General features: G+C 40.8%; 10 protein-coding genes, 1 long non-coding RNA gene and 1 pseudogene across 24 annotated transcripts; 7 read left to right on the forward strand and 5 right to left on the reverse strand.

Moving 5' to 3' along the window:
• Positions 1-22,876: 22,876 nt before the first annotated feature.
• LOC146367510 (neurocan core protein-like) lies at positions 22,877-73,617 on the forward strand. 3 transcript variants are annotated; one of them, XM_084911484.1, is made up of 20 exons: positions 22,878-23,332; positions 36,167-36,249; positions 41,282-41,485; positions 42,549-42,731; positions 43,374-43,548; positions 43,973-44,100; positions 45,520-45,804; positions 46,311-46,454; positions 46,588-46,677; positions 46,773-46,930; positions 47,007-47,169; positions 53,842-55,188; positions 58,791-58,907; positions 65,001-65,114; positions 67,683-67,734; positions 68,838-68,944; positions 69,319-69,401; positions 69,626-69,770; positions 70,748-70,930; positions 72,425-73,617. In XM_084911484.1, exons 2-20 carry the CDS (start codon positions 36,177-36,179, stop codon positions 72,541-72,543), a joined length of 3,870 nt encoding a protein of 1,289 aa, XP_084767610.1. In that variant the 5' UTR covers positions 22,878-23,332; positions 36,167-36,176; the 3' UTR covers positions 72,544-73,617. The 3 variants fall into 3 exon arrangements, with proteins under 3 accessions (XP_084767611.1, XP_084767610.1, XP_084767609.1); XM_084911483.1 differs by having other exon boundaries at positions 36,170-36,249; XM_084911485.1 differs by lacking the exon at positions 58,791-58,907 and having other exon boundaries at positions 22,877-23,332; positions 36,170-36,249.
• Positions 73,618-74,443: 826 nt separating this feature from the next.
• LOC146367511 (transmembrane 6 superfamily member 2-like) lies at positions 74,444-80,223 on the reverse strand. The gene is made up of 10 exons (XM_084911488.1): positions 79,372-80,223; positions 78,630-78,733; positions 78,436-78,533; positions 78,236-78,339; positions 78,080-78,162; positions 77,872-77,996; positions 76,810-76,911; positions 76,626-76,718; positions 76,415-76,534; positions 74,444-76,305 (listed from the first exon to the last, which is right to left on the reverse strand). Exons 1-10 carry the CDS (start codon positions 79,461-79,463, stop codon positions 76,096-76,098), a joined length of 1,131 nt encoding a protein of 376 aa, XP_084767614.1. The 5' UTR covers positions 79,464-80,223; the 3' UTR covers positions 74,444-76,095.
• Positions 80,224-84,470: 4,247 nt separating this feature from the next.
• LOC146367512 (uncharacterized) lies at positions 84,471-86,626 on the forward strand. Of its 2 annotated transcripts, none has more exons than XM_084911491.1 (3): positions 84,471-84,739; positions 84,859-85,110; positions 85,220-86,626. In XM_084911491.1, exons 2-3 carry the CDS (start codon positions 84,918-84,920, stop codon positions 85,453-85,455), a joined length of 429 nt encoding a protein of 142 aa, XP_084767617.1. In that variant the 5' UTR covers positions 84,471-84,739; positions 84,859-84,917; the 3' UTR covers positions 85,456-86,626. The 2 variants fall into 2 exon arrangements, with proteins under 2 accessions (XP_084767617.1, XP_084767618.1); XM_084911492.1 differs by having other exon boundaries at positions 84,872-85,110.
• A 1,303-nt stretch (positions 86,627-87,929) lies between these two features.
• Positions 87,930-141,825, forward strand: LOC146367513 (myomegalin). Of its 10 annotated transcripts, XM_084911480.1 has the most exons (49): positions 87,930-88,240; positions 89,510-89,550; positions 89,634-89,701; positions 99,107-99,217; positions 107,636-107,712; positions 111,016-111,139; positions 111,235-111,389; positions 111,471-111,627; positions 113,245-113,298; positions 119,979-120,116; positions 120,216-120,335; positions 120,418-120,510; positions 120,614-120,838; positions 120,915-121,073; positions 121,200-121,307; positions 121,717-121,854; positions 122,172-122,351; positions 122,506-122,700; positions 122,806-122,988; positions 123,078-123,194; positions 123,279-123,359; positions 123,469-123,572; positions 123,689-123,831; positions 126,104-126,219; positions 126,324-126,499; positions 126,597-126,927; positions 127,383-127,587; positions 127,708-127,824; positions 127,914-128,173; positions 128,277-128,491; positions 128,641-128,758; positions 128,884-129,001; positions 129,085-129,139; positions 130,837-131,084; positions 131,159-131,269; positions 131,368-131,529; positions 131,699-131,947; positions 132,078-132,209; positions 132,296-132,412; positions 132,488-132,695; positions 132,782-132,903; positions 134,811-135,047; positions 135,168-135,269; positions 135,471-135,691; positions 135,783-135,926; positions 136,038-136,176; positions 136,837-136,883; positions 137,100-137,154; positions 139,156-141,825. In XM_084911480.1, the coding sequence occupies exons 1-49, from the start codon at positions 88,191-88,193 to the stop codon at positions 139,287-139,289; spliced, it is 6,960 nt and encodes a 2,319-aa protein (XP_084767606.1). In that variant the 5' UTR covers positions 87,930-88,190; the 3' UTR covers positions 139,290-141,825. The 10 variants fall into 10 exon arrangements, with proteins under 10 accessions (XP_084767606.1, XP_084767607.1, XP_084767600.1 ...); XM_084911481.1 differs by lacking the exons at positions 87,930-88,240; positions 89,510-89,550; positions 89,634-89,701 and having other exon boundaries at positions 98,696-99,217; XM_084911474.1 differs by lacking the exons at positions 87,930-88,240; positions 89,510-89,550; positions 89,634-89,701; ... (4 more) ...; positions 111,471-111,627; positions 113,245-113,298 and adding an exon at positions 116,672-118,676 and having other exon boundaries at positions 126,336-126,499.
• A 601-nt stretch (positions 141,826-142,426) lies between these two features.
• On the reverse strand, positions 142,427-149,781 carry prkab2 (protein kinase, AMP-activated, beta 2 non-catalytic subunit). The gene is made up of 8 exons (XM_084911490.1): positions 148,511-149,781; positions 147,169-147,354; positions 146,896-147,053; positions 146,675-146,768; positions 146,231-146,345; positions 145,798-145,931; positions 145,599-145,667; positions 142,427-145,108 (listed from the first exon to the last, which is right to left on the reverse strand). The coding sequence occupies exons 2-8, from the start codon at positions 147,325-147,327 to the stop codon at positions 145,031-145,033; spliced, it is 807 nt and encodes a 268-aa protein (XP_084767616.1). The 5' UTR covers positions 147,328-147,354; positions 148,511-149,781; the 3' UTR covers positions 142,427-145,030.
• Positions 149,782-149,883: 102 nt separating this feature from the next.
• Positions 149,884-157,119, reverse strand: LOC146367515 (mitochondrial adenyl nucleotide antiporter SLC25A24-like). The gene is made up of 10 exons (XM_084911487.1): positions 156,694-157,119; positions 156,363-156,489; positions 156,153-156,240; positions 155,887-155,998; positions 154,027-154,185; positions 153,786-153,938; positions 153,571-153,678; positions 153,294-153,461; positions 152,958-153,108; positions 149,884-151,137 (listed from the first exon to the last, which is right to left on the reverse strand). The coding sequence occupies exons 1-10, from the start codon at positions 156,868-156,870 to the stop codon at positions 150,956-150,958; spliced, it is 1,425 nt and encodes a 474-aa protein (XP_084767613.1). The 5' UTR covers positions 156,871-157,119; the 3' UTR covers positions 149,884-150,955.
• Positions 157,120-158,502: 1,383 nt separating this feature from the next.
• Positions 158,503-167,230, forward strand: LOC146367516 (EEIG family member 2-like). The gene is made up of 11 exons (XM_084911489.1): positions 158,503-159,711; positions 161,285-161,405; positions 161,656-161,685; positions 162,125-162,241; positions 162,715-162,761; positions 164,093-164,196; positions 164,471-164,566; positions 164,662-164,869; positions 165,070-165,206; positions 165,706-165,769; positions 166,036-167,230. Exons 1-11 carry the CDS (start codon positions 159,566-159,568, stop codon positions 166,076-166,078), a joined length of 1,113 nt encoding a protein of 370 aa, XP_084767615.1. The 5' UTR covers positions 158,503-159,565; the 3' UTR covers positions 166,079-167,230.
• Positions 167,231-167,707: 477 nt separating this feature from the next.
• Positions 167,708-174,699, forward strand: prpf38b (pre-mRNA processing factor 38B). Its single transcript, XM_084912718.1, has 6 exons — positions 167,708-168,140; positions 168,602-168,670; positions 168,899-169,050; positions 170,363-170,423; positions 171,698-171,933; positions 173,358-174,699. The coding sequence occupies exons 1-6, from the start codon at positions 167,931-167,933 to the stop codon at positions 174,013-174,015; spliced, it is 1,386 nt and encodes a 461-aa protein (XP_084768844.1). The 5' UTR covers positions 167,708-167,930; the 3' UTR covers positions 174,016-174,699.
• Positions 174,700-174,766: 67 nt separating this feature from the next.
• Positions 174,767-199,449, reverse strand: LOC146367518 (uncharacterized). Its single transcript, XM_084912655.1, has 44 exons — positions 199,419-199,449; positions 198,886-199,113; positions 198,139-198,408; positions 197,523-197,783; positions 195,777-196,037; positions 195,352-195,612; positions 194,989-195,249; positions 194,423-194,683; positions 193,892-194,152; positions 193,522-193,782; positions 193,167-193,424; positions 192,388-192,654; positions 191,360-191,617; positions 191,004-191,264; positions 190,646-190,906; positions 190,310-190,567; positions 189,366-189,626; positions 189,016-189,276; positions 188,627-188,890; positions 188,290-188,547; positions 186,980-187,243; positions 186,622-186,882; positions 186,006-186,266; positions 185,671-185,925; positions 185,314-185,580; positions 184,411-184,671; positions 184,081-184,338; positions 183,732-183,992; positions 183,375-183,638; positions 183,023-183,286; positions 181,763-182,020; positions 181,407-181,667; positions 181,006-181,263; positions 180,658-180,918; positions 179,938-180,198; positions 179,552-179,812; positions 178,864-179,133; positions 178,509-178,778; positions 177,975-178,235; positions 177,607-177,867; positions 177,241-177,531; positions 175,717-175,953; positions 175,580-175,633; positions 174,767-175,429 (listed from the first exon to the last, which is right to left on the reverse strand). Exons 1-44 carry the CDS (start codon positions 199,447-199,449, stop codon positions 175,146-175,148), a joined length of 11,067 nt encoding a protein of 3,688 aa, XP_084768781.1. The 3' UTR covers positions 174,767-175,145.
• A 5,296-nt stretch (positions 199,450-204,745) lies between these two features.
• On the reverse strand, positions 204,746-213,215 carry fndc7a (fibronectin type III domain containing 7a). Its single transcript, XM_084913306.1, has 13 exons — positions 213,159-213,215; positions 212,668-212,686; positions 212,304-212,561; positions 210,725-210,985; positions 209,811-210,068; positions 209,458-209,709; positions 208,453-208,707; positions 207,766-208,023; positions 207,014-207,271; positions 206,444-206,698; positions 206,047-206,310; positions 205,919-205,948; positions 204,746-204,777 (listed from the first exon to the last, which is right to left on the reverse strand). The coding sequence occupies exons 1-13, from the start codon at positions 213,213-213,215 to the stop codon at positions 204,746-204,748; spliced, it is 2,457 nt and encodes an 818-aa protein (XP_084769432.1).
• Positions 213,216-219,874: 6,659 nt separating this feature from the next.
• Positions 219,875-249,611, forward strand: LOC146367520 (scavenger receptor cysteine-rich domain-containing protein DMBT1-like; annotated as a pseudogene). Its single transcript, XR_014797616.1, has 11 exons — positions 219,875-219,880; positions 221,780-222,100; positions 225,186-225,193; positions 240,414-240,699; positions 241,312-241,626; positions 243,022-243,345; positions 243,762-244,070; positions 244,178-244,465; positions 247,730-248,062; positions 248,782-248,864; positions 248,955-249,611. The product of XR_014797616.1 is annotated as a scavenger receptor cysteine-rich domain-containing protein DMBT1-like (transcript).
• On the forward strand, positions 237,077-238,089 carry LOC146367521 (uncharacterized). The gene is made up of 3 exons (XR_014797540.1): positions 237,077-237,176; positions 237,538-237,600; positions 237,984-238,089. It is a non-coding gene; the product is annotated as an uncharacterized LOC146367521 (long non-coding RNA).
• Positions 249,612-284,058: the final 34,447 nt, after the last annotated feature.

The raw sequence follows: 284,058 nt of genomic DNA on the forward strand, positions 1-284,058 counted from the left end.
ATCCCTCACTCATGATTTGGATTTTCCAGCTCTGTCTGCGATTGTAAAGTCGAGAGTTTGAAATGTCACAAAGTTCTTAACACCTTAGCATCTATTTCTATTTTCATATTCTTTCAAAATTCACTTCGTCTGACATGTCACTGTGACTGTCATCTATGTAAAGCTACAATTAATATTCATATCTGAAATTAAAGTCAGCAAATTATTGGCTTTTGCTAGCCTTTAGCTACCAACAAAACAAACAACACCAAAACATGGGTTTCACCCATCATGTAGCTCTGCTATTGTTTAGTATTTACAAGCCAGTATACCATTTCACTAGCCTCTTTTACACCGACCTCCTCAGCTGGAGTTTAAAAGCCCGACAACCTCATAAAGGCATTTTACATTCAACTCTCTGTGGTCCTGCTAACAGAAACAGATTGATCAGTGTGGAGGGAAATGTCTTATTATGTAATGACGACAGAGAGGGCTGGCCAGGTCAGATGTGAGATGAACCCCTGACCCCGGCTGAGCTGCGGAGTGTGCCGCTGACCACGGGGCTGTTGATGAAGTCGTGGACCTGTGGACAGTGCATTTGGTGACCTTTGGTGTCAGCTGCCGGGCAGCAGACGGATGTGTCTTTAACTTAATTAGCACTGATTAGTTGACCTGTGGAGGAGAAGCCAGCGAGTTACCTGAGCTTAGATCAAAGCTGGATTGGAAGTTTTTATTAGTTATTACTTATTTACAGCTTATTAATTTTATATTTTTTCTGTATTTTATAATTTAACAAAAATAATATATGATTACACACAGAAAATAGCTAGAAAAATAGCTAGTGTTACAGAGTTTTATGCGTCTGTTTGTAAATATGTTCAAAACTCCAGCAGACACCAGTTTTTCAAGAGAAAAATGAATCTTAACTTTTAAAGTTTGCCAAAGCTTTCATCCTCTTCCAGTGACCTTCGTAAACAGATGGGGTTTGTTTACTCTCTCTGAGGTTGACGAGATATAAATATAAATTAGTACAACATAAAAATACCAGCTTTAGACTGATGAAGGTATGTTATGTAGTCAGTCATTAATTATTAGTTTATTCAAAGTTATTTCAAAGAAAAAGGTGGCAAAATTTCATTGGACTTAAAAATAGCAATTTAAAGGTATCTAGCAGTGTATTGAAAACTAAATCAATAACCTTAACTTTTATGTGTTTTAACTTTCAGTGGTTTAAAGTCATTTTAATTGTCTCGCTTTCTGTATATTTACACAAAATTCCCTGGTCTCTTTTCTATCTATCTATCTATCTATCTATCTATCTATCTATCTATCTATCTATCTATCTATCTATCTATCTATCTATCTATCTATCTATCTATCTATCTATCTATCTATCTATCTATCTATCTATCTATCTATTTTAGAAAAGTGATTAATGCCCACAGGTTTGATGTACGTAAAATATTTTTTTCTTTTCTATTCTTCCTTGTCAACAGTTAAAAGAAATCCTTTTTGTTTTGTTTTTTAATTTTGCCAGTGCAATGATGGTCAGTCTGGTGGGCAATGATTTCATACCCCCAGCCCACCGCACACACTCACGCACACACATACACACCGCAGGGCAGTCATTTTTCAATCAGCCCTGTGGGCCTCTGACAGGTCTGGGAGAGGGTCTGCCTCCATGTAAGGCAGACTGGCAGGAGTGACACCTCCGTATAGCAACGTTAATTATGGGCATCTGTTCGGACGCCCCAGTCTGGGGGTCTTCTAGGGTCCTTGGCTGTTGCCATAGGGACGGTGGAGAACCGTTGGTGGTTTTGGGGGGCAGACAGAGACCCCCTTATTCTCTTGAGGGGTGGCCAGACATGACCCCCCACAACTCACCCCTTTTGATTTGGGTGGGAACAGGGAGCAGCCAGCCAGGAGAGAGAGAGAGATCTTTCCAGCTTCATTTTGGGGACCATGGGTGCACCTCCTGAGAGGAGCAGAAACACTTTTAGTTTCAGTGCAGGAATATTGTAGCAATGTATGAGAGTGTTGTCCCTGCTTTCCTAAATGATTTCCACATTAATACTGAGTGGTTAAACTGTAATATGGTAGTACAGATACAGAAAACATACGTGCAAACAAATTAGAAATACCCAACACTTACACTGCATTCTTCAGACTATCCTCCATGACACCGCACTGACTTACATTAATCTAAACCTAACCACAAATAGCTACAACTGGGGTTCAGTCTGAACCCCAACCTGAGCTTACATCAAACCAAAGTCGTCTCTTTATGCTTCGTGTTATGAAAACTTTCTTCTCATCCTCATAATGTGATTGCATAAAAAGATTTAAGTCCCCACTGTATGAGTGATACCTGGACACACACACACACACACACACACACACACACACACACACACACACACACACACACACACACACACACACACACACACACACACCCTCTACATGAACACCCTTTATTCCCACTTTGCATACATTAGCCAGTGTCTGTGTTCTGAATGCATTGTTGTGTTTTCCCACACCCCCCTATTTGATGTCTCTTTTGTCACTGTGAATAAAAGCAGACTGACGAATGGGAGGTGGGATGTAGCTCCATTTCAGGGGGAGAGACCCCCATTAATTGCCAGCTACAGAGGCTGTAGGTGACCCCTGCTGGACAAGATGTGAATATTCTGAGAAAACTCTGATCCTCATGACCTGAATGGAAATCTGAGTCTCACAGGAAGCTTAGAATAACTGATTTGCCTCCATGCTTGGTTGTGTAAAATAACAGCTGCATGCTGCACTATTTGTGAAATAAGTATACACAGTGGAGGAACAATTCTTCTGAATGTGATGACGAGATCCCAGCAGACTAAATGTGGAGCAAAGAGCATGTTTGTGTGGGATAATGCGGGATTAATGCTGAGAGGTAGTATAAAACTTTTATAACCTATATCTACCTTCAAACACAATGATCATGGGAGGTCAAATATAGCTGTTTTATATCTGAGGAAATTCAAACACTGCTGTATTTTCTTTTTTTCTGTCCCCATAACTGTTAAAAATGTTATAATTACACTCTTGCTTTTATTTAATTTGCTGTTCTGTCTCATCTCTGGTTTTAAGTAGATCTTAACACATACTTTTATGTGTTTTATGTGCTCACATATATTGCCTTTTGTAAATTAGAGCCATTAAAGATGTAGGGTAGGAGATAAAAACACTGTGCAGTCTGACATAAAGAAGGACACATAGTCATCCCAACTCCTGAAGTAAGAGGAGAAATGTTAGTTGCACATTATTGTCTATTAATATATCGTGTAAAAGCATTGTGTTGCTGATTTATTAGGTGTTGTTAACATTTTACACCCACATAGACTGTTTTATTAAGAAAACCCATCAAATCAAATGTAGTTCAATAAAAAGCTGTTCCTCAAATATTCCCTGATAATGAAAAACCAATAAGTGTGATTCAGTCTTCTTCTTTTTCTTCTTCTTTGTCCTTTTAGGATTTGCCACAGCAGATTACTGATACATCTATCTGTCCCTATTGTCCTCCTCTGCCACACCATCCCTCTGCATGTCCTCCTTCACTAAATCCATGAATCTTCTCTGTGGTCTTCCTCATTTTCCTCCCACCTGGCAGCTCCATATTCAGCATCTATTGTCCAGTATGTCCTCTATCCTTCCTCTGCACATGTCCAAACCGTCTCAGCCTTGCCTCTCTAACTTCTTCTATCTTCTCTTCTTCTACCTTCTCCTATCCTTCCTCATCACTGCCAGTGAAAATCTTACCATCTTTAACTCTACCACCTCCAGCTCGGCCGCCAGCCTTTTTGTCAGTACAATTGTTTCTCAATCATGCGTCACAGCAGGTCTCACTCACTTCCAGCTTACAAACCTGTAATTAAGAATAAACATACAAGTAAAATTAACACATTTTTCACATTGTGAACACAAAGTAAAAATGCAGAATCTTTGAGAAGCAGAATTTATGGCAGAGTTGTTGGGATTGCATAGGAAAGGTGTTCCTAATAAGGAGTCAAACAGGGGAACAGGGAGAATTTGAGTCATTTAACTACTGTAAGTGAAGGTATTAATGTCACACTCAATAATATTCCTGTGCAGTCCAGGCTTTATTTACAAAGTTCACATATATTAACAGTTTTCCCTCTGATGTATTGATTTCAACCTGACTTTATAACTTTGCTCTCTCCTTCCTGTAAAATGATGTGTGGCTTCTGCTTTCGCAAATGTTGGATTTCCAAGAAAGAAAAAAAAAAGTAGAAAAAAAATAGTCACCTGTCATGTGACACCAATTGTACCCACTAGATGGCCCTAAAACACCACAGTGAATGCTCCCCCTCAGTCACCTGGTGTCTTCTTGTTCCCTTTTGTGAATCCATAATGAATCTCATGTAAAGAATCCAATTTTGCTCAGTCAAGGTTTTCATCACAGAAACTTTTCACTCACTCGCTTCAGTCCCACTGGTGTTACTGAGAAGTCTTCCGTGACATTTGAAGCGTCCTTCAGCGGAGTCAATCTGAGTCTGACGTGTAATTTACCGGAGCACCGAGGACAGGCAGCAACATCTTGGTGTCCTTCAAGAAAGTTGCTCCAAGCGTTTATTAGCGCAGAAGTGGCAGCAGGGAGCGAGACAGTGAGCAGTGGGTGTGAGAAACAATGCTTGCTTTGCAGTGATGAGACCATTAGTGGTACTGTGCTGTGAAAGGGATGAGACAGAGGGCAAAAGGAGGTGACCTGCTATCAGGACTCTGTGAATGTCACAGTTCAGCTCTTCTGAGGCTGTCGAGGTTTCAATTAGTCTGCCCTTTCTACCCACGAGGTTAAAAACCAATCCTTGTGCAGTGATCAATGGGATTGTTAGCCTGCTGCTCAGGTATGTGTCGATGTGGTGTTTGGGTGTATACATGTTTATACACATACCTAAAATATAGTGTTAAAAATAAATGAATGTCCTGTGCTTTAAGACACAGTGTGCCAGTACTGCAGTGTGAAGCACAGACATTTCTGCTACTGAAGGATTTACAGGTCTGTCTGCATAATCCACTCACAACACCTCCCACCCCTCCTTTACCTAACCAGCCAGACAGCAACAAGAACTCAACAGGCACGGAGGAGAAAGATGTTCGGTGGACAAACGAAGGACGAACAGGTTGCTCAGAATCACAATGAGCTATGAAGGGCAGATTTCAGAGCTAATGGACATTTAGGCTTCACTTAAAATAATAGTTTGACATTTTGGGGAAAGACCCTTAATTTTGCTTTCTAAAGGAGACTTCCACAAGGAGACTGTGCTGTAATTATGAAGATGTAAATACAAGGAGGCAGCTAACCTGGCTCTGACCCAGCCTCAAAATCCAGCTCACAGCACTTCTATCAATCGCTAATTATTATAATTGATATGATGCAAAGTGCAAAGTCCTGACACCACATGCTGACCAGCATTTGTAGCTCGATGCAATCGTTCTTCCAGCATTTCTTTTACTCGTCTTTCTGAAAAATGAGAGCGTTTGCTTTCCAGAATCTCACACACATCATCACCCACAACAGTATTTGTAATTAGAAATGGAAATCTTTGAGATTCTTCCAAAAAAACAGTGAAAAAAAACACAGATCCTGTAAAATCACTGCAATTTGGTTTTATGCATTCCTATAGTGTCAGTCAATGTTTTCTAGTCTTCCCTGTCTTGCTGCTATGACAGGCACGCCTCAGCAAGCCAAAACCATCACTTGTGGCAGGTTTAATGATATTGATTATGCTTTCGTATCAAGATTACCAGGTGTTCGTATGAGACTGTAGGCAGGGGTAGAGATAATTAGCACGCCTATAACAGCCATGTATCTTTGAGATGCACAGTATCTCCAGTGGAGTTGTGTGCTTTAAAAAATATGTTGGATTCACGCTGTGTTAATGTTCTGACAAGCCAAATGTGTTGTAATTAGGAAAAACAAACAGATGGGCATTTTCATTAGAGGCGTTAAATGTGGGTGTGTGTGTGTGTGCGAGAGAGAAAGGAGAAGAAGAACGTGGGGGAACTCGAGTTTTCAGAATTGTAGGTTTGGTGAGAAAAAGTCTAATGAGCGTCACCAACAAAACCCCCGAAAGCTTCTCTGTTGAACATTTGAGTTATTTCACTGCATTTTATTCAAAAGGTTTCGTCACCAGTCTGTTGATTTGCCTTTTTTTTTTTTGCTTGCGTGCTAAAGCTAGAGAATAAATTAAATGCATTTATGTGCAAAGCATGCTTTGTTTGCAGTGATTGGAAATGGCTCCATGTTTTCCATTTCAATAGCACGCAGAAGAGAGGGGAGGGCTGCTAACAGACAGACATGACATTATGCAAAGCTCCACGAGGGGTGTTTACACTGCTATGAAAAAACAGCCCTTGAACATCGCTGGTCGGCGCAGAGAGACAAGAAAAGAATGAGGCTGGAAATAAAAAAAAGCCAGAAGACTTGGGTGATGAAACCAGGTTAAAACTGGAGTAAAGTGGGTTAAGGAGTCTGTAGATCTAGTAGATCATTTAGTCAGATTTGTCTCACAGTCGGGGAGGCCGTATGAGGCAATCTGAATGAAACACGCTCTATTATCGGGCCAACTAGGGCAAGACTCACCTGCAGCGATAAAGAAATAAAGACCTACTTGTTTCTTCTACTCATTACTGTGTAAAGTTGTGATAAAATAGGTATAAAATAGGTGAGTTACAGGACTGAGGGACACAGTAATGATGTGTAGAGGAGAGAAGGCTGAAGGCTGGGTACAGAGGAGCACAGTTACAGGGAAGTCTGAGGGTGTGCACTGGCAGAGTAGAATAAAGCAGAGCTAAAGGGGCTTTACACTTTTACACGTCAAATTAATTTACACATTATGCAGCCTGTGAAAACAGTGGTATGTTATCAAAGGCTGCAGGATTTTTAAGACTGATCCCGATAGTTAGTGATTTGAAAATCTGATATTCTGATACATCAGCTGATATTTTTCCTCTCAGACATTTAGTCCCTATTTTGATGGCATCAGTGAATTTAAACCAGTCCTCCAACTAGATACAGACATATTGATCATGTGACATAAGCATTCATTAAAGTTCATATACCAGTCTTTCTATAGTAAAAGAGTGAAAGATCAGTGATTGTTAAAATACACTCTTTCACACAGGTTTGAAAAACCTGTTGCCAGGGTACTGAGCTCTGTTCCAGCTAAAAGTGACGACACCTTTGCAAAGACTTCTTCACACTACTGCTTATTTGTAAAACTCCTTGCACAAATGCCCTGCAAGGTCATGTTCAGGGAAAAGACAGTCTCTTAATGCAACACGGGTGCATGGATCCATAACAATCAAAATTTAAATGTGGTACTCTGAAGACTGGATCAGCAGTATCTTGCTTTGGTTGCGCTTTTCAACCTCCCATGCTGAGGGACCAGAAGGATGAGGCTAACAGTCTGAGGCTCCTTAGTGTAGTGGTTTACATATTCAGTGCAAAAGACTCCTAGTTTGAGACCTGGAGGAGACAGAAAGCAAGACTTTTATGAACACTGACATCTCATGTGTTGTGGCATTGTTTGGTGGTAAATCTGTCTTTAGTGTAGAGCAATTAAGATAAAATAGAAAAAAAAAGATAAAAAATAATTTATTAGAAGGGTTCATATTTGAAGTATTGACCAACTTGAACATTTTGGGGCGCTACAGTGACATTTATAGTCAAATTGTAAAAACAAAACAACAAAGGACAAAAGTGTTACGTGGCTCTAAAGGCTTATTGGTGAGATGCGCAATCCAAAAAAGGAGTTTCTGAGGAACATTTTATTCCCGGAGAAGTTTAGTAGGTCACTGTGATCACTGTGTGTTGAGTCTTTATCAGGGTCTGTCAATTTGTCATATCATAGTGTTAGTTCCTTTGTTACTTCATTCTTAATTAAATAACTGATTAAAATATGGATCAAGATAAGGAGAGTAGAATTATTTAGCATTTTTTGTAGAAGCTATCCATTTATAAGCTCTCCATTATTTGTAAAATAAAATAATTGATGAATTAAACAATATTAAAGAGAAAATTACAGTTTATTACAACTCAGGTTTTGTTGTTGTATTCAGGAGGTCTTTGCACTATAACACCGTATCCAGTGCACTACTCAAAGAAACTGTTAACATGTGAAAAAGGTGCAACATTTCTAAAAATGCAAAAAAAAGGCACGCATTGTCAGGTCATCAGAAAGGTTTTAGATAGAACTATGTTTCCCCCCCCACATGAGATCTAACTTTAGACTTCAGTGAATAAAATAGTCAGTCTCCTACTTGTGATGGAAATTTACAATTTGGGTTTTTTAAAATAAAAAAGGGCGTGTTTTTTTTTTTTTTTTTTGTCCATTCACCTTTTTTCTCTTTCCTAAATATTTTTGACCCATACTCATGCCAACATGCTGGATCTATTTAAAGCAAAGATGCAGCATTTTCCCACTGGTAGAAAGAGGAGACCAGAGTTTAGAGCTGAGCAGCAGCAGAACATGGAGTAGTTACATGAAGCAGAGCACACGAGAGCAAAGTGATGAAGAAAACTAAAAGAAATAGCAGAATTTACTGTTGCCCCAGTACGAATGATCTTGTCTTCCTCTTCTATGACAGGATCTATTCAGGACCGTGCCTACAGTATGCACTTGTCCCTGTGTGTGTGTGTATTTCTCTCTTCATATACCGTATGTGTGTTAAGGAGGAGAGCTTTATGTTTTCAAATCGGTGTGCTATGAATACATCGGCTTCCACAGACACTGGATGAAAGCAGGAGGAGGAGAAGGACGAAGGCTGAGTGTGACACGGACCACAGATGCTGCACAGGAGAGCTCATTAGAGACATGTCTCACACACACACACACACACACACACACACACACACACACACACACACACACACACACACACACACACACACACACTTCGATCATACTTACACACCTGAATCACTGAGAATGTACACAGTTACACACAAAGACACGTGCGCAGCAGACACACACTGTCACGCACCCACAGCTGCTCTTTCACAAGTGACCTGAATTTTAACTGCCAAGGTAGATCAGTGCTTAATTGAGCATGTAAAAGGTTTTCTCTCTTTCTTCTGCTTTTCTTTTCTTTTTTCTTTTCTTTTGGAAAGTCTGAATGTTTATGTGTGTGTGTATATGTGTTGTTGGTGTTAAAGCTGTCATACAGTCAGCATTAAAAGCCCTCCCACATCAGCTAAACTGTAAGAAAAGAACAATTGCACACACAAACAAATCAGCCCTGAAACTGAACAATGCAGATAAAAGATTTTTTTTAAAAATCCAAAGGAAAGCATCACTAAATTTAGTTCCACTGTCTGAAAAGCACATAGCTCTCAAACATCACCGCTGAACTGCTTTTGATTTAGGAATGTGCGCCTCCTTCGTTCTCTCCTCCTCCAAAGTCTCTGTTCTCTCGTTTGATTATTGTCTCTCAGCTGCTGTTTAGCTTTTCATTACAGTTTCTCATCATTCTTCGACACTGACAGTTTCTGACAAACATTTTTCTTGTCAAACTTGAAATCGCGAATTAATGACAGACTCCAACCCATCTCAGCACCCTTCACACCAAAGGCAAGGTTAATTACTTTGCTTTTGCAGCAGGCCCCTGGTGTGAAGGCTGCCAATGGACTGGATTTTGTCCAGAAAAGAACAGGTAAATGATGAGATGGACGACAGGATGTTACAAAAAAGGAGCCCTTAAGTTTAGAAAACCAACCAACCAGTCACACACAGCTATGGCATGTGGGGCGAGCTAAGCTAGCTTCTCTGTCTTAATGTGTTAAGTTTCATAGCGCACAACAGACACCAATCCCAACAAGACAAACTACTGGCAAAGATTTACCGGTACTCGTTATTCCAATTATATGGACCACATGTACGACGTTATTACTTACAAGCAAGAAAGAGCAGACAGATAAATGAGATGGATGACAGGTACTGTGATTTCCTCTCTCGCTTCTGCCAAGTTTGACAAGCTGACTCGAAACCAAACCGTCTCACAAGGGAGGAGATGCTTCCCTGTGTAAACTACTGCACAGAATCAGAAAATTAAGGACCTTATTTAACAAAATGACACATTAAATACACACAGAGTATAAGAAATTAAATCATTAAGGCATGTCACACTGTGGTCTAAGCCCCTTACCTATTGTACTGTCATATCTCTATGTCCAGATACAGAGAAAGTAGGCTCACAGTTTTGAAGTTTTATGTAATAGGACATAAATGTATTCTCTTAACGTCTTGACACAGCATTTCAATGCGATTGAGGTTTGGACTTTGACTGGGCCAGTGCAACTTTGATTCTTTTTTTTCCTGCCATTGTGTTTAGCTTTTCTGCTGTGCTTGGGATCATTATCCTGTTACCTGATCGAGTTTGGTCGAAGCTTTATCTGTCCGAGGTAGCTGTAGAACAGGAGGTAGAGCTGGTCGTCTGCTAATCGGAAGGTTGTTGGCCAGTGCCAAATATCCCTGCACTCGCTGACTGGCTGCTCCAGTCTGCATGCCAAATACTTGGCACACATACATGTGTGCAAATGTTAGATAGAAAGCCCTTCTGTATAGAATTGGTGCTTGTGTGAATGGGTGAATGAGGTATGTTGTATAAAGCGCTTTGAGTGCTCTAGGAGAGTAGAAAAGAAATATATAAGAATCAGTCCATTTACCATATTCGAGAATACTTTGATACACGGAGGACTTGAAGGTGCTCGGGTCCTGTGGCTGCAAAACAATCTCAAATCATCATCCCACCACCGGCTTGACAGTCAGTATGAGGTGTTTAGTTTTCTCCAAATGTGCCGGTGTGCAGCTATGTCTCTGCTCCATGGCACTGTGTAAAAACAAACCTGGATGCTCAAGACCTTCAAACTGTCAGAACGTCTGCTGTTACAGAGGTGCTCACTTCCTGATGAGCAGTTAATTAAGTGCATTTCATTATCAACATCTGGCTGTTTTGTACCCTCTTAATTCCTGTGGAAGCAGAGAGGATTGCTTAACTTTTGTTGTGTAATAGAGTAATTTTTTTAAGTGCTATTGTGATTTTTCTCAGCTTGTATTTACCTAACTTTAAGACCAGTTAAGGAGCAGATGATTTTTTATTTTTTTAAATTGTGGCCTGAAACATAAAAGTGTAAAACTGAAAGAAGATTATTTTCTTTTTACATGAATGTAAAATGATTTTGGATATGTGTCATAAACTATTGGAGGAACTTGCTTTATGAATTGAGAAAATTGTTCTCTCTGTATATGAAAAATGAATGAGATCATAACTTGTGGTCATATTTGATTATAACCAGTTTTTAGTGAAGCATGGCATCTTGCACTGGATGTTTTGCCTAGCTCTTCACTACATTGTAAGCACAAGGAAAAGTGTCCTGGAGTGACTGGACTCCCATGTGTGATTTACAGTAATTTTATGGGATTACACAATCCCATCCCTGACACTGTCAGTGGTTGAAGTGTGAAGAATAAGGTTGTCCACATATTTGTGAGTATTGTTTAGAGACCAGATTTTGACCTTTCATTAAAAAAAAGCCTAAAAAACCCCCAAAAGTGACGTCTACATCCATCATTTCAGGAAACTGCCTCATGCAATAACACGGCGCACAGTGGTACTTTTGGTTTCTCACTTATGCTCAAGGGGTTGCCACAGTGGATGGATCTGCATGTTGGATTTGGCACAGATTCTCCACCAGATGCCCTTCCTGACAAAACCCTCCCATTTCTCCAGGCTTGGGACCAGCAGATGTACACGTGTGACCCCCTGAGGCTGAGAGTGTGTCTCCATCAGGTCTCTGCGCACAGTCTGACATCGATAAAGGAACTGAAAGCGCACACCTTTGGCACTTTAAGACATTGGAAACATTCATCCATCCATTTTCTTCTGCTTATCCTTATCAGGGTTACAGGGGACTGAAGCCTATCCCAGCTATCATAGGGCAAGGGAAATAGTTTCTTTGAATTTCAGAAGCCAGACACACCCCAAACACTCTCCTTCTGATTACATGTCTATAAATATCTACTTACCTGAACCACACACACATTTACTGTTGTTTCCATGCTGTCATTCACATTCACATGCTCTCCGTTTTAACCTTCAGAGTTGCTGTTGTCAGTCTGCAGAGAGAGAGGGGTGATTCTCAAAAAGTACAGCTAACCCTCTAGAAGTGATTTAGTCTCCCAAAGTTTACAAAACCAGGAAATTAAAACATTCTTCTTCTGTGGTGACATGTGATCTGGCCCACCTGCCCATTTATCAAAGCTCAGCTGTGAGCAGCAAAGAGTGTCCACTTTCCAGAAGTTCTGCTAAAGACGCATGCGGCACTGTGTTGCCCTTTAAGCACCATCCTTTCCCCACTTCCTCGGTTATTTACTGTATTATAGCACCAGAGGCTAATTTCCTTCATCTGTTAAGTAATGGCAATTACTTTAATTTCTGGCACCGGGATGCCAGTTTCAAAATTCTCTATCCTACTTTTTCAGCATACTTCAGCTTCCATTTCAGGCAGCAGGTTGCCAGATAATCTCTTCTCTATCCTACTTTTAAAGATTCTTCAGTTCCCATTTCTGGCTCTGAGTTACCAGAGATGTTTCTCTGCAACCTACTTTTTCAGCATACTTCAGTTCCCATTTCAGGCAGCAGATAGCCAGATTCACTTTCTCTATCCTACTTGTTATATTTGCTTGCTCCCACTCCGGGAATCGGTTGCCAAATATTTCTCCGGCCCCACAGGTGAGGGGCTGCATTTAGCCGGATAAAACATAGCAACCAGATTGTTGCTGCAGATTGGATTAAGGCCCATCATGGTGTGCACTGTCTTCTGATATGGCAAGTCACATTATTCCTGACTGGGGTACAGTTGTGACAGGAGCTGAGAATGTGGGTCTGCAGCAAATCTCTTCATTCAGTCTGGAAAATGCAGGAAATTGTTGCATATAAAAGTGCCCTAAAATGATCTTGGTTCATCTCTGGTTTAAAAAGACTTCTAGATTTCTACACCCAGTATTCAGCTTTTAGACTTATTTGTATTTATTTACTTGTATTTACAGGTTGCAACTTTCTCTTCCGTCTTTTGGTTGGAAAGCTAAATAAATTATAGAAGCTAAACCATCATAAATTTCAACAGGTTTCAACATTGCATTCTTAGATCTTAATGTGTGTTGTTTCATGCAACAACTTGAATGGTCAAACATGTTTGATCAGTGCTACTCTGACCACAAGTGGAAAGTAGAGGGGTTCTTCACACCAAGAGATCTTTCTCCTTTACTTCAGATTACACTTATTTAGATTCAGGAAATGTTATTCAAGCATTTCATCGTGCCATTCCAGACAGAAACCACAGAGAAATAGGATCTTAGCTGCAGATTCCTGGTCTTTAGCACTGGGATGCCACTCTTCTTTACCTCTATCCTCCTTTTTAGAAATCTTTGGCACTTCTCTCTGGCGCTCATTATTCAGTCTCATTATTTGGCTTTCACACATCAGCAACCCTCAGCTAGTGATGAGTTAACAGTTCAGTCTGCCTCAAGTTGCCAGATGCACATACTGCTTGTTTCATTTTTATCATCTGACTACATTGCAGGTCCTAGAATTGGTTGTGACATCCTTGAGGGTCAATTCACCTTTCTATCAGAGATCCCACCTTTTAATACAGCAGCCCCAAAACCTTCTGTAATCTATAAGCTCCCATATGGCTCTATAAGCTCTATATCTATGTTAACAAGTGTTTTATGGGGTCTTGACATCCTTTGACTTCTTCATAGCATTTGAACATCTGATTGTTGCCCACAGAGAAACTTGATGGCATCTTTCTCCTCACAAAACCTTGTCTTAACCTGTCCTGCACCAGTGTGCTTCCTCTTGTGGCACTTGACCTTGGCTGTGTCCATCATTTTTCTGAGATGTTAGTTCAGTGTTACGCCCTCTCGCTGCATCATCCTCACCATTGCTTATCAGCACAATTACCTTTAACAGCCTGCCTAAATCAAAATCCCACGAGCTGCTGCTGATCCTTGATGCGGCGTTCCCCAAACCACATCCTCTGGCACAGCTTGTTGCTTTATTATCAACAAATGTTTTCCATTCACATTTGTGGTTGGGGGTCCTTGCTACTAAAAAAACGTTTTCTCAGCCCATAGGCAAACACAGAAATGTCTATGTCACACATATCTGTGTGGAGAGGCACAGGTGAAGATGATCACTGGGTTGCATTGAGCAACTGATTTTGCTAAAACATAAGGTCAGAAGAGATGGAAGTGAGATCACATCCCTCTGAGAATAAAATAAAAACAGCTGGCAGAAGGGAACAGATTTTATATTTACACAGCAAACAGGATGAGTAGCATCAAGAGGTCTGACTTAGTTAGTTGAAAGGCCTGAAGTTACAAGGAATAAGATTATGTAGCCAGATTAACTGCTATGAGGTTGTACCATAGACAGTATAAGAGATGGATGCAGCAACACCCACTGATTCTGGGCTATTAATTTTGAAGCTTCAACATTATTTGAAGGCCATGTTGGTATTTTAGAGCCAGACATTACCATATTTGGATGAAAAGGTGGAGTGCTAAGTTGTCAGTTAATGGTAGCTCTCTTACACAGTGTGTTTTGTGTCCTGTCTCCCTCCCCTCACCCTCAACTGGTCGGTCACAGCAGATGGCTGTCTGCACGAGGTTTCTTCTTGTTAAAAGGGAGTTTTTCCTTCTCACTGTCGCCAGTTTTCTGTACTTTGTTGTAGAGTCTACAATCTAAAGCACTTTGTGGTGCCTGTTATCGTTAAATTGAACTGAATTGAACTAGGAATCTTAGCTAGCAAGCCTCATCCTTAAACTGTATGAGACATGGTATGGTATTTAGTAACAGACTAATAAAATACTAGAATATAAATCACTGAGACTGAATGGACTATACAAGGAAAGCAAGGAAACTATACAAGGAAAGACTTTACAAAGAAAGCCCTAATCTTAGGCATTAGATAACTTTTAAACAAGTAGGTCATTCAGTTAGGCATCGTTCTGGATGCAAGGAAAACCCATAAATAACTTCAGCTGACAAAACTTATGGAGCAAATTTATTTGGAGTAATGAGACAAAATAATGAGAAAAAAAAGTTTTTAGCCACAACCTTAAAAACTACGTTTGGAGAAGAGTCAACGTTTGGTGTGATGAAAAGCACACCATCCCTGCTATGAAACTTGAAGGTGGATCACTGACATTTTAGGGATTTGTTAGCTACACAGGGAACTTGGTTAAAACTGATGGCAAGCTAAATGGAGAGTGCGATCGTGGCTCAAGAGTTGGGAGTTCGCCTTGTAATCGGAAGGTTGCCGGTTCGAGACCGGGCTCGGACAGTCTTGGTCGCTGTGTCCTTGGACAAGACACTTCACCTACTGCCTGGTGTTGGCCAGAAGGGCCGATGGCGTGATATGGCAGCCTCGCTTCTGAACAGTCCCAGGGCAGCTGTGGCTACAACTGTAGCTTGCCTCCACCAGTGTGTGAATGGGTGGATGACTGGGTGTGTAAAGCGCTATACAAATACAGGCCATTTACCATTTATCCGAAAATACTGGAGGATAATTTACACTCATCAGCCTCATCAGCATAGGGCGTATTTGGGTGTTCCAACATGACAATGTTGGAACATTGTTTTTTCCCTGCCTGCGTTAATGTTTGTACTTTGGAGGTTTGTTACTTTGAGTTCAGCATTAAAGCTGTTTTTTGAGTTCACGTCTGTCTCCGGAGTCTGCACTTTGGGTCCTTTTCCTGCCTGCACACAGCCGTTTCATAACACAACACAACACAACCTTGGACAATGATCCAAAACAGAAGGCCAAGTCGACCTTTCATTGGCTACAGAAGAAAAAAGTTCTCGAGTGGCCATCTCAGTCTCCTGACCTCAATGTCATTGAGCCACTTTGAGTTAGGAACTGGAGGCATTTTGGCAAGACAAATGAGCAGCTTTACCATCTGAGAAGATAAAGTGCCTCATCCACAACTACCACAAAAGACTTCAAGCTGTCGTTGATCTTAAATGAGGTAATAATAAAATATTTGGGTAGTTTCTCATTATGATTTAAAGACACACAGCTGTTTGTTCTGGGGGAACCCGATATCATGGCAAAGCATGTGATAGACACGCCGGTCCACTGTGTCCATTTTACGCTTTGCCTCTCCAAAATGTGAAATGTACACGCATGCAGAAGTAATTTGCAGTAACAGTAGAGGGAGATATTTTATTTGAAGCACAAAATAATCTCAGGAAAGCCTTTAAACAGAAATTACTAACACATTTACATGTAAATACACATTAGCTGCTAGTAAAGCATCTTTTGCATGCATGTCCATCTCACGTTTTGGAGATGCAAAGTGTGAAATGGACACGGTGGACCGGCGTGTCTATTTTGCTGTTATATTGGGGACATTTTGTTTATGTCATATCTGCTCTCTTTCTACATTTTTCCCATAAAATGTTTCTTGTAAAAGAAAGACAAAAAAAAAAAGAGAAAAGAAACAAAACTCTTGTAAACCTTTCTCCCAGTGCTTCAAATTATAACCCAGTGCATGCATGTCTGCTTTTCTAGAAACTCAGCCTCAAGCCTTTAAAGGAAAAGTTCTTCAGTGAAGCCTCCGGAGAAAACATAAAATATGAACGAAGGGAAAATTAGGCCAAAGCAAACATAAACCAAGGGCCCTGTGGTTAGACAGTATGGGGGTATTACATGTGGTTAGCTCCGCTGCCAACCTCGTCTCCTCCACTTCCTCCATGACTGCCCTGCTGCCGCCCAGATGGGCCTGCTGGGCTCGGAAACATTTAAACTTAGCAGGGTGGCTAAATCAAGCCTGAACAACTGCCCCATCAGCACAGAGACTGGAGTTTGTAAGATCTAGCTCAGTTTATATTTCTCCTGACTGGGAGGTATCCTGTTTTCCATCTTTTTATGTGGTTTTCTTTGATCTCCTCTCATTATCAGCAAGGCCAGCAAATAATAGGCAAGCATGTGAGTCTCAACCAGCGTGGAGAAGCCATGATGCTACAGAAAGCTTCATTACGCAGGCTGCCTTCCTACTGAGGGCAGCCTGCGTTACTTGGAAGTGGCATTTTGCTCCAGTGAAGATGCTATAATAGCTTTCCAGAAGTCTTTTTTGTCTCAGCATCCTCATCCGACCTCCCTTGTGTGCTGTGTGTTCTCCACTGTGCGCGGATGGCTGCCCCCTTGCTGGAGAGTGATTGACATTGTTTGTCTGTTTGGTGAGGTGCCTGACATTTCTAAAAGTCACAGCTCACATTAAGGATGAGCCTTCTTCGGGCTTGCGTGTGCATGAATTGCCGCCTGTGTCCACCACCACAGCATATCTGTTCTCTATGACTGTAAACTTTAAGCAGAGCCAGACTCAGATGTCTAGTTTTGCTTCAGACTATGAATAAATATAATTTGATATATTTGGTCTTTATTGCATCTCCTCTCTTGCAGCAGAGTGGCTACGAACCAATCAAAAAACAGCACAGGGCAAACAGTTTAATTCTGCAATGTTAGTTCTGGTGGGCTGATCTTACACATGTTCAGAGCTCCCTGTAGCAGTTCCCAAAGGCATCTGCAGTAAAAACTCTCAGAGCGATGCTTCTGCGGCTCTCTGCTCCTCCTCCTGTCATGTTTTGAGGGAATCTGAGATGCACTGAGAGCTTGATGAATCCCCCACAGTTTAGCCCGTCTCTATTTTTCCATCAGTCTCAAAGCGCTGATGAGAACGTCGAGAGACTCGTCTATAAATGTGTCCGCTTGTAAAATAAACACACCAACTGGATCAGGAGTTTATTTTATTTTACTGGATCCATAAGTGTGTATGTGTGTAAGTGTGTTTGTGTATGCGTGTGAGTCTGACTGAAATTTCCATACACTTTCTCCTTCTGTCTCATAAATCTTTTACAAAACACAGCATTGTGTTTGAAAGCCACCATGAGTAAAGCAGGAACTAACACGAATGCAACCACGTGTACACTCTAAACCAGATTAAATATGACTGTAACACGGCTTTTTTGTGGAGATTTTGGATTTTTATTTTGTATTTTGTGCCCTCATCGTGAAGCAAACAAACAAAAACAAACACATAGACATCAAGAGAGCATGACGAGGTGTTCGAATGGCTGAATGAACTCACATTTGCAGGGCTTGTTGTCACGTGCAGCGCTTCTGCTGTAGAGTTTTGTGTTGACAACAAAAAGGAAAAGCTTTTGCATCAGTCCGGGAAGGAGATGCAGAAAGTGCCCCTGCGTTTTAAGACTACACTGTTTAACAAAAGCAATAATTTCATGTTATTTGGAGCTCCCTTGCCTCTGTGGTACAGCCGTACTGTGTAGATCTAAAGTCGGCTCCTGTTCCAGACGATCAACTTGGGGCTGACACACACCTCTCCTTGTACGCTCATACACCTTGTTTACAGCTCAGGCAGCTCTGAATTCCTCAGTGTTGGAAGTATAAGTGGAAACACACAGAGGCATAAACTGAAGAGTCATCTCTACGCAGGTGTGAAGTTCATTGCAAAAGCACCGCATTATATTTCAAATGACTCGTGTTTATGCATCACTACCTTACCATCTGATGTTAGGAAGCACCGCTTTCAACACATTTTATGGATGTTTAATCCCTTGACATCCAAATTTATCCCTAATTCCCTTTGAAGGTGCTCCAATTAAAATTTGATAGGAACAATAGATGAAAAGTCTTTGTGTACTTGAATCTGCAGTCCCCCCGAGCTCCGTGGAGTTTTTAGCATCTTTCAGCTCACTGTTTTGGTTTACTCTATCATTCCCAAACCTCTGATCAGTGTCATTTTCAGAAGCGGTGGTAGACGGCTGTTGTTTCTGTAAATGATAAAAATACGTAAAATGATTATTATTTTAAATGATAAAAATAAGTAAAATGATATAAATATGGCCCCCGAGGCGAAAGACACATAAAAGCCATCCGACCCATTCATCTAACCACCCCGCTAAGTGATTACTTAGTAACCGTGATTTGGCATTACTGTATATCGCCGCTTTCATTGCCAGCAGAGTGCTTCCACTCTAGATTTAGGGGCTTTCGCCCGCTCTTCTTCTCCATCTCTTCTGATGAGGTCGCAGGTAATGTGTCCTTCTGATGACTCCTCTGCGTGGGTTCTGTTTGTTTGGTACAGTGAGCTGCTTCTCCCGTCCCAGCCAAACGTTCATCTCCTTTGGAGGCATGCTTTGTTTTGTCTTCCTGCCCAGCATACATCCAGTTTTCTCTGAAAGTTTTCTCAGGCTTCCAGATCTCGTTTTGACTTCACAGTTCCCTTTAATCGACATTTCTTAGTGACATTTCAAATGACACTTTGATATCTTTTTATAGCGCGTCCCTTCTTTGTAGACATCAGTTAGATTCATTTTTAGATCCTCCGTCAGAGGAACCGGAGGATGTTGAGTGTTAAATAAGGTTAGAGGAGTTTATCTCAGAGTCTGAGACTGTAATCAGAGGACAGTTCGTAATGACAGGTACATTACACTCCAGTAGCTAATTCATTAAGGCATAACAAGCTCCTAAAGCCCAAACTTCACAGGCCACAGTCGTTGCTCAAGCCCACAGACTTAACATTAAAGATAGACGTCACTATGATGTCAACCATTAATGGAAAACAACTTTGAAACATTGGGCTTTGCATTTATGTGCGACAGTGAAAATGGGGCATTATCAGCTAAAGCTAGAGCTTCCATAATTCATTGTGTTATTAAACACAATGCTTTTTTTTGGCTTAAACCAAAGAAATTAAAAATGAAACAGGTGAGTCCTTCGAACTTCTTCTTCTAGTCCTCCTTCTTCTTCTGTGTGTGGGGGGGCAACCTCCAAGTGACTGATTTCACATTCGGTGACCGATTGTTCTTGCAGTGACCAACAACAACACAACTCTTTGGTGAACCCTTGCGATCCCAAGACGGCACAGGAGGAAGGCAACTTTGACTGCAACCACTCTGAAACAGACTGACAAACGGAACGGCGTTAATATATTTGGATCGCTTATCACAGCTCAGATTCTTTTATTTTATCTGTATAGTTTTCTTTTTTTAATCTTTTATATAACTGTTGTATTTCTCATACGCCCTTTTTATAATTGCTGTTTAAATTGTTTTTAATTATCATTCATTTTTCTATTTTATATGTGGATTGTTTTCTTTTTGGCATCTATTGTGGACAGCAAAGAAAATGTTTGACTGCACAGAGAAACACGATTAATTACTGCGCATATGACAATAAACTTTGAAACTTTGAAACTAAAAATACTTTGAGGTCTAATTTATAAACGCAGACAGATTTTCAGCAGGTTGCGATCAATCTGAATCAGATGAGCGCAACTCAGCTGTCATACGTCTCGTTGCAGGGGGCTCGACTCCACTGGTTGCCAACTGGTTTTATTCTGTTTATATTCTTATGAAAGTAAACCTGCTGAGCTTCTGTGGCATTTGTTAAATTTCTGCCCTGCAGCAACTACGTCACAATTTGCGGAGTTTCTGAATTTCTGCTTCACATCTATGAGGTTCTGGTTGGACTTTGAATGCAATCAGGTTTATGCCATTTGTGATTTTTACCAACTGATCACAATTAATCATCACAAGCAGATTGCATGTAATTGCCAACATGACCTCATTTGTCGCAGACCGATGGCAGACTGATTCTGTCTTATTTATCACTGTCTTGATGCACTAAAGTCACTTTGAAGATGGCGGCTGACTGTTAGTGGTTGCAGACTTGGTCTTCATCTGTGAAGCAACCATTCTAGAGGCAGCAAGATTTCAACAGTTTTGGTTATGCTATAGCCTCCAGTCACTGTTTTACCCAGTGTGAGTATAGCACACTGGGCACCTGTCACTCCTGCCAACCCCTTACTTATGCTTAACCTCGAGCCTTTTATTATTTCCCCCTTAATAATAAAAACCTTCATTTAGAAATGAAAAGCTGTTATCTTTGTCTAATATTTAAATCTGTGACAAGCATACAAAAAACAGGAAATCAGGAAGGGGCAAGCACATTTTAACACCACTGTATATAAATAACTCATTCCCCGTACAGTAGTCTTGAAATTTAAAAGACAGACCAAGTAAATAAAACTGCTACTTGGACAAGATTTTAAAAATGTCTATTTCTGCTGTGAAATCTGGCAGTTTTACACTGTGGGGTGAGGAACTGTGGGTTTGACTTAGTTTGGAGATGGGCCCAAGTGTAACTCTCATGAACTGCAGTTCTTGGGACTTGTTCTTTGAGTTGGCTTCATTTTTCTTTTTCTTCTTTTGTGATTTTCCCTTTTCTTTTCTTTTCTTTTCTTTTCTTTTCTTTTCTTTTCTTTTCTTTTCTTTTCTTTTCTTTTCTTTTCTTTTCTTAAAACTACCCCCAAACAAATAATGCAACATTTGAAAAAATGCTCATTTTCACATTTACTTGTGTTTGTTTGCTATCACATCAAACTTAGCCCAAGGCTAAAAACGGCTGTTGTTAAGTATTTATCAGCTACAGAGTCAGATATTTTCTTCAGGAACGGGTGGAGCCCAAATCACAAATATTAAACTTGCATTCATTATGTGGTTGCTGGACTCTACATGAATGCTGATGCTGCTCCATGTCTGCTGGCTTTGCATGTTTACTTATTATTGCAATGATCTAATATTAGAATACATTCATGGTGTGTTTACTGGCGTTTGCTATCCCCAAGATGCCAGAACAAAATTTGATTTACTTTAAGTAGTTTTAAGCAGGTAGCACAAACTCACAGGTGAAATATTTAAACTTAAAAATCAAAACAGTCGTTATTTCTGCACGGTCAAACTGAAACACGCTGTTTTACACAATCCCAAAAATGCATTGTGGTATCTCCACTTTAATATGAATTTGAACAGGTCTGAGCAAACTTCAACACTATCTAGTGGCCAACAGGTGAGCCAGCTTTATTATATGAAGGTAAAAATGAACTCATATTCTTTATTACTTGTTTAATGCTCTAATTTAAGGCCTCAATTCTACGCAGATAAATCTGAAATATGAAGTTTTTGTGCGCACGCCAGCTCCGCAAATCCCCTCAGTTCTCCAAATCTTATTATAAGAATAAATGAATGAAATCAAACAGAGTATATACAGAATTTTTTCGCAGTCATCGTGATTATCATGATTAGCGGCTCGATTAAGATTCGAAAACCAACTCCTGCCTGTATTACACAAGGGAAGATGCATAATTCAAAACCATCTTGAGCACGGAGCAACAGACTGCAGACCTACAGTATGATGAATAACAAAGAGGAGAGAACTGCTCTTCTCACTTGATCACTGACAGGAATCAGTGTAGGAGCTGGACCTGTGGTCAGACAGCCCCAATGGCCAAGAGCTGCCATCAGCAACAAACCGCCGACTGCTGCTGGGTTTGTGTTCACCCCGTTGCAGCAGTGAGATGTTGCCAGGTTGGGAGATGCGTCTGATGCAGCCGGTTAACAGTTAACATTGCTCAGCATTAAGGTCAAACCCTGCAAACGTTAATTAAACGGACAAGAGCCCCAGCTTGTCTGGCCTGGGGTTTATACGCGTAAGCACACAAGTTCTTCCATTAAATGTGTGGAAACACGAGGTGACACGAGGGTGTTGGGGTGGGTGGGGGTTAACTGATGGTCAGACTGTCACTGTGAGCTCACGGGTAAATTTAATTCGCAGACCCCGGATCAACCTCGGAGGTTTATATAGGAATCGGATTATGGTCAAATAAACTACATCCCTTCTCCTCTTTTCACCCCCCACTCTCTCCTCAATCCCTCCCACCCACCCACACCGCCACCCTATCCCCACTCTTTGAATGGGGGGCGCTGGAACCGTCTGCCCGTCACTGCTTGCCTCTTTGTTTAGACCGATTCCGCTTCTCTCCCTCGGCGTTGCTGCTGGCGAGGAGGGGGGACGGAGGGAGCACCTTGCTGTCTCTCTCTCGCTCTCTCTCTCGCTTTTTCTCTTTCTGTGTGAGTGCTCCTGCTTCGATCTGGCACAAATCGGCGTCTGACGGGATGACCGGCGCATAGGCTGCTGCTCAGTGAGGAGAGGATAATGTTGAAGGAGTGAAAAGTAAGATCCGGAGCGCTTGTGCAGACACTCGCCCTGGTCTCTGTTCTGCCTCTGCAAAGTGCTGTTTCACCCTTGTTCCGTCGTTCGCCGTCTCTGCACCCCTCGGGGAGCTTTGGAGAGCACCTGATCTGAGGCGCAAAGCTTTGCTTTCCCTAGGACTGCACCACTGAGGCGAACCTTGGTTCGGTAGACACGGTAAGAGGGAGAGAGAGAGAGAAAAGGCAAGAATACAATGTTTTTCGCTTGCATGCTTTATGAAATCAGTCATTTGGTCAGTGTGTCATGTCTCAAGTCTCCGGGTAGCCGGAGGCGGCTGAGACCGCTCTGCTGCTGGAAGATGCTTTGAAGTGTGCGTTTCTTGGCTTAAAAAACGCACTTTTAGAGCAGCTAGAAGAAAAAAAACGAAAAAAAAACATGGGTACATTTTTCTCACATTGCTCTAATTATATGCAAATAAAATACCAGAAAGTATTAAAGTATTTTTTTCTTGTGGACCAATCAATGCCTTCCTGTTCGATCACACCGCCAGCTTCTGAGAGGCGCGCAAATCGCACCCGTTTGGGATATCTTTAATTATTTACAGGTCAAAGCTTTTAATATTGGTCTATATTTACAACCCATGTATGTTCATGCATAAATCATCAACTCAGCGAGTAACCTCGTTAGCGTGCCCATTACATGGTTTCATCTCAGGAGAGCTTGTCTTCATATCACGAGAACTGGTTTACACGAGCGCAAAAAACCTTCTTAAATCTTAATCTACAGATGTCAGAAAGAAAGGAAACCAGAAGGTGAAGACGCCTTCTGCCGGTGATGCAATTGTGGAAGCGCATCCGAGCTCTTGAACAGGTGTTTGTGAAATCTATTATGTAAATCAGAGCAAACAACATGTGCTGAGTGACTGCCAAAATCAGATCTCGTGGTCCATCTCCAGAGCTGTCACCTGCGCCTGACATCAAAGATCCTCCGTGGAATCTGAGTTACTAATGATCACAGGGTCTGCTTGTCAGTATGTTATCTTTACACTGAAGTACCCCGTGCCAACTTTGCTTTGCTTTGCTGAAAATATGTGAGAAGAAAAATGAAGCAACAAAAAAAAAAAGTGTCTGTAAAAAGATGGATTGCCTGGTGCCAAGTAGGTGAACAGATCTTAGAGGGTTTTATATTGATGAGTGCCCACTCTGTAAACAAACACTGGCATGTACAAATCACAGTGAAGGAGGAGAACAGTTTAAGTCACCTTGACGAATGAGCTGTATTGTCTGAGAATATGAGAGCCCCTGCAGCCCAATAAAGCCCATTCTGTTTCCATTCACCACCTCAGCCTGGAGGAGTCCAAGTCTTTTCTTCTTTTGCCTTGTTAGTGCGCCCACCACCAGCTGTGTGTCAGTGCCATAAAGCAGGATGAGGTTAACTAGGCAACGACACGTTATAGAGGAGCTCAGGAAAATGTTTGCAAGAGGCTACAGAGAGGCAGAGAAGTGGTGCTTACAGGGCGAGAAGAGAAAAGTGAGGAATGAGGCAAAGAGGCTCAGCTGAAAGTTTACAGCATGCATTTTTCATCCTGTCCGGATCTGTGTGTGTGTGCTTGAGAGATGGTGTATGTGTGTGTGGGTCATCCATGAGCCCTGGCACGCATGCAGTAGTTGTGTGTATGTTTGCGTGTTGAAGTGTGTATGTAGATGAGTGCACTCATACGAGCAGAGGGATCAGAGAGCGGTGTTGTGAGGAAGAAAGGGGTCTGATTCTAAAATAGAGTACGAGCTCAGTTCAGCTGGCTCGCTGTCTATTTGCTGCACACTTTGCACTCATTCAGCCTCTGTATTGTTTATCGTGCATCTCTCTGTGAGCAGTCTGCAATTTAAGGAGCCACTTTGCATCAGTGGAAGATGGAAAAAAAGAGGCTCATATGCAATGCTTTTAGAGATGCTAGAGTGTGATTAATCATTGCATAAAACTAGTTCCAGCTGTATGTGAGCATTTTTCTGCTTTTTTTTGTCTTGTGTATGAACATGAGCTGAATTTCTGTAGTTTGGCTGGAGAAAATAAACAATCTGCAGAAGCATTTCAGTGTTTTTCTGCAGTTTCTGTGGAGACAAAAATTAATTATTGAAACAATCACTAAGTTATTTGTAGCTGAGTGACAAACGTCACTGTTTTTCCAGATGTTATAGAACTGCAGAGTCAATATCTTCAGGTTTCAGTGGGCAATCAATGAAACTGCTGTGTTTCTTTTTTTGTGTGTTATTTTCTGATGAAAATAATCATTAGTAAAAGCCATGCTGGTCTCAGCTCATTTGAATTTGTTTCAAGAGCCTTGCTGCTGGCATATTTGTCAGTGAAAGCCAAAGGTAATTCTCAGTTAAGGTTTGATTTTATTCTCTATGGTTAGAAAGTGCCAACTCTAATATGTCACTTAGGTGATTATGGGTTCTATTCCCCACTAATACAGTGTTAATAGCTAACAGAATGGGACTATATAAATGCAAATGAGCACCAGCTTTGCGCTTATAGCGGCTTAGGTATGATCAAAATAAGCTTAACTTGGAGAGAGCCACGGGCTTGTTGCTGTATGATTGTGCATCTATTAAAAGGTTCTGATTTTGTTTGGCTCAGAATGTGATGGGCAGTGTTTTAAACCTCTTTTTGATGTTTTTTAAACTGCAATTTATAAGCAACAGGCTCATCTGTGAACTAAGCTGTGAACCAAAATGGGAGCTTTAACGATCTCTTTGGGCTTTGTGGTCCGTGTGGAGCCAGGAGGGGAATAGGTTTGTGGGCTAACAATGACTTTACAGCGATTGTTGTAAAAACTGTCTGTGTTTTCAGCACTGGACAGCTCCCAAATCTCAGAGCTCGGGGACCTAACTGCAAACACTTGGGAAATAGTGCAAGAGAAATGAACACTCAGTGATATGAGGTCCTTGGATTGGGATATTGTCGAACTCCGTCACTCTGCGGAATATTGAAACCCTCTCGCAGCCTGTGCACCCAGCAGCCAAAACCCAAGGGGGATTGGGCAAGCCAATCCATCAATCAAATTCAGTCTATAGCCTGGGAGGGACTAAAGCAACCCATGAAACCAATCATTACAAGCCTAGATGGGACCACAGCTGAACAGCTCACCCACACAAAGAGAAGGGCCCTCTCTTTGTCTTTGGCCAGGGGCTCTCCTCGAAGGTCTGGTGGAAGACAAATGTTTGGTTTCACAGATGGATGAGGAGAAGGTCTTGAAGGCAGCACGGAAGTTTTAACAGCCCCGCAACACAGAGATTAGAATATTTTCCACACGTTCGCTGGTTAATGCAGTTATGTTGTGATGTGTAATGTCCCCCCTGTTTGAAATATGTCCATTCAGCAATTCTTTGCTGTTATTGTTAAGTGCTGATGTGAGAATAAGCTGATGGCTCCAGACTCTCCAGGCATTTGGCACTGGTGACAAACACTTGGAGGACAATACTCTTCCCTTCTTCTTTCCTCGCCTAGTTGATATTCCACAGACTCAGCACATCATTAAAGATGAGGAATCTTCTTGGATGATGTCCCACCAGCGTGTGGGTCTATTATTCCATTTCATTTCACAGCTACTCACTTTTCTGACCACCTCTGGCTGCAGAACTGAACTGTGGTCATAAATGGCGGTCTGTTTACGGTAGATCCGATGATGCAAGGCGTACACAGAGGGCGTGAATGTGTGGAGGTTCAATATACTACAGAAGGTAGCACCTGATCCTTTGTTAGCATTGTTACTCAGAGCCAACCTCAGAGGCTTCACCTTTGACCTGTGCTCTCCTTCAGACACAGCAGGCTTCAGCATGCTAACAGCCTTTTGATGCTTATATTTGACCTTTGACCTTTAAATCATTACACATTTGACTTACAAAACATTTGTGTAAAGGTGCTTCTTTCTTTATGATAAAACGGAATAAAGGACTGTAATGTGAAAGGTGCTGTTTGCAGCCTATTTTAGCTCATTGTTTTGGTTTTGTGTCTGTGTTTTTATTTTACTTTAATCTCAGCAACAAGCAGCAGAGAGATGGTGGTATTAATGGAGGATTAGCCTGATAATGGACAGAGATGGACAGAGACTGAATATCAGAAACATGAGGAAAAAGTAAAAAGTATCAAGTTAGCGCACTAGCAAATGTTACAAGTAGCAAAAAATTATAAGATTTCAAGCTGAAACTATGATTCAGTAAGTTTTATTTGGTACAGCAAGTATCTAATTAGTACCAAGTACAGCAAAATGTAATTATTTAAACTTACTTACTTAACTGTACAAAGCCTTGAACCACCCCTCATTTCCGTGCATTTTGCTTCCAAGCATTTAGACTTTCTCGTAGTTGTATAAAGTGCTCTTGAGCAATAGTTCTCCTGGCTTTCTGAAGGTCATTCATTCAGTTACTCCTTGGCTGCTTTTTCACTCCTTTTCAGTCTTTGTACGTGACCATTTTCAGAAGAGTCAAGCATAAAAAAGGCACCCGACTCAAGGGATGAATCACTGTTGCTCTTACACATAGATATAGACAGACAACTTAGCAACAAACCAATTTAAGATTGTATCTTTAGGGACTATTTTTACTAGAAGCCTGTCACCAAACATGTAATTTGTTAACGTTTCTTAAGTTGAATCTACAAAAGATAACACAGACATGACATGGTACTTTTTGGAACAACAAAGTGATTTCCAAAGAGTTATTAGCTGAAAACTTGGCACTGTGTGCAACGTGCCCTTAAAAAACTATGAAAACTCCGCCATAGCAGATGAAGAGTATTTCCAACAAAGACCCGACACAGAACCTGAGAGATGCATCTGGCTCTTCAGTTGATCCGTTTGCTGTTCACTGAAGCCTCATCAGCAATGGTCTCAATATAACATCCTTCAAGAATCCTGGAGAACTACTCCTGAAGACTACAGACAAATCTGTGTCGAAGAATAAAAGTGGTCAGACCAAGTATTTACTTCAGGCTTGTTACAATTATACAAACTCTGTTTTTGCCTTCTATGCTGTAGGTTTGCACGTTTTAATAAATCAGTACAAATATTCCCCCTTTTCTAACAAAACATAAAGAAATAAGAGGCGACTCCAGACTTTTGCACAGTACTGTAGCCAGTGAAAACTATGAAATATTTCACCTAGATAGTGAGATAGTGAGATTTGTACCTAAAAATCTTGAGTCTCTATCTCAAGATTTTTATTCATTTTTTCATCATTTGGCCTGAAGTTTTCTGGAATCTACAAGCAAATTCTTCTCCATTATTTACAGACTTTACAGTCACAATATTTATCCTCTGATGTTGATATATTTTGATGCATTTGCTTCAGAGCAGTGATTGACTCTACACAGAATCTGCTGTTTGCTGGTCTTTATTTTCCTCTGAAAGCTACCTTACAATGCTCCACTCTCACACACTTATAAATAATGCGTCTCCCTCGTATGTTAATCAAATGCATTTAAATGGACTTTTTTGTCCAACTCGCAGCTGGCTGACCAAATCTCTCTCTCTCTCTCTCACACACACACCAACACACATATGGCAGTGACAGAAAGAGGCTGAGAATGAAGAGGTGGAGAGAGAAAATGAGCATATCTGAGATCATCTGCTGCAGGTCTGTCGAGTGCAGCTCCACAGCAGCTTAATAACACTACAGGAAGGTAGGAAACAGATGGATGGTATAAGAGCTGTCAATCTCTCTCAGGTACCTACAAATCACTGGCGACACATACATTAAACATCACGACAGTAAATTTCCTCTTTGGTACCTGCTGCATGTTGTCTCACTGAATAATTCACACACACAGACACACACACACACACAGAAAGAGTAAAGTTGTTACAGCTTGTAACCTACTTACACTTGTGCAAAGCCGAGTCCTGACCTAAGTCATTACACTTCTCTGTGTCTATCTCACTGGACTTGTGCATCAAGGATCCTTCAGATTGATCTAAATTGCCTTTTCCCACTTTACTGGATACACATCTAGTCAAATTTTACCTCATCCTCTCCTGAGCGTGTTATCGAGCTGTTTTAAATAACCCCTGTCCCAGCACCCAGTGAGATCAATGGTGTCAGTGTGAGAGGATGGAGTGTGTAATCTTGAATCGGAGCGACCAGCAGCTTTCCAGTGTCCTCTCTGCAGCTGAAGCCCAGGCCAGAGCTGTGAGTCATTAGCTGCTCTGAGTATAATCAGTGACCACACAGGCACACTGAGTGTGAAGGCTTTTGAATACTTGATCCAGATTTTCTTTTTCTTCCTTGTTGTTGTTTTAAATTCTTGAGTAATTAATGTTCATGCTCTCTGGTTTTATTGCCTCTTTTATGGTCCGACATCAACAATGCAATTTGGATTTTTTACTCTTTTCTCTGCAGTTACTTAGGAAAAGTTGGATTCAAGTGTGCAGAGTCTCCAGGATAGACTGGCCTCAGTGTTTTTTTGTTGTTTTTTGCACAAACATTAAATGAAAAAGACTTACAGAGTTACTGAGGCAATTTTTAGACCTTCCACCGTGGCAGTGTGTTATTGTCATAATGCTGATAAAATGACCTTCCTCTTTCGTTCTTCTCTCCTTCGTCTTTTTCCTCTCACCACTTTGTCTGTCACTTATTCCGCTCCTCACTCGGCTGCTCTCTGGAGGTAATGGTTTTGTGAGATATGATTAAAGAAGAAGGGGAGAACAGGAATCACCTTTTGCTGTCGGTTCGCAGTAGGAGACACGCGGCAGACAGTTTGACTCGTTTCTGTAAAACTGCTTCAGTTTCTGTCCTCGGGCCAGTTCTTAAACTATGTTACGTTGCTAGACATTGATTGTGCTGCTTCCTCTTGTCATCTCAAGATTTTGCAGATTGCTGTAAAATAAGGAAATAATATTAACGCCTGGATTTTACATCACTCAGAAAGTGAAAGAAGAGCTCAAACCCTGAAGGTTCAGTCAAATGTTGAGCATGAAGTGATTTTTTTTTCTTTTACTGTGAAAACAAATATGAACTTCAAATTTTTCATAACACAAACACAGAAAACAGATTGCATTAAGTGGTTATACGGTATATTATTGACAAGCTGCATGCAGCTAGCTCCCACCCTGCTGCAGTGGAAGAACAATACTTCTGTTTTGTTCTGGAGTTAGTGAGACATGTTCATACTTCTCCAGTCTTAAACTTCTATCAACTCGGTCTCATCAATGTGAAGATAGATTATTAAAAATATACAAAGCTATGAAACTAATCTTTGCGTTACTATAATCAGAAATCAGTTATTTCATGGAACATGTTACATTTATTATTTGCTCGTGAAACAGAAGGTAGACTTTTTGTACGGTACCCATGTTTTCTCATCCTAAATGATGGCTATTATTATAGTAAAGTACATGATGTTGCCATCAGACATATTTTGGAGTTTTACAGTTTAAAAAAAGTCAGCTGGAAACATGAGAAAGTCTTCTTTAGACATAATTTCACCGAACTCAGTGTTCAGTGACTATAGTCCAACTATCTGTAACATCAGCTGATAAAATGACTTTGTTTTTCCATTCTCTGTCAAGATGATGTCTGGGCTCTGGGGAGGCTAATCCATGACTGATAGTTTTTCACTGTGTGTTTTTCTATCCAGCTCTGCTTTTCCTGCTTTGGCAGTGTGTTTGGGATCATTGTCAAGCTGACAAATTAAGATGTTGCCATTCAGGCACTTTGCAGATGGTACTGCACGGTGGATCAAAATCTGAACATACTTTTCTAATTCCATCAAGTTTGACAAGATTCCCAACAACTACTGGCTGAAATACAGCCCGAAACCAAGACAGAGCCTCCACCATGTGGTACAGATGGCTGTAGACACATACTGGTGGACCTCTGTCCTCTTCTCTCCTGCACATATTGACAAAAGATTATATCAAAACCTCCAGTTTTTAATTCTTCAGTCCTGTTGCCACTGATTTTCAGACCAGTTCATATGTAATTTGGCATACCTCAGCATTTTCTCCCTGTTTCCTTTCCTAATGAAGGAACCCATGATAGCCAATCCTCCACTGAGAGCATTTGTCATGAGGCTTCAGTGAAAGGTAGATCAACTGAAGGCCGAGATACTTCTGTCAGGTCCTGTTCAGGTCTTTGCTGGCTTTTGTCCTATTTTTTTAAAGTTATAACCCTTAGTTAAAAATTCCAGTTTTCTTTTGTCCCACAGTTGCCAAGTTTTTGATTAATGGCTCTTTGAGAATCACTCTTTTTATCAAACTGCGTCATCTTTTTTTTGCAGATTTAACTAAAAATTCCTTGAGATAGTATCTTCTTTATGCACAAATAAGTCAGTATTAAGTAGTTTAACAAAGAAAGAAAACAAACAAATAAATTCCTCTGAAAATGGTCGGGTACAAGGACTGGACTGAAAATGAGTGAAAGACCTTTTTAGAAAGCACGGAGAACTTTTGCTCAAATATGACAGACACTCTGGCTGCCTGGAATCATAATATAAAAAAATAAGGGCTTGCTCAAGACTTTTTTGCAAGGTACTGCACTTTGTGCAATTCGTGATGTGGCGCACATGTTCATGACAGTCACGCTGGTCCCAACCTGGCCTGATTAAGTAAACCTTTGGAGCATATGAAACATGTAGCATGACGGAGGTGCCTCAGGCGTAAAGTTGCCACGTTGCGCATGCAAACATTTATATGTAACTGCAGCAGGAGCTGATATTTTGCTGCTTTTTTAACAACCAAGTGTCCTACCAACTGAAAACCTGAAGGAGATTTGGGATGGGGGGAAGGGGCCCTTCCTGCCTGCATCATGATGATCATGAGTGCAGTCAGCAGACTCACATGATGTAGGTCTGCCAGGCTCGCCTGTTAGCTCCCTTTGCATCTCTGTCACTCCCCTCGCCGGCTCTTACAATGCTCTGAGAATGCATCCTATTCAGACAACATCGGGAAAATGTGTCAGCTGGACATCCACATTGAAATCCACTGAAGCATTTTAGAGTCTTCTGGCTCTTTTCTCCTCAAGACACAACTGTGCCTGTTAAAGAAAAAAGGGGCAATTTAGAGGGAGGCGCTCACAACATCTGATGTCTCATCCTTAACAAAAGGTGGTACTGGTTAGCATTCGCTGCTGTGATTGGATGACCGGTTCACTGTATGTTGTAAATCCCCTCTGGTAACACTTTGAATGGCTTCTGTCTATAGGCATACAGTGTTGTGTGTCATGTAGCACCCATACAGACTGAGCTCTGTATTCTGCTGGTGTGGGTAGTGACTGTTGGGCCCCTGCCAGTCCCAGGCCCTCAGATACAGCGCTCTCCAATGCTCTCCGTTTTCAAGTCTGGGCAATCTCCTCAGTGTCACGACCCTCTCCAAGCCTTTAGAAATCTCTTGTCACCCACCCAGCCAGCTCAACCAATGGTTCAGGCCTTAAACATGCAGAGAGCCCAACGGCTCGACCCCAATCTGTCACAGCCCGTCACGAGGGCCTAACCCACCTTTAGAGATGGGATGCCTCAAAGTGTGTGGCACTGCGGGGTCTGTGCTTCTTTTCAGTCGTCCAAAATGGAAATGGTTGCCCACTATTAAAAATTGCACACTCAATAGTTGTTTAATGACAGCTTAGTTTGGCAGGTGTCACTGAGTCCAAGAGGAAGGTTTTCTTTCCAAGACCTACACACTCCGGTTTTATACATTTGAAGGTTTCACTCAGCTTTTCTCATGGTCAGGACACAGCGCAACCATTATTCCTGTAATTTATTAAAGCCTGAACTGGTGTTACACAATCTTCTTTCTAAGCATGAGGGATGCTGTTGGCATGGGTTGCTGTTACCGTGGTAAATGCAAAAAAGGCCTTTTGATTTCTTGGATAAATAATTTACTTTAACTGAAATCAAGATGTGTTGGACAAATTTCTCAAAACAATTTCACTTTCTTCAAAGAGTCTGCTAGGAAACCTCAGTTAAAGGTGTTGGTGTAGTCAAGAATGCTTAAAGAGACAGCTTTGTCCACAAGTGAATTAATAATTTAGATTTACCCGTCTTAAAATATGTATATATTTTAAAAACATAGAGTAGTTGTGTTTTCTTCAAACTGCACGCACTTCTCTTCATCTCCATTTCATACCACATAGCTCCATCTCAGACATCTCACCATTGAGCTGAGAAGCCTCGGGCACCAAGCCAAATCCTCTGGCAAAGACAGCAGCTCTTTTCCGATGTGTGGTAGGATTTCCTGAATGTTGTGCAGTAGGACTGCACCACAATCGCCTTTTTACTGCAGTAGTAAATGTTCACCCAGTCTAACAGCAGCTTTTGGAGCGATGCCATTGGGTTGTCAGAGAATTCAGTCCAGTTTTCTACATTAGATTTCTGTCTTACTGCGTCTGGTACATCAAACCAGACTCACAATATTCAAAGCCTTAGCTGTTGCATCAAATCTGTTTGTATGAGTCAAACAGGAAGTTGAAGCTCAGGTGGAAGAGAAGCTCCTGGGCAAAAAATGTAAGTTGCTGTTGGCAAAAGCATTTAGTGAAGGTATCAAATAATGCATCCATTGTGCCTCCTACCATTTCTAGGAGAGGAAGGGTTCAAAGGTCTCCTTGTCTCATCGATTGAAAGCAGTTTACAGGCTCTCACACACAATAGCGTTTCTTAGGTCATTGTCTAGACAACACGTGGATGCAAGCTCTAGTGAAGTGTGTTTGTAATGCAGTATTACTTTTTTGTTATAAATAAAATCGATCACCTAAGGTTTCGTTTTCAGCGATTCAGTGTTCAAGGCTGTTTTGGGGGAAGTTGCCACTTGTAAGCTGGAAATGGAAAGGAGTGAATAAAGGATCAGAAATTTGTGCATTCAGAAACATTGTGAAGGTCAGCATTAGTTTTTCTGGCAGTACTATTTGATGCTGTTCCTTGTCGGGGCTCCACAGGTTTGGTTACCTTAACTTATGGATGTATGTACAATACTGTGCAAAAATCTTAAAGAAAAAACTGAAAATCTTTCTTTATATTTTGCTTCCAAAGAGTCAGACTTCTAGTTTTTTAACATGCTTTTGAGCAAAAGCACTCCAGGCATTCTGAAGGTCTAGAAAAATCTTTTTTGGACATTGCCTTTCTGACTTAGTCCGGTCCTTGTACGTGACCATTTCCAAAGGAATGGGGTTTTATTTGTTTGTTTTATGATCTTTCAAGCATATAAAAGCACCTAATTCATGATTTTTTCTCATTTATGTAGTCGAATCTATGAAAAATATCAAAGATAACATAGTTTGACAGACGTAAAAATATGTTCACGCCAACTAGGTGTTTTGAAGAAACGGGACAATGGGTGAACAATAGATGAAGTGAAATGCTTTAAAAAGCTATCTACAGCACATGAACATATCTGAAAGTCATGTCCTTACGGAATAGGGAAAAAAAATCCAGCAGGGACCTGACACAGGACCTGAGAGATGGATCTACTATTCACTGAAGCCTCATGAGAAATGGACTCAGTGGAATGTCCTTCAAGACGCCTGGAGAACTCTTCCTGAAGAAAACTTAGAGACATTAGAAGAAAGCTTGCCTGGAAGAGTTGAGCCTGTGTCGAAGAATAAAGGCAGTTGGACCAAATATTTAATAACAGCTTTTTACTCTGTTTTTGACGCATGTGTTTCTATTTCCACTGCACTCATTTCCTGTTTTCTAGCAAAATAAATGAGGGGTGACTCAAGACATTTGCACAGTACTGTACTTGTATTGGAGAGTGAATGAACAGGATGCTGCGAGTAATTTCCTTTTTGCTGTGTTGAAATGGCACAAAAGCTTTAGATTTTACATACTAGATATGCAGCCCTCTTTTGCCAAAGTTATTACTAATTTCACTTGGTCTGCTTAGATTTGAAGAAGGTTTTATAAACACCGTCACCTGGTTTTTATCAGGCACACAAAAGGAAACGCAAACCTTCACTTCCTCAAACAATGAAAATGACCAAAGTGTTTCACCTCATAAAAATCATATTCTAATATTTTAGGACTTTTATTCAAAGTGCTTTAAAATTTGCCTCATTTCCTGCTTCACACACTCACACTTACATGCTGGTAGCAGCGACCTGCCATACAAGGCATTACCACTCGGCACAATTTGTGGTTGAGTGCAGCTGTAAATTTGACCCCTTCAGGGCTGTTATTTTTCTACAGCCTGAAGGGGTTGAGAAATCAAATTTTAACCAGCTTACTTTTCTCTAGTATATAAATATTTTTCTTCATTCTATTGACCACAGGCTCTGAAAGCATTAGAGCTTTAGAGTTTCAAGACGATAGAGAGCTCTAATAAGATCTAATTCAGCACAATTTCAAGTATAAAAAAAGGTGGCACGTGAAAATTTCAATTGGTGGTTTTGATTAGAATTACATTTTAATGCCAGCAGTCTGGGAACCCACTGTTTATTGCTTGATGACTTTGTTTCTGGAGATGGGGGAATATTTCCTAGTGTATTTCTGGTGTTGTCAGAGGTGTTGCCTGAGGCTGAGACTTCCTCTTCTGTCCACTAATCATTGCTTATGTATGCAAATAGTTTTTTAAAAGCTAATGGGTTAATTTGGCAAATGCTTTCCCTCTTTAATGCGCTACTCAAATGGCTTACTAGCATGGTGTCAAAGTCTGCTCAGAGGTGATTGGTTAATAGCACTTAAACTACAAGTGGAATCCAAAAAGCTTCCAGTATCCATAATCCGGACATTCTGCAAACAAATATGTGTTTCTAGAAATTAAATGTCATGTACGGCATCAGGCAATTGTCTGACTCGACCAATTTTGTGTATGCACAAATCTGTCATTTTTTTTTAGATCAAAATCATATTAGAGTGAAATAATGAGGAGACTCTAATAGTTGTGTCAAAAATCTGAAGCTAAAGTGAAACGGAGCAACTAAAATACTTTTGCGCCAAGCATAAAACCTGAAGTTTAAGTTGTACAAACACACTAACTTTCAAAACATTTTTACCTCCGATTGAGAGTGATTTTCACTCCCATATCATCGCTCTCTCTCACTACTTTCCCTCCTCCCCCTCTCTCAGCAGGTCTAGGATGGGGCTCGCTCTGTGTGCAGCTGGGCGGCAGATCCTCTTTCCTCTGATGCTGCTGCTCTCTTTAAGCTTGGGTGAGTTCTCTGTCTCCTTCCTGCACATTCTGCTCTGCAGAAACGAATCACCACCACAACAACACAAATAATAATAACAATAACAACAGACAAAGTCGACATACAGTTGGGGATAGAGATACCAGAGATAACAGGAAAGAACAAAGGGAGGTGGAGAAATCGTAGCAGAATAGAAAAGAGCCAACAACACACACACACACACACACACACACACACACACACACACACACACACACACACACACACACACACACACACACATATGTATATAGACCTTGACCTAGACAGGTCTGTAATAATTTGACTGTTTTAAGTGAGACCTGACATGTTGGGGATGTTTGCAGACATGCTCAGAGGGACTGAGCTGGAACCGCTCCAAGCCCATTTATGCAAGTTTAGCCGACCATCTGTTTCATTACAACTATGCATAAAATTCACAATTACAGAACAAAAGAGAAATCATCCCCGAGCTGCAGCTCTCTATTGGATAGTATCACAGGTTTCAGGTCCCACACGCGGCCAGCTGACTGCCCGTACTGAAGATAAGTTTCTCTCTTTAATTACTTTCACTGCAATTGGCATGCACGGCAGTGGTCAGCCTGGATTTTCATTAAAACGAAAACCTGCATTGCACATTTCCAGAGTCAGAGCATTACTTTACTAGTCACTGCGCTCAGACAACATACAGTTTTATCTCGCCACAGTCAATAGTGTTTTGTCTGTTTTTGTTGCACAACGAAGAGTTAAAAATAAACCTGAAAGATATTCCAACTGTTAAAATGAAACAACAGGATTTGAGCCTGTGATTTTTTTCAGAATTGAAGGGAGCAGATAATATTTTATCATCTCTGAGTTCATCACCATAAAGTCATCCTTGTGCATGTAACAGAGTGTGGGCTAAACAAGATTTAAAACTGGGAAACAGAGAGAGCTATATTAAGGTTATATAAACTGTATAAACTGAAGAAAAATGGTAAACAGTGTACAGAGTTTATAGTAAAAACTTCACCTCAGTAGTAATGTTTTATTTCAGCAGATCTGCAACAGATACACATGGTCACATTATGAGTTGATGAAAATCACAAGCAAATGCCAAAAAACTACCTTTGGCTAGTGCAAAGTGCTTTGTTAAATACAGATCGCCTCAACGCACCTCTGCAAGGTTTAACTGCTTGCATAACACTGGAACAGCCTGGGATTATTATATACCAGCCTAATGATGGATTTCTCTATAAAGGAATAGTTGCACACTTTGGGAAAAGCATGTTGTTGGAGCATTAGATAACAGCGTGGTTTGGCTTAGTGTGAAGGCTGAAAACAAAGCACGCCAGGATGTAACTTTCCCTCAGCTGATGTTGAACACATTTTAGATTTTGTGTTGATACAGACAAAACTTTTTGTTTTGTTACACTTGGACTTAGCACAGCTTGCTGTTTCCTGCAGTTTCTTTGAAGTTACCCTGTAGCTTCACACTGTGCAGACATGTGAAAGATGATGGGGCTGGTGAAACTAAATTCAAGTACAATATGACAAACTTTTATGATATTTGGCAATTAAATACTCCAAGAAAAGTTCACATAATTTGTGAACAATATCAAGGCGCTAAACCCAGACATTTCCCAACTGACCTCAGCGTATTGGGCACATTAGGTTTAAATTTTGGCTCATGGCATTTCCATTTGAGCTATTCCAGTAAAACAGAGCGAGGAAAAAATACAATACAATACAGTGAGCATGCATTACTTTAATCTCTTTGATTCTGCTGTGATAGGCTCAGACTTTAACGGCTTAGGCTGTTGGCCAGATTGTGTTTTTGTACAACTGATTAGCATGAAATACAATCTTTCATTTGTAGCATGCAACATTTCAGGGGTGATTTTATGCTGTTTTATCTACATAATGAAGGGTTAGTTTGAAATTACTAAAAATTAAATCTTTGGTAGCTGAGCACTCATTTTTTAATTGATGAATTAGCAGTTACATTTCTGGGACTGCCCTCTTCAGATTTAAGTGTATTTGTGGGAGTTTTTTTAGAAAGCATCCCTGGTGCTGACAGATCAGCTCTGACCTGGTGGGAAATGTACATGGGACCTCTGGAGGGCTGTCAAGAGAGCTGACAGCACCCATGTTGATTCTCAAATGTTGGCAGCCGAACCTTTAGATCCTGCAGGTTACAGAGTGAGTCCAGTGGGGATTTTGCTCGACCTTGGACCTCGGGCTCTTCTCTGTGGTGTGGTGCGGCTCACTGGCCCACAGTAGAGGCTGCTGCCATTGGGGAGTGCCACTGACATGGAAGAATGAGCTTAACTAAAATAATGTGCCCGTCAAAGTAACATCCACATGGATGTCACGACCTAAGGCCTCTGGAGCATTGCAGCGTAACAAGATGAGGAGTTCAATTAACTCCTGTCTGTGGTTTTAATGCACAGATAGACGTACAGTACCTGGTGATCTGCTGCAGCTGGAATGTGCTCTGATTGGTATCCTACACTCATGTGACTCTTAAGTGGTAAATGACAGCAACATAAATATTTTTAAATTACACTTTACACTTAGAGCTTTAAAGTCCATAATAGTTGGAACAATATTGACCACGAAGAAAAATAAATTTGTGGAACTGCAGATGGGTCTGTTAATGACAGAGAGCATCCTTTCATGTCACTTCCAGCTCTTTGCCTGGGGTTTTCTTTTCTCCCCTCCCATCACCTCCAGGCTACGAGGTACACTTCCTCCATTCAGTTTGTTGGATTAACTATTTTCCTCCATCCCTCTCTCATTCCTGCTCTGCCTCTTGTTTGAGCTCTCATTCTTTTCCCTCGTATTTATGATTCTGTGATTACATCTGATTGTGGGGAAGGCAGCGGGGGCGTCCTCTGCGCGGAGTTTCTCTCAGGGGGTTCAGTCTGTGAAAGCCGGCCAATCTAAATGCAGATAGAAATATCTTTCTGGGATTCTGTTCCTCTGTGTGCACTATTCCAAATAAAGCAGCTTTTTTCTTTTTCATACATGTGCTCTTTTTATGCCCCTGATTATTTTCTATTGTACTTGACTAACTGTGAAAAATTTAATGGTGAGGGAACAGAAAAGGCTTATGAACAAACAATGAAATATAAATAGGTAAGCAGCAGTTTATTTTTTTTTAAACTATATTAAAATATACCAAAAATAAATAAATGAATGAACTGAGGGTCCTTCTGGAGACTTTAGATGTATCCTAAAATCTTCACTAGTAGTGGATGGACAATGCTCAGTCATCAAGGCAAGTGTTGGCTATCATTATAATTTATCTACATAGGTTCAACCCTCTATAAATATATAGATATAATCAAATAACAGAAGGCTGGGATGTTACAGTAAGGTGCATCGTGTGGCAAAAAATGTCAGAAGAATGTAGGAAATAGTCATATCTGTACAGGTGATGGTGTTGTCATGGTTACATTAAGCCTGTATGTCATGGCAACCAGACTGAGTTAGTTGCTGATATCAATCTGCAGAACTCAATATTTTGTGCACAGAAAGTGGCATTGCTTCTTCTCCAGAAATAATTTTTTGAATTCTGATTAAAGGAGTTTGAGTGAAGGATAGGCTCATAAAAATAATATTATTGTAATAACTAATACTTATTGATTTATCTTAATTCCATCCTGTAACTTCACTGGAACAATAAAACATGTGAGTGTGAAACAACTAATGACATATCGTGTTAGTCAGTTTGGTTAACACATTTCAATACAGCGTAAACTTCCTGTGTACGTGCAACTTTTTATGCGTATAATGACCAAAATCATCCAGAAGACATCATTCATGTATGTACAGTAGTGTGAAAAAGTCTTGAGCCAACCATCATCTCTTTATATTTTGCTGGGAACATGGGAAATAGATGGAGTGGTTTATTGAAACATGTGCAGACATACATGGAAATACAGTATATGAGGCAAAAACAGAGTTTCCGCAATTCTAATGAGCATCAAATAATTACAATAATTGGTAAGGATCCCTTTATTCTTCAGCACAGCCTGAACTCTCTTAGGCAGCTTTCTGTTAATTTCATTGTTGGCAAAGATTTATACCAAAATGTTCAAATTTGGATTCCCTCCACAAAACTTCTCTCCCAACTTCCTCTGTAGGTGACCAAAAATTCAAATCACTCCATAAGACCTGCTGACCTGTTGCTAATTTTTCAGAACATGGCACATGGCATTTGGCATTCGTCAGCCTTTTCTCTTTGTTTCCCTTAATTAAGAATGGCTTCTTGACAGCCAGCCTTCCACTGAGACCATTTCTGATGAGCCTTCAGTGAACAGTAGATGGATCAGATGCATTTCTCAGGTTCTGTGTCAGGTCTTTGCTGGACTTTTTCCTAGGACATGAGTTTGAGATGCTATTCATCTGCTTTAGATAGAGTTTTAGGTCTGTTACTTCTTTTGTCCTCCACTTGTTCATTTCCCCCCAATTTTTCGGACACAGTGTACAGAATGCTGAGATTTGCCACGTTTTAGCTAAACAGCTCTTTGTGAACCACTTTGTTGGTGTAAAAACTATTTTATGTCTGCCACGCTTTGTTATGGCTGACATTTTTCATAGATTCAGCTAAATAAATTTGAACAAATGATGTGTTTTCATGACAGGCTGCTAGTAACAAAACATCTTAAGATACAATTTAAAACAACAAGACTGTTTCCTCCCCTGAGTTAGGTTCCTTTTTATGCTTCAATGAGTCATAGGAAAGTGTTAAATGGCTTAATAAACATGGTCTTTGTACCTGTTCAGGTATACTGAACTGAAAATGAGTGAAAAAGCAGATAATGTTCAAATAAAAACTCAGAAAGACTATCTATCTATCTATCTATCTATCTATCTATCTATCTATCTATCTATCTATCTATCTATCTATCTATCTATCTAGATATATAGAGATATATAGAGATATATAGAGATATAGATATTCTTTCCATTGTTTTCATTTCTTCTAAGCTAAATTTCCTTGAACACATTGCATAATCATGTTTGTTCTCTTGTTCATCCTCTCCAGGTGCAACCTCCTCCATTGTGAACATGCGTAGGATCACTCATCCTACAGTGCAACAAATGTTGGCAGGCAAAGCCACTCTGCCTTGTGTCTTCACCCTCCAGACCAGCACCTTCACTGGGCCTCCTCACCTCCTGTGGACTCGTACTAGGCTAGCAGGGGGAGGACAAGGTGCTCCTTCGGAGCAGACTGTGCTTTCTGCTAAAGGTAAAACAACAACCTAATGTTCCTGTTTCACTGAGTCAGCAGTATTCTGACTTTATTCAGTCAGAATACCCAGTGAGACTTAAAGCTACACTAATCAATAGTTTTGTATCAACAACAGATCAAATGTGTTTGTGTGAGGTGTTGTTCACAGATATTAGCTGACTCAGCTGGCCAGGCTGCAGTATTTATAGAATTTATCTTAAGGCCACAAAAGAAAAGAGGGGAAAAGATCTTAACAAGCTGATGGTAACAGCTCCTGGAATAAAAGTGAAATAAACCTGCGCTTCTAAATGTCCAAATCTGCCTGAGCAGTGCTGATTAAATCCATCCACAGGGTACCATACAGCAGACAACTTAACATTTTATCGGTCACAGCTGCCAGCTGTTTTCAGTGAAAGAGCTCTTACAACGCACTGTAGAAAATTGCTAGCACATAGCATAAAGCATTCAGCAGCAAAACAAAGTCACATTTACCTCAGAAATGAGCAGAGATCAGGTGGAGAAAGAAATATAACACAAAATGAATGCTAATGTTGTTCTGTATGTGTTTGATATGCAAACTGTTTGCTAACATGTTGTGCAGTTTATAATTTGGAGACTCACGGGGTTAACTAAATGCTGCAACGCTCAACAAGAAGTACGCAAATACTAGGAGGGAGGCAAAGACTACATTTGCCCAGGGCAGAACAGGGGCACAGGTGCATACAGGCAGGAAATAAACAAAGGCAGGAAGTGGAGGACCTGAAATTAGAGACATAAATCCCAAACAGGAAGCAGAGAAATCAAGGACAAAACATACTTACTTTAAGATCGTGGATCTGTCTAAATGTCAGATCTCTGCAGCAAACAGTGACTTTCTCAAACAACTGGTGAGAAAAGACTAAAAACCAAAAACCATGTCAGGGGGGTAACTGTTCTAACTTTGTTGGACAGTTAAGTGTTAGTGGGTCACCCCATTGCTGGTAGCAAAGGCTTTTAAATCCATATACGCAAACATGTAGCAAAGTTTATTTTCTACCTCTAAAATCTCTTTAATGACGAAACCTCTCTTTCTGTGCCCAAGGCGATGTAATCAAGGTGAATAAGGCTTTCAGTGGTCGCATCATGCTGCCAGGATACGCTGCCAACCCTCTGAATGCTACCATGGAGATCTCCAGCCTCCGTACCAACGACTCAGGCACTTACCACTGTCAGGTTGTCATGGGCAACGACTATGAGAAGGACACTGTTCCCCTGGTGGTGTCCGGTAAGTGCAGCAGCCGCCGACGAGACATTTCTGTCTGAGGAAAGTTTAGGGCCCCAAAGGAAACATATAGGCTAAGCACAAGTGATGCACAGAGGGTGAAGCGCATTAACTCGAAGGGCTTTAAAATTCCTCTTCCAGCTTAATTGATTTTGGTGTTTTATTGTGGCCAAGCCTTGTTGTGCTAATGTAAAACAGATAATGGCGGCTTTTAAAACAGAAGCACCTCATCCCCCCAAACCACTTTTTTTTGCTTTTTTATTTAATTAAGCATTAATAACATTGATTCACTCTATCGATATTATAATGACTGCTTTAATTAATGTAGCGTCATGCTTTCTGTGCTTGTTTTGTTTTTGTTATCTGGTTTTCCGCTTGAATAATTGTGTTATTCATTTAATTAAAGTGTTTGCACTGAATACCAATACCGGTTTCTCTCGCTCTCTCTTTTTTTCTTTTTCTGTGTGCTCATGTGTGAAATTTCAGCCGAAACTAGAGTATCTTTGCTTGATCTGTTTGTGGCCCCTAATAACATGTTCGCTGATTACATTCCCCTGATGTATTGATTCTGACTGTGTTGGTATATCTGTCAAATTAAAAGGAATTAAAACAGTTTGCCACCTGTCTCTGGGTCTGTCTGTGTAGGTGTGGTGTTTCACTACCGGTCTCCCAACGCTCGTTACGCCCTCTCGTTTAGTGACGCCCAGCGAGCCTGTCAGGAAAACTCTGCTCAGATCGCCACTCCGGCCCAGCTGTGGGCAGCGTACCATGACAACTTCACCAGCTGTTCTGCTGGCTGGTTGGATGATCAGACTGTTCGGTGAGGAGACGATCAATAAGTTCTCTTCTCTTGCTCGCTGCTTGCACTTTCTGCAACACTGTGGCGCTTTGAAGGACTGAAACTAATGACTATCCTGTTTGCTTCCTCTCTTCTTGGATCATCTGCTTTCTCTATTAATATTCCTCAGTTCTTTTTGCCGCTTCATCTACTTTAAGATCGTGTTCTTTTCTGTGTTGCTGTTTCTTTGCAATTAATTTGATTCTAATTTATTCTAATCCCTTACCCTTTAAAAGAGAATGCAAATAGGAATTTATTCTTTACTGATATTTAAAGTCTTAATGAAAAGAAACACTTTGATATGTGATCTAACACATTTGTCACGCAGTAAAATGTCCAAGTTATTATTATTTTGAAACAAAAGCAAAAAGTTACTTACATCACTCCCAAATGGTTGTCTCCACAGATATGCTGTCCAGGTTCCAGAGCTTGGCTGCTACGGACATAAGGAGTACTCTGCTGGAGTGAGGAATTATGGGAAGAGGGACCCAAAAGAGCTGTTTGATGTGTACTGCTTTGCAAAAGAATTGGATGGTACACAAACACACACTCACATTCATGCACACACAAACACAAACACACACACAAGAGAAGATATAAAACAGCATCAAGAGCTCTCACAGCTTTTGGCTGGTTTGCATCATATTCTGCTACAACATTAAAGGGATAAGTCAGGACTTTTTTTTAAGTGTTCTTATTGTTCTCACCAAATCAAGTGAAAAGACACAGACCAAACAGACATGTACACATGTGAAAGAAAGTCAGCAATCCAAAATAACAATAAAAAAAACACTATTAAAGTTCATGCGCTACAAAATCATGGCTCCCTATTTTTTATTATTTGCATTTTTATATGAAAATATTCACATTTCCAATACTTTCAGTAGAAATTTTGGCCTTTAAGCCACACGTGCTGCAGAAACTAAAAAAAAAAAAAAAAAACGTAAAAAGATTTTACAGGTCTACAAAGAGTCCTGTGAAAAACTAAATACTGCCCTCAAAGGACTAAAAAAAAAAAAAAATTAAACAAAAAAAACACACACACACATATATATATATTTTACTGTGCGTGTGCCAGTCTTCCTTATCCACTTTCTTCTCCTCCACCTCCTCTGTAAGATATATACAGCCTTGTGAAAAACTAAGCACACCTTACTGTTTTCATGGGAATTAAAATGGTGGAGTGAAGGTCCCCGCAAATTCAGCCCAAGGTCAGACCGTGCAACACTCGGAGAAACTGCAAAAACCCAAGACTCATGTCTCAGAATCTGCAAGCCTCAGTTAGCATGTTAAATGTTTGCGATAGTACAATTAGAAAAAAGACTGAGCAACTTGTTTGTGAACAAACCACGTGACTTCTTGAACAATGTCTGTTGTACAGACGAGACCAAAGTGGAGATGTTTGACCACAATGCACAAAATTCAAACGCAGCTTATTAGCTCAAACATCTCAAAAACAGGACCTGAAGTTGAACATGAACTCATCTTTATACCAAAATACTTTAGACTATAGAGTCAACTGAATTTGTCTGTCCAATAGCTAAAGTTGGGTCATGTGACAGTACAATGAGAAATTAAGAAAACAATCAAAGGTCACAGTTCAGACCTCAACTTCATTGAAATGCTCTGGTGGGACATCAAGAGAGCTGTGCATGAATGAATGCCTGCAAACCTCCATGAAACGAAGCAACATTTTATGGATGAGTGGGCTGAAATTCCTCCATAATAATGTTAGAGACTGAAAAAGTCGTACAGATAATGTTATTGAGTTATTGCTGCTAACGGTGGTTCTACAAACTGTTAAATCATAGGGTGCACTTTACTTTAGAATACCACCAGCCTCATTATTTTACCTCGAGCACTATTATATAACATTATGTGGCATTTCAGTTATTTAACCTATTAGAAATTTGACAGGCACCATCTGCTGTCTCTTTTGTTTCCCTGCTCCAGGCGAGGTGTTTCACTCCTCGGTCCCAGGCAGACTGTCACTTTCTTCTGCCTCCGACCGCTGTGTGTCCCTTGGGGGCCAGCTGGCCACAGTGGGGCAGCTGTACTTGGCCTGGAGGGCCGGCCTGGACAGCTGTGCCCCAGGCTGGTTGTCTGATGGCAGCGTCCGCTACCCAGTGACCTGGCCTCGTGCTGACTGTGGAGGGACAGAGCCAGGAGTCCGCACGGTCACGCCCAATGACACCGCTGACAACACTACAGCACTATATGATGCCTACTGCTACAGAGGTATGGTGGCCTACGGGTCAAATGATGTTTGTTAATTAAGTATTAACACAGCAGAAAACATCAATACAGTGAATTTATAGTATGATAAGGTTATGTAACATAGAATATTGTTTTATTTCCCATACAGGAATTAATAATGACTACAGGCATGATTACATACACAGATGTGACTAACATATCACTCCCAAACAAAGCCTTGAGTGTTATTAATGCAGGAACAATGACAATAAATGTCACTGCCAATGTTGTAGCTATGGCAACACTTGTTTCTGATTCATATCTGAGAAACTGTTGGATTGACAGAAGCTGTGGGAGAGAAAGAGAAAGAGAGAGAGAGAGAGGGAAAAGACGGGGTATGCTTAAGTTTAATATCTGGATGCTCAACTGTCAGTTCAGGCTTTTGTGCTGACTAATATCGTCAAAATTAAAACTCGGTAAAGCTTTTAGAGGCAAAAACCTTCAGTGAATGTCATACAAACAGCAAATCTCTTTGCCCTGTTTCCTAGGTAAAGTGAAGAACACAGGCTCCATCTCTCAGATCTACACCTCCCTGTGGAAGCCCTGGAGCTACCTCGCAGGCTCGAGCGATGCTGACTCTACAGGGACAGCGAGTCCCGACGTGACTTCACAACAAACCACCACGATCAGAGGTGTTGCATTTATCTGCAGTAGGCACATGAACCAGTGACGCCAACCAGAAAATTTGCTCATCCAATCAGTCGATGTAGACAGTGAGAATTAATGTAACATAGAAGAATTAAAAGTGTATTTTTCTTTGCACAGAGTCACCAGATGACAGCGAGCTTTCACCTTCCAACTGGACGGGATTGGTTGACCTAGAGGAGGAGGACTCCTTTCACAGCGCTGATGCCTGTAAGTACAAATGCTAATATTGACTCCCGTAAGAAAGAAAACTGGGTTTGATGGGCAAAGACAGCACAAATGAACATTCACATCATTGTCTCAAGCCTCAGACTCCTGGTCCTCAGAGTCCTCGACAACATATGTAACCCTCCAGTTAATCCCGGGACAGAACTCCTTTGACTGGGGAGAGTCACTGGAGCCTGGACCCGACTCTGAGGAGTTTCTCCTGCCCCCAGTCCATCCAACTCCTCCTGAGAAGAAGGTTGGTTTTAAGATTCTGTTGGGACACTTTAAACACTGAAACAGGGACTTTGTATTGAAATCAACTTTAATTTTAGGTTATTTCCAAAATCGTCAAGTCCATTTGGAAACCTTGGAACTATCTGGTGGGGACTGAAGATGAGGAGGGAACCCAATCACTGAGTGGAGAGTCAGAGGAAGAGAAGACTGTGACGAAAAAGGTCGACGAGGGTTCACAGGAATCCAGTACAGCACCATCAGGTGAATGGATGTGTCCTGTTTAAAACCAGTGAATTAAGATTAGCCAGTGAAGTGGGATTTACTACATTAAAATGCTTTTATTACTGAATGAACTCAAAATGTGTAAACAGACCTTGATGTATGTCTTACTTGGAGATTTCTATTATTCTGTATAGTTTAAGAATAACAGGACAAAGGGGACATGCTATAGCTCTACAGGCTCTATATGGCATAAGTCTATTGCACAGGGTTGGGTTTCTTCTCCCTGCACTCTCTCACAGCTTATTTGTCTACCCTCAATTGTCCTCCTATCATAATAAAAACTAAAATGCCCCCAAATACTTCAAAAAAACATAACAAGAGAAGAAAGAAAGGACACAAATACTCAAATTATAGACCTGAATGCACACATGGTCATTGAGTCTGTTGAGAAGACTAATTTGCGATCAGGTTTTCTATTGAATTTTACCATTACATTAAAAGTATATATATTTTTTTAGACAAATAAAGATCAAAACTGTGAGAAATTGAGTATTTCAGATTCTAAATTGGGATCTAGCTGAGACAGGAGGAAGGCCATTTCTTAGGAGACACATTTTAGAACTGTGAGAAAATTGTCAAAATCTGATCAAAAGATGTTAAATCGAGCTCAGGTCTGTGTGGGAGAAATGGGAAGAGGAATAGGATGAAATAGGCCATAAGGAGACGTCTTATTTAGATTTTTCCTTTTTTCTTCAGAACCGCAGCATCTGTGTTATGAAACACTGACAGGGCTTAATGCCAGTGTATATTTATGAGCATGTATTTGGAGCATATTTGTTCAGTAACTCGCACAGTGTGTGATGTTAGGGATGAGCAACTCAACAAGATGATGCATTAAGCTCCTGGAACAAGGTTTATTAAGAAACAGTGACATTGGGGGGAAGCAGACGCCTTTACTGAGGAGAGCAGAACTCCTGAAAGAAAAGCAAACTCTGAAGTCTGGAGAGAAATTAAAGTCACACTGACATACAGTAGCTCAGCTGCCACTCCCGCAGGACTGCTTTCAAGCTGTGATTGATACAAAGTGTGACAGCTGACGAGTTCTAGCTTTAAGCGGCGGCTTTCTTCACGCTGGGATACAGTCTGTAGCAAACTTTCGGCGGTCAGTAGGGTCACTGAATTGTTTCTTATTTTTGTCACTGAGTTTTTCCTTTGGAAAAAAATGGCAATCATAAGTGATATAGCTTATGCTGGCCACCATTTTCACTCTAAGTAACTGTAAACTGGGCTCCATGACACTTAGACTGCCACTGAAACTAGTTTCAACTTCAACTTGTAAAGCGATGCAGTGTCTCCCAGTGACATCAGGTATTCTATTGGGCAACATGTCATCATAACAATGAATCAACATTGCTACTGATTAATAATGCCATCTGAGCACTCAGGTATCATTAGCCAACAAGTTAGCTAATACTTTAAAAAAACTGTCACTAGCAAACCAGCATGAGTAGCCTAAATTTGGCTAATAGTAAACCTCACTTGATAATGTATTTATTATATATTATAAGTTACTAAAGAAAACACTACACATGCAGACCATTTGTTCCAGAAGAGAGTTTTATAATGGAAAACATTATTATCATGATACAGGAACAGCACCTCTGTAGCACATCTATACATATGGACATTATTATACGAATAAATGTATTATACTTTTCAGCTAACTCTTCTGGGGACCCTTTAACATGACAGCTTTTGTTATGTACATACTGGGTACCATATGGGTTGAATGTAATGGTTTGCAGAGTAAAGGATCCAATTTCAAGACACCTGAGCTCAAAAACAAAATGTGAGCTTTAATTCTGAAATGCAAGGATATAGTTGAAACAAAAAGTCAGTCTGGAAAAGCAAGGGGCAGAAACGATTCAAGGCTGGAGACAGTAGAACAAGGCACTGAGCAAACATCAGCAGACTGAAGCAACACCACAAATGTAAATACTAAAACAGAGAGGTGTCTGTGAAGGTTCTCAGCCATCCAGGTCATCGCGCTACAAGCAAGTTCAGCATAGCTGGGCTTTCCTTGCATTAGTTGGCTTGAAAAAACTTAAAGCTCCAGTCAGAGATAATGGGTATCACACCAGAAAAGGTAGTGTGTGCCCACATAACATGTTTTTATGTTTGATACTTAAGAGCAGGTAAAAACAGAACTAATTTCGTGACTCAGAATTTAAGCTGAACATAGCTCGTTAAAACCATGAATTGCTTCAGTGATGGTTAAACAAGACACAAATGAACATAATCATAAAGGGGAAATAAAAGTCAAAGACACATGAGAGTACTAATCATCAAAGTAGGACTGGAACTCACAACAACCCCCCCCAAAAAAAATAAAAATAAAAAATAAAAATTACACTGTATAAATTCAAAACAAAGGAAAAAATAGTCTAAACAGGAAAGAGAAAATATGTGATAAACACAAACGTAAAAAGAAATACAGACCTTTAGTGTGCAGCTGAAAGAAAATAAGAAATAAGAATTTATTATTTTTTATACCTATGCTAGATTGGGTGACTCATTAGTGTTTCTTTAATGTTTGGTGGTTTTTCATTAGCTACAGAGTAACAAAGACAAGCAGACACTCACTTGTATTTGTGACCACTGTGCTGCTGTACTATACTCTGAACCATTTCCTGTGTGATGCTGCTCTATTAGCACATCTCTACCAGTGTATCAGTGGAACGGGGATTTGCACCTTAGACATGGGAACCAAGTTTGGTTGCGAATGTGAGCAGACAACAGAAAAGGAGTGAAATGGAAGTCATCTTTTTCCATTTCCAACATGTCAGTGTTCAGCAGGTTCACAGGTCTGTGTGTGTCCACAGTGGATGAAAGGGTTTTGAAACAGCAGGCATCTCTGTTCAGTGTGTGTTTAAACTATGTTGGAGTTACTGATTTAATTTTGAGGCTTTTTGTGCAGAGCTTTTCAGTTTGATTCTGTTTGGACTGACTGAATCTTTGTGTGTGCGGTGTCTATTTTAGCTAACAGCAACTGTTTTTGAGGTAATAACACAGGCATCTATTTAAAGTTTATCACTTAAATCTCTCAGTAACTTTCAGAGTTCAAGTCAATCTATTTTTGTTTCTTAGTTTCTTACATCTTATTGATAGAAATTATTTATTTTAGCCACATCAGAGAATTGTATAGCTTTCACACCAAAGTCTGCCTCGTTGCATTCGCTGCCTGATGCAGCAGTCAGGTATGTGTGGATGTTTTGATGTTAACAAGCAGCCTTCACTGAAGAGAGTTGTGGGATTCAAGAGTAAAATATACAGTGCACTGACAATACTACAGAGCAATGTTAATTATTTTTGCTTAATGTGGGTTGATTTTTATCCGTTGTGTTACATAAATGTTAAGCTGACTAAAGCTTCAAAGGTAGTGTGGTGGATATTTTATTAGCATCTTTTAAAAAAATATGTTTTATGAAGATTTCTTCATTTCCGTGGCATAGTTTTCACTAATGTGCAAAAGTCATGAGCTACCCTACATTTCTATATATTTTGCTAGGAAAATGGGAAATAAGTGCAATGATTTAGTGAAACATGTGCAAACATACATGGAAATACAATATATAAGAAACAAAAACATAGTTTGCACAATTGAACTCTCTTAGACAAGCTTTCTTTTCTAAGAGACTGCTCATTTCTTTAAGTAGTCTTCAGGAATAGTTCTCCAGGGTTCTTGAAGGACATTCAAAGCTCTTCTTTGGATGTAATCTGCCTTTTGTTTTGTTCTGTCAATCCTATACTGCTTCAGTAATGTTCAAGTCTGGGCTCTAGGGAGGCCAGTCCATGTCATGCCAATAGTCAATGTCACTGTCAATCAGACCCTTTCCAAAATCTGATGGTACTTTTTCTGAATTCATAATTCCATTTATTTTGGCAAGGTCCCCAACACCACTGGCTGAAATGCAGCCCCAAAACATCACAGAGCCTACACCGTGTTTTACAGATGGCTGCAGACACTCACTGCTGTACCTCTGTCCTCACCTCTTCTGTATTTAGATTCATCACTCCATCAGGCCTGTGGTCACTGACTTCCAGTCCAGTTCTTGTGTAATTTGGCATACCTCATCCTTTCCTCCCTGTTTCCCTTCCTTAAGTACGGCTTCTTGACTGCCACCCTTCCACTGAGACCATTTCTGGTGAGGCTTTAATGAACAGTAGGTGGATCAACTGAAGGGCCAGATGCTTCTCTCAGGTTAAAAAGCTGAAAACAAGTGAAAAAGCAGCCAATGACCAAAGAAAAACTTTGAAAGAAAGCCCCGAGACTCTTGTTCAAAATCCCTGTTTGCACAGTACTGTAAATGTATTTGTCCAAAATTTCCATAGTGGATTCATCTTTGTTTTGAAGATTTTAATTATAGTTGTTTATTTTTTGAGTATTTTTGCCATGACGCAGAGGTAATGGGACCCAAATGAAGACTCAGAGGGGAGGTGGAAGTAAACTGAAAAGGAAACTTTTATTTCAGGCTGCCACAAAGCCTCCAAATCAAACATACATAGGAAAGACAAAAACAGAATATCACTACTGACAAGGAACACAAGGGGAGGAAAACTGCACGTAGGAAACAGACACTGAAGCAAGAACTGAGGGGAAGATAACACTAGGGCTGGGTATCGTCACTCATTTCTAGAATCGACTTGATTCCTATTCACAAGGTCCTGAATCGATTCGATCCACGATTCGATTCGATTCGATTCGATTAAATTTGAATCGGGGAAATTTTGCCTCAGACAGTCAGAAATATTATAATTCAGACCATGCATCAGTACATTTCTATATTTTTATATCTATAAAAAGAAAGCTGACACTTGCGAGACATAATCAAAGGTGTGAGCATCACAGCAGATGCCTTTGTGTCAAAGTAGCTGAGGATAAAACACAGAAAAACATGAAGGTGATTATCCTGGCCTGAGATTTTATAAAAATATTCTGCAGTAGATCAAAAACGAAAGAAAACCATTAATGAACATATGAACATTACCTGATGCTGCTGAAGTGAAGCAGAGCAAAGTTACAGAGGTTTTATTAGAGACACAGCTAAGCGTTTTGCAATTTTGCATAATTTTAAAAAGTTTAAATTTGTTCAGTAGCCTATTGAACGGCAGAAATGAAAAAGGAAAAGGAAAAAAAAAACAGCGGCCGACAGCGCTGTAAGAACGGTAGACTTGTGCGTAACAAGCAAGCGAATAATGCAGAAAAAAGATTTTTAGACAGGAAACTGTTCTTGAAGTATACTGAGAGAGAGAGAGCTGTGCATGTAGTGTGATTTTATTGTGCCAGCAGCAAAACAATAAGAGGGAATTCATGACGATGTTTATGTGAAGCATAGTTTGCTGCTTCTTTTGCTGCTGGTTTACTCAATATTGTTTGGAGAGAGATAAAACCTGCAGCTTCAGAATCAGGGCAAAAAGGGCGTAAACACAAAGCGTGGACCCGCCGAAACTTCAGAATCAGCGAGCTGTCGGCTTTCAGCTCGTGTCCGTGTCGTCAGGAGAGAAAGGCGACATTTCACTGATTCTGATGTTTCGGCGGGTCCGCGCTTTGTGTTTACGTCTTTGTGCAGGATCAGTGTACCTGCTCTCATTGACTGTTTTAGCTGTTTGGTGGTTGTTAAAATTTTGTGAGGTTTAACCTGAGATTCTGGCATTTCAAGCAAAATAAATTTATATTAAAAAATCGATTCAGGATTTTAATGAATCGATATCACGTTATCCAAGCTAGAATCGATTTTAATCGATAAATCGATAATCAAACCCACCCCTAACACTATTTATACACATGAGGTATTCAAGTGAAGTGGACAGGGGAGAGTAATAAGAAAAAGCTGAAACTAATGACAATGAGACAAAGGAAGTAAAACTAAACACGGTAACACAGGAGCAAATGAACTACCAAAATAAAACAGGAAGTAAATAATAAGTGGAAAAGGAAAAGACAGGAAGAGGCCAAAGGAAACACTGAGGAGAATGTTACCAACATTATTAGACTATAACCAAAACTGAAGATTCAAAACACGAGATAACCGTGACACCAAAGCCAAACAATAACACTGAAAACAGAAGACTCCTAATAACATCAGTAACCGCAAACGTCCAGAATATAACCCAAAAATCCCATAACAAAACCCACAGACCGTGACAAGTTCAATATTGTTCAGCACCAGCTCAGATATTTTTCCCTTAGAAAAATCTTGGTTTATTCTTTTCATGATTATGTCTTGTTGACATTTAAAAGTCAAAAAGACACAAACACTGCTTAATATTCGGAAGCTTCACGCTAGACTCAGACAAATGAACTGCATCAAGTTTGAGTAATTCTACCCATACTTCTTACTTTTCCATGTGACATCCAATGTTTGACAGATAGAGGCGAGCACTATTGAGGCTTCTTTTTTAATGGCTTCTCTCGGTCTCCTGCTAGATAGTGTTGTTAATATTGAAGTGTAGAGAGTGCAGCTACAGTTATGGAGGAAAACAGCTGATGTAAAGCTCACACAGCTTAGAAGTATTTGTTTTATCACCCTTGGCAAAGCTGAGAGAATCCATAAGATGAATTTCACTTTGTAACTCCTTTCCCTGTCTGGAGTAATTGCACTGCTGACTTTTATTTTGCTTCTCTTTTTCTTTGCCTTATGCCCGGCACAGGTTTGCTTTCTTTGGGAACGCCATGGTTCAGCAGTCCCCCAGGAGAGAGCACCACACCAGCGAGTGAAGATTCACCCACTCATCTGGCATCTACTTTGGCTGCCTCCAGTATATCTATGACTACAGAGAGCAACAAGAGCTGGGAGAACTCGGAGACAGCTACGTCCACAACCACCAGGCCTGCACCTGAAATCCCCTCTTCCAGCGGAGACGCCTGGATCCGTGTCGATGCCGAGACCACGACTCAGCCTGGAGACAAGAGGGGGGAGACGGTGACCTCCAGAGCCAGTGGGAGAGGACGAGGAAGAGGGAAGAAGAACAGAGGGGAGGATAGGAGCAGGGGAGAAGAGAAGGGGAGAGGAGAGGAGAGAGGGAAAGCAGAGGAGGAGGGGAGTGGAGAAATCACTGGGGCAGAAGCAAAAGGAGAAATACAGGTCTCACGCCGGCCAGTCGGAACAAGCAAGCCAAGAGAAAGATCCAGAGAAAGATCCAGAGAGAGAGGTCACAGGAGAGGACACTCCACGACTACCACAACCACAACTACAACTGACACGGCCTCAACCACAGCTGACACGACCACAACCATAGATGACACGACCACAACTACAGCTGACACGACCGCAACTACAGCTGACACGACCACAACTACAGCTGACATGATCACAACCATAGCTGACACAACCGCAGCCATAGCTGACATTAGCACAACCACCACCATCACCACTGACGGGCCTCATGAGCCAACAGACATGACCACATCTGGTACAGAAAGTGACTTTCCAATTTCCAAATCCTCCCCTGCTTTACCAGAAGCAGAAAAGTCATCCCTGTCAGTCTCAGATGCCCCATATCAGACACTATCTTCATCTCCATCTGCACCCCTATCCACCATGCCATCCATATCTTTCTTCGAGCCATCCAAATCTGAAGCTGAGTCTCATTTTCTCCCCTCATCTATCCCCTCTTCCTTCTCTCCAACTCTAACACCTTCCTCACCTCCACTCCATCCCCAAACCCCATCTTTTTCACCTTCAGTCCCTTCTAACGTCCCATCAGAGACTCAAACTGTTGGATTGGGAGACACAGCTACGTCACCTCATTCAAAAAATCAGGAAAGCTCCACTGACGCCCTAACGCCACTTCACTTAGTCCCAGTGGAGAAGGTGGTGGTGAACGGCTCTCTGGATAACCCTCTGTCCCTGTCGGGACCCCCAGATGAGGAGGAGCCTGCCTGGTCTCATTCTGTGGGCTCAGGGGCCCTGTTACCTGTCACCATGGAGGAAGAAAGCAGCAGCACAGGAGGAGGAGGAGGAATCAACATCAGCACCACAGCGCTCAGTCCAACATGTAAGCATCTTATGTCTGTTTTCAGATATTTTGTTATGCCTTTGGTTGCCTTTACCTTTCATCCTTGCACATGTATCTTTTGTTAGTAATACACAACTATTTTGTATGTAATTTAAAATTAAAAGAAGGAAAATGGGGCAAAGAAAACACAAACAGTCAGACAGACACATATTAATGAAAGTTATCTGGAAGGGAAAACAAAGGCAGGCTTTAAAAGGATGAACCCAACTATCTGATATAGCTGTTCATCACAGTTTATGTTCTCTTTCATCTTTGACCTTTTGTGCTCACCATTACAAGCACTTTTTGTGTTCGGTGACTTATTACTGAGGATGTTGGCAGTTTGCAAATGTCTTTTTCCACCCACATAAAAAACCTCGATAGGAAGCTCAAAGATTCGCTTTAGAAATGGGACCAGGAAGATCTGTTCTTTAAACCTGCCATGACCATAGTCTGTATATAAAAGAAACACATAAATCAGCCAATTGTCTGTGTACTTTTTGAAACCAGACGTAACAATCGAGCAGTGGTTCTGAGAACATCGTATAGTAGCAACTCAATCACAAGGTGGCCAACACCCCTAAGGCTCACCCTGCTTTACCATCTACTCTAATCTGTACCATAACTCACAACTTGAACATCATAAGACTTGAAACTAGTGCTTTATGATCATTCATTCACACTTTTTGGGGGCTTACGCTAACTCCTGAGGTAAATATGAGGCTCTTTAGCAGCTAAATCCTATTCTATGTCCACCAGCTGCTCGCTGTCTTCTTAAAAAGACGTGAAAAGTAGACGTGGACATTAGAAATCTTTTTTTTATGGGTGTTGAAAGCAGCTGTCTGGAAATCCAAACAGTGATGCTATGAGTATCGTTAAAGGTAATTTTTTGTACGATAATCACCATGAATGGCATGCTTCATATTGCATTGTTGTAGTAAAGATCATATCTGCTTTAATGGTAGCTCCAACTGGCTGGGCAGCATAATGAAAGTTAAGTAATGCATCAATACTAATTAAATTGTCTTCAGGGTCATTTGCAAAGCAATATAATACACCGTCTATCCATTGAGAAATATAGAAGCGACTTCATCCTTCAAGTAAGTACACGCCTGTGTCATGTCCTGTTCCTTGGAGTAAAGTCTGAGGCGTGCCTGTGTAAGCTGTTGCCCCAGAGAAAACTGAAAAGTAAGACGTGAGTTGTTGGATTACAAAAAAAAAAAGAGGGAATTATCTTTCAAGGCTACCTTTTCATTACCTTCCCTCTGACCTTGCCTCTGGCTTATTTATTCAAAAGATGCGGTTTGTTTTTCCTGGCAACAGAAGATGAGCCCACCATGCACAACTCATGATTAAGTCCGCAGCGCAGTGAAGCTGCTGGCTGGCCACCTGGTTTACTTCTTATTTTGTGCTTGATAATGAGAGCGCACACAGAAAGCGTCCTATCGCTGAGCATTTCAAAACCCCCTGGGCATCATGCTATCACACATTTCTATGGTGATTTATTTTTGCTCTGTGAAAGCTGCTCATGTCTGTGGCAGGCATGGTGAGGAGTCTGCGGATGGAAAACAGCTGTAAACTGTATTGACAAGAAGCCGAGGGCAACCATCTGGGCCGCTGGTGCGCAGTATGAGGGTTGATTGATTGAGTGAGAGACCCTAGAGTCATGCAGGCAGAAGGCCATAAACACACAGTTATATTTTTTTGCTATACAAACAGTAGAGTGGATGAAGTCACTCGCAGCAGATTGGACCTGAATAATAGCGTTCAGCTTCACACGTCTTTCTCGTGTACACACCTCTGCTCCTTTGTGGTTGGGTTTCATGCTGGTGGTCATTATTTGCTCTCCTGACTGGATCACAGAGCACTTCATCAGTCAGCTGAATCAATGAGAGAGAGGAGGAAATAGCCTCAGGTTTGCTTTAAGGACCTTTAGTAAAAGCGCATTGTTCCTCAGAGGTGAACAAACACACATGTGGCTCCACATTCAGTGCACAAACACGCACGTCTGATCTTTTTAGGCAGATTCTTATCTTTCTGTGGCATTTAAATTGCAGCCAGCTGTCTTGTTTCCACCTTTCTATTTGCGAGTGCTTATGCACGAATCATATTTTCAAGATAACCCGTACTGTTGCTGTGCCCTTGGCTATGATTACCAGATGCAATGCATAATCTGTGGATTAACTGTCCTATCTCTGTAGACATATTTACATGAGTACAGTTTTGCTGTTGCCAGTTTATTGTTGATGTTGGTACCCGAGCTGTCAGCCTCTGTGCAGAGCGAAGGGGCAGTCCACTCTGTCAGCTCCCACTACGGGCTATTGATTTTTCTGCACCACTCGCTTTAATGAACGAGCAATCGCACAAGGTTTATCTTTCACACATACATCCACACACACACACACACACACACACGAGGCGTAAATCTGCTTGTCACAGCAGTTGATATTTGTCAAGATGTGACCTTGACTGATGCAGAGGGTGCAAGTGCACGTTAGCCCACACTGATGTACATTAAATGAAATGCATGGCTGGGTTTAGCACCTGACTTCAGCGGAATTCAAAGCGTGATGCGAGAGGAGTAGCTCGCAAAATTCATCACAGAGCTGAAGCTATTGACAGTTCTTTCTCTGCGCTCGGGTCCTTGTGGTTGAAAGCTTTCAATGCTCTTTTGTCCTTTAACCTTTAGCTCGCAGCGTTACGATCATTCAGAGGACGTGTGCTTCTGATCAGTTATTGAAGAATCTCACCCTGAGGGCTAATCATAGCCAGAGTATTGATTTTAACTCATCGTACCATGTAAATACACAAAGCCACACACCAAGACATTCACCGTCAACCTCACAAACACACACCACCCCCACCTAAGCAGCCTTCGGTGTCAGGGAGAGAGCTGGCAGAACAAAGACTCCCACAGCCGAGCTTTTGTGGCCAGGATGAACGAGTGGTGGTTTTCAAAGACCTTAACTTGCTATAATGAGCAGCTCAGGGGAGAAACACGTGGTAGTGTGTCAATTGATATGGAAATTTTTAATTGTGGAAATGGACCACACACACGCACACGTTTAGGGGGTGAATGGCTGGGACGAGGCGCTCAGCGGGAGGTCCCCTCATTTCTGTTGAGGATGGCTAATGTCTCAAGTTCTCACGCTGCCCACTATGCTCAATGGAGTGAGCGCAGGCTCGCTTTCCATATGGTAACCATGACAACTGTGGCTGTGAGTGGATGGCGAGGTTGAGGCTCTTCGGCTTCTGATCCCTTTGAAAAGAGATGGAGTGTGAAATGGATATGCATCTGTTGTAACCGCTGGTTATGACTGAGCTGCGCTGATGGAAAATTTAGAGCGCCGTGTCTTTTTTCTTCTTTTTTCTTTTCTCAGAATCATACATTGATTTTATTGAGGAAATTATGTTTAATCCGTCCATTTTAAGAGGATTAACACAGAAATCTTTTCACCGCCTGCGAGATTAGATGCACCTGCTTTTTCTTGAAAAAATAAATGATATCTACAAACACAAAAAACATTCTCTTTTACAATGTTGCCAATTAACGGTTCCATTTTTCCTCCCTTCACCTCCCTCCATCCGTCTGTCTGTTTTAGCTGAGGTGGAGCCCTGCATGACAAACCCATGTCTGCACGGAGGGAAGTGCCTTCCTCAGGGAACGGGCTACACCTGCTACTGCCCACAAGGATACACTGGGGAGAACTGTGAGATTGGTGGGTCACGGTCACAACTGCACAACACACACAAACATACACAGTGATATAATGAAGTCATCCCCGTGTCTGTCTGTATTTAACAAAGTAAGGCTCTCTAACAGCCCTTTAGAAGGGTCAAAGGTCAAGCTGTCCATCACTGTGGGAGATAAGGCCAATGGGAGGCAGAGGTCAAAGGTTAAGTTCACACTGTCAGGGTCGGCTGATGGTTACAGTCCCTCAGGGTCAAATTAAGTCAGCATTTGCATAAAGAACTTTTATTTTAGCTAAAAAAATGTGAAGGAAAGAAAAGAAAATTGCTCCAGGACAGAAATGACAAATCTCTGCCAATGAAACAGACTTCCATCATTACAGCCTCTTGAATTTTGTAAGCTGAATTGATTTCTTGTCCCTTGAAGAAAAAGATTAAGGTTCTGGAGTCATGTCAAGGCCGCTTAGTTTTACCAGGAGTTAAAAAAAACCCCACCCTACTAATAATATCAGAACTCACTGACTCAAATTAGCACAACAAATGAACAGTGTTGGGTAAGTTACTTTAAATTAGTAACTTAGTTACATTACTAGTTACTTCTATCAAAAGTAACTCAGTTACTTCAAGTTACTCGTTACTTTCAGAGTAACTAGTTACAAGGGAAAGTAACTTTGGTTTTACTCAGAATTCTCTTGTTAATGTGTTGCTTCCGTAACTGGATACCCAGCAAGACTGCCAGTCTTCTAGCTTGCTTACTTGCCACAAGTGCACTGTGCCACCTACCAATAGAAAGGAAAAAATAATGTGCACATTTCCACGAGAGAAATCCCACGCCTGATTCTATCCTAGCCTGCTTTTTACATCCAACACAAAAACTGCAGTCGTGGTGCTTTCGATTGTACTCAGAACTCGGAAATTCTGCCTTCTGAATAGGAAGATGTAGGTAACACCAGACTGAAGATGAGCTGCATACAGAGCTGGACTGGGACAAAAAAATCGTCCCGGGCATTTTGACTAGAGACCGGCCCACCATTATAGGAAATATCATAAAGCCTTTGAATGAAGATAAACACTGTTGTGACAGTGATGTACACTGTTCTGATGGTATATATGTATCAATCTATCAATTGTTTGTTGCAAGACTCAGATAATTATTTTTTTAAAAGTGAGACATTTTAAATGAGAATAAGAAAGTATTTCCTTGCGCCCCCCTTTCCCTTTTAATGCCCTACATGGACACCTGGCAACACTTTGCTAGACCCGCCCCTGCACAGTTACCAGCTGTCAGCTACTTAGAAAAGGATCCTGGTGTTATTTGTCTCTCAGAAACAGTTCATAACTTCCCTTCAACTCCTTCATGTCACCTAAAAGATAAACCTGTTTGTCCATCACCTGTTCAGCCCTGATGATTCAGTAAGGACATCTCCTGGTTTCATCTTCATGTTTCCCTCTCATCACATAACCAAACCGATATCATGACCAGCAGGTTTACAGCTGTGGCTCCAGCAAACATCAGCTGATACTAGAAATTAATATTAAATAAATTCTAACAACAGCTGATCAAGCTTAAAAGTGCTGCTGTTGTTTACCGCGACATCCGCTGGTTTCCTCTTTCTGGCGCAAAGTGGGCGATAAATAAACAAGAGAGAAAAGCCGATCAGCTGATCATTGATCAGTTTCATGATTGAAGTAGAAACAGGAGAGGGAGGGTGAGAGGATGAGAGAAGAAGAAGCAGCTGTGCAGCGTAAACACAGAATAACTCCAGCTTTGTGCCTTTTTCATTGTAGCTGAAGTCCGGGACAAACTGTGTTCCTTTTCACCTCAATACGAAACGCGTAATATTTTCTCTGAATACGAGACGATTCCGTTTTTTACGGGACGGTTGGCAACTCTAATAATTAACCTTATGAACAAAATAAAGTTCAACATCAGTAACATAGCACCACCCAGCTGTATAGAAACTCCGTCATGCTAGCTAGCACGCAGTACGAAAAAGTCAGCATAACGAAAATAAACTCCACCTAAACTTGGTTCATATCTGACCCACATGGACTGCAGGTTATAACTTCTTACCTGAAGTTCAGTTCACCTGACACTCTCGGACCAGCAGCCGCTTCGGGTCTCTCCTCTTGCCTCCCCTTTCCTTCATCCACCTGCTGGCCTCCACCACTTGCTAATGTTATTGAATCTGTGGAAGCTCCGCGATAGCCACCACACGAAGTAACGAATAACGAGCCTATTTAAATCCCAGTAACGAGTAACGCGTTCCCGGTTTTGGCATAATAACTAGTTACCGTGCTCGTTACCACAATAATAACGTAGTTACTGTAACGCGTTACTTAATAACGCGTTAGTCCCAACACTGCAAATGAATGATTTGTTTCCCACCCGAATGGCTTCATGTGCCTTAAACTTGATTGATGAATCTTTTCATTGAATAGATTTCTGTGCTGCTGATGGACAGAAACGAAAAGCAGAGCAAAGCTAATCTACTTTGCAGAGGTATAAATAGAGTTGAAAGCTGCTGTTCTCTGTTATTTGTGACTTTGCAGACAGTGATGCTACAGATAGAAAGAACAAGGTCAGAAAGCCCAACCGGCTGCCATGTTTTACAAAACCTACTGACGGTGACGCGAATAAAACTATAAGACAGAGAAGGTGTCGGTTTCACCATTTATTTCTCAGCATGTAATTCAGTCCCTGACTTTGAGCTACTTATTATTTCAGCTTAAAAGATGAGATCTGAATTGAGCCTGCCGAGGTGTTGTGTTGTTGTGGCCGACCAATCTAAATATAGATTGTATTGATACCAGCGCTGGTATTGGATACTGGATATAGAATACTAGTGCAATACGCTCGATACTTTGTTTCTCTCCTCTAAGTGCAGTATGTAGCCCACTGAATTATGTTAAATAAAATTTTTTTTGGAAAAGAAAAAGTATACCACAAACATACTGAATGAAAAATGTCTGAATCTTTTTGTGTTGACTGTCACGTCTATTTTATTTATAGCCTAGAGCACATTAAAAACAACAGATGTTGACCCAAAGTCCTTTAGAGACAGGCACATTTACATCCCAGGTCTCAAAAAAAACCCCAGTTTACATGAAAATCTCAAAGTTGTGCTTTGTTGTGTGTATTGTCTAATTATTGTGGAAAGTAAAAATGAGTTAGCGGTCATTAAAATCTGTTCAGATTTTCCACGATTCATCTCATAAATCATGACACACAGCTCTCCCCTACATAAACTCCATCTACAGGTTAAAAGGATCACTACTGGTATTGACAATACTGGCCCTGTATTTACATGGTATCGGATCAGCACCACTGGTGGTATCAGGAAATCAGATTGTGTTTTGATACAAAAACACACATCTGCGTAGATTCAACTATGGATTGCATGTCTCTTCATAGAAAAACAATATTTAAAACTGCCAATATGAACCCCAAATACAAATGTGTCCAACACACCATTGCTAACGATCAGATTTTCACACTAAAAGCATGTGTTGGATTTTTTTTGTAGCATTTTCAAAGTGTTGCAGCATACCCAGTACTGTGCCAAGTGCATAGGTTGTCCAGGGGTTTTAGAGTATGCAAGCAAAGGACATAACACCAGCAAAAATATCCCACAATGCAATGCATTCATGACACACATAACAGCCACTGCCAGGTGGTGTTCAAGTCAGCTGAGGCTCATAACTCTGCAATTTAGGTGTTAAGGTGTTTAAATACAGCTTTCTGGCATATTTTCTTTTTAATTTGTTACTCGGTTCTCTCAAAATGAGGTCAGGTTACCATAGAAACACTCTCTAACCGTTTATAGGTGTATATTCATGCACTAAATATCTGAAGCTGCTGTTCCCTTGCTGCATCATGTGCGTGCAGGAAAGTCTAAAACAAAGCCGAAGTCACGTTCTCTGTTAATGTCTCTGTTAGTGTCAGCGTCACAGTATCATTACACCGGAATATAAGGTGTTTCCTGAAAAATGTATGTATATGAAACGTTTTCAGGAACTGTATTAATGCTGTGAATACTGATAACGTCCCAACATACTGTACACATTAACTTGACTGACTCCCTAACATGGTAATATTTCAGAAGAAGTGCTTACAAGCCTCATTCTGTCTCTGCACATCCCAAAGCAGACACCAGAAGCACTTTCGCTTCGGGACTGTGACCCTTTGAAACCGAGATATAAATCTGCCTTGAGGGTCCAGATTTGTTACTTAACACATGCTCTGCTTATTAAACAGCAAGTCAATCAAGGAAGCGAGTCAACAAAACAAACCGCACACACACAATTGCATGCACAGTAGCACCCTGTTCTTACTAAGTTTTGTGCGTTCAGTCACGTAAAAATGGACGGATGGACAGGCAGACAATCAAACTGACAGCCAGCAGCCGATGCGTGGGCATGATGCAAGGCTTTGTTGTGGATTTGCAGAATTTGCAGTATTATGTCTCTGAGGAGCAGCATCCCCTCTGCATAATGGATGAGCGGGACAATCGGATCAGACTTTTTATATTGAACAACAAAGAGCTGCACTGATTTTAATGCGGGAATGAGAGAGTTAGTGGTGCGTGTTGAACTGTGTGTGGTTAACAGTGCTCCCACTGATCCCGAGGTCATTCAAAGTCAGGCTACACATAACAAGACCGGGGGGTTCGCATGCATTTGTTATATTTAGGAACAGGTGCCTGTGATTTTGATGATTTGAATCATGTAAGACTGAGTTCAACATTCAGTACATCATTTAATTTGAGTTCCAATTAAAAAAAATAATGTCAGTTTGGTGCCACAGAAGCCAAATCCTGCACATCGTGCCTTTAAGGTAGTTTTTTCTTCTGAATACAACATGTGAATTTTGAGAAACTTTAGGAATTTGTGCTCTCTTGAGTTGATATTTGATTTTAGGGACAAACAACATTGTTTGGTTGATTAAAAGTTTCCACACAGAAGAGTGGGAACTCTTTTTATAAACAGATAAATGATTTAAACTGAAGTCATAAAAGGAAAAAAAAGGCCCAGAAACAATCTCACTGTGCATCCTGAAACACACACAACCGCAGGTCAGCCCAGATTAAAAATTAATCCTTTTGCAGCATCACACTCAGGCTGAAGTGTGAAAGTCTCGCATGAGGCTAAAGGTCATTCTGGGCTGATCTGTCGCTCAGATTTAGCTCTTCACAGCCACTGGCCTTTTCACTGCTTTTCACTGGAACTAAGCAGTCATTAAGCTGAGAGGAAATACTTTGAAATTCTGTTGAACTTGAAAGTCGCCTTCTTTCTACACTCTTGCTGTGAGTTTTAATAGATTTCTGCAGTGCTGGGGTGCATCTGTTATTCTGTGTCAAATAAAACCCCACACTGGTGAAGGAAGATTACATGCCCTCCATTTATAATGAAAAAGTGATATTTTATTGATCTCTGTAGAGAAATGTTCTCTTTGTCTGATTTAAAAAAAAAACAGAGAGGTTAGAGAGCATAAGCAGCTGCAGAGCTGGAAGGGTTTCTGTTGTTGCTTAAGGCCTCTTAAGGTTGGGGGCAGGATCTGCTAAAACAGGAGCTTGAACCTAGATCTTTTGGTCAGACTCTGCCTTTCTGCTGGGTTATCCATCAAATTTACGCCTGTTCTTTAACTGCATTTAAAGAAAAGCATTCCACTGTGTAGCCTACTACTTCTCGCTCGTGCAGTTGTTTGTAAATGGAGACAATGCAGAGAGAGAAAAGAAGAGAATAGACACATGAAGTCAACCTTGGATTCGGTAAATGCATAAAAAGAATGTAATAACACTAGAAAGGCTTTTAGAGTGCCTTCCTCTGTGAGAGAATGGGGATAAATAAGGAATGTAAGAGGAGATTAGACTGTCTGTATTCTCCTCACACCCCGTCTGAATTATGATAATGTACTCAGCAACATGGACACATTTCAGTGTTTAAAGCAGGACTAATAACCAGCTCATCTTGTGTCAGAGCTTGAGTGGCAGCAGACGCCCACACTGTTTTATTTTTTTTTGTTCTGAACAGCATCACTTCAGCTGAATATGTCCTATTAATTTGAACCCTAATGAGATCTGCAACCCATCTGTTCTCACTGCTTTTTCCCTTCACCGCAGACGTTGACGACTGCCAGTCCGAGCCTTGTGCAAATGGAGGCACTTGCATCGACAAGATCGATTCCTTCCTCTGCCTTTGCCTGCCCAGCTACGGAGGAGACATGTGTGAGAAAGGTGAGAGGCTGGTGCACGCACACACAAACACATACATGATTAAATAACAGATTACTCCGAGCTGTGTGAAAGGAATTATTTTGCAGTCTGTGTTTGAAACGGTGCTGAACTGTAATTCGGCACATTGTTGTGTACTGGCCTTTTCACCTTTGTGACGCTTGCTCTGAAAGGTTTGTTGCTAACTGTGCTGGTGGAAATAATCCTGATCAGTGTGCAGCATCTGTTACTGCCGTCTGTCATACCACAATATCACAAGGGTGGGTCGCTTTGCAGATATCAGACAATGTATCTGAGTATCACAGGGCTGCAGGGTGACAGATACTGACTGAATTTGGCCATGCACGTAAATGCACAGACTATTTTCAAAGCGTCAGTTAATATTTCCACCGTTTTTCGTCAGCACCACACATCCACACTTCCACAGGTTTGTGTAGCAGGTGATAAGAATAAAAAAACTTCTTCTACTGTGTGTGACGTGAAACTAATGTTGATTTATCATTTATGACTAGTAATTGTCATAAATGCAGTAATTGTTTTATGTATGTTTGCATAAATGCAACATTTAAAATGGGAAACTGGCATTTTTGATCTCTCTTGGTGGATATAATCTGTGCCTTACTACAGATGATATTCAATTCAATTCAATTTTATTTATATAGCTCCAAATCACAACAACAGTCGCCTCATGGCACTTTATATTGTAAGGTACACCCTACAATATTACAGTGGAAGTGATTTTGCACAAGACAACTCAGTGGATAACTGTCTTGCAATATTTTTGCAGAAATATTTAGATGCTTTACACTGAAATTAGCAATACAACTGTGTAAAATATGCACAAGTTACAAGCATCATTCAAAACTCTTCCTCACGTAAAGTACAAATGTATTAGCATCAAAATATGTCTAAAGCAAAAGTCCTTCTATTACACATTATAAAATCATATACAGTATATTATTCAGAATTATGAATACATTAATAATAATCTGGGGAGAGGAATACCATTTCCTGGTGCTTTAATAGTTACACCTTGCCATGTTATGTTAAAAGGAAACCCAAACAGTTCCTGATGATTTGAGCTAACAACCAGTGTTATCCAGCTGGAAGAAGTCGTTAAAAAACAGGTACACTGTGGTCATAAAGGGATGAGCACACCCAGCAACAATACTCAGGTTGGCTGTAGTGTTTAAATGATACTCACTTGGTAACAAGGAGCCCAAAGTGTGCCAAGAAAATATCTCCTGCTCCATTTACACCATCATCCAGCAGCCTGAACTGTTGATCCAAGGCAGGATGGATCCATGCTTTCATGCTGTTTATGCCATTCTCTGTAAACTGTAAAGTTGTTGTGTGTGACATCAGCAGTTTCTCAAATACTCAGACCTGCACCAACAACCACGCCAAATCAGCTTTCATCCCTATTCTGAGGCTCAGTTTAAACTTCAGCAGGTTGTGTTGAGCACGACTACATGCTTAAATGTATTGAGTTGTTGCCATGAGACATGCCAGCCTTAACAAGCAGATGAAGATGTGTAGCTACTAAAGTACTTTTGTAGATAATAGCCCATTTTTAATGACCCCAGGAAGAGTAGTTGTTACCATTGCTGATCTGGATGCACGCAAGAAAACCTTATTTATAAAAAACCTTTGAAGCATAAGTTCAAAGTGCTTGAAAAAATGAATGTGGAAACAAAAAAGATAAAGGAGACTGAGAAGATGATATACAGTATAAAAGTAAAAAGAATAAAGTGGACAGCTGACAAAATGTTTTTCAATTCTTAAATAAAAAGTCAAAGGAGATGGAACAGCTTGTTCAGTCCAGAGGTTCTCCTTGTTTCCAAAATTTGTGTTGCAGCCTTGTGCAGGGTGACAGATACTGAGTGAATCTCCTGTGAGCACACACACACACACACACACACACACACACACACGATTTTCTAAGCTTCAGTTAATATTTTCATGAGCATGTGCATCATGCTTGTGTGGTACATGGTGCTAATCACCCACATACAACTCTCTCAAACTCACACACACACACACACACACACACACACACACACACACACACACACGCACACACACACACACACACAACGCTGATTCATCTCTGCACTGGTCTCGGACACCTCCAGCTACAGATCCGTCCTCCTTGTGTGTGTGTGTGTGTGTGTGTGTGTGTGTGTGTGTGTGTGTGTGTGTGTGTGTGTGTGTGTGTGTGTTTGCCTGTGTTTGTATGTGAATGTCGTGCACTAGTTGTAATGAGGATTAATGAATTTCTAACCTTTGTGGTTATAAATGATTCTACGGGCCTTGGTGTTATTAATGAATACCAATAGTGCAGAGAAAGAGCCACGTGTGCTGAGAATGGAAAAGAAGCCTGTGTATAATTACAGTTCATGTATTTTACTTCTGAAGATGCCCGAGTCATATGTTTTAGTCTTTATTTGCTAAATGGAAGGGAAAAAAACGAATTTCTGCTTCCTTATATAGACTATAGCATCTCACATAGCGTGCTGTATTTGACTATGTTTAAAGAAGAAACAATTTAACTTCCCTTCCTCTTTACAGATGTTGAAGGTTGTGAGCACGGCTGGAGGAAGTTCCACGGCCACTGCTACAGGTAAGAATCATGGAAAACGTAACCAGCTTACTTTACTGCTCTGTGCCAGTTTACTCAGGAAAGACTGAGAAAATTAGCAGAGAGAAGTTGTAGGAATGACTGGATCCTGACAGAGTCTCGATGCTGCTGGTGATGGACCAGAGTGAGATGCCCTAGATAACATGGATGAGCTGGAGGGGAGATTCAAATTAATTTGTATCAAATGATAACAATAGTTGCCTCAACGTGCTTTATATTGTAAGATAATAGAAAGAAAACCCAAAAATCAGATGACCGCCTGTAAGCAAGCACTTGGTGAAAGTGGGGAGGAAAAACTCCCTTTTAACAGGAAGAAACTGCTGGCAGAAGCAGGCTCAGGGAGGGGCAGCCATTTTTAGCCAAGTCATACTTTAACCATACATTAATATAATACTTTATTCTCGACATCCATTACCAGTTTAGAATCACCAGTTAACCTGCATGTCTTTGGACTTTGGGATAATCCAGAGAACGTGGAGGACACAGCTGGAAAAGAGAACATGCAAACTTCTATTAGCATTAAAAACAGAAGCCTTCTTGGCGACAGTGCTCCACTCCACAGCGCTGGTTGCACATTTTGAGCATCCTCAAAGTTTCATATAATGAGGTTAGAGCCCGATGAGCCAAAAGGACAGGCTTTGGTCGCCTTCTGACACTTTTCTCCACTCTTGGCTGTTAATGGTGTCGCTGAGAGCAGATAACCTTAATATGTTGATCTCAGGCATACAGGAAAACTTCTTTCTGGGAGTGACAGCTAAAACAACTCTAAAAGAACTTGTTTCAGGTAAACAATGAGCAGAGGAGTCAAGTATAAGACAAACAAGGATTGTTATTTTGAACTGTGAATTATGCAACGCTACTCTGGCAGAAAATATTGTGCTGGAAATGAGCACAATAGGTAGGCAGATTAACTTGGAGCGCATGGATCATTAGCGAGGAAGTCTCCTCCAACGTGCTTTTGACGGAGTTAAAGTAGAGACTGAACACGGGAGATCAGATGTCTCGTTTTAAAGTTGAACATCATTTAAATCTTTTGGGAAGCATAACATGTGAATCAAATCTGCTTTCACCGTGTCGTCCCACAGGTACTTCACCCACAGACACACCTGGGAGGATGCAGAGAAAGACTGCAGAGAGCACAGCGCCCACCTCAGTAGTGTCGTCTCTGCTGCCGAGCAGGAGTTCATCAACGGTATGTCTGACGGGTGATTTTGATTTATTCAGTCATAATCTTTCGAAAGAAAAAGAAGGAGACAATCAAGACAAATGGCACAAATTAAACCCAACACTCTTAGGAAAAAAAATATTAAAGCAGAACAAAGTATTAATATCATACATCACAAACAAGGGGCGTGAAATCGAAGCTTGAGGGATAAAAACAATAAAAGGTAGAGTGTGAAAAAAAAAAAACCAAGAAGAGAAAGCAGCAAGTCACAAAAAACATGATTCACAAATTCGATTATACGGAAAAGAGGGAGAAGGTGGCGGTGTGATGCTATCAGATACATAAATAAAGATCTTACAGAAGCAGTTAAATGAAAGGAAGCCATGTACTGTTCGTTCCAGGTCTCGGCCACGACAATGCCTGGATCGGTCTGAACGATCGCACAGTGGAAGAGGACTTTCAGTGGACCGACACCAACGATTTGGTCAGTGATCGCTTTTTACACTTCCTGTTTTCAGACTGTGAAAAGTCATCATAATAAACCAGCTCAATAGGAAACACAAATGAACAAATACCTTTTTGTTTAAAGCTCACAAAATCACACACTTTTTTTTTCTTTTCACTTAAAAATATGACAAGAATCCCAGCCTGACTACAATTACAGATGAACTCAAATCCATCTGAAATCTGGTGTTTGCTGCCGTGCAGGTTTACGAGAACTGGAGGGAGAGCCAGCCCGATAACTTCTTTGCAGGTGGCGAGGACTGCGTGGTGACCATTGCCCATGAGGACGGCAAGTGGAACGACGTGCCCTGCAACTACAACCTGCCCTACATCTGCAAGAAAGGCACAGGTACTGTAACAATGCTCAGCTCACTAACAAAACTGAAAAAGGTCTTTTCAGATTGTCGGACAGGGAAGGACGCTCCCTATCAAAGATCTCCTGTCTTTACATGATTGGGTTTTCTGTGTACTTACCAGCTGGCCACCAGTTCTCATGCAGAAAATCAGTAGTTGGCTACACTTCACAAGTTGCTTTTTTGCTCTATAAAAGGTCATCGCTGCAGACGCTCCAAAAATTGACAAAATGCACGAGTGAAGGCTGAGATTCAGGCTAAAACCTGTATTGATTTTTGAGAGGAATATCAATCTAAATCTTCCTCTCATTGGCAGCTCTTTTCCCCCTGGCTCCACTTACACTTGTTCAGGCAGAAGAACTGAAACTGCAGTTATTGTCCTGTTCTCAAACGCCATGTGAAATTCCTACAAGCTGTTTTTTGTCAGCTTTTCTTGATACTTACTGTACCCAAGCCTTTCCTCTGGGATTCAGTCAACCTAAATGTGAAAGCAATGAGATCACATAGACTTGGGGGAAAAAAAGAAAGAAGACATGGAAGACCATCAAGAGGCCTTAGAAAAGGACGGGGAAGGATAAAGGAGGACAGGGGGAGAGGGATTAAGTCATTTGAGAGTGTTTGCTTGTCTGGCTGTGGTCTCATGGCTCTGTGGTTTGGCTGTAGTCCCTGTCTACTGCAGAGACTAGCCCCTTAAAACAGCTCTTTCTGTCAGCAGATACAGCAACAAGGCTGCCATCTAGAGGCAGCGCACTCCTGCAAATGACGACCTTCATGAGTTATTGTTGTGCATATTGTGCGATGCTTTCATTTACTATACATTAGCACTTACATTAAAAAAAAATATGCGATGACAGCTATAATGGGTATTTATTAGTGTGTCTGTTCTAATTAATGTCAAATAAACTCTGGATGTCTCTTCAGGAATTCAGCCTTTTTTGTATGAGTGATATGAGGCTTCTCTGTTTGTTTGTAGTGTTATGCGGGACCCCACCTGCGGTGGAGAATGCCCATTTGATAGGTCGGAGGAGATCACATTATGATATCCATTCAGTGGTGCGCTACCAGTGCTCTGAAGGCTTCTACCAGCGCCACATCCCCACCGCACGCTGCCGGGCCGATGGGAGCTGGGAGCGACCAAGGATCATCTGCACAAAGTGTGAGTGGTCGCTTTAAACTGAAAGCATCATGTATGAGGAGAATTTTTTTTTTCCCCACATACAGGCTGGGTAGAAGTTGAGATGTGAAACTCCTTTTACTTTTTTATTACACCATAACATTGCAGCAATGTAGTGACTTTGGAGCTCTATAATAGTGACTGTGCCACCAATACAAGTTTTTTATTGATTATTTTCACGCCTTGCTCCTCACTTACAAATTCAGACGGTTCTTCCAGGTTGTTGTTTTATTGAGTCCCTTTTGTCATTAGTTTCTGAACTGGTTGGGCAAATTTCTTGAATCAATTTTGTAATTCAGATTGATTTATATGCATATATGCAGCAAAATGTTAAAGCAGACACACAAATGAGTTTAACACATTGAAAACCTTTAATGCAGGTGTCAAAATGAGGTCATTGTGTAAGATACATTAGTGTAACTACAAAGGCAAGCCCATTTGATGGTGAGCAAAACGCAGTGGTCAGATTCACAGTGGACTCCTTATCAAAACTTTTACCATATACATCAGTATATCACAGTAATGAAACAGTGCATGAAACATCTTCTCACACACGTCTGTTTGGTCACAGTTTCTTGTTGAATGCATATCTCTGTATGTCTTGACTGTCCTCTGCACTTTTACGTTTTCCTATATCGCATCATTTTTCTCCCGCTACACATCCTTACTCCCCTCCGAGCGGTACGCTTCCGCCCTTATTCGTGTCTGAGCAGAGTGCTCCATGCTCACAAATCATGTCTGTGGCACTCTATAAACGCTATAAATGTGTGTGACAATACTCATAATGCCTGCGATCGTATTTTGACAAGTAGAGCCCGTAAATGATGACTTCATTCATAGTTGTGAGACAGAGACAGAAGATTCATTGTTAAAGTCTGAAAAGAAATGTTCTCTTTCTATTGTGCACAAGGACACTAAGTCAAAGCAACTGTAAAGATCTTGGATGTAAATATGACCTCACACACACACGCACACACACACACACACACACACACACACACACACACACACACATAACAACGCAGTAAAATATGATTCATTTAAAATCAGTGAAATTACAATCCAAGCAGCTCCTTGAAGATTTCATCAAACCCGATAATTAGCTTCAACCAACCTCAGAGCTTTAAGTCTGTTAAGTATCATTTATTAACTCTTTCCCATCTTAACAAAGGTGACTCACTAATAAATAATGTATCAGCTCATATTAGGCTTTTGTGTAGCATTGAAGAGTCAGCTGATTAGCGATGGGAACCTTCAGCAAGGAAATATATTTTGAGTATTTGAGTATTTATGGTTCAACTACATACTTAAGGTTCTTTCAGAGCAGATCATTTAAGAGTAAGAAAATATATGCAGAGATTTAGGCAGTGAATATGGGATTTTTGTGTACAGTGCAGTAATTGTACACAGTGACAAGTGTGTTGTTCATCTACTGCAGCTCATATACAACGTGTCACCATTTCCTCCCCTCTGCAGCTCGACGACTGCACCGGTACCGACGCCATCACCGCAACCAGCGCCACGACCACCACGGCCACAGGAGACACGGAGGAGAGGGACACAAGGCCAGAGAGGACGCACACAGCTACTACTGAACCAAATAATACAACATCCACAATGCCTAGGTGCTAACCATGGCCCATAAGGAAAGACAGTAGATCACAGCAATTTCCATTTGCCCTTCTCGCTTCTAACCACTAACCGTGCTCTCTGCTTAGCTTTACTCCCCCAGTGAATAAGATTATCCCCATAATCTAACCTCCATGCTTTTTGATGCTTCTTTTTATTTTCTCTCTGCTTTCTTTAACCGAGGTCCATGCGAACACTGACTTTAGCACCGCCCTAACATCCGCCCTCCCAAACAGTAACTCCTCCACTCATCTACAAACTATAACCTTCTCTTGGTCTGTCAGCCTGACAGCAGTGTGTGAACGTATGCATGTAAGACAGAAACTTAGAGGAGTGCCAAGTCACTTTTTTGGAAAGGTTTGCTTGTTCTACATGAAAAAAGTAACTCATTTTAGTATTCTGTTTACAAAGCACAGATGTAATTGATGCAAGATAGTCCTGGTATCCCAGCTTTTTGTACGTGTACTGTAGCTGTTACTTTTCCATAGAGCACCTGAATAGCTGGTCTCTTTTATTCTACTGACGTGCTTTTTTCTAATATCTGTTTGTGTAATGTTACTATTTATTATGAATCATTTGCTAGTGAACATGCTCTTTTTCTTACTTATCCTTTAGAAAGCTGACGTAACACCATTTTTCTATACCAATATGTAAGTCCAACAATCAGTCGATAACAAAATTAATCATTTGATTGCCTCTAATCTCTGTACTGTAAATATTGTGATGTGTGTTATTGGCTCAAACCTGATCAATAGCTGGACCTTGTCCAATCCGATAGACTCCCCAATCCCCATAAGCACTCTCAGCTAATGTATACGTCCCATTGACATAGTTTGTGTGGGTGGGATTACAGAATAATTTGAGATAACCACTTGATTGTAGCTAATTTGCACGGCCATATTTACACGATGCGTAGAATGTCACTCTTTTTTCGTCTCTTGTCTCTTTGATATTTGATCTGTTATCCACTTTTTTGGTGTTATGACTTTTTGTCCTGCTGTTGTACTCCATTCTTAATAAAGCGAACAAAATGGACAAAAGTTCTGCTTTTCATTCATGCTATCAGCTGTTTTTCACTTTCAAACTCAGCGTAGTTTTGCCACGAGGTCATGCTCGACCCAGAACCTGACCAGATCAGTTAATCTGAGTCGGGGGTTTCCCCCCTACTATTATCTCTCTATTTTGTTTTCGCTCCATAGTGTAGTGCGAGCTAAACCTCAGTTCCAGCTAGAGACAAAAATGCCCTGTGGGGTTAAACTAAGAAGAGCATCTGGTGTAAAACTTTGGAGCTACTCGCTGTGGTGACCCCTTGCGGCAAGGGATCATCTGACTGTAGCATCCGGATTTTGTCAATAAGAAGTTATGCTTAATGGTTAATTTAGGCAATAGATAAACTGAGGGGCAACATCAGGACTCAGTATAAGATGAATACAGATCATTTCAAGTGAATTATGCATGCTATTGAGTTGAAAATGATCATAAGTTTTTCACTTTAAAATACTTTAGCCTGGGTAAAGTTACAGAATCCTGCAAGCCGCTTTGCAACCCACCTTCACAACAGCTCCCCGTCATGCTACATCTGACTTAAAGTGCCTGTTCTCTTCTGTACAGTGCTTTTGTTGATGCTCTACTCACCTGAAGCGGCAAAATATCTTCTTTTGCAAAGGTGGCCTTGATTAAAGTACACCTCCAGGAGCAATTTAGCTTTTGAAACACATACTATGAAGTGCCCAGCGGGACGTTTTTGGCGTGATGTTGATGCTAGAGGAGGTTTGGAGCTCTGCAGTTATTGATTCAGCAGAGCATTAAGACTTTTACATGGTATGTGCCTCAGGACTCGGCTTGTAAACTTTATATTGTTTGCCACTATATTTGGCTGATTTGCTGCGTTTCCCAAATATTTCTGCTTTGCAGTATCATCACTTACACTGGAATATCAGTTTCTTCCTATTACAGTACCAAGCTTTTTAAAAACGACCCACTGCTTTATTTACAGAGCCGGACGGTATGGCTGGTCATGACTCTACCCTAATGACTGAGAGTCAGTTGGTGGGTCCAACACTTTATACCACACTAAACTGTTTTTAATGGACACTCATGTTGCAATAAGATAAAGCCTAGAGGGTTAGGGTTGCGTTTATTTGCACTGTGTTTTCTAAAGTGTGTAAATGTGTTATAAAACACAAACTTAATCTGAGCCACAAATTGTGACAAAGACAAAAAAAAACAAAAAAACAAACTCAATGATCAAACTTCTTGTACTGCATCTTACATTCAGCTGTGTCCTGCATATCCTATTGTATGTACACAAAAAAGGGAAATGTTCTATTTACCAAGTCAAATGACACTTTAGCAGCCAAAACATGTTTTTTTTGCTTTTTGAGCCGTTTCCTGCGGTAATCTGTGTGGCCGCTGTGTCTGACAGCTCACCTAAATCCAGGGTTCACCTCTTATCAGTCTGATAACTTGAGCAGTGCAATAGGGCACAATGACATCACCAGCTGGAGAAAACACTGACAGCTGCGGAGACGTGACTGCTGAACCCGTAAACCACTTGGTTCAGGAAGAAGTGCGTTTAAGTTTAGAAGCTCAGACGTGATATGCGAGTCATAAATATTCTCAATATTTAGCGAAGGAAAAGGTTAATGAGAATGTAATTTAATCAAACACTGACATGCACAGCTAGCTGCGAGAAATCTGTGTCCCATTTTTATAATACAAAAATAGCCACAGTTCTCAAACTGTAGATAGAAAGAATGAGCGTGGTAATCATTTAAGTCGTTTATTAAGCAAAAACAAATTCCGTGTGCTTCCTTTCCCCGTTTCACATGACTGTAAACTGAATATTTAACTTGAAAATGACAGTCTGGACTTGGAGTGGACTGGAATAGCGATTAGTATCTGTCTGATTTCTTTATACGCTCCAGTCACATGAAGGCTAGACCACAACGTCGATCACCAGGTGGGTTTTTTCTTCTCCAAGCTGTCAGCTCAAGTGAGTCATCTCTCTTATCAGCAACTCTTAAGTTATTCAGCCTACAGAGGATTCAGCTGATATTCAACATTTAATATACAGTTAGTGTGGGGGGTGCTAAAAATCACAGGAGGGTGAAAGTTGCAATATTCAAGATCAAAAAAATGAATCTTCAAACTTTGTAGCTTTGGTTTAGATTTCTGTATAAAAAAAAAAAGGGACTGAATCATTCTCCGGTGCTGCTGCTGACCTGCATGGTTCAGGTTAGTTGAAGTTTTGTGACGATACAAACTGGGTGTCTGCATGAGTCACCTGAACGCTGTGCGATCTGATCACGGTCCTCACCTCCATCAACAGCCTCCTTATCAGGGTCCAGAAGTCCATACAGGAAGTGGTGGGTGAGGTGACTGATTTTTTTAACAGTTGACTCAGAGAGAGCAATGTTTTTAGATTTCCTCTGGGTTTTAGGGATGAAAAATGTGTGCATTTAATTCAGTTCGTGCCCCAGTAAGCATTCCTCACCAGTCCGTGGCTTGCGTGTGGTCTAGTTTTCCTTTTTCTTGCTGTTGGATTGTCCCGCAGGAACGGGTTTCATAAAATAAGCGGGGTTTGTGTGGCAGCGCAGGGCCAGCAGCGCCGGTGCAGCAGCGAGCAGCGCATTGAGAGCGATAACAGGCAACCGTTTGTCTGCTGGGACTCGGTACGTGAAGGGAGTGCGGGAATGCAGAGATGCTCCGATATGGCACCACTGGGTCTGGAGGGAACAGCGAGTGAGGGGGAGGGAAGTCAACATGAAGCTTTCCATTTTTCCTTTTGTTTAAACGAATATTAATCACAGCACAAGATGAGAAAACTACAATTACCTGAGCCATGGCGCCGGCAAAGAAGATGGTCCAGTCCAACATCCAGCTACATCCAGGTGTTTTCAGACCGTAGATGAAGACCGTTAGCAATGGCAGTGCGTAGAATAAGTACACCAGCATCTAAAGGAATTGTGCACCAAACAGTTAAACAATAAACTACATATTATATTAGAGTTAACTCAGTTTCTGAGTCTTCGGTCTCCAGACTCACCATAACCCTGGGAAAGCCAACTGGGTCTTTGAGGTACGGCTCATACTGATAGATGTAGGTGAAACAGGTGTCCAGAGAACAGTCCAGCACTACCTGCAGCACAACACGAAGAGAGTTAAGACTGGAGCGCGAACAGAAGCGCAAGTACCGACACGCAGAAAAGGTCTTGTGATGTTTCACTTACAAAGCCTCTAAACACGGAGAAGGCCATGGATCCCAGTAACAGCAGTGAGAGGAGCAGGTCAATGGGTCGAAACAGCAGACTTTTCTTCTGCTCTGCAGCGATCTGCTCGACACAGAAATGTTCACAGTTGATGTTGGTGCTGTTCATTTAACACCGTACAGGTTATTTTCACACGGGCACCAGAAAACTGAACGTGTCTGGAGATTACCCAGCGGAGCTGCCTGTGAGAAGACAAATGTCTAACACAGTCAAACTGGATATTAAAACAGCTCTCAAACTGCCTGCTCCCCAGTGGGAAGCCTGTGTGATGTCCCACTGAGCTCATGTGGGAATAAAGAATGTAACTGTGTGGAAAATTCACAGCAAGCAAGAGGGTGTTACGTACCCTCCAGCACCTCCTGAACTTAACAGAGTTTTTCCAAGTACTAAAGATGCATTTCAGGTGGAATAAATATTATTGTGGGTAGAAGTTAAAAAAGCCCACTGTGAAGAAATGTCCCCAAATGATTTTTCTGACACCATCTGGAGTTCATATGCAAAAACAACAATTTTCTTCTCCCAACTTACATACACACACTTTTTTAAAGTATAATTTAATGTCATTTGGATCCTTGGATCCTGTTCTATTCAAATTTAAATCAGTCCAACTGTCATTTATGTAGCAACAACACTCAGCTCAAGGTGCTTTATATTGTGAGGTAAAGACCCTAGAAACCCATGAACCATAACAGAGAGAAAACCCCAACAATCAGATGACCTCACACGGTCCACAAAGGTGCATATCAGGTTAACTGATGAGTCTCAGTTGGGTGTGACCATGAGTGGGAATAGTCCGTCTCTGTACTAGCCCTGTGTCCCGGTGTACCCTGCCTTTTGCCCTATGACAGCTGAGTTAGTCTCCAACCTTGAGCATGACTCCTAATTAGAAAGGTGGCTACAGAACTTTAAAGTTTAATGCACTACAATATGCACAGATATGTAAGCTGTAACCAGATTCTGGCTAGACTACTCTCGGAGTATATAGTGTATAATGAACACATCCTAAAAGCGAGAACTTTTTACCTTATCTGCTGTGATGATTTGCATCTCTCTGGGTCTGCTAAAGAGCAGCGAGGCTGCCCAGAAAGGTGCCAAAAAGAAGGGGATATTCCTCCAAAACGCTGGTCGAATGTTGGACCCATACTTGCCTGAAGAAATGAGAACTTCATCAATACATGTGGTCACAAACAACTGTGCCGATCTGACTAGACTGTGTTCGTGCTGCTCTCACCAATGACCACTCCTGGGATGTGAACGATCTGATGAGCGATGGAGGAGCCTGCCCACAGCAGGCCCAGGCTACGATACGACTTCCTGCACGACAGAAAGTCAGAGGTCTCACTAAAGCACAGACATGAGAGACTGTGACGGCAGCGGCAAAACCTACCCAGAGAACATGCGGTGGATGATAACGAGGAAGAGGATGAAGTGAACGATGCCCTCCCAGTAAGACATCATCAGTGCATAGGCAGTGGTTAGATGAGGCTCACCCTGAAGGGAAAGAAACATCCAAACTTTAACATTTAAACTTATGAAGTAAAAAAACAAACAAACTGATCAGTCTTGGAGAGAAAAGCGAGAGGTTACCATTTTTATGTAGAAGCCCATGAAGCCAGAGATGAACCCATCCTGCTCTAAAGCATTGGTCAGACCCACCAGGCAGGTGAAGGAAAACTCTGCGAACACTACAAACATACAGAGAAAGAAAGAGAAATAACAACCGTCCACCTGGACCACCTGGACTCATTTATATGAAAGCATGTGTGTTTGTGTGACTGTACCATAGAACAAAGGGTCCACTTTGGCCTTGTGCCGCACAGTGAGGAAGAGGAGGAGAAGCACAGACCCCAGGATGACGGCTCCCATCCCCAAGATAACCAGAGGTCTGAGGACGAGTTCAGACAACCAAGTTATTCTGGAGAACATTAACCAGTAAATCAGGATCGACGTAGATAATGAATTCTCTCTAAGCTGCTTTATTATAAAACGACAAGTCTTTGAATAAAACTTAAACTTCATTTTGTGCTTTATAAAGATTAACTTAAGATCAGTGACGATCGACGAGACTTTAAAATGATCTAATTTTGCGAAATATCGCAGCTTTCGCCACAAAAGGAGGACGTTTAGATAGAGGGTTCAAAAAGATTAACATTTCTGTTCCTTGATTATTTTCAAAGCTTTCTCGGCTCTTTAATTGCCAGTTTGTCTTTGGTGAAATTCAAAAGCTCGGAGCAGTGTGGGGATGTAACACTGATTAACGCTCATTATCGTGGGCGATATAGCCTTACACTCCGTTAATTTAGATTTAGGCCTACGTTTTAAGACTTTATAACGGATCTCTTAAGTTCACAGCATTAGATTTTCCAGCCTTGGTGAATCTTTTTTTTCTCCTCTGGGTAAACACGGCCTTTTCCCTTCAGGCTGTGGGCCGCTTCATAAGCCTATTAATATCGGCGGCTTTACCATGCCTCCACACAACAGGCCGAGATTAGATTGAAATGATCCGACTACACACACACTTACTCTTGAAGCGCTGGGATGTTGTTCATTGTGTATAAAACTCCAGGTGCCAGAAGAGAAAGGAGAAAAACGCTGATTTCCGGCGGTGGCCTCATTCTTGTAAACGTGTTGTTTGGCCTCTAAGGTGAACTTTAAAAATGTTCCACATAAAAAAGAAATCTGTCCCTCCTAAGCACGTTTCAGAGCTGTGCACCGAGTCATGTTAAAGCGGTGCCGCTGAACGCAAGAGATGATTTAAAGCAGCGTCACGTTGCCTTTTGATCTGTGATGAAACCTTCAGCTCCAATAAGCCTGCTGCTGTCCTGCAGGTGTCAAAGTTCACCTCGGGCAGGAGGCACCTCTAATGAGAGAACATTTAAAGGGAGAGTAATGCAAAGTTCAGATAACGGACGGCTGAATCGCCCATCATGCGCAAATATCGCTCTTTTCCTTCACGTTTTTCATTAAATTCTCTGATCTGTCATTAAATGCGTCTTTTAAAACATTCACTCAGTCTTTGTACAGACTGCCACCTGGTGGAGGATGATTCCCCATGTCAGTGTTTCCTCCACTTGAAGTCCTTTTAAGTTCAGTTTTCTGTCTTTTTGCTTTCTAATCATGCTGTTTGTAGATACCCTGCACCAGATGAGTCTGTACAATCCAGCTATTCAAGTCACGTGATGTCAGGGCAAGTGTGGTCTTTTGGGTCCGCTTGCCCATGGGGTTCGTTTAAGGAGCCATCTGTGCTGTTTGGTGTAAGATTAACTCCTCCATCTGATGTCTCCAGTCTCGATTAGATTGTGGATTAGATTTGATATCTTACAGAGAACATAAAGTTCAGAACAAAGATTATGTCTTTTAGGTCAGGTCACTGTTTAAAACTCACAATCAGTGTGACATTTTTACATAGCTTCTGTTTCTTTGTAAAGCACTGCCTCATAAAGCTCATTGTGAAGAATGCCTACACCTGCGTTACACAACACCATCTCATGGATGAACAAGGGTGGGTAAAGCAGGTCTACATCCAGCGCACCCTTATCTTCTGTAACAAAGCTGCTGAAGAGGATTATGCTGCTGTTGCCTCAGAAACTTAGTCACCAGTGGAAAGAGAGCACAGAGAGGGGTGGGGAGTCCACGCAGAGAGTAGAAACAGACAGGCAGGCGATACTACTGCTACAACCCTTCACACACACACACACACAGCACCAGCTTTTTTTTTCTTTCTTTTTTTTTTTAGGCTGACACAGATTTTTTCTAAAACCTGCCACCATGTGGCACCCTTTGATTATCGGCATCATGACAGTGAACACCTCTCTAACCGTCTTCTACTGGGCCTTCATCCTGGGCGATGCTTACTACAAGTGGCTGATGGAGCCAGAAGACAAGCCCAAGAAGGTGGTCACCCCAGCTTGAGGGAGCCAGTATGGATCTACCTGAATGAGTGACTGGATGTTATTTGCTTAGGAATACTCTGCTCAGCTAGTAGTGCTTACAGTGAATTTCTGCTTCTTTTTTTATGTATTGATTTTATTTTTTTTTTAACTGGAAAAGCCTTGGATTCCTGTTTTGAACTGAAAAAATAACCTAAAGCAATCTGCAAGTTGATGAGAAGAATCATTCTTACAGGTAAAGTGTCAATTTATCTTAATATTTATTTCGCATCATTTTATTGTGTTTTAGCTACATTTGTTGCTTGCAGTGTGAATCAACACACACACTTCACACACCATCCGCAGGCAACAGGTCCTTCAGGTGACACTAAATGAACCGTCTAAGCTTTCTGCTGACTCGGTGAAAAGGTTTTGGTGGTGACAGTGGCATGAGTCAAGCAAATCCTGTTAGGATTACTAAACTACTAAACACCACCTCTAAAGTGGCACAGTTGGTGTTACTTTCGTAACAGCTTCATCCTGAGACACATTCAGAAACCCTCGTCTCATCTCTCGTTTGCATCTCTCCTGAAAGCTTATTTTTTCACTCTTCCTCCTTTTCCTTTTTCTCTCTATTTTATTTTATTTTTTACATCTCTCCACAACATGTCGCACGTCTTCTACTGGGGTATGCACCCAGTCTCTTGGTTCATTCTTTTTGCCAATATAGCCGTAACGGTCATTGAATGGAAGTTTCTTGCCAGTCAGTTTTACAAACTTAACTGGAAAAAGGAAGAACAACAAGCCAATGCCTAAAATCCTGGCGGAAACCACATCCACATCCTGATGCTGCACTGAGAATATTTGTGAGGATAAAAATATCTCTCTCCATATATATATATATATGTATATATATATATATATATATATATATATATATATATATATATATATACCTGTTTACCTGCCCACATGTACAGAAAAACAAGATTGTGTAGCTTTAGGCTTGTTATCAAAGGGCAGCCACTATGTAACGCTAACCTTATGCTGTGTTTTTGTGGTTATTTCCAGAGCTGCTTCTGTACAGTTCACCCCAGAATTCAAAAACGAAAAACCAGAGGAATCGTCTCAAATCTTTGCTGCAGGCAAGTTCATTTTGTTTCCCTGTGACACTCCAATGCAGCGCTGTCTTCCATGTCATCTGTGCCATTTTCTCATCTTTTGTCATATGAATAGAGCTGCTCTCTGGCTCTTTATCATTTTTACAAGAGTCATTTATAAAGAAAAATACGTTAAGATGTGCACCTTTTCTACCTGCAATGATATCATGCTCTGTTAGGGAGCAAGAACTCATTCATGAAAGCATTGTTTCATGTTAGTGAATTGTGTGACATGTCACAAGTGCCAAATTGTGTATAAGATCATTTGAAAGTATCTATAAAGTGATGCCAGTCTGGACCTGAGTGAAAGTGGGTTCGCTGTAATATACATATCATATCTTTATGCAAGGGGGACCATAAGCCTCTTTGGCATATTACTGTCCACCTCTCCTCGCTCATATCTCTAATCCCCACAGATGGAAAGCTGATATTGCTCTATGACAGACTCAATCCTATTAACTCCGTCTGTCCTACATTCACTTCTCCTCTGTCTCGCTCTCCTGGACCGAAGACCCTCTGTGCAAAAGATGAGAAGGAGGAATTCTGGGATTCAAGTCTAGACCAAAGATTAGAAGAATTGGCACATGGGTAGTATCAGGCTTTACTTGTCAGCTGAACTACATTTCTGTAGAGCCATTTTGTGACAGGGAGCTGTCACTGCTGAGAAACAGTACTCTCAGTTTCAAACCATCCGCACATTTCCACCTGTCACTCATCCTTCCGACACCCAGAAGATGTTGAAAATGTTCTAATGCTTAGTTTGTTTCCCTCCTCCGCCTCCTCTTCCTCCTCCTCCTCCTCCTCCTCCCTGGTGCACCTGTATCACCTGTTCTCCAAACATTCACATTGCAGGAGTGAAGGAGCGCAGATCTGCAACAAGACAATAAATTTGTCATCACCCAAAGAAACAGCCCCGAAGCTTCAACGCTTTCTGTGAGCTGACAAAACCATAAAAAGAGTTTCAAAAACCGGCCAAGACAAAACATGAACCGGCAACCAAATGTGTCCCTGAACGCCTCAGGAGGAGCTCTGCTTTCAAATTTCACACAGTCTGCGTTTGAGCTCCGGCAACTCCTCCAGCTGTCTAGAAGGAAGGAGGTGGAGGAGGAGGTGTATTTTGTGGACTACATCCCCCCTGCGAGAGATGCTATAACTCTCCCACCCAATGTAGTCTATGTAATAGTTGGGGTGGTGGTGATCATAGTGGCCACCTACGCCATAGTGGGACACCTCATTGATGACCTGTTGCATGACCTGGCAGGTAACCCCAGGTGGACACATCCTGAACTGATGCCACCGTGTCCACTCTGGCATCTGTGTTTGTGGTGTCCTTTCTGTCCCTGAGCTCTCGTGAATCAACATTTGATCTTTTCCTTGTTTTGATGACAGTTTCCTTCATGTTCACCCTCTGGTTTGTGGATAGGATAACCTTCCCAGTGGTGTCTGTTATTCTTTTAAGGTGAATGTCAACAGCTGATCAAATGGCTGCTAAAAAAAAGCCATCTTAAGGGGGCGGTCAATGTTCAATTTGTGCAATTCCACAAAGTTCCTGCTTTGGCTATTTAATAACCCCCCAAAAGAAACAGCAGCCTCTATGCTGCAGTTTGTCATGCATGACATGACAACTGAAGTGAATCTAAACCCGGTGCAATGCCCCTTTAAAAGATACACAGAGAAGACATAAAAATAAATCATTTTAATTCATTTCCAACATGTTTCCTCTTACAGACTGGATATTTGGCCCCAAACCAGTGGAGGATGATTCAGAGGGAGGGGATGCAGAAATAGAGGAAGAGAGGCGACTCAGCGTTTCCAGCAAGCTGGTGGAGAAAGATGAGATCAGAATGGAGGAAGAAAAAGAAGGCCAGCTGCCTGGTTTCTACCAGGGAGGCGCAGGCCGCTGTCGTCCATCCACCCCTCCGCTGAGAAGCGCCATTGCTTCGTCATACCCAGGAGAAAAAAGGATTTCCACACATAGTGTGACCTTCGCCTGCCCTGTGGCCCCTTACGTCACTTCCCTTTGAGTCTTTTCATCGCAGCAGTTTTTATTATGTCTTAATCACAGTGCAGTGATCAGTGATGTCCTCGCTGTAGTGATGCAGAGGCTGAGGCACTTTTGTTTTATGCTGGTGTTATAGTTAACGCGCAAAAAATGTACAAGAAAATGTTGTTAGTAAGCACGATCCATACTGTCAGTCTGTTTCTACTGCACCATGCTGAAATTCGTTGTCCAGTTGCTCGTGGTAAAAACTGTAAACAAATTAAGTTTCAAGTAAAAATATCAGTTATGTTAATAATTTACATCTAAAAATGTTCATTGGAAACACACTGTGTCCAGTTCGTCCAGAAGGCTAGACAGAAAGTGTTGTGAAATTGCAAAATCAAAAAGACCTGTCATGTTACATGTGCTTGTAATGTGTTTCTGAAGAAAACGTACATCACTTCTCCTGGTGTTGGACTAAGCTTCTCCCCAATAAACAACTCGATAATACACGCTCGTTCCTCCTGTCTTGTCTGCTTTCATTAATCCATCTTACCTTCTCCTAATACCTGCTTGTGTCCAAGGTGATGACCTTGTTTATAAATGCAGAGGATTATTGCACTTGAGCATATTAAATACAGCTCAGTGATGTAAGATAGATAGATAGATAGATAGATAGATAGATAGATAGATAGATAGATAGATAGATTTCTACAGAGAGACAAACAGGAAGTTTGTTCACATGAGATACAGCTTTGCATTTATTTTAAATCTTACTTTAGCAGTCATTAGTCATAAGGCTGAACAGCTGTGAATTAGAGGATCTTCACAGCTTCCTTGATTCATGCAAAGAGTTTCATTCACGATTTCCTGAATTTTGAGTAAGTTTGCTGTTGTTACAATGCTGACATTGGAGAATGTGATATTTCCTCCTGATCTCTTTGTATTTTGCACAGAACGTTCTGTGCGATTAAATCTTTGTGCCGGCTTCTTAATACAGTGATGACCCACAGATATTAACTGGACTCGCAGGCTGACACCAGAGGCAGCCAGACTGCAATGGACAGCTTAAACGTTCGTCACAAAGAGGAAGATGGCACAGTGTTATTTGAGTCATATATCCCTCCTTCTCGGGATGCTATCCACCTGCCCACCTACGTCCTCTACTTGCTCATAGCCGTCTTCATCGTGTTTTCGGTTCTCTACGCCATCACGGGCCACCTCATCAAAGACCTCATCCATGACTGTGCAGGTTTGTTACTGTACCGCTAGCTTTTTAAAGACCAGAATAATCAAACCACAAGCTGCTGGCAACGCTTCTCTCTGATATCTGTCTCCTACCCTCTCTTTCTGTACTCAAGACTGGCTGTTTGGGGAGCAGCCTGCAGAAGTGGTGGTGAACTACTGTGAGGCCAAGGATAAGTTCATGGCAGACTGGTCCCCACAAACCAGCCCTGAAGTAGAGGCAATGGCCCGGGAAGAGGAGAACAAGGTGATTGACAGAGACTTTATGAAATCCCCTGCCATCTGGATCATCTCTACAGAACCACGAGGGGCAAAAACAGGACCCCGCGTGGTCTTTGGGAAAAGGACTTGAACCCATCAGAGACTTGCTGTCGTTACAGACCTTCTGTATGTGATGTGAATGTATAAATATCTAGATGGATGATGAAGGTAAAGAACCATTTCTGTGTGAGGCTCAAAATAGATTATTAGATTTAATTTCAATATTATGCAAAATAAGATTAAAAGGTAAGATTAAAGATTTTAGTATAAGCCTTTGTGTGGATTTTTTTTTAAATATAAATGTTTTGTGGAACATGTGCATGTAGCACTGATCTATCATGTGGAGTAGTAAACAAGTATCTTGTGAAAATAGTAGTTCTGAAAAGTCAAGCCATGAAAGTAATGGTACAATTACACTCTTCTCAATAATAATGATGATTTTTCTGTTAACAATAATTATCATTATTATTATTTTTAGGTAGCCTCAGTTGGTCTGTGCTGAATTTATTTATTGATTATTTATGTTTGTGTTTATATTCAGCTTTTTCACGTTTGGATAAGGTGTAACTTTGTAACTACTGTATAGAAATGTACACCGCGCAAAAAGGACAAGGCAGCTAATTTGGCAGCAGACATTTATAAACAGAATATAATGCTGCACAGTAAACAGGACCACCCCACTTGCATTTGAGATGCAATGGTAAGCGAGGAAAGCACCTCCTGTGGTCAGATGCATGGCACTGCACGCTGAGACAGTGACGTGGTCTAATGTTATTCCAAACCTGCAGTTTTTCATTAAGTTTCTTCATTTAAATGTGAATGTAACTGCCTCTCTTTTTGTGTATAATGGCTGAAGGCTTCAGCGGTCCTATAAGGACATCTAGTGTCTGCTGTAGTCATTGCAGCTGAATATTATTTCAAACTGGAAAACCTCTGGAAATAAGGTAACTCATTTAAAAAAAAAGAGAAAATATGAAGATGATCTTCAGAATCTTCGATTTCAACAATTAATATTTTATATCTTAAAAAGGTGGTAGGTAGTTGCACTTTATTCTACATTTCTCCTTTACTTTCATGTATTTATTTATTTGAGAAAGCTCTAAACTCACTCCACACGCTTTAGAGTTTTCAGACCTTTTCACAAACGTATTCTACATTTCATAGACTATTTAATTTCTCATAAGTCTAAAGATCAGTCGTAGATTTCAATGCAAAATCAATCAGTAAATAAATAAATAAAAGCTTTTCCCGTTGTCTGTAAACTCTCTTTGTTCCTCTTTTATGAGACTCTCGGTTCCCTGCTATAGGGATCAATGATCAATTTGAAGCTTGGCTGCACTGCTGTAGGTCACAACCAGTTTTAATGTGTCAGTGCACACAAAGCTCCACCGAGCACTAAAGAAGCCCAACCTCAGTCCAGGAGAGGGCGCTGTGGTAGAAACAGCTCTTTAAACTGCGTGCTGCCACGTGGAACTTGATGGCTGATAGAGGTGGGGTGTTCTTCTAAGTGACATGGAAAGAGGCTCCTGATGAGGCAGTAAACATTAAACATCTTTACTCTCATTTTTGTTCCCCTATCAGCTGAAATTAGAGAGCATTTGTCCTTCAGCCTGGAGCTGTCTCCATCTCTTTCTGTCCTGATCATTTTTGAGAGCAAATTAGCTCCACATTAGTTGACTCCTAACAAGATTACCAAAGCTACATCCGCTCCTCACATCCACTCGCAAACAACGCCACAATCTCATTAACTCTGTCCCCCCCTAATCCCTTAACCCTTTCAGAACGTCCCTCCACCACCATTCTCCTTAAACAGATAAAAGTGTGGCCAGTCTCTGCAGCTGTGTGGAACACGCAAAGTCTAAATTTGCTTTGTCACTCAGGTTGAATTAAAAAAACAAAACAAAACAAAACCCCAACAATCTTATAATAAGCCGTAAAAACAGAGCTATAATCAGTCCCAGCAGACTTGAAAGCATCCTGAAATCACTTTACTGAAAATAACTGAGTCACTGTGATGAGATTATTGGTTCTGGGATTAATATAATCTGAAGGTTACAGTATGGTTAGTCTATAATTTAGGATTCTGATCTGGAAAGCATTTGAATCTCCAACATTTATTTCATGCGTTCCTGGAAAATACATTTGAGATGGAAAAGGCCTGCGCTATTAAATCTGATATATTACATCAGATAAGTGAGTGAAAGTAAACTCGCTTCCAGTTTATCAGTAATAAGAAATCATATCCATCACTTACTGTTCCAAAACGACATCACATCAGAACCAAAAAAGCTGTTTTATTGCTATTTATAATTTCAAATATCTACTGTTTTCACCATTGTTCTCCAGAGTCTATTATTCGTATGACTGCATGACAAAGAGCAGGGCTATAGCATAATTAATATTTAACACAACTACTGAGCAACAGTTTTGCTTTGAAAACAGGGAAACCTGCAATTTCCAATTAAATCAGTAATGTAGGCTACAGGCAACCCAACCCTGTGGTGTCTATATCTTTAAAAGAGTGGGTATATTCCTGCCCCCAGCTGCTCTCCTGGAGGGCTGAATCAACATTAGTGGCACTCTCTTGTGTGGGCTCGTAGCATCCTTTGCTTTTCATTTTCAGGGCGCGCATCCTCTCTCTCTCACACACACGCACACACACCCCCTCCAAACCTGAGCGGTGCGCGATGCCTCGGCCGCTGCGGATAGCGTGCTCCTGTGTGGATGTGGCTCATGTACTCCAAACAAAAATGAGTGATGTACGGCTGATTTGAACGCAGCGATGCTTTCCGGCATGGATGCCCGTTAAATGACGGAATAGCCTTTATGGAGTGGAGCTCATCGTCGCCGGAGCAAGTCTGGGGAGAGTCAGAGAGGTGAGGTGGCTGATTGTGTGCGGGGGGACACCGCAGCGGAAGACGGATGCTTATTTGGCATTTTTTAACAAAAACACGACTCCGGCGATACAAACCGCGGTTTCAATCAGAGCACTGACTGCTGCTACAGTCAGGCCATTTCAGTTATTTTCTCTCACTTGATGTTCACCCATCATCCATCCTGGATAAAAGGCCGTTTTTCTCTCCTCACAGGGCTACTCTATCACACACAGTAGCCGCGGATCGGAGAATAAAGCTATCGGGGGTGATGCAAATGTCTCTCTGTGATTACGCATGTGTGCATTTATCCTTACACGAGCTACATTTGTAAAAGGGTTTCTGATGGAAGATGCCATTAAAGACGCGGTGGTTCTGACCTACTTTGCAGGAATAAACATAAACTGCATGCACCAACTAGGCTGCTTAAAGGGCTCATCGGTGCAGGTGGGCAGTAGGGCCCTGGAGGCGCTCAATGCAGCTGTCCTAGAAGTGATAACTAAGGCTGAATTCCTTCATGTACGCCCACCAAGTGCTTAAGAGACGAAAGCTTGACTTTCATTAATAAGGGATGGTTTTTGATAACCACTCATCACATAGCTCAAATTCTCCATGGTGACCACACCATCTGACCTATATCTGCATTAAGGGAACAGTTGTGTAAGACAGTTGTGATTTGGATGTGCTGTTTACCAAAATACTACAGCATGTATACCATTTGTCCACCTGGTGAACTTTTAAAACCCTTTGGCATGCATACAGCTGTCTTTACATTTACTGACCCAGCAGCTGTCAGGGGCATTCCCCATGAAGTGGGGGAGCACTGATGGGGCAGTAGCAGTTGGCCTAATGTTGGGCATATTTGTCTGTATACTGTTTGGGTGTTGACCCAGACTGTCTGCATCTTACTGCCGTTATTTCTAACCTGATTAGGGGTGACTGTAAAGGCAAACACCCCCTCCGTTAGTTGGTAGTGAAGCTCAGTTGAACTTTGACCCCGTGGCTCCTCTCTTATCTCTTCTCTCCCCTGCTGAGACTCCAATACAGAGGTGCAAATGACATCATGCTGTTATACTGAAAGGGCTTTTAGTGGCTTTTAAATTTCAGGAAGAGCTCTTTGTTTTTAAGGGCACGTAGTAACACGGAGAGACCATTACTTGGCTGTTTTGTGTTGGAATGGATCTACTTGTGCAGGTTTTCACTCACTCTTGTCTTGTCTGTTTATGTTCATTCAGTGCTGACTTCGCTTTTTTTTTGCCATTTCTTTCACAGTACTCAAGATCCTTCATCTAAGATCACAGGTCACATGACAGGTGTGTATCCCCCCCTCCTACACATAACTTAATATTTCCATGAGTTTTCAGTGTTTTTGAACGCACCTTTTCCTCTTGTTTAGATTTGTGCAGTGATGAAACAGACAACTCTCCCCCTCTCCAGCTTCACACGCTCAAGCAGTTCGAACAGGTAAGAGCTTTTATTTTTAGATATCATGGAGTTTGATGTGAGGGACACTTCTTCATCCCCATGATGCTGCATTTGAATGAATTATGTGCCAGATGAATACATGCTTCATGCTGCCATCTAGTGGCTTCATGGACTCACAGAAAAAAAAAAAGATAAAGTCAGAGATCAGTATTGAGGAAATAAGGCTAGTCTAACCCAGGAATTCACGCACATACTCCAACCATCTGGAGAGCATGTTTTAAAAATACCGTACTGAAAAGGAGAGCACCTGCGAGTGGAGAAATGTGGATGGAAAACACCCAGAACTCTCCTGGTATTTTAAAAATCTGCCTCTGGCTACTGCATGGCCCACTTTAGGTTTCCAGTGTCTGCTGCACTATTGCTGGGCATTGTAGCAGTCACATTAGAAGAGAGTATATTAAGTATTCCTTTTAATGTCTGGCAGGGTGCTGTTCAGAGCACTCAGAATATCACTGACACAAACTCCAAGCCAAAGTCATAATTAGCATTTTAATGTTTTCTGCAGTTTAAAAAAAAGTCATTACAAATAAAATGTTATTTGCAAATGAATGTTCCCTTGCCTACACAGTTAGGTCCATAAACTGCATTTTTTGTACTTTTCCCTCTGTACTGACATGGATAAGCAGAAGAAAATAGATATGGATTGTTTTTAATACTTGGATGCAGTCAATGACTGTCTGAAGTCTAAAACCCATGGACATCACCATATGTTGTATTTCTTCCCTGGAGATGCTCTGCTGGATGTTTACCGCTGCCATTGTCAGTTGCTTGCTTGCTTGTGGGTCTTTCTGCCTTCGGCTTGTACTGAATAGCCATAAAAGCATGCTCTGTACAGTTGAGATCAGGTCACTGGCTTATCCATTGATGAATATCCCATTTCTGTGCCTTGAGAATCTGTGTCGCTTTGGGTCATTACCCTTTTGAACTATGAAGCACTGTTTGATCAGTGTTGCAGCATTTGTCTAAATCTGAGCAGAGAGTAAGAATATACAGGCTGATGATTTGGTCACTCCTAATGTTTTTTCACGGTTTCTCTGAGAGGCTTATTTTGGTGTTTAGTCTGATCTGATGTCCTTTAGGGGCTCATATTTAAAATGACAGTGAAAAGCTATAAAATACAAATTCAGCACTGAATCAATTTCAGATATTAAGTTCGATTCATTTGTCATGAAATAACAAGGGAAGTGGCCATGAAACTGCTTGTGAGTCAAGTGTCCAATTAGTTTTGAGCCTCCGAAAATGGGCAGTTGTGTATAAAAATGGTAGCATTTCCTAAAGAGTTGTTACATACTCATTTAAAATTGATTTAAAAAGCGCTGTGGTGGGGTACAGAGGCAAAACTACAAAACATGTTTCTTTTCCAACAATTTATGGCCCTAATTGTACATGTAGAACTCATTTATTTTTGCTATAATGCTATAATATTCATATGTGATTTCCCGATGCATTACTAAAGTGAAAACTGATAATAAAGAGGGGATGAATTGCAGTATATGTTTTTCTGTCACCTTACACAAGCACAGAAAAATCGCACCCTTTTTAATGAGATAGATGGACAGTTTTGCCATGCTTACGTTTCTACAGGGATTTCATTAAAAAAAACAAAACAAACAACAACAACAACAACCTGAAACTAAAAAACCCATCCAGGCCACATTACTGTCAGAACTGTTGAAGCTCAACATCAATTAAATTTAACCTGTTTAGTAGGTTAAAAGATCTCAAAAAGCAGCAAATCACCCCACGATCTAAGAAAACAGCTGAGAAGCAACGTCACTGACATCTATTGGTGTGGAAAGGGTTACAAAACCATTTCTAAAGCTTTGGGACTCCGTTGAACTACGGTGAGAGATATTGTCCACAAATAGAGAAAACATGGCCGACCACCTTCCCAGGAATAGTCGGCCTACAAAAATTAATTCAATTCAATTCAATTCAATTTTATTTATATAGTGCCAAATCACAACAAAAGTCGCCTCAAGGCGCTTCATAGATACAGAGAAAAACCCAACAATCATATGACCCCCTATGAGCAAGCACTTTGGCGACAGTGGGAAGGAAAAACTCCCTTTTAACAGGAAGAAACCTCCGGCAGAACCAGGCTCAGGGAGGGGCGGCCATTTGCTGCGACCGGTTGGGGTGAGAGAAGGAAGACAGGATAAAAGACATGCTGTGGAAGAGAGACAGAGGTTAATAACAGATATGATTCAATGCAGAGAGGTCTATTAATACATAGTGAGTGAGAAAGGTGACTGGAAAGGAAAAACTCAATGCATCATGGGAATCCCCCGGCAGCCTACGTCTATTGCAGCATAACTAAGGGAGGATTCAGGGTCACCTGGTCCAGCCCTAACTATATGCTTTAGCAAAAAGGAAAGTTTTAAGCCTAATCTTAAAAGTAGAGATAGTTTCTGTCTCCCGAATCCAAACTGGAAGCTGGTTCCACAGAAGAGGGGCCTGAAAACTGAAGGCTCTGCCTCCCATTCTACTTTTAAATACTCTAGGAACAACAAGTAGGCCTGCAGAGCGAGAGCAAAGTGCTCTAATAGGGTGATATGGTACTACAAGGTCATTAAGATAAGATGGGGCCTGATTATTTAAGACCTTGTATGTGAGGAGCAGGATTTTGAATTCAATTCTGGACTTAACAGGAAGCCAATGAAGGGAAGCCAAAACAGGAGAAATATGCTCTCTCCTTCTAGTCCCTGTCAGTACTCTTGCTGCAGCATTTTGGATTAGCTGAAGGCTTTTCAGTGAGTTTTTTGGACATCCTGATAATAATGAATTACAGTCGTCCAGCCTGGAAGTAATAAATGCATGAACTAGTTTTTCAGCGTCACTCTGAGACAGGATATTTCTAATTTTAGAGATGTTGCGCAAATGGAAGAAAGCAGTCTTACATATTTGTTTAATATGTGCGTTGAAGGACATGTCCTGGTCAAAAATGACTCCAAGGTTCCTCACAGCGTTACTGGAGGCCAAGGTAATGCCATCCAGAGTAAGAATCTGGTTAGATACCATATTTCTAAGATTTTCAGGGCCGAGTACAATAACCTCAGTTTTATCTGAATTAAGAAGCAGAAAGTTAGCGGCCATCCAGGTCTTTATGTCTTTAAGACATTCCTGCAGTTTAACTAATTGGTGTGTGTTATCTGGCTTCATGGACAGATAGAGCTGGGTGTCATCTGCATAGCAGTGAAAATGTATGCTATGTCTTCTAATGATGCTGCCTAAGGGAAGCATGTATAATGTAAACAGAATTGGTCCTAGCACTGAACCCTGTGGAACTCCATAATTAACCTTAGTGTGTGAAGAGGACTCTCCATTTACATGCACAAATTGGAGTCTATTAGATAGATATGATACAAACCACTGCAGTGCAGTACCTGTAATACCTACAGCATGTTCTAATCGCTCTAATAGGATATTATGGTCAACAGTATCGAACGCTGCACTGAGGTCTAGCAGGACAAGCACAGAGATGAGTCCACTGTCAGAGGCCATAAGAAGATCATTTGTAACCTTCACTAAAGCTGTTTCTGTGCTGTGATGAGCTCTGAAACCTGACTGAAACTCTTCAAATAAACCATTCCTCTGCAGATGATCTGTTAGCTGTTTGACAACTACTCTTTCAAGGATTTTTGATATGAAAGGAAGGTTGGAGATTGGCCTATAATTAGCTAAGACTGCTGGGTCTAGAGATGGCTTTTTGAGTAAAGGTTTAACTACAGCCAGCTTGAAGGCCTGTGGTACATAGCCGACCATTAGAGATAGGTTGATCATATTTAAGATCGAAGAATTAATTAGTGGCAGGACTTCTTTGAGCAGTTTTGTAGGAATGGGGTCTAAAAGACACGTTGATGGTTTGGAGGAAGTAATTATTGAAGTTAACTCAGAAAGATCAATTGGAGAAAAAGAGTCTAACTTAACATCAATGGTACTAAGAGTAGCTGTAGATAATATTACATCTGTGGGATGATTACTGGTAATTTTTTCTCTAATGATAAAAATTTTATTTGTGAAGAAGTTCATGAAGTCATTACTAGTTAACGTTAAAGGGATGGTTGGCTCAACAGAGCTCTGACTGTTTGTCAGCCTGGCTACAGTGCTGAAGAGAAACTTGGGGTTGTTCTTATTTTCTTCAATCAGTGATGAATAGTAAGATGTTCTGGCTTTGCGGAGGGCTTTCTTATAAAGCAGCAAACTATTTCTCCAGGCTAAATGATGATCCTCTAAATTTGTGACACGCCATTTCCTCTCCAGAGTACGAGTCATCTGCTTTAGGGTACGTGTTTGAGAATTATACCACGGAGTCAGGTACTTCTGATTAGAGACCTTAGTTTTCACTGGAGCTACAGTATCCAGAGTCGTACGTAGTGAGGAGGTGAAATTATTAACAAGATAATCGACCTCTGTTGGGGTAGCGTTCAGATAGCTGCTCTGCTCTGTGTTGGTACAGGGCATTGAAGATGATAACAGTGGGTGGATTATATTCTTAAACTTAGTTACAGCGCTTTCAGAAAGACATCTACTTTGATAAAATCTACTCTCCACCGCTGTGTAATCAATTATTGTAAATGTAAATGTTATCAGGAAATGATCAGACAGGAGAGGGTTTTCAGGAAACACTGTTAAATGTTCAGTTTCTATGCCATATGTTAAAACAAGATCTGGAGTGTGATTAAAGTGGTGGGTGGGTTCTTTTACATTTTGAGAGAAACCAATTGAGTCTAATAACAGACTAAATGCCATGTTGAGGCTGTCATTTTTAGCATCTACATGGATGTTAAAATCACCCACAATAATTATTTTATTTGAGCTCAGAACTAAATTAGATATAAAGTCTGAGAAATCAGACAGAAACTCTGTGTAAGGCCCAGGTGGACGATAGATGATAACAAGTAAGACTGGTTTCTGAGTTTCACAGCTGGGGTGGACAATGTTAAGCATCAGGCTTTCAAATGAATTAAAAGTCTGTCTTGGTCTTTCATTAATTAATAGGCTGGTGTGAAAAATTGCTGCCACACCGCCCCCTCGGCCTGTGCTTCGAGGTTTCTGGTAGTTAGAATGACTCGGGGGTGTTGATTCATTTAAACTAACATAATCATCCTGCTGCAACCAGGTTTCTGTAAGGCAGAGTAAATCAATTTGTTGATCAATTATTAAGTCATGTACTAACAGAGACTTGGAGGAGAGAGACCTAATATTTAATAATCCACATTTCACTGTTTTACTCTTTGGTTCAGATGTGGATACTGTACTGTTCTTTCTTTGTAATTGTTTATGTTTAAGTTGTTTGTTGCTGGTTTTTAGTTTGTTTTTTGTCTTTTTGGAAGCTGACACAGTCTCTATGGAGATGGGTTTTTGGGGGGGTAGCAGGAGGAGAGAAGCTGCAGAGAGGCGTGTAAGACTGCAACTCTGCTTCCTGGTCCCAACTCTGGATAGTCATATTTTGGGGGGTTTAATAAATTTGTCCATATTTCTAGAAATGAGAGCTGCTCCATCCAAAGTGGGATGGATGCCGTCTCTCCTAACAAGACCAGGTTTCCTCCAGAAGGTTTGCCAATTATCTATGAAGCCCACATCGTTTCTGGGACACCACTCAGACAGCCAGCAATTTAAGGAGAACATGCGGCTAAACATGTCACTCCTGGTCTGATTGGGGAGGGGACCAGAGAAAACTACAGAGTCCGACATTGTTTTAGCAAAGTTGCACATCGATTCAATATTGATTTTAGTGACCTCCGATTGGCGTAACCGGGTGTCATTACTGCTGACGTGAATTATGATTTTACTGAATTTACGTTTACCCTTAGCCAGCAGTTTTAAATTTCCTTCAATGTCGCCTGCTCTGGCCCCTGGAAGACAATTGACTATGGTTGCCGGTGTCTCTAGCTTCACATGTCTGAGAACAGAATCACCAATTACCAGAGTTTGACCCCCGGCGGGTGTGTCACCAAGTGGGGAAAAACGGTTAGACACATGAACGGGTTGGTGGTGTACCTGGGGCTTCTGTTTAGGACTATGCTTCATTACTCCAAATTACTCCAAGAGCACGTCAACATCTGAAATCATCTTGATGATCCCCAAAACTTTTGGAAAAATATTCTTTGGACTGACGAGACAAAAGTTGAACTTTTTGGAAGTTTTGAGTCCCGTTAAAGCTGCATAAAACTAAAGAGCATTTCACAGAAAGAAAATCATACCAGCATTCAAACATGGATGTGTTAGTGTGATGGTTGGGGGCTGCTTTGCTGCTTCAGGACCTGGATGACTTGCTGTAATTGATGCAACTATGAATCGCCTCTCTACCAGAAAATCCTAAAGGAGACTGTATGGGCCACCAGGTCATGCCCTGAAGCTCAAGCACACTTGGGTTATGCAGCAGGACAATGATCTGCAACACACCAGCCAGTCCACCTCTAAATGGCTTAAAAATAATCAAATGAAGTTTTTGAAGGGACCTAGTAAAAGTCTCGACTTAAATAAGATTGAGATCCTTTGGCATGACCTTAAACAGACTGTTCATGCTGGAAAACCCTCTATTGTGGCTGAATTAAAAGAATTCTGCAAGTAAGAGTGGGGCTAAAATTCCTCCACAGTATTGTGAAAGACTCATTGTCAGGTATCACAAACACTTGATTGCAATTGTTGTTGCACAACTAGTTTATTAGGGTTGGGGAGCGATTACTTTTGGATAGGATACCTAGGGTACGTTTGGATAGCTTAATTAAAACTTGTATTTTGTATTTATTCAGGATATCTTTGTCTAATACTGAAATTTGTTTGATGATCTGAAACATTTAAGTGTGACAAATATGCCAAAAACTATGAAAGTAGAAAGGGGGGAAATACTTTTCCACAGCACTGTACATGCCTCCATATGCAAGTCTTGCCCTAGAAGATAACAAATCAGCACAGGGAACCCATAATGCTTAACTGTTAGTGCATACCTGGTCTCACAGAAAATATGAAATGATATCAATTCTGAGAAAGTAAAATCAGACAAAAATCATCGGTATTTAAAAGAAATGGGAGAAAATTCATGTCCAGCAACACAAATTATTTCATTAAACCTTGTGACTGTTTCTGAACTGCATGTTAGAGCAATCATTTGCTCTTTTTTACTTTTTATTTGGGGTGCCAGTGCAAATAATACAGTATATCGCTCATTTGCAATGTACCCAATAATAACATCAGCAACCTAAATTCTTCTACTACTATATTCAATTAAAGAGACTGTTATAGACCAATAAACTGATCCCCAGGTTCTCCACAGTATATGACACCTCCGTGCTTGTCTCTAAAAATGTGTGTTTTTGGACATGCACTTTATAAGAATAAAACCTGCTGGAGGAGCTGATAAGCCCAGTTAAAATGGGATCAGGGACCAAACAGTCACGAGAGCTGACTGTTTGGAGAGAGTGTGGCCGGCACATTTACACCAAACAGCACTTCAAACAACATAGTGCAGAGTTATATATATACACACACCATAAATCCAATTTATTTCTCTTTGATGAAGAGTGGACACGTGTGTGATTATTTTTGAGGATGCGACTATATTGTGTGCAGAGTTTAAATGTAGAGGTAGATGATGTCATTCCTGATGTTACGTGGAGACCCTGCTTGGCGCCCAGCCTATCTTTGCTCTGAATTATTTAGCAACAGCATGTAACCTGACACTATAATGGACACACTCACTGAAAGCATCATGAACTAAAAATGATCTAATTGTCCTGTCTGTGTCTCTGTATTATCCAATCTTTTCACACTTGGTTTCAGCTTAAGCTTGTATTGTTAGGATATGTAGAACCTGTTTTTCCTTTTTCACTCTTGAGTTCAATTCTTTCAGTTTGCTAGTTTCTCTGAGGGACATTCGGGGATTCTCCACAGTGAGATTGAGAACAGCTACCTATTAATAGCACTGTGGCTCACTGCTCCCAGGTTTCCTATTTCTTTAACTTCTTCCCACTCACCTGCCTGTTTCACTCCCACCAGTGTCTCTCAACTTCATTCCCAGAGCTGATTGTGTAGCTATCACAGGCTATGGTAAAATCAGGGTGGGCTAATCCATCTTCAACATCATTATTAGTGTAAGAGGAGAAAAAAAATGACAGCAAGGTTCCAAAAGATGCAAAACAACATTAGCATCGACATATACTCATATGTGTTGCTTCCAGTCAGCCATATGTCCCATATTTGCTTTTCCTGTAGCTCACTAAAAGAGCTTTAGGAAGAGCTATTTAGCTAATTATTGTTAACTGGCTTTAGCTGTTTGCTAACTTTGTTTGCACTTTAGTGCTGAAAGGAAGAATGGATTTTTCTGTTGTTGTTTTCTTTATCTGAAATGTCTCCTGCTTCTGCCACAAACTGACATTTCTGTCAAAACCATAAATAAAAAATACATTTTCTAATAATGCAAGAGGCTAAAAGAGCTAACGCTACTGCTAATTTTCCCTACTGGCTTCTACATTTGACTCACCTGAATGTTTAGGTTAAGACAATCTGTACCCTGAGTAAGATATTGAAGATAATATTTATATACTATTTTTAGGAAAAGGAGCTTTAGAAAAAACCCAGAATGGGATATGACAGGTAAGTTAAACTACAGCAAAGATAAATAAAAAATAAAGCAGGTGTTATAGAGAAATTGTCATATCCCAAGTTCAACAGCGACCGATTTTGACAGTGGTTTGAATCCATACAGAAAAACAATGCAGACAAAAAGAAAAGCTCAGAAAGTGCCTCACATCTCATCCCCTCCCCTCCTTTTTTTTTTTTTTTTTTTTTTTTTTTAACAGAGGTGTGAGATTTCCTTTCATATCACAAGTAACTGTTAGTCTTTTTGACTCCCTCCTCCCCTCCCCTCCTCTCTCTTTCCTCCCATCTCCCGTGGCAGTCTGGGATTCCAGACATGTCTCCCCCCAGTAAGATAAGCTCCTGTCCCCTTCCTGTGCAGACCACAACACACCATGGAGCTCGCACGGCTGCATCTCTGACCGCCGGGCTGCAGAGTAGCCCTCTGCACTGCAAACGCCCCTGAAAACCTCAGCGTGTGTGTGTGTGCATGTGTGTGTGAGTGTGTTAGATTTAGTATGTGTGAGTGATTTTGTAGATTGTGTCCTTATGGCCTGTTAGATGCAAGAATGACACTTTGTAAATATTCTTCTTTTTCTTTTTGAGGAAGGCATATCTGTCAGTTCCTGGACTCTAACAAAAGGGCATGCTTAAGAGCTGCTGTCCTTTGAAATGGATTCCTTTTCTCCATGACATGGAGAAGTCGAGGACAGCTATTCATTTCTGATCTATGATGGACATCATGTCAAGCAGTGTGGATGCGCTTTGACAGTCATGTCTAACGGTTACCGTACTTTATCACAGCACCTGAATGACCTGAAGAAGGAGAACTTCAGCCTCAAGCTCCGCATCTACTTCCTGGAGGAGAGGATCCAGCAGAAGTATGAGGAGAGCAGTGAAGATGTCTACCGCACGGTGAGTGGGACAGCTCTCTAATTATTAGGAAAGTAGTGGCAAACTACTTGACTTTTGGTGATAGCTGATTTTGTGTCTACAGTTAATTAAATGAATTTATTCATTTATCAGTCACATGTGGTGACTGTCATAAACCATTGCTTTACTGAGACATGTTTGTTGATCCAGCTGTCCCACTGGTTTGGTTGAGGTGATGGGACTTTACCAAGTGCGTGTTACAAGACATGGCTGCCCAGCGAAACACTAACCTCCAACTACCTCTTTTTGTAGTATTTTTAATGCAGTACATGTTTCTGGCTGGTTTGGCTGGCTTCTCTTTTCCTATCTGGGGTGCTTCATACTGGCATTTGGGGTTTTGTGCCCATTGGTTGATTCACAGCACAGAAACACTCAGACACATCCAAGGCTGCATAAACATGTAGAACAACACCACAATGTCAGAAAATAGCTTATAATAAAAATCAAATGACTCCTGTCATGAAAAAATATTTATTGGATGTGTGTGAGCTGTAAGTAAAATGTTGAAGCTTATTACTTTTTATTACAACTCAAAATGAAAGAGTAGCACAAACGTTATCAAAAGAGATATTAAATTGACATTGAAGCTCTAGTTGTGTCAGTAATAATACTAACAATAACTTGTTTTATACAGCAGTTTTCATGACAACCTGAATCTGGATACCTTATTTTATTTCACAAATACATTTGCATTTGTAGATACTGTAAAGGTTTATGTTTTATATGGATACATTGTAGATCTTATAAGATTTGTCTTATACTGTAATTTAGTTATGTAAGTAACACATTTAACATTATATAATAGAAAATGCGTATTTTATCTATAGTTAATTCTTGTAATTACATTGCTTGTAATGGCATTCATGTTTAAATCCGAGTAGGGCTGGGCCATATCATACCGTTCACGGTAATACCAGTATAATGTTGGGCAACAATAAGAAAATGAAATATCGCGATAGAATATGGGTAAAACACAACAAAGCACTATTTTTGGTAGAGCATGCTAGCGGGCCGTCGTTATTACCGTGTTGTTTGGAAAATACGGCACACTTAAAATCAATCCTTTGATTTTTCTGAAAATCGACAGTGCCCCTTATAATCCCGTGTGCCTTATGTATGAATTCTGGTTGTGTTTACTGACCTAGAAACGATTTTATGTGGTACACGGCGCTGGAAAATCTGTCAAATGTTTTAGTACGACTTTGCTAAGCTACGAACCCGCACCGCTTGATGGATTGTCGAAGCATTACGGCTATCGTAGGCAGGAGCCTCGCGGAGTGATACGTACTGTGCTTCAACATAATATCACTGTATTGTGTGTGTATAACCTCTTTTTAAGTTTTGTGGATATTATACATGGTTATGCTGAGGATATGTCGGCCAATGTCCACTGGAAATGCCTTTTGGTTAAACTGTCAGCAAGGAATTTGCATTTGCACTGTTAATTTTTTATATAACTTTAATGCACATAAAAAAACAGCTGCTTGTTTAAGTGAAAATACATTGATCTTTGGGTTTTTTGCACTAATAAAGTTGTGGAGTTGTAAAGTATTTTGTCTAGTGTCAAATATATCGTCAGTTATATCGTTATCGCAAATTTTCAAATGTATATCGTGATAAATATTTTTGGGCATATCGCCCTGCTCTAAATCAGAGTATAAGATGTAAAACACATGCTTAAATTTTTTTTCTATTTGTCTTCCATTTGGATGCTCATATTGCATCTCATATTTATTTGCTCTGAACTGATTTGAAGTGCAGCAAAACAATATGCCTTATACATTAATTAAAATAATTGGTGCTTGGAACAGAGTAGCATTTATTTAGAAACTTGGTAAAGCTTCTGTCCTGGAATCAGTATTTTGGATACGTGAATTGATTCAAAACTTGAAAATGTCAATTTAGATTTACATTTGCAGTGATTGCGTAGATTGCATAGCCATAATTTTATGCAAGAGCCTGAATTTTGCAAGGATCTAGCTGATTTTAATAGGAGCAACAACAAAAAAAACAAAAAACAAAACAAATCAATTAAATTAAATTTAAAAAAAATCAGCCAACAGTATATCTTCAGATATTCTCGAAATATGGACTATGTTAAAAAGTAAAAGGATAGAGTCATAGTTTTCACACTTTCTAGAGATGTTGTTCAGATTGCTTTAACTGTATTTTCATGATCTCTGGCTTGATTAATAAAATATTAACACAACAGCACCAGTATTATGTAATACTCCAACAGACTAGGTTATTGAAGTCTGTTAGGATTCGGTGCTGCTTTAAGGGGAGAACATCTCTGGAAATGGTTTTAAAGTTGATTTTGTCCCAAGCAAAACATTTTTTATACAGAATGAAACTGTGAGAGCACAAAATAAAAGATACAGTCCACAACTAGTTAAAATATATATAGTAGGAAGGGATCCAGACAGCACATCCTCCACCAAAAACCCATAACCAGTTGTGCAGTTTTAAAGATCGTGCTCCACCTTTTAAATGTATTTACATGTAGTTTTAGTTTCATCTTGACAAACAGACAGACACAAGTGTAGCTAGAATCATAAAGCTAAATATAGTATCAGAAAAGTGGTTCTGCAGGTCACCTGTTACAGTGTCATAGTTGGAGTAATGAATGCTTGGCTTTAAATCAGTGCTATAATCAATAATTAATTTTAAGATCAACAAAATATACAGAATATATTAAAATATTAGATTTTTAAATAGATTCATTGATCGATAGTAAGAATTCTCTGCTTATCTGAGGAAAGCAAGAAACTCACAGATGTAAGTAATAATTAGTTGCAGATCTAAAAACAATGGTCTTTCTCATAGAGTCTCTATGAGGATGCTGTTTCTGTGAACATGCTGCTTTGCTCTGCTTCTAAATGTGTTTTCTGCGTCCATCTCTGCATGCAAAGTGTGCACCTACAGTAAGGTGACCCAGTTCAGCTGTTGTCTGTTTACAAAAGCCAGCTGGCGTCTCTTCATCACTTTCGCTCTCCCCTGGTTCTAATTCCTTTTTGATCACCACCGACTCTTTGATATGAGAAATTAATGGCTGCTTAATCCAGCCAAACAAGACCTGAGCGTTGGTCCTCTTATCCTCCACTATTACTGCATACCAGCAGTGATTGGGTAAACTCGATCCCATGTTGTACAGACATGCAGCTGGAGTTTAATCCGTGTGCCTCACAGGCCCCACTCCGTGTGACTAAAGGCTAATCAGTCAAAGCACTTTTTATTTGGAGACTAAATCTTTGTTCTGTGGATGCTATCCGACCTGAGCTGCTCGTGTTGAATATCATGACAGAGTGATAATGTTCCCATCTTTCCTCCGAAGCATCTCTGTGTAATACAGTACAGGCTGGCGTGTTAGTCCTGGGTACATAGTGATCTCTCTGAGAGCCCAAGAATCTCTATTTATAGAGCCGGCTTCAGTGCACTGATTTATTTATCACATGTGTCATCGTAACACGTGCTTGTATGTTTCACTTTCAGTCACATCTTAAACATATTTGAGAAACATAGTGTGGTTTAAATATGTAATAATGTGTTTAATTGTTTCTTCAAATGTTTTAGAGTCCTTACTATTTTATATGGTAAAGTTAAGAAAAAAAGCGTTTTGTGCTTTAAGTTAAGTGAACCAAGAATGGATGAGTTTAAAGCAGCCAGAAAACCCTAAATATTTACCATTGTTTGAGAGAGCCAGGTCAGCTCTGTCAACAGAACAGCTAGCAGCACAGCATTCCCACACAGAGGTACCTATACACCTGTACATCACAGCCTGTAAAATAGCTTAGCACCGTGTAACACTCCCAAGTACATGATGGGTACACGATTACAATAATTAGTAGGAAAACATGGCAATATACTACAAATATACACAGCATTTCACAGTATAATATCACAAGCAGCCAGGATCTACAAACCTAATTCCAAAAAAAGTATTTTCTGAAAAAACGAAATAAAAACAAAATGCAACTTTTTTCAAATCTCATAAACTCATATTTTATTCGCAATAGGATGTAAAAAAAAACAACAACAACAAAAAACAAATCGAATGCGTAAAGTGAAAAATTTAGCATCTTTATGAAAAATATTAGCTCGTTTGAGTTGGGACTGTGTCATCCTCTCTTCTTTTAACACCAGTCTGTAATCCGTCTGGGAACTGAGAAGACCAGCTGTCAGACTTTTGGATAGGAACATTGTCCTGTGATAGTCTGATATAAGATTCTAGTTTCTCAACTGGACTGCAGGAAAGTCAGTTCAGCACCTGGAATCTTCTCCTTTGAAGCCATGCTGTTGTAATAGATGTGGTATCCAGTTTGTCTTGCTGAAATATGCAAGGCCTTCCCGAAAAAGACTTTGTCTGGATGGGAGTTCATGCGATCTAAACCTTTATAAAGATGCACGCTTTTGAATTCAGCACTGACACCAAGCCAGACGGTCCCTCTCCTCTTCAGTCCAGAGGATGCAGCATCCATTTTTTTCCAAAACAGAATTTTTGGGAAACAGAACAGTTTTCCTCCCATTAGCAGATGGCTGCCCATCCCTGGTTTCTTCCTGTTAAAAGGGAGATTTTCTTTCCTACTGTTGCCAGTGCTTGCTCAAAGGGGGTCGTTTGATTGTTGGGGTTTTCTCTGTGTTATTAAAGGATCTCTACTTTAAAATATAAACTGCCTTGATGCGAGCATTTCTGGATCATGTTGACATGTGGCTTCTTCTTTGCATGATAGAGCTTTAACCAGCACTGTGGATGACACAGTGAACTGTGTTCACAGAAACTGATTTTGGAAAGTGTTCCTGAGTCTATGCAGTGATTTCCATGGCAGAATCATTTGTGTTTTTAATGCATGTCCTCACTGAAGGCCCAAAATCACAGGTATCCAGTACTGGTTTTTAAACCTTGTCCTTTGCGCACAGAGATTTCTCCAGATTCTCAGAATTGTTTGATTATATATTTTTCACAGATTGATGAACCTCTGTCCATCTTTACTTCTGAGAAACTCAGTCTTCTATACCACCACATACTTTTCTGACCTTTTGTTGTCCGTGTCCCAACTTTTTTGAAAAATGTTGCTGCTGTCAAACTTAGTTATCTGATATTTTTCATAGTAAAATGTTGCACTTTAAACATGTTACATTTTTTTATCTTCTATTGTAAAGAAAATATGGGCTTAAAAATTTAGATATCATTGCATTTTGTTTTTATTTATATTTTACAGAGATTCACAAATTTACTGGGTGGTAAAAATGTAGGTGGGTTTATAAGGTACATGTTAAAATTTGGATTTTAAAACATTTATTTCTATAGTTTTTTCACTGTGATGTCAAATATGTTCTTAAAATCCACAAAGAGTATTTAGTCTGGAAAAGTGTGGAACTTGGGGAAGTTATTGAAGGACCCTTAACCCTGGAGAACCCATGGGGTCAGATCCGACCCCATTGGTTTACTAGGGAAACCATGGGGTCAAATTTGACCCCATGGGTTCTCCAGGGTTAAAATTAGAATAGAATACAATAGCATAAAATAGACTAGCCCTTTATTGTCATTGTACATCTACATTGAAATTATGGATTTCTAAAGAAATTACTCATCTAAAAAGCTGTTGTCAGTATAATTAATGTTATTGATACTACCAAACCATGTAACTCTTTGGTATCAGTTAAAACAGGATGAGCAGGATAATAATTCCAAGAATTGAAGCTGAGTGATGATATGTGATAGCACATCACTATTAGCTGATCACTCCCCATGATACAGGTGTGTTCAATTTCTGTGTGGTGAGCCTGTCAAGGTTCGAAGTGCAGCCATCCCCCTACCCTTAGTTAAAAGTGGATGTGTTGCTGAGGGCCGTCAGGCCAGGAGAGGCCAAAGTAGCAGGTGCACAGTGATGGGTGGCTATATATAGAGCTGTTTGCGAGACAGTTCCTGTAAACCATGTTGTTGTCTCATGCACACGCACACACAAACACAAACATGCACACACATGGGAATACACGTTTGCTATTATCAGAGTCTTTAGACAGGCTTCATATCATCAGGAATCTGGAACCCATTTATCACATATTTATTGCATATGTTAAAGCTGCTGTTGCATGACTTAGTAACATAAGCTGAAAAGGATTGTTTATCATAAGAATTACGCTGAACAATGGCAAATCTAAAAGGTATATCTACAGTCTTTATACAGTTTTATTTTAAAACTTAAACATAGAAATATAGAAAACCCAGCTTGTTGTAGAGGTTTTTTTTAAGATAGTCATGGATTTGTTTACATTAAACAAACTTCACTCTTAAAAAAAACACTCTTTCTTTTGTTATTTTTTTCTGTTGATATGATACACTGAACATTGAAACTCATTTAGTCCGCACAGTATTTCTGCCTCTGTGGGGTCATTATTGTCACTGTCAATGGTTCTGCTCATTAGTTTCTTCATAAATCAGTTATTCATTTCCTTTATATTTCAGAAACAATGAAAAATTATTCATCACACTTTCCTGCAGTCCAGGTTTATTTCATCAATTGTCTTCAGGCTACTGCATAGGCAGTATAAAAGATAGATGTAGTGACATCATCCACTGGTTTCTGAAGTTTTGAGATGAGCGTTTCCACTGTCGCCAACTTGGTTTCAAAAAACTGGATTCAATGGGGATTGATTGACTTAATTTTGTATTTAAAATGACCGAAAACAAGTGATTGAGTCCATGAACTCATGAGTAAAGTGTTTTACAGAAGTCAGCTCAGAAACCTGTTTTCCCAAAGACTTCCAATGGCCTGGAAGCCCTCTTAAGGCTTTTTGTCAATTTTCGACCAACATTTCATTGAGTTGACCTTGAAGACTTTGATGTAACCCAAATTTTCATGGATTGTTAACACGATCTGACTCTACACCACTACAAAGTTTGAATACAAAGTTTGATCAATTCATTGAAATTCATTGAAATATTTTTGAGCTATTGTGTTTACAGACAGAATTACCCCACACATGACGTCCAGGGCCGAGGTAATAATTGTTATTTTAGATATTCAATCAGTTTTCTTTTGATCAGTAATTTGATAGTCAACTAATACTTGCAGCTCTACAGCTGCAGAGCCCTGCGGATTTAAGCACTCATAGTTCATGAATATTGGTTAGTTTCAGGGTGATTGATTTTTTTTGTGAGTATTTCTGGATACTCTTAACAGGAGAGCTCTCTAACAGCAAAGAGGAAAAGGTCAACACACGTGCTTGAAGGGGGAATAAAACTGAACATTTAAATTGCTCAGTACCGACCACTGAGAGCTGCATTTGTTCAGCCTGCAGCGGACAGACAGAGACAGACAGATAATCCGTCCTCTCTGGCTTTGCTGAGGTCAGAATGGAAAGAACGATCCCCACGATTAAATTGTCAGTCCTCTAACTCTGTGTGAGAGCTCCGATTGGCACCTAAAATGTCCCCTGTGGACCTCAGCAGGTAAACAAACTGTGGAGTTCAGCTTTTGGCCACAGCGAGCGAGTATCTGAGCTGCTCTGAATTCTCCAGCTCTAAATATACCAGCCGTGACAGCTCGGTCAGATGCTCCGCACTGATGACACACAACACCCATGAAGCCTTGATTCACTCAGCAGAGACGGGGCAATTACAGCCTGAGATGTAGTGGTTAAGGACACTGAACAAGGACCAAGACAAATGAGTGTTAAATATGTGACAGAGATTTACACAAACAGCAAATCAAATGCAGAGTGATGAAAACTTAAAAGCTTTTCCACATTTTATCATATATATATATATATATATATATATATATATATATATATATATATATATATATATATATATATCCATTCTGCACAAAAGGATCAGCCATATTTATTGCCTAATTTATTGTCTAACCACCTGCCGTTTGTGAACTCATAAAGTTTTGCATTTTGGCTGTAGCCATTTTCTTTGGATCCTAAAGTGACCATCTTTGGAACAGAGTGGGCTAAAGCTAGCAAGCTTGGGTAATAAACATAATTTTACAGACTTAAGACAGTTAAAGCGGCTTAGTGCTTAGAAGCCATAAAAGCGTGAATATTAGTCAAGGAACCACAACTGTTTTTTGTTTTCACCGCGCCGTAAATAAGAATCTAAAAAATGTCACGTTTTGCTGTAGGTACCACGGTTACTTAGCAACTGAGGCCACATGAGGAGGGTTTTATTTATTTATTCGTTGTATTAGTAGATTAACAATAATGAAGCTCAAATCAATTTTTTTATTACTGATGAAAGATTTCACATGATTTAGTTTTTATTCTTTATGCCTCACACATGTTTTATTTTTAAGATAAGGCAGAGGAGGTGGTGCACCGAGGAGTGAGCTTGTTTTAAGATAACACGATGTGTTAACTGATTATCTTGATGCTCTTCATCTGTTGCAGAACATCGAGCTGAAGGTGGAAGTAGAGAGCTTGAAGCAGGAGCTTCAGGAGAAACAGGACCTTTTGGACAAAGCCCTGTAAGTCCACAAATATTCATCAGAATTAGTTGTTAAAGTACAATAAGCTAAATACTACTAACAGATTATAACAATTAGACAGATGCAACGCCAATTGGAAACTAAAGATCAATAACAATCAAGTTGAAATATTCTTCAGACATGTTCTGTGATTATTAATCTATATTGCATTTCTTCTTCTGTGGTCTTTTCTCTTTTCTTTCACTGATGTACACGTTACCACAGCACTTGGTTAGCTTTCTTTTCTGATTTGGCTTTCATGAAGTGGTGTTCTTGCTGGATATTAACTGTAATGCTCTACATGGTCCTGTCTTAACTATGGTAACACTTCATATGACTAAAAGCTCATATGCCATGCAGCTGCTGGTAGACACACACACACACGCACACACACACACAGTAAGCCGAAGTGTAGATCATTAACCTTTATATCTGTGTTCTCATTTGCGACCACTTTATCTTGTGTCCCTGTGGAATTAAACAATTAAAGAACTGAAGGTTGGGATTTTGCTGGGATATGTTGAGATTAAATAGTGGAGTAAGAGTAACATTTAAAGCATGGGTGTCAAACATCGGGCTCAGGGACCATCAGCATGACAAAGAGCCCAATCCTGTCACGGCTGAGCAGCCATTGTGTTAGTGGAGTGGACCCAAGTGCAGACACGGAAGGAGATGGAACTGAATCTTAACAAAAAACAAGCTTTTTATATGGCCAAAAACATGAATACAAAACAAGGCAAAAATGAACCAGGGCAAAACTAAAACTAAAACCTAAACTGGGAAAAGCTAGTCTGTACAAAACTATGACAAGGAAAACATGATTCTGAGCAGGTGTATGAGAGTAACTATGACAAGAAAAACTGTGAACATGAACATAACCTGACCAGAATCATAAGGTACCTGGGATCCAACATGACATAGGGAATGGAAAACAGACACACCGACAGAGCGATACAGAGGACTTAAATACACAGGAGGGAAAAGAGGGAAGTGGAAACACCTGGGGAGACACAGCTGACACCAATGATTATGACCCAACAGGGAAAAGTAAAACTAAGCACACTGAACATAGAAACAAGACTTTCAAAATAAAACAGGAAGCATGGAGAGACATGAATTGGGACACGCAAACTTGACACAAGAGACAGAGGGAGCGAGAGAGGGAGAGGGACACAGAGGAGAGAGACACAAGGGGAAGCTACATAGACGAGGAAGAATAGAAAAAACATAAACCAGACTAAAACTCAACCAAGACAAACCAGTAATAATACTAGAACTCTACCTCAACTTAAGAATAGCACATGAATATTAACATAAGAAGTCAACAGTATAAAATAACACAAAATGCTGGATCACAGACCCAGCACCTGACAAATCCAGTGTGAAAGAAAGCATACATTTTGGAATTTTAACTACACTTCAATAGGTTTTACAACTTTTGCTCTTGGTAAAGATTTCTCAAATGGCCTTTTATAGATAGTAATTAAGGATCAGATGAACAATTCAATGCCAGAAAAGTTTCTGTTTTTTCAGTATCTACTATAGGATTTTAATGTTTTTACTATGGGTCAGACAGTACGAAAAAAAATAGGGCATTTTCTGTGAATTAACAAAAGCATTTTGTTTTATAATTAGAGGACATTCTGGGGAATGAGCTTCCAGAACTTTTCACTGTAATTATACACATTTATTTCTTAGAGAAAACAAAAAACAATCCATTCACATCCTCCTCATCCTATGGGGCAGGTGCAGAGCCCAAAAAATGGGACAAAGGTAAAACAGAGTGCAGAACTCCAGAGTCCTAATTTATTGCATGGAACGGCTTTTCGAGCCCAGCTGCTCTTCATCAGACATGAAACACCAACCATAGTATTGTTTGTCCTATATAAGAACTGATTTTTGATTGGATGTAATTGGTCATGTGACCATTCACAGGTGATTTACGAGGGTGCTGTTTGGTGTTTCATTGTCTGATGAAGAACAGTTCCTAAATAAGGAATCTGGAGTTCTGCAGCGTGTGCATTCTTTTTCTCACGCTGGCAGATTTCTTTAATTTACTGCAGTAGACGTTTTTTATTATCATGTAGAAAAACTGAGGCATACTTGTGTATTTTTTAATCATTGTTATGTCTGGTTGTACAGCATATGTTGCAACAGTTTTATGGTAGTTTAAATAGTTTACATTGTTGACCCACCAAGATTATAAAAGAGATGTGTGGGCTGTCTGAACAGCCTGAATGTCCACTTGACATAAAGGACACTTGTCCATGAGACACTTACGTTGCTCAGATGGGTTCAGAATATCCCAGTTATCTGAGCTGCTGCATGTGGTGGATAAAGTTAAAAATGTATGTAGACAGTGTCCAGAAGAAGACTCGTGGCGTCAGGGTGGCATGTGCCATTCTGGGAGCAGGAATTCTGGGATACCGCTGTTGACTCACTAAGTGATATAGAGAGATGCTTGCACAGCTGGAGTCCAAAGGAGTCAAACGTTGCATGACACACCAAATGTGCTGGCACAGAAATATAAAGTATCAGGGCGTGTGTGAGAAATTTCAGATTAAAGTTTAAATTGTTCACGTTTGGTGGACGTTTACCTTCAGCTGAGTGTGTCAGCTAAGTATTTTATCGCACACATCTGCAGGTAACAGCAGGTACAGCAAATTGACATCCTTACGATACAAGCCTCTAGTTAACGGTGAAAGTCCAGGCTACTAATAAAAGGGATACAATTCTGCTTTTCATGCACAACCCTACAAATATCAACCCTTTTATATTATGAGATCATCCCTTCTATGACAATAAACACCACGGGTGGTGTGCTACTTAATCTCTGCTATTAGTGGAAGGGGCTAAGGAAATCCCATGAGCTATGTAGCAGACAGAAAACCTATGACATCATATTATGTCTTGGCTCTCACTAATATTTCCCTCATGCTCTAAAAATGACACCCCCCGGACAACATTTAGATCTGTGTGTAAACTGCTGCTGGGGTTTTAAATCCCTTATTAAATAAGCTGCTACTCAATTCAAAGTGTAATATTAGATATTTTATTAGGCCTACATGTTTTTGCATGATAACATTTATAATATGTGTTGTAAGCCTGATTGTCTGACTGTGTTAGCATTGCAGGAGAGGGATGACTTGGATGTACCCTGCATTTTACACTATGACAGTTTATTCAATTTATTTTGACCAGATCCAAATGACCTGGTTATTGGATTCCAAACCTCATATACAGTGGGCTATGTGCTATCTGATTGATTTTGTGATTAGACTGTGATGTCCTTTTCTTCTTCAGCACAACAGCAGAGAGCCTGACCAATCACAATGAGGCAGAGCTACAGAGACGGTGTCAAGAGAGACAGCAGGAAATTGACCACATGCAGCAGGTGCTTGAGGCAAAGATTCAGCTCCTGCAGGAGGTTGGTCTGCTGCTGTAATACTGACACTTGGGGATACTCGGTGATAGTGCCCAATCTTCCCAAATCTTAACTGCTTTGGTGCATGTTTCTTTCAGGAGGCCCAGCTGGCTCGCAGCGAGGCCGAGCGAATGGCCTCGCTGGCTGGATCACAATCCCATGCTTCCCTCCTCTCCTTAGATGCCGCAATGGAGGAAATCCCAGAGGATGAAAGGCCTCCAAATATCCTGTCACCATCTAACAACAAAGACAGGTAAGAAACTACTCAGTTCTGGAGAACATGAGAAGAAATCCATCCTTCTATGTCACTGACTGGTCCTCTTTCTGCTTTCAGGTTGATAGAGGAGCTAACTAAAGAGCTTCGCACTAAGGAGGTCTGCATCACTGAGCTGTGTGGAGAGAAGACAACACTCACACTCAGGGTGGAAGAGCTGGAGGGACAAGTTCATGAGCTATCTAATTCCCTGCTGCAGAAGGACAAGGATGTTGAGGTACATATGAGTTAAATTTTACATTAAAAAAAACCTCTGAAGCCAGGTCTTAAATTTCTTACTGAAATTAAAGGAACACTTTGAAGACACATCTCAGATGGAGAAAAACATGCTGGATATCTATCATGACCTGGACTGGGTAATGTTTTAAGAATGAAAAGATGCCATGATGGAAAAGATGATAGAAATGAAAGTTATCAACCTGCAGAGGTCTGATTTCAAAGACACAGTGAAAAAGTGCAAAAATTATGTGACAGGTTCATCCTCGAAATTTTGCCAAATTTCATTACGACAACTCAAAGTGGTACTCAGTAGTTTGTTTGACCCCCAAGTGGTTGTATGCATGCCTGACAACATCAGGACATGCTCTTAATGAGATGACAGGTGGTGTCTGTGGGGCAAATCGACCCAGATCTGCACAAAGGCATCACTGAGCTCCTGGGCAGTCTGAAGTGCAACCCGGCAGCATCATATGGACCAAAGCATAATGTCCCAGAGGTGGTCTACTGGATTTAGATCACGTGAGTGTGGGGGCCAGTCAAGCGGATCAATTCCTTCATCTTCCAGGAACTGCCTGCATACCCTCACCACATGAGACAGGGCATTGTCGTGCACCGGTAGGAACCCAAGACCCACTACACCAGCGTAGGGCCTGACAATGGGTACAAGGATTTCATCAATACCTAATGGCAGTCAGGGGGCCGTTGTAGAGGCCACACCAGTGGCCTGCTAGAAGTCTTTTTCTAGCTCTGACAGTGCTCATCCCATTTCTCCTTGCACAAAGGAGCAGATACCAGTCCTGCTGATTGGTTGACCTTCTACAGCCCTGTGCAGCTCTCCTAGAATAACTGTATATCTCCTGCATGCTCCTGAGACTGTGCTGAGAGACACAGCAAACCTTCCATCCTGGAGGTGTCCAGGTATCACCTTATGTTACTGACTTTAGCCAATGCAAAACTAGTGATAAACGTCAGAAAAGATGATGTCAGTGGCCTCCACCTGTAAAATCATTTGGGGGCGGGTGTCTCATTGTTGTCCCTCTAGTGCAATTATGGTTAATTCCATTAAGACCAAAGGAATTGAAACTGCTTAACAACCCCTCTGTTACTTAAATGACCACATCAATATCCTAGAAGCTTAACTGAGTTGATGATTTATGCTGATTAAAATGTGTTCCTTTATTTTATTACATTTTTTTTAGGTATTTTTGGAGCAGTATATTATATATTATATTATAATGGACCCTGAGGTGCATGTGTGAAATGCAAAACCATGGATACTTTATATAAGCCGTCTAATGTTACTGCATTCCTCTGGACCACCATGTCTCCTCTGGCCAGACTTCTGTTCTAGAAAGACATCCTTAAAGCAGCATGTGTTCATGCCTCAGCCATATTTTACCAGCTATTCATGTAGGTCGCAAGAGCTGCTGCATGCACCAAATAACACTTAAACACATGGATATGATTAAAACAGTGTCACAAATACAAAATAATATAATATAGAAATATATTAGATGCAAAATTCTCCTTTCTTTTTTCTGTGTGTATTCCTGAATTGGCTGGAGCTATTAGTTTTTTCTCTAGATAATTTTAACCTCTCTTTTCTTTTACACAGTTCTATCAGGAGGAACTTGGTCAAGAGAGGCTGCGCATCGAGCAGGAGATGCAGGTATGTGGATTTTAGTATTTAAAATGGTGCTGCATCATTAACTTTCAGCTGTTATGTTCTATCCAAAGTGTGAGAGCGGTTTCACACAGCAGACTGAGTGAAGAATATTTTGATAGGCTCTGCCTCCTTATGGACAAGTGACACATTGCATTGATATGACTAGCACAGACACACAGCTAAATTATTTGTAGGTAAGAAGAAATGATCTATAGTATTTAAGAATTTTTACAGTGCGTACAGTGTGAGTGTGTTTGTGGTATAGGACCACATTTTACCCAATTTCATCACTGAAAAAGGTAAAATAGCAGCAAGACATCCTCATAACCAAGCTCAAAGAGCGAGCTCATAACAATATCATGAGTAAAAATAAGTAAAATACTCTGAAACTAAGCTGAAACTACATTTGTGTAGAAGAAAGGGACCATGAGGCAGAAAAAAGAAAACTATTTTGCTTTTTGAGGCTGTAATGTATAGTGTATTGCTTAAGGATTCTAGTGGTAGCGAGAGCCATCTTACTGGGGGCTTATCTCATCACGAGAAGTGCCAGAATCTCATTACATTTACAGGCTTCAGCTGCAGTGACATCCTCAAGGGCACACTTCTCTCCTGATGCATGATGAAACTACGAATGGAGAGGGACTATTACTTGAACAGCAACTCACTGTAACCTGGACAGAATCTCTACCCTGTTGAGTAGAGATCTTGTAGGGATTAATACTTAAGAACACAGTGTGTGTTTAGCCTTACTGAACCTGTGCAGCGGTGCTTCTCTGTATTTGAATTTGTCAGCATTTGCTGCAAACATATTTGTTGTCAGGCGAGTTTTGTTTTCAGGGAGGCTGTGCAGGCGTTTTAACTTGTAAATCATTTCTGAATGAAGGATGCAAATGTACTTGTTAGGCAGGCTCTCTGTTCAGATTTCAGACGGGACACACGTATGGGTAAAAGCATGTGTGTATGAGTGAGTGTGTGCCTCGGTCAGTGTGCAATGAAAGGGGGAAAAAAAGCTGAGGCAGCAATGGCAGCTGCGCTACGGCACAGCATTTAGTTACTAGAGTAACAGTGGAATTTGCATATGATCAGCAACCCTCTGAGTGTGGCACGTGGTATATATGAAAATTGTTGGCTGGATTCAGACTGCTCACGTGTTTAAAAGCTGATATTCAAATTTTCATGAGGCTGTTTGACTTTGCAAAATCAGAAGAAGATGATTGTTTTTGAAGTATAAGTACAGTATATATGTGCAACTGTATATAATACATGCTATATATATTATACGCCTCTTCTGTATTACTGAATTGGTTTCTAAATCAGTGGAAGAAACTGTTGTTGTGTGTTCTTACCACAGCTTTGTTTACATGTCCTCACAAACATCAGAATAGAGCATGTAAGAATGAATTTAACTGGGTTTGTGTGTGTGTGCGCGCACGTTTCCGTGAGGAGCCATCCTTCACGTACGTGTGTGCATGCAGGCGTCTCACTGGTTAGCAGTTTAGCAGTTCTGGTTTCAGCCAAACTATCGATAGGTCAGATTGACCTTTGAGTGCTCGGCGACCCCTGACACTGATATCAGGTTGTGTTGTTTCAGACAGACACCCGCCATAAGAGCTCATAATTAACTCCCCGGACACCACAGACACTTAGCCAATAATTGTCTGCAGAGAAGAGCAGGCTGGACATGAATATAATCTGAAACCTTGTAACATATTTATTTCCAGGATCTGTTTGTCAGGAATAACATGCATCAGTGTAGACCTCTGAAGCAGTTAAAAAGCAAGACGTTTCATAGTAGTTATGAGCATTCGAGTTCTCATTAAATCTGAAAGAACAAAATCTTCAGTTGCATCCTTCCCACATATGGCTCTCTGCAGCTAAACCTAATTTTAGAGAAAATGACTCAGGTTCAGCAATTAGTCTTCACAAAATCAGCAATCAAAGACTTTGAAGCACACATTAGTGAGGATTTCCAGTCTCATTCTCTGCTCTGACACAGTACGGCTGCTTTCAGAGAGAAAAATGGTACACGGCAGGCTTCGCACTGCATATATCTTCTTGGAACTCACAGTGTGACCATCTGTTTGTGCACCCTCGGGCAAACAAAAATCATAGCCGCTGCAGAGCTGAACTTACACGGTCAAATGCAGGATAAAGCTCTGGTTGTTTGGTCATTACAGTCCAACCATTGTTGAAATATCAGCACCATGGCAACAGAAAATAATTGTAATAATATTGTGCTGGTCTAACGAGGACACTATTTACAGACTAAAGCCACCATGGCAATCGTGTTATAATCATATAATGATGTTTGATACGTTTGTTAATAGCAGGGCAGTTAATTGTGTTTTTAAGTGTGTCAGTGTATCTATTATTATTATTATTATTATTATTATTATTATTATTATTATTATATTATTATTTTATTATTAATTAATAAATTATTAATTTAGTTAATGACAAACAATTTGATTTCTGATAAGAAACTCTATTAAGAGTTTATTTTCATATGCAGCATCGCTGGCTCATTGCAACACAGGTGTTTTTTGTTAACTGTATTTATTGATTAGTATGTGATATCTTCTATTTTTTACTCTGCAAAGCGTCAGGAAGGGGACTCTGGAAGAAACAGAGCATACATTTATTAACCTCGGAGGTCTTTTCTGTAGTTTATAATTGCGTGTAGTGGTCTTGTTAATTCTAAATTATTAATGCTTAAAGAAATGTACAATAGTTTTGTGTGTGTGTGTGTGTGTGTGTGTGTGTGTGTGTGTGTGTGTGTGTGTGTGTGTGTGTGTGTGTGTGAGAGAGAGAGAGAGAGAGAGAGAGAGATGGGCTGTGTCATAATATTTATGAATGTCTGGAGTGATTTGAGTCCCCAGGTTGACTTGCCTTCGCTGATAATTCAACTGGTTATTAGATAATATTACATTTTATTTTATAAAATGCAGCGGTTTGATTTAAATGTGGGCACTGTTGTTCTTTTTCAACAGTGCCCACTTTAAGGGTTAGCATGCGACCATGCTAATACAGCTAAAACAAATATAACTTGGAGACGTTTAATTTTATAGATTAGCGTCATGCTACTGGGCTTTTCACCTGTTCAGTCAGGCGGACGGAGCTTAGCAAACCGGGTAGGAGGAAGTAGCAGACACCCGGGGGAGCGACTCTCTTTCCTGTTTACAAATAAACCCAAAATAGAGGAGATGTTATTTAGGGATGAATTTAAATATGCGTTTTAAAACGAAAGTGTCTATGTTTTGAAACGGTATCTCAGCGGGAGTTAAACCGCGAGCATCCCTGAACGTCTTCACCGGGCTTCTCAACTCCCCCTCGTTTTCCCTGAATGGTGCGCTCCGACGCTGCAGGTCTGGTTCGGGCAGGCGCTTCGTTATCTGACTGGAGGACATCCGACTGGAGTCTGGTGTGTCGTATCTCTGCCTGTAGCTGCTGTAACAGCTCTGAGATGAACAGACAGCCTTTGTTTGGGACACAGACGCCGCCGGAAGAGTCAGAGGATCGTCCTCGGACGCCTGTTACTGCTCGGTGTCCGCGTACTGGGCAGTAGATCCCGCCGCTTCCCGGTCGCGATGAACCTGTCGTCGTTCGGAGCGGCTCGCGCCTCCGTGATGGTGCAGAGGCACGTGCGGCTGTGTTGGGAAATGCGAGATACGATGTTTGTTTTTTTGACAGCGTGAGGACACTTTAAAGATAAATACTGCGTCTGATTCACGAGACATTACCTGACCAGTGTGCGCCATTGCGATTCACCTGCCCCTCCATCAGATGAACGGGGATCCTGGATGTCTTTGGATCACAGCTACAGTATAAACTGATCTTACAAGCTCTTTTTTGTCTACCTCCTTTAATTTATCATGGACTTAGAAGTCATCGCATGGACTCGGGGAATGAGGAGCATTACAGCTCATTGTGCTCTTCTTGCTGTTTATAAAGCAGCGCAGTCATTCTGAGGATCCATGTATCCTCACATCCTCATGTTAGAGTAAATAAGATGTTCTGCTCCTCCCTGATAACTATAATACTGTGTAATGTTTGATCTCAAGATGAAGGAGGTGTGTCGTATTTGTGGACGGGAGCTCTGTGGCAACCAGCGAAAATGGATCTTCCATCCTGCTGCCAAACTCAACCTGCACGTGCTGCTCTCTTATGCTGTGGGGCGGGAGCTGACCCGGGACGGCAGAGGAGAGTTTGCCTGCTCCAAGTGCACCTTCATGCTGGACCGCATGTACCGCTTCGACACAGTCATCGCTCGTGTGGAGGCCCTGTCCATCGAGAGGTTGCAGCGGCTCCTGCAGGAGAAGCATCGACTGAGGCAGTGCATCAGCGGGCTCTATCGGAAAACCAATTCAGATGAAGGGGCTGTAACATTAAGTGGAAGTGATGACGGACCAGGGGATGGGATGGTGGATATTTCAGGGCTAACTCATGCAAAGTATTGCGCCCTGCTCCAGGAGGATTTAGTCTACTCTTTGTATGAGTCCTGGGCAGATGACAGCCTGGACTGCCAACATCACCACCATCCTCAATGTCCTGCTGCTAAAGGGTCAGAGGTTGCAGTTGAAGGCTCACAACGGTGTACGCCCAGCACTCCCAGAAGGTGCCGGGGATGTTCTTATTGGCGGGTGGCAGACGCTGATTATGAAGCTGTCTGTAAGGTGCCCAGAAAGTTGGCTCGGAGTATTTCTTGTGGGCCGTCAACCAGATATTCAGCCAGTGTGGTTGGGGGAAGTGTGACTGGAGGTGGTGCAGGTGGAGAAGGAGAGAGGAAAAATGTGGAAGATTCAGAAGACGTCACCTCCTCTCAGACTCTAGTTCCTGGATCTCAGGACCCCTCGAGGACCTCAGATAGTGATCACACTTTAGCTGGGCGAGCCAGCTCAAGCCCCTCTATAGCATCCCTGGAGGCAGTTGAGGAATATATTCAGCCTGGAGCCATAACAGATGGATCCCTGGGCTCCCCAGTGGATGCAATCGAAGACCAGATATCTGACTCCCTCTCTGAGGAGCACATGGGAGCTCCACTTGGCCAAGCCTCTCCTAGACGCACTTTCTCTCTAGCCCTCTCTTTGCTGCAAAGCTGTGCTGTCTACCGGCCAGTCCGGAGCACAAAAGGGAGCAAGCTCCCAGTCTTTCTAAGACGAAGCTCCAGCAACGGGGGCACAAGGTTGTCCTTTACCGATCCCATTATGGGAATGCCTTATGGAAGCCCAAACGGAGAGAGATACAATCACACGCCAACACCTGAGCTGGATACCCCTCTGATCAGAGTGGACACTGGGCTGGATCAGGATCTGAACCTGGCAGACTTGGAGAAATTGTTTGAAGATTTGTACAAAGAGTATCCTCCTCCTCCTCCCCACCAGGTACAAAACCTTGATCGGAATGGGGATGTCGGCAAAAAGACGAATTTCATTAGTGCAGAGTGACGGCGCTTGGTACAGTAATGAAGTTGGCCTTTGATGAGCAAACTTGCTACATCTGCAGTAATCTGCCTGAACCAGCCTGACAGGCTTTGATGTTTGACACCGCGGCCTGCCCACAAAACCATTATCACCACATTTTAGCTTAACTATCCACATAATCCAGCTACACACAGCCTCTGCAGTTAGCTCTCACCCCACAGGACCTGAGCTTCAGTAGCGTGCAGCCATGTTTAGTTGTGTGGTAACACTATACATTACACAAGCAGTCAGGTGTGGGTAGCATGGCCTAATTAGCTAGTCTGTGTGCGTGAGTGTGCACACATAAAGAACTAATGACGAAGCACAGCATGGCACATTAGCTTATTTTAGTATTAATATCTGTGTTCTTCCAGCCTTTAATTTGTTACTCCTTATCTAATCTAAAGCCGAGTGTTTGCAGTGATGATACATGAACACAGCCTTTAGACAGATGAGTCTTGCAGTTTTTCCAGCCTTGCAAAACAAGATTTTCCGCTCCAATATGTAAAGATAAATGTGTGTGGATGAGTTTTTGTTTGTGCTGTAGTTAAAAAAAGTCCAATTTCTCTTACTCCTCTGTAATACCTTGTAGGGGGTATGGATTTGTCTGAAGCCTGTGTTTTTCCCTTACTATGAGCATGTGATCGCCGAGCGGGGAGTGCTCAGTGAATTAGGTTAGATATGGGGAGATGTTAAGACAAAGTGACTCCACTACTGCCCTATTTTCACTCAGAGCCCTTGAGGCAAAGTGATCCACGCGATGTCAGACCACTCTGTCATCTCAATACTGGTTGGCTACTAAAGTCACACTATTTCATGATAATACCACCTTCTATCTTAATGTGAAAACTCTGAACTGCGTCACCCAAACGGCAAACACATAGTGATATTCTTCCTGTAGTGAAAGTTAAAATCATTTATATGCTGGTTATGTATGTATGTATGTATGTAGCAGGAGCACAGAGCACTTTGGGTAAACTCACTCATGCATGCAGATGCTCATAAACCACTCGAGTGGTTCTTTCCTTGTCATAGCACACACACGAATGAACAGAGTTTATGTATCTTGTGCACAAAAAGTATTACGTAATATGCTGTGGTGGTTATGAAGGCTTTCTATTTTTTATGAATTTGAGAAAAATGTGTTTTCTAAAAATAATTCAGCTAAAAGATATTGTGAATAGATTTTATAAGGTTAAACTCTGATGTCTTAACCTTTTCCAGAGTCTTGTTGAAGAGCAGCAGAGCCAGCTCAACCAGTATGAGTGTGCGGCCGGTCAGTGTGTCAGCGAGCTGCAGAAGGCCCAGCTCCAGGTCCAATCCCTGCAGGCCAAAATCCAGGAGAGCGAGGCCAACAACATGGTGATCTTCATTAAAACACATTACAGCAGCTGGATATGTTCTTTTATTGTGCATCAGGCTGATGGCAGCCTAACCTAACCTTTCTGCCTCCGTCTGTAGAAGCTGCAGGAGAAGCTGAGTGAGATGGAGTGCGAGCTACGTTCGCTTCGCCAGGCCTCTCAGAGTCAGGAAAGAACCATTCAGGGCCTCACAGAGTCTCTCAGCACCAAAGACAGCGAGGTGTGTGTCTGTTTGTACCTAAACAAAGATCGCTGTGACGTGATTTGTAAACCTGTTGTAAATTTGCTGATTCTGCTCTAAGGCCCAGGAGCTGTACCAGCTGATTGAAGGGCAGAACACCACACTTTGCAAGCTGCAGGAAATAGCTCATCACAGCCAGCTTGCTCAAAGCAAGGTGAAACTTTTGACCTGTTTTTTAATCAAAAATGTAAATGTTGTCCTCAGTGTGAAAACATGTTGTCTTTTTGACCTTGGTCTGTGGTCGTTCCTTTCTTCAGGCTCCGGCAGGAGTTAGCGAGTCCTTGGCGCTCGCTCAGCTGCAGGGCGAGCTGGTCGGGGTGCAGAGCTCCCTGTTCTCTCTTGGACTGGAGCTGGAGGCCAGCCAGAGGAGTCTGAGACAGAGCCAGAGGCAAGCCGATGACCTGATGAGGTTCAAGGAGAGACTAAACTCAGATCTACAGGAGGCACTGCAGCACAGAGAGGTCACCGAAAAACACAATCAGGTCAGTCTGGTTGTGACAGTGTGAGTAAACCAAACATGTTACACAGCACGTTTAACATACTTTCTTTCTACTGCAGGACCTGCGCTGCGCCCTTCACAAACTTCGCACTGAGCTTCAGGCCAAAGAAGCAGCTTTAAAGGAGAGCGAAGCAGAGAAACACGCTGTGACGCAGGAGAAAGACCGGAGCGTCGCACAGCTCAAAAGCGCTCTGCAGGACAAGGAGCAACAGTTGCAGGTGACGTGCACAATCCCACACAGTCTGCTTACATATTATATATACTGTGTATATTCATACAGTATATATATATTAGGCACACACACACTTCTTTTTTAGCCCATCTAAAAATATATTCATCTGTAGGAGTACTCAGAGATGGTGGAATCAACGGGGAGCTCCAAACCAAATCCAAGAGACGCCCTGCTGGAGAAACTGAGGGAGCGCATTAAAGAAAGAGACAGAGCTCTGGAGGTAAACAAGCACACAGATTCACAGCAGGGATTGAAACTTGTGGCAGATACTGAAAACAACTCATTTTAGCCACGGTTACATTCGCCTCGAATACACCGTGTGATTCATGAACAAACTGATGTGCATTCATTGTCGGGACAGTGGGAAGGCTTTTAGTCACAAACGAGTATCAGTCAAGAGTCATGGGCACACAGCAATACAGACTCACAAACCAAAAGGTCAGAGTGCAGTAATATTTTACTGCAGTGGGAAGAAATATATGAATTAAAAAGGTGACGATGAAAAGCATGTGTTAAATCTCTTGGTGTTAGCTACTGCATAGCTAAACATTTTATGCAGTAAACTACAAAACTATGAAGTGCAAAGAACACGGTGAAGGTTGAGGATGCTTTTCCATCGCTGCCTGCAGCAATCCATCGATGACAAGTTCCACTGTGTGGAGGAGCGTGAGGGCCAGGTGAGGAGGCTGCAGCTGGCTCTGAGAGAGAAGGAGCGAGACCTGGAGAGACTCCGCTGCATTCTGTCCAACAACGAGGAGACCATCACGGTACGCTCGCGACACGCAGCATCATCACGTCAGAACTGTTTGGTGTGGAAATACTAGAACATACATATTATGCAGATTAAAGCTCACAGTTTAAAACAAGCTTGAACCAAGAAACCAATAAGCCAAGTGCATCATATTTAATAAATTGTGAATAAATTAAAAATTTTTAGTTGTCATAATGCTCAGTAAACTCTCCATTTTCAAGAAAATTGAATTTTTCTGGCAGTTATTTCATGCTTCAGGTTTTATAGCATTAAACATATTACTCGGTATCTAAAGTTATGCACTGATATATTTTTGGTGATCGTGACCACCAGAGTCTTGACGGTTTGGTGCGGGGTAAAGAGCTGGAGCTGGAGCAGGCAGCAGAGGCCTACAGGAACCTCCAGTGGTTGAAGCAGCAGAGCGACGAGAAGGAGAGAAACTCCCTGAGAGAGAAAGACACCATCATAACCCAGCTACAAGCAGCACTACAGACACGCAGCCAGGAGGCTCAGGTACACACTGACATTTACAACAGGTTTCTGTTTCAATTATTCTCAGTTGTTTGCGATGTAAATGTTCAAAGCTTTGAAAAACCATCCCATGTCGACAAACCTGTCTCACCAGTTTCTTACTAATTGGTCTGTGTGTTGTGTTGCGCGTGTGCAGGATCTCACAGCTGCCCTCGTCGCCAGAGTTCAGGCCGGTCCCACTGAGGTTGTGGAGGAGCTGAAGGCTCGGTTGGCTCTGAAAGAGAAACTCTTCCAGGAGCTTTTGGGAGACCGCAGCCGGCAGTCTAAGGAACAACAAGCACAGATCCAGGATCTGCTCAGCACTCTCAGCTCCAAAGACCAGTATCTGCAGGTGGGCGACATCGTGGCATCGAAGTGCAGCTGGTAGATTATAGGTTTGGGCCGTACAAAAAGGCGGTTCAGGAAGATAAAGTGTAACCTGATCTTTCTCTCTCAGGACTACTCCTACAGGCTTTCCTTAGTGATCAGTGAGCGGACTGGCCAGCTACAGGAGCTTCGCAAGCAGCTGTCAGAAAGAGAGCAGGAGCTGCATGAACTGAGATGGGACAAGGAGAGAGACACGGGAGGAGAGACGGAGCATCTGCAGACTCTCCTTAAAGAGAAGGAGGCTTTTATCAAGGTACTTGCTCCGACATTTTCCCTTGGCTGTTTGTCTTTCTATAGATCCTGTACACCTGGTGTTCACAGGCTACTTTATCACACTGTCAGGAGCTGATGAAGGTCCAGGAAGAGGCCATGCAGCCGTTTTCCAAGGAGAGCGAGGCAGAGATTAAGGCTCTGAAGGAAGACATGCAGCTGGTGCTGAAAAAGGAGGCAGAGGCTCAGGTATCAGTGAAGCTCTTGATCTGATGCACTAAAATTTCATGTTTTTTAATCTTTTAGTGACATCTTTGGGTTCTTTTTCTGCAGAAGGAGATCTCTGCTCTGCGTTTGTCTTTAGCTCACCAGCAGTCAGAAGGAGATGCCACAAAAGACAACACTGATCACAAAGTATGATTATTGCTTCATTTCGAGTCGCTTAGACAGTGTTTAGACATTTGTATTCCTTAGGAAATAACCACTTTACTCCTTTTTAACCCTCCCCACCACTGTGATTCAGCATGTGCTGGAGCAGCTGGTATCAGAGTACAGCAAGCTGAATGACGCCTTGAGGGCAGAGAAGAGGTTATACCAAAATCTCACTCACATTCATAAGAGTGACAGGTAGGGAAATTCCACGCAGGTCTTGTGACACTCTGGATTCCTGAAAAGCATTTTTTTGTCCTTTCTTTTTTTTTTGTCAAAAACACCATTTTGTTCTGGTCTTTTTGATTTTGCAGCAGCTCAGAGAAGATCCAGGCCCTCCACATGGAGTTGGATTCAGTTCAGGCACTCCGCAGACAGCTGGAGGAGGTCCTGTCTCGGACCCGTAACACGGCCCTGCTACTGGACAGGGCAGCTAAAAGGCAGCCTGACTTTGGAGGTGGGAACGGGCAGGGTCCAGCCTCCAAGGCTGCAAGCACCATTGTCACCTGATGCTCTGTGTGACCACAGCACCACTCAGTGACACTCTAAATGTGAGATGGAGCTGTCTCCAACCACTGACGGTCAGGTTTATGAAACATTGCGTTCCTGAAGTAAGAGAAATAGATCTATATTTAAAAAAAGCCAAAATCTGACCCTCAGTGTGCAGGCAGCTTTGTCCAAATAACACAAACACTCCTCTTAATGGTATGAAGTGAAAATGTGCAACTCAGAGTTTAATTTATTAATATATTTTGTGAGTGTGGTGTGAATCTGTTTGGGTTTTTTTATATTGTTTTTTTGAGGATTGCCTGCATATTGCTTTGTAGCTCGATTGTTCTCTATTGCCATTTCTGTGTACTGTCTCTCACCGGTGTCGCTCTTCCAGCCTTACTGTCACAGTGAAGTCACGTCTTGTGGAGAAATTCAAGCTCATGCCTTACAGTGTAACGTCTCACCATCCATCATTTGTTTTATATCATCTGTTTGTCAGCAGGATTGTGCACGCTTAGCGAAGGCCCAGGAAACAAATCCAAAAAAGATGGCCTCGTACTTTCCTTTAGTTCTGTGTTAGCTCTGATAGATATGCATGATAGAGTAGGCTAGTCGTTTTAGATATAAGCTGGCAGATGCTTTATGTTGTAGTAATTTTATATGATATGCATATTTTTAGCAGCTCTGCTTCTAGATCCAGCTTTGTACAGAGATAGGATAATCTACAGTCTAGACAGTGCTCTCTATTAATGACAGGAGATGTGAACACCAGAAATAAACCTTGCATATGAATTATTTATATGAGGTAGAGTACATTTTCTAGGGATTTTGTGCCCCTGATCTTTTCATCTAGCCTCACAGATGGAATCACCGTCAAAGCTCCTTCTACTTCTTCTTCTTTTTTTGTGTTTTAAATGCATCAAAAATAAACATGTGCTGGCTTTTTGTCAAAAGCACTTCTGGTATGGATTTCTCTTTATTGTGTTTAATTAGGAAACCTGAAATCCTCCACTTATTCCTTGACATACCTTCCGTCTTTCCCCTCAGAGCAACCCACAGTATATATCATCTCTCTAAGCCTTTACCCAGAGTAGAAATATTATTTACCCGCCCTCCTCAGCCTCTCAACTTTGCCTTTTTTTGTCCTAAAGTGTAAATTTAAAACCATATGAACACGTGCTAGAACTTTTAATGTATAAATACAAAGGCAACAAACAGCAACATGTATTCTTAAAACAAACTCGGTCCCAATTAATTTTCCTTCATGTCCTTTCTCCCTCATGCATGATAGTGTGGCATGGTTTTCATGTTTGCATGGCTTCCACTGTAATGCCCAATGAGATATTCATAAACACAAAGCCCGTGTGGCCGGTCACTCAGTGTCCTCGCGATCTAGCTTGAATAAAAATACAATTCATTACTCTTCCTACACCTTCCTCATATGTGGTGACATTATGTAGTGTCACAGTGTGTAAACAGGGTGCCACATTACACCAGTTAAGCCTGCAGGGACACATTACTCAATCAGTATTGCCTCAGCAGTTTTGCTGAGTGTCCTGCCCTCTCGCTAACAACACAGAGACATTTAGTGCTGTATGCTTCATTATAGGTGGACACATTCTGATAATTAGCACCCGTTAAACTTGTTCTGACTATGAAACAATCCTTTAATATGTCCCCACAATGCAGTGAGCAACTCTAGACACAAACCCACACCTATGATTCACATGTAGCTCTGCACAGTGCGTGTGTGTGCGAAGGCCTATTATGTAAAACTGTTTCCCTTAGAAATTCTTTTCAGTCACTTTCCTGATGTTCCTGCTCTCTTTGTGAGTGTGTATACAATATTAAAAACAGAACAGAGAAGAGAACATGCAGTGCTCGGTCACAACAACCTCCTTTAATCCCTGCAAACAGTCGTTACTCTAAATCTGCTACAGTTGTGGCATTTTTAGGTGTTTAAAGTGGCCTTCACACACACACTGTTACTGAGTGCACCGTTTTTTTGGCTGGCTTGCAACTTATGACATAACATTTCCCTTAAGTCCCATGACTTCCAAAGTGGTGATTCAGTGGAGAGAGAGAGAGGACTGTGGAAAGAATGGGATAGAGAGTGGATGCCGGGGAGGGAGAGGCTTAAAAACTACAGGACTGAGAAGAAAACCAGGGGGTTTGAGATTTAAAGAAAAGAACCAAAGCAAGTGGATACTTTCCCTAAATGGTCATTTTGTTTCCAGAGCTCAGCACAGAGGAGGAAGAGGGAGACGATGAAGACGAAAGCAGTGAGGAGTTCACAGACAGCATAGAGGAGGATGACGATAGCGTGAATGCCAGAAGTTTGACCTCCGGTCAGGTAAAGTGCTTTTACTAACACTTCACTGTGACCATTAAGAGCATCTCACCTACTCCCATGACTTAAAGGGTAAGAACTAAGAAGTATTATTTCTAACTCTGTAGGCTTCTGTTAAGGCTCAAGGACCTGAGTGTGTGACCCGAGGGCTGGTGAGGGGGGCACAGTCCCAGACAGCTGATGTAAAGCAGCTCGATGAAGCAAAGAAGACACTCGAGTTCGAGCTTGAAGAAATAAAGTCACAGCTGGAGAGGGATGGATACACCTCTGTAGCTCAGATGAGGTGTGTAATTTGCTTTAAATTACTTATTGTTTACCTGATCGTGCTGTGTTTGATGGCACCATTATGCTTATTTGTCCTTCTGTTTGACTTTTGCTAGGAGTGCCCTGCAGAAGCTGCAAAGGGAGAACCAGGCCCTGAAAGAAAACCAAGTACGAGCTGGAGTGGTGGGGGCAAACACAGAGAAGAGTCTGAGCCCAGAAGAAGAAGAGGAGGAAGAAGAGGAGGAGGAGGAAGAAGAAGAAGAGGAGGAGGAGGAAGAGGATACTGAGGAAGAAGATGAACTGGAAACATCTCCGGTGCCGGCGGGGAAGCGAGGTCCTCCGTGTGTTAGTCTGAGCAACGAGCCAGGGAAGAGGCACTGCATGAGGCCATGCTCTCTGAACCTGGGCACACTGACATCTCACCATCTCACACACCAACCTGAAGCGGTAACACATTATATCTGATCATTATTACAGATTTAGTGTGATTCTCTTTAGTGTTAAAGAGAATAAAATGACCAGACAATTTAATACCAGAAACAGTACTCAGATCATTAAATGTAACATATACAGTTTAGATGGGAAAATATGTTAGAAACAATTGAAGGGCAATAAAGTGTCACTAGTAAAGTTTAATTTATAAAGTTAGTCTGATACTGCTTATAATTGGATCGTCAGTAATCCAGGTGTACTAAATAGTTGTACTAACAAGTTTAAATGTAATCATATTATTTGTCATGTTTTACATATAAACGTAGCTCTTAAAAAAGAATCAGAAACAGTCAGTTAATGTCTTGTTATATGTGATATTTCAGTGCAAGAGATGCTGTATGACTAAATAATTAAATGATGTGCCTGTGAAGATTACACATCAGTGTTGCTTAGATGCTTTGCTTTTGCAGGAGACAGCGGTCGCCGGTGACAGCTCTCAGGTCAGAGCGCTCTGGCGAGATAAAGAGGATGGCCTCCGTGAACAGGCGTCTCGTCTGCACGCTGATCTGACTCTGAGCCAGCAGGAGAACAGAGAGCTGCAAGAGAGGCTGATGGTGTCTGAGGCCACGGTCCAAGCTCAGGCCGAACAGCTGAAGGAGTACAGAGATCTGCTCAGTGAGTCACTCTGAGGAGCATGTATAAAGGAAGGCTGGGATGAGTTAGACAAATACATTTAAACATATTTAATTATTTGGTATAAAGGAATGAAGTAAGTTCTGCCTCATGTCTGTGCAGCCGAGACGTCTGTCCAGCAGGCCAACAAGCAGGTGCAGGTGGATCTTCAGGATCTGGGTTATGAAACTTGTGGCCGGAGTGAGAACGAAGCAGAGAGAGAAGACACCAGCAGCCCAGGTGATGAACAAAGATCTGATTCATTTTAGACCAAAAACATGCTCTTTAAGATACTCTCATTAATCCTGTCTCACCTCTCCTCCTTGCAGAGTTTGACGACCTAGAGATGTGCACGTCGCTGTCCCATCCTCAGGACTGTGAGGGTGGTGGCTGGTACGCTGGAAGCTGCAGCAGTAACAGAGGCGCTTATGAAATGAGGGATGAGTCGGCGTCTCTCCAGCATCTGGTCCAGGATCTGCGCTCACAGCTGACTCGCTGTCACAAAGTGATCCGTGGACTGCAGCTCCGTGTCCGGTCTTTGTCTGCGACCAGCGACTACGCCTCCAGCTTGGAGCGCACCCCCCGCAAGGTACTGACTCACCAACAAATGCTGTACTTTAAATTTATTTAATGTTAAAGAAAAAACAATTCAAAAAACAAGGGTTTTTTTGCTTTTCATCCTCACCCTTTAGGTAAACTGGGCGCTTGAAAGATCACCAGCCCCGAGTGGTGTGGATGAGGATGAAGGCTGGTTATCTGATACCCAAGGGGCTCGTCCAGGTTCCAAGCCCAGCAGGGAGCTCCAAGAACTGATGGAACGAGTCACGTCGCTGGAGGCTCAGTTGAAAACTACCAGATCGGAGGGCAAAGGCCAAGCAGAAGAAGGGAAATGTGCCACCTGGCCTGGGTAGGTTAGCAGCGATAAAGTGGCAGTGTTGCACATTTACTTTTTATCTAGAATCAGTTGATGTATGCACATAAGAGCAATACTAATCTCCCTTAACACTGCGGTGCATTTTGTCCCTGTGGTGGCTGATTGTCTTCCGCACTGTGCAGGAAGTACAACTCTCTGATCCAGGCTCAAGCTCGTGAGCTGTCCCACCTGAGGCAGCGGATGAGAGAAGGGCAAGGAGTCTGTCACATCCTGACCCAACACCTGGGAGACACCACCAAGGTGCTGCAAACACACTCACTGATTCAGTGATATTTTCTACATTTTATCAACATGGAGAGAGAATAAAGTTCTAGCAAAGTTCATAGCAGATTCTCACAGATGCACTAAACGTCAACAACTTTCAGGCTTTTGAGGAGCTCCTGCGGGCCAATGATATTGACTACTACATGGGTCAGAGCTTCAGAGAGCAGCTGGCACAGAGCACTGCCCTGGCACAAAGAGTGGTCACCAAGATTAGTGGACGTAAGGAACGTTTTTTTTTTTTAAACTGTTTCTACTGTTATTTAAAATCTCACCGCTCCATCTTTCCTCTTTTCTCTCCACAGGAGAACGCGTAGAGAGCCATGACGACAAGACAGGCCACGAGTTGCTCGCCTTGCGGTAAGTGAGCTTGTTCATATCTACATGTGTAATGTGAGAATATGTAGGAGATTAAACTATTTTAGGGTGGTAGCAATTAAACCAAGGAGCTATCTTTGCTTAAAATCAAGCAACCAGCAACATCTGGGGATGAAAAGTGAAGCCATCACTGTTCGAATAATTAGTTGAGCCTGGTTCCAAAATCAAGTCAGTCCCCAGAAACTGACACAGACCAAAATTTAAGCAGAAGCATGAAGATTCAGCCTAACATGAAGATCAGTTTTGGTCTTTATCAAAACTGCAGTGTCACCTGCAGTTTTGTGATCTGTTGACCCCCACTGAACTTAATAGCTCACTTTGCAGCACTAAGTCTGTCCCGCTGATTAGTTTGCTCTGTCATGTGACACGCTGTGAGGAGCTGTCTGCATAGCTACTTATGTTGGAGAGAAGACAGAAGGTCTGCTGTTAATCCACACGCGGGCCACCACGCGGATCATTTAAGTTACTCTAGCTGAACAGACAGCTTCCCGGTGTCCACCCAGACAGGCTTTAAAATGCTCAGTGTTTCTGTATCCTTCACAGCTTGGCACACTGTTTCTGTTGGATTCATGCTAAGTTACTTATTCGTGGATTTCTGTTGTATTGACGCTTGCTGCTGTACTGATAAATATTTGTTTTGAAATATTTTCCAGCATGCAACATTTTTAAGGGTTATCAGGAAAGCTGGTGAAATAAAAAAACAAAGACACTTAAAAAAAAAAAAAAAGATGCTGTCAGAGAGTCAGGGGACCCAAAACAGCAAGAGAGACACAAATACATAGCATGAGGGTCTGTAAGGCCTCTAGACCCACTTGCGACTCACTAGAAGTGATTTCTCATCTTCTATATAAATGTGTCTGCATGGTCAGTTTGTCTCATTTAATTTCATTCGACTTTGGTTGCAATTCTTTTGGGTGCTTACACAGAAGATGTCCACACATCGTTGCATCACACACATTACTGATGCAAGAACAGAACAGGACATCATGTGATGTCTCAAAATTTGGGCCAGCCTATGAGGATGGATGATGACGGTGCATAAATTTACAGTAGTCAAGAACATAGTGTAGTAGCTATGCAAGCCTTTGATTTAGTAGTGATTTTAGAACAGTATAAAAAGTACCTAAAACTACTGTAATCCATGGCTTCCTGGAGCTAACACATAGTATGTTGTTGACAGGCATGAAGGCACTATTAACATAAAATACACATTAATAGGCATCTTATTAGGACTTATAAGCACCTCACACCCTATTAGTTAATGCTCTTTAAATGGGCTTTAATATAAAGTGAGTTATCCTGTGCTCATATAGGGAAGAAGAGCTCTTTTTTACAGTAATAGTGTTGTTTATGTTGTCTAATATTACTGGAAAAAATTTTCCTTTCCTATTTCCCTCAATGTTGATGCGTTTTCTGTTTTCTGTGCATCCAAATGAAAAAACTGACAAAGAAGCAAATGTAAAAGCATTTACTTCGATTCGAGGAGGAACTAGTTAGACTTTCATCAGAACCTTGAACTCAAAAAACATTTTTTTGATCATGACTCAAGAGTTCGGAGGCTAATTCCTACAAAGAACACACAAATGTGTAATAGAATGAAATGAAAGTGATTAGGTTTAATATCTCAAAGGTCAGAGTTCAGTTTCACTGTGATATCATGACCTTCTGTCCACGTGCAGGTTAAGTAAGGAGTTGCAGCAGAAAGATAAAATCATTGAATCACTCCACACAAAGCTGCAGCATCGTCCCGAGACCCCGTCCAGTTGCCACGCCCTCTCTGAGACTACGGACCAATCAGATAGGACCTCCTTGGTGTCCGATGAGTACCAAACCAATGAAGACTTGGAGCTGTGCTCTGATTTGGACACCAGGGAATATCAGGAGGAACACCGACTCCGGCAGCCAGGACTCGGATCAGATCCGGAAGGTATTGTTGATGTTAATCTCTCTTTCTGTGAAATGCATCTTTCTATCATTTCACCTTCCATTCCCCTCTTTTAGTCCGTTCCTCTATCCCACCACCTCTTCCTCCTCCTCCTCTTCATGGCCTCCTCAAGTCTTCAAGCAGCTGTCCCAACATGCTTTGCACAGCCGCTGTGGGTTTGACCAGAGGTAGGGGAGTCACAGATGGCTGTTGACTTGCAAAGATCATTTTCTTTTTTCCTCCTCATCCTTTCGTCTTCTGTATGTGTCCTGTCATTCTCCTCCAGCCCTTTTCAGTGAGCCTGTCTCCTCCTCCCTCTCTATCCCCTCTGGCCCTGACGGCTGGGGTCACGAAGTTATGTTTGACCCCCGGCCCAGAGCTCTCTCTGTGATGGCTGTTCGCCCAGAGCTGGACACGCTGTACAAACAGATGAATGAGCAGAACAGGGGTGAGGGGCCAAAGAGAGTGTGCCATGTGTGGAAAATACTCAAAACCTGTCTGAAACTACAGTCACACTTGGAATTGTATAGAATGTTTGACTGATCTCTGACAATTTTGTGTGTGTGTGTGTGTGTGTGTGTGTGTGTGTGTACATGTGTTTGGATGGCTGGCTACAGGCTTCCCAGAGCCTCATGACAAGGCTCTGTTCACCCTTTCACCTGATCACCACAACCAGCATGGCCTGTCAAGCTACAGCCAGCTATCCCATCATGCCTTTCAACCCTACCAGCTGGGGGGCATCCCTGCAGGCCACTTAATGAAGTCTGACTCAGGTTTAATGTCAGGGGGGCCTTTGTGGGACATGGAAAACTTCGTCGGAAGTTATTCTGGATCATCTGCGCACCAACCAGGAAGCAGCCAAACAGGTGTGACACACAAATGCAGTGAATTTATTTTTGGAATATTTATGTAACTTAAGAGCTTCTTTTTTAATGAACCGTGCATGAAGAAGTTGAATGAACAATACAACATTTTTATTATATGACTTTCTTTCAGGGGTAAATTTGATAGAGGAACACCTGCAGGAGGTGAGGTGCCTTCGCCAACGCCTGGAGGAGTCCATTAGGACCAATGAGAGGCTTCGTCAACAGCTTGAGGAAAAACTGGCCACCACTGGACGGGATGGAGGTATTGCAGCTTTCCACACTTGAGTAACAACAAACATCGGTGCTTCTTTGTCTCTAAAAAATGACACAATGTGGGTTTTTTTCCAGGGGCTCCAACCAACATTTATATTCAGGGTCTGGACACAGTCACTCAGCTGTCCAATGAGATCAGAGTCCTGAAGGAAGAAAACTTGGGTCTGCAGTCCCGCTTGCAGGCCAGCACAGGTACTTCAGTATAAAGGCAACAGACATTTAAGACAGTTTGTTTTGTTTTTTGTTTTTTTAAATAAACCCATTCAGTCTCTCCTATGCTCTCAGACACAAGTGAGGAGGTGGTGCAATTGAGGGAGGCGGTGTTTACAGCACGCGCTCGCCTGAAGCAATCAGAGCTGGAAGCTGAGCAGTGGAAGGAGGAGCTCAGACGGCTACAGGCCCACAGTCAGGAGCAGGGACAGCAGATTCACACATTAAGGCAGGAGCGGCAGGCGGGGCAGGAGAAAACCAACAGGTGTGTGCAGATAATGGCTGTGTCTGTCTGCGTGTTCACATCATCGCTAACTGTTTTATTACTATAACGTATCTGTGCATTAACAGGCTCCAGCACGAGGTGTCACTACTCCAGCAGCAGCTATGTGAGAGCAGGGAACTGATCCACTCCCTGCAGAGCGAACTACACGTCTATGATCGAGTGTGTTCCAGCACAAAGGCCAACAAAGGTCAGGCTATCAAATTAGCTATACACAACATCCTACCATAGATATATACAGTGGCTTGCAAAAGTATTCGGCCCCCTTGAACTTTCCCACATTTTGTCACATTACAGCCACAAACATGAATCAATTTTATTGGAATTCCACGTGAAAGACCAACACAAAGTGGTGTACACGTGAGAAGTGGAACGAAAATCATACATGATTCCAAACATTTTTTACAAATAAATAACTGCAAAGTGGGGTGTGCGTAATTATTCAGTCCCCTGAGTCAATACTTCGTAGAACCACCTTTTGCTGCAATTACAGCTGCCAGTCTTTTAGGGTATGTCTCTACCAGCTTTGCACATGTAGAGACTGAAATCCTTGCCCATTCTTCTTTGCAAAACAGCTCCACAGCTGCTCTGTGACGGCCTCAGAGGTTGTCTAAGAGAATATTGGGAACAACAACATCATGAAGTCCAAAGAACACACCAGACAGGTCAGGGATAAAGTTATTGAGAAATTTAAAGCAGGCTTAGGCTACAAAAAGATTTCCCAAGCCTTGAGCATCCCACGGAGCACTGTTCAAGCGATCATTCAGAAATGGAAGGAGTCTGGCACAACTGTAAACCTACCAAGACAAGGCCGTCCACCTAAACTCACAGGCCGAACAGGGAGAGCGCTGATCAGAAATGCAGCCAAGAGGCCCATGGTGACTCTGGATGAGCTGCAGAGATCTACAGCTCAGGTGGGGGAATCTGTCCACAGGACAACTATTAGTCATGCACTGCACAAAGTTGGCCTTTATCGAAGAGTGGCAAGAAGAAAGCCATTGTTAACAGAAAACCATAAGAAGTCCTGTTTTCAGTTTGCCACAAGCCATGTGGGGGACACAGCAAACATGTGGAAGAAGGTGCTCTGGTCAGATGAGACCAAAATGGAACTTTTTGGCCAAAATGCAAAACACTATGTGTGGCAGAAAACTAACACTGCACATCACTCTGAACACACCATCCCCACTGTCAAATATGGTGGTGGCAGCATCATGCTCTGGGGGTGCTTCTCTTCAGCAGGGACAGGGAAGCTAGTCAGAGTTGATGGGAAGATGGATGGAGCCAAATACAGGGCAATCTTGGAAGAAAACCTCTTGGAGTCTGCAAAAGACTTGAGAGTGGGGCTGAGGTTCACCTTCCAGCAGGAGAACGACCCTAAACATAAAGCCAGGGCAACAATGGAGTGGTTTAAAGCAAAACATATCCATGTGTTAGAATGGCCCAGTCAAAGTCCAGATCTAAATCCAATCGAGAATCTGTGGCAAGATCTGAAAACTGCTGTTCACAAACGCTGTCCATCTAATCTGACTGAGCTGGAGCTGTTTTGCAAAGAAGAATGGGCAAGAATTTCAGTCTCTAGATGTCCAAAGCTGGTAGAGACATACCCTAAAAAACTGGCAGCTGTAATTGCAGCAAAAGGTGGTTCTACAAAGTATTGACTCTGGGGGCTGAATAATTACGCACACCCCACTTTGCAGTTATTTATTTGTAAAAAATGTTTGGAATCATGTATGATTTTTGTTCCACTTCTCACGTGTACACCACTTTGTGTTGGTCTTTCACGTGATTCATGTTTGTGGCTCTATCTATCTATCTATCTACCTATCTATCTATGGTCCCAGTGTCCCTTACTTTGGTGCCATCTGGTGGTAGATGAACAAACAGATAAATGGGCTATAAAAAGAAAAAAAAAAACAAATCACTGGATGTTTTTCTGTGAATTCCAATTCACAGAATTCTTTGCAGCTCAAGAAAAGCTCTAATGTATGACAAATATGAAAGGAGGAAAGAATAAAACCCTCTAAACCCCTCGCAGCACCTAAGCACAGCTGTGCCTAACATGTTCTCATATTTGTGCATTTCGTCTTTCGTCTTCAGGCTACCTGTGCGAGGTACCAGTTCTACCAGTAGAGCTGGGGGAGTTGTTGGGAGAGGTGAGGAGTCTACGGGCTCAGTTGCAAAACAGTGTCCAGGAGAACAGCGCTCTCAAACAGCTGGAGCTCCACAAGCAGCTGGAACAAAAGCTGGGCGTGGGCTCACCTCGGACTCCCTCGCTCTCTGCTCTCACTGCCAGCCCTCAGAGGGAAAACTTCTACAGACGTCAGCTGCTTCATGGTGAGACATGACTGAGCACGACTCCATCATGCTGCAGTGTAAAATGCCTGTGATGTTCAGTGTGCAGTGGTAAAGTTTGCAGTGTGTCCAAGCCTGTTTGCCTATCTGTGTGCTCCGCAGACCCAGCTCCATCTCCACCAGTCAGGGACATTGGTCTCTTTAACTGTGGATCTCCTGGTCCTCCGTACTCAGACTTGGATGACAGCCATAGCACTGCCAATGGTGTGACTTAACTTCAGTTACTGCAACTTAATTTGACTTAATATGAAGAAGGTTTATTTGCTTTCTAACAATAACAGCACTTTTGGTTTGTGTGCTTGTTACTGAGTAGTTTGAAGGAATTCTAATTTCCATAAAATAAAAATTAAAAAACAGCTTCATTCGAAGTCCTTCCACAATACAATCCAGCTCTTTTGTCTCCAGCAGACCCTCTTGATCCACACTCTGAGCTGGAGGGGGATGCGCCCGATGGATCATTCGCGAACCGTCATGGTCGTCACGCCATTGGTCACGTGGATGATTTCAGTGCTTTGCAGCAGCAAGTCCTCGAGGGCCGGAGCCTCGTCCAGCGCATGGAGATGACCCTGCAGGCCTGCCTCGGTCCACCAATGCTGGATGTAAACCAGAAACAGAGCAGCGAGCTGGTGTGTTTTCACCATCCTAGCAGTCGGCGACAACTGAAAATAAAAAGTAATGAGCACAGAGCACGAGTAACTAACTGAGCTGTGTTTGCAGATTATGGATTACGGATGTGTTAGGAGTCTTCTGTCTAACACCAAGACTCTGAGGCAGATCTTGGAGGAGGCAACGTCTCTGCTGAAGATGTTCTGGAGAGCAGCTCTTCCCAGCACGGATCCCTCCATCCAGAACCTTAAGAAGGTTTTAAAATTACGCATTATCTTATTTGTTTATTTGGCCTTTAATAGCATCAAACAACTTATGTTAAAATAAATGTTAACAGAGTATATCTGCATGTATTTGTGCATGCAGGAGCAGTGCATGCAGGAAGAGATCTTGTCCTTGAAACTGCGTGTGTCTGAGCAAGAAGAAGTTCTTAAGGGGACAATACAAAGACTGAGGAGCACCAGCCGCACCAAGGAGAGCATGGAGCACTTCATAGTCAGCCAGCGTGAGTGTTTACGTGCATGTGTGTGTGTGTGTGTGTGTGTGTGTGTGTGTGTGTGTGTGTGTGTGTGTGTGTGTGTGTGTGTGAGAGAGAGAGAAACAGGAATGTGGGAAGGTCAAGTGTACTCATCCCTTTACTGATGCCTAATAAGGTATGAGTAAAGGGAAGTAAGATACAGAGAGGTTCTCAGCAGACAACGATGCTAGTCCCTTCTCGGAAATGTCGTCTGTTTAGAGTTCAGAAATAATAAAGGAGGTGGTTCATGGTCCCTTGGGACGCATGCTTCTGCAGATTTTGCACAAACATACAGTCCTGCCTTTCGTGTCCTACGTCCAGATGCCACCAAAAACAGCTGTATGGAATAACATCATAAGGATTCCTTACCCCCTGACCTCAGAAATATTAGTTCATTCCCTCTTTTTAAGTCCACCCTCAAAACTCATCTGTTTAAAATTGCTTATGTTTAAACCTCTGTATGCTCTTAACTTTTATCTGTTATTCTTATTATTGTGTATATTTACAGTTTTTTGTGTTTTTATTTGTTGTACGGTGTCTGTGGGTGCTTTGAAAGGCGCTATTTTTAAATAAAATGTATTATTATTATTATTATTATTAAGTAATGCAATAAAAACAAAAAAGAAACATTGTCCTTGTTTTCTACAGTATCAAGGACTCGTGATGTGCTGAAAAAAGCAAGGACAAATTTAGAGGTAAGCCATGTGCGCAGCCTCGGTTACATCACTTACATATTCTTAGCTTATCTGTGTTTGTGTTCCACAGGTCACAGTATTGTGTTAATCAGGATTATGTGTTGTGATGTGTGTTGTAAATTCATTACTGCTGGCTTTTCTGTCCCACCTGTTCCTTCATCCTTACCTTGTGTCTTCTCTCCTCTTCCCTGGTCTCCTCTCTTCCTTCCCCCCCAGACGAATAAGCTGAGACTTTCCTCTCTAAGTTCCTCCTCTTCCTCTCCTTATGCTGGTAATTGTCTGACATCCTGTGCGCTTGTAAATAGGTAGACGTTGTCCCAGATACATGTTTTATTAGATGACATAGTTCGTCCCTCCTGAGGTGACGATGATCATGTAATCTGGGGCAGCTTTTACCTGCGTGTGGAGTTTTGCTTTTTCTAATCATCACAGCTTTACCATCCTGTCTAACAGCAAACTCCATCCCGACTTGCATTTTTAGCATTTAATTACATTTTTCATTAAATATAACAGGGGATATAGTGGAGGTGATTCTGGTCCAGAGTATAAAACAAGCTGACCACACACTGCTTTGTTGACTATAGAGAAAGTTGGAGTTGGATGCCAATTGGATGTATTTTTTAAGTGATGATGCTTGAGGAGGAGTTTTAAAAGGCTGTGAGTCGTTCCCGAGTCGTTCTTGAGTTGTTCTGAGCGTTGTTTTACGTCAGCGTGCCTCTAGTGTTAAGGCTAAGTCTATTTACAGCTTCCAGTGTGAGTGCAAAAATAACTGCACATACTCATAGTTCCCGTTCTGTATGTATGCTGCACGAGCGTCACTGAATGATGCACACAAACTTGTGTAATGACTTTAAGGAAGTTTCGATTGCTTTGTTATTGCCAACAGACACGCAGCACTCAGCTGAGTGTGTGTGTGTGTGTCTTCGTGAAAGATGTTTTAAAGGACAGCATTTCTTTTTCTTGTATCATTCTTCATCCTCAGCTTTCCATCTGCAAGGAGTTGGGGATTTTCTCTTACTGCTAACATTTTACACAGCAATCCCCTCCTGCTTTTGTTTTTAAAAGAATAGTGGGACATTTTGGGAAATAAAAGTTTTATCTGTAAAATGGTGTATACACATCACATGGGTATCCAGCACATCTGTGATGATACCTTTAATTCTGATTAATTAATTACAGTACTTAAGATACCCCTCATTTCCTTATATTTTGCTTTTAGGGAGTCAGACTTTATTGTTGATTTTTTAAAGTGGTCTTCAGCAAGTTGTTTTCCAGGCTTTTTGTAGACTTTTGGCTACTTTTTCACTCATTTTCAGTCCAATGTTTCACCTGACTGTATTTACAGGTCAGAACTTGCTGCTTTTTTGTTATGTTATGTCTCTCGACACTGACCTATGAATCATCCAAGGCCAAAAAAGACACCTAAACTCAGTGGATGAATCAGTGTTGTATCTACACATAACAGACAATATCTTCAGTCAATTCGTGACTAGCAGCTTATCACAAAAATACTTCATTTGTTTTCATTTCTTTAGTTGAATCTATATAAAACGCCAAAGATAAAACAATGTTATGGGCGGGAAATTGTATTTTTGCACCAACAAGGTGATTCCCACAGAGCTAGCATTTCTTAGCATTTCTCAAAATGCTGTGCAGTGTGGAAACCGGACAGAATAAGAGAATAAAAAAAGTGGCAGGCCTATAAACCTTTCCACAGCAGATGAAAACCATCTGAAAGAAATAAGGCTGTCAAGGAACCAAGCTTAATTAAAGGAAACACTGAGGACTTTTTACAGCTTTTCTCAAAATGAGGTTTATGCATCATATTTTACAGAGCAGTCTAAAAAAAGACTCTCCAGCAAAGACTGCAGAAAGTAGCAGTGTGCAGTTCACAGATAGCATTTTTTTTTTTATCAAGCTGAATGTTAATTTGTGAATTTGAGAGTTCTGGAAGATTCATTCAAGTTCAGGTTTAAGTTGTAAGCTAAAGACTGTACAATAATAGAGTGAAAACTCCAACAATCTGAAAATCCTCTTTGACCAAGCACTTGGCAACAGTGGAAAGGAAGAACTTCCTTTTAACAGAAAGAGACCTCTGGCTCAGGGAGTAGCGTGTTCCCCAAAATGTCAAACTATTCAGTCAACATCTCACCACTCTGGTCAGTTTTATTCACCTGTATTATATATGTAAGGATTGTTTACTAATAACATTCCCATTTCCTTCTTGTTCTTTTCCTCAAAAAATTAAAAATTAAAAAAATTAAAAATCCAGCTGAAGAGCCAGGAGGTGCTGCCAGAGAGCGGCCTGCTGATCGCAGTTTCCTGAAGGCCGGTGGTGCTTCTGGAGTCACTAGGGCCAGTCAGCGTACGGCAGCGAGAAAGCGCAGCAGCCAATGCCTGCTTTAGACTTTCAAAGAACCAGCCTAAATGCTACGACCTCTGACCTCTATGCTGAAACAGCCAAGACCCACAATCCCACCTTTCCCCTCACAAGCCCTGCTCTTTACCGCCATCCAGCCATAGATGCTTCAGTCCTTTCCTCCTCCAGGCACTGTGTACACAGTGCAATCTGCACCTGGAGGCTTACCTGATTCCCCTCACCCACTCCACTGTTTGTGACATCCCCCACCATCATGTGTATTATTGTCTTTGAGTGATACAGTCAGCAGTTTGCCTTGTAGTGTGTGTGTCAGAAGAAGGTGTTTAAAATGTGCCTATGAAGGCTTCAATGATGTGACGGAAGTGGTCGAGGATGCCTTTAGATGCTGGGTTACACAGAAAGAATTTGGGTATTTATCAGGTAAAGATTTTACATCACTGGACAGCTTAAAGATGCACACCGCCTTACCTGCGTTAAAGGCATCCCTGAGAGAGAGCCAGACAGCCTGTGGATGGAAGAGATGTTCATGCATGTTTAAAATGGCTTGTGAAAGGAATTCTGCACACACGAACACACACACACACACACACACACATATATATGTGTGTGTGTGTGTGTGTGTGTGTGATGGAACCCAGCCCACTCAAAGACAAGACAGCTTCAACTTTGACTGCCACAGAAACTCAAGTACTTATTCTTGTGGCACTCTAATTAAAAAGGACACCTTGCAAATGCAATGCAAAGAAAAATGACACTGACAATGTATCATTACACACAGTGGAGGAATGTACAGTAGGTAGTCGATCACTGCTATTAGTTTGCTACTAGCTATATCTGTGTTTGTGGAGGAAGCTCATGAATGGTATGTCAGACATTAGCCGAGGCTTAGAAACAGCTGAACAGGAAGGTTCCATTTCAGTCACAAACGTCCTCTTTTAGACCCCAGAGGTGCTTTACTGGCATCCAACTCCAAACTGAAAAATGCTAAACAAGTCACAGAATTGTGAAGCTGGCTGATTCTGATTTCCACGCTGGACTGTAGTTTGTAAAAAGAGGTTCGAGTACTCAAATGGAACCAGGCTAAACACGCGTATTCACTCCTCTGCAGGAGTTCTCATACGAGCATGTGCAATAACAATATAGTTTCTTGAATGATTATGCTGCACTGGGTTATTACTTCTTTGCCCAACACTGAATTATCATTCACGTTCATACTGATGTTAGGTGACAAACGGTGTTACGATTATACTTATTTTTCTCGAGTGTTTATGCATGACAGAGATTGTAAATGTTGAAAATTTAGGCTATGGAACAGGGGATCGCCAAAACTTGCCAAAGTTTGAACTTTGAACTCTGTACTTCACTCTGACTTGCCTTATCCATGCGAATGGCGAAACCCCAGTTGGATCAGGTTGGTGGGGTTACACAAGTGTTAAGTTATTGGGTGGGCCTGTTGAACCACAGAGACGGTAACCGTTAGACAGCTGTGTTCATTTAATTTAGAACTGTGTGACAGAAATGAGCTCCTTTATTGGACCAAAAAAAAAACTCAACCAAGTGGCCATATGCTATTGTCTTTGCTATTTCTCTTGGTTCAGGCCATCCTAGCATTCCCATGGCAACGGCAATATGGATGATGCAAACTTTGGCAGGCTGCTGGTGGGGTCGTTGTTCCATAATTCACTTACTTCACATTTAGTTTGGTGTGTTTTCTTGCTGTACATTTGCCATTTTATGCTGTACCCCCTCCCCCCAAACAAATCTGCTTTTCTGGATGATGTTTTGTGTGAGTGCGTGCGTGGAAACATCCAACATTTGCTTTTTTGCAAAGTTGATTACCTGGGTAGCTGTGCAATAGCTTGATATGTTTTATTTTGATGTTAAACATCATTGAATTCTAAGTGTGTTTGCAATGTATGATTTCCATGCAGTGTACATTAAGAGGTTTGTGTCACTTTGAATCACTTAGTCATATATAGGCTGTCTGCTAAGTAAACTATGCCTTCGTGATATTTACGACACTGATCACAATGCCATCCACCTGTAACGAAGCTCTGATTGATGTTGCTTTACTTGCCTTCAAATTTTAGCTCGAGAGCCTCTTAAGTCTGCTCTCGGTGGTAGAAATGGCCTTCGACAAGCGTCTACCTGAGTTCTGCCAAATTAGGTTTTGTTTGCGCTCGAGTCTTCAGAAAAAAAACACAAAAGTTGCCAAGTTTTACAAAAAGTGGTAAAATGTTTTGAAGATTTGTGTACTGTAAATAAAATTAAAAGCCAGTGACTGGAAAGATTATGAAGTGTTTGATTCACAGAGCACCTTATAAGAGCGTAAACAAAGCCTTTTTGTTGAGGAGGGAACCAATAATGCTTTGTTGGTGCTGAGTTGCATATGTATATTGTGCTCTGATTGGTGCAGCTTTTTTTCCTGAGTTTGTGCATAATGAACTAGAAGGCCGATGCAGGACTCTTCAGGATCCTGTCTCTGATGAGCTAACCGTGTGTTGTGTTGGCAAAAGTATTACCACTGAAAGATTTTGGGAAACAATAAAATTTTAAAAAACACTTTAAAATCTTTTACTTCTGTTTGTTTTACATTCAGATCACCAGTAGCAGGGATTTCCCCCTCCCACTGTGGTACCTTACAATATAAAGCACCTTGAGGTGACAGTTGTTGTGATTTGGCGCTATATAAATAGAACTGAATTGATTTGAATTTGTTTTTTTCTATTACCAGTAGGAAAAGTTGATTTGATAAACACCACAAATAAGAGTGATGTCAGAGTGAACCAACACCTTCTGGTGCACTCGTCACTGCAACAAGGTGAGAGGTTTGAGATCAAGTCATCTTTAGGGTATCGGATCACCTGCTTCCATCTCACCTCGTCCCTAGCATCGTCTGTAACACCAACCTCCTTCACTACATCCATGAATCTTCTCTGTGGTCCTCCTCCTTTCCTCCTGCCCTGCAGCACCAAATTCAACCCTTCATCCCATTTGTTCAGCATCCCTCATCTGTGCATGTGTATCTTACCCTCTCCAACTTTGTCTCCAGTGGTTTAAAATTAAGTGGCTGAAATAAAACAGGTATTAAGGACAGATGTTTAACCACGAATCCACACATACAATAAGGAGTCAAGTTAAAGAGAAGACAGAGGAAATGGGATCATTGCACCCTCTTTATTTTGATTTATATGCAAACAAGTAAAACCTTGTACAGTTGATCCTTACACTGCTTCTGCAAAGCATTTTTAAAAACATTCATAAAACCGCTGTAAAATTCAAGTTTCAGTTTCAACCTTAAAACAGCCAAGTCTACCAGACATGGATCTTCTTTGAATTTAGGACTTAATCCATGTCTGGGAATCTGGCTGCATTGCCACAATCCCTTGTCATCTTGTCATATGAAACTCTTTGGACAAAACTTCCTAGCTAGCCTTACCTTTTACAAAACACTTGTACACCCAACAGGATTTATGAAAGCCCCTTTTACAAGTCTGGAGTTTACCAGATGTTGGTATATACTGTACTTAAGATGCAGACAAATAAACACCAAACTGAAAAAGTGGAAAACACAACGTTTAAAGCCACCATACCAAAAAAAAAAAGAAAAAAAGATTAGCTTCAAATGCTTTTATGAATACACATGGTAAGCAAACTTTGTACAACACTTGAGTTCTGCTCATGTCGATTCATCTGATGACGTGTCTCTGGCTACTGTTTGAGGTGTGCACGTTCAGTCACTTTCTAAATGTGCACCACATGTATCTTTATAAGGGCAATCAATACCAAGCAGCAAGGTGAAACTGTTCGCGTGTACAGGCCTCTGTATAAAACTATACAGTACATGTAACAGATACAGTACATTCCTGTAATCCTGTTTGATAAATACAACTCCATACAGATACACACAAAGCACAGCAAAATATCTTAATTAGACTAAATCAGATCCTGCAGTCCAGAGAAGCTACAGTACACGCGTTCTCTGCTGCATAGTTAAAAGCTTACATTGACACTCCTGCTCAAAGAACAGTAAAGTGCTCGAAAACTTACATCAAGGCAACAGCAGAACTAAATGAACTTTGACCATCATCATGTGGAAAGTGGGTTTCCCAGTTAAAACAGGTGAGTACTCCTCCCGCGGTGACCAAAACTTTACCATATACTGAAATGTGTGGCAGATTCCACTGAACGACAAGAAACGGCATCAAACCCAACTGTGGGTTCTGCATTTTTTTAAAACTACAAACCAGGACCCAAAGACTGGGGTCAGAAATGTCCTTGTTTTTTAAAGAAAGTCAGATTAGATTTTTCAGCTAATATAATTAAAACCTTTCAAATAACACACAAAGTTTTCATAAATACAGTTCGCTCGTTTATTGTAGAAACCTTCACTCTTGTTTGACCGGCAAACTGTATTCACTAATACAAAGTTATCATTATTTTAAAAGACTGACTGACCATGTTAGGCCTCAGTTACATGGGCCTAGACACCAGTTGGAGACCAACTGACAACCACCGGTTGTTAGGGAAAAATTAGTATTGCACAACCTGTTGTGTGTGGTTGCTGGCAGTCGCTGTGAAACTGACTGCTAAGCCTCAGTCACTCACTAAGTCATAGCTTTTACTTTGAAGGACAACAGTCGGTGAGTCATTATCAAGTGTTCGCAGACAAATCAGCATCTTTCTTGAAAACTATGGCAGCTGTCATAACCTATGAACAAAGTAATCACATGGTGGTTTTTGGCATAGCACTACATTTGAGAAAACCAGCAACCACTTTCAGCTGGTTAGGAAATGCACAGATTTCCCTAGCAACTGGAAGTTGCTATGGCGTCGCCAAAGCCTCTCTCTTTCCAAAAAGAAATGTGCCTCTGTACACACATGTGGACAGACCACTAAAAGATAATCAGCTATAAATTAATTAACCATTAACTGCTAATCAATTTCATGTCACATTAAATGAAAAGAAATTTGCTTTTCTTTCACAAACAAGGACAGCTCCAAGTCGCTGCAAACGTTTGAGCACTAGCTGATGTTCCTGCTGCTTGCTAAACAAGAATAAACATGATACTTCTGGGTTGAGCTAAAATGTAGTATTTCTGCTTTTTATTGCACTTTAAGTTCAAGCAATGCTAAATTTGTTGCTCTTCGCATCAGCCTGTTGACCTAGACTTTGTGCCAGTTTAAGTCTTCCTGTTATTCACCATTTACTCAGCTAAACGCTTAATGGAATTAGTGGAAAGGTGAATACAATCACTCAACACTGATTAAATTCAAACTCAACTGAATTAAAACCCAAAATCCAACGTAACATATCATTTACAGGTTCTCTACCTGAAAAAAAGTCATGTGTAACAAGGATTCGCACCCCAGAAAACATGATTATGAATCACAAGGAGCAGCAAACGCTTGAATACACACAGTGATCTTATCCATCTGTAGAGGTCAAAGGTAAAAAGCCACAATATGGTTCTCATTGCTTTCTCCAACACCTGGAACACACACTTCGCTACTATTGTTTAGAGCCCTATGTAGACAGAAGTGCAGCCTCTTTAAAACCCAAGTCACAGCCATGGGCCTCTAAGCTCGTCTGTAAACTTGTTTCAGTGCAAGATATAGCTAAATGTAACAACAAGCGCGCACGCACACACACACGCATATACACAAACACAGACTCACACGCACAAAAAACCAACAACAACAAAAAAAACCCACAGCAGATTATAAACATGCTGCTAAAAGCACTGGGGGGCACCCGAGCTGAGGTTTAGATAGGCTTGTAAAGCAGAGAAGTTACATATTTCTTCTTGTATCTGTGAGTCGCACTCAGCACCATTACTCCATCCTAACCAGGAGAGGAAAAAACAAACAAACAAACAAAAAACAGGCTGTCATTAAGTCGGATCCAAAGCATCAGAACAATGCAATATGCTTCAATTTGTGAAAATACCAACTACGTACATATTGGATTACTGTTGATTTACCACAAACCTCACCACAGGTTTGGCTCACATTGAACCACCTAACTGATCAATTACCTAATAACATAATAAAAATAATGCAAGAGAACTGTAGAAGTAAGTTCTGAATGTGGTCACTGGTGTGAAACGATTCACACCACTGACCACCCCTACCAGCTTCCCCCTTTAAAGCAGAACATCTTCCCTTTGTCTGCACAAAGACTGAAAGAACTGATATAAAACTGATATGATTAAAAATCATGTTCATGTAAACGTGCTGGAACATTTAACAAAAAGAAAAAAGGGGGTGGGGGAGCAACTACTAACTTCAGTGAAAATGTGAGTTGTGAGTCATTCTGCTGCAAGTAAACCTACCTTTATTGAAAGTGCATATAGGTGATTTAGCATGACATGGTTGGGTTCAGGCAGCAGGGCAGGGTCACACTAACAACAGACAGTAGGAGGAAAAGTCACAAAGAAAACAGTAACACGAAAAGATGAGTCACATCAGGGTCTAAAAAATTCTATCTGATTTGTAAACTGAGAGAAAGGTGCGAAAGGTGTAGATACTCACAGATATATTGGTGTCCTTGTTGAGAATGACTTGAAGGAGGTGAGGCGGGAGGATGGGCGGGGCTTTGAAGTGCTCCTCAGGTCTGAAGACATACTGCTCCTGTCCATATGGACCAGGAGGAGAGCTGGACAGGTCTAAAGATACAGCAATCACATTTACATGACATTTCACATACACACTTTACTCTACAGCTACTGACCAATTAAACACTAACAACAACAATAAAAAAGCTGTATTCTTTATTGTTGTATTTATTTTGGCATTTATTATTCAACTCCTTTCCTGGGAGCTGTATTAAGACTTAAATTGCTGGGACTGTTAGTGCAAGGTCAGGAAAGGCATGCTGCAATATGACAAGGCACTTTCCAGTTACTATTTACACATGCTGATTACCTTTAGTTGACTAAATAATTCAATAACGGAGCAGGCTGACCTGACGTGTCGGAGCACTCCAAAGAGTCGACCTGAAGGGCGTCAAACACCTCAAAGTCAGACTTTTTCACATGGATCAAGTTGTTGATAGTTCCCATCTGGCTGGTTACCACCGGCTGCCGAAAAAGGGAGAGAAATCATCACAGAGGAAATGAGGAAGCATGTGTAAAATTAGCAGTTTCCTGCACAGTTTTCCCTAAGGCAAAAGAGCTATTTAGCGGCTTTCACCGAATAGAAGGGCTTTTCAAAGCTTTACAGTCCCTCTGAGGTTTCAAAGTCCACATTTTGTGAGGATAACACAATACAAGACAGATGGAATTTAAATGCTAAATTTCCACAAAGGAATGTGTCCCTTCCTTTTTGAACTGTCAGAGGTCTCTGCACCATGCCAAAATGCAGTGTGCATGAATAAGTTAATGGGGGAAAAAAAATGAAGCTACTGTACCTCTGATGGATCATGCACCCACTGTCCATCTACAAAAAATTTGTACTGGTGCTCTCCTTCGGGCAGGTCCAGAATTGCCACAAAATCATTATGGCTTAGGAGAAAGTAAGAGAATGTAATAGTGCGATATCAGAAACGTTTATCTACAAACTCTCAAGCTACAGCTTTACTTATAAAAGATAATGAATGTGATAACGTACCGTTATCCACTTCCTGTTTACCTTTTATTTAGCGGTATCTTTGTGTTCCAGTTATTAAAAGAACCAGCAATGTAGACCTCCTTCCCACCTCCGGCCCAGCGGATCACAGTGGGGCGAGCCTGAGGACCAGTTTTAACCAGATCATCCAAATCTGGGGTGAATTCTTTCTCTCCTGATGCCTGAAAGTAGTAAACATATAAATCTCAAATATAAGCTGTTTTGAGAAAATAAAGCTTTCAAATCTGAGGAAGTGGTGTGGAAGACAAATGTGTTTCAATATTATAATCTGCATACCTTCGATTCGGGTCCATGTGTGTTGAAGGTGTTGGGGTCATCTGTGCTGTCCACCATCTTGCTGCTGGGTTCTTGGTCTTTGGAACTGCTGCCACTGTCTGAGCGATGGGCCTTGGCACCATGCCGATCTCCGGCCACTCTGTCACTTGTGTTGCCCATGGTGCTTCACTTTTTTTTGCAGTGCCACTGGAAATAAAGAACAATCCATTATGTGTTTAAGCATAAAGCAAGATCTTTCAGAAACAAGAAAAAGACTTGAAGAGACAAACAGACTGTAGGCAGAGATCAGCACTAGAAATCTTAATAGCTCATGGTAATCTCCTGTTTTTTCCCCCATTATAAATTTTATACATCTGATACGGATGAAACACAGTTTGTCTATGAAGCAGGAAGACCCCCCAGGTTTTCTGGTTCTTCATTTTTAGCTGTTCAACAAACAGCTAAAAAGTGACACTACTTTCTCTTTTTATTTAACTAAATTTAACTAAAAATGTAACAAAAAATAAATAAATCTGTCTTTTATCTAGTTTTTAAAAAATCATTTTTAGCTTAGTATTATTATTATTTTTTAATGAATTTTTCTTCCATGTTAAACATTTTACTGCTGGTCAATATTTATTTTTTATATTTGTTATGTGCCTTTTTGTTTTATTACAATCAGTCAATAGAGAAATATTTTATTTAATTTTTGAAATCCAGCCTTTAATGTCTTATAAACTTTTCATTTTTTTGTGGTTTTCAGTGTGGAACTATCTGTTTATTATATATCTCCAATTTAACAGATCTACATCAGTACAAACCTCTAGATGCTGCTGACAACAAATTGAAAACAAAATATGAAAATGAAGATCTCTTGAATAGACACCATAGTCGATCTCCAGTTATCCAAAAGACAATACATCACAGAAAGAAGTTGAGGCTGACCACAGGCTATTGTGACACATGTTTAAATACAAACTGAACCTGTTACATGAAACTATTTGTTCAGCATGACAAACACCATCTTAACACGATGAGCAGCAGCCTGACTCAGGCAAAAAAGCTAAACGCCTTTGCAGTGGGGCTAACCGGCTTACCGGTCGGTAGACGGATAAAGACAGAAAGGTGAAACTGGGACTGTCTTCTGGCCGTGTGTCTGGACTTGAATCATAAACCGCCTAACGTAAATACAATCATGCTTTCAGACATAACGTAGTAAGAAAGCCTCCATTAGTTAACGCCCACTAGCTAAGCTACCGCCAAATCAACAAGTTTTCACCACAGAACTTAAAATAACACATACGCACTTTTGCCATTAGTAAATAATCATGAGTACTCGCACAGCTTGCTGACTGAAACCTACCGTAGTTTCCCCACCAGCTGTTCTGCTGTGTCCACCTCAGGTCACTTCGCAGGAGAATATTTTTAGCCGCTGTTGGGAGTTAAAGTTAGCTAACTGCTAGCTGTCACTGTCTACAAGCAAACGACCAAGCCGTTTGCTCTGTTTATCTGCGCCGCAACAAACACTAGTTTTTCACCATTAAGTTGTGGCAGACGGGAAAAAAAATCACCGACACTCTCCACCTATCTGCACACTGACTTTAGTTTGTGTTTTAGCGGAGGGCGGGCCCACCTCTCTACAACAACTGCAGAGAGCCCAGTGCTGCCCCGACTACGGAGAGCGGTTAGGACAAAAACTGTTCAAGCAACCGAAAAAAAAGACTGAAGGTCGCCAGGAAGGCAACATCTGTCACAAAAACGCCACAAAATGAAGAAGGTTAAGAGACACCCACAAGGAACTTCAGTAAAATAAATCGTATTTTACGACTGACTGCATAGTTAAATAAACATAGTAAGTAATAAGCAAGTAATGTGATCCCAGTGAATATACAGCATTGTGCAAATCACCTCTCACCTATTTATATTTCCCTTCCAAGGAGCCAGACTTTACTGTAATTTTTTTAGTGTTCTTCAGCAGCAGTTCTCCAGGCTTTCTGAAGATCTGTCAGTTTTATGTTTTTTGACATTGACTGCTTTTTCACTTATTTTCAGTCCAATCTTTTCAAAGGAATTTTTAAAAATTGTTTTATTATTATTATTACTTTTATTATTATTATTTATGATGCCTACTATCAAGCGTTTAATTAAAAATGCGGTTTGTATAGTATGTCTATACCCCCTGAGGCCCCAGCTTCCAAAAATCCTGGGGTATTTAACTTGTCTATGTGGGCAGTTTCATTTGAGCTTGAAGATACGGATTATGGAGCAGGGGCTTCTCTCAGTCCTTGGTGATGTAAACTCACTTCGGTGTGGACATGACTGTGTTCTGACTGTGTTCCAGGAGTTTTAAGTTCGTGGCAGGATTTAGCCTTGATGGTTCCTGAACATCCTAACCATTTTCCTCTCATCTGACAGTGACAATTTGGGTCTTCTTCTAAACTTTGGCAAATGGATGACACATCCAAACAAGTTGTACAAGGAACAAGATATCTGGACCTGCAATTGTTTAGAAATCTGCAGCTGTTTAGCAAGAATCCAAAATTCAACTGTACACGTTTTCCCTTCCCTCCTAATTTTGGAGGATTTAATTTGTTATGGAAAAAAATGCACCCAGAAATTTCAATCAAAAATACAAAGCTGATGCAAAAATATTCTCAGTTTTTGTATTTCTGTTTCATCTCCTTCATCATAGATGCTAACCGGATGGAAGTTCCTTACTGACACCAACACAAAGTATAAGTTCTGTGTGGAAACAAATCCACAGGTTTTTTCTTTATTGACCACCTGGCAAAGATTTCAACACATCAGACCGATTTTCCAATCAGTGATCCTTACATTACTGAGGAGGCAATATCAGCATTCAAGCCTCCCTGGAAGGACCAAGTTTCAACAGCTAATAAATCAAGACTAGTTTCAAGCTCAGAAAATGTCACATAAACTAAACACAGAAGATTGTTATCATGCATGCTACATCTAAACTCCATCCACTTGGCTGTGTGAAAGAGTATGAAACAAATGAATGAATGTTAACTGTAGCAGGAATGTGTTGTGCGTATGTACTAGGTTGAAATGAGGATTGAAACATGACAAACATATGCTTCTTGCAAGTATTTTTCATCGTTAAATCCCATAAATAAGCATAACTGGAAACATATATACAGTAATATGTATAGTTATAAAACACATCTTCTGATGTTATCAGATTTACACACACATAAGGCACATTTAAATCGTTATCAAACAGAGAGATCGGTGGTTTTCACATTGCACAAGATGTGTGTCTTCATTCACACACTATTCCAGTGTTAACAAGTATTCGTTTGTCCCAGCCAGCTATTTTTAGTGGACAGCTGTTGATTGGAGAACAGTTTGTTTGGAACCGCTGTCACTTAGGGCAGGTGTTTACAAAATCATGTATACAGTGCATAGACATGTGAAAGGTTCAGCTGACATAGCGTCATTTTTCAAACAAAGGAAATGCACAACGCTATGTCACGTATTTGTTTCATCACAGTTTAAAGGAATATCCGTGGCATAAATGAAATGAGCCATTATACTTAACACGTTTTAGTGTTTTTCCAGAACTGTCTTTTTGTGTGTAAATAACGCAAGTAAATGTAGGAAGAATGGTATGTTTTACAGTAAGAAAAAAAATATTTGAGCATGCATACCACAAATTATTAATGCTTTAACTACTGACAGACGGCTCTTAAAACATGCACTGTATGCTTGATCGCTGTCTGTCTTTTTGGAGTTATTTCAGGCATTTTCAAGTCTGACATATTAAGTAAACTTTTTTTTTGCAGTATCATTTGGAGATCCCTAAGCCACTCTTCATATACTCATAAACCACGTAGCTAATGCTGACTGCAGGAATGACTTTCATGAAGTTCGGCAGGATGCCCCGGTAGAGTCCAAAAACACCATCTTTGGCTACAATCTTCTTCATCAGAGAACTCATAGTAGGCTGGTTTGATGGTTCCAGAGATGCTGCAAAGAAATATTAGCTATGTTAGAGAACCAATTAAAAAGCAAAAAAATAAACTCACTGGCCACTTTGTTAGGTACATCTACCCAACTGACTTAATGCAAATATGTAATCAGCCAGTCAGATAACAGCAACTCAACATATTTAGACATGTAGTCATGGTCAGGACGACCTGCTAAAGTTCAAACTGAGAATCGCTTAAGTGACTTTGATTGTGGATGGTTGTTTTTGTCAGACAGGCTGGTCTGACCATTTCAGAAACTATTGATCTGCTGGGATTTTCCCACACAGTCGTCTCTAGGGTTTATAGAGAATAGTTAGAAAGAGAAAACATCCAACGAGTGCCAGTTCTCTTGGTGAAAATGCCTTGTTTATGTTAGATAACATGTAAGCATGGATCCATCCTGTCTTGTATCAAACAGTTCAGGCTGCTGGCAGTGTAATGGTGGAAGAGATACTTTTTTTTTAGCACATGTGGGGTCCCTTAGTACTAGGGATGGGTACCGGTATCCGGTGCCATTATGGCACCAATTCTGACATAAACGGTAGTAACCAGACCGAAAAGCAGCGCACATTTCGGTGCTTTTTTTTCCCCTGAGATGTCATACACTTTAGATTCTAGCCAATAATTTTACCTTTCCAAGGATAGTAGGTGGGCCCAGGTACGTACGTTCTTTTAGAGCAGAGCTACAGATTAAAAATGCCCAAGGCGAAGCGGTCAAAAGTCTGACTGTACTTCACAGCAAAAGATGCAAACTCAGCAGCCTGCAACAAGTGCTTTAAGGTGATACTGTGCAAAGGAGGTAACACCTCGAATCTGATGAAACCCCTGGCGACGCATAGCGTTTTTTTAAAAGCCGAGAAATGCACCGTATTTGATAGCTTGCTGCAAGACCTCACACCGAGCACATCTACTGCGGATGTGGTAAATCTCCATTAGCGAGTTAGTGCGGATCGCCCCGTGCGGGGGGCTGGACGGTGCTTATCATTTTGCAGAAAAAAAGAGACTGCTGAAAATAAAAACATAAGAGGTTTTTGGACAAAGTTTGTGTTCTCCATTCCTTAAGCACCGGTTCGAGCACTGTTTAAGCACCGGCACCGTTTCAAAAGTACCAATTTGGCACCCTACTTAGTACCAACTGAGCATTGTTCAAGCACAGCAGCCTACCTTAGTATTGTTGCTAATCACGCCCATCCCTCTATGACCACAGTGTACCATCTTCTGATGGTTAATTCCAACAGGATAAAACCCCATATCACAAAACTCAAACCAACTCAAACTGAGATTTTGAACATGACAATGAGTTCACTGTTCCTCAAATGGCCTCCACAATCACCAGATCTCAATCTAAGAGGAGAGTCACATTGTGGATGCCAGTATGAACCAAGGATTGTCTCTGGGGAATGTTTCCAGCACCTTGCTGAATCTATGCCAAGAAGAATCCAACCTGATAATAGCAACATGTAACTAATAAAGTGGCCAATAACAGCCAACATTTTTGTCTATTCGTTTCTTTACTCATATAACACTGATTTGTCAGTTTGTGAGACCATGACCCTGTCTAAATGTTACACTCAAAAAACAACTTTCATCTCAAAGTGAACAACATTAAAGAGGAATGCCCTTTTTCAGACGGAGCCACTTTACATTACGTAGGCTGTAACGCAAGTATATATTTACAGAAAACATGGATCACTTTTACAGAACCTTTACACCATCAAATGCAACCCGCCCACCTTGAAAAATATTGTGCTATTATTATGTTACGAAGGGGCTACCTAGTTATGTCATTACTATTTTCAAATATCAGGCTATGTTTACCTTGTGCTTGCATCCGAGTGCGCACAAGTGCGAGTGGATAGCTTGCCAGCTGGCCACAGGTACTAGAGATGGTCCCACAGCCCAGCAACACCAGCACTCCAGGGTTGGCTGACTCAGTGGCATAATGTGCCAACCAAGTGTTCTTTAGAGTCTAGAGAGTTATGATAAGAGAAAGGAAAATTCAGCTAATGTGCAAAATCAGCATAACACAAAAATTTCTCTCATTTAATTTAATGCAACTCTGCACGATGGATTGGTTTAGTGTGCATATAAATGATCTAATTAACTAAAGTGCAATCCATTGTGAAATATCCATGCGTCACAAAGCCAGCATACCTCATAAACAGCCAGGTCTATCCCAGCGTAGGGAAGGATGCCCAGTGAGTTTGGTACGTAGCCCTTGTAGAAAGCTTTGACGCCCTCCTTCCTCAGGATCTTCTTGGCACAATCAAACATTCCTGCATACTGGCCAGTTTTCCTAAGCGTCAACCGAGTCTTTAATACCTAAGAGAGAAGCAATGCATAAAAAATACAAAGGAGGTCAGATTCGGTTGGTTTGCGTGGAGAGGAGGTGTTACCACATCCAGTGAGGCAGCATCACAGATCTTGTTACCTCCATTGGGTAGATTGCTGTCTGTGCTGTGGCCCCAGCCAGAGAGCCAGCCAGAAACCTCTGGTGGGTCTCAATCTTCGCTCCTTCTGATGATAACAACCTCTTATACTGTAGCAGAAAACGTAAAAAGCCACAATATTTGTTACTACATTTAATAGCTGCAAACAGAAGTATTTAAAAAAAAAAATTCACATTTCAGCGGTATGGTTCCTTACTTGTTCGTATGCCATGAACTTAATCGCCGTCTCGGGTGCAATCTTTAAAACATTTATTCCATTTCCCCTCCACAGCGAAGTCACACCTCCTTCTGCAATCATTTGCTTAAAGCCCCCTAGCAGACTTATCCGGTTGGCCTTTGAAGAATGAACCTGCGGTGCAAATATATGCTTTAAGTAAAACACGGTCACAGACATCTATTTATCCATCTATTTGTTCCACTTCTGTCATATTTGTCACCTGCATGAAGACTTTCACTCGGTCCAGTGGGGCCGTACCGGTACGAGAAACAGCCCCTGCCACAGCGCCTGCAACAAGCTGCTTCCACCAGCCACCTGTGCTCTTCTCTTCCTCTGTGAATTCATCTGGGATTGCAAGACTGTCACCTATGTCCAGAACCTAGTGATTACATAAGCAGATTTACTCAGCGAGACCAAATTCATGAACCCTGGCACATCTGATTTACAGTCATGGGAAAAAGAAAGCTCTCACAGGACTCTATGCAGTCCAGAACCATCTTTAGCAACAATAACGTTAAGTATGATCATTTTTATCAGTCTTTTGCATCAATGTGGATGAATTCTTATTTAAAACATTGCTTCACTTCATTGAGGTTTGCAGGCACAGCTCTCTTAAGGTCCCACCCCAGGATTTCAGGTTGAAGTTAGGACTAGAGCCTGACTAAGTTAGGACTTCTAAGACTGATACCAATACCAGTATCTTGTGATTTAAAAACCTGATGTATCAGCTGATATTTTCATTCTTTCAGACACATAAAACATAAACACATTTTCCTCATTTTTGCTTTGTTAGGGAAATATGTGTAGTTATTTATAGTTGTTTATAGCAGATGGGATAATACTGTAGGTACAAACACAGACTCTTATTAGTATTTCTCTTTCTGTGTAATACACATTATAAAATGCCTTATAGGTGAATTTCTTTGCCTTTGATAATGAATCTTTCACTGAAGGGTTGTGCCACTTAAGGGTTTCTTTGTGTGGTTTCAAATGTACAAGGTCAACAACAACAACTTCTCCTTTTTGAGGTCAGTGATGCAGAAGCAGTTATATTGTAACCAGAAGGCAACATTTACAAAATCTTCAACACGAGCTGTCAGCCAAAAGATGAAAACATTATAAAAAAACAACAACAACCACTATTTTAGATGTGTAAATGATTTAAAAGGGTTGTAAAAAAGGATATGCAGTGAGGAAAAGCTGAAACCATTTGAGCCAAAGAATGATTTGAGCTTCTTGTCCTTTCACTAGAATAACTACTGAGCTGAATAAACCCTTATCTAGTATATGCAGCGTTTTCCCCAAAGCTTAAAGCACTACTGTGAGCTCTATTTGAAGCTGAAAGTCAAACTTAGAGTGCCCAGTGGGAATTTTCAACTGTAACGCCGCCTCAAGTTGGACTTACAACTCAAGATGTCAGTGCAGCCCCACCAAACCTGAATTAACAATCCAACATGGCAGCAGTGAAAGAAAACACAGTAAAGCTGTACAAGTTGTAACCTGTACTATCAATGTTGTATAGCTCCCTAAATGAGCCACTCACAGAGCACTGACCAGACTCCATCCATGAATGTCCTGCAGCACGGTTTATAAGTATTGCCAGTGATAGATACATGGCTCTACCTTGCTAAGAAGCACAACAAATCCTGTTTTCCCTCTTTTCCTACTTTAATACTGGAGCATGCTCAGTTCGGTAGAGACACCCAGCTCTGATATCTGACTTCTGAGATAAATGGAACACATCATTAGCTAAAAACACACTCTACTGGCAGTCTAATGCAAAGCTAAGGGGAAAGGCAAAGGTTCTTGGATTTGCTGCGATCATCTGTAGGGCACGTTTCCTGTATGACAATGCAGTTCTGCCTGAAAAAGACTTCTGAAAATTCAGATACAAGCTCTGTGAAGGACAGGCACTGTTTGGCTCGTGGCTGAACTGCAGAGGAAATCTATAAAGCTAGCACGAGAGGACTACACAGCATGTGATTCACTTCAAAGCAGCTGCCTCTGTGTGTGTACGTCTACTAAAAGCACTTGTCTGTGATACAGACAGTATATGTGAGTGATTTTATATGATACATACTGAGGAGTGTTTCCAGTAGCGTATAATCTCTTCCAGGTTGTGAGCAGGGCATAACAGGAAGTGTTCCCTCCACTCGTTCCAGTCAACCATCATGGTTCCATCTATATCCATACTGAGGAAACACAAGTTTTTATCCTATGAAATGTATGATTATTGTATGGAAGTACACTATCCGATCACATATACTTCACATAATCTTACATTTTATTCTTCAGACACATTGTAACCAGACACATGTCACAGTGCGTAAAAAGTGGAGGTCAAACCTCTGTAAGATTTTTAGGGCATCCTCTCCGCTGACATCTATGCCCAGCTCTGCAAGAGACTGCTGGATCTCTGAGGAATCGATGCGCCCTGACACATAAACACTCCAGTGAAACAAGCTGCAGTATGTGACTGTGTAAACATTCACTGGAAAGCCATGTGACTAAAGCAGAGCATTCATTTATTTCTTGCAACCTCGCTCCTCTCCTTACCATCATCATTTTTGTCCAGGCTCTTAAACGTCAGCCACAGCTTCTTCTCGTGCTCCTTCAGATACTTGGTAAACTCGTTGAAATCCAGGCACCCGTCTTTATTTTGGTCACCAGATGACACTATTTTCTGTAAGGTAGGGATATAGTGTAAGTGTCTCTTCAGTTATATTCACAGTGTCTCACTCTCTGTCTCTAAAACACACACACACACACATACACACAAAGGGTGTAAAGTGTCACATTACTACGGAAATGCATGCAAAACGAGCAGGCCAGGACTTGAAACTCATATCTCTGTGTGAGTCCTCTCCCTCAGCAGACTGATATTTACCTGTGCAGCACCCTGGCGGAATATGCCCATTGCCTTGAGGCCCTCTCGTAATTCAGCAACATCCACCTTCCCATCTTTGTTGGTATCGAGCTTTTCAAACAGGTCCTGGTACGACCTCTCACTGTCGGTATCCCAGCACCGGGCATTTGACAGTAACGTCCGTAACGTCTGATACATTGTAGAGCTAATGTGCAAACTGGGTCCAGACCTGAGCCGTCCTGCAGTCGGAGTCAAATTAGCAAGCCATACTGAAAATCACCCCAAAATCCAATGCAAAATCCACATGCGAACTCGTCGTCGGCAGTGACAAATCGGGCTTTTACTCGGGTTATTCTGCAGCCTGCCCTATGCAAAGGTGCGCTCCGGAGCGTTTCGGGGGAACTGCAGTGATCTGTGGGCGGAGCAGTGTAGGCTACGTAACTACACGGTGTTTTTTACGGAAAAGCGGGAAACATGGCAGCATATGAAAGCGGTGGAGAAAAAAATATATAAAACTCACGGAGGGACCATATGCATAATCCGGCTTATGATTTTAAAACCGAAGTTAATCATGTGACATGTGAGAGTGCATAACAGAGGACATTTAATCTCTTCATGTAACAGGACGTGTGAGTACAGCGCAGCACCGCTCCTCTCCAGCAGAGGGCGACGTTTCACTGCACAGAAACAGCAACGGGGTAATACTAAACTGTATGCATAACACACTGAGGTTATTATAGGTAACTAAACCAGATTTCAGTCAACTTGAATTACCCCCCCCCCAAAAAAAAACCAAAACAAAAAAAACCAAAAAAAACCCAACTTTATAAAAAAAGCAAAAACGAACTGAACAAACAAGCAGTCCCTGACATGACAGCCTTTGTGTTGTAATATTTGTTCTACACCTTTAAATCGTACCCTTGATAAATGTTTCTGTACTATAGCAAACAAAAAGACAGGCAAACTAAGCTTAAATATGAACAATCAAATCCACTTTGGAAAATAACTGAAAGTAAATTGGACTGAAAACCAAAGCATTTTAAAAAGTAAATAAAAAGGCAAAACTATAATATCTCTGAAAGGCGCACACTCTCAGAAAAATTATAGTTCTTAAATGTTCTTCAAAGAACCATTTTTAAAAAGGTTCTTTGAAAAACCATTTAAACCATTTCTTAATGGTTCTTTGGGGCACCTTTAAAGGTTCTTCAGTGAACTACTGAAAGAAATGGTTCTTCAAAGAACCATTGCTTGAAAGGTTCTTTGTGGCATTAAAAAGGTTCTTCTATGGTATCAGTCTAAAGAACCACTTTTGGTTCCAGTTGACACCTTTATTTTTCTTAGTGTAGAGTAGCCTATACTATATGTGCTGATAACTGCTATTTCAGCCTGTTGACTGGTTATGCATCAGCTCAGGATTGCTTAAATTTGAGCGACTTCTGGTTTATTTTGTGAACGGTATAAAAGTCACGTCTAACCACAAGTTGGATACTTCCTGCCATTCCCATGGATGACACCCAAAAGTGACCGCACGTCTACATTACTGACAAATGAGGCTATGTTTTAGATAAAGAAAAAAAACTTTTATCCATCAGTCTTTTAGTAGATTCAAACATCTCCACCATAAGCTAGAAGATTAAAGCTGCTCACAGCCATAATGTGCTATCTGGTACTTTTCCCATGTGTTGTTTTTATATATTTTTATTTTTCAGTAAAGCAACTGAACGCATTCAATTTAAATTTTATTAAGATAATTCTTTCATCTCTCATATCACATCCTGTTTGCACGTTGTTCTATTTTATCTTGTTGAGGTAGTCTACTTTATTTAGCTGATTTTATTATAGAATGTAAAGTCATGTGAAAAACAAAGATTTCACCGGACTGCATATAGTCATGCGAAAAACAAAGTAAATCCTTCCTTATTTCAGGGTAATTACGCGATTAAGTAACAACCAGGTTTATTAATTGATCAGGAAGTATGAGCACCTCTTTAAAAGCAGGGATTTTGGCAGTTTGCTGATTTGAAGCGTTCAGTCTTCCCAGGAGTGGATGCCCAAGCAAATTCAGCCCAAAGCCACAACATGTGATGCTTAAAGAAATAAGAAGAACATCACACCACAGTTTAGGTTTGCAAAACTGCTTCAGAGCAAACCACGCGATATCTGGACTAATATGGTTTGGACAGATGAGAACAAATTGGGGATGTATAGCCATAATGAACAGCACCACATCTGTAAAAACTTTTTCGCATAACTTTATTCAGGTTTTCCAAACCTTTTTTGTGAAAGTAAATGTTATCATATTTTATTATTATTTTTGTCCCCAGCTAGCAATTATGTCTGTAATGATCACTTTGTTCACTACTGATAGAAAGATAAGATAAGATAAAGGTCAGGTCAGGTTAAACCGTATACAGTCTGAGATGACATTGTTCCATGCATTTATTAACAACGTTTACATTTTAATAGTGCTAACTGCGGACAACTCAACTTTAAACCATCTTGTTTTGCATTTCCTCCTTTTGTCACATGCCACCTTCTGTTTTGTCTTTTATGGTCAGTGCTGACCCCCCCACAAGAGGTGTTGCTCGTGTTGCCACAGTGAGTTTCAGCCACACTGTAACAACTGTACCAATACCCACCTACACACGTTAAATTCGGGCTGTCGGCATTTCTTTTTTTTTTCTTTAACCTAGCTGTCCAATCACACCGCGGAATTTCCCTGGCGTCATTAATATTGTGTTTCAGTGGGTGGGAAGGAAGAGATTTGAACTTTGAGTCGTGTCTGCAGAGCAGCGACAGCTGAGTGAGCAGCAGAGACAGCTCGGAGAAAGTGTTCGGCTGTCTACCACCTCCACAGTTTCACCCGGATACTTGCGCTGCACAGTCTCACATCATGTCGTTTATTCTTATGAAGAAAAAGAGATTTAAATTTAAGGTGGACTTCGACTTGGAGGAATTGTCGTCGGTTCCCATTGTCAACGGAGTTTTATTTTGTAAAGTCAGACTACTGGATGGAGGTTTTGCTGAAGAGTCCTCCCGGTAAGATTTTTCTTATAATTTAATTTAGCTATTTATAGCAACAGGTCACTAGTTGTTTGGGAAAACTTTCATCAGTCAGGCCCAAATTCAGCTTATTTTTGACACCTGTTTGCATTTATTGCGTCGTGGTTGCTTCTTCGGTGCCCACAGCATTCCGCTGTATTCGTAGCTGACGTTTAGCTAACTCAACACCAGCTGTTCGCTAACTTAAACTACGTAAACTTACCTCAACGACAGTTGAAGACCTGTACGTAAGGAGGCAACAGAAAAGACCAGCAGAGTGATTTAACGCATTAAAACGAACACAGAGACTCTCGTTCGTCGTTTCAAGAGAGCTACTTTTTTTTAATCTAACCCATATTTGTAAAGTTTATCTAAGCAGTTGCTAAGCAACAACTGCTGTTAATTGTGTAGTGGAACAGTGAGACCACCGGTCGACCTTGGGATATTAACAATAATGGTTAACATTGGGATGTTTGTTTGTTTAATATAACACTGACTCTGGTTGAAACAATTATTTAAAGTAATACTTTCTTTCATTGTTTTTCTAATGATTAAAAAAAGAAAAATCTACAGTAATCACGTGTCCCTAATTTATGGCAGTGAGAAGCCCCAGAACAGATTGCTAGGTCATAGTCTCCTGGGACGCTGTTTTTTACTGCACGTTACTTTAATGAGTCACTCTGGAAAAACGGAGTCGGAAGCGCTGGCCCTCATTACTTTGCTATGGTAACTCTCCCTAAACTATTGTGTAAACACGGTATTCTTAAGTTTATCCTGCCTCAACCACTGCTTTTTATTTCCTGCTTCCTTTGAAAATAACCTGCAAACACACTATCTATCTATCCCCCATACCTTAAAAAAAACCAACAACAATAAAACAACTTTGTTCCCAAAGTCAGCAAAGTTTTTAAAAGTTTTATCTATCTATCATTTATTTATTTGGCTGATTTTTCAGGTTTTGACTGGTGATCCTGTGCATGGAGCTTTTGTGTCTCAGTGATTGTAGATCATAACTTATTTTCATTTCGTATGTGTGTTATGATATGTTTACTTTCCTTTTTGGAATCTTTTTTATATATATATATATATAATGATAGGATTGCATTCAGTTTCATTGCACATGTGGAACAACAATAAAGATGTGTTCTGTTTTATTCTACTGCCCAAAAAACTGCCTGGCTGCTTTTGTGGTTTTGAGAGCTGCTTTTAGAAGGACAGTATAAAAACTATTTAGAAGCATCTCATTATACTTCTTGAAAACCTGCATACAAAATAAAACTGTGACATTTCCTAACATAAAAGAATGTGCTAAATTGATACGCATGTTTGTTACTCAATATCAGACTATTGCAGTTAAATATCATCATCTGATAGACGACAAGGGTTGGAAATTAGCAATAGCTATAAACTTTATATGCAGCACACCAGTCTGAGAATTGCCAAAGCATAAAAGGAGCTTGTTTACTGCTTGAATAAGTGCTAATCCTTTCTTCTCCACACATTTGGAAGCTATTAAGATACTGTGATATATCTGTATGTCCACTAGTGATTAAACTCACTTGTCTTACAGGGAGCCCGTCCAAGCCAACTGTGTGCGCTGGAAGAAGAAATTCTCTTTCATGTGTAAGATGAGTGCCAACGCTGGGACGGGTGTGCTAGACCCCTGTGTGTGCCGTGTGTCGGTGCGCAAGGTACAAAACCCTTTGTTTCTGTTTTGCTGACACAATTGAGAATGCACAGTGTGAGTTGTTCCATAGCCATAGTTCATGCAGTGAACAGAGACTTGAGTGTCTATTTACATAAGGTTAGAAGAACTGTTGTAACTTCAACACAGCAGTTCATTGTTGTTCACGGACTTTAGTTGTCCTGCAAAAACTTGTAGAGGCAAGGAATAGTAAATAAACAGGCAAATGATGTGATATCACTTTTTTGTCATTTCAGGAATTGAAGGGTGGAAAAACATACGCAAAGGTAACACTTTTCTTCTAAAGTGTGTAGAATTGTTGTGGTGGAAAAAAATCTGCTTAATAACAAGTCTTATCAAACCTTGGATAACGATGATAACGAGACGTCCTTCAGATGCCCTGAGAATTTTTTTTTTTTTTTTTTAATAGCTTGCAGTTTCCGGCTTTGGTCACTGATTGGGAAAAAAAAGACTGACATGTTAACCAATAACTCCAATGAGGAGTTAAAGAATTAGGCAATCTTATTTCTCAAGTTTCCAAGATCCCAACTCATGCAGGTTACATTGTTTCCCATAACTAGACCTGCATTGAATTTCTGTGTTTGTAGGACTTAAATCTTGTGATCCTTTGTAAAAAAAAAATAAATAAAAATCTATATTTAAGGTATGTCAGCTGACTTCTAATCAGTTCAAACTTGTTGAGTTGTCACTTTTCACTCTGCACAGCTGGGCTTTGCTGACTTGAACCTGTCTGAGTTTGCTGGGTCTGGCAGCACAGTACGACGCTGTCTCCTGGAGGGATATGACACAAAGAACACAAGACAAGATAACTCAATTCTCAAGGTATGACAATGATGCAAGACACACAGCTTTAAAACAACAATAAATAAGATGGAAAGGGACCTTAAGAGTATCTATCACACTGGTAATGTGTTGTCACAGCTCAGTAGTTCACTCTTGTTTGTCTGTTCACATTAAGAAAACTAAGTGAATTTCTCAATAGACAAGAACACATGTATATTTGAGGAAGCTGAATGTGTGACATACATTGGAAAAAAGTGAGCGCCCTGAAAGCTGAGACAAGACATGTCTGAGCTTGTGACTTATAAACTACCTGCGCTGTGGGAATGAGGTTAAAATATATGTGTTCCTCCAGGGGCAAAAAGAAACACATGCAATCAACTTTCTCAGAAAATCTTATTATATTAACCACACTTAAAAGATACTGTGTGAAACCAAACTAGAAAGCAGAAAGCTGTATGCCTTTGTATTCCTTTCTAAAGCTGCCAATCCTGTTGCTCTTGTCTCTGTCACAGGTTGTCATCACCACACAGCTTATGTCTGGAGATCCCTGTTTTAAAACGTAAGAGTGCTTCTTCAACCTAACATCTCACACGTGCAACTAAGAAATTCTTAAATTATCTTTTTTTTAATATATATATATATTTATTTATTTAATTTTGATAAATACTCAATTTGGTTTGCATGCCTAACTGCAAAGCTTTATATTTGTGGTTGCAACGAAAGTCTGCTCCTGAGGTATAAACGTCTGCCTCTAACCTCAGAGGAAGTGCTTTCTTGACTTCCTGTCTGTCCTAAAGTGACACCCTCACGCATGTTATCAGTAATGAGATGCAGAGAAGTAATGGCAAAGTACTTTGTAGGTAAGGCCTTATTGTTGTCTTATCTGAGAGCTAATGATGCCTCACCCAAAACATTGAGCTGCCCAACCTTAAGAGTGACCAATGGCTGATATGTGATCAGAAGCTTTATGTAGAACAGGTTTGTCGCAAATGATGTGATGTAACGTCGCACTCCTGGCAAAGACTGTACCATGTGCAAACAGTAAGCTGCCTTTCTTGATATTTCTTTCCTGTTTCAGCTCATGCTTAGTGTAATAACACAGAAGCTGTTGCCCTGGAGATGTCTAGAGCTTAGTCACCCAACCCACAGAGTGTTACTCATTGTGTGTGTGTGTGTGTGTGTGTGTGTGGGATTTACAACGCGGAGGAGAAAGGATGCTCTTTTTTCACACTTTTTAGAACTCGCGTTACTGTGCCTTTTGTTGTTTGCCAAACTAGAGGTTGCTCATAACTTGCTTATAACTAATACTAACCAGTGTGATCAAACAGCCAATTGTTTATGAGTAAATGTGTTTGAATATTATCGTCAAAGCTACACAGAAAGTGTGTTTACATGGATGGTTGATATTTTGACTTGGCAGTAAAAGCACCAGCTGATTCCAGTAGGGACACACCAGCTGTGAAGCCAACATGCTTTCTGGCTGCATGTGTTTTTGAATTTGCCCTTCATTTTAATGTCACCTACATATGTAAAACATGCACTTTATACAGTTGTGGCAGAATATCTGCCCACCACAGACACACTTGCATAGAAACGCTTATCAAAAGTATTCAGAAACCACTTATGTGTTATTTCCAGCTATAGTAGGTGTCTATGATAGCACAAACATAGATGAAGTCTTACTCACAACACCAGCGACAGCTGTTCCAGCTGTAGCAAAAGGTGTCACAGTTAAATCAGTGAGCAACCCGGCAAGCTCACCTAGTCGTGAATTATCAATTCAGTAACCAGCTGTGGTTTCCATGCCACGATAAGCCAAAAGGTCTGATGTAGGGAAGCTTTGTTTACATAGGTTTTAATGAAGTTAACCAAAACCTGTGTTCCCTTTAGTCCCCCATCTACAGCCATGACTCTGGGGATCCCACAGGCAAATGCAGAGGGTCTACTTGAGGGGAGGAAAGGAGGAGACATGCACATATCACACTCAGTCTCTGGTATGTATATGTAGCTTATGACAAATACCCTTTAATATTACTGGTCAGTTTCTTACAGAAACACAGATATTTTTTGGGAGACTGTAATGGGGTCGACTATGAAATCAATATTCCTTAATCATGACACTGGATAGCAGTAGCTGCATTTACGTTTTATCATGTTTTGTTATGTTTTGTCAATTATGATAGCAAAGCTATAAAAAATGTCTGATTTCTATTTAATTTACTGCAATTTATTATAATTTACTGAATACATCACTTTTTTTTTTAACAGGGACTCCAGGAAAGTCTGTATCAGTGCCAGAGGAGCTGGTAACATTTGGTCACTCTCGAACACCCAGCTATGCAAGTCAGCTGTCAAAAATTTCGGGTAGAAATACTGTGACACACATTTATTCACTTTAATCATTGGAAATGTTCTCATATTTATTTACTATATGGGTTTTTCCCCCTCACATGCTGTAGGTTACAGCTCAAACAACTCCAGTTTAACAGATCTGAGCCATCGGCGGAGCGGGTCAGGAGGTTCTGCCTCTACTGGCATCGGCAGCATCCTTGAACACAGTGATCAGCAGGTGGAGAGAGGAGAGAAGGAGAATAAGACTACTCCCCCAGTCCCTGCAACTTATCATCATACGTTTGACAGCCCTGCAATACATTTAAAGGCTCAAAGGTGATACAGACAGTTACTCTGGCCTTGGAATAGTATGCTATTGATAAGATGGTGGTCTTTTGACCACTATTACATTATTTCCATGCTCTATTTAACCTGATGACAATGTATAGTATTTCCTAATTTATAAATGACATTTTTTTCTTGGTGTTTGAACCCTGTATTTGCAATACTGACCCATGTTTCTCTTCCCTTGTTAGACACCCAGTCAAGCAGAACTCTGTGGAGAATCAGCTGAAAAGAGTCGATGCGACCAGAGTGGATGCAGATGATATAATTGAGAAAATCCTCCAGAGCCAGGATTTCAGCCACGGATTCTTGGACTCCAGTGCAGAGGGTGTGTACTCCTGATCTTGGTGTGGAATGTTTCCCACCATGTTGCAGATGGGATCAAGTTACTTTGAGGTGTCGCAACACTGTAATGTCTCTAGGGGTTAATCTAAGTCCTTAAACTAATCTTGCCAAAGATGATTCATCTTTCATGAAGAATTGCATAACTTATCACAGTAATGCCATGAGGTGTGGTTTAAACTCACATCTGGATAGCTACCCTGTTACAAAGTCTTAGAGAGAGAAGAGTTGTTTGTTGTGTTGAGATTAAGAAAGGATGAGTCTCCCTGTTTATTGAGACAAATGTTGCACACATTTTTGTGTGGAAATGCATCCTCAAGTGTAAACTACCTACCTCTGTTCCTGAAAAGATCTTGCTTGCCTAAAACTCATTTATTGGTTAATTTAACCTTAAAACAAGTGGGGCATTTTTTTAAGCCCCGACTGTAGGAGCTGATTTTCGTTTTTCTTATTTCTAATGTGTATTTGTGTTTGTGTTGCTGCAGAGGAGGGGCTCAGCTTGTTTGTTGGTCCTGGAGGAAGTACAGCTTTGGGAAGCCAGCACATGAGGTGGGTTTGATTATGTAACCATGGGTTGGGGGTGCAAGACACCAGACACCAAACATTTACTATAAATATGGGCAATTAGAAGAAGGCTAAATAAGGGTTCTGATAAGGACTCTATGTATCTGCTTTATACTCTGTGTAACTGGTCTTCATGTTCTATACTTAAGGGGCACATTTTCATGATAAAATCAGATCTGCCAGATCAGATGGCGATCCTTATATTGTGTGTGTTTTCCTGTCCTGTAACAAACTGCGGCATTCTCTTTCAGGGTCGCAATTGGAGCCTTTGAGCAGGTGGTCATCAAGCGCTAGGCTTTGGAAAGCACGTGTCCCCACAAAGGGTGCTGTATTATTCTGATGCAGAGGCCAAAGGACTGAACAGTGGCTTTACCATCAGAACTTGCACCATCTCATTCCAAGGGAGATCTAATTTCTCTTATGCAATCACTCTCCAGCTGATGTGCAGCTTAGCCAGGACAGCCCCCTAGTGTTCAGGAAGTGGAGCTGAAGGCCACGTTATTGAAACGTTTTGCGGACTGAGATAATTGGTGCACTGATCTTCTTGTCCTCTTTGGAAAAAGTAAGACATACTGTAAGTCTTCTGCTTACCCCACTTAGTGGCATTTTCATGCTGGGGTTTTCATTTAAAAAATGCTTATAATAATTCCACATGTCCGTTAGATGTCTTTGGTACAGCTGTGATTTTTTTTTTTTTTTTTTTTTTTTTTTTATAAATTCACTTGAAGTGACAAGCCAAAATGTCAAAACAAACCCACTGACAGGGTTTGTTTTGGTTTTGGTATTTAAGCTGCAAAAGCAAAAGAGGGTTGTGGAAGAAATATGGCATATGACTATGGGTTAAAGAGGGTTTCTTTCCTCTCTCTCATTTTTTAACAGGTGTTTTCTGCAAGAAAGGTAAACTTTTGACATCTATGAAAAGGATTTTATCTAAATGTAGATTCCAGACAATTGCACACCTCTACCTATGTAAAATCCAAGTATTATAAAACTGACAATGGTTATAGTTGGTTGGTTATTTATTGTGGTTATAGTAAGATTTTATTTTAATAATTCATGCTCAATACAAATGAACACCTTTCTTCATCTGGTTGTGATGAAGGGTTACAGCATTGAAAATATTGACATTAATACAGTTAATTGTGTGTGGATGTTAAGTTAATCATAATCATCATAATAATAATAATACTAGTAATATATTTTTTTTTAGTCACAAATTAGTTTCACCAAATTAAAGATGTACAATCCTTAATGTATATTTTGCTGCCAAATATACATCTTTGTACAGCATCTGTATCAGTATGTCATTCTGACAACCCGCTGGTTATCATCACATGCACATATCTGTTTATAGAGATTAACTGTATATACACTCAGTCAGTTTGTTGACATTTTCCTGCATTTGTTGTCAACTTTTTTAAATAAAAACTTTAATTCTGGAAAGTTTCTATCTAGTATTTGTGCTTCATTTCTAAATCCTAGTGCAGAAGAGTGTGAAAGACAGCCACATTTCAACAAAATAATTAAAAAGGAAAGTAAACACTGAAAGAGAAACCTCGATGTTTGGAATAACTGGATTTTGTGTCTAAATTCTTGAAATGTGCACGCCAAAACCATAGATGTTTTAAAAAATAAAAATATAAAAAAATTGACGATGCTACTTCCGGTTTGGGGAAAGCCTTTTCAAAGTAAGAATTCGCTAACTACATTCACACGAATACCAACAGAAAGCTTACGTGTTTTGAATTAGTTATACCTGGATATAATTGTAAAACCACATCTTTTAAAACCGTATTTGTTTGACCTGTCAAATATAACTTAAACCATTCATGCGAGCTTGCATGCTTTTATTTTAAAAGCATTCATGCGAGCTTGCATGCTTTTATTTTAAAAGTTAAACGCGCTGACGTATCAACGTCGCAGGACAGCAGCAGTGCACCACAAACGTCACACTTCCGGTTCCACCTCGCAGTACTTTAGCTACACCGACGGCGGGAAGTTATTATCCTCAATTTAACTACATTTCACCAAGGATTAAACAGGCAAATTTATTAACGGTCGACAGTTCACTACCTAATGTTGATGGATCTGTAGCCGGATATACGCAAAAATTAAAGAAAGCATAGCGGTGGTGGATTCAGCTAACATGGCTACCGTCGGAAACCAGCTACCAACGCAGGCCGTTAGCAAGCCTACATCTGGAAAACATGGAAACGTACTGCCCCTGTGGGGCAACGAAAAGACTATGAACCTTAACCCAATGATTCTTACCAACGTGCTGTCTTCGCCGTATTTCAAAGTACAGCTTTATGAGCTAAAGACCTACCATGAAGTTGTGGACGAAATCTATTTCAAGGTAACGATAACAATAACATCTGCTGATGCTAACCCGCATGCTAGGTTAGGTAACCACGTCCAGTTTAGCTAGCGGGGTTGTAGCAGTGTACAACTGTCGTAAAGTAATAAGCGCAGCGGGGAGGGCAGGGTTTATATAACTCCCAATGCAGGCGAGGGAAGCTGGTGTTGTCGTGTTGTACAGCACAGTATGCGTATAACTTTGAATTACTGTTAGTTAAAGAGATTATTAACATTAACATTATTATATCAATTAAAGTGACCTTAATTGCCTTCCGTCGTTAACGTTAGAACTACTCCACTTGAGTTTGAGACCCGTTGATTGGGCATATGTTAAAGAAATATTAGGAAAGTAAATCTCTGTCGTTGTTTTGATAATGCCTTGAAGCGTCATGGAGTTGATTGGTGTGTGTGGGTTTTTTTTTTTTTTTAAGCGGTTTGTGTTTGTCTGTGTGCCTGCAGGTGACTCACATTGAGCCCTGGGAAAAAGGAAGCAGAAAGACTGCAGGCCAGACTGGAATGTGCGGAGGGGTAAGTGAGAAGTACGTGCTTTTTGTACTCCCCACCTTTCCCTTTTTTCTGTGCCAGGATGAAGGATGGCAGCTTGATAAAGTCACTTAATCTGATCTGTAAACTGGTGAAATCAGTTGTGCACCATTACATAAGCTATAATTCACTGCACTTCCGCTGGTGAGTTTAATAGTTTTGTGGCAATGTTGCAAATTAAAGTTTTCATTTAAACTTGTCTTCTTTCGCTAGGTACGCGGAGTAGGCACGGGTGGGATTGTTTCTACTGCTTTCTGTCTACTATACAAACTATTTACTCTCAAGCTGACTCGCAAACAGCTCATGGGCCTGATTACACACACAGACTCTCCGTACATCCGAGCCCTTGGTTTCATGTATATAAGGTATGTGTTATAACTCACTACAAGTTTTTTCTTGTTTCAGTATTAGGACGACATAAAAAATCGAGCTCATTTTGAGATTAAAGTCGAAATGTAGACATTACAGTTGTGGTTTCAAGCCAAACAACTGCCCCAGCTCCCATGCCTTTTGTTTTTAATGACTTAGTGAGACAACTTGATCAGCTGTCTTATTGTGTCTTGTGATATAACATAACCATGGATATCCTCGCATCTTTGCACAAATCTGACCAACTTTTCCAAGTTTGTGTGTGTTGTTGCCTGCACCTTCTCCTCAGCATTCTTAAACTTATCAACACACTGTTTATGTGCCAAAAGATAATATTTTTCCTTGTAACTAAAACCATTTCACTAACTCATCAACATTAGACTTTAATCTCAAAAATAGTATTTCGGCTTTAATCTCAAAATTGTGCCTATATTCTCAAAATGATTGATAAACTTTTTTTCCTTAACATGGCCCTAATGATCCGTAGATACATCATTGCAATTTAAATCATCACGTTGTTTAGAAAAGTTTTTTTCGACCATCTCCAGTTTGCCTAAAAATAGTATAGTCCAAAATATGGAAATATATAATTAAATGAAAACTATATTATACACATTTAAGTTATAATTAGAATAACAATATTCCAGTAATTCTTTGGTACAACTTGTAATAACAAGAGTCCTAAAAAGGAAAATACATTTTAAGAATTTGATGTTATAAAGTATTCTACAGTTTTCTTTTGCGTTATTGTGAACTACAAGTATATAATATTCAAAAATTGTATTTTGCAGTGTGAATTTATTTATTAGTGTTTGCTGAAATATGGACAATCCTTTTTGAATTTTTCTCATAGGTAAACTGGACATTATTCAGATATGTTTCCACGTAGTTACAATTTATTTGTAAAAATATAATGCTTTTAACTGTAACGGTTTTTGAGGTTTACATGTTCACAAGTACACAAAACATGCTGGAAGTGGGTTTATAGACCATTAATAAAAATAAAGATGTGCTTGCTTACATGAATAAAGCTAACAAAGGTTACTTTATATGCAAATCGGAGATGGTCAAGCAGAATGGCCGTGATGGTTTGAGATGGAGTGATGTAAATTTTTTTGTTTTTTTTGTTTGTTTTAGACCATCATGAGCATTCGTAATTAAAATCTTAACTAAATTTTAAAGTGAAGCAATATGACTAGGCAATGTTTTGTTTAAATAATTACCTCAAATGTGTAAAACATGTTGCTCCTGTAAAACATTAGCTCAAAATGATAAACTTCTGTGCTTGTGCTCCCTTTCCTGTCTCAGATACACTCAGCCCCCAACAGATTTGTTTGAATGGTATGACGGCTTCCTGGATGATGAGGAGGTATGTCACCTCGGGTAATAATTTCATGTTTCTTTCTCCTTCTCCTTGAAATGCACAGTTGAACGTCACTCATAAACAGCTGTACTCCCCCACCCACCCCCTTGTGATGCTCATAGCTGATTTTTCACCTTTGCCTTCATTTGGCTTAATTGTCCCCAGTTTTTGTCCTCTAAACCTGAGTAGCTAGGTTACTTTTGCTCACTGCTCTGCTGCTGATTTTTATCGGGGTAAGTACCACACGTGATGCCGAGTAAATCTTTTAGTCACTGTAATTTTAAGGCATGCCCTCTGTTTTCTGACAAGCTTTTGTAAGGACTTGTTGCACAAAACTACATTTGGGATAAACAGCAATTGGAACACTGGCACGAAATAAACACTGTGTTATTTATTGCATGTAAAATATTTGCTTACGTTAATTATTTTCATATTTAGGTGAAATCTAATTTTATCCCAGGCTGTGCAACCAGGCCTCCTCTGATGTTCTTTTGCATTATATTTGAATTGAATAATTCTGAAATTCTACCCAACTGGTTAATTCCCCTGTTTTTTTCTTTAGATGCCCATTGTGCAGCAGGTGAATTGGATATTGTATCTCAGCACTGTTGGTTTGCGTGAGTGCAAAGTGGCTGTTCTCTACCATATAAAATTGATAACTATTCAAATGGTGTGCACTTACCTACCTGCTCCAATCTGTGCTTACACTGTGGGCAATTTTTATTCTCTTTGAGCGTTCATTATGCTTTTGGGAGATTGAAGAAGGAAGCTAAAGCTTCTTTCTCTTTTTTCCCTTTAGCACAATGACAGTGTGCCCCAATGTTTCACTCTTTCTTTCCTTCATATTCAAGTTAAAGTTATAGTTTATAGTTAAACATTACTACTTTTTTGAAGATGCTGTCAAGGATATGAAGGATGGGCATTGCGTCGTATAAATGTAGTGACTTTTGCTGCATAATTAAAGCTCACTCTGTAAATACAGACACTAGGAAATAACAGACAGGTTAGGTGAGACCAGACTTTTAAGATATTCAGAGCTGTGTTTCCACTATTAATAAGTAAGGCCAGGCACATTTGATTGGTTTTTGGTCTTTGATGAGAGATTAAGCTAGATGAACAGAGGTGAAGGTTCAGTGCTTGGTCATCACAAATTGCTTTTTGATGTGAGGCAAGATTGGAAAAAAAAATATTTGTCAATGTACTAAATTTGTGTGCTAACTGAGTTTTTCTTTTTTCTTTTTCTTTTTCTTGCTTTATTTCCCCCCACCATTTGGTTTTAGGAGCTCGACGTAAAAGCAGGAGGTGGTTGTGTGATGACCATTGGAGAGATGCTGCGCTCCTTCCTGACCAAACTGGAGTGGTTTTCCACACTGTTCCCCCGTATCCCAGTGCCTGTGCAAAAAGTTATTGACCAGCAAATAAAGGCAAGGCCACGGAAGGTACCTCAGAAGGAGACGCAAGAGGATGAGGACGGGTTTGCAGAGTCGGGAAGGCAAGGAGAACGCCGGCGCTCCAGGTAACGGCAGTGATTCAGACTGAGTGTTTCTACTGAGCTGTAGACTTCTCCACAGGTTATAGCTTTCATGGAGCAATAAACGGGACAGATTTGAGTCCTGCAGTATGTGAGCTGTTGACTTGTTTTCATGTTAACTTATTTTTCTGCCCCTTAAGTTATTTTTTTTATAACTAAAGAAAAAGAAAAGGTCTATCTTATTATTTCTCTCTTTAATGCCAATTACTAATAAAAGCATTTTAACAGTATAAATGTCAAAATTAACTACATATAAAAATTGTAATGTTCACAAGAGGTTTTTGCTTTCCACAAGGACTTTGATCATGAAATGTTATATAAGCTCAAAATACACGAGACACATGTTTGTTAAGTAAATGGCTAAAAGTAACAGAAAACGTGCAAACCTCTGTTAATCAGGTAGAACAGTCTCTTACCTTTAACTTTGTATAGACACGTCATGCATGTGCATAATCAACAATAAAGGGACATTATTAGGTTATGAAAAAACCAAGGGATAGGTATTAAAGATGTTCATGGTATATTTGTAGTCTGAATGGACACATCAGATATCCACATCATTCTGTCAAACTTTTTCTTTTATGTGCACTGAATGAGAATCATTAGAATTCTAATAATAATGTAGGTGGTGAGGAACAGTTGTTTTGTAATAGCTTCTCAAATTTAATACATCAGAATAAAAATAAATAAATTGCGGAAGAAAGAGGGATTGCATAACTGAACTGCCACAGGACTGAAGGAGCTCCTTTGATATTTAGTGGAGCATTTAGATTTCATTAGTCTCTCCTTGTGTGTGTCTGACTTGCCAGAACAGTGTGTGTTGTGTGGGAGATGGAGATAAAGCTTAGACAGCATCCTCCACATCCATCCTTTGGTGACATTGGTGTAGAAAATCCAAAGCAAATAGCAACATTTGAAGTTTTTTAAGAATCCATGTTGACAAAAAAAAAAAAAAAATCTGATATGCACAATAAAGTTAGAATAGGTCATATTATTCAAATCTTAAGAATATGTATATGTGGAGGGTATTTTGCTGGGGTCCAAGCAAAATATGTGTACTGGGAAATGGGGAGGTCTCCTCTGACACCCTATAATGATGTCACCATCTCAGATAACTTTGTTTACCACTACTGTCGGTGACATCAACCTTTGCTAATGCTGACATGCCCATGGAAACAGACACTGCACTATAAATAAGGCTACATGTTCTGCATATAAAACATCCTCATCTGTAGATCTGTGCCACAGTTTCAAATATCTGAACTCTGCCATGACTAAAAATACCAGTCTTTTGAAAAAAAAAAAGTTGTGTGTCAGTTAAATGTTAAAACGTAAGAGTTTGGAATTGTGCTCGTGTGGTTTTGTTTTTGAAGTAAATTGTTCTAAGATGATTCTGTCGCTGTTTCCAGGACACCCAGGCGGACACCGAGCCCCCGTAGGTCGCCCAAACGGTCCAGGAGCAGGAGCCACCATCGCGAGAGAGAGCGCCACGGGCCCAGCTTTGATCGAGAGCTGGAGAGAGAGCGTGACCGGCAGAGGAAGGAGAGGGAAGGCAGGGACCGAGACAGGGAGAGGGGGGACCGAGGGGACAGGGAAAGGCGACGCTCCCGTAGCGCGGACAGAAACCGAGAGCGCAAGAGAAGCCGCAGCGGTAGCCGGGACCGTAGGAGCGAGCGCAAGGAGAAGGAAAGGGACGGCGGGGATGACAGGAGCAGGAGGAAGGACAGGGATCACCATAAAGACAGAGGCACTGAGAGGGAGAGGTCCAGGGATAAGAAGAGCAGGGGAGAGACTGACGACCGCAGGCACAAGGACGATAGGGAAAGGCACAGGGACGAGAGGAAGGCCAAAAGGTCCAGCCGGAGTCGAAGCAGAGAGAGGAGACACAAAAGTGGGGCAGAGGAGAAGAGCAGGAAACGGGAGCGCAGCCACAGCAGGGAGAGGGACAGGGAGAGAGACGGAGAACAGCGCTCTCACAAACGCAGTCGCAGCAAAGAGAGGAGCCACCATCAGCGAGAGTCCAGCAATGACCATAGTAAACATAGAAGCAGTCCGAGCATCGAGTAAATATTACTTGTGTTTTTCCTCCTCTTTTTCTATATTCGGCTGTCTGCTCTGTCACTTGTGCTAAAAAGAAGGAACAGTTGCACATCGGACATTTGGATTTGTTGTCTATGGCTGATGTTGCTTTATGTTTTTCCGCTGTTTCACTCCCCATTAGACCATCGTTAGTCTTCACTTGAATTCTGGAAAGTGGAAAAAAAAAAAGGCATTTTAATTTTTCTATTTTTTTGTTTTGATTTGTTTTGTTGTCCCAGAAAGATGGGGGTTTGTACATAATTTCTAAGGCTGTCTACACGCTGCACACGGGCAGAGTTGGACTTCCTGCTGGGCCGGATGCCTTCAGTGCTATACTATCGCCATGTAGATTACACGATTCATGAAAAATTACTGTAATTACTTTCAGCCTGTGCAAAAGACCACATGTGGTTACTCTTAAAATTTGTCTGATATGCCTCTGTACACGAGTGGTTGAAGTTCAACACTTAACGTGAAGGCCATGTGGCTCAGCTAAAGCAGAACAGTTCTGTCTGTGATCACGTGTAGACGTCCTGAGAGCGTTTTAATCCTCTCAAATGCGGTCCGCAAAGGGTAATTTTTACAAAACACACTTGAGCCCTGCTTGTGTTGTGTTTCAGTTATTGCTCTGTTGCATTTTGTTTTCTAATAAAACACTTAAAAAAAAAAAAAAAAAAAAAAAGCAACGGGTCGTTTGTACAACTCACACACACATAAAGAAGCTGAAAGAAAATATTTTCATTATTTTATTAGAATGTAGTCTGAAAATTATTTGCATGTTAAATACACATTTAGCAATGATGATAATTTACAAAATGAGAATTAAAAAAGCAGGAGGAACATGCAACTTCAACCAGCAGTAGACATAAACCCATCTTTATAAAGAGTTTTTAATATAAGCATGAACTGGAGGACAGAGCCTTTTATTCTAAAGACAACTACTTTATTATCAGTGGTGAGGCTTATGCTGAATGCATCTCATGGTACACGAGCAGAGCAACCCACATTAATTCCCACAATCTAATGTGCTTGTGTATTGTGTGTTAAGGATTTGGCATCTAAAAGTGGAACCATTTTTAAAAGGAGAGGTGTGGAGGCCTCAGAAGTGCCTTTTCTGTTTACTGTGGAAGCCCGCTCTCTGTCCGCACACATACGGGCTCAGACTCTGGCCCACTAGCGTCTGTGTAAATGGCCAGCACAGAGATGCAGTAGGTGGCGTTTGGTCTCATATCAGTGAGCATGATGCTCTCCCCGTACACCGTCAGCTGCTGGTGCTCGTGGGACCTGCTTTGCTTTATAACCAGCAGGCTGTAATAAGAAGCACCCTCCACCTTAGACCATGTGATGGAAATGACTGTTGATGTTGTGTGCGTGACATCCAACACGGGAGCTGAGATGCTTCCTGATGGAGAGAGGGAAAAAAAGTTCTGAATAGAGTCCCAGAGGACTTAGAACTTCAGAGTGTGATGAAGCTGGTAGACGTGGAAGTTAATTCTTATAAAGCTCTAAAATCAAAACTAAATAGAATAAAATCCAATGAATGTAAACTCACCATTCAGTGACATCTGTTCTTGGAGATCTCTTCTCCTGCGTGCGTGCGTCACCACTAAAGACAGAAGATCAGTTTAGATCTTAATTATTCATTTTTAAACTTGTCTTAATTGTCACCACAAAGCTACTGAACCGTACTTTTTGTGACATTTATTGCTTCACTTTCTCCAGCGGCATTGCTGGCGGTGATCGCTAGATCGCTGGAAGCGATGTTGGACAGAGAGCAGGACAGCTGTGCAGTGCTGCACAGCTGGACCTTTGGCGTTATGCTGTTGTCATACACCGTGTAGTTGATGGCAAACACTGAGGCGTTCCACGAAACTGTGGCAAAGGAGCTGTTTCCAGTGTACACCACACCCGATGGTGGACAAGGAGCTGAGAGAGAGAAATGGGATTTAAAGAAGTTCATTCATTTTTTATTTAAAAAGAAAGAAAAAAATACAAATACACAAACACATCAGACCATTTCTGAGGATGTCCCGATTGAGGCATTTTTTATCAGAATTTAAAAATTATATTCTTTCCAAAAAAGATAGAAAGCTTACTTTTATTCACACTCAATGGACACTTTTTTAAGTACACCTTGCTAGTACTGGACTGGAGTATTGGACCCCTTGTTGTTGCCTTCAGAGCTGCCTTAACTCATGGCACAGATTCAACAAGGTGCTAGAAACATTCCTTAGAGATTTTTCTACCATAATTACATGACAGTGTTACACAGTTGCTGCAGATTTACCAGCGAACACCTCCATGATGACAATCTCTCATTCCACCACATCCCAGACCTGCTCCATAAACTTCAGCTTCTTCAGAATTCTGCAGCTCGGGTCATAACTCGTACTCCCTTAAGAGACCATATCACCCCAATTCTTCAACAGCTTCACTGGTTGCCCATAGAAGCCAGGATAAACTTTAAAATCTTAGTTCTCACGTTTAAGAGTATTCATAACCTTGCCCCTCCTTATCTCTGTGATCTGCTTCATATCACCACAGTTTCCCGCTCTCTCAGATCTTCATCTGCCACTCATCTTGTTGTTCCTTCTGCTCTCTTTACCACTATGGGGCACAGAGCTTCCAGTAGCTCTGCTCCTCGGCTCTGGAACTCACTTCCTTCAGCCTTAAGAAATATAGATTCCCTTCCCTTATTTAAGTCACAACTCAAAACCTACTTGTTTAAACGGGCTTACTCGCTTTAATACAGATTTTACTTGCTGTCAAATCGTGTTTTTTTTTTTTAATTGTTGTTTGTGGTTGTATTTTGCTGGTTTCTGTATTTTAATTAATTACAGTTTATTTTAATCTACTTTTTTAATGATGTCTTTTTCTCTTTGTAAGGTGACCTTGGGTTTTAGAAAGGCGCCCTCAAATAAAATGTATTATTATTATTATTATTTTTATTGGATTGACATCTGTTTGCTGAGGAGGCCTTTTGAGTACAGTGAACTCACTGTTGGTGATTTGAGCTTTGTGACATGGTGCATTATCCTGCTGGAAGCATGCATGAGAGGATGGGTACACTGTAAAGATGTGATGTCTTTCATTAGCTACAAGAACACCTCAGTGTAGCTCATATGATTACTAGTTACACCAGATTTTGTGAGGACACATGAAGCACCTGTGTAACTGCAGTGAACAACAGCTCAAATCTGGGGTGTAATCTACCTGTTGTTCCATAAACAGGCATGGATGTGTCACTCATGCCTGCAGCATTCCTGCTCTTCATTGTGGCGCTGTAATTCGAACTGCAGACGAGAGGAAACTCAAAGTATGTCACATTTGTCCAATAGGAAGAAAGCTCGAACAGGGCCTGGCTGTCTCCCAGCAGACTTCCTGTCAAAGTGAGCATGTAACCGGTGTCGCCACAGGTAATCTGTTTCCAGCTGAAACGCATCACCTCGATCTCGTCCTGCATTGGGAAAAGCTGCACCTCAGCAATAGCTGGTGGACAGGGAACTAAGAGAGGAGGAGTCAGTAACAGTAATGTGAAAAGTTACTCAGGGTTTGACAAGTATGAAGCTCCTTTTTTACCTGCTTCAATCTGCACAGGATCACTGAAGGAGCTGTTGCATGTCCCGTCTGAGGCCTGGACAGAGAAATTGTAAACAGTTCCGCAGTCGAGGCCATTGATAACACAGCTGGGGTTTGTGCTGTGACAGTAAAGCATGTCTTCATTTCCAGCCTGAGCACAGCCGTAGTAGTCTTTAGCTGGTCCACTGGGAGTCCACGTCAGCGTCGCGGACTGATTGCTACACTGGTACGTAACTGAGAGTCCACTTGGCTGGCAAGGACCTGGGTAAAAGGAGCAATTAAGATGGTGTAAGTCTCAGAGTGCTAATATTAGTTATATTTTTCAGTCATTTTTGGTACTAATATCATGCAAGTCCGAAAACAAATACCTGTGTTCAGTGTTACATTCTGACTGGCTTTGCTGGAGCAGTTCTCATGGCCAGCTGTCACAAACACAGTGTACTGCTCATCACAGTGGAGCTCTGATAAGCTGCAGTTTGTGGAGCTTGTGTTGCAGGTGTGCGTGTGTCCATCTGTAGCCTCAGCGACAACGTGGTAGGTTTCAGCACCCGGAGACGGAGTCCAGGACACCACCGCCCTGTGATGCTCACAGGCAGCGTTCACCCTCACGTCTGTGGGTGGACAGGGCTCTGTGGAAAAAGACGAGTCAACATAAATACACAAAGGCCAGGTGATGGGTTTTTAGTTACTTAGATTTAGTAGCTTTTAATTATCTGTATCTGCTGTATTTAAGCTATGATTTTGGCTGTATTACTAAACCACTTTGTTGGGGGGTTTTTTCTTGCTAATTTATTTAACAAAAATACTTGTCTACTTCCAGTCTTTAAGCTGAGGTAAGCTGCATATCTTAGAACTTCCAAACTTGATGCACTTCTTGACAGAAAATAAACATGAAGACGTACCCATGCTAACTCTGGAGGGAGGACTTCTCATACTGTTGCAGGCGTCCGATGAAGCAGCTACGCTGATGGTGTACTGAAGGCCACACTGTGCTTCCTGGAGGGAGCAGCTGGTGCCGGTGTTATTGCAGGTCAACAACGTGTAATCACTGGCTTCTGCTGCAGCAGTGTACACAGTGTTTCTCTCACTACCCTCCATGAGATCCCACATAACAAGGATGGAGGAGTTGTGACACTGAGGGACAGCAGTGATAGCAGAGAGGGAGCAGGGGGCTGAGAATGAAGCAGATGTTGATAAGTTCATACTGTGGCACGAGTAATTAACTGAAATGAGAAAACACAGCTCTCACTGAGGTACCTGTTTCCAAACTGATGGGGGCACTGGGCTGACTCTCACACTCGCTGTTTTTGGCCAATACGCTGAAGTTGTAAAGCACACCACAGGCCAGGTCTTTCATTTCACATGTCATGTTGGTAAAGGTGGTGCAGTTGGCTCTGTAGTCATTTCTACCTACAGCTACACCGGACACAGTGTAGCTTTCTGCCCCGGGAGCATCAAGCCATGATATCCAGGCAGAGTTGGTCACACAGTCAACGCTGCCCATGATCCCCTGGGGCTGGCAGGGAGCTAAAACACATAAAGTTGATTTGGTGATTGGTTGGAAGGATCCATGCAAGCCAGGGTAGTTTGTCAAGTGTTTTTTTTTTTTTCTTTGAAGCTTGAATTTAAAATCCTTCTCCTCTTATACAAGATCTTGAATAATTAGGCCCCATCTTATTTTGAAGACCTTATAGTTCCACAGAGCAGTTCGCTCTCAGACTGCAGGTTCCTAGAGTATTTAGAAGTAAAATGAGAGGCAGAGCTTGGATTTAGGAGACAGACACCCTGTCTGTTTAATATTAGGCTTAAAACTTTCCTCTCTGGTAAAGCATATAGTTAGGGCTGGATCAGGTGGCCCAGAATCCTCCCTTAGTTATTAGACCTAAGCTGCTGGGGGGCCACTATATATATAAAGTGCCTCGAGGTGACTATTGTCATGTCTAACCTGACTGGATGCTCTGGGTCTGACTGTGCACGCTGCGGCAGTGTTCTCTGACAGAGGTCACCTGGACTGTGAAGGTTTTTCCACATGTGGCATTGCTGCTGAAACATACAGTGTTTGTGGTGTTGCATAACTCGCTTTCGCCATTCTCAGCAGCTAGTGAAACCAAGAAGTGGTCAGCATCTCCGATGGCGTCCCAAGAAACTGTCAGATCGTTTGACGAACAGTCGACCTGGGTGTTCACGTTCTGAGGCGGGCAGGGGACTGAAAACATGACAACAGTTTGAATACACAACTGAAAGCTTTAAATTGCAAACATTTGATTGCCTGCACAAAATTCATATGTTAAAAGTGCTTTAGGCTCTGGTCACTGGTGTTGTTTCTCTTACTTGAGTTGAATTTCAGAGGCCAGCTGGGGACGCTAGAGCAGCTGTCACCCATAGCTACAACGTGAATGGTGTAGAGGCTGCCACAGGTGAGGTTGTTTAGGCTACAGCTAAGGCCAGCGGTCTGACAGCTGTCATTATTAACATGGGCACTGTGGGCCATGACTGAGTACTTTACAGCACCCTGACTGGCAGCCCAGGACACAACAGCAGTGTTGTTAGCACAATCCATCACCACTGAGACGTCGGTGGGAACACAAGGTACTGAAGATAAAGCAGACACAACAAACAGGATCAGTCACTCAGTGTGGAGAGCATCATGAGCAAAAACGTCAGTATACAGCAAAATGATTACTACTGCTACACAACACCTTAACTATGCTGACTTTACATATTTAAAAGCACAGACTGTAGAAATAATAAAGCTTGTATCCATCCCCTCACACCATAACTAGACGTTGTCACACTTTTTCCTTGTTCAGGCTTCCTATGATTGGACAGCCTCCCAGCACTGACTAGATGCTTGGAGACCAGCAGAGGAAAAGTGGGAGTCTCAGAAAGGTTTGTTTGCCCAGTGACCACAAAAACATGTCACTTTCCTCACCTTTAAATTCTAACAGAGAAAAAAAATCCTTTCAAATATGAAAACAGAATTAAGAAATGAAGTTTAAATATAGCAATGGAAGCCTGCGTTTCCTGCTCTAGTAGCCATGCAATCCTCACCTGATTGCAGACTTGTGGCTGGACCGGAGGTGACGTCACACTGCTGGTTGGAAGCTGTGACTGAGACAGAGAAGTTCTGTCCACACATCAGGTCAAGGAAGCTGCACTGATTAGTGTCTGACATGCACATTTTTGACACGCCGGTGTCAGTCTGCATGGTGGCTGTGTAGACATCTGACCCATTACTAGGCTGCCAGGTTACCACAGCAATACTAGTAAGACAATCCTGGCTGGCAGAGACTCCGATGGGTTTGCATGGCCCTGGTATAAAAACATATAAACTCAGATTAGAGCTCACTTCTCCATTATGTGTGGTTGGTCAAAACTGTGTATCTGAACAGTACGCACAGGTCTGCACAGAGACTGAAGCGCTCGAGTTTCCAGGACAGTGCCAACTGTGAGGTGTGATTTTGATGCTGTATTTTTGTCCGCAGGTAAATCCAGTGAAGCTGGCTGTGGTCATGTTAGTGTTGAGACTGACTGACTTGTTTCCCGCCTCAGTGGAAACCGTGTACATCTTTGCCCCATTGCTGGCATCCCAGCTCAGAGACACCACTTTCATATCACAGTTCACAGTGGCAGACAAATTCTGGGGAGCACAGGGGTCTGGAAAGAAACAATGATCTGATAATGTTTCTTTTACTTGTGCAAATTTCTAAGAAAAACTGTAGAAACTGCTGAACAATTACAGACATGAGATGATGTATTCTGACTTCATTTCACTTTGTTTTCATTCATCAATATCATACCCATGTGGATGATTGAGCTGTTGCTCGGCAGACTGGTGCAGTTGTTGCCCTTTGCTCTCACTACAACACTGTACTCCTCCCCACAGTGCAGATCGCTCCAGGTGCAGGAGGTGGTATTGCTTATGCAGCGGTGAGTGTGGCCGTCGAAGCCAGTGGCTACAGCAATGTATGTTTCAGCTCCATCAGTTGGCTGCCAGCTGACGGAGCCCACGTCAAACCCACACTCTGCGTCAGTTGCCAAACCCCTTGGTATACATGGAGCTGTGTCCCAAAAAGGAAAACAAAACAAAACAGTCAAAGCATAAACGTTAAAATAAAGTTAAAATAATTTGCATATGATGTAGAAAAAGTCCCACCAGTTTTGAAGAAGGTGGGACTGCTGGGGATGCCATTACACATGCTGCCCTGTCCTCGAACAGTGACATTAAAGTCCTGTCCACAAGGCAAAGAGGCTCTTAGAAGCGTTTGGTTTGTGTTGTAAGTCTTCACGAATCCGTCGCTGCCGCTCACTGTAACTAAGAAACTCTCAGCACCACTCGCCTCTTGCCAGGAGATCTTCACCTCATCGGACTCGCAGAGCACCTCAGCAGAAACATTTGTAGGTGGACATGGCTCTGTAAAAAGAGAGAAAAGAGTTCAGATCTTCATCTTTTACATCACAGTTGATGAAAACTAGGTTTAGTTAATTAAAAGAAAATAAAAGCTAGACTTTAGAAAAAAAAACATTAAAAATATAGAGGAAATTCTTAGCTTTAGGCTTTGTTAATTTAGTAAAAGCTGTTATGGCAACTTGCCCAATGAGGCTTTGATGGACATGTTTACTGGCACTTTGGTTGACTCCCAAGACTGTGAGTCAACTGCCTTTAAAACATTCTGTGTTTTTATTGTAATACATGTGCCAAATTTCTTAAATCTTGCCTCTCACATATGTCCTCCATCTAAATGTTTAAAAAGATCAACACAGATATAAATACTCAAACAAGCAAACCCACTCTGGAAAATAACTGAAACTCATCTGAAGGTCAAAATGAAATTAAAATAAAAACTAATTAGACAAAAAACTAATGCAAAAATAATAACTCTGCCAGTAAAGATGTCCGATTAATCTATAAATATTTCTTACTTTAAACTTCAGTGTCTGATTTAAAGGGACTGTGTATCCCTGCATTCTGTTTTACATGTAAGCCTCTAAACTTTTTGTAAAGAGGGTTGTACGATATAAAAATACAGTTTTTATTCCCGAACTTATTTTTACGTGATTAGAGTAATAAATATCTTCAACTCTAAAATGAACTTTAAGTATCAAAATCGACCCTTTAGAGTCTTATTACGTAAAAATGTTCTATGACTGTTTTACTGCTTTTGATGCCTTAAGACTGACATGTTTGGAGGAAATCCCATTTCTTCTTTCCTACTTTATATATTGCTAGATTATTGAGTCTGCTATGCATGCTGTTTTATAAGATCATTACTTGTTTTATATTTAATATATATATTCAAATGTAAAATAAAATATATCATATATTTACAATGGGAACAGTTTCAGTGAGAATCTCCACTGTTGTGTAGCTGAAACAAGGGATTTTCTGTACTTTACAGTTTGGTCTCAGTAGTACCTGTGTGGATGACCACGGGACTGCTGGGTTGGCTACAGCAGCCTCTGTTGTGGCTTGTAACAGTAAAGTTATACATCTCTCCACAGTCCAGACCAGAGAACTGACAGCTGAAGGTCACTGAGTCACACGTTTTCTCTTCCCCTCCTGACGCCTTGATGGCGCTCGCTGTGTACAGTTCAACATTAGACCTCTCTTCCCAGGATAGGACAGCAGTATGGGAGCTGCACTGCAGATTGACAGCTACTCTCTGAGGAGGGCAAGGACCTGAGGAAGATGTTTATGTTTGCTTTATTGTGAGCAAATGAAATCAGCAGCAGCCATGCATGCACATTACCTGTAAAAGCTCACTCACGTGTGGTAAAGTTAGACAGTGTCTGTGTGCTGAGGCTGCACTGGTCGTTGCTGGCGTTGATGCTGAGACTGTAGGTTTCCCCACAGCTTAAACTTGTCATGTTACAGCTTTCCTGCTGAGTTGTGCACAGAGTTTGAAGACTTCCACCAACGACAGCCATCAGGGAAATGTTAGTTGTGCCATAAGTGCCGTTCCAGGACACCAGGACAGCATTGTCAGATGTGCAGTTGACTTCCACTGTCATGTCTCTGGGCAGGCATGGGGCTGAGGAAACGCAGTTAGAAAATATAAATAAATCAAGGTTCCCAAATGGAAAAAAAAAAAAACATCAGATATATATGCTGAGTGTTTCTTTACCTGATGTAAACGAGACCACTGAGCTGTCAGAGCTGTTGTACTGCTGTCCTAACGCCTTGACCCAGACACTGTACACTGTACCACACATCAGCCCTGAGACCACACAGGAGGTGTTTGTGCTCATACAGGAGGTGTAGTGGCCATTTTGGTTGTCAAAGTAGGCAACATAACCCAAAGCGAGGTCACTCTGCTGCCAGGACGCAGTTGAAGTAAGCTGTCTGCATGACATGCTGGCTTGAACATTAGTAGGTGGACACGGCTCTGAATGAAGAGAAAAGGGTCACATTTAAACGCTCACTCTGGAAACACAGAGACGAACCTGTGCATCACTTCTGATGGATTGACAAACCTGTCACGAGGCGGTAGGGTGCAGAGCTCACAGTGTTGTTGCAAGCCAGGCTTTGTGTCATCACAGTGATGCTGTAGGTGTGGCTGCACTGCAGAGCAGTCAGGGAGCAGTGTGTGTTGCTGGTGTTACAGGTGACTGTCAAGTTACGGTCACTCACAGCCTGAACAGAGTACGACGCAGCACCTCTCGCTGTGTTCCACATCACCCAGGCAGTACTTAAGTTGAAGTGGATGGACACATTTGTAGGAACGCAGGGCTCTGGAGGGAGAACAAGTTAAACGGTCTGAACTGTGATATAAATGAGACAAAAGGTTTGGCTGAAACGAGCACCTGTGGTGAGGTATCCTGTCATCTGAGAACTGCTGTTACAAGTCTCTCCAACAGCCTTCACAGTGATGTTGTATTCCTCTCCGCATCGCAGAGGCCTCGGCTGACAGCTGGTTTGGTTGGTGGTGCAGCTGGCTGTGTGTCCTGAAGAAGCTGTGAGCACAGTAATGTAGAGCACAGCTTCATCGCTGGGCTGCCACGATATGTTGGCAGAGCTGCCCCCACAGTTGTAAATCACTTCAATATTGCTTGGCTCACAAGGTCCTGTGGGATCAAGAATAATATCAAGCATGGTAACTCTTTACAACAAGGGACACAAAAACTTGGTTACTAAAGAACAAGTGATGAGTCATGAATGAGCTGGTAGTTAATGAGATTTTCATCAGCAGTTTCTTAATAGCTTCCCTAATAATTTATACAAGAGAATTATTCACTAAAGACATAAAGAATCTATCTGTTTATATAGCTATTATTGATTTTTGGCTCTCTTCCCGGCACGTCTTTGTTCTGTCTTCCTCCCCACACCCCCAAAGTTGTGGCAGATGGCCGCCCCCGATGATGAGCCTGGTTCTGCCGGAGGTTTCTTCCTACTAAAAGGGATTTTTCCTTCCCACTGTCACCAAAGTGCTAACTTATAGGGTTTTATTTGCTTGTTGTTATTTGCTCTGTATTATTGTGGGGTCTTTACATCACAGTATAAAGCATGTACCTTAAGGCTGCTGTTGTGATTTGAGGCTATATTAATAATATTGAAATTAAAATAATCCATAGGTAATGAGGAACTTCACTATTAAGAGACCACTTAGTAAGATGCTTCACTACTTGTGGCAACACAGAAAGAGTAGCTAATATTGAATTGATCAGTAATGAGTAGTTTGATGCCACGTTGTGTGGGGTTTTCATTACCTGATGTTAGAGGGACCACTATGCTGTCAGAGCTGTTGTACTGATGTCCCAGGGCTTTGACCCAGACGCTGTACACTGTGCCACACATCAGCCCTGAGACCACACAACTTGTATCCGTGTCTGTGCCAACACAGAAAGTGTCGTGTCCACGCTGGCTGTCGAAGTAGGCAACATAACCTGCAGCAAGGTCACTCTGCTGCCAGGACACAGTTGCAGTGGGTTGCCCACAAGACACATTGGCTTGAATGTTTGTGGGTGGGCAGGGTTCTGAATTAAGGGAAAACAAACACATTTAGTTATTAAAATGCACACATGTACATACGTGTAAACATGTTCCTTCCTGATTTGACTACTAACCTGTCATGAGGAGGGAGGCGTCAGAGATCTGACTGTCACAGGCCTGGTTTTTAGCCGTCACAGTGATGCTGTAGGTCTGACTGCATTGTAAACCAGTCAGAACACAGTCAGTGTTTATGGTGTTGCAGGTTAAACTCAGGCCTTGCTGTGTCACAGCTCGGACAGAGTATGAGCTTGCACCACTCCCTGCACTCCACTGCACCTGGGCAGCACTCACGTTATAGTGAAAGCTGACATTCATAGGAACACAGGGCTCTGGAGGGAGGAAACATTATAAAAGTTAGAATTTTTAAAAGTAAAAAAACTCCCTGTGTTAAAAGCTACTGTACACTCACCTGTTGTGATGGTGGTGGGGACACTGGAAGGACCAGTACATCCGGGGTCCACTGCTTCCACAACAACAGAGTATTCCTGTCCACAAAGCAGGCTGTTAAGATGACACGATGTGCCCAAGTCACTGCAGTTGGAGCTGTGTCCGTTAGCAGATGTGGCCTGGACCATGTATCCCGTGTTTGCTGCAGTATTACTCCAAGTGACCAGAGCTTTAAAGGTAGTACAATTTAGCTCAGCTGACACATTGGTAGGAGGGCATGGGCCTAGAAATAGAAAGAAGCACAACTTGGAAGCAGATATAGAAAATGAGGAAATGAATGGTAAAATTTAAGTGATAGTTTGAGATTAAACCACAGGTTTATATGCTATTTAATCCATATACAATCTGCAGGGCTTTAATGTAACATCATGGGTTTATAGACTGTCTCTTGCAGTAACACCTGCACTATGTGCCAGTCTGTGATGTTAGTAACAAGCTAAATGAATGTGCTGTTAGCATTTAGCTTCAAATTAATAAAATAAACACAAATATCTTCTTATTGTAGTGTAATTAAGAAGAGACCAAGTATATTTCCCTAAATGTAACTGATTTTTGAAAGATGTACATAGCGTGCGTACCTGTGAGCTTCTCTATAGGAGTGCTCCACTCGCTTATACAAACATTTGTGTGTCCCATCACTGTGAAAGTGTAGAGCTGACCACAGCTCAGGTCAAGGAAGGAACAGCTGCTCTGGGTGGAGTCACAGGTGGAGTTCACACCTGAGGCAGAAGTAGCCTTAACAGTGTAATTCTGTTTTGTGTCACCTTGGTTCCACTTTACTGTATTGACGCTCGAGCTGCAGTTTTGGTCAATAGTCGTGTTCTCAGGTTTACATGGAGCTAAAAGTGGTTTGGAGGGGGAGAAGAAGCAGGTTTATTCAACATATAACAAATTATGTTTTGCTAAACGTCTTGGATTTAAAAGACCTGCACCCACCTGACTGAACCTTGTAGTCAGAGCCAGCAATGATGTTGCAGTGAACAGAAGAGGAGGTGACAACCACCTTGTAGACTTTTCCACACTGCAGGTCACGGATGGAGCAGGAGTCGGATGTCGAGTTACAGGAAGCTCTGTGATCACCTGTGCTGCTGATGGCCCAGGCGGTGTAGTTATCTGAGCCCGGAGTCTGAGACCAGCTCACAGTCATCATGTTGGTGTTACAGTCCAACTCTGCCACAACATCTTTTGGTAGGCAGGGAGCTACAGGGGAGCGTCAAAAACATAATGATACTATACTCTACATACAACAGACAAGCTGCCAAGGTGATTTGATAGGCTGATAAATAAATAAAACGAAATGTCAATCCTTGAAAGGACCTCAAAAATCCATCTTTTCGTGGTTCTCGGGACCAAAAATGGTCCCAAGTCCTTTCAAGGGTTTAAAAACTGAATTTTTTGTATCACCAACTTAATTTGTTCTCAGAAACTTCTGTAAAAAAAAGAAGAAGAATTACACTGTCAGGTTTAAAGTTCGACTGGGATGCTTATCAACTGATCTGAGCTATTTTCAGAATTTATAATGATCAATACATGAAAATTAAAGTAAAAGAAGAGATCGGAGAAACATTCTTCAAACACGTTGCGTTTACGGGGGATATTTTGTCCACCAGGGGGCACTCCATAGTATCCATGTTGGCAATAAGTGTTTAAAATGCCACAAACACAACCAGCTGATCCGAGCAGCGCATAAATGAGTAAATAAATACATATACTTAATTATACTTATGCCTGACAGCTCCATACCTAACATCCTTGGTCAAATATATCCACCACCCCTCCTCTGCACATGTCCAACCATCTCAACATTGCCTCTCCAACTTTATGTCTCAAAAGCTTAAGCTGAGCTGCTCCTCTTCTATTATATTTCCAATCCTGTCCTCCAACATCCCACTTCTAATGAAAATCTCATTGAAACCTCTTCTCTCCAGGCACCGCCCCCTGATCCCTACTCTCACTACAGATCACAGTTAGGCTTCAAATATCATTGTCCATGCAGACCCTGCCTGACTTTCACCACTTCCACTTTCATCATTGCAAACAACAGGCTCAGAGCTGATCCCTGATGTGATCTCACCCCACCGGTGTCTTACTGTCATTCATTTCCTGCGCCACTCTCACATACTCCAATGCCACTCCTGTCTTCCTCACAGAGGACCACAGTTCCTCCCTTTGCACCAGATCACATGCTTTTTCCAGATATAAGCAGGTCTAAGACTTGCTCTTGTAGTATAAATGTTTTGTCTTACCCGAGTCAAAATAAATATCAGTGTGTTTGCTGCTGTTGCAGCTTTCTGTGGAGGCCACCAGTGTCGCAGAGTACGAGCGGCCACAGTGAAGTTTCACAGCGCAGGAGGCGTCATTAGAGGAGCAGGATGCTACGTGGCCGTGCTCCCCTGTCACCTGCACAGTGTAGAAACCTGCACTGCTGCTTTCATCCCAGGAAAAATTCCCATTGTTTGTCCCACAGTCCACTTGGACCGTTAAGTTTGTGGGCTGACAGGGGGCTGAAAGAAAAGGAGAGCTGATGGGTTATGCATGCCCCACAAGAACTTTTACTGCCGTTGCTATGGAAACACGCATTACCTGTACTTATTTCTATGGGTGGACTGTAACTGCTGCGGCAGTTTCCATCCTGGGCTGCAATGCGGAAAGCGTACCTTTGCCCACACAGCAGATTAGACAGAGTATGGGAAGAGTTAGAGGTGACGTTGGCTGAATGAGGGAGTGCGCTGCCTATCTGCTCATACTGTAAGACATAGATAGCTCCAGTCACTGGATCCCAAGTGAGGGTCAGTGCGTTGGCATCACAGCTGACATGACCCGTCAAGTTAGTGGGTGGACACAAAGCTAGGAAGATACAGGAGGTGAGCAAATCAAAAAGGATTAATGTTTCAGTATTGTTGTTGTTACTTTTTACTAAATCAGCCTACAGACCCCAAAACACAGAGATGCTCCTTCCAGCTTTCTCTCACCTGTCCTGAGCTGCACTGCTGAGCTTGGTTCACTCCAGCAGCTCCTGTCTACACTGACAACAGTGACAGCGTAGGTTTCCCCACAGTGGAGGTCAGTGAAATTGCATGAGTCTAAATAGTTTGAGCTGCAGGTATGAGTGTGTCCATCATCTGCCATTGCTGTCGCTATGTACATATCAGCTCCCATTACAGGAGACCAGGAGACTGTGCTGTTGCCCTCACAAGCTGGAGACACGGTGATGTTACCAGGAGCGCAACGGCCTGCAGACAACATAAGAAAAATGGTTTCCTGTTGTCTTTCTGAAAAGTAGGGAGAGCTCTCCTCATGGACATTATATGACTTCAAGTACCTGCTTGAAAGCTGTAGGCTGCACTTGGATTTCCTGTGCATGTCTGAGAGTAAGGTGTAACGGTAATGCTATAGGTTTCACCACAGTGGATGTCATGGACTTGACAGCTGGTAGAATTGGTGTGGCAGTGGTGTGCGTGTCCATCCTGTGCTGTTGCTGTCACATTGTATCCTGTAGCACTGGGGCTTCCTACCCACGTCACCAGGGCTGAATGATTCAAACAAAGCAGGGCGGTGCTCACGTTCTGTGGGGCGCACGCGACTTTGGAGAGAAAAGAGAAAAACATTCAACGACCAATCAGGTTACAAACACATGAAGTTTAAACTGACATGTTATGAGGTTGACATTTAGAGGAAATACACATGAGGAAATTGATGACATTGTCATATTTTCCCTTAATGTTTATAACGATTTGAAAGATGTAGAAACAGATGGAATATAAGCCACATTCACTAGAAAATAGAAACTAATAATAGATTGGGGGTAAGTTAGTGAGGGTTGGCTGTCTGGCTATTTCCCCTTATTTTTATTAATTGTGCTAAGCTGATTTAGCAGGCTGGACAGTGCTATATCTGTCCTGTCTCTTTATGCTCTTGTTCTTTCCCCCTTTTTTCTTTCCTCACTCCCCAACCAGTTGCAGTAGATGTCTGCCTCTTCCTGAGCCTGGTTCTGCTGGAAGTTTCTTCCTGTTAAAAAGGAGTTTTTCCTTTCCACTGTTACAAAGTACTTGTTCATAGCGGGTTGCTTGATAGAGTTTTCTCTTGAACACTGAAGAATACCTTCAGTATTCAAGTCCCAATAATCTTGAAGCAACTGTTACTGTGATTTGGTGCTATATAATTGAACCTGAAATTAAAAAATCAATACTATACGGGGCAGATATGAGGTCCAGTGGTGATTTCTTTTCATCTTACTCTATGACAGAAAAAATGTCTGTTATTTACCTGTTTCTAAGGATTCGTTGACACTTGGGCTGCTGTTGCACTGCGCCCCCTGAGCCTGGAGTGTTACATTCAAATCCAAGCCACAGGGGAGATTTTCAAACACGCAGCTAGTATTTGTCGTGTGGCAGTCGTCCTGATGCCCTTTTCCTTCTACCTGAGCGAGGAAACTGAGGCTTCCCGCAGGGTCAGTCCACCTGAACACTGCTGTGTTGGTGCCACAGGTATACTGCTTAGAAATGATAACTGGAGAACAGGGAGCTGGAGAAAGAGCAGTACATTGGTTTAGCAGGGGGATGAAGCAAGATCACATGTATGTGCCATTTAAAGCGTGCTCACCTGTGGTAATGCTGGTGCTGGTTCCAGGCGCACTGTCACACTCGTTACCGTGTGCAGTCACTGTAGCTGTGTAGGTCTCACTACACTGAAGATCAGTCAGTGTGCATGAAGCTGTGGCTGAGCTACACGACAATTTGTGGCCGTTTGAAGCTGTGGAGTTAACTGTGTAACCTGTAGCATCAGCCACCGGGGTCCATGACAGAAAAGAGGAACTGGTGCCACAGATCAGAGTGTTATTCATGAAAGTGGGAGGACACGGAGCTGCGAAGGAGACAAAAACAAACACGTTTAATAAATGTGTTCGTTGATTCTAAAGATTGTAAAACATCTTTGTTTTTGCTGTGTGTGGTTTCCCTACCTGTCATTATAACATGGCTTGCTCCAGTGCTGTTACAGGTGGCATCCTCAGACATGACTGTGAGGTTGTAAACTTTCCCACACTGCAGCCTCTTCAGCTGACAGGAAGTCGTGTTAGTCCTGCAGGAAATATTATCATGAGATGTGCCATCCTGAGCGAGCACAGTGTGGGTCAGAGCTCCTGGAGATGCAATCCAGGACACCGTGGCCACGTCTGAGCCACAGTGCAGGACGCTGGTCACGTTTACTGAGTCACATGGTCCTGGAGGAACATACATTACATGATGCATGATGTGTCCCAAATGTCCAAATATGATTTGGAAACTCATGAAATGCACAAATATATGTAAATGACACCTGTTGTGATAGTAGTTTGAATGGGAGCACTGGTGCAGTGGTTGTTCTTGGATGCTACTGTGATGCTGTACTGAGTGGCGCACTGCAGGTTGAAAAAAGAGCAACTAAGATCTGATGAGGAGCGTGTCTCAGAGAAGCCATGTGGGCCCATAACTTTAGCTGTGTAGCTGGAAGCACCGAAAGAGGAATTCCAGGAGACCAGCAGCGAGTTTGATCCACAGTCTGTCACTGCTGCCAAGCTCTGAGGGGAGCAGGGTGCTGGAAATAGATATGACACACTGTAAATCCAACTGCTCAAGTAGTATCTATATAAAAAAACTTATCTTAAATGATTTTGTGTTTTAAATGTAAGCCTTTTAAGAATACAATTTCAGAGTTCATATCGCTTTTGTCAGGTTTAATACAGGCTGCACTTGTTCATTAATTAACATGGCAGTTTCCAGAGTTGGCATGTCAAAGGTTTAAAGTAACAAATTACTGGTGCAAGCTAACATATCATGCATGCTTGCTTTATCAAAGCCTTTCTGTTTTTCTTCCAGTATGTTGCTCAGGTTTTGTTTTATTGAGCTCCAGCATTAAGCAAAGCAGCCAATCATGATTCCCTGACTTTTAAACAAGACAAGAATAATGTGTTATCATTTTGTTTTAATATGAGCATTAATGAGTGTGAGTATTAGGACAGGAGAAGTGCAGCACTGAGGGAATCATGCGACAGCCTTCCCAGCTGACCCAAAGTAAATCCTCATCTATTGGAGGTAATTTATATGAATTTCAGGAGTGGGACCACACCTCCATCAGCATGTGAGGGCATGAAATTTAAAATGCTGTACTAATTAACATTTACAGGACAGTTATGTTGATTGTTTTGTCACATAGTTGGTATAGAATGATCTCTTTCCTTTCTTGCTAAATATTACGATTCTAAAACAATTGATTTTGGACTTTATCTACTTAAAAGAAACATTAAGGAAATCAGCAGCGTTAGCAGATAGACGAAATTATAGATTTACAATAACTGTCATTGTTACCTGTCTGAACGGTCTGTGGAGGGCTGTGCGGTCCTTTGCAGCTGCCAGAGGACGCTTCCACTGAGACATTAAACATCTGTCCACACTGAAGGCCGCTCAGAACACAGCTGGCACCATCAGTTTGGCAGATGACCGAAGTTACATTTCCAGCTAATGGCACAGCAGTGACACTGTATTGGAGGGATGCAGAAGAAGAGATCCAGCTGACCGTTAAGTCATTGGTGCTGCAGGACAAGTCTGTACTGATGTTCCCTGGAGCGCATGGCACTGAGAGAAACAGAACACAGTGGGAGTTAATCACAAAGACTTTTCTCAGCTGAACTGTGTACTGAGTTCGATGAAGAAAGCCATGACCAGTATACTGTACTAAAACCAAGAAAAATAACTGATCTGGGATTGAGTAGAGTTTAAAAAAAACTAATTGCTTATCAGTTTGATTGAAAAGAATGTAAAAGAAGGACGAGTATGATGCCTTGTTTAGTTTGAGTTTTCTATCTTCACTGCTAAAGTGTTTAAACCAGTAATGTGTGATGAGGCTGGAAAAAGGCAGGTCTTGTTAGGTCAAGTTTCTTTTGCAAGAGATCAGTGAAAAACATAAATTTACATATTAAATCTCAAGTCCAGTGGGGGCATATTTAAGAAATTACTGGTGACAATATTATAGGATATAATATTATAGGAATCACTGCTGTAAAAAAAACAAAAACGAAGATTAATCTCAATATACTGAGACTGAGAGGCTTCTCCTCACCGGAGTAATTGCCAGTCAAAGTCAGTACCTTGGTCTTGCCTGAAGGGGGCACTGTAGTTGCTGACACAGGTGCCATCCGTGGCAGTCACAAAAATTTCATATGCTTGGCCACAGAGCAGGTTACTCAGTGTGCAGTTGGGGCTGGAGCTGTTGCAGGTGAGGGTCTGCCCATCACTTATGGCTTCCACTGCATAGCTCAGTGCATTCGGACTGGGGTCCCAGGACACGTGAGCAGCTCTAGCACTACAGATCAGCTGGCTCGACACATTAAAGGGAGCACATGGTTCTGGAGTTGGAATGAAATAAAATATCAGTAACGCTTCCAGATTCCCCAAATAAGACCCCATTACTGACATCAGTGGTTTAGGTCAAGGTCGTGTTACCTGTGTTCACAGAGACAGTGTTGCTCTGTTGAATTGTACACTCGTGATAAGCTCCTGAAACACCTATTGTGTAAACCTCCCCACAGTGGAGCCCAGTGAGGCTACAGGAGGTTTTATTGGTTGTGCACAAGGACCTGTGACCTTCACTGCTCAAAGCAACAGCAGTGTAGTATTTGGCACCATCACTGGCGAGCCATGACACAGGAACAGGGTGTGGAGCACATGTGTGTGTCACTGTGACGTTGGTGGGAGGACACGGCACTGAAAGGAAACGAATAAGAAACGCAATTTGGAGGATTTATCTAACAAAGTCTTGTAGCTCTATCTACATATATGATATATATGATCATGATAAATCTGCAGGTCTCACATGTGTCCACTGTGACCTCTGTGCTCGGCAGGCTCTTGCATGTCCCAGTGATAGAAAAGACCGTCACTGAGTAGGAGCTTCCACACTCCAGTCCTCCTGTACTGCACTGTGTCTCTGTGGAGTTACAGTACAGAGGCTGGCCCGATCCTCTGGATATCACAGTGGTGTAGTTCTCAGCAGTAGTGGAGATGTTCCAGAAGACTGTCAGCTCACCAGTTGTGCAGTCCACATGGGCTCTGACTCCTTCAGGACCACATGGCACTGAAAAAAGACACACAACATCATATGCCATTTAAAATCAATAGAAATGGTATACCATTTCTATACCAGAAATGGCGCTCCACTCACTTCCTTAGGTTAAAAGCAGAAATCATATTTTAGATATTATTTATTATTTTTTAAATTAAAGTTTCAACACATTTTATTCAACTCATCTGGTTTATTTAGGATATTTTCATTTGTTGTAATCATTTCTTCTGCAGAATCAAATATGGTGCTCTGATGAACAGATTTAATTTAAAGCAGTAGTACCTGAGTCCATGCTGACCACACTCGAGGCTGACGGACAGTTTCCATCATTGTAAGTGACCGAGACGTTGTATTTCTTTCCACAAGACAGAGAAGTTATTGTACAGTTGTTCCCTGTGTTGCTGGTGCAGTTTAGCTGATCAGCGCTCTGATCTGCTATAGTGGCGGTGTAGAAGCCTGTGGACTGATGGTTCTGCCAGACCACCACTGCACGATTGGCATCACAGTCTCTAAACGCTTCGATGTTTGTCGGAGGACACGGTGCTGGAGAGGAGAAAGATGATTCAGTTCACAGTAACTTAACAGGTGTTAAGTGTCTTCATCATAAATCTGCACATGAAATTGAACATAACAAATGAGGGTGGATCTCACAGAAACATTGTTGGAGACTAACTATTACATCATTTTTAAGACTAATTCTGATTTTTTTGGTGATTTAATTTTTTTTTTAAGTAATTGCAAGTTTAAGGCACTTTTGCCCTGGTTTAATTTTTTTTAGGTATAATATATAGTGTATAGTCTATAAATAGGTGACACAACACAACAGTGTTATTAATCTTCTGACCTACCTGTCATAAAAGAAACCTCCTGACTGGTGGTGCTGTTGCAAATGAAATCCGTGCCAAAAACACTGGCAGTGTAGTTCTGTCCACATCTCAGGCCATCAATCATGCGGTTGCTGTCCATTGACATGTACCTGTATGAATTGCCGTGTGCATCTTGAGCGACAATGACGTACAAAATAACGCCACTGCTTTCCATCCAATCAAGTGTTGCAGAGTTTTGGCTGCAGTCCACTGATACTGTGACATTGTTTGGGGTGCAGGGAACTGAAAAGAGAGGATGTTTGTGTCTACGAGTCTCTGCCACCTGGTTTAGCTGTATGACATCTCGGGAACTATGAAAATTTCAAACAGTGACTCAATACATACCAGTCTGTGCAACCTCTCCCAAAACTTGGGGAGAGGAGCACTTGTTATTGGAGGCAACAATCCACACGCTGAGGTGTTCACCACATGGCACATTGGTAATTTCACAGCTGTTGGAGGAAGTTGTGCAGTTGTAGCTTTCTTTAGTGTTTCCCTTTGCTTCTACAAAATAGGAAAGAGCTCCAGCAGCAGAGTCCCAGTTTATGACCAGCCTGTTAGGGTCACACTCAGCTTTCCTACTCAAGTTAGTTGGAAGACAAGGAGCTAAAGAAAGAAAATGGAGAAGAATGTGTATTTCGTTCCTTTCCTTTAATTCAAAGTGTTTAAAAAATAACTAAACTTTACCAGTTGTTAGAGCAACCAACCACAAAAAGCTTCTGTAATCACATTTTAGAAAAGTCACAACAAAGACTTTAAGAAATACTCACAGGTTTGAACAATCACAGGTTCAGTGATGTCGGTGTTACACTGTAAGGTGACAGCATACACACGGTACGTGTAGTTCTGAGCGCACTCCGCATCAGTGAAGTAACACATGATGTCTGTTGTTCGACACTCCGTTGACATGCCATTGCTATCCACAGACGTCGCCACATAATAGAAGGCGTTGTCAGTGGGCTGCCAGCTGAAGATGACTACATTGCTGTTGCAAGTGTATGAAGCCTGAGGATTTGCTGGGGCACAGGGGACTGGGGGAAAAGAACGAATTAAGGATGGGAGGATAAAATAAGTGCACCTTTACATCCCTTCCATCCAGGCATCAAATTCTAGAAATGACACAATGAGTCATTTTTGCATATTTACATAATGCATTTTTTCCCCTTTTCACTGTAATTTCATGACATAAATGACACTCTCATCATGACCCTAACTCGTCCATATATCGTTTAGTAATCGAAAATGACACAGAAAAAAGCTTCAATTTTGTAGACATGTTAAAAGAAATATGGCTAATGAACAGTTACTTCTATGTATTTGCAAGGGAATGCATACATAGCTGAGGTCACTGATGGCCAAGGGTGTTGGTGGCCAACAAAGCCAGTAGTGACCGCCCTTGAAGAGCTAGGTTCATGCTTGTAGAACCATTAACATTAATTTATTTATTTTCTATGCACCATTCTTTACACACTAGAGCAACCACTAACAAAAGCTTATTGAATGTAAGTCCACATCGTGCACTTCTTCATAAAAGCCATTTCTCCACAACAAAATCACAAGAGATAAGCGACCAAAATGTTGCCTACTTTCTCTGATCACCTCAACTCTGGCGACTGTTTGTCTGCAGTGAGTGTACTCAGATTGGAACATGACTCTCGACTCTGTGAAAACTTTTTTAAAACCAATGATAGCTATACCGAAGTGAGTTGTTGAGGATATCTTAAAGTTTTCTGATGTTGTTGCTGCTGTTAGCCTCTGTTAGCTGCTGTTAGTTGGCATTAGTGATACATTTGTTGAAATGCATGTAACATTGTTGGCGTCTTAGTGCATAAACTTTAATACAATGTGAGAATGTAATCAAACTGTTTATCAATGGGGAAAGTGTGATTTTTAGGACACTTGAGCAGCTTCCAGAAACTGGTGCCTGCTCTTATGTATTTTTAATGGATTCATTCAAAGTTTATGAGAATGTATCAGTTTGTCGAGAGATGTAATTACACATTAATTATGCATATATATCCTTTTTTGGTTTAAACAACCTCGAAAAAATTATCGATTTCATCTTTAACATCAAGCAGTCGACCAAATTCTGTTTTTCATTTACATTAAATTAATCACATCATCAAAACAGCTTGAAGACTTGGTGTACAGTACATGATTGTGTATCTCCTTCACCTGTTCATGTTTCAGACCCATCCTATATATGACTTTGGAAAACTCCCTAACTTCAATAGGCTGTAAAGAGCTTTTGAAGGCTTTTTTAGCTGGTGTTAGATGGCAGGTCTTATTAGATAACATGAACTTGTGACTTGCTGCTCAAGGAACAAAGAACAAAGGGCACCATGGAAAGAACCTAAAACGTCTGACCTAAGGGTACAGTTTGTTCTGAATAGATTGCACTGTGCAATGTAAGGAAAAAAGAGGAGGTGGAAGTATGATTGAAAACATGCAGTATAAAGGCGACAGGGGATGAGCCTCAGAGAGGTCATATTTGTTTTCACAGCCGCTGCCCTCACCTGTCTCAAACATTGAAGATATGTTGGAGGTGCTGCTGCAGTCGCCAGAGAGGGCTGTAACACGGACCTCATACTTCTCACCACATTTTAACAAGGAGATCTGGCAGCTAGTGGAAGCTGATGTGCAGTTACTAGAAGCGCCAGTTCCATCTACAGCTGTGGCTCTGTACAAGCTGGCCCCAAAGACCACATCCCAAGTTGCTGTCACACTGCCACTGGAGCAGCTGTAGTCCACTGAGACTGTCGTCACCGAATTAATAGCTGAATAAAGTAAAGAAAAAAAAATGTACAAATTGTAAACAGATGGCATAATTATGTTTCAGAAGTCAGCAAAAGCTGTAAATGTAGGTACATGAACATATTCTCAGATTCCTGTTGGCATGTTATCCCTAACAGGTCAAACAAAACACTCTGACGGAGCTCATTCAAGAATATCATCACGATGCAGGTAATAGTTTGTATATGTCCTCATCTATAAAAACAGGGAATCAGGCCTATGCTTCAGTGGTTCTGGTAGTAAATACTTTTCTACGCTTTATCTGATTTTGATTTCATATTTTTAAACAAGAGAAGAGAAGGGAAATAGACAAATAATTGATGTTGCACAGATACTCACTAGAGGTAGTGTGTGTAACATTAGCAGCCTCCCCAGGCACCAAGAAGAAGTTGAATGATGATACTCCCACTGTGTAGGTGGAGCAGGGCTCCAGATTACTTATATCAAAGGTTGTGCTGGTGGTGTTTCTAATGACTGGCATGTTGCTGGGGTTTTTATTGTCACTCACAGCCACTCGGTACAGCAGGACTTTATCCACTGAGTTCCAAGTCACTCGGGCTGTACTTCTTCCTGTTGCTACTACTTTCACATTAGTGGGTGGCTGCACCACTTCCAACAGAAAATACAGGCGTTAATCAGTGATTTAGAAGTAATTATGTATATTTTATGTGTACGTGCATCATCTGAAAAAACATCAAAACCAGCTGTTTGTATGCACTTACAGGTTGTTATTATCTTTGTGTTACTTAGGGCACTTCTTCCAGCACTGTTGGAGGCGTAAACTTTGCAGCTGTATGTTGTAAAGTTATTCAAATCATCAATTTGTCCCCTTGAAACTGTGAAGGTCTTAGTGAAGCTCTGTGCCGGAGATTTAATGAACTCTTCCACAATTATAGTATAGTTAACTGCCCCCATCACACTGGTCCATTCAAACCTTATGGAAGTACTTGACACAGCTTCAGAAAGTGTGATCTGAGGTGCAGCCGGCACTGGGGGGATGTAGAAGATGTTCAGCATTACTTTATTTACTTTGCTCTTCAAATAAAATTGCTTTGTTTATTCAGCTGGTTTAAAACTTGTCCCTACCTGTCATGGCTGTTTTAGTGTCTGTGCACATAAGATTCAAAAACACAAGGACCTTCAGGGTGATGTCATAGACATATCCAGATCTTACCCCCTGTACCACCATCTCTGTGCTGGTTGGTGGTATTGTCACCATCAGCGGGGAAATAGTGGTGGAGTTCACAGCTCTCAAGTCCAACACATAAACTGAAGCATTGCTGTAGGTGCTCCATACCACATTAAGGGATGATGCTGAAGGAGATGTAACTGACAGGATATTACATCCTGAGAAAAGTAAGAACGTGTATTTATAGTTTCTTTGTGGTACAGAATAAAACAGATGGAAAGTCCTTAAAAGAATACTTAATTAGTTCTTTTTGTTACTCAGTTTGAACACTTCGACAGCTTTCTTCAAGCCTCATGTTTTTCCTATGTCTAAGCACTTTTAATATGACATTCACAAGGTCAAACTCCTAATGGAGGTAACTCAGGGTTCAGCATCTTGCCCAAGGATTCTTTGACATATAGGTTGGAAAACCAGGAAGTGAATAACCAACCTTCCAAATAGTAGACCATCTCCAGTATCATTTTTGGGGTCACCCCCAATAAAGAAAGTAATAATAGACTATTAACAATCATACTTCCAAATGATGAAAAAAAAAAAACCCCAAACAAAACAACCCCCCCCCCCCCCCCAAGTCATCATCATTAAGAACCTCTTCTTCAACAGCATTCATAAATCACCAAAACAACAATAAAACATTCCATAAGAAGTCATTCTGTTCCGCTGGCATATTCAGTTTGATGGATATTCTCAAGGAAAAATTCCAAAGGAAGTGGGAAAAATGGCTCTAGAATATAAACATCCATATTAATATCAATATTAACCACTTGACAAAGGAAAAAGGACAGAAGACCTACCTGCAGCCTTAACATGGGGTATCTTAAAAAAAAGAAAAAACTGTTAAGAAGCTAACTCAAAATTCTGTAATTACCTGAAAACCTAAATTGACAATAGAAAATTCAAACTGCATAATTACCTGCATGAGGGACAATATGGCAACAGAAAAATAAAGGAGCCTCATCTTATTCATAGTAAAGGTCAGGATCACGGTAGGTTACATCTGAGAAGTGCACAAAGATCCTCCAAACATCCTCTGAGATCTTTACAGGCTGCACACTGTAGATTAACCCCATGGGAACCAATCAGGAGATCCTAAACGAGGACAAGTGAAGCCCCTAGGCTACCTGTCATCATGATACAAAGTACAGTAGCCAGTGCTGCTGGTTAAGCAGGGAAACTTCCCTCCGTGTGGCAGAGAAAATCAACCTTTTTTATATGAAAAAGAAACTTTTAAATCAAAATGATCTCAAACTGCTAGTGAGGAAAGTGGTAAACAGATAAGGAGGTAATTATAAAGATAATTGGAAGTACAGCCCTGTGTAGCATCATTAAAATGTAAAGAGATTCAAAATGGTGTAAATATACGTCACATGTAAATTGATGATTTAAAGTAATATTTTAGCTCATTTGTAAAATGAAACACTAAATGTTTAGACTGCAAATACTTTTTAAAAAATACAGCAGGTGCTACAGTAGGAACTCCATGTGACCAAAGACAAACAAATAAACAGATTGTATATACATTGTATAACCAGTTCATTTCTTTTTGTTGTTGTTTTAGTGGGTTCAGTCCTCCTCAACAAGGAGGCAAATATTTCACAAACGTCTGGAGAGATGTTGTATCAATCTTCGGATGCTTTTTGCCGGAGGAGGTTGTGTTTCACCTTCTCTCTTGTGGCAAAGGTGTTCTCTTCCATTCAAGTAATAGTCTCTATGTCATCTAAAAGTACAAGCCTGGTTTTTCTTTGGAAACCTTTGTGTAAGTTTGGTGGCATGTTTTGGGTTTTCATCATGAGACCATATTCGTATTCTTCTGATGATACTATGAATGTCTGTGGCCACAGGCATTCATGAATGATGGTACCATGAATGGTACCATCTAAAAATGTCATCTCCTCAACAGCCTGTTGTCACACTTCACTTCCATCTCTGTTCTTCTCTCTACATCCACAACAAACAGTTTCATGTCAAAGAGAAAGAAGGCAGTCGCTTATTGTTGGCCATCCATCAGAAACTCAGATTTCTACTGAAAAAAGGTTGAAAGTTGAAAAAACAAATTGAAAGTATGCTGGAATTGCCAACAAGGAAGTGTAAAGGCTGAGTGACAGCAGTTTATAGTAGGTCATAATGAGTTTGAATCAAAAACTGTTTTATATGTCCTGTTAAAAACAAACAATTTCACAGTAGGCGTATCTTTTCTCTTGTCCTTTTTAAAATATATTTTTTTTCATTTGAAATCCTGGTGGCCCTCCACATCCATTCTAATTATTATGCTGTTTTTGGTCAATTTAAAAGCAAAATTCCACATTACAGGAAATATCCAAGTAGTTTTAATGTTCCCACATTAAAACATTAAAACAAAATATTAATGACATTATTACTGTCACAATTATCAGAGGGACCCCTAAGATTATATTGTGTAATATCAGCTGACTTAGTCTGTACAGGCATTTGAGCATATCCCAACATTTAGAAAGTTGTGTGAAAGCCTCACTTTCAAACATATATCCTACTAGTGATTGCAAAAATATGCTTACTGTAATAGAAACAAAGCTAAAGAAATTGAATTGTATCAACCAATAAAGTTTGAACTTATAAATAAAAATATTTTACAAAGATAACAGTGTAAAGATAACTGTGCCTCATGAGGAAGTCATGACTTGGTTACCATCAGTGCATCCCTACAGGGCTTTTCTGTTCATAATATGGAGGCGTAGTTTAGTCTATTGTGTTATATAAATGCATGTGATAGCCTGTTGTGTGTTTTAGCGTAGGTTGGCATCTCTGTCTCCTTCCTTAGCGCTTGTGTTTTTTTTGTGTGTAAAATCCCCGGCTGGATGAATCCTAAACCTCATGCTGAAAAGTATCTGATTTAGAGTCGGGTAGCTTTTGTTTGCCACATACGTGAGACATTCTTCAACACATGTGTCATTTCAGCCAAGTAACTCTTCTTGAAACTCCACCCCTCTAATTTATGGGCACCATTATTCATTTCATGGGTAATGCGCTGAATCAGGATCGCTACAGAGCATGTTTAGGAAGAAGAAACAGATTTCTTTAAGATAAAATACAACTTTTATTTTAATAATGAACAGTGAAAGGAGTTAGAGAAAATTATTTCCCACTGCTACATATACGACTTGGGTGGTTGCCCACAGCTGAGTGTGTTACGCGGCGTTTAATTGGTCAGGGAACACATCCTCCAAACAAATGATAGTATTAGATATATCAAATATCTGCCATGGGCTGGTGTGAGCATGGGTACAGCTGCAGAAACACATCAAGTGTCATGCTCCTGGGTGAACGACCCAGCATTTTGAGTTTTGGGATGTTTTAAGTTTCAACTCATGAGTTTTTCTTTTGGATTTTGAGATGAGGTTTATGTTCTAGCTCTGTATCCAGTCCTTTCAGTATAATATTGTTTCCTTGTGCTTCTTAGTTTTCCTTTCTTTGCAGTCTGTGTTTGTCATTAGTATATGTAACCTTGAGTTATCCTCTTTTGTGTTCCTTTTCTATCTCCCCAGTCAGTTGTGTTTGTTTATCTCCTGTCCTTGTGCAAAATTCCCGTCTTAGTTTGGTCTTAGTGTTTGTTATTTTGATAGTCGCTTGTCCTGTGTGTTGTGTTTAGTTTTGCTTCATTTGTCTGCTCCCTTTCAGCCTGGCATGTTTATATCTATGTCCTTTGTTGAATTGTCTGCCAGGCTGTGTGTGCGTTTGTTCTGCATGTTCCTAGTTAGTCCTCACGTTGTCCCCGGCCTCTGTTATATTAACTTCAACAGCAATAAAGCTGTTGTTGAGTTTTAGACCTTGTCTTTCGAGTCCTGCAATTTGGGTCCCACTCTGCCTGAGACACAGCGAGCCTTGACCTCATGTTTCTTCTTTACTGTGCATAGTCTCATATAAATTTGGCGTACATCCATCAAAGTCTTCAAGTTTGACTAAATGACTTATTGATCAAAACCTGAGAAAAAGTCGAAACCATGGCTCTTACAAATGTGTTGTATATTGTCAACATGTAGAAACCACCAAATACAGATTTAAAATATCATGTCACATTTAAACTCCAAATCAAGTAACCTATATTCGACAACAGCATAATAAAACAGGAAATTATATTTTCTGTGTATCACCCCAATATTCAGGGGCCTCCATATGGCCACCCCTATGTAGAAAATCTGGAGACACCCCTGCTGACTGGTAAAAAATAATTATTTAATGTTTTACTACAAATATGAACATCTTTGAGATTAGTTATTTCAGAATGAAATCAGTTTGTAGAACACCAGATGTGCCAGTAGACTACCACTGGACATCTGTTTATATGATTATTGCCAGTTGGTCAGTTCTCCGTTGCTCTAGTTGTGTTTCTCTACTTCTTTTCTTTCCAACACAAAGCTTTAACTGTGTTTTGGCATTCATTGCTTCAATTTAAAAGATGCTGACGTAGAGAAAGGTGGAAAATCAGGAGGATAAGAGGGGATATTAGATGTAACAAAAGATATTCTAATCCAAATTTGTCAGTGTTTGTGTTACAGTGAAAACTAATATTCTTCCTTTGTGTTATTTCATATCGTCCCAGCAGGATCTTTAGTCAGCTAAAATGCAGTCACAATGAGACCACAGACAGACAGATATACAACTTTTAAGTAATATCTTAGTGGAAGATCAATTTCAGGATGCTACCGTGATCATTTTCAGGAAAATCTTGGGTGTAATTTCAATTTAATTTCGGTTTTATCCGTAACAAATCACAACAGCAGTTGCCTCGAGGTGCTTTATATTGTGAGGTAACTCCAACAATCAGCCAAATCAAACAAATAATTTAAATACTGACAGACTGACTTTACACAGTGTTGTGATGCAGAACAATTTGCTTTATTTATTTTTTTCATCTGTCATCTGGGAGAAAACAAATCCAATGAAAGCAGGTGTGACATTCAATATTTCTCTGGCAATATGATCAGATGAGTCATCCACAGACTCCATGAGACGGATCCCTGTTGCCCCACGTTCAAGCTTCACAACCGGGAGACATCAAACTGAAGCCATATGGAGGTCCTCTACTTGGAGAAGTCCTAATATACTGTTTTAAAATTTGAATGATTACTGCTATGACACTTTTAAGTCGGGCCTCAGCACAATGTTTCAAGCTTTGTTTCTTTTCCATATTTAATAGTCGTCATTTCTTGTTTTTTTCACAGTGTAACTTCTAACTGAAACAGGACACATGAAACATAAGGAGTCGAGGAGCCAATAGTAAAACACTTCTTCTTTTTTTTTTTAATGCAGCAAGATTTTAAAATAATATATCTTAATAGCGCTCAGTAAATGCTCACATAATTTTTTTTTCCTGTTTTTCAAGTTCGTTTATCTTTGATTTTAATATTTATTTTTAAGCTTATTAGTTAACAGATATTCATTTTATTGGATATTAATTATTATCAGACTCAGTGTCATTGTGGTATACAGAGTCTTCACAGTTATCACTGGTGTAAACATCGTCCTCTGTCCTTGTTGCTGTGTTGGTGGTCGGGGTGTTCACACTGGGAGAAAAAGGCAGGAGAAGTTCATCTTAGTAAAAACAAGAATCCTTTGTGGAACATTATACTCTAGAAATCACACTACAGCTATAGCGTACAGAGTCTGAGGCTATTTTACAGCCACTCGTAACAGACACAATAACATGGGCATGTCATCATCTCCAGGTTTCCAAGATGTGATGTGAACGACGTTGAATGAGAAACAACAAACTCACCACAGTTAATTCACACTTCGTCTCGCACGAGAAATTACTGAGGAAAAAAAGAGACGGCATTTTAACAATAGCTCAAAGCTTAAGAGGAATAATAAGCTACACTGGGAAATGCATGTGTTCAGTTTTTATTTTTGTTTTTATGATTATTATGAAGCAGCAGTTAACAAATCTGAATGAGTGTTTGTTATAATACACAAAGTGTCTCTTTTTCTGTACATTCATTGCTTTGTCTGCAAACTCGTCCATCAGAGCTGAGCAACCAAACTTGGCACAGGGTCACATGTTGGGCCCTGAAGGGTCTTATCTATATCAGATATTGCCTAGCAAACAACTAGCAATGGTCTAAATGTTTTACTATTATTTCTATTTATTTTTATATACAATATAATACAATTTTATAACATGACACTCATACATCTGAATGTCTTACCACTGTAAAAGCATGCATAACATATTGCACATTTTATTCTGACCACACTCTACCCTTCTGTGCATACCACTTGCACTGTGCTTATTAATCTTTTCTTTTAGTTATTTATTTTACTTGTGGGAGCCCACAAATTAAGAATTTCATTGTTTGATGTAACCATTGTTTTGTAGCATATATGAAAATAACTTTAAAAAAATACAATTTGTGCACCTATAAAATCTTCTGAAAGTAACAGTTTTAGTTTATGATAGTTGAAAGTTGAGTTATTCATGGGATCAACCAGTACAAGCAGCTGGTTAAAAGCATATAAATATATAGCATTTTAACAACACCCGCTATTCTTATTTTTTGTTTAACGTTTCTAATTGTGATTAATTAAATATGTTTTTGCTGAAAGCATAAACAGCCCAAACAATCCTGTTGCATGGACAGGTACTAACAGTTAACACAAGAGGAAACAGCTAGCAAAATGTAAATAGTTTTTTTAGGGTTATGTTTTTAAACAATGATATTCAGAAGTAACACCTCATGAACAAAATATATTAATATATAAACAAACTTTTAAATGACATAGTTGGATTCTACCTAAGGATGGAGTCAGTAGATGTTTCTCTCTTTTTTCTGTCTTTATGCTAAACTATGAGACTTCTGGCTTTAGCCAATGAAATTCTTTTTGAGTGGTAGAAACAAACTAAAAGATATAATCAGTGTGTAAGTATCGTTGTTTTAGGTATAAGATGATACGTACCCATGCCAGCGTTACTTCCAGGGCAGGGAACTAAGGATAAATGAAAAGTGTAAAAGCAGCTGTTAGAATTGACTCGTTATACAAATTTAAAAATCAGAGTAAATACGCTCCTTGAATTTTGCTCCCACCTGAGTACGTCCTGGGCTGGCAGAAGGTGACTTTGCTTCCGTACTTTTCCACAGGTGCCGCCACCACTGTGTAGACATCCCCACATGTTTCCTCCTGGATGTCACAGTACATGCTGCCTGCAGCTGCCATACAGGTGTAGTTTGCTCCGGTGCCATACAGCTCCACTGTGTGATTATAGATCTGAGGGCCAAGCGAACGCCAGTATACCCTCAGGGTGTTGTTGGTCCTACGATAGAGCTTGACGCCCGTTGGACAGCAGGCACCTGTAACAGAGGGAGTGTAGAGTTGTGCTTTTGTAAAAAAAAATAAATCTTTTTTAACAGTGTGAAGATTTCTACTTTTCCCTCCACTGGATGCAAAAATATTACAAATATGTTTGTATTTATCGATCCTCACTGGAAGAGAATCCACGATATTTGCACTCTGACTTCTGTCCTGTGCTGCTGATTGCTTCCAGGTTGACGCTGTAGTTGGTTCCACAGGTGATGCACCCCATCAGGCAGTGGGTGTCTAGAGTGTGGCATTTGGCATACCCTCTTGGTGATGTCAGGGAGGTAATGAATGAGCGAGCTCCAGTGCTAGGTGACCAGGTCACATTGGTCATAGCCTGGGTGACCTGGGTCACGTTCACAGACATGGGGCAGCAAGGGCCTTAAGGGAAGAATACAGAACAGATTTAAGTATGGGAGGATTTTTAGATTCCTAGATTCAGTACATGCCATGCCTCCTCATGAGAAGCATACACATTGGTGTTTTGCGTATAAACTTGAGAACTAATTCATTTCATTTAATGAATGACAAAAGCTTTTGGCAGATGTCTTCTGAACTGTTGATAACCTTAAAAGCAGAGATCAGCTTTAGCTCGATGCAACTTTAGCATATGGCTCAAATTAAAGTTGCTGTTTGGTGGACCAATTGTACATTTTGTTGTGGGGTTTAACAGCGTAACCAATCAGACTGTCATACCTGTTTCCAAAGTTTTACTGAATCCTGGCAGACTTTTCCCCACAGCTGTTGTGGCCACTGCTGTAACCTCGTAGACCGAGCCGCAGGGCAGTTGCGTGAGCACACAGGAGCTGTTCGTCGACTGGCAGCTTTGTCTGTCATAGCGTCCAGTGGCAGTGATGGTATAATTCGTGTTGGGGGTGTTGGGTGTGGTGAAGAGGATTCTGTATGTGGAACTGTTGGTCTGAGTCATATTCAGGATCTCTGGAGTGCAGGGAGCTGCAGCAAGACACACAGAAAAGAGGCGCTCACTCCAAAATTACAGAGATACAAATACAGAGTGAAACATTACTGCAAAGGAAGAAATAGAAAGTTTGGAAAATGTACTGATTCATACTCGTAATTCTGTTCACATTTGTAGACAAAATGTGAAGCAACTGGTATTTCCTAGTAGCTAACTTGCCCCATAGCAAGAGAAGAGAAGAGAAGAGAAGAGAAGAGAAGAGAAGAGAAGAGAAGAGAAGAGAAGAGAAGAGAAGAGAAGAGAAGAGAAGAGAAGAGAAGAGAAGAGAAGAGGCTTTCTCCTGGTGACCCTTCTACACAAACCATACTTGTTCAGTCTTTTTCAAATTGTGCTGTGATAAAGTGTAACTTTTAACATGCTTTGGATTTTTTTAGCTTCTCTGAGCGACGCACAGTCTGAGCTTCGGGTGAATTTGCACACAATTTGTGTGTGTTTCATAAAAACAGTCACTCTTCAGTGTTTAAATTACCTGTCTCATGTGTTTGCGGCTTGCAGGTGCGGTTGCATCCTCGTAAATCGCTGCAAGGTGTCACAGTCACAGAATAAGCTGTGTTGCAACTCAAATCTGAGAGCGCACACACCGGTGCTGTGTCGTTGCAGTGGATGACGTCTTTAGTCTGTGCTGCTGTCGTCTCATACAGTTCAGCTCCTTTGACTGGTGTCCACATGACTTCCAGGGTCTCCGTAGAAACCAGCTTTATCATAACATCCAGTGGGCAACAAGGGACTGAGGAGGAGGCGGAGAGAAGAAACTAATTAAAAATAATTTAAAAACAGGCAAATAACCACACACAGCCAACTGTGAGTTTCTCTTAGTTTGGTCATAAAACTGCTGTAGCTTTAAAGTTGGGTTATACATTTTGTCTGCACTTCTTATAGGAAAAGTGGGCTTTTCCTGTCATGACAACTCAGGCTTAATCATGAAAATGACTTTTTTCTTAAACAATAGCAGCATAGTAGTTACTTCAGGGAAGTTTACCTTTAGTTCCGACAAAGGACTTTTGAAATGAGGAAAAAATCCCATAAGAAACAAGCATAAAGAAAAGCACTGGCCTGATCCTATAGGATGTGATTGGATGGATAGTGCTGGGTTGGAGTAGACTGTGTTAATAGTGGTGCTGCTGTATATGTGGATGCTTTTGTGTGAAAGTCATACTGGTAGTGTAGTTGCGGACATGTCCATAAGGGCTGGAGCCGGCCTGGTTGTAGGGGAATACGGTGGTGAGGTAGGTGTAGCCACACATGCAGGAAAATGGGCAGGTGGTTAAACTGGTGTTACAGAACATCTCCATTCCATCATCCCGCTTTATGAACGCCATGTAGTACTCCACCAGTGGTACTCCGTCCCACATCACGGAGCAGTTACCCGCTCTGGGCTCCTCCACCCAGATGTTCTCTGGCGGACATGGGTCTGTCAGAGAGAGACAATGGTCCTCAATGGTCCATGAGTAATAACAGTAATAGACTTCACATGTCAAAGACTCCATGTGATAATTTGTCAAATATGCTTATTGGTTTTCATTAGGAGAGCTTGATGATCTGGTCACATCAGTAAAAGGCTTGTGGCTAACAGCTAAATGAATTCAAGATTATTCTTTTTTTCACTAAATTCACAAAGATTTAGCACAGGTCAGCTGATCACAGCCTGAACTCTAAATCTGGAGCAACAAAAATTATTGTGTTTTCCTTTGTCACAAAAAAGTTCCAGTTGCAATTCCTTTTAGTACCACTTGAGGCTGGTTCAAAAACTGAAGCAATCCCCATGGACTCCCATGATAAAATGTTTAGTTTTACAGCAGAGCACAGGGTGGTTAAAAGAAAAACAACAACAACAACAGCAACAAAACCAAAAAACAGCTAATTTAGTTCTTCGTGACATTAATAGATCTTCTTTTAAGGTATACATTTGCATTCACAGATAGTGTAGCTAATTTGAGAACAATGGGCTTCACTTGAGCTAATTACAATCAAGAGCAGGATCATGTCTGTGGTTTTATGCTTGATGACTAATTAGTTGTCCAGCCCCTTCAAGAGTTTTGATTATTGAAATTCTAGTATTTTATTTCAATGATACTGAGAGCTAATTTCAAAAGTTTTGAGAGTGCTTTAAATGAATAATAGTATAAGACAAACAAACATACATTATGAATGATATACCCACATGTTATGTAGTTAGCCGGTTGAGAGGGGCTGCTGGGTCCAGCATCGTTATAGGCTATGACATAGACTGAGTGGTTTTGTCCACAGTCCGCAGGATTAATGTAACAGTAACTGTTTTCTGTGGAACAGTTTTGGCCATTAGAGGTCCAGACTAAGTAGAGATTAGCACCCCTCACTTGTGACCAGAATACAGCAATCCCAAGAGCCCGTCCTGGAGTCACCTGAACGTGAGTCACATCTGGGCTCTGAGGACCTGGAAATGAAACCACAATGAAATCAATAACAGCAGTCATGACTGGTCCTCTGGTACGGGTTCAAATGTTTATCAGCCTAATTTTTGGTAAGGTTTCTTACGTGTAATTTGACAGACAGTGACATCATCACCAGTGCGACCCTCAGAGTCCCATGCCGTGCCCTTAATACAGTATGTAGTTCCTGGTTCAAGGTTATCAAACTTCACCGTGGTGTCAGTGGTGTTGAGTTTGAGGCGGGTGTTGGATCCCTCTCTGATGATGACCAGTGTGTAGAGGACGGCGTCCTTCACTGGGTCCCAGGTCACAAGGATGGTGCCATTGGTAGGAGAGGATGTGTTCAAGTTGGGAGCCATTACAACTGCAAATGTGATCAGGGGGAGAATGAAGAGTTAATGGGATTAATGGGGAATAAAAACAAACAAACCAACAAAGAGACCTTACTTCTCTTCCCGTTCCCATTTCTTTATAAGATATGAAATAGAAACTACTTTCCTGTGATCCTGTTACATTCAGTTACCCTTCAGGATGCGAGACAACCTAGTTCTCATGGTTTCTCTTTTCACTTATGAAACCACCATGGAGCAGCGAGTGGATACAGTTTCCACCCTCGTGCTAGTTGCAAAGACTTGGGCACCCATGACAATGGGCGGTGAAATGGTAAGCCAGTGCCAGTGGAGTGAGATAACAAGTTATTGTTCTAAGGAGGAACAGAAACCTGTGTTTCACTCTTTATAGGCTGATTACCATCTTTACGGTAAAGTGGAACTAGAAGATAGTTATAAGCAGTAATAAGTGCACTGTCAGTCACACCCGACTTGGCCCTCTCAGAATCAGCTGATGCTTTTGTACTGACGGCATCCAAATTTTTACTTTCATATTATTAAAATTTCTGAGTTACATGACCTCAAGGTACAACATTTCACTGCTGAAAATTATATTTAACTTATGCTTTTATTTTACATGGAATGGCCCGATTATTTCTTCTAATTTAGCTCGTTTCAGATATTGACGTACCTGTCCTGGCCTCTGTGGGGTAGGATGGCTGGCTTCTCCCGCCTAAGTTGACGGACATGACGCTGAGGACGTAGTCTGTGTATGGCTGGAGCTCCACCATGGTACCTGGAGAGCTGCTCACAGTGCTCTCCTTGAAGAAATCACCTGTCTTTGACTCTGCCCTCAGGATGTAGCTGGTCGCCCCAGATACCTCTGTGAACTCAACAGTGATGCTGTCGCTGTTTTTGGAGTAGGCTTGCCCAATGCTGGGTACATCAGGGGCTAAGGAGCAGATGGTAGATGTCAGTCAGATAGATTCCAAAATAAAAGCTTTTCTATTTATAAGAGAAGTACAATGTATCACTGAAATACAAAACAAACAAACAAACAAACAAACAAACAAAAAACATCTAAAATTTCTACCTACTAACATATATTTCTTAAAAAATAACTCAAATTTGAGAAACTAACTTCAAATTTCAAGTTCCAAATAAGAATTTTGAGACAATAATCCAAACTATAGATTTATTGATGACAACATGTTTTTCTTTTTCAGAAGCAAAAACAATTTTCCATAACAACTCCTGTAAGAATGCCATCTACAATGTTATAGATGCAGCAGTTGACCACAACTACTAAATTTAAGTGCAGTTTTCAATAAAGTCTCCTTTTTACATTATAGTTTACTACATGTAAAAAAAAGAAACATTTACATTCTTACATTTATACATATTTATTCACATGTTACTGACAATTTGCACACTAAGATTTTATTTGAAAATTCTGAAATGAATGCATAGGCCTACAGTTTATTATTTCCTCACATTTTCAGAAAAGCCTCTTGAGGCCTGAGCGCTTGGTTGGAGTGGGTTTCAAATATCTCTTTGATATTCGAGGTTAGTTGAGTCCAATAAATATAAAACTTATTTCTATACTAAAAGCCAAAATGTAATGTCTTCAAATGAGAACACGGCGTCTCAGGAGGATAACAAAAACGATTGTGTTGTCTATGGAAATATTGGAAAATGTGCAGCATAATTTGAAACAGCTGAAAGAGTTGTCTGAAATGTTTTTCTGGCTGTTCCATGTAACAAAGAGTGATGATATAAAAAAAGAGAGAAAAACAGCAGAAAAAATGTAACAAGAAAATTTTCACTTTTAATTAAACCATGTTTGACCAAAGTATTTTGGGTATTTCATAACTATTAAATAGAACTATTTAACAACAACACAGTACAAGTAAAATGTTTGCCCAAACTATCTCATTAATATATGCACTAAAATAAATAGATACTTTTGTTAATTCATAATGCAAAAAAATTAAATTTAAATTTAAATTTTCCATGTATTTTCTTTTTTTACACAGATACACTGTAAAATGTTACATTGACTGATACATTTCATTCTAGTCAAATGAAATGTACTTTATTGTTGGTGTGTAATCAGTTAATGACAAGAACATTTTTCTTAATTTCTCACTATATGAATAAATAAACCTTTGATTTTCTATATTTTAAGTTTTATGTTACTCAAAATTATTGCTTCGTGTTTATTTATCAATAAAGGTTTGCCTCTTTCTGTTTTTTCTGATGTTACCAACCTGTCGTCTCCTCAGTCTTTGCACTGCTGAGCACTCTGAGATTATTGTCCATAGCTTCTAACTGCATGGTGTACACCGTGTTTGGTGACAGGGAGTTAACTGAGCCCATGACTGTGTTGCCACCGAACTGAGCAAAGACGGGTCTTTCCGGGGAGTTCTTGGGGGTTGCTGTGATCTTGTAGGAGCTGGCACCAGTGTGGCCGCTCCACTGCACTGTCATGCTCTTTGATGTCACCGTGAACACTGACAACCTGATGTCTGAAGAAGATAAAGCAGAAAGTGTGATTAAAGGGGAATGTGATTAATTTACATCTTAAAGTATCTTAACTATTAAGTATCTCAAATATGAAAGAAGCTCTGTTACCATTTTGAGCCAAGCATATCTGAAAGTGAGAAAAAAAAGGTCAGTTTAATGAATGAAACAATGAATGATCTTGTTAACGAAAGTCAGGAAATACAGTCAATTAAAGACAAGGGTATCCTTCCAAAGATAGTAAGCTTCTGCTATTCCACATTATATCCTGAGGCAAATTATGCCCTGTATCACATTCTCAGAGCATGAGAGGCAGCAGGCTGCACATTACCTTCACTCAACACAGATTTCAGGACTGGTCAGTGCAGGTATTTCTTTCAGGTCGGAATGAATTTGTCTATTGAGGTACGGCTGGGCATGCCGCTCGCACTTGTTGAAAGCCGTGATACTCAAAAGGGCCTGTGTTCATATGCCTCAAAAGTCCTCTACTCCCTGCTCTCTATCTGGATTTATGCAGCATGCACAATATCAAAACATTTTACCTTTGATGTGGAAAACTTTGGTTTAAATTAACGCTGAATGAGAAAATAAGAACATCTTACCCCACTGAAGGTCAATAAAAACAAAAGCTTCAGCATGTTTAACTGCACCGTTCCCATGCCCTCAGTGTTTTTCTGCTATCCACTGCCTCGAGGTGAGATGCTGTTTCTCAAACTGATTTTAGGGAAGCAACTTGGTCTTAAATTTTTTACTTTCTTCTCTTTCTATCTACCTTCCTCTCTCTCCAACATGAAATGACAGGTGTGTTATTGTTTCAGCAAATACCAAAGAGCCCACAGGCTGTAACTCCTCCCCTCAGGGGTGTCTGTCTGCCTCTTGCCTATCAGACCTAGACAAGGAAGCTCACCTTTGTTAGATGACAATGTTGATGATAACACGTGTATAACAAATGCATGTTCATCTTTTCTAGTCTTTATGCCGTGAATTAAAAAAAATAAGCACAATACTTTCCTGTATTACTGAAGATCTTACTTTTCCCTGTGAGGACAAAAGAAGGTTACAGTATATCATATTCCACTGAGGCGTGGCGTGCTTTTTTGTGGGAACTGACCTCAAACTTTTAATTTAGGACAACATGTCTTATCATTGATTCCGAGTATTGTCAGTAAATGCATTGCACAACTGAATGCATAATCTGATATGATTTGCGTCCACATTTTTCTTTTCTTATTTAGTAGCATTTTTGGTCAACTTATTTGTTAAAGTAAAAAAAATTGATATACAGTCCACCCAATATAAAAGTGCTCGCAACAAAACTCCACTTTCTCTACCTCAACCCATCAATTTAAAAGACCATTTCTGATCTGAATAAAAAGCACATAAAAACCCTACTCCAAATGTGATCAGCATATCTGCTGAGAGACATGTCTGGGGCTGGGGAGAACATACGTGAGTGCATATGACAGACGGGGAAACACAAGGACGGAACTGCATGATTGGGATCCGGGGAACAAGGAAGTGAGAGATGGGGAGAGGGGAAGATGTAAACACAGATGACACAACAGACACATACTGGCGAGACATAAGAGGAACATAATAGACAAGAAACTAATCTGGGGATAAAAGGGAACTGCAGCGTATGGAAAGAATAAACTCATGACTACTTAATGGAACCTAAATCATCATTATGATACAAATTGAATTTCTTTGAACTGTTCATTTTGCCGGCTGGAATGATTGTAAAGCATACATACTTGATTTGAATTTCTCTGATTCCCGCAGGGTCAAAAGTGCATATTTAGGCTTAAATATATACATCCACCCCCACTGATATTTTGTTAAACGTCCCTTGCAAGTTGCACTTCGACCCGATGATTTTGGTTGCCATAAAAACAACTTCTGGCATAATTCTGGCACTCTTTTTGGCAGAGTGGAGTTGAGTTTTAAAAGCAGTTCACAATTTTTCCGCCCGTTCCAGTTCAGGGCTTTGGTGGTTCCTGAGTTGTTCCATCTGAACCAAATACGTCTCGTCTGAGGGTGGCAGTTTGGGTCATTCCAGGCCTTAGCAAGGTGGTGACACATCTGATTAACTTATGAAAAATTAAGAAAAATTATTTGAGGTAATGAGCCTGGAATCTGCAGTTGTTTAAAAATGGCTCCAAGAGAGATCTTCCAAACTAAATCTTCAATTCTCCTTAGATCGACACTTAATTCATTTGGGTTTTCCCATTGTTCAGAGCAACTGGTCAATTCACTAAGTACCGTCAAAAAAATAATTTTATGCTGGCAAAAAGAAACTAACAGTTCTAGTAAACCATGATTACTTATAAAAAACTTAACAGGCCTTGGCCTTGTCAAGTTAAAAGACACCATTTAACCTTCAGAGCCACTATTAACATTGAGTGTATGTATTTCAACCTGTAAGGATACTTTTGACCTTGTGCAGTTTAGAGAAAATCCGAAATAAATTCAAATGTACAACAAATTCTTACTTTTAAAGTCAATAAAGATGGGTTCAAAGAAATCATTAAAAGCCTAAGATTGCCATGAAATTCATGCCCATGATAAGTATTTGCAAACTTGTCTATGGAGCTTGGAAAGAAAAGCGTCTGGACTTCTTTAAGTTTCCTTGAAGATGTTTCACCTCTCGTCTGAAAAGCTTCTTCAGTTCTAAGAGTAATTGGTGGAGAGTCCCAAATTTTAAGTCTTATGGGAGTGTTGCAAACTTCTGATCATAAACATTCAATTTAGTTTCTCTCCTTATATTCAATTTGAACACTTATGCCCCACCTCTGCAGCCCACCAGGAAAGCTTGCCCCATAGTTTGGTAACCAGTGGTCTACACCACAGCCAACTTCACCTACTTTGGGAACAACAGTTCAGGAATGTTGCTTGGACACTTCTTTTTCTATGATGACGTCCAGAACAACAACGAAATTCAATATCTCAAAACAACAAAAACTGAGCACAGTCTGGCACCAGCGGGCTGTAGCAGTGACAGGAAAAGAAGCACAAAGCTGTCTAATAGAAACTACAAGTAACAAGAGACAGTTTCTGTAGCACCTACAAGCCAGCAGCAATGGGCAGTAACACTGTCAGATAAGCACAATAAGGAAAAGGACAAAAGTTGATTTGAACTAAAGACAGGTTTTGTCCTGAAAAACAATATGACCTGACACAGATTAGATGTGCCTCCTTTTCCATGTTGGTGTGCATCCTTCTAGGGAAGAAAGTAAAATAATAGAAGCAATACCAGGGTGTTCAGTAACACATAGCATTGTGAAAAGATCAAGTTTACATTTATTGCTCCATCTCATAAGAGACATTGTACTGTATCATTAATGATGGCTTCACTATGGGATCACACGGTGTCTTACAGTCATATTTGAACACATTTTGGACACTAGTGAGAATATAAACGTTATTCATCCACATAAATTTTTGCTGATGTTTTAGTTTTTTCTTTTATTTATTCAGTTTTATTTAATTCACGGGTAAGATTTAAAGGTTTTACTCTGAGACTGAAGTGATCTCACTTTTTTCTGTTTAAAACAACACAAAAAATAAGCTCATCAGGTATCCTATGAACTGGCAAATGGATGAAGGATGAACTCCTGGTGTTTCCTTCCACCTAGTGGTTGCATGTGGTGCAGTTTCCTTTGTAGTTGAGCCATAGCCAGATCTGTAGATAGCCTCCTGGCCATGCAGTCAGTGGTTGACTTTATGTTGTGAACTCGGTATTCCACTATTTCACTAGAGAAATACGTGTTTTATTTTACAAGTGAGGCTGTTTTTTTTTTTTTTTATGTGGTAGAAGCCTGCTGCAAGGACCAAGCGGTGCCATCTAAGGACTGGATGCCACTGGACGTGCCTAGAAAGGACACTCTCGATCTGACCCTTTTTGGGTCAGATCTGATTCCACTTAACACAAAAACTGATGCATCTAAAAGCAAAACTGTGACTAAAGACAATTCAGATAACTTGAACACTTACCAAATACTGAATACGAAGTGCACTGGACTGAAATGGACGGCCTACCTAATATATTTATGGACACTTGAAGTGATATATTGGACATTGTTGAAGATTACATGTTGAAATGATTTAAATGTTGTTCATGTCTATGTTTTTGGACCATTTAAATGTTGAATACACTCAAATCACTTTTTTCCTTTAAGTTGTTGTCAGTGTCTCATTCTTCTTTAAGTTGAGTTACCACTGCCAGTCTCCTTACGATCCTAACTGAACCCAACAAGAGGAGATTCTCAGATATTTGTTTTTACTTGACTTTGGATGACAGATTACTGTGGATTTGACTGATTTTGACTACTCAGTTAAAACGGGTGACAGAAACAGTTAAAAAGGGTGACAGAAACATGACATCTAGGCTGCGCCTAGAAATTCTGTCCATAAAAATTACGAGCAGAATTGGTGACAAAGGGCAGCCCTGGTGGAGCCCATCACCCATCGGGAACGACTCAGACTTATTCCTCGCTATGTGGACCAAGTTCTTGCTGTATAAGGATTGAATGGCCTGTAGCTATGGTCCAGATACCCCATACTCCTGATGCACGTCCCACAGGACACTCTGAGGGACATGGTTGAATGCCTTCGCCAAGTCCACAAAACACATGAAGACTGGTTGGGCAAACTCCCATGCACCCTCAAGTATCCTTGAGAGGATAATGAGCTGCTCCACAACCAGGACGAAAACCACATTGTTCCTCCTGTATCTGAGGTTCGACAAACAGACGGACTCTGCTTTTCAGCACCCTTGCATAGACTTTCCCAGGGAGGCTGAGGAGTATGTATATATATATATATGTATATATATATGCACATTAGTAGGGTTGCAACATTTGAGTAGATATTTGATAAGACTGGTTTCAGACACTTATTTTTAAGCTGTCACAAACAAGTATTACGGACAGTGGAACAAACTCTGAGTGGTTAAAACCTCAGTTTTTACATATTCATACTACTGGTATGAAATGTGTACTTTCCCTTCATGTGCTTTACCCTCATAGTCTCTCATCTCTTTATTTCTGTTGATGCAAATTTTGCTGAGTTTTGGATTTCTTCTCACCAGTCTTGAAAAACAAAGTAAAAAATATAGTATTTTTACATGTCAATATTAATATTGTCACTGTTTTAAGAATATTCTGCAGCTGAATGCGGATCACAGTAAAATATACTGGGATATGGTCATAAGTTGATGTTGTTAGGCAATCATGGCAAATGCATTCATTATTTTTAATACAATGAAACACTGAGCTGTTCTCACCACTGACACTTTGGAAAGTTTACAAGGACTTGACTCATAGAAATCAAACCATACCTGATTTAAAGTGGGCTGATCTCCCTTCTGCTAATCTCTGGTAGATTTCACAAAGATTAATATCCAATATTGATTGAGGATGATAGGCACGAGCCCCTGGATAGTACTGAGACACTGACTGATACACTGAGGAGGAATGGCATCAACATGAACTTTAAATCACTGAGGTAACTAAGAGCCTGAGTGTCACTAACACATAAGCAGACAGAACAATCGGAGGCAGAGATTATAAACAGGAGGTAAGTGGAGTTTGATTGCAGGTGTTTCAGAAAGCAGAGTGAAGGAAACATGTGAAGGCCACAGCTTGAGCACGAGATAAACAGCGTTGTTGAACATGTTTTTAACATGTTTTTAACATGTTCAACATCTGTGCATGCTTCGCAATGATCGAAACAGACTTTTTTTTGTAGGTTACATTCAAATGTTTTGTTTGTGAATATATTGTTGGGGAAAACTAGTTTCCTGTTTGGCACTGGGAGAGAAGAAAGAGAAACAGATGCTCCCGAAGGACTTGGTTTAGAAAGAAGCTTTAAGTAAGCTGCACATTTGCATGGTTCAAATTAAAGTCTTTTCAGTGTGGGAAAATGGTTGATGTACTGAGCTACATCACACACTGAGGTTTCTGTGGTTATTTTACAGCAGAGTGCCAAAAATATCAATCGGATGATCTAATGTAACTGTGGTTTAACAGCAACATCACATCAGTTTGAGACTGCAGGTGGAACAAATACCTGCAGCCTTCAGATGACTGCAGAGACCTGCAACTATTAAGAAGTAACCTTCACGTTAGCTTTCTAACTTTTGTGGATTACAGAACTGGTAAGAATAATTAATTAATTTTTATTCCATCTGCCTAAGTAGTTTTCATGAATTTTTGTAGTAATGAAATAAACTGTCTGTCCGTAGCTTTCAGAGATGAACACAGTTTGAAACACAATCCTTCATTTCATCTAGATTCAGGTGTTCAACTCACTCTAATGCTGCACATACATATTTCCATTTAATTTAGGTGCCAAAGTAAACTTTATTTTTGAATTGCTTTGTGTTTGTTTAGACACTGCTGCTGTTCTACATACACAAATCCAAAATTATTATATTTTACTCCTAAATAAAACGATCCACAAAGTATTTACAATGTCTTTACTTTAAAATACTATGGAGGAGGAGGCATTTCTGTCACGGTCGCAGTGGCAGACCGTGTGGAGAGTGTGTGGAGGACTCAGGTACAGACACAGGCGTGGACACGAAACTGAGTTCGAACGAAAAGCGAGCCTTTATTGTAGCTGAAGACAAGGAGTGCAAACAAGGCAGAAGCACAGTGACAAAACTAAACTATAACTAAACTGGGAAAGTGATACCAGGATAAACTATGAATACAAAAGACTGACTGTGACAACATGGAGGGTGGGAACACAGACAACTACATGAAACACAGAGACTAAATACACATGAGGGATGATCAGGGGAAGTGGCCACACATGGGAGCACAGCTGACACACATGAACCTAACGACAGGACAGGAGAGGTGAAACTAAATACACTGACATTGAATACAGACTTTCAAAGTAAAACAGGAAACATGGAGATTAGACATGATATGAACTAAACATAACCACGCAGACATGACGCATGAACCAGGGAGACTTAGTACAGGGGGAGATGACATAAACAACTAAGGAACAAGACTAAACAGCAATCTAGAAATTAACTAGGTGAACTAAGCTAGGCACAAATGAATACAAAAGATACATAAAACTCAAACACTGGGTCGCTCGACCCAGGACCATGACAATTTCAAGGGGAATAAACAGTGTGAAGTGTTTGGGTAGATTTAACTTTTCTGTCACTGATGATTCATTTTACACAGAACACATTTTGAGTCTCAGCCATGTGGACACAACAGAGAAACTTGTTCTATTTGACCATCGGTGAGATGAACTTTATATCACTTAATTATTTTCTTTCTTTGCTATACTAACGATGGGCGTAACTTTGTGCTGAACATTGGGGGGGGGGGGGGTCAAGATCTCTGTCTAAATAAATAACTAAATCTGTGTAAATTCCCAGATGAGTAAACATGCAACTATGTTGTGGGTATTAACTGAAATGAGTAAAGAAAATCAACAGCCTATTTATGCAAGATAATTCATAATTTTATTAGGGTGGTTATATTGGCTGGGTCTGATTTTGGGGGGGATCATAACCCCCCCAAGCCCCCTGTAAATTACGCCCCTAATACTAACAGAGTTTGTCAGAGGACTCCGGCAATCAGTGTTCAGTTCCTTAAAGGTTTTCTGTTCTGTCACTTAATTCTTTTCTTAATTTGGTATGCTGTGTTCAGTTTTTATTGTATCCAGACAGGAAGAACTTATCATTTCAGAATAATGAATTCTAATTTCTTTTCTACAGTCACTTCTTTGTCTGCATCTTCAGCTGTTAAAGGTCAGTCATGTTTTTTAAACTGAGTTTCACATGCAAAAGTTTTCTTTAAATAGTCTCATATATTGAAATTAAACTGTGCGTGGATGAAGGTGTTCCCCAAAACACCAGACTGATAAATGAAATTACATTATATGATTTTTTTTTTCCTCTTCTCTTTGGCTTTATGTTTATCTATTATTTTGATTAATTCTCAGTTTTTATTTATCCTTCTTTTATTATTTTTGCTTTAATAATTAAATAAATTGTTTTAAATATGGAGCAGCTCTTGTGACTGTCTAGAGCTGGGAACAAGAAGCAGAGTAGCACAATTACATACCTCTCTGCAGCTTCTGTCCTCCGGTTATCTCCCAAATTCTTCCAAAACCTTGGAGACTGTCTGCTTGCAAAAGAGTCTTTAATGCACCTTGAAGGTGTTTATATATAAATATATATAAACACATATATTGAATATTTTACAAACAAACAAAATTTGTTTTGATAGGTACAATATTTTATAACTTTTATTGAAAGCATAGGACAGCACTGACTTAATTAGATGCAGAATTAAATTTAAAAAGGATAAAGCAAAAAATAAAAAATAAATACATAAATGAAATAAAAAAAGCACATTTCAAATTAATTATTAAATTCATTAATTTATTGGATGTAATTGACTTTGAAAATGAAAAATCACATTATTATAAAAAAGTAATTATAATTCAGTAAAAGGACTAGATGTTACAGTCCCTGATAATGCATTGCTTTAGATGGAGAGACTCTTGAGGGATGGCTGTTATGAGGAAAGGCAGCCCAGAAACTTTACCAGCAGCACACATCGTTGTGTGCCTCAACTTTCAGTCTTTTACCCAGGCTAATCTGCTATTTTCCTTCCTTGGTTAGGTTTAGGGATTAGAGGTCTGATCTAGCTTATATTAAAATTTGGGACACATCGTCAGTAGTTGACCTTGGACTCATCGGGTGTTTCGACCATTATCACTAGACACCCTCATCCAAGGAGGCCCTGCCAGGGTTGATCAGGCCCGTGAGTGTGTCAATGGTTTATGTTAAAATTGTTATTTCTCTTCTTCTTTCTTCTGTTTAGTTTTCTTCTATCTATTCACTGCAACTGAGAAATATTTATGGAGCCTAACTTCTTCAGAGGGATAGAAAAGGTGATAGAGAGAAGTAAGACAAAAGGGACAAGATAGGAGAGAGCAGAGAGGAGAGCCGGAAGGGGGCGCCCGATCTGGCTTCCCACACCTCCCCGCCGGATCGGGCTGTACGCTCTACCTCCCCACTGCCTCCCAGAAAAGGGGAGAAGAGAAGAATATTTTCTTTTCTCTCGCGGTTAGCTGACTGCCTTAGCTGCCCAAGTGATGTCAGCCCTTTTTAACCATAGCCAGAGTAGCTTAAATAAAATAAAATAAGAAACACAGAGTGTAATCTGCTCTTTCTTTTGCTCAGATAAGATTAGTTAATCCTGGGTCAGCTCGTTGCTTCGGAAGAGTTGAAATCTCCTACAACAACAGATGGTGAACAGTCTGTGATGATGGCTGGGACTCACATGATGCTGATGTGGTCTGCAGACAGTTAGGCTGTGGACGGGCACTGGAGGCCACTCGATCAGCTCATTTTGGTGAAGGAACAGGACAAATCTGGCTGGATGATGTATCCTGTTCAGAAAGTGAAAGTTCTCTAACTGAGTGTCAGCACAGAGGATTTGGTTTGACTGTGGACATCATCAGGATGATGGTGTCATCTGTGAGATGACACCAATGAGAGCTGGCTGGCAGCAAGGGAAGAGAGAGGATAGCAACGTAACTTGTAATTCAGTCACTACCTGCAACAGGGCGCTCTGCTCCTTGGTTATATGCTGAAGCATCTCCTCGTGCCGCTCCAGCAGGTCCGCCTGCAGTGATAATTCCCGCAGCACTGGGGTCGAGTCTGCTGGGTCCATTATCTAGCTGGATTGTTCTGTCACAGTGGGTAGTTAGTAATCGAACCCAAGCACAGGACTCTTTGTGAAAGAAAACACAGAGTTTATTTACAGTGAAAGGTAAAGGTAAATATACACAGCTCTCCGACACTTTGGCTTCACGATAAGACTTTCACAGGTCCTCCTCACAGTGTGATAGTCCGTAGCAATGCAAAAACACACTGATGACCCGTGCTCAATTCTGTGAACCCTATTTATACTCCGTACTCGTGCTCCAATTTGTGACTCCACTCTTGTTCTCCGATATGTGAGCCACTCCAGTGACTCGACACTCTCCGTTCCCAAATCCTGACAACACACAAGCACACAGACATGTTAGCAAGAATATCCACAATTAGTGAGGTTTCTAACACTACGAATCACGGCCATACCGATGAAGATTAACTCAACAATCCAGCCTTGACTGGAGCTCGGTCACACTGCCAAATAGGTGGCTCAGAAGACTGTAATCAGAGCGGCTGATGAGCGGCAGGTGTGGCTACCTCCAGCGCCGGAACACTTCTGGGTTGAGAGGTTGCAGGACAAAACATCCGGGAGCGAGAGTGTAACCAAAATCACAGAGACAAGGAAAAGAGGGAGACACAAACAAAACTCACATGGAAACAATGGGCAGGTCAGCCGGAGGACTGCCGGACCTTGACAATTAGGTATATCATCTGATAGTATTAAGATTTAACAATTTAGCTTTCATAAGAGATTGATTCGCAGCTCAATATGTAGAGTGAGCAAATGAATGATTATAATGATGAATTTATTACACACTAAATAACACTCACAAACCAAAATCAAAACACAAACTAAGTGAAAAAACACATTTTATTTATATTATCTGGTAGTCACAACAATGCCCACCTATACAGGATTTTTCCTTTTGTGTCTGACTGGAGTCTGACCTGAGTGAGCTTTAATAGATAATTTTTAAGGAGAATTTAGTTCCAAACAAAGGTGGGATTAAGTGTAAATAAAAACAGAATGCAATGATTTGCAAATCTCATAAACATAGAAACACATCACGTGTTTACACTGAGACTATTTTAATAAAAAAATATTCACTCAATTTGAATTTGATGATAACAACAGATCTCAAAAACATGGACAGGGTCATGTTTACTACTGTGTAGCAGCCACATTTATTTTAACTACAGTCCATAAAAATCGAGTAGACCAGGGCGTGGTTAGCAAGCAATGGCGTAAGACGTTTCTTGGAAGAGCTCCGCACCAGCCTATAATTTTTTACTCATATCCATCTGTTTTTCGACACCTTTCTGTTGATTCCTGGCGTTTGTATATATTTTATAACAATGACGAAACCTAAAGCTTCAAAAGCCCGTGAAAAGACTGAGAAAATCGGAGAAGATGAAGGTGAGCCAGCGAGTGTAGCTAACGAGCACGCGCTAGCTGAGGAGCCAAGTGCAATTAGCCCCGTGACTTCCCAAGTAGCTAACCCGACGTCAGCCGACATAATGAGTGCAATTGCTAGATTGGAGACTTCGGTTGATAGCAAATTAACTGCTATTTCAACCACGATGAACGCTGTGGAGGCCACTCTTTCCACGGTAACTGGGAGGATACATGATATTGAGGAAGCTGTAAATGGGCATGACGAGAGGATTGCCGTTTTAGAGGCGCTCTGCGACTCGCTCCAGAAAGGATACGATTTACATCACAAAAAATTGGATGACCTCGAGTCGCGGTCAAGACGACAGAATATCAGGATCCTTGGAGTTGCGGAGGGGACAGAGAAAGGAAACCCACTGGACTTTGCTTCTGAGCTTATTCCTAAGCTCCTGGGGAGTGAGAACTTCACGGGCAGGGTCGTGGTGGATAGAGCACACCGTGCCCTGGGCCCCAAGCCAGCTGACGGGGACCGGCCTCGTCCTTTAATTGTAAGGCTGCACTACTATCAAACCCGCGAGCGTATCCTGAGGCTGGCAGCACAAAAAGCTCCGCTGCAGTACGACGGGGCGAAAGTGTTCATCTTTCCGGATCTGACCGCGGAGGTGCTGGCACGGCGCAAGAAGTTTGAAGAAATCCGCAAACGGTGCAGGGCGGCCAATCTACGCTACGGCTTTATTCATCCGGCTCAAATTCGGGTGACGCTGGACGGGGTCACACAGACTTTTGATAAGCCGGAGGCAGCCAAAAGATTCCTGGACCAGAAACTGGCCGTGGGTACAAATGAGTAGGGCTTTTTAACACAACGGTTTACTTCCTCAGGTATATGTTTTTTCTGCATAAGCCTTATTTTTGCTGTTCTTATGGGCGTGTTGATGTGGGCTCATACAGCTTAGGTCAGTATTATTGCTGTTATTACTTCCTACAATATGGACAGTATAAGCCCTCAGGGTCTCTGTTTACTCTTTGATTTGCTGTATGGGAGCCTAGTAAAGCTCACACATATATGGTTTATGCGGCTTTTGTTTTTAATTTATCTGAATTTAACCTTTTTTTTTTCCTTTTATAAAGTGTCTTATAAATCTCCCTTTGCTGGTGTGGGGCTGCGGGATGGGTTAGGGGTAGGATTGTAGCTACTACTATGTTCCTATTGGATATGTTGGGTGGAGAAGGGCTTCGATTGGGGAGGCCCCTCATTTTTAGTGGGACTGTTCTTAGTGTTTTATGTTTGGATGTTTTTGTTCTATGGTGGTACAATCTTAAATGTGGTAATTACAGAGTGTATAGCTACTGGTTAGCTAGTCAAATTAGGATAAGTAACATTTATGTTAAACACATTCAATAAGACTACACTGAGGTTGGTCAGTTGGAATGTGAAAGGCCTGGGTAATCCTGTAAAAAGGGCTAAAGTTCTTGCACACCTTAAACTATTGCAACCTGACATAATTGTTTTACAGGAGACGCATGCAAAGCGCAAAGTTCAATCTGTGCTCCGTGCTAATTGGTTGGGTCAGGCATACAATGCTAATTTTGGAGCTAAAGCAAGAGGGGTTGCAATTTTGTTCAGGAAGAATATTCCTTTCTGTCAAAGCACAGTTACTGTGGATCCAGGGGGAAGGTACCTAATTCTTACAGGTCTCTTGAACTCCTTACCCGTCACTTTTGTAAATGTATACGGTCCTAACTTTGATTGCCCTGAGTTTTTTCAAAAGACTTTTAAGCTGTTGCCAAATGTGAATAATTCTAATATTATAATAGCTGGGGATATGAATCTGGTACTGGACACCCGTTTGGATAAAAGTGCATCAGCTCATACCCAACAGTCTAAATCCAGTCATGTTGTGAAGAGTGCGTTGAAAAACATGAACATGGTGGATACTTGGAGACTACTTTACCCCACAGGCAGGGCTTACTCCTTTTTCTCTTCCGTTCATGGGTCGTACTCCCGTATTGATTATATCTTTCTGGACTCTAAACTTATTCCAATTATGAGGGATGTTACCTACCATCCTATTTTAATTTCTGACCATAGCCCTGTGTCCATTGATCTGGATTTTGCAGATTTAGCTAACTTACAGAGAAGAAACTGGCGCTTTGATCCAACTCTGCTTAAAGATGAGACCTTTCATAAGAAATTAGAGAAGCACATTTTAGATTTTATTAATGATAATGATAAAGGTGATGTTGACGATGCAATTCTCTGGGAGAGTATGAAGGCGGTAATTCGAGGCCACATTATTTCGTTCTCTGCAGCTAAACGTAAATCCCAGGAAATGGCTTTGAAGGATCTTGAGTCAAATATACAGCAGCTAGAACAAACTTATCAGTCCTCTCCCAAAATAGAATTACTGGGCAAAATTACTAAATTGAAGTGTGAGTATAATTCTCTGCTCGGCAAACAAGTTTGCCTTCAAATCACTAAGTGTAAGCAAACATTTTTTGAATTGGGTGATAAGCCTCATAGGTTACTTGCAAGATTGCTTAGAAAAACACAAGCATCACAAACAATACTATCAATCAATAACAAACATGGGCAGACCACTAGAAACCCCCAAGAAATAAACAAGTGTTTTGAAGATTTTTATCGTACTCTTTATAGCTCTAAGAGTTCTGCGAGTCAGTCATTAATTGAGGACTTTCTGGAAAAGTGTAATCCCCCAAAATTAGATGATGAGGCAGTTGCAGATTTGGAGGCGGACTTCACATTAGATGAGATTAAGACAGCTATTCAACAGATGTCAAATAATAAGGCCCCTGGGCCAGATGGTTTTGGAGCAGAGTTTTATAAAGCTTACTCCTCATTGCTAGCCCCTCTGATTTTGCGTATGTTTAACTATTCAAAATTGTCTGGCTCTTTGCCAAGTTCATTGTATCATGGTGTAATTTCATTGATTCTTAAAAAAGATCGTGATCCTATGTCTGTCTCGTCCTATCGGCCTATATCTCTCCTTTCTGTTGAGACCAAGATATTAACAAAAGTTTTATCAAACCGCCTTAAAGATCATATTGCTAAACTTATCCATCCAGATCAAACAGGGTTTATCCCTAACCGCTACATTTATTTTAATTTGCGTAGATTATTTAATCTCATATATAGTCCTGCTAGGTGTTCAGATGATTCTGTGGTAATAGCTTTGGATGCTGAAAAAGCTTTTGATCAGGTCGAGTGGCCGTATATGTTTACTGTATTATCCAAATTTGGATTTGGTGATTCTTTTATCAATTGGATTAGAATTTTGTACAAAGGACCTTTGGCCTCGGTAAGGACTAATAATGATGTATCAAACCCTTTTCGATTGCACAGGGGCACGCGACAGGGAGATCCCATTTCTCCTTTTATTTTTGCCCTGGCCCTAGAACCTTTAGCAGCTCGTATACGGCTAAGTTCTGATATACTACCGATTATACATCAGGGTATTCCTCATAAGTTCTCCGCTTATGCTGATGACGTAGTTTTATTCATATCAAAACCTAAGACCTCGATCAGTCCACTATTGCAGCTTATTAACGAATTTGGCTCTCTCTCAGGGTATAAGATAAATTGGACGAAAAGTGAACTTATGCCTCTGTCGGATGGGGTGGACATGGCTTATCTGCATAATACTCCATTTAGAATAGCGCTAGATAAGTTTGAATGTCTCGGTATCACAGTCACACGTAAGGTGTCACAACTTTTAAAGCAAAATTGGGATAGAAAAGTTAATCAATTGGAGAAGAATATTGAGTTTTGGATCACATTGCCAATTTCCATGGTGGGCCGGATTAATGCCATCAAAATGGTAGTTTTGCCCAGATTTTTGTACATCTTTCAGTCAATCCCAGTGTGCATTCCCCAGTCATATTTTAAAAAGCTGGAATCTTTGGTATCCTCCTTTGTGTGGTCGGGTAAGGTTCCTAGAATTTCTAAAAAACATCTTGTTAAACATAAGACTTGTGGTGGCCTTGGACTCCCAAATTTTAGATTATATTATATGGCTGCACACTTAAATATTTTTTTCATTTTGGCGAAGGTGTACTCCAGGTGCTGATTTGGAAGGACGACTTTCATGGTTGATGATGGAACACCTGTCTTGTAGACAAACTTGTCTTCCAGCCCTGCTTAATAGCCCGATAAAAGTGAAGAATACACTATATGGCAGAAATCCTGTGATTCAGAATTCAATTAAGGTCTGGAACCAACTATTGGGCACAGTAAAGGCTCCTAAAATGTATTTGGATGCTCCAATATATAACAACCATGCCTTCAGGCCTGGGCTGGAGGACATCACGTTTGTGACATGGCAGGGAAGAGGGATTTGTTCTCTCAAAGATATTTACATTGATGGACATTTTCCATCTTTTCAGCAATTGAGGGTGAAATTTAATCTTCCTAATTCGCATTTTTTCAGATTTTTACAGTTAAGACATTTCATCAAAGCATCTATTCCACAATACAATTTGATTCCTCGAAACTCAGTGCTTGACAGCTTCATGTTAGTTGAGCCCTATACTAGAGGTGCTGTGTCTCGCTTTTACAGGGCCTTACTAGATATATACAGTCCTTCATCTGATACTTTTAGGGAGCAGTGGCAGGAAGAACTGGGGGTGGATGTTACTGATGATCTTTGGCAAGAGTGCATTAAGAATATATATTGTAGTTCTATAAATGCTAGACATTGTCTGATCCAATTTAAGGTTGTGTATAGGTTGCATTTTTCTCCCACTAAAGTGGAAAAAATATATAAGAACGTTTCAGCCCTCTGTGTTAAGTGTTCAAGTGGTCGAGGAACTTTATCTCACCTTTTCTTTCAATGCCAAAAACTACAGCTTTTTTGGAATCATTTGTTTGATTTTCTGACCAAAGCCATTGGCAGGGAGGTCCCATGTACCCCCTTTGCAGCATTGTTCGGGGTGTCTGAACCGGGATGGGCAAGGGACAAGACAGAGACGCAGGTTGTGTCAATGACCACACTTGTGGCTAGAAAGCTGATACTTCTCTGCTGGAAGTCTGATAAACCTCCTACCTTCGAAATGTGGTTGAGAGAATTTGGAAATGTACTCCATCTGGAGAAAATCAGGTTTACCTTGTCTAACCGAGAGAGTGTGTTTTATAAGATTTGGCAACCAGTCATTAGCCTGATGGATAAACTTCAGTGAAATATACTCTGTCTTAACATTTATGTATGCTGTATTACCACCTTGTTGACTTGCCGTCCACCTTCTATTGTGTTCTTTTGAAGGTGATTGTTGTATACTGCTTAATTATAAAATCAATAAAAATATATTGAAAAAAAAAAAAAAAAAAATCGAGTAGACCAGCTGCTGGACTTATGGGAAACTGAGGATTTAAGCTACTCAACAGTCCCGAAAGTCCCAACAACAGTCCTGTTTACCATGCTTTATTACTTGATGTGTCAAAAAGGTCCGGACTGACAGGCCAATTCATCACCAGAAATCTTCTGCTACGAAGCCATGTTGTTCTAATAGATGAGACTCCCTATTTTTAACTACAGTGGCACTGGCACACACTGAAAGTAAAGTGTCTTCATATCACATTAAAACAATCACACGGTTTTTTTCTGCCACCAGCTGGTGCCTGTTTTATTTATTACAGCTTCTTTATTTGTTGTTTATTTTGTTCTCAGTGTTCCTGCAGCAGTCCAGGATCTCTGTGACGTCTCCAAATGGAGGACTGGTCAAGGTTCTTGACGGGGCAGAGATCATCAAGGGTTACAGCTTCATCATCACCTGCACAAATGATGAAAACTATCCTGGAGCTGTTTTCAATCTCATCTTCTATGGCTCCAATATGAAACACACCAAACACACAAAGCCATCTGTCAACAACTCAGCCTCCTTTAGTTTCCCTGTAGCTGACTTTGGACATGATGGTCGCTACAGCTGTGTGTATGAGATAACTCTGTCAGCAAGAACATTCACTTCTCCTGAATATTGGAGGATTCATGTTTCTGTGATATGTAAGTAGATGACAGAACTCAACATTTGTACATCATATAACTGTGACTACACAACTGTTTGACTATCCAAAGATTTACAAATCTAAATGTAGGTAATTCATCAGTGGCTGCTGTTCAGTCTGATGATGATGATGCAATGTGGCCACCATATTGGTCAGATGGAGCCACGCCTCCTAAACCATGTGTGTCTGGAGTGTGTGATGTAGTAAGGTTGTGGCTGGGTGGGGTGACTTTTACATGCCATTCAGTGGAAGCCCATTGTTTCATAATCTGTTCATGTTAACATGGATGGTTTATGAGAAGGTTTTTCCATGTAATCTGTTTTCAGACATTTAAAGCAGTTGAAACAATTGATATTCTGATGAAGACTGATCACTTTCCACAGATTCAAGAACTCCAATCCTGAGATATGTTTTCCTGCCACTGATTCTGCTTTTAGAGAACATTGCCCTTCATTTCTACTATAAGGTACATCAGAGTAAATAAAAGCATGTATGAAACAGAGTAGTAGCTGAGAAGTGTAGGAACAGTAACATGCATTGTGTATCGTCTCTCCAGGTCATCAAAAAGCAGAAATCAGACAAAAAGGAGAACGATGAGACGGATGTTTCCAGATCTGAAGAAGTGGAGGCCGAGGAGGAAACAGTCCAAGAAATAGAATAGAAACATATAGAAACAAACACACAAGTCTAAACTTTTTTTGGAATTTAGATTAAAGTTGTTTAAATCTTGTTTAATTATGTTTATGTTTTAAATGTCTGACACATTACTGCAGCGGCTCTATTTAACCTGCCTTTCCTGTCCAGTATAAACTCTTCATAGCATGACTGTGACTTAAGTTTGAAAATAATCCTTCATCCTCTCCAGTCCTCACTTTCTTACATCTTCCTCCATCTCTGCCAGTGAAGTTTTCACACATTAAGATTTTTACTTCTCACTAAACTGTATCTTTGGCTAACAGACAGAATGTGTGTCAATCTGCAAATTAACATGTTTTTATGTTTGGTGATATTTTTGAAATCCTTTTAAATTATCTGCCACAAAAAATTCCTGCAAATATAGCATCCTATTCTGTGGCACTAGCTAGATGTTTCAATATTGTGATTGCAACTTAACTGACAGCTGCAGCATGGATGTATGACAGTGATGAGAAGGAGAAATACAGGCAGGGGCCAGTGGGACCCCCTCAGCCTCCTAGTAGATACACCTGTGGTATTGTTATGACCCAGAGCTAAACATATAACACACACACCACTGCTTTACCTGGATCAATATCAAAGTATGACGTGTCCAAGGCTGCATCGCAGGGTGACCACAATACTACATCAGGCTTTTATGCATTGGGTGACCAAGGGGTGACTTAACTGTGTCTGTGACATCACCAACAACAGCTTTCACCTGGCTTATCTAAACGTGTTGTGCAGTGTGACCATACTATACTGGACAAGTGGAGGACAAGGGAAGATGTTGCAGGAGTCAGAAACTACAGCAGATGAACAGTTTCTGAAAGTCATGTCAGTAAGAAACAGGAAAACATCCAATAAACCTGACACAGGACCTGAGAGACGCAATTGGCTCTGCAGTTGATCCATCTACTGTTTGATCAGAAGAAATGGTCTCAGTGGAAGAGTGTCATGGTCTTGGGTCATGGACTCAGAGGTTTGAGTTTTAGGACTTAGAATTCTTGTTTATGTTTACTTTTATTTTTCTTTGTTTCTCCTCCAGTATTTTAAAAAGTACAGATTACCTCTTCTGGGAATTTTTGGTATTTTCCTTTTGAATTTATGGACTTGGATTTGTAGACCTTCAGCCACTTGGAATAAAGCTAGTTTTCAGTTTAATCTGTTGCCTGTTTCTGCCCATGTATTTGGGTTATTTTCCATGCAAAGTATGAGAATGGAAAGCTTTCAAGAAGCACTTCTTAAGAAGGGGAAACAGGGAGGAAATGCTGCCAAATTACACAAGAACTGGACTGAGAATCAGAGACAACTGATGTTGGGGTTAGGGTATATTGCAACAATATATTGGAAGAGAACAGTGTGGTGGCCCACCAGAGGGCTCCACTCACACCCAGGTCGGGAGGAGGGGTTCTGCTGGTTTTTGGCGCAATGTGTCCAGTTGTAGTTTGGAGATGAATCAAGTCAGAATGGAGAGTTACAGCTCCTGTGTTGCCTGTACCATATCTCCACAACAGAACAAAAGGAAATAAAAAAGAAAAGTGGTTTGTGCTTTGAATCATTCAAGAAGCCTGACAAAGTAAGTTGAAGAAAGTTGCCTAAGAGAGTTCAGTTCCACGTGGAAACATTTCTCCCACTAAAAATGCTAGTGAACAGAATCAAACTTCGGAGATTTACTTACCTTGATGACTGAGCACGCATCAAGACATCTTTTGTCGTACTTCCTGTATTTTCCTGCTGCACTCTGAGCTCATTGCTACTGCTGTAAAATGGCAAAGCTGCGACCCCTGCTGTTCACGATCAACACTGACAACAGGACTGTAGAGAATTTTCATTTGCAGTTTTATTTCCTATTAGTACATTAAATACTTTTTCTTTTATTACCTTGTTAAATAAAGTTTATTAATTTTATGACTGCTCATCACTGCTTTTCCTACCTCACAAAGTTCAGGGTTCACCTGCTGGGCTGGGGTCGTTATTCACTCAGATTTAACTCTGGGTTATTGGCTAGCTTAGCGTTAGCATGCTGTCTGTGCTGAATCTTCCAAAGAGTCAAAGTTGTGTTAGCAGCACAGTGCAGTTTCTGTCCTGGGTCCAGTTTCCACTTTAACATCACGCCCTTGGCCTTTTGTGTAATAAAATATAAATAAAATGTTCATGTCCACGCTGTAGACTGTGCCATTATTATTCCAAGGAACTGAATTACTGCAAACCAGTTCTCTACGACAACCATTTCTCTTCAGAAAAGAAGAAAGTAAACATGAGAAGACTGTCAATAGCTGTCCGAGCTGTTTAAGAGTCATACGTAGGACCACCAGTGACTTCATGCGAAATCCACACTGACTGCTTCATCAGCCCAGGACTTTTTTACATTTTTACATGATGTTATGTATAATTTATACCCATTATACCAAGATTTGGGCAGTGTTGTTGACAAAAGGTGAATTGCATGATTGTTAATCACATAGCTTTTGAACCATGGGTCAAATATAACTTCAGGAGGTGGAAGAGCTACGAAATATTCACATTATCACCAAAGTGTGAACTGTGACAGGAACATTCAATCATTGCTGTAAAAGAGACACAGGAACAGGGAGAAAATACAAACAGCTCAGAGAAATCCAACAGCTGCTAAATGGTTTGAACCAGTAACCATCTGTGAGGAAACACCACAAACCACTGAACCATCCAGAACAATCCTGTATTTTTTTTTTCACCCACTGTATTTAAACCAAAATAGAAAAGAGGTGTTGTTGCTTTTTGAATCATTTGTAATCATGAAATGAGGGACCTGAACAAATACACAGGGAGTTCTTCCAGCCATAAGTTTCAAAATGTTGAACGAGCATAAATATTATGCCACCCATGGTGACTCTTACATTTTATGTTTCAAACACTGGTTACAATGTAACAGATAAAATGCTTATTCAGTAAAAGGACTAGATGTTGCAATCCCTGATAATGCATTGCTTTAAATGGAGAAAATCTTGAGGGATGGCTGTTATGTGGAAAGGCGGACCAGAAATTTTACCAGCGGCACACTTCATTATTCCTCAACTTTCGGTCTTTTACCCAGGCTAATCTGCCATTTTTTCCTATAGTTAGGTTTAGGGATTAGAGGTCTGATCTAGCTTATCATATTAAAATTTGGGACACATCATCAGTAGTGGACCTTGGATTCATCGGGTGTTTTGGCCATTATCACTAGACACCCTCATCCAAGGAGGCCCTGCCAGGGTTGATCAGGCCCCAGAGTGTGTCACTGGTTTGTGTTAAATTGTTATTTCTCTTCTTCTTTCTTCTGTTTAGTTTTCTACAGTTTTCTTCTATCTATTCACTGCAACTGAGAAACCATACTTACCTCTTTAACATTTATGGAGCCTCATTTCTTCAAAGGGACAGCTGTATGCTCTACCTCCCCACTGCCTCCCAGAAAAGGGAAGAAGAGCAGAGGGGAGAAGAGCGGAAAATTTTCTTTCCTTTTCTTTCATTCCTCCTTTTGGTTTCACTACCATGAGGTTAACCGCACAGTCCCCAGGAGGCCCTGAGACAGCTGTATCAGGCAACCAGCAAAATTTCTAATGTTATGTTTTACCCTCCGACGCCCCCTGTTGAGGCACGCCCACCACGAGTTACTCAATCTTAGCTGACTGCCTTAGCTGCCCAAGTGATGTCAGCTCTTTTTAGCCATAACCAGTGACTGGTCCTCTCAGCAGCGTTAGCTAATTCTCTTATAGCCTGCCATTGCGCCTGTCCTCTGATCCCAATCTGTCTAAGAAGTTTTGCTGTTGTACTGGCAACAAAGCCCCTGCCGGTTGCACCTTTATCTTCCAGCCTCGGCTGCCAAGTTGGCATACCGCAGCTTCTTATGGTCAAAAGCTTCAACCTCAATTGCTTCCTCCCATAGTACCGTCGGCTCAATGACGTACGCAAGTTTTTGGGAGTTAGACCAAAGGTCTGGTCGCAGAGTAGTTGTTACGATCTCTGTGGGAAAAATTAGCCTCTGCTCCAAGTCCACTTACAATCCCTGGCACCCTTCAGCTGGCCCAGGTCTGGGATTGAGGGGCTTGTCCTCGGCTTATCTCCCAGCATCAGACAAATGCTGATGAAAACTGACGCTCCTCTTGGTTCGTGAAAGGTTGAACGTTAATGGATTTTCTTTTGCACTCAACTTTCTCGGCTAGACACCTGAGAATCTGGTTGTGTCTCCATCTGTATCTGCCCTGGGTAAGGCTAGTTCTACAACCAACCAAGACGTACTTGAGTGTGGCTGCTCTTCGCAGCTTAGTAAGTTGTTGCTTTATTTCCTCCTGCAGGACAGTAAGTCCCTCCCTTTCTGTCTCACAGGCCCTCCTCCACTGTTTCCTCAGTTGTCTTCTCTCTTTCACTAATCGGTCAATTTCCCACTGTCTCCTGGACTTTAACTGGTTTAAAGGGTCGTTCTGCTGTCTCTGACTGTTGTTCTTTACCCCAAACCGCTCTGCCCCATAGCTGTAGATGATGGTTCCCAGGTTCTCCAACTTCCTTTCAGCTGGAACCTTTTGTTGATCTAGTATAAGAGCCAGTTCCGAGTCAATGGTTTCCCACTCTCTTTTACACAGGGAGCTCTTCCAGCCATAAGCTTCAGGTCAAAATGTTGAACCAGCATAAATTTTATGCCACCCACGGTGACTCTTACATTTTATGTTTCAAACACTGGTTAAACTGTAACAGATAAAATGCTTACATGTAGTTGTTGATTAAACTCAACAAAATCTGTCATTATATGGAAAAAAGAAGCTACGTAGAATTTTTTTTTAGTATGTAGGTCAGCATAAGTGAATTTTGGTTGGTCAATGAATGCTGAACATCCTTATAACTGTTCCTGTGACAGTTAAAATAAAGTTGTTAGTTTTATATGTTTCTGTAATAGATTCATGTTTAATTCAGTTCATTTATTTGTTTTTATTTTGGGTTAAAAATCTCTTGGATAAGATAATAAAAAGTATAGCATTGATTAAAAAACTTGTCTGAAATATGGGATTACAAAATAAGGATTTGTTAAAGTTGTAAAGTGCTGTAAAGTTTGTTTGAGGTAGAGTTTGTAATGCTCACATGACCAGAGTTTGGCTGAGAGCACAACCATGGCATTTTGGGTCAGAACTAGCATGGGGACAGAGCTACAGATGCGGCTACAGCCACAACATTTAATGTTATTCTGCATGCGGTCCAAGAGGTGCACACGGCAATGGTTTTCATGTATATTGTTTATGTAATGTTGTATACATGTTCTACATTGGTAATAAGAGGACATTTTCAGTAATATCCATTACATTGCATTTTTCCTGTTCTGCTAGCTCAAGACTGTTTATGGATACTAACATGAGAGACTTTGATAAGATCAAACATATTTACGTGATAAACTTTGTGTTTTCTTCAGTTGTCATGTGTCTGAAAAAAATAAGAGAGAGAGAGAGAGAGAGTGAGAGCGAGAGAGGAATAAACTTCCAAAGACATCAGTATGATGCATGGCCATTGTTTGTTGGACCCCTGTAGTTACCATCCTCATTAAATATAAACAGTTGAAGAAAGTTTCACAATTTAAAAAAATATTTCAACAAATATCATGTATACAATTATGTTGTTTTAATTACTTTCTAGATCACATTTAGCATTCATCCTAAGTTCACAAAGCACATATGCACACTTCCTCCACCAGATGTCAATGTGAAACATAAGTTCATTACAATTTTTAACGCTTGCAGAAATGAATCTTCATTCTTTTGCAGAAAGTTTGACTAAATCTGAAAATAACCTTTTATGAAATATAGATAGTAAAGTTGTCACTGGTACATTGTTACTGAACTAATGAAAGCACAGGCTGATCTTTGTCTAACAATTACCCAGAAAATATTCATGAAAATGTCTGAAGTCAAATTGAAGTATGGTATGTCTTTAATATCACATGGCATCATCATCATGGCCTTCCTCACTGTTTCTGATACACATTTGGGTGTGACGCTCTTTTAAACACCCCCTGGTCCTAAACTATTGTGGATAAAATGAAATAAATATCAAATTAAATGATGAATAGAAATATTTACAGCATGAGTTCCTTACTAAGTTGGTAGGTTGTCACGGCAGAGCTGTGCTTGCATAAATATGTAATTGAGTAAGATTGTAACTTCTGATCAGACATTTGATAAGACTGGTTTCAGACACCTATTTTTTAGCTGTCATCAACAAGTATCACTGAGGCTGGAACAAACTGTCAGCGGTTAAAACCTCTGAGGAAGGTATGAAATGTTTACTTCCTCTTCATGTGCTTTACCCTCGTAGTATATCTCTTTATCTCTGTTGATGCAAATTCTGAGCCTATGGATTTTTGTTCACCAGTCTAGTCAAACAAAGAGGAAAAATATAGTATTTTGTAGGTTACATTCAAATGTTTTATTTGTGAATACGCTGTTTGGGAAAACTAATTTTCTGTTTGGGACTGGCAGAGAAAAAAGAAAAACAGATGCTCCTGAGGTACTTGGTTTAGAAAGAAGCTTTAAATAAGCTGCACATTTGCATGGTTCAGATTAAAGTGTTTTCAGTGTGGGAAAATACTTGATGTACTGAGCTACATCACACACTGAGGTTTCTGTGGTTATTTTGCAGCAGAGTGCCAGAAATATCAATCAGAGGATCTAATGTCTTCTAATCTGTGTAACTGTGGTTTAACAGCAACATCACATCAGTTTGAGACTGCAGGTGGAACAAATACCTGCAGCCTTCAGACGACTGCAGAGACCTGCAACTATTAAGAAGTAACCTTCACGTTAGCTTTCTAACTTTTGTGGATTACAGAACTGGTAAGAATAATTAATTAATTTTTATTCCATCTGCCTCAGTAAAATGAATCTTCAAATATTAGCTTCATTTGTCATGGTCATCCATATTACAAAACCTTTTTAAAGTTAAAAAAACATACTGTACAGATAAGTCGTCCATGTACAAGTTTAGGAAACATATGAAACATTTGCTGTGTAAAAAAAACTAATTTTATTTGAGCAATTTCTGAATTCTAGATGTGTAAGAACAGTTTATGAACACATTAGTATTTTGCGGTCAGGAGTTCAAGCAGGTTGTAGCTGCAGCTGTTTTCATGGATTTTCATGGATTTTGGGTAGACCACAGACTGAACTTTTCTGTCACTGATGACTCATTTTACAGAGAACACATTTTGAGTCTCAGCCATGTGGACACAACAGAGAAACTTCTTCTATTTGACCATCGGTGAGATGAACTTTACATCAATGAATTATTTTCTTTCTTTGCTATACTAACGATGGGCATAACTTTGTGCTGAACATTGGGAAAGGGGGGGGGGGGGGGGGGGGGGTGTCGTCAAGATCTCTGTCTAAATAAATTAATCTGGGTAAATTCCCAGATGATTAAACATGGAACTATGTAGCTGAAATGACTAAAGAAAATGAACAGCCTATTTATGCAAGATAGTTCATCATTTTATTGGGGGGGGGTTGTATTGGCTGGGTCCCCAACCCCCCTGGAAATCAGTGTTCAGTTCCTTAAAGGTTTTCTGTTATTTATTGCATCCAAATTAGAAACAAGAACAGCTCATTATTTCAGCATAATAAGTTATATTTTCTTTTCTACAGTCTCATATCTGTTTGCATCTTCAGCATCTGCAGGTCAGTCAATTTTTCTGTGAACAGCATCAGACTCACAAATGTTTTGCCAACCAACAGATAAAACAGTTTTGCTACATTAAATTACATTAAATCCATGTTTTCCCTCTTTTGTTCTTTTGATACATGCAATGCTTTATTTTTATCTATTCTTTTATTAGATTAGATCTTTTATTAGTTTCTTTGAATAAGTGAATGAATTGTTTAAAATATAAACCAACAGTACAAATGAACATTTGAAAATTTGTTTTAATGGGTACACATTAACCTATATATATATATATGTGTGTGTGTGTGTGTGTGTGTGTGTGTGTGTGTGTGTGTGTGTGTGTTTATGTGTGTGTTTATGTTTATGTTCAAGGAATGAAGGATTGTTTTAAAAGCAGCATTTTGCATTTTAATGTAGATGAAATAATTATAAACTAAGAAACTTTGTTTGGATCAGAACTCATAGGAAAAAAACGAACTCTGCACTAGATTCGTTGTACAGCAGCAGTGTGTGACCATATTATTCCGTATTATTATTGTTTGTATGTACATATAAATATTTTTTACTTAGCATGAAAATCAAATATAAAAAACATTTAATGAAAACTTAAACTTACTACAATAACTCTTTTCAGGATTATCCATGTCAACTGGAAAAGTAAAATGTAAAACAATTGTAGCACATTTATTTGGTTTATAATATTAGGCCATATTTATCTGTTTGCAAGTCATTTAGGTCCTATTTTAGCACCATCACATTGCAGAATAATGACTGCCCTGTTTTTTTTTTACAAGCTTCTATCATGAATCATGTTTTAATAGTGTTGAAATTAAACTTATTGCTACATTTCAGAGAGCATCTTATTTTGAAGGTTTCAGGCAATGCAGTCTACAGCTATTCAATCTCTTTTTACATTGAGTTAAAAATCATATTTTTAATAAATCAAGGATTTTGAAATAATTAAGTTTTAAAATAGTTTCTGTAACATTTAGATTATGTTGCCAGTAATTTAGTTTTCTTTTTAAAGCTCAAAGACATTTTTCTTCGTGAAATATGAATGCTGCGCACTGCGGCTGTTTTACATTCTTTTTGTTATATTTTTTTCTATTTTTTTTATTGTCTTCTTTTTTTTCTTTTTCTAGTTGAATTTGCTTATTTATAACATTTTTGCCACATGCATTAGTTGTGGGTTTCAGTTATCAATTTCAGATTAAAATCGATTTTAGCTTGAATAATGCGATATCGATTCATTAAATCCTGAATCGATTATTAAATATATATATATATATATATATATATATATATATATATATATGTATTTTGCAAGAAACACCAGAATCTCAGGTTAAAGCTTTCATTCCAACAACCAACAAACAGCTAAAATAACAATTGAGAGCAGGTTAACGATTCCACGCAAAGACCTAAACACAAAGGACCCGACACATCAGAATCTGTGACATGTCAGCTTTCTCACCTGTCAGCACTTGCATGGACATGCGGTCGGGGCTGAAAGCCGACAGCTCACAGATCCTGATGCTGCAGGTTTTGTCCAAAATTTACTGAACCAGCAGCAAAAGAAGATCAAAACTACGCTTCACATTTGATAAATATTGTCATGAATTCCCTCTTACCTTTGCCTTTTTGCTTCCACCACGATAAAAATCACACTTCCTGCAAAGTTCTTTTTCTCTCTTATTTTACTTCAAGAACAGTTTCCCATCTCAAATTTCTGTTTTCTGCATTATTCACGTGCTTATTGCGCATCAGTTTACCATTGTGTACAGTACTGTCGCCTGCTGTTTTTTTTTTTTTTTTAATGGAATCCGACAAGAAAGCCTAATTCGGTTGTGAAGTGATGACGTATGAAACCTGCTTTTGGGTCTAAACTACTCTGCGTTTATTAAGGCTGTTGTGTTTTTAACATGTTTTAATGCTTTCCAACATCTTGTTCTGTGTAATCTGAACAAGCTGTAATCCACAGAGAAATATATCTGATACATAACATGCTGTAACACCGATGATAACTTTCTTTAAAAAGCTGGCATGTGATTATATGTGGCTATTATTAGTTACTTTGTATGTTTGAGTGAGCATCAGAGGTTTTAAACTTGAAACTTCTCACTCTCTGTAAAAATACCAACAGCTTTGTGAAAAATGCTGTTGTGGTACAGTTTGTGCCATGCCCACTGGTTTCCACTGGCTTTTTGTTACTTCTTGTTTTATTTCTTCACTGTTCTCCTGTATTTTATTATTTTATTATTTTTTTCAAATTACTGATTTTTTTCAGACAAATGTATCTGACACAGGTGATGGAGTATTTGCCTTCATGAAACAGCACTAAAGATTACAATCATAACTGCTTATATGCTTTATACCTTTTGTGCTTAGAAATCAGATTAGCTGGGCATCAGTCTGGTCTTTGCTCTGGAAGAGTTGAAATATCCTACAACAACAGATGGGGAACAGTCTGTGATGATGGCTGGGACCTTAATGATGCTGAGGTGGTTTGCAGAGAATTAGACTGTGGGAAAGCACTGAGTGCTCCTCAATCATCTCACTTTGGTGAAGGAACAGGAGAAATCTGGCTGGATGATGTGTCCTGTTCAGGAAGTGAGAGATCTCTAACTAAGTGTCGGCACAAAGGATTTGGGACACACGACTGTACACACCAAAAGGACGCTGGTGTCATCTGTTCAGGTGAGATACATTCAAGACCGTCTAGACCAGGGGTCCCCAATCCCAGTCCACGAGGGCTGGTGTCTCTGCAGGTTTTAGATCTCACCCTGGGTCAACACACCTGAATCACATGATTAGTTCATTACCAGGCCTCTGGAGAACTTCAAGACATGTTGAGAAGGTAATTTATCCATTTAAATCAGCTGTGATGGATCAAGGACACATCTAAAACTTGCAGGGACACCGGCCCTCGTGGACTGGGATTGGGGACCTCTGGTCTTGACAATACCAAATGTAATCAAACATTTTTGTTCTTTTCTTCTACAACTTCATCATTATTATTCATTTGTCAGTGAGTTTTTGAACTAAAATTCATGGTGAGCACCAACTGATTAGTTGCAATAACCATACTGTGTAGCATTAAGTACTAACATGTTCTACTATGAATGCAGCTGTAATTCAAAGATAAATCGTACTTTAAACCTTCCAATAGATTTGTCTGAAAAACTAAAGTTGGATTATGTGCAGCTTTTGTCATTTGCATCATTAATTGTGTGCTTGAGTACATTTGATATAATTAAAAAATACTGTGTATTCTGTTTAAAGTGGATGTTCCTTCTTTTTTGTGTTTAGATGCAAGGATCAAATTAACTGGTTCTGGTTCAGCTCGTTGCTCTGGAAGAGTTGAGATCTACCATCAAAAAAGATGGGGAACAGTCTGTGATGATGGCTGGGACTTAAATGATGCTGAGGTGGTCTGCAAACAGTTAGACTGTGGGACAGCTTTAGCAGATCCTAAAGAGGCTCATTTTGGTGATGGAAGTGGACCGATCTGGCTTGATGATGTGTCCTGTTCTGGAAATGAAAGATCTATAATCCAGTGTCAGCACAGAAGATCTGGGAAAAACAGCTGTACACACAATAAAGATGCTGGTGTCATCTGTTCAGGTACATCTTTAATCATCAACAGAGTTATCATTAACTCACAGTAGTTTTGTCAGTGTGTGTTTAGTATCAACATTCAGGGTGAGCAGTGGAAATGAACTCTTAAAGTAACCAAACTGTGCCACCTAATTAGCTTGGAAAGAAAAGTGACTGGAAGGTTCCTGAAGATGTTCTGCCTCTCAATCGAGAAGCTTTTTCTGTTCTATGACCAAATAATGGCGAGTCCCAGGTTTTTAAGTTCTAGTGGGAGTTGTCCCTTAAGAGTCTTGAAGAAGTGAAGAGTGAGACCACATCAAGTTTCATCTGGATTCTTTGGATCCAGTGTAAGTTTCTGGACCTTTCCATTGGTGTCAGTCAGTGCTCTTAAAATATGTGGTTTTCCCAATTGGGCTTTCATCAAACTGGCAAAGATGCACAGGAAAGAAGGTCGAACACCAACTAGGAAGAAACAGAATGACAAACGGAACAACATGTAGCAGGTTGATCAGAGAAACTCAGGAAGACTCAGAAGAGTCTTCTCTATGCACAACATCCAACTGCACTTCAAACCCAAACTAGCAGTGCTCAGACTTCTAAATTGGAGAAACCAAACAGGTACTTCATAAATGCATGGCACAACATTGAAGAGGCACCTCGACAAGACAAGACTCAGCTATACATCTGCATCTAAAGGATAAATGTCACTCTCTCAGGATGCCAATTTTCACATTTTGGACAGAGAAGACAGATGGTTTGAAAGAGGAGTGAAAAAAGCCTTCTATGTCCACTGTGAATGTCCATCCTTGAACAGCTAACGACACAAACCATCTGCCTCCTGGACTTAGAACTGAAGAAGCTTCTCAAATGAGAGAAGAAACGTCTTCAAGAAACTTTAAAAAGTCCAGTGCCTTTTCTTTCCAAACTCCTTGGATTACCATAACCTGGATGATTGAGAACCTAAACAGCCATGCTGTGCCATATTCAGTAATAAAATGTCCCCCTATAAATGTAGCTGTATTCTACAGAGAAATATGTTTTTTTCTATCATCCTTTTAAACTGCTAATTCTTAAAAAGAAAAGCGTCTGCCTGTGTGGAGCTCCAGCCATTTATTTCTCCACTGTGAGTTTGAGTGCGCTTCAGATGAGTCTCACAAAGAAGTTCAAATAGTTGCTGTAAATGATAAATAGAAAAAATATTGCATTTAAAATGCATGTATTCTGTGTTCAGGTGGACCCATCAGATTACCTGGGTCCATCCTTTGCTCTGGAAGAGTTGAACTATATCACAAGCTCATTTATATTCTACTTTTTTGTTTTCAGTGACCCAAACTCACCCTTATTTGCTTCTTTGACTGTAATGAATAAAAAATAAGAAAAAAAAAATTAGAAACACGGTATAATCTTGTCTTTTTTTGCTAGGTGATCAGATAAGATTAGTTAATCCAGATAAATCTGAGTCAGCTCGTTGCTCTGGAAGAGTTGAAATCAATCACAGTAACAGCTGGGGAACAGTCTGTGATGATAGCTGGGACCCAAATGATGCTGAGGTGGTCTGCAGAGAGTTAAACTGTGGAACAGCCCTGAATGCCACTAAGTCTGCTCACTTTGGTGAAGGAACAGGAGAAATCTGGCTGGATGATGTGTCCTGTTCAGGAAGTGAGAGATCTCTGACTGAGTGTCAGCACAGAGGATTTGGGACACATGACTGTACACACAGTAAGGATGCTGGTGTTGTCTGCTCAGGTAAGAAACATTACTGATTAAAGGCAAATATGTAATAATTAAGGTTACAATATTTGTACAGTTTTAGATTTGAGCCATTGTTTCATGTGGTCTATGTATATCTACCTCTGTATTTATGTGGGATCCATGAGGTATATTTCAATTGACACTATTGGATTTGTCACTTCCCAGTTGAAAGTTTTTTTTTTTCTTTTTTTAATTTAACTTCAGATATGAACATACTGCATGCACAGTCCTCATTGTGATTCATACTAAATGAATGCTGAACAGTGTTAGCATGAAGCAATTCATTGTATCTGTCCCGTCAGTATGTTTTTTATAATTCATAATCAGTTTGGTGTGTGCACTGAGCAAAGGATTGCAGGTTTGGACTGTTTTAATTTCTGAAATTAATTGTGTTTGTTTACTGTGCCTAGGTGTGCCAGTCAGATTATCTGGAAGCACTTTGTGCTCTGGAAGAGTTGAAATCTTTTACAACAACACTTGGGGAACAGTCTGTGATGATAACTGGGACATAAATGATGCTGAGGTGGTTTGCAGAGAGCTCGGCTGTGGAACGGCACAGAGTGCTGCTGTATCAGCCGGCTTTGGTGAGGGAAGTGGATCCATCTGGCTTGATGATGTGGACTGTTCAGGAAGTGAGAGATCTCTGACTGAGTGTCAGCACAGAGGATTTGGGACACATGACTGTACACACAGTAAGGATGCTGGTATTGTCTGCTCAGGTGAGAAGTGATTTTTTGTAAATACTAAAAATTATAAATATAACAAGATAAAACTGTTGTCATTATTGTTACACACGCTGTCTCTCTGTGATTTCTGTTTTCCTCAGTGATCCTCCCAAAGCCCAGAATCTTCATGAATCCTGCTGGTAAAGTTGACCGGAGAAGTGATGTCAGCATCACTTGTTCAATATCACCTCAAAGCCAACAGCTTCTACAAGGAGAATTTACACTGAGGCAGATTTCAGGCTCATTCAATCAGACAAAACCATCAACCACCAACTCTGCTACATTCAAGATCCTCCAAGTAGATTTTGACAAGGATGGATTGTACCAGTGTGAATATTCACACGACTCCAGCATCTCCACAAGTGACTCTGTCAACGTCTCTGTTACTGGTAATAAAATGTAATATTGTTTAAATTACAGTCATAAAGTGACAGTGAAAATATTGTGTTTACTTGTTACACCCACTACAGGTTATTATAATGAAAATATAACATTTATTAATATAAGAAGTAAAGTATGTATTTCAATGATTTATCAATTGGTTAATTCAATTCAATTCAATTTTATTTATATAGCGCCAAATCACAACAAAAGTCGCCTCAAGGCGTTTTATATTGTACAGTAGATCGCACAATAATAGATACAGAGAAAAACCCAACAATCATATGACCCCCTATGAGCAAGCTCTTTGGCGAAAGTGGGAAGGAAAAACTCCCTTTTAACAGGAAGAAACCTCCGGCAGAACCAGGCTCAGGGAGGGGCGGCCATCTGCTGCGACCGGTTGGGGTGAGAGAAGGAAAACAGGATAAAGACATGCTGTGGAAGAGAGACAGAGGTTAATAACAGATATGATTCGATGCAGAGAGGTCTATTAACACATAGTGAGTGAGAAAGGTGACTGGAAAGGAAAAACTCAATGCATCATGGGAATCCCCCGGCAGCCTACGTCTATTGCAGCATAACTAAGGGAGGATTCAGGGTCACCTGGTCCAGCCCTAACTATATGCTTTAGCAAAAAGGAAAGTTTTAAGCCTAATCTTGAAAGTAGAGATAGTGTCTGTCTCTCGAATCCAAACTGGAAGCTGGTTCCACAGAAGAGGGGCCTGAAAACTGAAGGCTCTGCCTCCCATTCTACTTTTAAATACTCTAGGAACAACAAGTGGGCCTGCAGTGTGAGAGCGAAGTGCTCTAATAGGGTGATATGGTACTACAAGGTAATTAAGATATAAGATGGGGCCTGATTATTTAAGGCCTTGTATGTGAGGAGCAGGATTTTGAATTCAATTCTGGATTTAACAGGAAGCCAATGAAGGGAAGCCAAAACAGGAGAAATATGCTCTCTCGTTCTAGTCCCTGTCAGTACTCTTGCTGCAGCATTTTGGATTAGCTGAAGACTTTTCAGCAAGTTTTTAGGACATCCTGATAATAATGAATTACAGTCGTCCAGCCTGGAAGTAATGAATGCATGAACTAGTTTTTCAGCATCACTCTGAGACAGGATATTTCTAATTTTAGAGATGTTGCGCAAATGGAAGAAAGCAGTCTTACATATTTGTTTATTATGTGCGTTGAAGGACATGTCCTGGTCAAAAATGACTCCAAGGTTCCTCACAGCGTTACTGGAGGCCAAGGTAATGCCATCCAGAGTAAGAATTAGTACCACCAACGCTCAACAGTCACTCCTCAGTCACCTCTTCGAGTGCACACACACATTAAGTGAATAAACACATTCTATTTATAATAACTGCTAACCATGAATCTATGCATGAATTTTGTGTCTGACTGGAGTCTGACCTGAGTGAGCTTTAATAGATAATTGTTAAAGAGAATTTAGTTCCAAACAAAGGTGGGATTAAGTGTTAATAAAAACAGAATGCAATGATCTGTGAATCTCATAAACATAGAAAACACATCACATGTTTACACTGAGACCATTTAAATAAAAAATATTCACTCAGTTTGAATTTGATGGCAAAACCCAATATGTCCATAAAACATGGACAGGGTCGTCTTTACCACTGTGTTGCATCCACTCTTACTTTAACAACAGAACATAAACAACTGAGGAGACCAGCTGCTGGACTTACGGGAAACAAATGTTGTCCAGACTGAGGATTCAAGCTGCTCAACAGTCTCGACTCCTGTTTATTATGTCCTTTTTATTTGATCCATCAAAAAGGTCTGAAATGCAGAAAGGCCAGTTCACCACCAGGACTCTTCTACTATGAAGCCATGTTGTTATAATAGATGAGACTCACTCCCACTGTGCAAAGTGACGTCTTTTATAAGTCATTTTTGGACTTCTAATTTTGGTCAGGTGTTTTTTTGTTTTGTTTTTTACCTCTGATGAATGCATAGATTTGTCTCCATGTACAGGCTATTTATAGTCCAAATGTGATCATTGTGGACATCTTTTCAGAAACAAACTTAGACTCAGTTTCATTTTTATAATGCTTCTACATGTATAGCCTCTTTAGTCTTGTGTTTTAAGAGGGTGGAGGGTATGTTTTCTGTACAGAAACAGTTATATGTGAAGGAATGCAGAGTGATCAGCAGAGATCTGAAAGATGGTGCAGCCTCCTGAGCTAAAACAAAAGTGAGCAGCTGCACAGTGGATTTGGAGCAGAAATGTCCCAGCTTCTCACAGAAACTTTGCAAAATGTGCGCATTGTTGAGTGGATAGTTCACATACCAGTGATGGCACGTTTCAACCTGACGTTCCAGTGTTCCAGATTAACTGGTGTCGCGAATTAACTGGTGACAGAGAGCAGTGTATTTCCCTTGGGTAGGAGGGATCCTGGAGGAGGGTCATCACACGGCAGGTGGACAGTGGATCCGGTAAGGCCTCCACATGATGGTATTGCATCGCCGGCTGAAACGCCACGAAGAGCAAACTGAGCTTTGACGTGCATGAACCACAAAGGAGGGTTGTGAAGCCAAAAATCCGGCAGCTTAAAACGTACAGCTCTGCTATCCATCCTGATTGCCAATCTTGGTAGCCGGGCATCGGTCCTCCAGGATCTCCACTTCTGGCCGCAACCCGGCTCACAATGCACCCGACCCCTACAGCGCCTCCTCCAGGTGGTGGGCCTGCATTAAGATGGGCCCATGTCCCTTTTTCAGGTTGTGCCTGGCCGGATCCTGACAAGGATTCCTCCTGGGCGCCTCCTGGGTGAGGTGTTCCGGGCATGTCCTATTGGGAGGCCCCGGGGCAGAGCCAGGACATGCTCGAGCAATTATATCTCTCGGCTGGCCTGGGAACGCTTTGGTTTTCCCTCAGACAAGCTGGAGGAGGTGGCTGCGGAAAGGGAGTTCTGGGATTCTCTGCTTGGGAATAAAACTGTCACATAATGTCCAAAGAAATGACCCAGTCTAAAGTTCAAATGTTGAACGTCATACTGACGTCCAAGTTTGATCACCGTTGGCCGATAAATTGGACATCGTATAGATATCGAGAACTGGTCAAGGACCCAAGATAGACATGATCTGGACTTCTGACGTCCAGTGTTTAGTGGGCTATTATGTGTCACATGCACACACTGAAAGTAAATTGTCTTCACATCACAACTGTGGTATAGAGTTTCTTCCTGCTACCAGGTGGTTCCTGTTTTACTTACTATAGCTTTGTTATTTGTTCTTTCTTTTGTTCTCAGTGTTCCTGCAGCAGCCCAGCATCTCTGTGACATCTCCAGATGGAGGACTGGTCAGGGTACCTGATGGTTCAGAGATCATCAGCGGTTACAGCTTCGTCTTCACCTGCACAAATAATGAAAACTATCCTGGAGGAGTTTTCAATCTCATCTTCTATGGCTCCAATATGAAACGCACCAAACACACAAAGCCATCTGTCAACAACTCAGCCTCCTTTAGTTTCCCTGTAGCTGACTTTGGACATGATGGTCGCTACAGCTGTGTGTATGAGATAACTCTGTCAGCAGGAACGTTCACTTCCCCTGAGGCATCCTCGATTCATATTATCATTATATGTAAGCAGACAGCAAAACATTTCTACTTGCTGTGAGCAGTATTTGAATGACATATACATCACTAGATTAATATCAACATATTGAAATGTATGTTGTTAAACATCACTGTAGTAATCCCCCAAAAGTATATTCTGTTCATCTGGATGTAGTGTTTTCAGTGGGAGAAAAGTTAACTCACTCATCCAAGTGACTTCTTCAGTCTCAGCTGACTGCAGGTTTCCCCAATCTTATAAACATCACATTTGCTGAAACCAGCCCACTGAAGGAACAATGGGCTTGGAGGTCAGTTTCTTGATCATTAATATGCAAATTGTCATGACAATTGATCAACAACGACTGATCAAAGCCCATGACTACCATTCACAGAGAGTTGAGGTTCCCCACTCCCAAAGGCCTTTGATCAGTTGACTAAAGACTCCCGAACTTATCTGTAGGTACTTCATCAGTGGCTGCTGTTCAGTCTGATAATGATGCAATGTGGCCACCATATTGACGAGATGGAGTCACGCCTCCTAAACCATGTGTGTCTGGAGTGTCTAATGTGATGTAGTAAGATTGTGGGTGGGTGGAGAGACTTTTACATGCCATTCACTGGGAGCCCATTGCTTCATAATCTGTTCTTGTTAACATGGATGATTTATGAGGTTTTTAACATAATTTGTTTTATGTTTTTTAAAACCAGTGACGTTTGTCTCATGTTGACTGATCTCTTTCCACAGATTCAATCATTTCAGTGCTGAGATGTGTTTTCCTGCCACTGATTCTGCTTTTGGAGAACATTGCCCTTCATTTCTACTATAAGGTACATCAGAGTAAATAAAACCATGTATGAAACTGAGTGGTAGCTGAGAAGTGTAGGAACAGTAACGTGGATTGTGTATCGTCTCTCCAGGTCATCAAAAAGCAGAAATCAGACAAGAAGGAGAACGATGAGACGGATGTTTCTGGAGCTGAAGAAGTGGAGGCCGAGGAGGAAGAAGTCCAAGAAATAGAATTGAATCGAAACATAGAAACAAATGCAATAGTTTAAAATTTTTTGTTGGAATTTAGATTAAAATTGTTTAAATATTGTTTAATTATGTTTATGTTTTAAATGTCTGACACATTACTGCAGCGACTCTATTTAACCCGCCTTTACTGTCCAGTATAAACTCTTCATAGCATGACTGTGACTTAAGTTTGAAAATAATCCTTCATCCTCTCCAGTCCTCGCTTTCTTACTTCTTCCTCCATCTCTGCCAGCAAAGTTTTCCACACATTAAGTTTTTTACTTCTCACTAAACTGTATCTTTGGCTAACAGACAGAATGTGTGTCAGTCTGCACATTAACATGTTTTTATGTTTGCTGATATTTTTGAAAGTCTTTCAAATTATCTGCCGCTTACAAAAAATTCCTGCAATTATAGCATCCTATTATATATATAACAATATATTGGCAGAGAAAAAAACCAAAAGGCAGTAAAAAGTGTTTGTGCTTTGAATCATCATCACACCTGGAGGAGTTTTCCTGAAGACTACTGAAGAAATTAGAAGAACGCTGGCTAAGAGACTTTCATGCACATTAGAATTGTACAAACTGTTTTTTCCTCATATACTGTGTTTGTTTAAAGAAAACAATTGACTTAAGACTTTTGCAAGTTCTGTAATAAGGAAAATGAAGCTGTCTCACATTCATGCAGCTTACAACAAGAGCTGACAGCAGACACAGGAAGTCAGTGAGAGAGATAACGGTATGAACGGCTAATAAACTTGAGATGTTGTGACTGTGTAACGTTTGACAAAAACAGACTAAATAAAGGGCCTGAATTTGGTTACATTACTTTCATTTTCATCAAAGTAACCTGCAGGAAATTTTTGTATTGTTGTTGGCACTCTGATTTTATAAAAATATATGTTTGTTTTATATTTTATTCTAAAATCAACTTTTTTTAATTCTTACATTTTGGGGGGACAAATTTTATCTGAGACTGATGGTGGAAAAATATACACAGATATGACAAATTTTAAATCACCTCTCACCATCAGTAACACAAAATCCGCTTTGACCACCCTTTACTTTGTTGGGATCTAAACACTTCAGGCTGGAGGACGTCAGTGGGAACCCTTAAAACCCCTGACAGATTTGATCAGCTCTGTCTTTGACTCCGTCCTTGTGGCTCACAAATCCTGGTGGGACATATGTGGTGTTTTCATTCCACAACCATCTGCAAAGGAAAGAAATGAAGAAAAATATACTGATTTCTGAGAGCATATCAGACATCACTGATCCAACATGTGGCTGGAGGCTGTGCTGAGTAACTCTGACACACTATAGGATCAGTGAAATTTCTCACGTCATGTTCCTACCAAACAATTTCTTTTGTTGTACTTCCTGTATTTTCCTGCTGCTGAGCTCTCTCACTGCTACTGCTATAAAATTGCAAAGCCACGCCCCCTGCTGTTCAAGATCAACTCTGATAACAGCAAAACTACGCTTCACATAAACATCGTCATGAATTCCCTCTTTTGCTGTTTTGCTTCCTCCATGATAAAAATGAAACTTCCTGCAGAGCTCGCTCTCTCTCTCTGTACTTTTTTTTTAATTGACTTCCGACAAGAAAGTCTCATTTCTGCTGTTCAATACAGAAGAAATGTAAACTTTTTAAAATTATGACAAATTGTCTCTAATAAAACCTCTGTTACTTTGCTCTGCTTCACTTCAGCAGCATCAGATAATGTTTATAAGTTGATCCGTGTTTTTGTTTTTTTTGTTTTTTGGATCTACTGCAGAATATTTTTAACGTTACCTGTTATAAAAAGCCAGGACAGGGAAATCTCCTTCATGTTTTTCTGTGTTTTATTCTCAGTTACATTAACACAAAAGGCATCTGGTGTGATGCTCACACCTCTTATAGAGTCTCACAAGTGTCAGTACTAATAAATTATCAGAATTATGACATTTCTGAATGTCCGAGGTAAACTTTTCCTGATTCAAATCTAATCTAATCGAAATCGTGGATCAAATCGAATCTGGACCTTGTGAATTGGGATCGAATCGATTCTAGAAATCCGTGACGATACCCAGCCCTAACGTGGAGCACTATGTTCATAGGCTTAGGGGCTTTAAACTAGATTGTCCCAGAACATGAATGGTTTTTGATGGGACTCGGCGAGGGGGAACAGTGGTACGGGAGTGGGTGGTGGAAAGGCACTGAAACAGAGGGAAAACAGAGTCAGGTTGGTCCTTGGGGAAAAGACTGAGTTTGAACAGTCTTACTTGGTTGCAGGTGGTGTCATGCGAGAGGGAGGAAGCAGGATGAGGCCCGGGTGAGTGCAGTGAAGTAGTGATCCGTGATTCCAAAACAGAGGAGGGAGGCAGCCAAGTGAGACCGGAGAAAACTGATTAAGAGTTTTTATCAGCTATTTGGAGTACAATGGAGTCCAGCATCCAGGCAAGCGAAGCTATTGCAAGTTTGTAATGCGAGTCAAGAAACAAATGGAAAGACAAGAACACAGTGGTGAGTACCAGAACAATGAGCGCTGCAAGAGACATGAGGCCAAACACTAACGTGGGTTAGTGAAGGCTGGCTGTGGACGCTGGTCTGAAATACAGATTGCTAATTTTTTCTCTTCTCTCGACAGGTGATCCAGGTGTTTGTTTGTTTTTTCTTTTTTGTTTGTTTGTTTGCTTTTCATGTTTTTCTTCTTCCCCCCTTTCTCACTATCTCTTCTCCCCTCTATTTTGTCTTTCTCTCCCTCTCTTTCTTTCATTCCTTCTTTGTCCCTGTCCTATCCCCCAATCATGTCTGTCCCATCTATAACAACTGAAAATAAAATAAAATAAATACATTTAAAAAAAAAAAAAAGATGGATGCTGGTTGGATGGATTGAACCGGTCGTCTCGATACAAGAGCACATATTCATCTTCCTGGTCAGCTCTGCTCCACTGTACAGCTAAGATGACGTTGTTGTTTGGAGATTTACATGTCAGAGTGACGTTCTGTCCAGATTTGATTTTTTCCTGATCTGAATGAACAAACAGCACAGACCAGAGAGTTTAAAGTTCAAAGTGCAAACGGAGACCACAGAGTCAAACAGAAGAACTAAATAGCACTGTCTGCAGTTTTACCTTTAATGAATGAGCATAAATAAGTCAGTCTGCTGTTTTAACAGCTGTTATGGGCAAATATTAAAATACATTTTCAAGTGCTGCCTCTTCTGTGTCACAGGAGATGAAAACACGAAGTAGAAAGAACTTCCTGTGTCAACTCTACATGTGTAACAATGTTTTTAAAGATTTCTGAGTTCTAATTCAACTTTAACTAGATCACATCAGCCAAAAATAAAAAATAAAAATAAAAATAAAAAAGAAATACAGATGGCTTAATCAGTCTCAGGTGGCACTCTGGGGAGGAGCAGCTAAGGCTCCGCCCAAAGGCAGAGAACAGGCACTGTGGAAATTTACTATGACTCACCCAGACCATGAAACACAGGCTGATCTTTGTCTAACAATTATCCAGAAAATATTCATGAAAATGTCTCAACTCAAATTGCAGTATGGTATGTTTTTAATATTACATGGCATCAGAAAGATATGGATGTGTTTCAGCCTGTTTCCTCACTGTTTGTGATACACATTTGGGTGTGACCCTTTTTAAACACCCCTTGGTTCTAATCAATGGTGGATAAAATTAAATAAATATCAAATTAAATGATAAATAGAAATATTCACAGCATGAGTTCCTTACTAAGTTGGTAGTTAAGTAAAAGAAAAAAAAGATATCTGTCTGTAAAACAGCAGTGTTTGTCACAGCAGAGCTGTGCTTTCATAAATATGTACTTAAGTAGGATTGCAACATCTGATCAGACATTTGATAAGACTGGTTTCAGACACCTTTTTTCAGCTCTCACCAACAAGTATCACTGAGGCAGGAACAAACTCTCAGCGGTTAAAACCTCTGAGGCTGGTGTGAAATGTGAACTTCCTCTTCATGCACTTTACCCTCGTAGTATATCTCTTTATCTTTGTTGATGAAAATTCTGCTGCAAGCCTTTGGATTTCTTCTCACCAGTCTTTAGAAACAGAGAAGAAAAATATATGCATATACGCAAATGCATTCATTATTGTAATGTCATCAAAGACTGAGCTGTCGTCACCACTGACACTGGAGAGTTTACAAGGACTTGACTGATGTATGAGAAAATTATTTTGAGTGAAGAACAGCTTAATTTGAGTGAACAAAATTAATTGCTGCGTGCAAGTAATGTATTTCATTGTTTGCTATTATACATATACACACACAATAACAGCCCTCTTGCTCAGTTGTTGGCATTTGCTCTTGCTCAGATCTCTGTTCTGTGATCTGACAGACATCTGCCACCTGCTCTCAGTGAGTCGCTCCGCTCTCAACATCTCTGCTCCCTGCACGTTCAACTCTTCCTGTACACCGTTATAAATGTGCCACAAAACCAACCAATCAGAGAGTTGGATGTAAAACTTCTGATTGGCTGTTTTGGTCTCCAATCAGCTCACTAGCTATTGCGTTACGGAAACACTGTCCAAAATGTAGCCAAACTCATTTTCAGTTAGTATGTTTAATTATTTATATATATATATATATATATATATATATATATATATATATATATATATATACATATACATACACACATTTAAAGACCATTGTTTGTTTTAATCTAATTTAAACCAAACCACTCCACTGGATTTAGCTACATTTTGGACAGTGTTAAGCTGTTCTTCGCTCAAAATAATTTTCTCCTCAAAATGCAACATTTGCAAAAATAACGCCATACAACACTGGTTTGTACCAGCACGTCAGTATGAGTTTTTGATCAAATGTACAAAGTTTGATACAATTTTGGGGTCAGTCCAGACATTTAATGATCTCATCTCATATTGTTGTTGTTGTTGTTGTTTTATTTGTGAATATATTGTTGGGGAAACCTAGTTTTCTGTTTGGGACTGGGAGAGAAAAAAGAGAAACAGATGCTCCTGAGGTACTTCCTGCAGAGGCTTTAAGTGAGCTGCACATTTGCATGGTTCAGATTAAAGTGTTTTCAGCGTGGAAAGATACTTGATATACTGAGCTACATCACACACTGAGGTTTCTGTGGTTGTTTTACAGCAGAGTGTCAGAAATATCAATCAGAGGATCTATTGTCTTCTAATCTGTGTAACTGTGGTTTAACAGCACGAAGCATCACCTCAGTTTGAGACTGCAGGTGAAACAAATACCAGCAGCCTTCACACGTCTGCAGAGAACTGCAACTATCAACAACTAACCTTCACTTTAGCTTTTATAACTGTTGTGGATTACAGAACTGGTAACAATACTAATTCATTAATTTCACATGGAACACATTTTGAGCCTCAGCCATGTGGACACAGCAGAGAAACTTCTTCTATCTGGCCATCGGTGAGATGAACTTTACATCACTTAATTATTTTCTTTCTTTGCTATACTAACAGAGTTTGTCAGAGGACTCATCTGTGTTCAGTTCAAGCTCCTCAAAGGTTTTCTGTTTATTGTATCTAGATTAGAAACAAGAACAGCTTTATATTTCAAAATGATACGTTATATTTTCTTTTCAACAGTCTCATATCTGTCTGCATCTTCAGCTGCTGCAGGTCAGTCAATTTTTCTGTAAATAGTGTTATGTTTTAAAAATAAACTGTACATGGTTCAAGGCATTACGAAAACATCACACTGACAAATATTCCACCAACCACCACAAAAAAAATTTTGTTTTGGTATTTTTTGCATTAAATATTTTTTCTCCTCTCTTTTGTTTATATGATACATGCAGTGTTTTATCTGAATGTAATTATTCTAAACAGATTAATTCTGCAATTTTATTTGTCTTTATTGTAGTTTCCAGTCCTGCCAAAGCATGTTGTTGTGGTTTTGAAACTACTATTTTCTTTTAATAATTAAATGACTTGGTTAGAATGTAAAACCCAAATATCTAGTGAATATTTTAAAATGTGTTATATGTGAATTTATAAACCTAATTCTAATAAATGTGAATGTACTGAAACCATAGCAAGTAGCACAGTAGTGGATGCATAATTGGATTAAAAGGATAATAAAGCAAAAAAATAGAAATAGAAAAAATATAATAAAAAGAATAGTAAACAGCTGCAGTCTGCAGCATTCATATTTTATGAAAAAAAAATGTCTTTAAGGTTTTTTTTTAAAAAAAAACTAAATTACTGGCAATATAATGTAAATGTTATAGAAATAATTTAAATACTTCTGAAAAATATAATTATTACACAATCCTCCAACTCATTTATTACAAATATGATTTTTTTAACTTAAATCATCCATCCATCCATTTTCTTCCGCTTATCCGGGGCCGGGTCGTGGGGGCAGCAGCCCAAGCAGAGAAGCCCAGGCCTCCCTCTCCCCAGCCACCTCCTCCAGCTTGTCTGGGGGAACACCAAGGCGTTCCCAGGCCAGCCGAGAGATATAATCTCTCCACCGTGTCCTGGGTCTGCCCCGGGGCCTCCTCCCGGTGGGACATGCCTGGAAAACTTCACCCAGGAGGAATCCTTGTCAGATGCCCGAACCACCTCAACTGGCTCCTTTCGATGTGGAGAAGCAGCGGCTCTACTCTGAGCCCCTCCCGAATAGCCGAACTTCTCACCCTAAACTTAAATCATAAAATTATTATGAAAATAATGCAAAGCAAAAACAAAAAAAAAATCACATGAGCGGGACTGGTTGTCTGGTATTAGATCATTTGAGGATGAAAAACTGACTGAATAATTCCAGACACAATTGCCTGAAATTTAGCAAAAGTTTAATTTCACCACCACTAAAACTTGATTCTGCATGGGAAATCGTAACCAAATAAAAGCACAGCATAGTCATTACTCTGTAATGTAATTGTGCTAAAATATTAGCAAACTGACTTCCAAACAGACTTAGATATGGCCAAATATTATTAGCCAAATACATGTCATGTCTTCAATATCAAATTAATTAATTTCAATAATTGAACGCATATTTCTAAAGATTATCACCCCAATTCTCTTTGCTGATTTGAAGAAAATACTTGTCATTAAAACTATTTTAAAGGTTGTCCACCCTCCTTAAAAAGTGACAGATCATAATTTTTAAATAATGACACATTTAGGTCTTCAGGTCTTTGTCTAATATATGTTTTTGCATGTTGTGTGTTTATTCAAGTTTTCACTACAAAAATCATAATAAATTTTTTTCTACTGAAAAATTATAATATTTTGAGTGTTTATGTTCAGTTGTCTCAACTGAACATAAACACTCAAATTCAAGCATGGCTCATTATATCTGAATGAATATAATTTGCAGTCCATAAGTAATAAAATATAAAATTCAAAATTGGTGCAGTTCAAACTGTTGTCAAGTGGCTCGGAAAGCTGTGTGTGTGTCTTTATAATACAAAAAGACTGCATTCTATAACAGTAGCATACAGACCATCTGAAACAGAATAAAAATGGAAAGTCAAAAAGACTTGAGCAGTCACATTATTATGATACTTTAAGTCAAAATAATATTTGTTTTTGAAAAATAAAACATTTTATTCTTTTACAAAAGGACGGTGAAGTGTCCTTTAATAACTGGGACGTGGGACAATACCCAGTGTACTTTAGATTTTCATACATGAGAAGGCAAACTTTAAGTGGTCCTCATGGAAATGTTGGTGCAGCCCATGTTCCCCAACCTTTCGGAGCCACAACACATATTTCACACAGTAAACCACCAAACAAAAATATCACAAAATCCTATTGACAATTTCCCCCCGCTCACAAGGTATAGCGGAATTGGCTCAGTTTTCCCTGGTATACCATTTTTGCTCTCTTCTGACCACTACTCATGCTAGGGCCTTCATTTGGGTCAGAATTTTCTCCAGGACCCAGGTCAGATTGACTGCTTTTTCTTTTTAAATATTTATCTATTGCTATTACACACTCTGTTGTCTCACAGCATGACTATTATGTAATTTCTTAATTAACGCCCACTCACATCCTGGGCCATCTGACCTCAGGAATTCGCATGATAAGGTGGGGCCAGGGTTCACAATGAGCTCACCCAAAACCCTGGCTGATTGGAACCCACACTCAGTTTCACACCTTGGCTCAGGCTATTAGAGGATCATCAGGGGGTCCTTTTGTCCCTCTGTGGGGGGATACTCCCACTAGGTTTAAATCTGGGACTCCCCACCATTTGACCTTAGAAGACCTGAAGAAGCTTCTCGGATGAGAGGTGAAACGTCTTCAAGCAACTTAAAGAAGTCCAGACGCTTTTCTTTGCAAGCTCCTTTGACTACAATGACCTGGATGACTGAGAACCTTCACAGACACATTGGAACATGTTGTTGGTCTCAAAGGTACGGTTTTAACTTGGTTTAAATCCTACCTCTCAGAGAGGTCGTTCTCTGTTGCTATGGGGCAACACCCCTCGGCTTCTGCCCCTATTTATTGTGGTGTGCCTCAAGGGTCCATGCTCGGTCCTGCTCTTTTCTCTTTGTACATGTTGCTGTTGGGATTAATTTTTAGAAAATACAACATCTCCTTTCACTGTTATGCTGATGATATCCAGATTTATTCACCAATGAAATCCGATGTGTCTGCTTCTTTGCAACCTCTGTTCAACTGTTTGCATGAAGTTAAAATTTGGTTATCACATAATTTTCTTACATTCAACGAGAATAAGACCGAAATCATAGTCTTTGGTTGTCACACTCCGCTAGACCAGTTAGCTGATGCCCTAGGCCCTCTCGCTAGCCATCTCTCGCTCACTGTAAGGAACCTTGGAGTGTTCCTGGATGGCTCTTTTAAACTTGAGCAACAGGTCTCCACTGTGGTAAAAAAACAGCTTTTGCCAGTTGCGTCACATATCTAAAGCAAAGCCATTCTTTCCTTTAAAGGACCTTGAAAAGCTTGTCCATGCATTTATCACATCCAGATTGGACTACTGTAACTCCCTCTACTTGGGCCTCCAACACTCTTCTCTTTACCGGCTTCAGTTAATTCAAAATGCAGCTGCGCGTCTTTTAACAGGTACGAGAATCTATGAACGCATAACTGCAATTTTAGTCAAACTACATTGGCTCCCTGTTAAATATCGCATAGATTTTAAAATTCTTTTGTTCACTTTTAAAATTCTGAATAATTTAGCGCCCAGCTATCTCTCTGAACTACTCCACTTATACAATCCCAACAGAGCACTTAGCTCATCCAATCACATGCTCCTAGCACAACCTAGGTCTCGAATGAAGTCGAGAGGAGACCGGGCCTTTGCAACCGTGGCACCCAGACTCTGGAATAACCTCCCTGTTCATATTCGTACTGCCGAGTCTATCCAGTCTTTTAAATCACGTTTTAAAACTTATCTTTTTACTTTGGCCTTTGATTCTAACTAGTTGGCTGTTCTAGCTTATTGTGTTGTTACCTATTGTTTGTTGTCCTGTTTTATTGTTTGTTTTAATTGCCTCATGTTTTTACTGACTGTGAAGCACTATGGTCAACACTGTTGTTTTAATATGTGCTATATAAATAAATTTTGATTTGTTTTGAATATATTGGTAGAAAAAAAACCCGAAAGGCAGTAAAAATTGTTGTTTGTGCTTTGAATCATCATCACACCTGGAGAATTTTTCCTGAAGACTACTGAAGAAATTAGAATAACGCTGGCTAAGAGAGTTCAGGCTGTGTTGATCAATTAAGTTCATCACACCAAATATTGACTGTCATCCACGTTAGAATTGTAGAAACTGTTTTTTCCTCATGTACTGTGTTTGTATAAAGAAAACAAGTGACTTGAGACTTTTGCACAGTACTGTTATAATGGTGGGACATATGTGGTGTTTTTATTCCACAATCATCTGCAATGGAAAGAAATCAAGGAAAATATACTGATTTCTGAGAACATGCCAGACACCACTCATCCAACATGTGGCTGGAGGCTGTGCTGATTAATTCTGACACACTATAGGATCAGTGAAATTTCTCACGTCATGTTCCTACCAAACAATTTTTTCTTTTGTTGTACTTCCTGTGTTTTCCTGCTGCACTCTGAGCTCTCACTGCTGCTGCTGTAAAATGGCAAAGCTACGACCCCTACTGTTCAAGATCAACACTGACAACAGGACTGTAGAGACTTTTCATTTCCTATTAGTACATTAAATACTTTTTCTTTTATTACCTGGTTTATTAACGTTATGACTGCTCATCACTGCTTTTGCTACCTGTTGAGGTTCAGGGTCTGCCTGCTTTGCTCGGGTCGGCATTCACTCATATTTAACTCTGGGTTCTTGGCTAGCTTAGCATTACCATGCTTTCTGTGCTGAATCATCCGAAGGGTGAAAGTCGTGTTAGCAGTACAGTGCAGTAGTTTTTGTCCTGGGTCCAGTTTCCACTTTAACATCACGCCCTTGTCATTTTGTGTAATAAAATATAAATAAAATGCTTATATTTTATAGACTGTGTGTTTTGTAGACTGTGCCATTATTTTTTACCTAATGACACACAAACTGAAATCAGCTGATTGTCATGGAACCAATAAGCAGAATCGCAGATAACATTTCCAAGGAACTGAACTACTGGGAACCAGTTTTGTACAAGAATTAGTCCTCAGTTCCCATCCCTAATCTTGATGAAAGTAAACATGAGAAGACTGTCAACAGCTGTCTGAGCTGTTTGAGAACCAGATGTAGGACCTCCAGTGATGCCATGCTAAATCTACACTGACAGCTCGATCCACCAGCTCAGTCAGCACTTTTACATTTTCATTGTTCCATGACGTTATGTATAATTTAAACCCATTATACCAAGATCTGTGGACTGTTGTCGACAAAAGGTGAATTGTATACTTGTTTATCAAATAACCTTTGAACTGTGGGTCACATATTGCTTCAGTAGGTGGAAGAGCATCCACTCAGAAATATTCACATTATCACCAAAGTGATATGTAAACTATGACAGGAACATCTAATCATTGCTGTAAAAGAGACACAGGAACAGGGAGAAGATACAAACACCTCAGAGAAATCCATCAGTTAATAAATAGTTTGAAACAGGAACCATCTGTGAGGAAACACCACTAACCACTGAACCACCATACCGTCCAGAACAATATTTTGTTGATAGCCATTTTATTTAAACCAAAATAGAAAAGATGTGTTGGTGCTTTTTAACCATTTGCAATCATGAAAGGAGGGACCTGGACAAATATACAGGGAGTTGGAGTTCTTTCAGCCGTAAGCTTCAGGTCAAAGTGTTGAACCAGCACAGGTTTTATTCCTGTGACGTCTGCGATGTCAGACAGCATGGCTTGAGGAGATTGGGAACCCAAATGCAGACAATGGAGTCAGAGTGAGGTGAACAAAAAAAAAACACTATAAAAAAAGCAAAGGAAAACTGAGAGAAACTAACAAAAACCTAGACTGGGGTAACTAAACATAACATACGACCTGAAAAACAGAGACCTTTAACAATAAACCTGTAAACACGGTGGAAGACAGAGTAAATGCAGAGGAACAGAGGAACAACACACACTATATAAACACACCGAGGGAAACGAGGGACTGGCACACAGGCAGGGAACACAGCTGTGGGTAATCTGACATAACGAGACAAGGGGAAGCAAAACGCAATACACTGAACACAGGACAAGGGACTATCAAAATAAAACAGGAAGCATGAGACATTCATAATAACTGAGACACTTGTGGGACTCATTTAATGGGTGGACACAGATGGATGTATTGTAATAGATACTGTGCCCCCTCCATAATGTTACCTGTTGGGGTGCTTGTTGTTGTTACTGGGTGCATTCAGTTCTTTATTACTGTATTTTGACATATACTGTGCTCAATGGCAATCCAGCTAGAATATTTTGGTCAATGATGATTCCCATGGGTGATGCTCACGCAGGCACTGGATGGGACAGCTTTGGGGTCCTGTGTGTTTTAGTGCACGGACAGCCTGCAGAGTGCAGCTACGCTAAACCAAAGTGCTTGTGTTTTCGTATTTGCAGAGCAAATGAACAAGTAAAGAGAAATGATTCTAAACTCATGCACGCCTGGAAGTGTAGTTTGTCCAAGTGTGCAACACACTGACACATGGAAACATGACTGACTCGGGAACAGAGGGAAACAAAGAGACAAGGGTGTCCAGACATGAGATGTGGGACACAGGACACTCACAGAGAAGACATGGGAACAGAGACTAAACACAGGCTATGATAAATACTACGGAAGGGAGAACTACGATCACTAGAGACATAACAACCAAAGATAATTAAACCCAGGAATAACAATAATCAAAGAATATTAGGTCAGAATCAATAACACACAAATACTGGATCGCAGACCCAGTACTGTGACATTTCCACCCATGGTGACCCTTACATTTTATGATTCAAACACTGGTTAAAATGTAACAGATAAAATGCTTACATACATTTGATGATTCATTGGAATTTTGTTTTAATAAGTAGGTCAGCATAAGTGAGTTTTGGTTAGTCAATGAATGCTGAACATTGTCATTAAATATGAACATTTGAAGAGACTTTCAGAATTTTGATCATTATTTCAACAAACATCATGTATTCAACTATGTTATTTTGTATTAATTTCTGGATCACATTATTCATTGTATGTTCACAAAGCACATATGCACTCTTCCTCCACCAGATGTCAATGTTATACATAACAAGTTCATTACAATTTTTCATGGTTGCAGAAATAAATCTCCATTCTTTTGCAAACTGTGTGGCAGGGTGAGCTTGGTGGGGCGACTGCAGGGGAGGAGTGGAGCAGTGGATTCAGATGTACTGGTAGGGAAGGCTGGGTTTTGCAGCTGGTGAACATCTTCTAGTCATGCCTTCCCTATTTCAGCTGGAAGCACTACAAAGTACCAAACAATAGAGTATCAATGACAGAGACAGTGTGACCAAAATAAAAAGGCTGAAAGTGAGATTCCCGAGTTGTGTCGGATTCTTCAGGGTTACAATATGAAAATAACCTTTCATGAAATATAGATAGTGAAGTTGTCACTGGTACATTTTTCACTGAACTAATGAAAGTACAGGCTGATCTTTGTCTAACAATTACCCAGAAAATATTTATGAAAATGTCAGAACTCAAATTGAAGTATGGTATGTTTTTAATATCACATGTCATCAGAAAGACATGGACGTGCTTCAGCCTGTGGCTTTTTGCTTGTCATACACATTTGAGTGTGACCCTCATTCAAACACTCCTTGGTTCTAATCTATGTTGGATACAGTAAAATAAATATATGAAATTAAATGGTGAATAGAAATATTAACAGCATGAGTTCCTTATTAAGTTGGTTAAGTAAAAGAAAAAAAGATATGCGTCTGTAAAACAGTTAGCAGTGGTTGTCCCAGCAGACCTGTGCTTGCATAAATATGTACCTAAGTAGGATTGCAACATCTGATGAGACATTTGATAAGACTGGTTTCAGAGAATTTTTTTTAGCTGTCACCAACAATTATTACTGAGGCTGAAACAAATTGTCAGCAGTTATGAAATGTTTATTTCCTCTTCATGTGCTTTCCTGTCATAGTATATCTCTTTATCTCTGTTGATGCAAATTCTTCTGTGAGCCTTTGGATTTCTTTTCACAAGTGCTGACAAAAAAATAAGAAAGTTATATGCACATGTGCAAATGCATTCATTATTTTTAATACTGAGCTGTCCTCACCACTGACACTATGGAGAGTTTACAAGGACTTGACTCATAGAAATCAAACCATACCTGATTTAAAGTGGGCTGATCTCCCTTCTGAGTGTTTCAATTATGTCTAAAGCAATGGTGTCAAATGCAGGATGTGGCCACGGGTAAAAGATTGATTAAATGAAGTAAAATCATGTGAACAGGGTGAATCTAGGTAGATTTTGTATCCAATAGTGATTGGTAATGATAGGCAGGCAACGAGCCCCTGGATAGTACTGAGACACTGGCTGATAAACTGAGGACGAACAACATCAACATGAACTTTAAATCACTGAGGTAACCAAGAGCCTGAGTGTCACTAACACATAAGCAGACAGAACAATCTGAGGCAGAGATTTTAAACAGGAGGTAAGTGGAGTTTGATTGCAGGTGTTTCAGAAAGCAGAGTGCAGGAAACATGTGAAGGCCACAGCTTGAGCGCGAGACAAACAACATAGAAAGAAACAGAGGGAAATATAGAAAAGACGAGTCAGTGGTGGAGGACAGGAGAGACCATGACATTAATGTTTCAGGGTTTCCAGTGCTGCTATTTTAAAATCACTCAAGACACAAACACATTTCTGAATCCGACTCAGAGACTTCAGTTTGTTTCACAGTTTAAATTTGGTGCATCAGGTGAGATGTGTGACTAGGCGATTGTTTTAATTATTGTTTATTTGTTGGACATTTGCATCATATATATGATTTTGCAATGTGGATTTGACACGCAAAAAAGTACCAACACAGTTTTTCTGTTGTAACGTCTTGAGGCATTCCCGGAAAAGCGTTTTGTGTAAACAACACTGAGTTTGTGCCAGCATGTCAGTATGAGTTTTTGATCAAATGTACACAGTTCGATACAATTTTTGAGTCAGTCCACATATTTAATGATTTCATCTCATAGTGTTGTTGAACATGTTAAACATCCTGTGGTCATCATGATTTCTGTGCATGCTTCACAATGATCCAAACAGATTTTTTTTGTAGGTTACATTCAAATGTTTTATTTCTGAATATATTGTTTGGGAAAACTAGTTTCCTGTTTGGGATTGGGAGAGAAAAAAGAGAAACAGATGCTCCTGAGGGACTTGGTTCAGAAAAAAGCTTTAAGTAAGCTGCACATTTGCATGGTTTAGATTAAAGTGTTTTCAGCATGGGGAAATGCTTGATGTACTGAGCTACATCACACACTGAGGTTTCTGTGGTTATTTTGCAGCAAAGTGTCAGAAATATCAATCAGAGGATCTAGCATCTTAATCTATGTAACTGTGGTTTAACAGCAACATCACATCCGTTTGAGACTGCAGGTGGAACAAATACCTGCAGCCTTCAGACGTCTACAGAGACCTGCAACTATCAAGAAGTAATCTTCAATTTAGCTGTCTAACTGATGTGGATTACAGAACTGGTAAGAATACTAATTCATTTTATTCCATCTGCCTCACAGTAAAATATTAGCTTCATTTGTTTAAGTCGTCCATGTACAAGTTTAGGAAACAAATGAAACACTTGCTGTGTGAAAAAAAACTCAGCTTATTTGAACAGTTTCTGAATTCCAGATGTGTAAGAACAGTTTATGAACACATCAGTATTTTGGGGTCAGCAGGTTGTAGCTGCAGGCGTTTTCATGGATTTTTGTACTAACAAAACAAACTCTCTGTCAGTAACTTTCAGAGACGAACACAGTTTGAAACACAATCCTTCATTTCATCTAGATTCAGGTGTTCAACTCACTCTAATGCTGCACATACATACTTCTCTCCTTTCATTTAGGTGCCAAATGAAATTTCTGTTTTGATTCGCTTTGTGTTTGTTTAGATAAAGGTTCACATGACACTGCACAGGGCTGCTGTTCTACTTATACAAATCTAAAATGATTATATTTTACTTTGAAATAAACCAATCCACAAAGTTTGTACAGAGTCTTAAAGGCGCTAGGAAGGAGGAGGAGGTGTTTCAAGGGGAAGAACACAGTGTGGAGTGTTTGGGTAGACCACAGACTGAATTTTTCTGTCACTGATGACTCATTTTACAGAGAACACATTTTGAGTCTCAGCCATGTGGACACAACAGAGAAACTTCTTCTATTTGGCCATCGGTGAGATGAACTTTATATCACTTAATTATTTTCTTTCTTTGCTATACTAACAGTTTGTCAGAGGACTCCGGCAATCAGTTTTCAGTTTCTAAAAGGTTTTCTGTTATTTATTGTATCCAAATTAGAAACAAGAACAGTTCATTATTTCAGCATAATAAGTTATATTTTCTTTTCTACAGTCTCGTATCTGTTTGCATCTTCAGCATCTGCAGGTCAGCCAATTTTTCTGTGAATAATATCATATATTAAAAATAAACTGTGCATGAGTGAAAGCACCAGACTGACAGCTGTTCTACCTTCCAACACATAAAACAGTTTTGGTATATTAAATCATTTTTTCTCCTCTGTTTTCTTCTTTTGATACATGTGATGCTTTATGTTCATATATTTCTTATTAGATTAATTACATTTTTATTTATCTTTCCTCTATTATTTTTTTTTTATTTTTAATAATTAAATGAATTTTTAAAAACATGAAACCCACAGATCTCGTGAATATTTTAAAATTTGTTTTGAAAGCTACATAACCTAATTCTAGTGCAATAATATTTTACAACTTGACTTTGTTGAACGCATAGCACAGTACTTGATGCATAACTAAGCTAAAAAGGACAACAAAACAAAAGAAAAATAATAAATAATTATTAAATAATTACTAAAAGAAATTGAAATTATTATTCAATTAATTTATTGTTTGTAAAATCTCATAAAACTCAGAACTCATAGAAACTATCATCTTATAGGGATTCAAGTTGCTGGGGGTTAAAACATTATGTATATTTTTTAATGGAACACATATGGCAGAAACTGCAAATTCAACTAGAAGAAGAAACAAACAAAGAAGACCATAAAAAACAGAAATAGAAAAAAATATAATAAAAGAATAGAAAACAGCAGCAGTCTGAGGCATTCATATGTTACGAAGAAAAATGTCTTTGACCTTTTAAAAGAAAACTAAATTACTGGCAACATAATCTAAATGTTACAGAAACAATTATAAAAATTAATTATTCCAAAATCCTTCACTTGATTTATGAAAAAAAAATTTTTTTTTTTAACTTAACGTAATGTAAAAATAGATTGAATAACTGGAGACTGCATTCCCTGAAACGTTCAAAATAAAAAATTCTCCCAGAAATGTAGCAATAAGTTTAATTTCACCACTATTAAAATATGACTCATGATAGAAACTCATAAAAAGAACAGGATAGTCATTACTCTGCCATGTAGCAGTGCTAAAATATGAGCTAAATGACCTGCAAACAGATTTTATTCAGTAATTTTATATGAAAAATGTTACCTTATGATATCTTTGTTTTTAGTTTTTGTTTTTTTGCCTGTCCCGTTTGGTTCTTTTGCCATCAGAATTGTTGTCTAAAGGCAAAGAAAGATGCCCAACGGATTTACTTTACCAAATGGACCATCCCAGCCTTGCCGTATTGGTCTATTTGATTCACCTTTGCTTTTATTGTTTATTTTATTTTCATTTGCTGAACACAGGACAGACTTGACTGGGGAAAAGAAAAGGGAGAAAGAAAGAGGGAAAGAAAAAGAGCGTGGAAGAGGGGGATAAAGGGCAAAAACCAAAAACCAACAAAACAAACAGACAAAAAATACATATATCAATCACCTGGATCACCTGTTGAGAAAGAAAAAAGAGAAAACAAGCAAAGAAAAAGAGAGCAATATAATAAAGAGAGCAATATAATAAACAACATCATCGCGATGATCTATGTGAATATAACAGTAAATACTAAATATTAAATCTTATTGTGCAGCACGTAAGATCGACAGCGCACAGTGTGCTTTGAGGTAGCAGCCAAAAAGGGTGTAGTTTGTGTGTGTGAGCACCCATGTGTACACCTGTGAGCATGAGCGCGCTTGTATTTAAAAGGTTCCTTCATGTAATGATCTGCTAGAGCAGACCTTCCCAAAGTGTGGGACCCGCCCCCTAGGAGGGCGCAGAGCCATTGTAGGGGGGGCGCAGCATGAAAAGGAAAAAAAAAACAAAAAACTTGCTAGCACGGGGCGCCTACACAAACGCAAAGCAGGAGATGAAGCATCGCTGAATATGTTTCCAAACCAACTTCATTCTAAGCCAAAGACTAGAAAATATGGTGAAGCCTATCTTCCCTTTGGTTTCACCTGCACAAGTGCCAAGGTAGGTCTCCACTGCAGAATTGGTTTTCCCTTTGTTGGGAGCAGCGCTGGGCTGTTTAAATCACGGACAAACAGTATCCCACATTCTTGATTTTTAGTTCACAAACACTTGTTGTAGTGACTAACTACTCCTGACATTTTGGAGATGTTAGCTCTTTATACAGTAAAGTTACAGTGGGATACAAATAACATCAGGCTCATCCTGCCACAATTTGTTCCCCCTGTCTAAATCGCAGAGAAACAGTATCCCACAGCTGTTTATGTTTTTAAACCCATTTTGCAGAGGCATTTTTTTTGAAAAATTTATTGATAGCAATTTTGAACATTATTACACAGGAAAAAACAACTACATGTAAAATAATTACACCGTGACGCCTCTGCCTTTCTAAATAGAGGGACAGTAACTGCGTGTGTATATGTAAGCGTGTAAAACCTGCAGATAGTCAGATTAACAGTATTTTGTCTCTATCTGCCATTCTGCAATTCCTCTCATGTAAACAATAAGGTGGCGCACAGCGTGACGTGAAAAAAGGCACATACCTTTGACGTTGCGTGACGAACTCTGTATTCCTCATCCACACATAAACGCAAAAAGTGAGTTTTAAAAAATCTCAGTTTTCGGTGATTCGAAACGCCGTTTACATGTGGACGAAACAGCTGCGTTTTCAAAAATACCCGTGTAGGTGCGAACGTAGCGTAAAAGAGTTAGTAGTTTATTTTCTTACTACCTGCAGATTACTTGTATTTGCTTAATTGTTTACTAAATGTTTGAGGTGTGAAATAAATCGCAATTGAGCAAAATATAGGTGTGTGTGGTTGGAGGATGTGTTAGTGCGTGCCACGGAGCAGAAGCCAGAGGGGGCTGCAGTGGCGTGCCCACCGGCTCTGCCGGCAGCCAGCTGTGCCAGAGTGAACCGAGCCGCAGGCCCAGAGGCCGGAGGCCCGAGGGCCCCCTTTGCCCCGGAAGAGGCCTGACCGGGCAACAGGCACCAGGCCCTGCCAAGTAGTCACCGGGAGAGAGCTGGTACATACCTGAGCGCCCAGCCCCGGACACCAAGAACCACCAACGCACTGACCCCTGAGAGCTTCAGTTACCGACGGGGAGTGTGGTAAGGGGAGATAGGCCTTTGGAGGGCCTGGGAGTTCCCAGAGAGGTGGCGTGTAAGACCCGACCTGAAATATAAACACAGACAAACAGGCACACACAGACACAAACATGCATTCCCACCCTCGTGCACACATATACAAATACTCAGCACTCACCTAACGTAGGGATAGACGTACATGGACACTGTACACAAAATCACACTCCCCAAACAAACTCTATACCCCAGGTCCAGGTACCCTCGCCCCTGGAGTGGGAAACGGCACCTAGACCCAGGAGATGTTACCCTTTCCCCCGTGGTGGAGGCAAGCAGACCACCCCAGGCTCCGCAGCAGTAGGGAGGCCCCGCATCCCAGATCCCAATCGGACGGCCAACATCTCCTCCCAGCCCCCCCGCCCTGATGGTCAGCAGAGAACAGGGGTGTGTGAAGACCCCAAACCTCCCTCCTCTCGCTCATGTGTAGTGTTGCTGCGTGTTGTTCTAAGGTGCATTTAAAACATGGGAGAGCATGGTGCTGCTGCCAGAGAGCAGCAGGTGTTAGCACGGCCTCTCCCGAGAACCCTCAATGTCTACATGGATTTAAAATTGAGAGGTGGGCACCGGCGCCAGAGGTGGGGTTGAATACTCAGACCGTCCACTGGACGCCGTTAACGTGCCCACCCTCAAGGCCCTATATATATATGTGTTATGAGAGTGTGAGTAATGTGGATGTCTAAGTTGTGGAATAAAATTGAGGCACAGGTGGCCAGAAGGGGACAGAGTGGGGGGGAATGCCTCCCCTGCACCCTGGTGACACACCCGCACCCCAAGGCCCTACTTGTGTGGGTGGGTGCGTTGGAGCGGGAAGAGGGAGGCAGCCGGGGATGGGGAGGAAAAGAAGGGAGGAGCAAGATGCCCCTCCCTGGTGCCAGCTCCCCCGCTGACCCCAGTAGGCGCCCCCGTCCTTCGGCACCCACCAAGGTAAGGGAGCCCAGGCCCATCCAGATCAGGGCCTACGGCAGCAGGACCGCCCAGCCCCACAGGACCCGGGGCAGCCCACCCAACCCCACTGCAGAGGAAACTGTACCCACCCTAACATTCAATCATCTCCCAAACTGCACAAGACAGTAGACACCCAGGTTAAGTTTATTCTCCACCTCTCCTATGACTCTCCCCCACCTGCAGAGTGGACTCCTGCAAGGATGGAACAAACTCCCTGTCAGTTGAAGAGCCCCCTAGTTAGGCCGATGCGCCAGAGGCCCCCCTGCGCCAGGGCTGAGCCCCCGTGCACCCACCCGCCCACAACCTCGGCGACACACCAACAAGGACCTAAGCCCCCAAAGCCCAGCCAGAACTCTAGCGCGGGGGCGAAGCACCCCCGAACCCCAAGCCCCCATGCCTTCCCCGGATCCACTCAGGGGCAGCCAGGCTACCAGGCCAGTAACCTATGTCTGCCAGCACAGACCCTCCCCCAGCACTGCTGCACACAGCCATAAGGAGAACACCCTCTAAGAGCAACCAGAGCCACTAACCAGGTTATGACCACAACCCCTGGGTTTAACATATTTTCAGGCGAGAATGTAGGTGTGTAAAGTTCAAATATCTGAGCCGACGAGAACAGCAAACTCCGGGCACATCGTTTTCAAACCCCCGCGGTCTTTCGCTACTCAGGATAAACATGATATGTCATTTAAATAACTTAAACATGTTATTGCTTGGCCTTTTTCAGTGTCTTATTTGTTCGTGAGTAAATTGGTTTGGCTGAGATTAAAGTTATTAGATTAGATTAAATAAAACTTTATTAATCCCTCGGGAGGGTTCCTCCGAGGTTTTCACACAGCTGAATAAACGTCAAACAGAAAACTGATTAAACAGAAGTGTGAGATGGTCGAGAATTTACGCCAGTGTCCGGTTATAGTTAGATAGCAAGGAGCAGACGGCAGAGTTTAACTCCACCGAGAGCGCTCGTGACGTAATTCTGAAGGCTATACTGCCCAATTTCACAGTCGCTCATTTCTGGTCTACTTGGCTTTCGGAGGACCCGGCCCACTTAGATCGCGAAGGCAAGGTCCTCAGGTGGATTCTGAATTTGGACACCCCCGGCCTGTTTCCGCCTGAACAATAATAACGGTGACATTTAACTTATTTTATCCGATAAATAAACACTGTAAAATTCAAGGTTTTTTGTATATATATGTTTATGCATACCACTCCTCCCCCCCAACAGCCCTTTTGAATGTCTCCCTAATTCTGTGGTCTCAAGTTTGGCAAGTATGGTGGTTGTGTTGGGTAACATGTTGGCGATTTGTCACCTAGCATAAAATATTACGCTTTGGGAGTGAGAACGTGTTGACTGATCACAAACTAGTGATGTGTCGGTCGCGAACGAAACGGCTCTTAGAGCGGGATCGTTGAAGTGAACGACGGGAGCCGTTGGTTTTTTTTCTTTCTCTCACCCTCTTTCTCGCACTTTTTTCCGCTTCACTCCGCATGCGAGCCTTGTGCTTTGCGCTGGGAAAAGGGGGGAGGGACAGTAGTTACACTCTCAGTAGCACAGGAACAGAGCCGGAGGGAGAGACAGAGAAAGAGCCAGGGACAACAACGTCACATTAGAAAGGTATAGTAATCACCCATAACTATATTCAGTTGCAGATGATAAAGGATTCAGAAAGTTTATTTATGCAGGCCTATATTACAGAGAATGTGCATCTTCTTTTTGTTTTCATATTTTCATTTATAGTTAATTGTGTTGTGGTTTGCAGTGTTTTGTGTTGTTTAACTTTAAATTAGTTTAAAAGGAAAAAGCTGAAAATTTAAATAGTTAAAAGTTGAACTGTGAGTAGTTGGTTTTTGTATTATATGATTTATTTATTACATTTTATGTGGAGTGAATAAATAAAAGTATATTTACGGTGGCCCCTAGAGACAAAACACATACGAACTCCAAAACACGTACAAACGACGAAGCACGTGCAAACCCCGAAGCACGTAAGAAATTCCAAAACACGTAAAAACTCCAAAACAGGTACAAAACACAACAGAAGTGCTCCAGGATGCTAGGGCGCAGTGTTGAGCTTTTGTTACCTAGTGGCTACACAAGCCAGGAATTACCAACGGCCAGATTTGGTGTGAGGTAGTAACAGGTAAATGAACATTTTTTTTAAATTATTTGAATATATATGAGTGCTTGCGTATAAATACACAAACAACACACATATGCTTTCAATTGTGTAATTTAAGAGATCTATGTAGCTCTCTTTTGGAAGTTCAGTTAAAAGAAATGTGCTTTGGAGTTTGTACGTGCTTGTTGGAGTTTGTTTGTGCTTTGTCTCTAGGGGCCACTGTATATATTTATATATAAACATATATAAAGAAAACCACTTTTTTTTTTACATTAGTAATTCCTTTTGTGCATAATTTTATATTGTTGTTAATAATAAATTAATTAAATCAACAAAACAACCTGAAGAGCCGGTTGGAAGCTGAAAGAGCCGGCTCTTTTTAGTGAGCCGAGCCGAAAGAGCCGGTTCTCTACAAAGAGCCGGAAATCCCATCACTATCACAAACACCTAAATTCAAGGAGGGCTCATTATATCTGAATGAACATAATGTTCAGGCAATATGTAATAAAAGATAAAAGTAAAAATCGGTGCAGCTCAAACTGAAATTAGTTTGGGACAACACTCTGAGTATCTCCTCTCAGATTGCTGACTAAACGTGTGCACCTTAATGTTTGTACCACACAGTTATCAATTACAGACACTTTACACCTCCACCCTCCATTTTGCTGTACTTTCCACAACTTTTCCTGCACTTTGTAAATATGGAGAAGCTGAAAATTCATGGAAATAAATTAATAACTAATGTAATAATTATTAATTAATTGTATGACAATATTAACCATTCTTAAAACAATTACACATGAGTTTTTTAACATCAACATAGTTTAAATCACAGAATATCTGATGATTTGATATTTTAATGGGAAAAACATTTTAAAGTAAAACAAGCATTTCAAACTGAAGTATGGAAGTGTGAATAAATAAAGTGAGTAGAAAAGATTTGCAGAAGAAATTGAACACTCAATAAAAACAAATTTCAAAAGTCTAATTTCAGAATTTCAAAAAATGATTGTTTTAAAAAACATAACTTTTTTTTCCATTTCCTCATTGGATTTCCTTTCTCAATTATTTATTAGATTTGCTTTGTCATCCTGATACTCACATATGTTTTAGCTCATTTAGTGACACATTTACACCATTATTGCTTCTTTGACTTAAAATAAAATAAAATAAATGAATATGTTGGGTAGATAGCTTGTACTGGGAGGACTGTAAGGTGCTAGTTCAGGTTTGCAGCTACCACTCCCCGGAGTGTCAGCCAGAACACTGCTCAAGGACCGGATGAATGTTCAGAAGGGAGACAATGAAGACACCGAGGATAGTGCAGACTCTTGTATTGACTTCACACAGTTGAAGGTAACAGGGATTGTCAGAGGAGCAGGTAGGTGCGTGGGCGTGTGTGTGTGTGTGTGTGGTCTCTGAAAGGAACAGAAAGAAAATACTACATTACTAAAGTGTTCACAACAATATCTCCAGAGTACATCAACATAAACACAGGCGGGAAATAAACTAACATCCCCTTTAATACCATATATTACCCACGACTCACGCATAGACCCACTGAGAGAGCTAACCAGGTACACAGTTATACCCAACCACACGGCAGGAGAGTTAGCTTAGCTTAGCTTAGCTTAGCACCCGCTAGCGGCACAGACAGAAACATAGTCATTTCCCCCCTAACCTTGGTTACAGTCCCAAACACATCTTATTATCACATCCTCACACATCACCAACTTACGTTGCTCATTAACGCACACTTCTCACGAAATAACCAATTCTCTGCAGGTAATCTGGAGCAGAAAAGCTCAGGTGCTTTGCCCACGTTTCTCCCTGGACATAGTCTCTCTCATACAAAGCGGTGGGGTGACCTCTACTGGCCACTCTAAAAAACTACAGGTGAACTAGCAACTGAACAGAATAAAACCATAACTACGGGGCCTTTTGTACAGCCGCCCCCAAATGTATGAAGTACATTTGCTCACAACAAAAGGCAATTTTACAAACAAAGTCATGGTGATTGTCCTTTGTCTTCGTCCGGGAGGGCAGGCAGTACCACCAGCCTCGCCACAGGTCGGGTGAAGGTCCGGGGTTTCACCTTGATGTCAGCAGACCTGATGTGCCCGTCGGGACTGGGGTGGACTTTGGAGATGCGGCCCACGAGCCAGGAAGCGCGAGGCAGCTGAGGATCTACGATCATCACCACCGAACCTTCTGTGACATCTGCGGGGGATGACCGCCATTTCTGCCGAAGCTGCAGGCTTGGAAGGCACAGCCGGACGAATCGAGACCAGAAGTGGTCAGCCAGCACCTGGGAGTGCTTCCACCTCCGGCGACTCAGGAGCTCTTCCCTGGGGTAAGCCACTTGAGGAAGTGCTCCGTCAGGCCGCCCCATCAGAAAGCAGTTGGGGGTCACTGGATCAGGATCACTGATGTCAGACGGGACATAACCTAGTGGTTTGGAGTTCAAGATGCCCTCTACCTCCACAAGGACCGTGCGGAGGACCTCTTCTTGAAGGGGTTGGGATCCTACTGTAGTGTAGAGTGCCGTCTTGACAGACCTAATCTCCCGCTCCCACACTCCCCCGAAATGAGGAGCCGCTGGTGGATTGAAGTGGAAGACGATCTTATGGGGAGCCAGGAGCTTCTGCAGGTCAGAGATCATGGCTGCAAAAGCTGCTTGGAGTTCCCTTTCTCCCCCACGGAAGTTGGTCCCTTGGTCTGAGTACAGCTCAGCTGGAGTTCCTCTCCTGGCAATGAAACGTCGAAGTGCCATTAGGAAGGCATCTGTATCGATGGAGGTTAGGACATCAAGGTGGACCGCTCTGATAGTTAGGCACTTAAAGATGATGCCCCACCTCTTCTCCACACGGCGCCCGATTTTGACCTCAAAGGGTCCAAAACAGTCCATGCCTGTCAAATAAAAGGCAGGTTTGTAAAGGCGGAGGCGTGCAACTGGCAGGTCCGCCATCTTGGGAACAGTTGGTCGGGCTCTCCATCTGCGGCACTCAAGACAGGTCCTTTGAAAACGCCTAACTGCTTCCGGGCTCTCAGGATCCAATGAGTGCGCCGAATTTCCGCGAAGACCCTCTCTGGCCCTGGATGGCGCAGGCGACTGCCGACGTCCTGGATGAACAGGCGGGTGACTGGATGTGTCGGATCCAAAACTAAAGGATGGGAGCTGGTAAAGGCGAGATCTTCAGAGCGGCGAAGACGTCCACCTACACGGATGACCTCATTCTCGTGGTCGAACTCAGGGGATAGTGCAAGGAGACGACTGCTGTGACTGATAGATTTCCCCTGCTTAAGGAGTCGATACTCCTCAGGGAAGCTCTCCTGTTGAGCTTCTCTCAGGACGTGCATCTCTGCTCGAACATAGTCATAAGCCGATGAAGTTCCACCGCCTTTGGCCGCCCCATGCAACTGCATAATAGCAGCTTCCAGCAGCTGTGTCCAGGTGTCATATTTGCTGAAGTTCGAGGTGGCGGGGTCAAAGGTGGTAGAAAATCCACAAAAGGTCTCTTTACGGAGCTCAGATGGGCCTGGAGGCTCAGCCAGGGTGCCGCTTGGCTCTGGAGGCCACTGTTCTGGACCTAGGAGCAGGAAAGGAGGCCCTTGACTCCATCTATTGGGTCTGGTCAGCTCGGGAAGGGACTTCTGTCATGGTTCGATTTTTTGGGGAAGAGACATACGACTGGAAGTCCATAGTGGGTCAACACAAATTATTTTATTAGAACACACAATACAGTGTGAGAAGAAACTTGCAACAGCCACCCTACAATCTTCCAATCTTCCTCGAGCAGACCGCTCCCCATCCTTATATTACCCTGATGACATCACAGCTAGATCTTACTGGAAATGATAACAGTTCCAAAGTTCTCCTTATATAGACATCCGATACTACTTTCGAAACAAACAAGTTTGTGATATGTTGTGCAATTCTGTGAGACTGTGTGTCCAACCGAGAGATTGTCCTGAGACGACCTCCCTGTTCTTAGTACGTGCAGGAGTGAACGTGCGTACTTTCCATGACTCTCTATGTGCATGTTGGTGTGGGCCTGAATATGTGTGTAGGTGAATGTAGAAGGCCCTACTGGACCCACAGCTTCGAGAGGTGTGAATACAATGATATGGATACCATTTGCAACAGCTTAAGCAGATAGAAAGAAGGATAGAGAACAACAATAGACTAAATAAAGTGATGATAATATACATACATCAATATTTTGCTCAGATTACCATAGATATAATTCAGAGATTATTCTGTCAACTGGTTCGACAATGATGAATGATTGACCAATGATAGTTCTGATTATAAATCGTCACCATAAGAATACAAAATAAAATATCTCTTGTCCACACTCCTCCTCTTTGGCCATCGGCCAACCTTTACCCGAATTTTGTTTCACTCCTCCGTCCAGGCGGCTTCTCGCAACGGCATCATATACCCCAGACCAGCTGAACCAGCTGAACCAGAGTCTAGGGCCCTGCTTACCAGTTTTACCAACACTCGCCTTACCAGAGGAATGAGACAACATCCGATCATCAATATACCTAGAAAAACTATAAGAGAAAACATGGCAGACATAAACACACCCTTCCATTGCCCAAAAACAGACGTGATCCAGTCTCCCAGCCCCGTGTTCACGCCTGATTGCTCATGCATGGTTCTAAACAACGTTTTCAGATTCTCAAGCGCCCGAGTGACCGTTCCGTCCGGAGCAGTATTGTTGGGAATAAAGGTGCAGCACATGTCACCAAACATTGCACATACTCCACCTTTCTCAGCCAACAACATGTCCAGAGCCATTCGATTTTGGACTCCCATTAAAGACGTCGGACCTAATTGTTCCCACCTGAGCCAACCTCGCGCTTGAATTTTTCCTCGACGACTCGATCGGTTTGGACTCTGGAGCGGATAGACCTCTGCGTCTGGGCAATTCACCTGTCTGCCAATAAACAAACAAACACATTATACCACTTATTAACCCCAACATCCCCGTTATTTTCCAATTTTCCCACAATTTCATGATCACTGTTCCCAGGCTCGTTTTACTTTTACTTCGTGATAAGAGTATAACGTTATGAGTATAAAAGTAAAAACCGTACAAAACTATTACGATTCCTTTAAACTATCAAATACTTTAGACTAGAGCCCTAGCCTATTAGGAGCCTGGAATGAATTAATGCTTGGTATGTCACGCTCCTCTTCTTTCTTCGTGTCCCCAGGTAGACTGCTGGGGAGAACCGCGGCACAGGGGGAGAGGATTATTCTGCCTCTATGTTCCCCCCCGTGTTACTTAGGGTGGAGCTTATCTCGAGTAAGCTGTCTTCCGGGGCCACCTCCTCTTGGGCCTTCCTGGCCTCCTCCCACATGTTGACTCCCTACTGAGGCCTGTACACGAACGTTACACATTTTCTCTAAAACAATCTCCTGCCAACCTGTAAGCTTGTGTAAAAACATCAGTCAGCAGTTACAGGTTAAGCTCATTTAACTCCCAGCTCCACCTGGAACCTGTATCCTGGAAAACAAATCTGCTAAATCAAACATCTTATTTATAACCAACTATAGATCACGAAAGTGATAAAGTATTCAGCACAACAGGCAAGTATCACGTTCAGGATTTCCCAAATCATTACATCACTATTATTGCCGCAATTTATTTTATCCCCAATTTAATCAGTGACTTCCCTTAAGCAATGTCGCTCCACTTGCTTTATCCCTACGAACCCCATATTAAACTGTTCCATAGAAACTGCATCCCTTATTTGTTTTCTCATGTCACTTGTCTGTTTTCTACTGAATCCTCCACATGCCAAAACAAACATTAGCAAACCACATTTGACCATCTCGGGTTAGGCGTCCGCCATCCACATTCCAGAGGTCCTGTAAAACATTTCCTGTAAAAAGAATCACCCTGTTTCAAAAGAAGAAAATGCAAATGTTAACGCTGCGCAGGTGTGTACACACTTTCTCACAGTTATCTCTGTGAGCAACACAACACAAACCCCTGAACAACCACCCTGGTAGGTTCACGAACACCGAAAGTAGTATTTAACAGTTGAATCGTCATGCAACCTCAGATGTCGCTGTCATCTATCTGCTCCTGTAAAAAGAAACACACCTAAATTCACCCACCCTTTTTCCTATCTAGGTGGAGGTTAACCTTGAGTCGTGGTCAAGTCCTGTCAGCTTTTACCCGTCAGTCAGTTTGTTTGTTTTATTTCCAGTCATTCATTCATTCATTCATTCATTGCTGATAGTGGAAACCATCGCCGCATTTAGATTTCCGCCCTCAGCAAAATGACGTCATTTCAAAAAGAAAAACAAGAACTTTAGATCGGATTACCTCGCTGAATCCTTTTTAGGCAGGGACCCTTAATTTCTAATTGTCCCAATAAGTGGCTTTCTCCAGAGCCCATTTTAATGTGGAGAAACTCACTTGCAACAGTTTTCTCGCCGACGTGTAATGCTTGTAATTTCCAATGTGCAGATCTGCTTAAAGAAAAGACTCTCAAACAAAAATCAGTGCACTGTTCAAAATATAAAACAAAAATCAACAGTAAAACTTTAAAAGAACCCCTACTAAGAGCTTAGTAAAAGAATGCAACTTAGTCTTTCTGAAAGACACACACTGTATAAATCTCCGAATGCAATATCTGTGCTGTAAATTATATTATTAATGCAATGGTGATGATGATTATTATTTAGCAATAGCAGTAAAATAATTTCCCTGCTCCACACTCCCTCTCTCGCCCTCTGGAACACCAGAGGTCGCAATACATTGTGTCCTCGCTCTGACCCTCTCTCATGGTCCAGAGATCTTCTGCAAAGGAAACAAAACCCCATTTCCCCTCTAATCAATTGAGTTTAAGCATATAAGCAATTACTCCTGCATAACTTTGATCAGAGCTAAATGCTGGCTAGACACAACTCCTGTGTGTTGACACTAACTTCCCTTTAACCTCACATTTCCTATGTTATAACCTGTTTTGATATAACTCTTTTTATTTCATTTTGCTCCTTTTAATGTAAAAATACCTTCTAATTCTAATTTATCAGACGTAACCAAAATATATGCTTTCCTTCCTCTTTGGTCCGTCTTTAAGTTCAGTTAAAAGCTAAACGAATTTCAGGCCTTTTGCCTGGAATCAATACTCTCATGTGTGTTTCTGGACTCTGTGTCTGTAAGCGTGTGCAATCCCTCAATAACTCATATCCTCCTCACAGTAGATTGGCCAATCATATCGCTAGCCAAAAGCTCGTGACCCTCAAGAGACGAATTGAGCCACAACTCCTTTAAAGGCACAGAATGCAATATGTATAAAAAATCATTTCTACTTATAAGCTCTCCCCTTTATCCTAAAAATAAATCTATGTAATATCTGTATGTGTAAGCCTAAATTATAACCACTACTTCCTTTGTCAACATGTCCCACAATTTCCCTCTAAAATTTGTACACAGCTTTAAAACACTGGCATTGTATCTTCTAAACAGGATTCAGTTCACTTTAATCCTTTAACCTTAACATAAAAATAGCAGTTTCTGTTTACCATATCCAAATGACCAAAAAACCCAAAAGTCATAAAATGATCCTAAATTATTTAACAATTAAATTATTAAACCCTAAATTCCCCCTTTATTTTGACACACATTCACTGACCTGTAATCACACCATATTTTGCTAATAGTGGAGCCTCCCGCGTCAGATTCTCCACCCTCAGCAAAATGAGCTCATTCATTTTTTATTTTCGATAGGAAACTAATTCCTTATGTTTTGGACTGGATTGAATCGCTACAATCCTTTTCGACAGGGACTTACAACCTGATCAGATCCCCACAGGTAGCTCTCCCCTTGGCCAGTTGTAATCTGGAAAGCCCACCTTATATTTGCTCTTCCCGAGAATTTATCAGCGCTGTTATCCACTGTTACAGGCCTGCTTAGAACAAAAATGAGGAATAAAAAGAGCTGATTATTAGCTCATGAAAACACAAAACAAAATCACCTGACAGGTTTTCTCTAAGTGCACTGTTACAAAAATAATGGGCCCCTCTCAGACATGTCCATGTTTCCTAAAACTCCCTCTATTAAAAACAAAAACAACAACAACCCGAACCTCACTGACAGAATCAACCCATCACCACAACCTCAACAACCTTACACACACAAATATTGACCCCGCAGTCCTGACACTCCCGGGTCAACTCACATAATTACACCTCCTCAATACACCGAAAGTCTTGTTAAAACCACACAATTTGCACACAACAATCACCCCCTTACGACAACATATAATCACTAAACTATAAGTTTCCTATGCAAATCTGCACTCCTCTTCTGTCTGCTATGCTTAAAACTACTTTAATCACTTTTTCTTTGTTCATAACTCACTCCCTTTGTCATATAGCTTCTTTGAATTTCCTCTACTTCAAACTCAAATGTATTCTATTAAACATTCACACCATTCTATCACTCATACAAACAGCAAGCTGTTCTTCATTGCGTATGTTTGTGTTCGTAGCCAGGTTTAATCAATGTCTATGCATTAATCATTATGAGCTTGTCCTTGTAAGGCTAATGCATTTTCTGCTTGTGTATGTGAATTTGCATATGTTGCCTTCGCAGTGTTTCAGACTCCTGCACATTTCTCCACTTAAGCCGTCAGTTTTCCTTCCCAAATTCGCTAACCCAAATTTTAAGTTCCCACCTTATTAACAGCATTCCTGGTCCTCAGCCAGAAGTTAGGGCCCACTTGTCAGGTTTATGGAGACATGGCGCTGTGAACAATTCAACCAGAAACTTGCCTTATCATATCCAGTCAAGTTAACCTATAGGTTTCTTCCGACCGCTGCACGTGGAGAATTGATCCAGGTCTGTTTCGCCCCTGAAGAAACACAACTGAGACATTTTATTATTATCGTGAGTACTTAAACTACCCGTTTCCCTCTCTCTGGTCAGAAATACCAGCTTATGTCATGTGTATAAGTGTAAGCAGGTCTTCATTGCTTTTCCTATGTATTTTGTTAATGTTCAGTGAGTGTAAGCTGCTTTCTTCATTGCCTCTGTATGTTATAATCAGGTTTAATTCACACATCATTTCACTGATTTCTTAATTCAAAACTATCTCACTTCTGATTCTTTCCAGAAATAATTTCACATGTAACACTTTGTGTATGTGTGTTTTCCATTCATTCACGTAATTGTCAGTTATTTTCTTTCTTCATTTTCCCTTTTTTCTGGTGGACATCTCTAAACACCATCATGAGTTCAGGGTTTCATTTCAATCCAATTATACCCTGTATTCTTGCAGTCGAACTCGTCCGGCTTCACCTCTCACTGGTCCCTGTCCTCTTTTCTCAGTGTCCTTTTGTTGTCTTGAAGTCTCCAGCAAACACAGTCCGTTTCTTCTCTGTTTCTCTTCAGTATTTTCCTTTTGGATTAAGTCCCAGCCTGAGTTTTTCTTTGAAAGAAGCCTCTAGTGTCCATTCTTATATTTCAGTACATAACTGAAACCAATTTAGTCGAGGAGGGTAAGAACAGCCTGCACTTTCGCCGTCCATGTTTCATCACGTGGTTTCTTCTTCTCTGTTGATCCTTTCAGTCGTCTATTTCAAGATTACTCCAAGCATGGCAAATCTGACAATCAGTGTCCAGTGCTTTCCCACCGTTCAACTGTCCAGCCTGTCATTCACAGTGCACGTTTCCATCTCGTAGTTCCTTCCATGCTGCTGGTCCCATCAGTTTGGTTTCAGTGTTAACGGTTCAGTTGCACTATCTTTTGCCTGCTATTAATTCTTCCCAAATCCACGATGTTCTGTTGGTCTTCATCAGAAGATTAACTGTCCTTTGAGCTTCTCCTCAGGATGGGGACAAGTGGGAGGTCAAGCTGTAAAATTTTAAACCAAACTTTGGCTTGTTTTCTCCCAATTATGTTACTCTATGGTTTTGCTGCTATGCTCGCAATTCTAGGTTGAGAAAAGTCCACCTTTATCTATTTGGGGCCTATATATATTGACACACTAAACCATAGCATTAATATCGTTTTCATTTCTTTCCTTAAAGCCTCCATTGCTTCATGTGGCCAGAGTCTGCCTCTTCTGTTTTCCTCTCTGGGTGCTCACTCCTTATATGGGCATGCAAACCTCCTGTCACACACACACACACAGCCCCCACCTTTTCTTTCTTTCAGGAACACAGAGCCACGCGGCTCTCATGCACTTCACCAAGCCCCCCTCTCTGCAGCTTCTTGCGACAGAGAGAGAGACGCTTTTCCTTTTTTCTCTACCACAAACAAAAGCAAGCCTGTACATGCAAGCTTTTAAACAATATAAGCGCTCTCAATGTAATTTACACTTTATTTACATACACGGGTAATTTACATTCTATTTACATACACGGGCCCGTATAAACGTATGAAAACACCATATGCCAGAACAACTTATCTTCTTCATTTCTCTACCGGTGTTCCTAAGTTTTTCGACTAATTTAAAAGCATCTTTCAGCCCAGGGCCACGCCTTGCTAATCAATTAAACCCGCTTCGAGGACGCCCCCGCCGAGAGCGGTCAGATTCCTAAGCCCTACTTAATTTATAACTGCTTCCCGCCAGGCAACAAGGACCTCCACCAGCCACGTGAAATATCACAGTTCACGCTTTTGGCTTTACTTAAAGTTCACAAGTCCCCGACGTTGAATAGTCGCAGCCGGGTCGCACCCTGTCAATCAAACAGCGCAGTAAGGAAAGTGATCCCCTTGATCACTTTAGTTTTTAAGGGGGGCTCGAAATCCCCCGGGTACCACCCGAGCTTTTAACCTGACCGTGCGTCCACGATCAGGGGTCGCCGCCACACGCTGAGCAACTGCACTCTTAGGGGCCGCGCCCCAGTCCTAAGACAATTTATTCAAGTGTATTATAAGCATCACTCCCGGGTCTTAGCCCGCGGTTATTTCGACGCCCGAACCGCGTTCTGCTGATCAATCAGACCGAATACCCTAAACTACTGGTTGGCTGGCTGGCCTCCCCAGTCAACCCTCATCACTTTAAACACACACCGTATTGACTTAAACACATAACCTCTTAACTCAAAATTCACCCCCAAAATAAACAGCAATAAATTTAGTCAGTCCAATATTCCCCAAACTTTTATCACTAATTACCCCAAAATCACCACGGACACAGACCAGAAGCTCTACTGAGTGAACATTTAATTTAGCTTAATTTCCAATTTAGCACCTTTGGATATTTCTTGAATCAACAGGTGGTGCTTACCTCCTATTTCGGGGCCCATCACTCAGTCGACCTCCTGACTGTCCGTCTGTTTGACACCACTATACCTCAGCCAAACTCCATTCGTCCCTCCTCAAACCGGGTTTTCGGCACCAAGACTGTCATGGTTCGATTTTTTGGGGAAGAGACATACGACTGGAAGTCCATAGTGGGTCAACACAAATTATTTTATTAGAACACACAATACAGTGTGAGAAGAAACTTGCAACAGCCACCCTACAATCTTCCAATCTTCCTCGAGCAGACCGCTCCCCATCCTTATATTACCCTGATGACATCACAGCTAGATCTTACTGGAAATGATAACAGTTCCAAAGTTCTCCTTATATAGACATCCGATACTACTTTCGAAACAAACAAGTTTGTGATATGTTGTGCAATTCTGTGAGACTGTGTGTCCAACCGAGAGATTGTCCTGAGACGACCTCCCTGTTCTTAGTACGTGCAGGAGTGAACGTGCGTACTTTCCATGACTCTCTATGTGCATGTTGGTGTGGGCCTGAATATGTGTGTAGGTGAATGTAGAAGGCCCTACTGGACCCACAGCTTCGAGAGGTGTGAATACAATGATATGGATACCATTTGCAACAGCTTAAGCAGATAGAAAGAAGGATAGAGAACAACAATAGACTAAATAAAGTGATGATAATATACATACATCAATATTTTGCTCAGATTACCATAGATATAATTCAGAGATTATTCTGTCAACTGGTTCGACAATGATGAATGATTGACCAATGATAGTTCTGATTATAAATCGTCACCATAAGAATACAAAATAAAATATCTCTTGTCCACACTTCCCACAGGTTATATCATCTGCGGGGTTCTGGGCTGAATCCACATAGCGCCAGGTGTGCGAGTGAGTTACTTCCTGGATCTCAGCCACGCGGGTGCCGACGAAGACCTTGAAGTGGCATGACTGGGACCTCAACCAGGTGAGTACAGTTGTGGAGTCAGACCACAGTACTATTCTCTTTATGTCCAAAGTGAGCTCATTTCTAAGGAGAAGGGAGAGATGAGCTCCAGAGAGGGCACCACACAGCTCGAGTCTAGGCATGGAGAGAATGCGTTTAGGGGCAACACGGGAGCGAGCCATCAGGAAGGCCAGATGTGAGCTGCAATCACCTGTCACTGTTCTCATGTAGGCCACTGCGCCATAAGCCTGCTCTGACGCATCACAGAATATGTGAATCTCTCTCTCACTAACTGACTCCGTGATGTGCTTTGGGAGATACGGGTGAGGAAGCAGGACTTGTGCAAGGAACGGCAATTCCTCTTCCCAGGTTTTCCACTGCTGGAGTAGTTCTGGCGGAAGCTGCGGGTCATCCCATCCCCTCTGTTGATCCCAAAGGCGCCTCACCAGCATCTTGGCTCGGGTGGTGTACGGTAGGATAAAGCCAAGTGGGTCGTATTGGCTTGCGAGAACCTTATAAATATTCCGCATAGTGGGGGCGCCATAACTGATTTTGCGGTGTCTGTAACCCAAGGTGTCCGTGGGGAAGTGCCAGC

Source organism: Perissodus microlepis, chromosome 18, assembly GCF_051167445.1.
Source record: "Perissodus microlepis isolate ML-2025 ecotype Zambia chromosome 18, ASM5116744v1, whole genome shotgun sequence".
Classification (NCBI taxonomy): domain Eukaryota; kingdom Metazoa; phylum Chordata; class Actinopteri; order Cichliformes; family Cichlidae; genus Perissodus; species Perissodus microlepis.

What these genes read in the sequence shown, in the direction of transcription:
- LOC146367510 (XM_084911484.1), top strand. Translation starts at nt 36,177, where the DNA reads ATGGGGCTCGCTCTGTGTGCAGCTGGGCGGCAGATCCTCTTTCCTCTG. An exon ending in ACAAACCACCACGATCAGAG is followed by an intron (nt 46,455 to 46,587) that starts GTGTTGCATTTA and finishes TTCTTTGCACAG; the next exon opens with AGTCACCAGATGACAGCGAG. An exon ending in CACAGCGCTCAGTCCAACAT is followed by an intron (nt 55,189 to 58,790) that starts GTAAGCATCTTA and finishes TGTCTGTTTTAG; the next exon opens with CTGAGGTGGAGCCCTGCATG.
- LOC146367511 (XM_084911488.1), bottom strand. Translation starts at nt 79,463, where the DNA reads ATGAGGCCACCGCCGGAAATCAGCGTTTTTCTCCTTTCTCTTCTGGCA. An exon ending in AGTGGACCCTTTGTTCTATG is followed by an intron (nt 78,534 to 78,629) that starts GTACAGTCACAC and finishes GTATGTTTGTAG; the next exon opens with TGTTCGCAGAGTTTTCCTTC. An exon ending in TCTCCGTGTTTAGAGGCTTT is followed by an intron (nt 76,719 to 76,809) that starts GTAAGTGAAACA and finishes GTTGTGCTGCAG; the next exon opens with GTAGTGCTGGACTGTTCTCT.
- LOC146367512 (XM_084911491.1), top strand. Translation starts at nt 84,918, where the DNA reads ATGGACAGCTTAAACGTTCGTCACAAAGAGGAAGATGGCACAGTGTTA. An exon ending in CCTCATCCATGACTGTGCAG is followed by an intron (nt 85,111 to 85,219) that starts GTTTGTTACTGT and finishes TCTGTACTCAAG; the next exon opens with ACTGGCTGTTTGGGGAGCAG.
- LOC146367513 (XM_084911472.1), top strand. Translation starts at nt 117,342, where the DNA reads ATGTTTGATCTCAAGATGAAGGAGGTGTGTCGTATTTGTGGACGGGAG. An exon ending in AGAGCGAGGCCAACAACATG is followed by an intron (nt 120,117 to 120,215) that starts GTGATCTTCATT and finishes CTCCGTCTGTAG; the next exon opens with AAGCTGCAGGAGAAGCTGAG. An exon ending in GGGCAGGAGAAAACCAACAG is followed by an intron (nt 132,696 to 132,781) that starts GTGTGTGCAGAT and finishes GTGCATTAACAG; the next exon opens with GCTCCAGCACGAGGTGTCAC.
- prkab2 (XM_084911490.1), bottom strand. Translation starts at nt 147,327, where the DNA reads ATGGGCAACACAAGTGACAGAGTGGCCGGAGATCGGCATGGTGCCAAG. An exon ending in AAGATACCGCTAAATAAAAG is followed by an intron (nt 146,769 to 146,895) that starts GTAAACAGGAAG and finishes CTTTCTCCTAAG; the next exon opens with CCATAATGATTTTGTGGCAA. An exon ending in TATATGCACTTTCAATAAAG is followed by an intron (nt 145,109 to 145,598) that starts GTAGGTTTACTT and finishes TCTCCTGGTTAG; the next exon opens with GATGGAGTAATGGTGCTGAG.
- LOC146367515 (XM_084911487.1), bottom strand. Translation starts at nt 156,870, where the DNA reads ATGTATCAGACGTTACGGACGTTACTGTCAAATGCCCGGTGCTGGGAT. An exon ending in GAGTGAAAGTCTTCATGCAG is followed by an intron (nt 153,939 to 154,026) that starts GTGACAAATATG and finishes TTTGCACCGCAG; the next exon opens with GTTCATTCTTCAAAGGCCAA. An exon ending in CAGCAATCTACCCAATGGAG is followed by an intron (nt 153,462 to 153,570) that starts GTAACAAGATCT and finishes CTTCTCTCTTAG; the next exon opens with GTATTAAAGACTCGGTTGAC.
- LOC146367516 (XM_084911489.1), top strand. Translation starts at nt 159,566, where the DNA reads ATGTCGTTTATTCTTATGAAGAAAAAGAGATTTAAATTTAAGGTGGAC. An exon ending in GCCGTGTGTCGGTGCGCAAG is followed by an intron (nt 161,406 to 161,655) that starts GTACAAAACCCT and finishes TTGTCATTTCAG; the next exon opens with GAATTGAAGGGTGGAAAAAC. An exon ending in GGAGATCCCTGTTTTAAAAC is followed by an intron (nt 162,762 to 164,092) that starts GTAAGAGTGCTT and finishes TGTTCCCTTTAG; the next exon opens with TCCCCCATCTACAGCCATGA.
- prpf38b (XM_084912718.1), top strand. Translation starts at nt 167,931, where the DNA reads ATGGCTACCGTCGGAAACCAGCTACCAACGCAGGCCGTTAGCAAGCCT. An exon ending in TGGACGAAATCTATTTCAAG is followed by an intron (nt 168,141 to 168,601) that starts GTAACGATAACA and finishes GTGTGCCTGCAG; the next exon opens with GTGACTCACATTGAGCCCTG. An exon ending in AGACTGGAATGTGCGGAGGG is followed by an intron (nt 168,671 to 168,898) that starts GTAAGTGAGAAG and finishes TTCTTTCGCTAG; the next exon opens with GTACGCGGAGTAGGCACGGG.
- LOC146367518 (XM_084912655.1), bottom strand. Translation starts at nt 199,449, where the DNA reads ATGATACTGGAGATGGTCTACTATTTGGAAG. An exon ending in TGTGGTCAGCATGGACTCAG is followed by an intron (nt 194,153 to 194,422) that starts GTACTACTGCTT and finishes GTCTTTTTTCAG; the next exon opens with TGCCATGTGGTCCTGAAGGA. An exon ending in GAATGTAACACTGAACACAG is followed by an intron (nt 177,868 to 177,974) that starts GTATTTGTTTTC and finishes CCTTTTACCCAG; the next exon opens with GTCCTTGCCAGCCAAGTGGA.
- fndc7a (XM_084913306.1), bottom strand. Translation starts at nt 213,215, where the DNA reads ATGGGAACGGTGCAGTTAAACATGCTGAAGCTTTTGTTTTTATTGACC. An exon ending in CACTGTCTGTCAAATTACAC is followed by an intron (nt 209,710 to 209,810) that starts GTAAGAAACCTT and finishes TTTCATTTCCAG; the next exon opens with GTCCTCAGAGCCCAGATGTG. An exon ending in CCAGCCCAGGACGTACTCAG is followed by an intron (nt 205,949 to 206,046) that starts GTGGGAGCAAAA and finishes ATTTATCCTTAG; the next exon opens with TTCCCTGCCCTGGAAGTAAC.